The sequence below is a fragment of the Heloderma suspectum genome, chromosome 1 (genome assembly GCF_057233095.1).
Source record: "Heloderma suspectum isolate Gila_16-S chromosome 1, 16-S_ref, whole genome shotgun sequence".
Taxonomy (NCBI): domain Eukaryota; kingdom Metazoa; phylum Chordata; class Lepidosauria; order Squamata; family Helodermatidae; genus Heloderma; species Heloderma suspectum.
In genome coordinates this window covers 72,508,678-72,735,589 of record NC_139458.1, presented here as the reverse complement: position 1 = coordinate 72,735,589, position 226,912 = coordinate 72,508,678, and the positions used below count along the sequence as shown (strand labels likewise).

Genomic DNA, 226,912 nt, shown 5'->3' with positions numbered 1-226,912 from the left:
TCGTTAGGATCAAGTCAAGGATAGCTGATCCTCTAGTTCCTTCCTCTACTTTCTGTAGGAGGAAATTATCAGCAATACAAGTCAGGAATCTCTTGGAGGGGCCATGTTTTGCAGAATTTGTCTCCCAACAAATATTGGGGAAATTGAAGTCCCCCATTACTACTACATCATGCTTCCTTGAAACATTGTTGTTTATTCGTTCAGTCGCTTCCGACTCTTCGTGATTTCATGGACCAGCCCACGCCAGAGCTTCCTGTCAGCCATCGCCACCCCCAGCTCCCCCAAGGTCAAGTCCGTCACCTCCAGAATATCATCCATCCATCTTGCCCTTGGCCGGCCCCTCTTCCTTCAGCCTGTCATCCTTCCACTTTCCCTAGCATCAGCATCTTCTCCAGGGTGTGCTGTCTTCTCATTATGTGGCCAAAGTACTTCAGTTTTGCCTTTCATATCATTCCCTCAAGTGAGCAGTCTGGCTTTATTTCCTGGAGTATGGACTGGTTTGATCTTCTTGCAGTCCAAGGCACTCTCAGAATTTTCCTCCAGCATCACAGTTCAAAAGCATCTATCTTCCTTCACTCAGCCTTCCTTATGGTCCAGCTCTCGCAGCCATAGGTTACTATGGGGAATACCATTGCTTAACTATGCGGACCTTTGTTGTCAGTGTGATGTCTCTGCTCTTCACTATTTTATCAAGATTTGTCATTGCTGTCCTCCCAAGAAGTAAACGTCTTCTGATTTCCTGGCTGCAGTCAGCGTCTGTGGTAATCTTTGCGCCTAGAAATACAAAGTCTGCCACTGCCTCCACGTTTTCTCCCTCTATTTGCCAGTGATCAATCAAGCCGGTTGCCATACTCTTGGTTTTTTTGAGGTTTCACAGCAACCCAGCTTTTGCACTTTCTTCTTTCACCTTCGTCATAAGGTTCCTCAGCTCCTCCTCGCTTTCAGCCATCAAAGTGGTATCATCTGCATGTCTGAGATTGTTAATGTTTCTTCCAGCGATTGGGGGGCTGGTAGTAGACTCCGACCACCATGTTCATTTTATTCTTTGTTGCATTTATTTTACCCCAGATGCTCTCGATGGGGCTGCCAAGCTCATCCTCCTGTATTTCTGTGCAGAGATATGTATTTTTAACATATAGTGCAACCCCACCTCCCTGTCTGTTCCTCCTGTTCTTTTTGAACAAATTATATCCTTCAATTGCTGTATTCCAGTCATGAGAGTCATCCAACCAAGTCTCAGTTACACCTATCAAGTCATAATTTCCCTCCTGTATTAAGAATTCAAGTTTGTTCTGTTTGTTTCCCATACTCTGGGCATGAGCATATAGACATCGAAGACCATGTGCTTCATAGTCTGGCTTTCTTCCTACATGTTTTAAAGCATTTCTAAGTCCAGTGATTGGTCAAGCTACACATTCAGGCTGGAAACAATAGTTCTTCTTTGTGGTCTCTGTGCATAACACATATGGGCTGTGTCTGTGCTGAACCTCGTTCAGGAAACCTCTAAAGCTGAGGAACATTTTGGCAGGAAGCCTCCCCCACTATTCCCTGTGCATGCCTCAGCAGGCTCCCACTGGTTTCCTCAGTTCTCTTTTGACCGCCTAGCTGGTAGCCTCTACAGGAGTTTCCTCCATCTTTAGAGAATGGGTTTTGGTGCTTTGCACTGTGCTGAGGTTTTCTTTTGTTGTTTGTTCTGTCAGTTTTTCCAACCTTTTTTCTTCTTTCCAGGGTGTACATACATTTCTTTTCCCTCACTGTCTCTTCCTGGATTAGGCATTAACAACCGCTTCCTGGATTAGGCATTCTATTTCAAATATTGGCCATCCACCATCCTCACCTTTTAATATACAGAGAGAGACTACCTCTGAACATGGATGTTTCATTTAGCTTAAATGAAATGGCTAGCAGCTACTCTCTATTTTTAGATAAATTTGAAAAACATTCTTATAGGCCAAACAACTACCTAATTAAGCTAGAGTCCTTGGATCTAGTTCCAGCATTCCCACTGTGCTGCAGTTTTATCCACACTCACCCAGGAGTTGTCCCATTGAACCTAGTGGGACTTACTTCTTTGTAGACATGTATAGAAATGTGCTGTTGGTGTTGGAATCTTCAGCAGACATTACCAGGCCATTTCCAAGCTCATCTTTGTAACCACGAGAGCTAAAACTTTATTTTAAAATTGGGATTACTGAGAAGTCAGATCCCATTCCAGATCTCATGCTGCATGACATGCATACAGGATGCAGAATAAGTATTAATTATTTGGTACATTTATATCCTGCCTTTCTTCCATCATGGAACTCGAGGCAGTGTCCATGGGTGGGGTGGTGGTGGTGGTGGTTCCCAGGTAGTCTCCCATTCAGGTACTAACCAGGCCCAACCTGCTCAGCTTCAGCAAGGTGGTGGACTCACATGCTCTCAGAGCGTGCACTGAAACCAGGATACACTCTAACCTCAAAATAGTTCCATGGGATAGATGGGATAGATACTTAACGTTCCTTGGTAAGCAGGCTTGTGTAGATCAATTTACATCCAGCAGCTTAAAATGCAGTGGCAGCAATCTGTTCTGATGAACTTGGCTCTGCCAGACACTCCCTCTGCAGAAAGAGAAGTGGGGGCAGTGGGGCAAGGATGGAACTAAATGCTATGAAGACACAGAGGGGAAGTGCCTTTCACACTTGTGAAAGACACATGGAAAGAATTAGATTTTTCTCTCTCCATACCATACTTCAGGACCTCCTTCCTTATGAATGTACAAAATCATTCCTAGGCACTAAAACCTTGGGTGAGACATGGAGCTCTCTTCTTTGAGAGACCTACAGCTCAATCCTAAAAGGCAATAAATAAGTCTGAGCAGGTGAAATACAGTGACTCTTTATTCCTTCTTTAAAAAATTACATCTTTATAATAAACAGAAATCTTCAATATAAGAGAGACACCTGCTTATGAAATAGAACAGGTTGTTAAATTAGGTATAGAACCGTACACTATTTCCAGAAGAAACACCTGATGCTAATTGCTAATACCTGTGCTGTGTAGTATGTAAGGCTACCCTGTGCGAGGAAGTCATCAATTTAAATAAAGGTGTATAATTAATAATTGTGGAATATATGTCACCTTCTCAGAATAAAACAGTGCCCTGGTGAGGAAAAGGAATTCAATGTGCTGATCTGTTCTGAAATAAGGAACATTGTTATGTTCTATGGGTGAGTAATAGGCTAGCTGCCACATTTTGTACGAACTAAAGCTTCCAGACGCGCTTCAAGGGTAGCCCCGTGTAGAGCGCATTGCAATAGTCTATCTGTGATGTAACCAAAGCATGGATAACTGTTGTCAGATCAGGCTGACTCAAGAACAGATGCAGTTGGAGCACTAGACATAGTTGTGCAAACACAATCCTGGCCATCACTGTTGCCTGAAAAATCCAAAGACGGCATCTGTTATGATCTATGGAGCGGTAATGTTCTGGAGAACCTTCTAAAATGTTGGACAACACTTAAAACAAGGGCAGCAACTGTGCTCCTGTCCCTTGCGTAAAGAAAGTGTTTGTTTTGGTAAGCTGTATATCATATCATAAGATAAGCACTCATAGCCTGCAGAGCCTTGTGCTTTGAGCTGACTGAAATGCACAGAGCTCAATAAAGCAAAGTTTGAACTTGCAGTGAGCAGTTTCTAATGGAGACTGTCTGCAAGCAGCCAGCCCCGCAGATTCTGTTGCACAAGCGGGACCACTGCTTGCGCAACAGAGATCTAACCAGTATTGCGTAAGGTTCGCGTAAGGGAGCTCTGCCAGCCTGCCCCCGTTCCAGAAATAAGCATTTCCACTTGTTCTGGGGCTTGCCCCTGGGAGCGTTAAATCTCCATTGTGCAAGCGGCGGCCCCGCTTGTGGATGGTCACCACTGGATACTGCCCTGAATGTTTAAATAACCCAGTGGTAACCTTTCTGCCATATTGCTTTGCCACTCACTCCAAATTCATTACATTACTTCTTTGGTTTGTTCTTGTAATGGAAGCACTGGGTTCACAACAATGTAAGTTTTACGGACTAAGTTAACTGATGAATGTTCGCCCAAGACGATTTCTCTCGTGTAAGAAAACTGTGTGTTTGGTCTGTGGAGCAGGATCTCTCTATAGGAGTTATATGCAGATTACAAGAATCGTCCTCATTGTTATGTTGTTCTGTCCAAGGCCATCTTGCAGAACAAATCTTGTGTTCTGTGTTGATGGATTTAGTAGAGAATCTTCTCAGTTGTTTCCTTCTCTGAAACATTCGTTGCAACAATGAAAAACTGGGTATTTCATAACGATGAAAGACAGAAAATCTTGAGCAGAAGATGAAAAGAAAAGAAGTCCATAGAAGCAAGAAAGCATGGCTGATTTTACACGCTGCTGCTTGGATACACGAGACACAACATTGAGCCCACAACTGCAAAATCCTGGAAGCAAGCCGCCTTCAGCAGAACAGTTGCTGCAAATAGTTATTGGCCAGTTGTCATTCATGAAGAATATTCTGAATCTTAACCAATTTAACAGATACTATAGAAGTCTAGCCTGAGAAAGTTCACATTTTCCCGATTTGAAAGAAACCTTTCAGAAACGTCAGCTAGGTTGCTCCAAACCCTTCGTTTTCAGCTTTTCTTCCATTTCTCTGGAGCTGCAGCTTCACTTGACATGAAGCACCCAGTCAATGCCAACATTTAATGAAAGCTTTTGAAGGGTCAACACAGAGTTCTTGGCATCATATGTGAAAGCCACTGCTTTGTCTTTCCCATCTGAATATTAGCAGAAATAAAAACAAACATATCACATTCATTCAAAAAATATACTGAATGTCATCACAGAATTTCAGAAAAACCCTATTCCAGCATTCCTAAACCCAGTGTCCTCCAGATGTTTTGGACTACAACTCCCAACATTCCTAGCCATTGGCCATGTCTGGGGCCTATGGGAGTTGAAGTCCAAAACATCTGGAGAGCACCATGCTGTGGAAGCCTGCCCTAGTGTAATCCCCTGTGCTGAAGCAAATTCTTCCACATAAAATAACCCTTAGGATTGCATCATATCACCCAGATAAGGACAATGTCCAGACTTTTCTCATGTTATCCTGAAGATATGGTAGCACCAGGAACCAGTATCATGTGAATCATCATCATGTGAAGCACCATCATACAGATGGATAGTTGCTTTGGTTTTTGCCAGATTTAATAAAGCCAAGGAAATAATGTGGGTAATGTGAGGAGAAGTGTTCTTGTGCTTTGGTTTTCCACAGGCAACCACACTACTGTTATACTGAAGAAGGCCTCACTGTAGGATTCTGATGTGCTCCCACAGCTACTCCAGTCTCTGCAGCTCAAATCTCCAGAGTGCCATTCACACAAGGGTGGTTCAGATGTCCCCCATGCATTCAAGGAATGCATAAGGGCAGGCTGACTGGAGTAGCTCTACCTTCCGCTCTGCCCAGAGATCACCCCTTCTGCTGCTGTTGCATGTTCAGGGTGCATGAGAAGGGTCTCTAAGAACATACTGCCATATGTACATAGAGATCCTCTAGACCAGCCTTCCCCAACCTGGTACCCTCCAGATCTCTTGGATTACCACTCCCAGCATCCCTAACCACCGGCCATGTTGACTGGAGCAGATGGGAAGTGTAGTCTGGAGGGCACCAGGTTGGGGAGGGCCACTCTACATGAGTGGGACTCCTGAACCAATCAGGATCCCCCCTTGCATGGAGGTTATCTACATGCATTTGTTGGCATGTGTGTAAAGCTTCTTCTCCTGTGCACCAAGCACATGGTTGGCAGGGGTGTGGCTACTGAATATGTTGGCACCAGTGCACCATAAGCACATGGTGAGAGGTGCCTGGCCCCCCCACCCCCACCCAATACACACACAGTTGATGAGTATAGAGGTACATTCTCAAATTTGATTCCATTTCCAGCTAATTATAGAAAAATAATACCTCAGCTGTGCTAAAGGACCCTTAACTGTGGAAGCATCCTGAAGTGTAAAATATTTCCGTCTCTTACCATGGATGCTGGCTGTCACAGAAGAAGGTTGCTTTTTTAGTCCCAAAATCAGTATCCGTTCAATGACACATTTAGTATGAAATTGCCCATTTTCATCCGCGCACCTGGAGGAATGAAGAGACAGAGGAAGGACCTGAGCTAAGTATAAAATGATGGCTTCTAATACTAGGTATATTTTCTTCTTCAATAGACTGCCTTATCAAAAGGTTTCCAATTAACAGAGTTGGGCTGGGGGTGGAGGGATTCATGTGTGTGACACTGCCCACCCCCAGATATGGGAAATAAATTTATGATAAATTTCCAAGGGGATGTTGGGTTGGCTTACCTTAGTTTTATTTAAAAGATAGCCAATAAAGTCTCCTGGCTGCTCCAAACAGCCATGAGGCTCTCTAGGAGCCGGTTGACCACGTTTCCAGGTCTAGAATGCCCATGGGAACAATACTACTTCAGTGCTGCCTGCAGAATTCCAGCTAGACATGGAAAGCTACACTTTTCATGAGACTACTTGGGAGGAAGAGGAAGCCCACATGAGTACCTGCCTCGATCAGACCCTGTCTGGGAGCCAGGGAGAGAGAGTGCCTCCAGCTCCTATACAGACCCTTGGCCTAAGCCAAGCAGCCACGGATGCAACAGCTTCCTTGGGTGTTTCTGCCAAGACTCTCTGCGGTCAGCTGGCTGCCAGATTCGTACCTTTACCCCTTTCGGACCAGGGAACAGACATTAGCAAAGGACTGTATCTATTAGCATTTTCAATGTCTCTTATATTTCTTATTATGCAATCCTCTGGGAGATTTTTCTTTCTTTTGTTGCTCCTTCTTTGTACTCACTTGGTTACCTGCAACTGTGCTAATGTGAAATATTGTAAGTACCAGCTCTGTTCACTATACCTGGAGAAGGCCAGGGCCAAGTGGAGCAAGTTCTGTGTAAGATTCCATTGTTTTGTGAGCAATGGATGCGACTCAGTTTTTCATAGTTTATAGTTCAGTTATGAAAATAATTTCTGATACAAAACTATCAGCCTACGATGCTCAACTCCTTTGGCCTTTGCCCTTATAGTGCACATTACCTGGATGATAAGACAGTCTTATGGAAGGTGAACTTTCTGAGCAGGAACTGCTTCTCATGGAGATACTGAAATGAATGGCCATCATCCAAGTAGAGCTCACCTGCTGCAGACCCCTACAGAGCAGGTAAAATACAAAACAGTTAACAAAGCTCTACAGAGTATAAACAAAAAGGGGAAATCATAATCACTGCTATGTGCTGATGTTTAAGTGGTTTAGTGAGCAAACCTATGCACATTTAGACAGAAAAAACGTCCTACAACTCCCAGCATTCCCCAGCCAGCATGGCTTACCAGGGAATGCTGGGAGTGGTGGGACTTTTTCTGTCCAAATATGCATAGGATTACATCTTTAAAGTCTAAGTCTGGGGATCTGAAAGCCAATCTACACATTCAGGTGGGAGACAGACAACAGTTTTTAAGAGTTTTGAAAGTAGAGGCGTTGCTTCCATGATTTATACATATATAACTTTTGTCCTGGTGTCGCCGATGGTCAGAGAGGTTTGGAAGGGTTGGCAAAATCTTTTTACCAGAGGCAAATGTGGGATAAGTGTACACTCCACATGCAAGCCACTTCCAATTTTGAAAAAAAAACATTGTCCATGACAGATCAATGATGGAGTTTCTCATCTCTTTATATTTTCGAAAATGTATGTAAATTTCTTCTCTCTCACACACACATGCAATTATCTCATATATGTCAGCTGCTATTTGCAAACATTGTAAAAGGCAATGAAGATCCTTGATGGACTCATACATCTCATCTAGTTTGATCCTCAAAATGTACACATGGTAGAATGCCAGGGACTTGATTCATGCTGCAGAAGAGAGTCAGATGCGGTAGAGTAAGTTTAGGGTGGTTCAGAGGGGGTAAATCTAGGGTGGTTTATCAAAAAAGATGCTAGGGAACATGAGCGGGACGGTGCTGCTGCACTCATGTCCTGCTTGTGGGCTTCCTGTGGGCAGCTGTGGGAACAGAATGTTAGACTAGATAGGCCTTTGGTCTGATCTAGCACAGGTCTTCTTATGTTCAATCCCTTCCATTTATACTTGGTATTAAGACCCACTAGGTTCAATGGGGGTTATTCCCAGGTAAATGTGTATAGGACTTCATCCTGATATAAGAAAGAGGAGTTGATATTATGAACATAGAGGACAGATGATTTGGTGTGCGTGTGGGGGAATGCCCGTCATTGACCTATGAGATCAAATTATAATTAGTCATAACTGCACAGTTGCAATGCAGAAGTTAATGAAGTCTTGGTTAGGAATCCATCCAGGAACTTTTACAGCAGGTAAATACAGATGACCATTTGCTAAATGGCAACCTACCTACTATGGTGTGCATAAGACCACTTGGTCATCTGTATTATCCTGACTTTGTGTAAGGATAACCTTACCACTCTCCTGCATCTCTAGATTTCTGATCAGGCACAGAAGTGTGGTAAGATGTTTTCACCACTTGGAAGGACAATCAATTGGCAAATGGCCATTTGTATTCCTCCCTTCCCCTTCACGGATCACTGCCTTGTTGTGGCGAAGGGGCTTGCATAACTCAGTGAAGCCATAAGCTATGCCGTGCAGGGCCACCCAAGACGGACAGGTCATGGCAGAGAGTTCTGACAAAATGTGGTCCACTGGAGAAGGAAATGGCAACCCACTCCAGTATTCTTGCCAAGAAAACCCCAGGGAACATATCACAAGGCTAAAAGATATGACACCGGAAGATAAGCCCCTCAGGTCGGAAGGTGTCCAATATACTACTGGGGAAGAGCAGAGGGAATTTCCAAGTAGTGCCAGAAAGAGTGAAGCAGCTGGGCCAAAGCTGAAAGGACACTCAGCTGTGGATGTGTCTGGTGGTGAAAAGAAAATCCGATGCTGTAAAGAACAATATTGTTTAGGAACCTGGAATGTAAGATCAATGAATCAAGGTAAGCTGGAGGTGGTCAAACATGAGATGGCAAGATTGAATATCGACATCTTGGGAATCAGAGAACTAAAATGGACAAGCATGGGCAAATTTAATTCAGGTGACCATTATGCCTACTACTGTGGGTAAGAATCCCTTAGAAGAAATGGAGTAGCACTCATAGTCAATAAAAGGGTGGGAAAAGCACCACTGGATTCTCAGTACGAATCCAAGGCAAACCATTCAACATCACAGTAATTCAAGTCTATGCCCCAACCACTGAGGCCGAAGAAGCTGAGGTTGATCGGTTCTATGAAGACCTACAACACCTTCTAGAACTAACACCAAAAAAAGATGTCTTCTTCATCATAGGGGATTGGAATGCTAAAGTAGGAAGTCAAGAAATAACCGGGATAACAGGCAAGCATGGCCTTGGTGTACAAAATGAAGCAGGACAAAGGTGAATAGAGTTTTGCCAAGAGAACACGCTGATCATAGCAAACACTCTTTTCCAACAGCACAAGAGACGACTCTACACATGGACATCACCAGATGGTCAATATCGAAATCAGATTGATTATGTCCTTTGCAGCCAAAGATGGAGAAGCTCCATACAGTCAGTCAAAACAAGACCTGGAGCTGACTGTGGCTCAGATCATGAGCTGCTTCTTGCAAAATTTCGGCTTAAATTGAAGAACGTCGGGAAAACCACTAAACCATTCAGGTATGACCTAAATCATATCCCTTATGAATATACAGTGGAGGTGAGGAATAGATTTCAGGGATTAGACCTGATAGACAGAGTGCCTGAGGAACTATGGACGGAGGTCCGTAACATGGTTCAGGAGGCAGCAACTCAATCCATCTCAAAGAAAAAGAAATTGAAGAAAAAAAGGTGGCTGTCTGATGAGGCTTTACAAGTAGTTGAGGAAAGAAGGGAAGCGAAAAGCAAGGGAGAAAGGGGAAGATATATCCAACTGAATGCAGAGTTCCAGAAAACAGCAAGGAGAGACAAGAAGGCCTTCTTAAATGAAGAATGCAAAGAAATCGAGGAAAACAATAGAATGGGAAAGACTAGAGATCTTTTCAAGAAAATCAGAGATCTCAAGGGAACGTTTTGTGCAAAGACGGGCATGATAAAGGACAAAGAAGGCAGGGACCTAACAGAAGTAGATGAGGTTAAGAAGAGGTGGAAAGAATACACAGAAGAACTATACAGGAAAGATCTTAATGTCCCTGATAGCCATGATAGTGCGGTCACTGAACTTGAGCCGGACATCCTCGAGAGTGAAGTCAAGTGGGCCTTAGGAAGCATTAGTAACAACAAAGATAGCGGAGATGACAGTATTCCAGCTGAGCTATTTAAAATCCTAAAAGATGATGCTGTTAAAGTGCTGCACTCAATATGCCAACAAATTTGGAACACTCAACAGTGGCCACAAGACTGGAAAAGGTCAGTTTACATTCCAATTCCAAAGAAGGGCAATGCCAAAGAGTGTTCAAACTACCGTAAAATTGCGCTCATTTCACATGCCAGCAAGGTTCTGCTCAAAATCCTACAAGCTAGGCTTCAGCAGTATGTGAACCAAGAACTACCGGAAGTACAAGCTGGGTTCCGAAGAGGCAGAGGAACTAGAGATCAAATCGCCAACATTCGCTGCATCATGGAGAAAGCAAGAGAATTCCAGAAAAACGTCTATTTCTGCTTCATTGACTACGCTAAAGCCTTTGATTGTGTGGATCACAACAAACTGTGGCAAATTCTTAAAGAGATGGGGGTACCAGGCCACCTTACCTGTCTCCTGAGAAACCTGTACGAGGGTCAAGAAGCAACAGTAAGAACCGGACATGGAACAACCGATTGGTTCCAAATTGGGAAAGGAGTATGACAAGGCTGCATATTGTCGCCCTGCTTATTTAACTTATATGCAGAGTACATCATGAGAAATGCCGGGGTGGATGAATCACAGGTCGGAATTAAGATTGCTGGGAGAATTATCAACAACCTCAGATATGCAGACGATACCACCCTAATGGCAGAAAGCAAAGAGGATCTAAAGAGCCTCTTGTTGAGGGTGAAAGAGGGGAGTGCAAAAGCTGGTTTGAAACTCAACATTAAAAGAACTAAGATCATGGCATCTGGCCCCATCACTTCCTGGCATATAGAAGGGGAAGAAATGGAAGCAGTGACAGATTTTATTTTCTTGGGCTCCAAGATCACCGCAGACAGTGACTATAGCCATGAAATTAAAAGACGCTTGCTCCTTGGGAGGAAAGCTATGGCAAACCTAGACAGCATAGTAAGAAGCAGAGACATCACCTTGCCGACAAAGGTCCGTCTAATCAAAGCTATGGTTTTCCCAGTAGTAATGTATGGCTGTGAGAGCTGGACTATAAGGAAGGCTGAGCGCCGAAAAACTGATGCTTTCGAACGGTGGTGCTGGAGAAGACTCTTATGAGTCTCCTGGACTCCAAGGAGGTCAAATCAGTCAATCCTAAAGGAAATCAACCGTGACTGCTCATTGGAAGGACAGATACTGAAACTGAAGCTCAAATATTTGGCCACTTAATGCAAAGAGAAATCTCACTGGAAAAGACCCTGATGCTGGGAAAGATTGAAGGCAAAAGGAGAAGGGGACGGCAGAGGATGAGATGGCTAGATAGCATCACCGATGCAATGAATGAACTTGAGCACGCTCCGGGAGAGAGCGGAGGACAGGAAGGCCTGGCGTGCTATGGTCCATGGGGTCACGAAGAGTTGGACACGACATAACGACTGAACAACAACAACAATTCCTTCCTTGTCTGGTTGTTTGCCAGTTTTAAAACTTGAAAAGAAACAAAATATGTAGCATATGGATTTTACTGAAAGGTTTGTCAGGTTGACATATATTTAAATTTACACAATGTGTGAAAGCTTGCTTGTCACTGCAGGTTGAGAGAATGAAAATAAAATTGATGGTAGGAGGAACTCACACATTTTCCCACACTAATCTCTGATGAGCTCTACTTTCGTGGTGGCTTGGGTGGGAGACAAGTCCTTGCTACTTAAAGAATGGAAGTGGGAGCCGAGGGCATAATGATACAGAAATGGAGAGTCAGAAAAGATGGAAGACTAAAAATTATACAATGAGCATAAAAATGTAAAAATCAAGTAAAATAAATGAAATATGTGTATAAAATATAATTTCAAAGTACCGTGTGATCTAGGGCAGCACGCAGTTCATAAGGAACATCTACCATCCATTCTGTGGATTTTCCTACAGAAGTCTTTAGTGGTATAATAGTCCCCCCACGCTGAAATACAGGAATCTGAGTGCAAACAGAAAAGGACAAAAGAACTGAAATGTAGTATGCCTACTTTGAATGGAGGTGAGCAGGCAATGAAACACATTCTCCCAGTTTGCTTTTGTGAGCTGTTGCTGTTAGACTTCTAAAAAGGAGGCCCTATTTTTCTGGAGTAGTTAACCAGGCCTGACTGTATAGAAGTCATATATCATGGAGAGCGAGTATGTTTACACATCATGTAACTGCTACAAAAAAAGCTTAGTGATGGTACAACTGAATTAGACAGATTTTGACATCTAAAAGAAAAATTCAAGATTCATATTTACCTTCTCTGTACGTTCAGAAACTGCTATAAATTTAGAATCAAATTATTCATCACCATACTATAATGTTCTTTCAAACCCTTATGTGAAACTGGAATACCACCTGGGGATGATTTGCAGTTTATTCTTTTATTCCATAGCTTAACAGGTTTTGAAAAATTAAGGAAGTGGCAGATGCCAGGTCAATGGATATGATTATGTACTGGTGAATATGACATCGATTTGGATCCAGAGATAGACAAATGGAACTCTGCTCAGACAATGAGTTTTTCTCACTCTTCCTCCCCCCTGCGGTCCCCTATGCCACCCTAAAGCTGCTCTTGAGGGTCGAGGGATCCTCTGGAATGGCATGCAATGGGGTGGCTGCAGCAGAACAGGGAAATCAGGATAAATTGACAGAGCTGTCTTGCAAGAGCGGAAGTGCTCTTCCACTCATACAAGAAACCTCTAGATCCAAGCAAAATAATTCTTCCTTCTTGGAAGTCTGTATGTGTTTATATGTATATATTTATCAATACAGATATAGCTATGTATTAAATGCATCTCCCACTCCTGGGAAACTGATTTTTTTAAAAACCCTGGGGAACTGTAAGTGAAAGAGCATTCAAAGCCATCAACTGTTATATCATAGGATCTATTACTGCATTAAAACCGGTCAGTGGAAAAAAACCCTACTTTCTTCATATTACCACCTTAACCTGCGTAAATTCAAATAGACATTTTGTCAATGCTGGATGCATATACACTCAACCCCAATTCTTGGAGCTAATTTTCCCAGGCAAAAAAAAGAGGAAATCTAGTTATTTATAGCCTTTTCTTCCTCATCCATCTTAATTTAAAATACTATTAATATTTAGTGCTTGTTTTTACATAGAAACCAGCTCAATATTTTTCACCTCCATTGCACAGATGTACTTCCTGTAGGAACACAATAGCCCAGTTCTCACGTCATGGCGGCAAATCGTGGGTTATAATCCAGGGTTTGCAGGGATGTACACCTTGCACAGATCACACACTCTTTCTGTAAATAGCCTCCACTGGTACAAATGGAAGTTGTCAATTGTGTCATCCGAACCTGGTCTGCTGGGTTGTTTAGGGGCTAAATAACACAATGGTTAAACTAATAACAAACCACACGTCAATTAGAGGTCGTTTACAGAAAGAGGGTGCGGCTTGCGCGCATCCCCACAAATCGTGGATTATAACTCATTATTTGCTGCTGTAGCATGCAGACTGGGTAACTATTCTGTTTTTCTTTATACAGTATCCTCAAATCTTTATTTTTGGGAGACATTAACCCCTCTTATATTCAGACTATATATATTATTTTTGTGAGCCATAACTGGTGTTTATTAATAATTTAACATTACTAAGGAATAAGATAAATGGGTAAGTTATGACTAACAAGGACCAATACTGTTAGGCCCTCACAAATCCTTGCTTTTTAAAGCCAGTCCCATTCGTAGCTTTCATTTAACAGAATTGATTGGCCTACAATAATTATCTTCTCTTCCCAGCATCCTATCTCTTTTAGAATACATCTCCAGTTTAAAGTAAATTGTCTTGAGTGACTGGTGAATATTTGAGCAGAAATCTTTTTTTTTTCATTTGTCAAATCAATGATATAAAAACACAAACATACATTGTTCAGTGTTACTGGGATCTTCAATATGCCTTGAACTTCCAAACAACTAAATTTTCGAAAGTCATACCACATCTGCAGGATAACAAACAGGAAAAGGGACAAGTATGAATTATAGATTTTCAGATTTAAATCCCACCTCTTTACCTTGTTCAAGGAGGGTCACAATGTGAAACCCTCAGAAAATATCAAATCTATAAATAGCTCATAAATACCCACAATCATAAAAGCAATAAAACATGAAAGTTTCAATAAAAAATAAACTAAAATCTTGCTGTTACAAGTAAGCCTTACTTCCTCTGCAAAAACTTAGCAGCAATGTATATTTATGTTCCTTAGGAGAAAACTCAATTCACGGCCCTGGAGTAACCACTGAAAGGACCCTTTCTATAGTTGTTCTTACCTCCCTCCTGTCACTCTTAACAGGTGAGAGGTGCTTTCCCAGATGGGCAGGTTCAAGGCCATGAAGGGCTTTAAACATTCAAAGCAACATCTTGAATTGGGCCCAGAAGCTAATCAGAAGCCAGTGCTGTTGCCACAAGCATCTCCAGGATCCATAGGCAACTGCAGATGGATCGTAGCATTAGCCCATGTGATTCTACTTCTAGCAGTTGTTGATATTTTTTAAATATATGGCCAAATGCTGCACAGAAGCCTTGAGAGAGAAGCTAAAATGAGATTATTGCTGCTATGGCATTGTTGCTATTTGTGCAGTCTCTGATTATGTAGTTATAACTATTACAGAAATGCCTAGTAGCCTAACTTTGCTCCAAAGCCTTATGGGAAGACACCTATATATAAAAGGCAAGGAAATTAATTGACACCACCTTTCCTTACCTCTTGTGGGCCAGGCAGGAAGACATTGACTGTAGTGACTTTTGGTTCAGTGACTGGATACACCAACAAAGCATTTCCTGAATTGCAAACATACAGAAGGAAATGGGATCTCTGGGATTGTATCATTATTTTGCCATTAGGTGATAGTTCTACCATGAATTCAGTATCGCATATGGAAAAATCCTATCTCATTTTCTACTAGAGGAATGACAATGCCAAATTGCAGGCATGTCCAGAATCAACAACAGATACTTTATTTGAATATGCTAATAGCAGGTTCCCTTCAAATAATTAATAATTTCTACTGCACTTTCCAGTGTTAAAAGACGTTTACAAATTGTATCTAATTTGTCCCACAACCACCCCGGGAAGTAGGTTAGGCTCTGAGGTGGTGATTTTGCTGAAGCCCAATGGGCTTCGTGACTGGGCTGGGATTTGAAGACAGGTCTTTTGTACCCAAACCACAGCATTTTTGTACTCTCCACAGCATTACAGTGGATAGACTGTGATGGAAGAAATGATTTACAGTCCCGTGTTCACAAGGTGACAAATTATTCACCAGAAAGTACTTTAATGGAAATCTTTTCTTAGGATGTAGGAAGAAAGAATAAGAGAAATGTCTTGCACACCTCCAAGAGTTCCCTTTTGCCTTCTTACAATACGATTGAGAGGCAGTACTGTTGTAGCAGGATGCACCACACAAGGAAATATTTCTTCCATTATCCCCCATATCAGAAGCTCATCAGATTCACATTTCTTCACCTCTAGTTAGCGGATTCTGTTTTTATAGTTTTTCTGGAAATATGGGATATGTCCCAAGAAAAGACTCCCATGGACTCCTCCCATAAGCATCATGAGAAGTTCAGGGCTTAATTAATTCTCCCAGCCAAGCAAATTGGAAACAACCAGTACAGAATAAAGCAACCCCACATCTGAACTACAGAAGATTGGGAGTGCTGAAATACCCCAAATCAGAGCCCTTTAGATTAATCCTAACCACTATTGTGATACATCTCTCTCCACCACCACCACTACCACCACCACCACATTTTGGCCCAGTTTGCACATAATGATAACCCTTGAGTTGTCGGGGCCGCATGCTTTTTCCTGCCTGCTCGCTGCTTCCACTTTGTATCCAGTTTACAAAACAGCCCAGGAACTCTGTGATGTATGAACCTAGAACTCTGGGTTGTTGAGGGGGAAACAACCCAGAGTTTTAACCCCTTGTTTGTTGTTAAGTTAAAACTTGGGTTGTTTCCCCTCAACAACCCAGGTTCACATGCCATGGACAACGACCATGGAACGGGGTGCGCTGTGTGTGCTGCTCTGCAGGCACAGCTGCTACGTCTTCAGATTCCACCATGGCCATGCTTTATAAAATGTCTCAATCTACAGAACATTTAAACTCACCAAGCATAAACTCATCCTCGATGCCAAAAGTTTCCAGTTCCTTGGGAAATTCTACCCAGACAGGCCTTTGAAAAGGAAGAAGGTAGAATCTGGAAAGTGTTCTCTTTCTAGAAGATGGATGTATTCTACAATTCATGTCAAATATGTAGGATCACCACTTTCCACTTTCTTTCTTATGCACTGCCACTGATATCATGGCCAAAAATCTCCAAGGGCTCGTGTTTTTAACCTAGATGCTTAAATGCAGTTTTAAGCATTTAAAACCCACTGGTACTTACTGTAGTACTTTCACTGGGAGTTACAGTGCTTTCTTTTTAAAAAGAAAAGGCAATATTTTCAAAGACACTACTGAATTGACTTTACAGCAAGAACAAATGACAACAGAGCATATGTTTTGCTTGTGGTATATTTTTGGCATCTTTGAAGTCTTATAGAACTTTTCACCTCTCCATAAACCTATAATAGTAATCTTTTCTTCTTTCCAATTACAAAGATAGGACTAAGAATTCACTAAACAGTGATTCTGTCTTAGCTGGTTTAAAATTGGGTTCTTGTTTGCTGAATGTTCAATACTGTTGACACCCAAAGAAATGTGAAACAGTTATATTATCAGCCATGTTCACATTGTTTTAACTCTAGCACTCTTCAGTCCTACTGGTTAAGGTCAAATGAGAGAGGTTGTGCATTACACTAAACTATGGTTTAGCTGCTAAACTTTAGCATTACAAAAACGAACCCAGCGAGCCATAGGCTCATGCATTTCCTCCTCCTCCTGGCTGTGACAAGATCAGGAGCTGCCACTTCCATTTTAGATTAAACACAGCTTTAGATTAAACACATGTCCAAATCCCAAACTATGGTTAAACTTAACTATGGTTAGTAGAAACAACAAGCCACAGTTTGAAGGTGGTTTGTTTCCACTAACCATGCTTAAGAGCAGTCACAGTTCAATGGGTCTGAATGACACAACAAGCTCTGCTCAATCAAAAAAAGAAGCAAAAGCTTTCAAATGCCTCCTCATGGCTGCAATGGATGTGGGGTGGGGAGTGCACATGTCCAAGGCTTGCTGCATCTCTTCTGTGTAACACTCAACTATGGTTTAGCATTACGTGTGAATCAGCTCTATGTCTGTGTGTCTGTGCTGGATGGTCACCACAGGTCAGTTCCTATTAAAGATGTCTGATGAGTGAGTAGATGATAGTGTCTATATTATAGAGTCTAATGCAAAATGGTGTTTGGCTGCAAGTCCTGTGAATGTGACATGACAATATGGAGATGGGGAAGTTTTCCCAAGCTTGCCTTGGATATTTTATTGATGTCTCCTCCTACTTTATTTTTCTGTCTAGTCATGAATTTGGCAGCTATAACCAAAATGCTAATGTCTGTTTGTTAAAAGGGTACATTTTAATATGAAACAGAAGCTAGCCTCTTTTTGATTACAAACTTACCTCATGACTGGCTCAGCAGCTGCATGTGCTCGGTAGAGCAGTGAATAGAAGTACGGAAGGAGGGAGTAGCGCTCCTTGATCGCCTCTCTGATGATCTGTGTGTTCTCTTCACCAAACAACCAGGGCTCACGACGTTTGGTGTGCATACTGGCATGGCCTCTAAAGAAAGGCTGGAGCGCCCCCGCTTGATACCATCGAATTAGTAGCTCTGGTTCTGGATTTCCAATAAATCCACCCACGTCCGCTAGATTTCAGAAAAGTAATTTCCCCCCAGAAACGGTTGAAAAATGCAAACTTGCTTACTTACTGACCAACTGGAATGCATTTGCAGAAAAGCCATTCTATACCGCCGAAGAAACTACTTTAGAGAAGGGGAAATACACTATTGATAAAATTAAACTGGGCTTACTTGTCTTCCAAAGACTGGGAGAAGCATTGTAGCTCAGTGGTATAGCACAAGCTTTGCATGCAAAGGTCCCAGGTTTACTTCATGGAACCTGCAGGAAGGGCTGGGAAAGAACGCAGGAATGCTGCTACTAGTCAGTGTAGACAACAGTGATCTGAACGGCCCAATGGTCTGACTTGGTGCAAGCCCAGTTCCTATGTTCCCTATGGACGGCTGCCCTTTTAAGATAAATTCTCATATTTATTGATTTGATTTATACCCTGCCTTTTCACCTAGGAAATGGTTCTCAAGGTGGCTAGCAATAAGACGAACCAAAATTTAAAATAAAAACTTAGTTAAAACAGTCATAAAACAGATTAAAACCACAATTAAAAACACACAACAATAATGGAATAAAAACAGCATCCAGCCCAACAGACCTGCTTACGTGCTAAAGGCCTGCTTGAACTAAAAGGTCTTTGCCTGTCAGTGGAAGGACAGCAGAGTGGGAGCCAACCTAGCCTCCCTCAGCAGAGAGTTGCAAAGCCTGTTTGCAGCCACCGAGAAGGCCCTGTCTTGCATCCCTACCAAACGTGCCTCAAATGATGGCGCTACCGAAAGAAGGGCCTCCCTGGAAGATCTTAAAACCCAGGCATGTTTATATGGGAGAGAACACAATCTTTCACGTAGCCTGGTCCCATATGAACATCCTCCCTAGAGAGACCCCACCTGGCACCTATGTTACAGTCCTTTGTACCAGACAAAAACATTTTTGTTCACCCAGGCATTTTTAAAAATCCTTTCTACATTGATTTAATAGTTAATATTTATTGTTTTGTCACTGCATTCTTGTTTGATGATTGACTGTACACTGCCCTGAAATCCAAAAAAGGATGAAGGATGGTATAAAAATGTTTTGAATTAATTAAATATATAGTAACGAGATGCTTTTGAAGCCTCTTAAGAGAGACACACACACAAGTAGAAGGAAGTCAATTGCCTTGTTAGATGGAAATCACAAACTAGTGTATCACTTACCTCCACAGAAAGAAACTCCTGCAATGCTGAGTGTCAACAACATTGGAATGGAGATTTTCAAGTAACGCCACTCTGCTTTGTTGTCTCCAGTCCATACTGCACCTGGAAATATTAAGGCCGCATATCCTGGTTGCAACGCTATCCATACTTACTAGCATGTTAGTTCAATTGAAATCAATGGGTTTTACTGCTAAGTAAATAAGGGTTAGGATAATGCTTCAGCTACAAACCTCTATGTTGGCTTTATGCCAGGTGTATAGTAATGACACACAGAAAACTGCATTGTGCCATGGGTCAGGCCTACGTCAGCTGTGCACCAGTAGTGCATGGTGACAAGAGCAGTATGAGCTGTGATGTTACACATCACACTGTTCTTGATTTAAGAAGAACAAGGTGCATCCTCTAGATCTGGATAGAGGAAAATGCACCTTTAAATCAGGCTAACATTCCCTGAGTTCAGTTCCCATTAAGAGAAGAAGGAAATGGGCAAATGTAAAGATTGCCTAAGTCTGATCAGCTCATGCGTCCTGGGGTCCTAGTGCTACCACTCAGAAGGCACTGTGGACCAATTCTGTCTTTTTTTCCTTAATGGATTTTCCGCTAAGAAAAAAGGAGTGTTGAGAAAACATGGGAGGGCTATGAATGAGAGATGATGTCTGCCCCCCCCCCCACACTTAAACTTTGTGAATCAGGCAGGGCGATGGCACGATAAAAGCCTCATCTGGAAGCATTCTTAGGGCACCAGAAAAAAGTCCTACAACTCCCAGTCTTCCCCAGCCAGCATGGCAGGATGGGGAATGCTGGGAGTTATAGGACTTCTTTCTGTCTAAACATGCATAGGATTGCACTCTTAGAGATGCTAGTGCTCTCTCTCAGTCTGAGCATTTCTACACCAGGCTAAAATCCCACAGCTTTACCGGGGCTTTCTGCTTTTGTTTTCTTTGCAAGATTACAACAGGCTCCTTTAGAAAGTGAGCATTTTATGTGGAATTAAAAACTTCCTTTCTCAACAATGCTCTATATGTTCTATATGTTCAATGAAGCAGCGCTATAGTGGCCGAATTATAGTGCTACGCTGGCTTTACACACTGCTGATATTGTGCAATTAAGGTTTATTACAATTTATCTCCAATCTTTTTGAAAGCGGGATAACTGGGGAAAAGCAGGGAGATGTCCTGGAGGTTGACAATGTCATGTAAATGAAATGACCCACAAAGCTCCATGAGAGGCCAATCATGCGTGTGCAATAAATCGCTCATGTAGAAAAGCTCTCTCCCTCTGAACATCAGTAAATGAGATATGATCCAGACTTTCACTCTCTTAAAATTAAGCCTATCATGAAAGTTTGGAAGCTATACTCCAATATTAAATTGTTGCTTTTATTCTTATTACTTATTTCCTGTCAGATCATTTAGGTGCAAAGCGGGCAGGACTAGCCTTATTTAATTTATCTGCAATACAAGAAGAGGCAACAGTGCAATAGTATGACAACTGAACAGTATGGCAGATGCTTTGCATGTCTTAAGGTCTCAAATTCAATCCTTGGTATTTCAAGCTAAAGGGTCTCCGATAGCACAGTTGGCAAAGACCTCTTCCTGGGACCCTGGGGACTGAAAGTGAGCAAGAGAGAGACACTTGTTGACATCTGCATTTAAAAAATCTTTGTGCCAAGATAAAATGAGTTCCACTAATGTCCTCAGAAGTAAACAAGTGGCCCGTTTTGCATGGTCACATACATGAGCCTTTGCTTGCTCAAGGAGCTCCTTTGCTTGAGCTGTGAACAAACCAGGAAGCCCCTAATTAACCATAGTTTAGCAGTTCGGGCAACATGAACCATGGTTTAATACCCTGATTTTTTCTAAAGCTGATAACCATAACTTTCCAGGAAGAAAACAGGAAACTATGATTTATTAGACCCTTCTTAGTTTACCTGTGGCTCATGGCAAAGAAAGGAGTGAAGGGAGTATGCAGGCAAAAAGGCTTGTGCATGTCTTGGCTTTATAGGCCAAGATATGATAATCCAAACCACTGTGTAGTTCAGGGATGAGTTTGAATCAAGATATGGAGGAAAGCTTCATTTGTAAGTGAAATAAAATTGCTTTTAATTATTGGAAGAGATAGAGATGATCCATGCTACAATTTTATACACAAATTGTGAAGCTCTCCCTACTAGATGGTTCCAATGTGATTATAGACAGGTTTGTGTGTAGCATGCACTAAAAATGCAAAAACAAATAAAATACCGCATCCGGGCAATTCAAGTCCGTCATTAAGGCTGCTCTGTATTTACCATACTTTTGTGATCCAGCAAAGAAAGAGCGAGTGAGAACAAAAGGCCTCTCCAGCCCCAAGCTTCGTCTGATCAGTCCTTCTGCAGTCGCCATTTGCTGAAATGCATCAGAGCAACTTTTATTATTTATTTATTTAAAACATTTCTTGGCTGGGCAGAAGCCCTCCCAAGGTGGCTCACCGCAATAAAGTACATAAAAACAGTTAAAATAATAAGGGCGCAATCCAATGGCTGCTAGACAGCAGCTAGATGGCCATAGGATTGTTTGGTTTTCAGGAACCGACCTCAGAGCCTGCGGTCTGCAGGCGGTTCCTGGAAAACTGCCTCCTTGCCCCTGGGCTCTGCACTCAGAACAGCAGCGTGGAGCGGGGCAAAAGGCGGCATTCCCAGGGGTGGGGAGCGTGGAAATGCCAGTACGACGCTTCCTATGTGTCATCCGGCCTCCGCCCACTGAAATCGGCCTTCTAGCTGCGAATGCAGGGTGGCCGGAGCGCGGAAGAGAAGATCCCTTCCGCACTCCGCCTGCCCTGCATTAGATAGGCGGCCACCTATTCCCCATAGGATTGCTCCCTAAAACTGATAAAAACATAAACACAATAAAATAGCAATAAAAGCAACAATAAAAGGTGACAATAAAACCAGTAGCAACAACAACACTTCTACCTGGCATAGTTGCTGTAACTTTACAGATGTAAGGCCAGGCACAGTATAACAGTGTAGGGGTACAATCCTATGCATGTGTAGCTGGAAAAAAGCATGGCTGGTTGGGGAATGCTGGGAATCGTTGGGCATTTTTTTCCATCTAAACATGGATTGGATTGTGCATTAACAGTTTTAGAACACGGAAGAGCAGAATAGAGAACCCTAAACTAATAACAGTGGGAAAGAAAAGAATGACATGGCATGAATGGATCTCCCTCTAGTATCTACAGTAAAGTACATGAGCCTGTAAAACTCTGTTGCGAAACACAAGTCTGTCATAATGGCAGGCACACTTGGAAGACGCCGATTATCTAGATCCATTTCAGTCGGCCTTCAGGCCTGGGCATGGGACAGAAACGGCCTTGGTCACCTTGGTGGATGATACGAGGAGGGCTCTGGATAGGGGCGAATGCTCCTTCCTTGTTCTCCTTGACCTCTCAGCGGCTTTTGGTACCGTTGACCATGGTATCCTCCTGGACTGCCTGGAGGGGTTGGGCATTGGAGACACCGTATTACGGTGGTTCCAGTCCTTCCTCTCCGGCAGGTACCAGAGGGTAGCATGGGGACAGGAGGTTTTGGAACCATGGCTGCTCACTTGTGGGGTGCCACAGGTTCCATCCTCTCCCCGATGCTATTTAACATCTATGTGAAGCTGCTGGGGGCTATCATCAGGAGGTTTGGCGTGCGGTGTCATCAATATGCAGATGACACGCAGCTCTATCTTTTGTTCAAATCTTCACCAAGGCTGGCCATAGAATCCCTGTCCAAATGTCTGGAGACAGTGAGTGGCTGGATGGGGAGGAATAACCTGAAGCTGAACCCTGACAAGACTGAGGTACTTTTGGTGGGAGACAAGAGGAGGTTGGGGGATGTTGACCTGGTGTTGAATGGGGTACGGCTACCCTTGAAAGACCAGGTCCGCAGCCTGGGGGACATTTTGGACTCCCAGCTGTCCATGGAGGCTCAGGTGTCAGCTGTGACAGCGCTGTACCAACGCCATCTGATACGGCTGCACCCCTACCTTCCCGACCATCTGCTCCCATCGGTAGTACATGCCTTGGTCTCCTCTCGTCTAGACTACTGTAATGTGCTCTATGTGGGGTTACCGTTGAAGACTGTTTGGAAGCTGCAGCTGGTGCAGAACGTGGCGGCTCGCCTGATTAAAGGCAGCCACCGGCATGATCACATCACTCCAGTGCTGAAGGAGTTTCACTGGTTAACAGTTGTTCTCCGGACCAAATTCAAGGTGTTAGTTTTGACCTTTAAAACCCTATACGGTTCTGGCCCAGCCTACCTCAAGGAGCGCCTCCAGCAACACTAGATGGGCCGTTCAACAAGATCAGCCTCGGATGGCCTTCTCTCTGTCCCGTCAGCCAGGACAGCTAGGCTGGTGAGGATGAGGGAGGGGGCCTTATCTGTGGTGGCCCCCACTCTGTGGAACTCCCTCCCTAGGGAACTCCTCCATGCCCCCTCTTTAATGAGCTTCCGCCACGCATTAAAAACGTGGTTGTTCAGGCAGGCATTTGGGGTGGGTTAGGGTATTTTTAGAAATACAATGTTTTAATGTGCAATTTTATTGTTTTAAACTGTTGTATTATTGTACATCGCCCAGAGTGGCCAGATGACTGGCCAGATGGGCGATTAAGAAATTTAATAAATAAATAAATGTTATTTAGGGCATGAGACATTTTCTCCCTCTCGCATAATACTAGAACCTGGGATCATCCCATGGTTGGTGGGAGATTCAGGACAAATAAAAGGAAGTACTTCTTAAACAGCACATAGTTAAACTATGTAATATGCTCCCACAAGATGTAGCAATGGCTACCAGTGTGGACGGCTTTAAAAGGGGATTAGACAAATTTATGGAGGATAAGTCTATCAATGGCTACTAGTCATTATGCTATATATAACCCTCAGCATCACAGGAAGTATGTCTTTGTATATCAGTTGGTAGGGAACATGAGTGGAAGGGTACTATTGCACTCAATTTCTGCTTGTGGGTTTCCCACAGGTGGCTGGTTGGACACTGTGTGAACAGAAAGCTGGACTAGATGGACCCTTGGTCTGATCCAGCATGGGTCTCCTTAGGTTCCTATACATGTCAGACAAGGCGTGTATAGTTCTAGTATAGGTTCATGATTTACTCTGCATTGTGGAAGAATGACATCTACATGTGATGTGGGCATGTCCTGTAGTGGCTTCTTTTTGGTCGGAAGTAATTGCTCATATAAATTTTGTTCTTGAAAGATGGCAATAATAGCGGATCTCCATGTGCTTTTAAATTACAGCCCCATGATGTGGGGATTAACAGATGGACAGCAAAAGTGGATACCGAGAGCCCTTACAGTTGCACAGAGACTTGGAGCTTCACCACACAAGACTAAAGTCCCACATCCTTACCGGGGCTTCTGCTTCCAGATTCTTTGTGGGATTAAGATTGGCTCTTTTACACGGGCAGACAAGTGCTTTGAATTGGGGAATTCCTTTCTCGGCAAGTTTTATATGTTTCATTTTACAGCCACTAGATGGTGCTGTGGTTATAGAATAACTGCGCAATTATACACTGCCACTATATCTGATTAATGTTCCTTATCACGTTATCTCTGATCTTTTAAAAAGTGGGATAAAGAAAGCGCAGGAGACACCCTGGAGGTTGGCGATGTTGTGTACAGGACCTGCAAACATCCATGAGTGACCAGTCATGAGTGTGCAATAAAAGCCTCATGTAGAAATGCTCTTATACTTCAAGCTTAGACCCACCACCTATCACTCAATGAAGGACTGAAAGCTGCTCCTGCTACATTGAACCTATCTCCCACAGCTGTCAATTTCGTATGGATGCTTATTTAGATATATGGTCTGCTTATATTAATGTATATATTTGAAATGGAAGTGTTAAATCTTTCGCCCCTGCTTCTTTTCTTCCCCCTTTTCTGTTGCTTTGTTGTTGTTGTTGTTGTTGCTGCTGTGCTTCCAAGTATTTTTTTTAAATGTAAGAATGATAGTTTCTATACTGAGTTAAACATTTAAAATGATGATGATGATGATGATGATGATATCATAAGCGCTGGAGTTGACATTTTTCATCTTCAAATGCCATACCTGGTAAAAACCATAGAGATTATGAACATCTCGATGTTCCCATTTGCCATAATGGACAGCATCCTTCTGCATGGTTAGTTCAACCCCTCTGAAGACTGAGGGCTCATTCATATCATTCCAGGCAAAAAGGATTTCAGAAGAACCCTATAAAGCAACACTTAAGTTCTTTAAAATTGTTAGTTCAAATCAAGTTTAACTGAACTATGAAGACCAGCCTTCCGCAACCTGGTACCCTCCAGATGTGTAGGACTACAACTGACATAATCCCCAGCCAACATGGCGGGGAAAGGCAGGTCTAGACTGAGGTACCATTCTTAAAAGTGTAAAACCAACAGCTCTAAAAAGATGAAAGCAATTGCTAAGGAACTCCAAGTTTCTCCTTGAACATTTCAGGCTTCATTTTGGAGACAGGACTGGGTGGCATCTATCCACCCATACATAATAGGTGAAATCTAGTTAGTCTTCCCCAGGTGATGAAGGCTTCTGTCAGCAGAAGATGGAGGGGGGCAAGTTTTGGTGATTCCCCCCTGAAGCTCCCAGAACACCCCAAAATCTGCTTTGGAGGGGGCTGCAATGGGGGTGGGGCTGCAGGGAGCAGGGGGAACTTCTGAAAATGGCCCCCCTCCCATTCTGTTAACAGAAGCCTTCTGTTGCCAGAGGGACCCTAATTGGATTTAACCAATTAGTATATCTCAGACATTTGTTTTGTTGACAGTGGCAATCCTGCATTTTTATGGGCTCCTAGTTTCTTTGGGGACCACCAAGAAGAATGATAGCAGTATTCTTTTCCTCTTCCTTGGTTTCCCCGACTGACTGCTGCACCTGGGACCAGACCGAATGGAGAATATTCACAGCATACAAAGGTTTCCTTCTAGGATGGTATTCAAAGTGGTAAAATTATGAGGTGCAACTCGCATAAATCACTTTCAACACAAAAAGATTTGCAGCCAGAGAAATTTTTTAGATTGTACAGTCTCTTCATCTTCAGCACAACCTCCAATGGAACTTGCCTGAGCTAAGTTGCCCCCTTATAGTGTCTTATGGTATTTATGTTTTCCTGTGCAGAGAGATAACTGTGTGGAAGCTGTCTCACCTTTGTTTGTCTCATTATATTTAGGATCAATCCTGTTTATAGTTGTCAAATACAAAGGTACTTCCTTACTTTTTAACAGTCTAGTTTCTCTGCCTCTTTCCCTTATTTCTAAGGACCCTGGCTCATCCCGCCACGCAGTATCGTAAGAGAAGAACACAAACCTTATATGTTTTGAAGGCAAATTGCTCTGCATACCATTCCCGGACTTCGGGATTGGTGAAATCCAGGTAAGAAGAGAGACCTGCGAGTGTGCAGATAATATTACATTTGCAGGATAAAGTAAAATCAGCATCTTGATGTTGTGGTGTCCAAATGCAGAGTACTAACATTCAAGCAAATAGAGGGGTCCCTCAGGTGGACAGCACAGAGGGATCTCTTATTGTCTTTCCAGACACTGAGAAAGACAAGGTACAAATCATGTTTAACAAGAAAGGGGAGGGGGGAAAGCAACCAAAACTTGGCTGATGCTAAATTGCAACTTAGGACACAATCCTACAGGGAGGGCTGTGAGCCTCTGAGCTCGGGGGCTTACGGCCATCCGATGCAGGGCGGGAGGAGTGGCGGAGGCCTGCTCTGCATTTCAGCTCCTGCTTTGCCTTTCAGTTAGACAGGCTTTTTTGCCCATCTAGCTGAGGTGTTGGGGAGGGAAGGAGCTGAGGAGACTAGTTTTTTGTTTTTTTTAAGTTTGGAAATAGCAGCCAAGAGAGGATTGGGCTGCTGCCCGAGTTTTTAAAAAAGGCACATGCCTATTTTTGCAAGTTTGCATTCATCACACTTGACAGGGACACACGGGTTATCAGGCACACTAGTACAAAAACTCAAGCTAGAATCAACCATTATTTCTATCCTGCTTTTCCTCCAAGGAGCTCCAAGTTGCATACATGGTTCCCCCCACCCCCCGGGCATTTTATTCTCACAGCAATCCCAAACCAGGCTAGGCTAAGGGATACTGATTGGCCCAAGGTCTCCCAGTAAGCTTACTGGCTGAACAGGGATTTGAACCTGGGTCTCCCAGTCCTAGTCCAACACTCTAACTACTATACCCCACTGGCTTTCGGGAGACAAGGTCCCCAAACATTTTCAAATACATTCAGTCCAGGGGAAATTTTTAAACTAGGAGACATACAGAGAAGGAGGGTCAGATAGCAACCCCTGGCCCTTAAAAACTAACCTCTCAGAATTGTGGGAGGGGCTCCCCAACTCACCCTTGTTCCTTGGGGCCCTGGATATTTTGTTATCAAAAAATCTCTTCGGGCCAGACTACATGTGATGCTAAATGTGTCTCAGCCCAATGGGGGTTTGTACCTGAAATCCCCCATTTCAGGTGGTATAAATACCAGCTTTAGAGTACAAATACCAGCTTTAGAGGAGGGATTTTCCTCAGGACTGCAACAGAGGAGGGAAGGATTACATTCTCCCTCCATGTCTCCTGCAATCCTGATAATTATCAGTTCCTCCTCCAGCTGATGCTATATTTGACTCTTAAAAAAAAACACCCTCCATGTTAAATGCAAAGACATATTTAATGTCACATGTAGTTTTGCCCTTCATCCAGGCTAACTCCCAAGGCTGGAAACTGGGGAAGAGAATTATACTGCACTCGCTACATCTTCAAGTACAGTCTAGTAACTGGAGAAGAGTCAATGCTGTGTGATGCCATGCTTGCAGATCGAATATAACTGGATCTAACTGGGTTAGATCCAGACTAAGGGTGCAATCCACTGCATATTTAGACAGAAAAAGTCCTACAACGTCCAGCATTCCCCAGCCAGCAGGTAAGAAGAGAGACCTGCAAGTGTGCTGGGAGTTGTAGGACTTTCTTCTGTCTAAACATGCTGTGGATTGCACCCTAAGGTAGTTGAACTTAGGTCCTACTGAAATCAATGGGCTCCGTTACTTATGACTTGTTCCATCGATTTCAGTGGGAACTCAGTTCAACTCGCTTAGTCTGGATCCAGCACATTCCTATCACTGTCTTGACATTATCGATGGCTAGAGGGATACAGTAGGTAGAATGTATCTTAGATCCAACTGACTGACACCTGGTAGTAATGCTTATTTAACAAAAGCTTGTGGCATTAATGGGGAAATTGAGAAACAGGAGGTTGGCAAAATGTTTTATCAAAAGACATATGTCGTGAACAGAAGATGAGCCACTGATATTCCCCTTTTAAAGAAGACTGTTCTAACTACAAGAAATCTCATTTTAACTTCCCTCTATATACTTTATAAGGGCATATGTAAAAATAAAGAAGAGGGTTTATTACCTGGCCAGCAGATGCCCTCAAAATCTTCACCTTTATGGTTTTTTACAAAATACCCTCTCTCTTTTGCTTGTGCATATATGGTGTACAGAGGATCAATCTTAATATGGGGGTCAAGAATGACAACAAGCTGCCAACATGAGATGAGAGACAATAAGATAAAACTTCACTAGTGAACATTGTCAACTGTCCAATATGCTATAGGAAGGTTTAGAGTTAGTTAAAACAGGCCGCAGGAAGGCTCTAACAGGCTAATACCACAGAAGGCTTTACAAAAGGCTAAAACTACCTGAAGAAGCACTTGATTTCTTCATGTAAGTATAGAGGTGGGCATCTTGTGGCCTTCCGGACTGCAGCTTCCATCAGCCCTAACCAGCATAGCCAATGGTGAGGGATTATGGGAGTTCTAGTCCGACAAGATCTGGAGGGCCAGAAGTTGACCACCCCTGGTTACAAATGTGTGATCCCCCTCAAATATTCTGAGGCAGTCATGGCCTCTTAGAGCATTATACCACATGGCTCCCTACATTTTTAATTGGTTATTAATTTGGAGCACACACTCTCCCACAATTTAAATTAATATAATAAAAATTAGCAGCTGTCTATATACACCTATTTTGGTTAATGATAAAACTAGGATAGATGTGCTGCTGCTACAGAACATAAACTTTCCTATCCTTTCAAACCACAGAATACAGTTCTGCAATTCTTACAGACAACTGTTTATCTCTTTATGCACAAACTATACCTTCATGTTTATGTTAAGACCAGCAGTTAATATATTACCCAGTTCCCCTTAAACCATCCATTAAAATGGAACAGTTTTAAAGCCATTGTATTCAGTGTCCTGCATATGCCATGAATGTTGACAAGGGGAAGTAAGTATTGCAAATGAGGCACAATTTACTCAAATTGGTTCAAAATTCAGTATTAAAAATAGAAGTTTTCTTTTGAAGTAAAAAATGGAATTACTGAGGTAAACGGAAGAAAGGAATGGCCTGGTTAGTAGATCAGGGTGGCAGAGGCAATAGCCATGGCAGAGTAATATGGAGATGGGCAGTCCAACTTGTGATTAATGGAAGATGAGCCCAAACCTCCTCTGATTTCTGACCTTTCACTAGATATGCTCCACCTGTTTGCAAACCCCTCTCTACAGCTGCAAAGACTGGAAAACATATTTTTTTTAAAAGGAAATTGAAAGCTGAAATTCTTTGGATGACGAACACCCATGCTAGATTACCAGATCTTGACCTTGCATAATGAATCCACCTATATGCCCAGATGATAAAGAAGATGACCTTCTTATAGACATTCAGTGAATACCGTTTCTAGCAGACACATCTGCACATGTGGCTGCAACTCAATACAGGTTTAAGCAAGCCTAAGGCAGTCTGCCGGTCTTAGTGAAATCAGTGGGATGATTTCCCAGGGGAGACTGCCAGCGTTCAGTGATACAACACATGCTTTGCCCAGGTTTAAGGTCCCAGGTTTAATCCAAAGCCTCTCCAGTTAAAGGATCAGGTAGCAGGTAATGGGAAAGGGCTCTTACTGAAGACCCTGGAGAGCTGCGGCCAGTCAGAGTAGAATATACTGGGCTACATAGACCAATGGTCTGATTCTGTAAGAGGCTGCTTCATAAGCATGCTCATCTCTCTGTTGGGCTGTGACCTGCCTGTACAATCTGACCACTTACAGACTTCCATTATGGAAGTTATCACTGGCTGTGATATCTATTTTTCGAGTGAAAGGGCAAACAAAAGCATACTTTTGGGAAAGAATACTCAACAAACTCCTTCAGTAGTCCTCAATTAGCAGAAAGGCAATTTGGCTTGGGAGAAGCCCTTTTCAAAAACAAAGCATGTTTCAAAAATTTAAAGGAAATTAGCTAGTGTAAATGTCTTCCCCTATAGCTTTGTCTGGGTCCAAGTCACAGAATTACTTTTTAAATTCTGGATGTGAATGGATGTTTTAAGTGAGCACTACTGCACACAGAAGCCACGCAGCCTATAGACTTCCATATAAAATGTTCTCCCTACTTTTTCCGTATTACACACCTTGCGTTTATTCTTCATAAGTATCTGCTTCTGCATCCTCTCAGGATTGCCGAATTTCTCCTTATCCCACGTGAAGTACCGCTTGCCATCAGTGTGCTCGATGTCCAGCCATATAACATCATAGGGGATGTCAGATTTATCAAAACCCGCATCTACCCTTTCTACATCTTTCTCATCTTCATAATTCCAGCGGCACTGATGGTAGCCGAGGGAGAAGAGTGGAGGCAGGGCCTGAGTACCTAACAGAGAAGGAAATAAATAATGCTTTCATCCAGACAAAAACCAGCACCACCTTTAAGTGCTAAATAGTGCAGTCTTTGACATTTCTACATGAGTGATTTATTGCATGCTTGTGATTGGCCACTCATGCAAGTTTGCGGGTCCTTTACATTGTCGACCTCCTGTGTTTTCCCCCCATTATCCTGCTTTCAAGAAGATTGGAGATAAAGTGACAAGGGACGTTAATCTATCGCCTGTGTATAATGATGGCAAAATGCTATTATTAGTGGACTTGTATCCAAGCAGCAATCATCAACCACTGATTTTCCAGCTGAAATGCTTTAAAAAAGTTCAGGCAAGTCAAGGAAGTGGAATCCTAACCTCAAATTTATGTGAGACAACATATTGATGCAAGTGGGCAAATGTGAGTTTAAGTGCTCTGGAATGCTTATGGCATTCTGAGAATCTATATACCTTGAGAAACTTCCTGTCCACTTTGAAAGAGATGGAAGTGGTACTAGATTGCTATGCCCAGATCATATCAGCAATGGAACCTTTCTTATTTTGGGAAGGCTACCCAAAAAATCAGAGGCCAAAAGAGGGTAATCCATGGTTTGATGAGGACTGCAGGAAACTTAAAAAGGAAATTAAAGGATAACATACATTTTTAAGGGGCAGGGATATAGTTGCTCTACCACATTCGTACCTGGCACTGCATAAATCTTATAAAAAGTTAATCAAAGAAAAGAAGTTACAGTATGTCAGGCTGTAATGGTCTGAGTTGGCATCAGCACTTGAAAGTAGTGATAGATCTAGTTTTTGGCACCTTATCTCAGCTTAAGACGCTCTGGGAATCCATCTATTGATACTTTTATTGCCGCACATGAGTGAGAACTACACTTGTGTTTGGTCTGTTTGCCATCGCTGCAGGAGGATGATCCAAAGTTACCCAGTTGGGCCCCAGTCTCTTGTGAAGAAACAGCAATGCCGAAGAAAGTTGAAGAGGGGTAAGGCTCCTGGAAGGACTGGCATTCCACTGGTCTTTCTGATCGATTATCCCCACTGGTAGATTCCAATGTTAGCTGCCTTATTTACATCTGTTGATAGAACTGGGAAATTCCCTCCAGAGTGGGCCGTGGCCACTGTAGTGCCCATATACAAGAAGAGGAATCGGTCAGATCCCAAGAACTACCACCCTATAAGTCTTTTGGATGTTATCAGCCAATTATGTGCAAGACATCTTTTAGATAAGTTAGAAAATTGGGTGTTGGAGGAGAATATCCTAGCTGAGGAACAAGCAGGCTTTCGATGTGGCAGATCCACAGCTGACCATTGTTTTTTATTACAACACTTGATGGGGAAATATACATCTCCCCCTCATCACTCTTTCTTTGCTACATTTGTAGATCTTTGAGCAGCTTTTGATTCCATATTGAGACCCTGTCTTTGGCACAAATTGGCACTGTTAAATGTGGATCGAAAATCACTCAGGAGAATACAGGGGTTGTGTGAGAATTCTAGTTTGTGTGTGATAGTCACTTCAGGCAGAGACCTCTCAGATCCTATTATTGCAAATAAAGGAGTACGTCAGGGATACTTACTAGCACCTCTTTTATTTAATTTATACCTCAATGACATAGTCTCTTTCTTAGCCAGTCCAGATTTTTTCCCACCTCGTTTAAAGGACAGGACCATCCCGGTGTTACTGTATGCAGATGATGCTGTTCTTTTGTCACATACCCAGGTGGGGATGTGTAGGTGCCTAAGGGTTTTATGTTCATACTGTGCTAGTATCAATTATGTATCACAATAGTATCACAATATCAATTATGATAAAACCAAAATTCTAGTTTTTTGGCAAAAGGAGGAAGATATATCAATGGCTGCTGGATAACCAGCTGCTTGATCAAGTCAGTAAGTGTAAATACCTGGGAATGATATTCAAAAGCTCAGGATCTTGGTCTGAACACTTGAAATCAATTATTTTGGCAGCAAATGTAACTGGTAACACTATCCTTCATTTCACAGCTGGACCAGGTGGAGAGATGATAGCTCCTTTACTACAGTTATCTAAGGGCAAATTACTCCCCCAGGTTCTATATGGAGCACCTGTGTGGGCCCGTGTGGACATCACTCTATTGGAATCAACACAGCATAAATGTCTGTCTAGACTCTAGAGTACTTGGGAGTACCCAGATCCACCTCTAAGGTTACTATCTGATTAGAGACAGCCTGCCATTCCGTGGGAATGCTTGTCCAAAAAGCAGCCATCTCCTTTTGGTTAAAGACAGAGTTTCAGTTGGCTCACCCTACCTATTCAACTTGTACGCAGAACACATCATGCGACATGCTGGGCTTGATGAAGCCAAGGCAGGAGTTAAAATCGCTGGAAGAAACATTAACATTTCCGATATGCAGATGATACCACTTTGATGGCTGAAAGCGAGGAGGAGCTGAGGAACCTCATGATGAAGGTGAAAGAAGAAAGTGCAAAAGCTGGGTTGCAGTGAAACCTCAAAAAAACTGAGATTATGGCAACCAGCTTGATTGATCACTGTCAAATAGAGGGAGAAAACGTGGAGGCAGTGACAGACTTTGTCTTTGTAGGCGCAAAGATTACAGCAGACGCTGACTGCAGCCAGGAAATCAGAAGATGTTTACTTCTTGGGAGGAGAGCAATGACAAATCTTGATAAAATAGTGAAGAGCAGAGACATCACACTGACAACAAAGGTCCGCATAGTTCAAGCAATGGTATTCCCCGTAGTAACCTATGGCTGCGAGAGCTGGACCATAAGGAAGGCTGAGCGAAGATAGATGCTTTTGAACTGTGGTGCTGGAGGAAAATTCTGAGAGTGCCTTGGACTGCAAGAAGATCAAACCAGTCCATACTCCAGGAAATAAAGCCAGACTGCTCACTTGAGGGAATGATATGAAAGGCAAAACTGAAGTACTTTGGCCACATAATGAGAAGACAGGATACCGTGGAGAAGATGCTGATGCTAGGGAAAGTGGAAGGCAAAAGGAAGAGGGGCTGACCAAGGACAAGGTGGATGGAGGATATTCTGGAGGTGACGGGCTCGACCTTGGGGGAGCTGGGGGTGGCGACGGCCGACAGGAAGCTCTGGCGTGGGCTGGTCCATGAAGTCACAAAGAGTCGGAAGTGACTGACCGAATAAACAACCACCACCCTTGGTATTGTTAGATTATGAAGATATGGGGAGAGACTCTTGAGCGGATAAGATAAGGGCACTTATTTCCAAGCTGGGCTTCTTGCAAACTTATTTGCCTGCAAGGGGGTATGATGGTGCCTGGGAGGAGATCTCTAGGAGACTACATGATATCGATACTCAGACTGCAAGACACTGCTGCTGGGAGCCATTCTAATACGCTCTATAAAAGTATTATTTCTCCAGGTAAGGTGCCCCCTATTTGTCCTGTATCGGCTTATATGAGTTGAGATGGCTTCTGACTAAATGCAGATTGAACTCTCTGCAACTGGTGGAGGTGAAAGCATGCTATAGGGTTCACCTTGGTGTGAAAAGATACTGCCCGGTTGGCTGTCCCAAGACAGAGGACATGGTACACTTTTTAACAGAATGTCCTCTGTACAAAGAGCTGAGGAAGCAATATCTTGAGCCCATAACAGCTAGCTCCAGTAACAAATCTTCTCTAAGTATAACCTTATTACTCCTGGCTGGTACAGATTACTATGTGCCCTCCAGGACTGCCAAATCTGTGCAACGGGCTTGGGAGAAATGAAAATTATTGACTGGCATTGAAGATGAAGTCTGCTAACATGTTATAATAAGTCAATAAATATTGTCTAGACTTTGTGAAATGTTTTAGTATTTCCCTAGGAAATGTTTTAACTAGCTTCTTCATAATCACCCTCCTTAATATTTGTTATTTTGGTGTCACTTTCTGTCTAAGAGGGGAATTTTAGTATATTTTTGTATGTGTATGGCCTGATTGGATAATAAGCAATAAATGGAACTGAGCTATTATCACCACGCCATCTAGTGGTGTAAAATAAAACGTACAGAAATATATAGAACTTGCAGAGGAAGGACTTTCCTCAATTCAAACCCTGTGTCTGCCTGTGTAAAGGAGCCGGTCGTAATCCTACAAAGAATCTGGAAGCGGAAGGCCCAGTAATGTTGAGGGATAAAAAGCCTAGTGTGGAGAAGCCCTAAGTCTCTCAGTGTGTCTCTGCAGGGCTTCTGTGTTATTGATTTAGAACGTAATCCTATGCATATTTAGACAGAAATCTAAATTTCTGGGGAATTTCTGGCTGGCTGGGGAATGCTGGTTGCTGAAGGACTTTTTTCTGTCTAAACATGCACAGGACTGTGCCCTTAGTTGTTAGAGCACTGCACTAAAAGTACAAAAAATGCACAGTAAGAGTCCCTTTGTAACAAGGGTAGCATGGACTCCTTTTCATCAATTTGAAACCAGAAAGCAGATTGTGCAGGCTGTTTAGTCAACTCATGGTTACATCACCAGCAACACCAGACAGGCCGCTTAACAAGATCAGCCTCGGATGGCCTTCTCTCTGTCCCATCAGCCAGGACAGCTAGACTGGTGGGGATGAGGGAGAGGGCCTTCTCTGTGGTGGCCCCCACTCTGTGGAACTCCCTCCCTAGGGAACTCCGCCATGCCCCCTCTTTAATGAGCTTCTTCCACATGTTGAAAACTTGGTTGTTCAGACAGGCATTTGGGGTGGGCTAGGGAAATTTTAGAAAATGATGTTTTAATGTGTAATGTTATTGTTTTTAAACTGTTTTATTATATACTGTGTACATCGCCCAGAGTGGCTGGGTGACCAGCCAGATGGGCGATTAATAAATTTAATTAATTAAATAAATAAATAAATAAATGCTTCGAGCTGCTAATGCAGCTTTGCAAACAGGGGTTAGATGTTTGCCCACATGCCAAAGGCAAGGTCCCTTGGCTATAGCCTGAAGGCACATCCTATTGTACTTTTGCTGAAGCTAAGCAGATCTGGGTATGGTCAGTGACTGGGAAGGAGAGTGCTTGAGGTCCCTATGTACACTAGCTTGAGTTCATCATATATGGTTGATACATGTAAAGGGTGAGATATAAACATAATACCATAAAGTCCCAGTGTCTTCTGGGTGAGTAGTCTGTTAGACTTACCAGCGAAGCTGACTGATGACACATGGGGTACATGTAGACAGATGGGTTAATGAACTGGTTTGTGAGCTGCTACTTTTTACAATATATGTCTCTAAGTCTCTGCTATAACAGTGGTTCTGTATCTTTAACTGCTTACAAATAATACTTTCTCTTTACATATACACATGTTGGATGCATTGTTTGAACTTTTACTCTTAAATTCTGTCCTTCTCTTTTAAAGCAGGTTGAGGATACTATAGGAGTAAATAGAGACTGCCGCATTTTCACTATAAGACAATACCTGTCAGCTGTGCATACTGCTTAAAAACGTCAAGGGGACTAGGCCCCGTTAGGATGAAAGTGTCAATTATTCCACTTTCCGACATCCAGCGCACATCAGTTTGAGGGAGCACCCTCTGCTTTGAGATGTCAGGAGTTCTGGCGGGCAAAACCTTTGAAACAACAAATAAACACACATACTCAGAAAGATAATAGTGTAGAATGAGTTGCCTCAATGAATGGTTTTCCATACAGACAGAGGTACATAGGAACATAGGAAGCTGCCTTATACTGAATCAGTCCCATTAGTCCATCTAGCCCAGTATTGTCGACACTGACCGGCAGCGGCTGTCCAGCATTTCAGGCACGGGTTTTTCCAACACTATCTGGCAATGCCGGGGATCAAACCTGGGACTGTCTGCATACAAAGCATGTGCTCTGCCACTGCGCTACGGCATGGTGAGTTTTAACCAACTTCAGGTGCTCCAGAGCAGGTGAGGGGATGCCAATTCAACATCTATTCTGTATTGGGTATACATCTAAAATACAAGTAAACCCCATGCACTGCAGGAGCACGATTCATGCAGGAGCAAGATTTCTACGCTGTGCTCACCTTCACTGCAGCTTTTGTAGCAATCTCCACCAGAGTTTCTGAGGAATTCAGCCAGAAGACCCCAATGGTTCTGTCAAGTTTGTGAGCTACAAGCAAGGGCACTGAACCATAAATGCCCATTTTGCTGTGGATCTTGTATCCAAAGACATCTAGGTTATAGAGCCGGTAGACATCGTTGTCACTGGAACAGACAGACAGATGTGTTGCTTGTACAGAGCACCTTGCTTTCACTGGATACAGTGATACTATTTTGTTCTGACAAGTGCAAGGAATGAACATTATAGATGTCATGAATGCCTTGCAGAAACAGTACCAGCAGAAGCAGCTATCCATAGTAAGGGAGGGAAGAAAGGTGCAGTCAAATTAAAACTAGAATTTGGGGCAAGTCTCATGTAGGGCTTAAGGAGAAAAGGGGTTGTGTGATGTTGGCAGGATAGAGTGGGCAGAGAGCAAGGTGAGTAGGAAGGAGGCCAAAAGGCTATAGAAAAGGAAGAGGGCAGGCAGGGGGCAGAGATGTAGAGATCTGAAAGATGCATTGACGGAGAAGGCAGAGGCCTTAGGGAAGAGGAAACTGAGAAATGGAGGTATGAAGAGACAGTGGAGCTGGGGGAAATTTTACATATTATGGAGGTACAGGAGGGACTGTTTGCTGCTGGCAAAAGCATCAGGGAGCCTATGGAAGCCAGGAAAGCATGAGCCAGTGAATGAAAGGGGCATGGAAGCTGAGTAAAAGGAGAAGCTGAATTGCATATATTGATCTGAACTAAGCCATCAAATCTTGGATTGCAGGTCTCTAGTTACCACTGCACTCAGTACTCTTGCCAACTTTTGAATTACATTACCTGGTGTTTTTAAGGAGAAGTGTCTCTGCGTGCTGAGGTATTCCATAGACATGTTCAAATCCATGTAAAGAAAAATCTAAGCCTATACTGCTGGGACCTGTAGGAAAGATATTAAGACAGAACAGCACTCTGATGTAATGAAAAAACATGCAATGGACAAATGTCTTGGTTAGTAATGGATTCAAAATGGATTTTACTGAGGTTCTTTGTCACCTCCAAATATACAGTCAAGTGTGTTATATCCTGATGATGCTACAGCAGGATTTAGCTAAGAATCATACAGTTGTATGGGGCCAAGCTGTCTAGTCCAAATGTGCAAAGCAAGACCAGCTTGCCCACCAGCCGCATCCCCTCAAATTAAACGTACACAATCAGAACCACAGTGTAAAATAATCAGAGAACAGATCACGACAGAGCAAAAAGCACCAGATGACTCATGTAAGTAAGCCAACCCATATGCAGTCAGGTAAAAACCACCAGTACACACACACACACACACACACACACACTGATATCGCTAGCCAATCTGATTTAATGATTTATCTGCTTACTAACATACTTAGCATGTAAATGCGTAACTCAGTGGGTGGCCCACAAATTCTTCTTCTGATTTGCTCAAAAATCCCAATTAATGGATCTGGAAACTTTTTACAAAGACTTCTGTGGATCTTACCCCCAAAATCTATTTTAAGATACTTTAGTGTAATCAGTAATGCATATGGATATTGCACTATAACATCTCATGTATCACATATTTTTAATTTCTAGAAAAAAACATAGCAGCTAAATATAAACTAACATAACCAAGGGAAACCACTCAACATCACAGTAATTCAAGTCTATGCCCCAACCACTGAGGCCGAAGAAGCTGAGGTTGATCGGTTCTATGAAGACACCTTCTAGAACTAACACCAAAAAAAGATGTCCTCTTCATCATAGGGGATTGGAATGCTAAAGTAGGAAGTCAAGAAATCACTGGGATAACAGGCAAGCATGGCCTTGGTGTACAAAATGAAGCAGGACAAAGGCGAATAGAGTTTTGCCAAGAGAACACGCTGATCATAGCAAACACTCTTTTCCAACAGCACAAGAGACGACTCTACACATGGACATCACCAGATGGTCAATATCGAAATCAGATTGATTATGGCCTTTGCAGCCAAAGATGGAGAAGCTCTATACAGTCAGTAAAAACAAGACCTGGAGCTGACTGTGGCTCAGATCATGAGCTGCTTCTTGCAAAATTTCGGCTTAAATTGAAGAACGTAGGGAAAACCACTAAACCATTCAGGTATGACCTAAATCATATCCCTTATGAATATACAGTGGAGGTGAGGAATAGATTTCAGGGATTAGACCTGATAGACAGAGTGCCTGAGGAGCTATGGATGGAGGTCCATCACATTGTTCAGGAGGTAGCAACTCAATCCATCCCAAAGAAAAAGAAATGCAAGAAAGCCAAGTGGCTGTCTGAGGAGGCTTTACAAGTAGCTGAGGAAAGAAGGGAAGCGAAAAGCAAGGGAGAAAGGGGAAGATATATCCAACTGAATGCAGAGTTCCAGAGAACAGCAAGGAGAGACAAGAAGGCCTTCTTAAATGAACAATGCAAAGAAATCGAGGAAAACAACAGAATGGGAAAGACTAGAGCTCTCTTCAAGAAAATCGGAGATCTCAAGGGAACGTTTTGTGCAAAGACGGGCATGATAAAGGACAAAGAAGGCAGGGACCTAACAGAAGCAGATGAGATTAAGAAGAGGTGGAAAGAATACACAGAAGAACTATACAGGAAAGATCTTAATGTCCCTGATAGCCATGATAGTGCGCTCACTGAACTTGAGCCAGACATCCTCGAGAGTGAAGTCAAGTGGGACTTAGGAAGCATTAGTAACAACAAAGCTAGCGGAGATGACAGTATTTCAGCTGAGCTATTTAAAATCCTAAAAGACGATGCTGTTAAAGTGCTGCATTCAATATGCCAACAAATTTGGAACACTAAACAGTGGCCGCAAGACTGGAAAAGGTCAGTTTACATTCCAATTCCAAAGAAGGGCAACGCCAAAGAGTGTTCAAACTACCGCACAATTGCGCTCATTTCACATGCCAGCAAGGTTCTGCTCAAAATCCTACAAGCTAGGCTTCAGCAGTATGCGAACCGAGAACTACCGGAATTACAAGCTGAGTTTCGAAGAGGCAGAGGATCAAATCACCAACATTCGCTGGATCATGGAGAAAGCAAGAGAATTCCAGAAAAACGTCTATTTTTGCTTCACTGACTACGCTAAAGCCTTTGATTGTGTGGATCACAACAAACTGTGGCAAATTCTGAAAGAGATGGGAGTACCAGACCACCTTACCTGTCTCCTGAGAAACCTGTACAAGGGTCAAGAAGCAACAGTCAGAACCAGACATGGAACAACCGAGTGGTTCAAAATTGGGAACGAGTATGACAAGGCTGCATATTGTCACTCTGCTTATTTAACTTATATGCAGAGTACATCATGAGAAATGCCGGGTTGGATGAATCACAGGTCGGAATTAAGATTGCCGGGAGAATTATCAACAACCTCCGATATGCAGACGATACCACCCTAATGGCAGAAAACGAAGAGGATCTAAAGAGCCTCTTGTTGAGAGTGAAAGGGGAGAGTGCAAAAGCTGGCTTGAAACTCAACATTAAAAAAACTAAGGTCATGGCATCTGGCCCCATCACCTCCTGGCATATAGAAGGGGAAGAAATGGAAGCAGTGACAGATTTTACTTTCTTGGGCTCCAAGATCACCACAGATGGTGACTGTAGCCATGAAATTAAAAGACGCTTGCTCCTTGGGAGGAAAGCTATGGCAAACCTAGACAGCATAGTAAGAAGCAGAGACATCACCTTGCCGACAAAGGTCCGTCTAATCAAAGCTATGGTTTTTCCAGTAGTAATGTATGGCTGTGAGAACTGCACTATAAGGAAGGCTGAGCGCCGAAGAATCGATGCTTTCGAACTGTGGTGCTGGAGAAGACTCTTACGAGTCCCCTGGACTACAAGGAGGTCAAATCTGTCCATCCTAAAGGAAATCAACCCTGAGTGCTCATTGGAAGGACAGATACTGAAGCTGAATCTCAAATATTTTGGCCACCTAATGCGAAGAGAAAACTCTCTGGAAAAGACCCTGATGCTGGGAAAGACTGAAGGCAAAAGGAGAAGGGGACGGCAGAGGATGAGATGGCTAGATAGCATCACCGATGCAATGAATGTGAACTTGAGCATGCTCCGGGAGAGAGCGCAAGACAGGAAGGCCTGGTGTGCTATGGTCCATGGGGTCACAAAGAGTCGGACACAACTGAACGACTGAACAACAACAACAACAACAACAACAACAAACCAAGGGAAAGGAAAAACGAAAGCAGTCTAATTATTTCTGTCATTAGACTACACTTACCATTAGCTTTGATGTCTAAAAAGTGGCCAAATTTCTCTTCCCAGAGACCCAAGTCTTCTTGGTTTTTCTGCATGGAGAAAATAAGAAAAATCTAATTTATTAACTTTTGATAAATTGCCAACTGCCAAGTCCTCCATTCACACATTTGAAAACCCTCCCATGCTAATGTAGATGCAAGTTGCAGTTCTGAGGAATATCTAACGCCATGGATCCTGGCTCTCAGACTTATAATCATCCCAGCCTTGGTCCTCTCCTTGCACCAAGGAACAGCAATACGGAAATCACAAAAAACTAACTGTGAGACAGGGGTCCAGCTTTCTATTTACATAGAAATAAGATCTTAGCTATCCATTCTACATGGAAAAACAGAAGGAGACAAATCCACAAGGCAAGGACAGTATCAAATCCTGCCAGTGTGTGTGTGGACGGGGCCCACCGCTGCTTCTGTCCTGCATGTGGCCAGTCCCACCAATTCTGTTGCGCAAGTGGCCCCCACCACTTGCGCAAAGGCGAATTAGCACTGCCAGGTGCAAGCCCCGAAATGAGTGGAAATACTTGTTTCTGTAAGGGGGCAGGTCAGCGGAGCTCTCTTACGCAAGCTCTGCCACCTGCCCCTTTCCTTTCCAGAAAGGAGCATTTCCCCTTGTTTTGGATTGCTCCCCGGAAGCATTACATTGCCGCTGCGCAAGCACTGTGGGCAGGCTAGGTTTACCTCAGAAGAGTCAGCTGATCCACCTTTCTTTTCTTGCATTGTAGATTTCCTAATTTAGAGAAAAATGCAAGGAAGTTAGCATATTTATATATATTTACTTACAAGTAGGTACCACCAATTTCAGTGGCAATTACTTCTGAGTAAGAGTGTTAAGTATCCCAGCCTAAGATGACCTATCTCCACTTGGACTGTAGCTAACACACAAACAGTGAGATATCACACCTGATTTGCGGGGGTGGCTGTAGGTGCTCCAAATACAACAGGCCATTTGAGTTCATGCTCAGTACAATTTCATCCTTGGAAAGAAGCTGTATCTGAAAAGGATTTGCTGTGATGTGAAGCTGCTGGTCTTCACTGCAACAAGCCAACACAAGCTTGTCTGCATCTTTCTGCAATATTGTTAGCCTGGCAAACGGGAAAAGACAGCATTAGGTAAACTTCTGAAAATTTCTTCTCAAGTTCAGCAAATCCATTTGTACAAAAAGTACCGCATATACCATCTTTTCAAACTGAATACTTCCTTGGACATATAGATATCTACATCTAAAAGTAAGACTGTGTGTGTGTTTTTTAAAATAAATTTTGATCTGAGGTAACTCAAATTCTGCTGTCAGAGTAATCGTGAAAATGGATCACATACATGTGTCCTCAGATTCCATTTTATTGAGCAAATTCTGCACCCAGTCCCCCAGATTAAAAAAAAGGCAAGTATTTGACATGCTCTGAGGAAATAGAAGGAAGGAAGGAAGGGTTTTGAGATTGGGGATTGTAAAACAGCATCCAGAGATTATAACCATGAGGAAAAGACAAGGGACCCTGACTACTGGTGGTCATGATCAGTACTTCTCTGACATTGCTCATATTTTCAGTTTTTGCCATAGTCCATAAGGCTAGCCAAAGGTGTATTTGAAAATGAATCAATGAATCAAGAAAAATTGAGAAAAATAAATAATGCTAAATTTGTATAAGATTTTGCTTGGCAATCCTGTAGCAGGGGTGTGCAACTTGTGGCCATCCAGATATTTTGGCCTATAACTCCCATCAGCCCTAGCCAGCATAGCCAATGGTGAAGGTTCATGGGAGTAGTAGGCCAAAACATTTGGAGGACTACAAGATGCACATCCTTTCTGTAGAGTGTAGAGCATATACTGTAGACTCTCAGTATAGATGTGGGCTTGATTACAGCCTCTCCCCACAAATGCATTATAGAGAAAACTCAGAAATCACTATTCCAAATGGTTAAGTTCACTTTTATCACAGTTACTGCCTTCCAATAAGTTTGTTTAATCCACTCTGTGTACTGCTTTCCTTTCCTGTATTCTTTCTACAGGTAACAGGGAGAGAAATGCAAAGAGGTAGTGGTCACAATGTACCTGTGGCTGTGCAGATGTACTAAAAGTGAAAGGAACACCATTAGGGGGCAGATGTGTCAACACCAAAGGTATCACTTTCCATAGCTTACCTGAGGTTGACAGGGTCTTTTACAAGAACGTCAGGGACTTCATATCTTGGTTTGAGTGGCGTTAGCTCATTAATTTTAAGTCTGAAAATACTGCCCTCTATTTCATAAATCTCTATTAAAAGAGGTACCTGGTAATGAACAAACAAATGTGTAACAATTACAATTTGTATGTGACAGACAAATCTTGTTGGGTTGGATCCAGTCTTGCCTGTCCACGAAAGGAAGGGCTCCTTTTTTTGGAACAGATTGAAATCCAGGAGGTTCCCCTGGGAGGTAGTTATTTTTGCTGCTTCCCATGACTGGAGCTCTGCTCATAAGAAGTCTGGATCAAGCCCATTATGTTTTAGTTCAGATTTTTATAGATAGCATGGCAGAAAAAGCCGTAGGGGAGGCTTTCTTCTGGTGGAGTTTGTATAAAGGTATTACTAGAAATCACAGCAATTAAGAGTGCAATCCTATGTTTAGACAGGCTGGCTGGGACACGCTGGGAGTTGTAGGACTCTTTCCTGTTTAAACATGCATAGGCTTGTATCCTCAGCAATTCATATAAGCGCCTGTATGCCTGGCAGGGAACACTAAACATACAAGAACCCCACTATACACTTTGGTGTACATGTTCATACCATTTTAATTGATCCTACATTTGACTGAATATCTTAAATGTGAGCTGTTTCTGAATCCCTGGTGACAAAGCAGGGTAAAAATTAATTAGTAACCATTAAATAATTAATAAATTATTGTTGTTGCCTGATATTTGTTATTGCTCCTGAAAAACACATAGCTGTCCTGTGGTAACTAATCATGTATTTATTGAGAAGTAAGAACTTCAAATATCACATAGTTAGCCCAAAGTAGTTCTTTGTTTAGGAAAGCCAATTAATATTGGTGAATGTTAAAACTGAATGTTAAACATCATTTCTGATGCTGATTTCTGATCTATATAAGTATGTTTTGGGCCTCTAGGCCAATATTTGCTATTAATTTAGCTTTGAACTGACTTGATAGATAAGCCAGCCAACTAATTAAGTAATGATTGTAGTATTTCAGTACAGGCAATGCTTAACTCTATCTCCAAATAAATACAGCAATAATTTATTATTTGGAAAGTCATTTTTAAATTGCTTTCTATAAGGATGCCAGCCTTTCCCTCCTGACAGCTCCAGTTTAAATGAGGATTTGGGGCAGTATCCAACTCTACACTACCGCTAATATAAACTACTTTGCACTAGTGTAAGCAATGTGTTACGGATGGAACAACCGATTGGTTCAAAATTGGGAAAGGAGTACGACAAGGCTGCATATTGTCACCCTGCTTATTTAACTTATATGCAGAGTACATCATGAGAAATGCCGGGTTGGATGAATCAGAGGTCGGAATTAAGATTGCTGGGAGAATTATCAACAACCTCCGATATGCAGTCGATACCACCCTAATGGCAGAAAGCGAAGAGGATCTAAAGAGCCTCTTGTTGAGGGTGAAAGAGGAGAGTGCAAAAGCTGGTTTGAAACTCAACATTAAAAAAACGAAGATCATGGCATGTGGCCCTATCACTTCCTGGCATATAGAAGGGGAAGAAATGGAAGCAGTGACAGATTTTACTTTCTTGGGCTCCAAGATCACCGCAGACGGTGACTGTAGCCATGAAATTAAAAGATGCTTGCTCCTTGGGAGGAAAGCTATGGCAAACCTAGACAGCATAGTAAGAAGCAGAGACATCACCTTGCTGACAAAGGTCCGTCTAATCAAAGCTATGGTTTTCCCAGTAGTAATGTATGGCTGTGAGAACTGCACTATAAGGAAGGCTGAGCGCCGAAGAATTGATGCTTTCGAACTGTGGTGCTGGAGAAGACTCTTACGAGTCCCCTGGACTGCAAGGAGGTCAAATCTGTCCATCCTAAAGGAAAACAACCCTGACTGCTCATTGGAAGGACAGATACTGAAGCTGAAGCTCCAATATTTTGGCCACCTAATGCGAAGAGAAAACTCCCTGGAAAAGACCCTGATGCTGGGAAAGACTGAAGGCAAAAGGAGAAGGGGACGGCAGAGGATGAGATGGCTAGATAGCATCACTGATGCAATGAATATGAACTTGAGCACGCTCCGGGAGAGAGCAGGACAGGAAGGCCTGGCGTGCTATGGTCCATGAGGTCACGAAGAGTCGGACACGACTGAACGACTGAACAACAACAACAACAACAAGCAATGTGTAGTGCAGGAGGAGGGGCAGAAAGTAACTCTCCAGATGTTTGGGACTTCAATTCCCAGCATTCCTGATCATTGGCCAGGCTGGCAGGGGCCTCCGGGAATTGGAAACCTAAAACATCTGGAGAGCTACTTGCTGCCCACCCCTGTTCCAGTGCAACGTCAATAGCGTTTGCTGGTGTGACAGCTTTTCTGGGGAAACCCATTCCACCAGCCAACACTTTTGCTGTTGTGCTAGAGGCTGCCTATGCAAACGCAATGTAATTTATGTTAGCAGTGGTGTCAAGGTGGAGATTGCCTTTTAAATTGGGCAATGCTTTAATTAAATGATACCTCACTCTGATTAAGAAATTAAGACTGCAATCCTAAACTCATACCTGGGAATACGCATCACTGAACTCAGTGGGATTTACTTCTGAATAGACTTGTATAGCATTGTGCTGCATAGCTTTAATTCTTAGTGCACTCTACATCTCACAGTGGATATAATCCACTTCCTACAAACGTCTGTGGCAAGATTCTCACTTATATCAATGGATCACCATCAGGGTTGTGCAGACAGAACATTACCAATTTCCTAACGATAGTCGGAGATCAGGGGTACCCCATGAATTTGCTCCTTTCATCCCTGACCCTCTTATGAATAAATTCCCTGCTTCATTTGCTTTTCAGTGCTAAACACAGTGACCCGGTCCACACATAATGGCAGCAAATGCTGGGTGCATTCTGTGGCCATTTTGAATATTCAGTCCCCAGTCAGGCCTTGCTCCATGACATCCAAACACAGACATAGGTTAATCATGAGTTAAGCAACCAAAATTAGTAGCTAGGTTAACTGTGGGTTGTTTAACCCATGATTAAGCTATAGTGTTCAGGTTCAGACGAGATGTAGCAACCCCTGATCAGCCCAATCGGGGGTTGAATATTCCAGAAGGCTCCAGAACGTGCTTGGCATGCACTACAGCAAATATTGGGTTAATTAACTCATGATTTGCTGCCGTTACATTAGAACAGCCCCATACATCATTAGGCCTGCACTGATATTAGTTCATCATGGTTAGATCAAACCAGAGATTGCAAATCAACTTCTAACCATGGTTTCAAACTGTTTTCAGCTACCCATGGTTAGCATTAATAGTGCTGCAGATGTTATGCTGCACTATGATTAGCTCCAAAAAGGGAAGGAGGGGAATTAATGTGTCAGTGGGGAGAGGGAAGTTGCATGTGGACCTGCAGGATGATCCCAATCTCCTAACCATGTTTAGGAATGTTCCTCTGTAACAGGCCCTGTTCAAACTTATTTATAAAATAATTATGTCAGAGTACTTCAGTCTGAGCCATTTTTATTACAAATATTTTTATATTTTTATCAAATTAAGTGGCATAAAATTTAGAAGGGTAGGATACAAATTGATTTAATAAATAAAATAAATACATTGCTTCAGAGGAGCTCAGGGTAAAGTTAGTAAGCTGTGAAAGGAAAGCCTTAGGTAATAAGGTAATAATAATCATAATACAAAGGAGACGTGTATCAGCAGGCCACTGTTCCCCGGTCATGCAGGGGTCTGAAAGCATATAAATATTAACTAATATATCAAGATCTAATAGTATCTAAAATATTTTCCTAGATTTAGAGTGCAATCCTATGCATGTTTAGACAGAAAAACGTCCTACAACTGCCAGCATTCCCCAACCAGCCATGTTGGGAGCTGTAGGACTTTTTCCTGTCTAAGCATGCATAGGCAGTGTCCTTGGGGCCATAGGATAGTTCAGACTCCTGAATCTGAGGCTGGAGTCAGTGCTCTGACCCTGGACCCAGGAGTCCGAGGTTCCTGCCCTCTCCCCCTTGCTGCCAGCACAGAGAACCACTGCTTCTCTGAGCTTGCAAAATCAACCTTGGAGAGGAGGGGAAGGGGGTGGTTCTGTGGGTGGGGAGGGGTGGGCCCTGGGGAAGTGGAGCTACAAACTATACCCAGCCTTTCTCAGCCTCCTTCCCTCCCCCTCCCCCTAGCTAGACAGACAAGAATGACCATCTAGCAAAAATGCAGAGCACAAGAAGTGCAGAGGTGACAATCGCCTCCATGTGTCTCCCGCTCTGCATAGGATGCCCATCAGCCTCTGAGTTTGGAGGCTGACGGGCATCCAGATAGGACTGCACCCTAAGATGGTAGATTAATTCTTGTATGGTAAACTGCACATTCCTTGTCTTGATCAATTACATTCAGAGTATATCCCCACCTTGTGCTCTTCATTGATAATTTGGAATTTGACATTGTCGTCGGATAATTCCACTGTGTCTAGCAAGGCACGGTGCAAGGGCATCCCAGGACACAAACGCTTCTGTCGCCTGACACACAAAGGAAAAGACACACTTGATCAATTTTCCTCTATAACTACCTGTATCATGATCAAGGATGCAATCCTGCTTACAATGGCTACTTAGATCCTATTGATACCAAAAGGACAGGATTGCATTCCAAATTTACATGATTTCAGAACTGTGTTAAAAAGTGCTGTGTGGAATAAATGATCTGCTTTGTGATTTTCAAATTATGTTTTCTTTTCTTGACTTAAACATAGAAAATATGATTCAATTCATTGTCTTTACTCAGGAGAACACAGCTTAGCTCCTTTTAGAAATCCAATTTTATTCCCATTTTTTTTTTACTCTTTCATGGTGTGTTCTTACCATTACTTTACTTCTGGAATTACTGCTAGTGTCAAAGAGTGCAATCCTAATCTTCTGATGTGGATGGCTGGAGGGGGTGATGATGCTGTGCTTGAGAGGCTGATGGGAGAGGAGCGCTGCTGGAAGATGGGGGGGGGGTCTTTGCTGTGCCCAGGCAGGTGGAAAGCTGCTGCTGGAGGTTCTCCTGGCAGGGTAGCAGGGGGCAGTCCCTGGGTTGAGGAGCCCCATTCCCCAGACAGGCTCAACCTGAACCCATCAGCTACACCAGCTATGGAGCTGGCACAGCTATTCCCCCCCCCACACACACACACATTGCTGCCAATGGGGGGAAGAATGTTAAATGGGTCCAGGAGGTTGTAAATTCCTCCTTGAGAGAGGGAGTGGTGCCTGCTACTTTAAAAGAGGCGGTAATTAGACCACTCCTGAAAAAGCCTAACCTGGACCCAGAGGATGTTAACAATTATAGGCCAGTGGCCAACATCCTCTTCCTGGGCAAGGTGCTTGAGCGGGTGGTTATAGGACAGCTCCAGGCACTGTTGAATGAAAGGGATCACCTAGATCCATTTCATTCGGGCTTCAGGCCTGGTTTTGGAACGGAAACTGCCTTGGTTGCCCTGTGGGATTACCTCTGCTGGGAGAGGGATGGGGGAGTGTGACCCTGTTGATTCTTCCGGACCTCTCAGTGGCTTTCGATACCATCGACCATGGTATCCTTCTGGATAGGTTGTATGGGTTGGGAGTTGGAGGCACTGCACTACGGTGGTTCCACTCCTACTTGGATGGCCGATTCCAGAAGGTGGTGCTGGGGGATTATTGCTGTGTGCCATGGCAATTGTGCCATGGGGTTCCACAGGGCTCTATTTTATCCCCTATGCTGTTTAACATCTACATGAAACCACTGGGGGAGGTTATCCGGAGGTGTGGGCTGAGGTGCCATCAATATGCGGATGACACCCAACTCTACCTCTCTTTCTCATCAAAACCAGGTGAGGCAGTGGCTGTTCTGAATCAGTGCCTGGGCACGGTAATGGACTGGATGAGGGCCAATAAACTGAAACTCAATCCAGGCAAGACGGAGATACTGTTAGTGGGTGGTTCATCTGCCCGGCTAGGTGATATTCAACCTGTTCTGGAGGGGGTTGCACTCCCCCTAAAGGATCACGTTCGTAGTTTGGGGGTGCTCTTGGATCCAGAACTGTCACTTGAGGCACAGGTGAACTCAGTGGCACAGAGCACTTTTTATCAGCTTAGGCTGGTATACCAACTACGCCCTTATCTGGACAGAGATAGCCTAGCTACAGTTATCCATGCTCTGATAACTTCTCGTCTGGATTACTGCAATGCGTTATACGTGGGGCTGCCTTTGAAAATGGTCTGGAAACTTCAACTGGTCCAAAATAGGGCAGCAAGATTGTTAATAGGGACTGGCCTGCGAGCTCATATTACGCCAGTACTTTTCCAGCTGCACTGGCTGCCAGTCCATTTCAGGGCCCGATTCAAAGTGCTGGTATTAACATTTAAAGCCCTTAACGGCTTGGGGCCAGGTTATCTGAAGGATCACCTCCTCCCATATGTGCCTGCCTGGACCTTAAGATCATCAGCAGCAGCCCTTCTCTGTGAGCCCCTGCCAAAGGAAGTGAGGCGGGTGGCTACTAGGAGGAGGGCTTTTTCTGCTGTGGCACCCCGACTCTGGAATGTGCTCCCTAGTGAGGTTCGCCTGGCACCTACATTGTATTCCTTTTGGCGCCAGGTGAAGACCTTTTTATTTTCCCAGGCATTTTAGCATTTTAGTTTTCTAAACTTTTAGCTTTGCTGTTTTAAAGATCTGTATTTTAAAGTCCTGCACTGCTGCTAGGTTTTATTGTGGTTGTATTGTTATATTGCGGTTTTAATGTTCTATAATTGTTTTATTGCGTGTTGTTTGGTTTTAATTTTTGTGTTTACGTAGACTAAGATGTGCCAAAATAAGGAACGCAAATGGCGGCGGCCGTGGCCGCCGCCATTTGCATATGCGCATTTTTTTGTTTTTTTTTTAAGTCAGCCGTGATAGGCTACGTAAACATTTATGTAGCCTATCACGGCTGACTGCAGGGACGCAAACGGCGGCGGCTACGGCCGCCGCCATTTGCGTCCCTGCTAGCCAGCGGCTGGATGTCCGGCTGCTGGCGGAGCCGGCCGGCGGCTCCGCAAAATCTCTGCGGAGCACAGCTGGCTGGCCAGGATTCCGGGGTGGGAGGAACGGAGCGCCTCCCCCCCGGCAAGGATTCCGGGGGGAGGGATGCAACGCCTCCCCCCCAACCATAAACATAATCCGTGAAAGGTAAGTGATTTTTGTACATCTCTACCAGAGAGCTTCGGCTATTGGGAGTATAGAAATTAAATGAATGAATGAATGAATGAATAAATAAATAAATAACATGTATCCATCTGCTGGGCTGAAAATCCCAATGAAACCTTCCTCCCCACCACCCGCCCCATCCACCTTCTGCCTCGTTGCTCTGCCCCAGTCCAGTTTAGGATTTCTCTGCCCAGGATCAAGCTTCTCCTGCTGTGGCAGTTCAGCAGACAACTGACTTTCTACTGGAAGACTGTGAAGTCATGCATTTCAGGAGGGGAACTAGTGTTAATGTGGTCAGTCCTGAAACTGATCTTTACAGGCTTTTGTAGCAGAAGAGACTATTGGGCAGGCAGGCTTAGAAAGAGCTTCTCCCTTTAGAAAAGGCTACTTCTGGGCTTTCTGCAAGACACAACTCACTGGAGAGGCATTTTCCTGTGACAGAATACAAGGAAGTTGAAAAGAGTTTAGCGCCTAGATGAATTTTTCTCATTCAGCATCTTGTCTCTATTTGCCAGCTTTGTGGGATTGTGGATTGCTACCATCTGACAAGGATATCAGTTCACGAGTTGGTAAGAGGGCCAAAGCAGACATGAAGATAATTGCATGGATGCAACTAACATGCGTATTTGGGGAGGTGGTTGGTTGGATGTTATGTATACAGAGGCCCCAGGAAAGTCTGAGCAGTCTCAGGATCATTGGGAAAGTCTTAACTCTTTGACCTGGTTGGCATAACACATCGGGCTCACCATGGGTTGCTTAACAGTGCAGTGAGCTGCAGTGCGTGTGGTCTGAACCTGGCCACCATGAGTTATGCGAGGGTTAAACAACCCTTGCAAAACCCACGGTTTGTAGTAGGGTTATGTGACGGTTGTTTAATCCTCAAATAACCCACAGTAGCCAGGTTTGGACAACACTCAGCAACCCCATTAGGGGTTGCATATTCATAATGGCGGCTGCACACACCCAGCATACACTGTTGCTCATTGTGGGTTAAACAACCCAGGGTGAGCCCGGTTAGGTGTGTTGTGCAAGCCAGCCCTTTCTCTTCTTGCCAGGGTCCTGACAAAAAAACTCTCTTGGAAGTTGCTATTTACATTTCAAGGGAAGCATCCATTGGGATTTCCTCCCAATGCAAATTTGGCCTTGAGAGAAGCAGATGTACTGGTGCAATACTGTGGGCCTCTGCTCTTGCAGTGCTACAGGCTGCAATGTTATGTTAGCACAGTGATCGTGTGACACAGAATCATAGAATAGTAGGGTTGGAAGGGGCCTACAACACCACAGAATCCAACCCGATGACATGATGCATAATAAACATTCATATCACTTACCTGTAGAAAGCAATTTGTTTGCATGTTTTAAATTTGCTTATGTTCACAGCCTCATCTTGGACACTGGATAAAAGAAAGTATAATTTAAACTCCTAATGAGAAATCAAATACATATCCCCCTTTATGCTCCTAATGAGAAAACACCTATGTATTCAAAATTCATTTTGTCCATTATAAAAGGTGGGTTGTGTGAGAATAGCTTCTAATTAATGTTTCCTCTCCAGCAAAGGAGATCGTTACCTTGTCGTGGTGCTGGAGCTTGAGCACCTCAATGACGTCATGAGCTAAACCGTGAAGGGACATCCAAGACAGGAAGGACATTGCAGAGAGGTCAGCCTAATACGATCCCTGGGGAAGGTAACGGCAACCCACCCCAGTATTCTTGCTGTGGAAACGAAATGGATCAGTACAACCAGAGATATGTCGGTATACCATCAGAAGACGGGACTCCCAGGTCGGAAGATGGTCAAAATGCTACTCGGGAGGAACAGAGGATAAGTTCAACTAGCCCCAGATGTGATGAAGCAGCTAGCTCAAAGCCAAAAGGATGGCTAGCAGCCAACGGTGCTGGTGGTGAACGATGAATCCGATGTTCTAAAGATCAATACACCATAGGAACCTTGAATGTAAGATCTATGAGACAGGGCAAATTGGATGTGGTTATTGGGGAGATGTCAGGATTAAATATAGACATTTTGGGTGTCAGTGAACTGAAATGGACTGGAATGGGCCACTTCACATCAGATGACCACCAGATCTACTACTGTGGACAAGAGGACCACAGAAAAAATAGAGTAGCCTTCATAATTAATAATAAAGTGGCTAAAGCAGTGCTTGGATACAATCCAAAAAACGATAAAATGATCTCAATTCGAATTCAGGGTAAGCCATTCAACATCACAGTGATCCAAATATACGCCCCAACCACAGATGCTGAAGAAGCAGAAGTAGATCAGTTCTATGAGGATCTGCAGTACCTACTGGATAATACGCCAAAAAAGAGATGTTATTTTCATTACAGGAGACTGGAATGCTAAGGTGGATAGTCAAATGACACCTGGAATTACAGGCAAGCATGGTCTGGGAGAGCAAAATGAAGCGGGACATAGGCTGATAGAATTTTGCCAAGACAACTCACTGTGCATAACAAACACTCTCTTCCAACAACCTAAGAGACGACTTTATACATGGACTTCACCAGATGGTTGACACCGAAATCAGATTGACTACAACCTTTGTAGCCAAAGGTGGTGGACATCTATACAGTCGGTAAAAACAAGACCTGGAGATGACAGTAGTTCAGATCACGAACTTCTTATTGCACAATTTAGAATCCGACTAAAGAGAATAGGGAAGACTCACAGATCAGTTAGATATGAGCTCACTAATATTCCTAATGAATATGCAGTGGAGGTGAAGAATAGATTTAAGGGACTAGATTTAGTAGATAGGGTCCCGGAAGAACTATGGACAGAAGTTCGCGACATTGTTCAGGAGGTGGCAACAAAAAACGTCCCAAAGAAAAAGAAAACCAAGAAGGCAAGATGGCTGTCTGCTGAGACACTGGAAGTAGCCTGAGAAAGAAGGAAAGCAAAAGGCAACAGTGATAGGGGGAGATATGCCCAATTAAATGCAAAATTCCAGAGGTTAGCCAGAAGAGATAAGGAATTATTTTTAAACAAGCAATGTGCGGAAGTGGAAGAAGATAATAGAATAGGAAGGACAAGAGACCTCTTCCAGAAAATTAGAAACAGCGGAGGTAAATTCCAGGCAAAAATGGGTATGATCAAAAACAAAGATGGCAAGGACCTAACAGAAGCAGAAGAGATCAAGAAAAGGTGGCAAGAATATATGGAAGATCTGTATTGGAAGGATAGTAATATTGGGGATAGATTTGACGGTGTGGTCAGTGAGCTAGAGCCAGACATCCTGAAGAGTGAGGTTGAATGGGCCTTAAGAAGCATTGCTAATAACAAGGCAGCAGGAGATGACAGTATCCCAGCTGAACTGTTTAAAATCTTGCAAGATGATGCTGTCAAGGTGATGCATGCCATATGCCAGCAAATTTGGAAAACACAAGAATGGCCAACAGATTGGAAAAAATCAACTTATATCCCCATAAAAGGGAAAAGGAAACACTAAAGAATGTTCAAACTATTGAACAGTGGCACTTATTTCACATGCCAGTAAGGTAATGCTCAAGATCTTGCAAGGTAGACTCCAGCAATTCATGGAACGAGAATTGCCAGATATACAAGCTGGGTTTAGAAAAGGCAGAGGAACTAGAGACCAAATTGCCAGTATTCGCTGGATAATGGAAAAAGCCAGGGAGTTTCAGAAAAACATCTATTTCTGTTTTATTGACTATTCTAAAGCCTTTGAATGTGTGGATCATAACAAATTGTGGCAAGTTCTTGGTGGTATGGGGATACCAAGTCATCTTGTCTGCCTCCTGAGGAATCTATATAATGACCAAGTAGCAATGGTAAGAACAGACCACAGAACAACGGACTGGTTTAAGATTGGGAAAGGAGTACGGCAGGGTTGTATACTCTCACCCTACCTAGTCAACCTGTACGCAGAACACATCATGCGACGTGCTGGGCTTGATGAAGCCAAGGCTGGAGTTAAAATCGCTGGAAGAAACATTAACAATCTCAAATATGCAGATAATACCACTTTGATGGCTGAAAGTGAGGAGGAGCTGAGGAACCTTATGAGGAAGGTGAAAGAAGAAAGTGCAAAAGCTGGGTTGCAGTGAAACCTCAAAAAAACCAAGATTATGGCAACCAGCTTGATTGATCACTGGCAAATAGAGGGAGAAAACGTGGAGGCAGTGACAGACTTTGTATTTCTAGGTGCAAAGATTACTGCAGATGCTGACTGCAGCCAGGAAATCAGAAGACGTTTACTTCTTGGGAGGCGGGCAATGACAAATCTTGATAAAATAGTTAAGAGCAGAGACATCACACTGACAACAAAGGTCCGCATAGTTAAAGCACAGAAATACAGGAGGATGAGCTTGGTAGCCCCATCGAGAGCATCTGGATCAAAATAAATGGAGCAAAGAATAAAAGGAACCTGGTGGTTGGAGTCTACTACTGGCCACCCAATCAAGAAGAAGATGAGGATGAAACTTTTGAAAAGCAAATAGCCAATGTTTTAAGGAAGCACGATGTAGTAGTAATGGGGGACTTCAATTTCCCCGATATTTGTTGGGAGACAAATTTCCCCGATATTTGTTGGGAGCCCCTCCAGGAAATTCCTGACTTGTGTGGTGGATAACTTCCTCCTACAGAAAGTAGAGGAAGGAACTAGAGGATCGGCTATCCTTGACTTAATCGTAACCAACAGAGATGACTTAGTGGATAAAGTAGCAGTTACAGGAACTCTGGGGGAAAGTGACCATGTTGTACTTGAGTTCTTGGTTCTAAGGGAAGCAAAGGCTGAATGTAGTCAAATGCGTACCCTGGATTTGAGGAAAGCTGATTTTAATAAACTCAGAACAATGATCAGTAAGGTCCCATGGCAAGCGACGCTAACGAGAAAAGGAGTCCAAGATGGGTGGGAGCTTTTAAAAAAGGAAATTCTCAGGGCACAATTACAAACAATTGCTTAGGGATTACCTGAAAACAAAAAAGGACACATATAGGAAGTGGAAAGAAGGCCAAGCTACAAAGGAAGAGTACAGGCAGGTAGCACAGAATTGCAGGGATGGCGTCAGGAAGGCTAAAGCTGAGAACGAGCTGAGGTTAGTGAGGGATGCTAAAAACAACAAAAAGGCTTTCTTCAGCTACGTGCATAGTAAAAGGCAGAGGGAAGAAATGGTTGTTCAGCTATTAAATAAGGATGGCAAAACGATAACAGACAACAAAGAAAAGGCAGAGGTGCTCAATTCCTACTTTGGCTCAGTCTTCTCCCAAAAGAGGGTCTATGACCCCCCCTGGCAAAGGCGAAGTACAGGCTGAAGGGGCAGGATTGCAGCTTGAGATCGACAGGCATATGGTCAAGGAACATCTCATTACTTTGAATGAGTTCAAATCTCCAGGGCCAAATGAACTGCATCCTAGAGTAATAAAGGAATTGGCAGAAGAACTCTCAGAACCGCTGTCTATTCTCTTTGAGAAATCATGGAGGACGGGGGAAGTGCCAGATGACTGGAGGAGGGCTAATGTTGTCCCTATCTTCAAAAAGGGTAAAAAGGAGGAACCTGGGAACTACAGACCAATCAGTCTGACATCAATCTCTGGGAAAATTCTGGAGCAGATGATAAAGCAATCCATCTGGAAGCACCTTGAAAACAATGCAGTGATTACTCAAAGCCAACATGGATTTGTCAAAAACAAGTCCTGCCAGACGAATCTGATCTCATTTTTTGATGAAGTAACCTCCCTTGCGGACCGTGGGAATGCTGTAGACATCATATACCTCGACTTCAGCAAAGCTTTCGACAAAGTGCCCCATGATATCCTGATAAGCAAACTAGCTCAAAGTGGGCTAGATGAAACAACGATCCGGTGGATCCACAGTTGGCTACAAAATCGGACTCAAAGAGTGCTTATCAATGGGACCTTCTCAAACTGGGGAGAGGTAACGAGTGGGGTACTGCACTGGGCCCAGTGCTCTTCAACATTTTTATGACTTGGAGGAGGAGGTGTAGGAGGAATGCTGATAAAATTTGCAGATGACACAAAATTGGGTGGGATAGCTAATACTTTGGACGACAGAAACAAAATTCAAAGTGATCTGGATAGACTGGAGTGCTGGGCAGAAAACAACAGAATGACATTTAATAGGGATAAATGCCAAGTTCTTGTCAAGGGCTCCTTGGAGGCCTCTCTCAATCTAATCCAGTAGCCAAGTCCAGACACAGACAAAAGGATTCTATTCAAAGCTTTATTCCTCTTTTACAACTTAACAACTCTACTGTTAGCAACTAGATATGAGCAGCAGAGTACCTATGCCCTACGTTGGAACAGTTGGTCCCCGTTTGAAAGAGAATCACTGGCAGACTCTGAACTTATGGGCTAGGGAGAGTCCCTCCCCTTTTCCCTTGGATCCTCTGGGCGCAACTGTTGTTTGCGCGCCAACCGGGCACTATGCCTCCTTTCTGCGCCCTCCATTTGGCGCCGCTCCCTGCGTCAGCGTCACACATCCAGCAAGTCTGCTTCCCACGCTCTGTCACTCCTGGGACTGCTATCTATGCTAGGAATGCCGGTGGGAGGAATCTCTGTCAGCTGTTGGCCCTGGGAAGGATGAGCACGCTCCTCCCCCAGGAGCGGCTCCTCTTCCTCAGAATCAGAACTACTCTGGGATTCTATGGGCTCAGTGTCCACCCTGACAGTTCTGCACCTAGGAAAAAGAAACCAAATGCACAGTTACAAGATGGGGGATACGTGGCTCAACCACACTACAAGCAAGAAGGATCTTGGAATTGTTGTCGATCACAAGCTGAATATGAGCCAACAATGTGATGTGGCTGCAAAAAAGGCCAATGCTCTTTTGGGCTGCATTCATAGAAGCATCGCTTCCAAATCCCGGGAAGTACTAGTTCCCCTCTACTCAGCACTGGTTAGGCCTCATCTGCAGTACTGTGTCCAGTTCTGGGCACCACACTTGAAGAAGGATGCAGACAAACTGGAGAGGGTTCAGAGGAGGGCAACAAAGATGATCAGGGGACTGGAAACAAAGCCCTATGAAGAGAGACTGAAAGAACTGGGCATGTTTAGCCTTGAGAAGAGAAGACTGAGGGGAGATAGGATAGCACTCTTCAAGTACTTGAAAGGTTGTCACAGAGAAGAAGGCCAGGATCTCTTCTTGATCATCCCAGAGTGCAGGACACGGAATAATGGGCTCAAGTGACAGGAAGCCAGGTTCCGGCTGAACATCAGGAAAAAATTCCTGACTGTTACAGCAATATGACAATGGAACCAATTACCTAGGAGACAGGGAGATGGTGGGCTCTCCCACACTGAAAGCGTTCAAGGCGAGGCTGGACAGCCATCTGTCAGGGATGCTCTGACTTGGATTCCTGCATTGAGCAGGGGGTTGGACTCGATGGCCTTGTAGGCCCCTTCCAACCCTACTATCCTATGATTCTATGAAAGCAATGGTATTCCCCGTAGTAACCTATGGCTGCGAGAGCTGGACCATAAGGAAGGCTGAGCGAAGGGGGATAGATGCTTTTGAACTGTGGCGTTGGAGGAAAATTCTGAGGGTGCCTTGGACTGCAAGAAGATCAAACCAGTCCATACTCCAGGAGATAAAGCCAGACTGCTCACTTGAGGGAATGATATTTAAGGCAAAACTGAAGTACTTTGGCCACATCATGAGAAGACAGGATACCCTGGAGAAGATGCTGATGCTAGGGAAAGTGGAAGGCAAAAGGAAAAGGGGCCGACCAAGGGCAAGATGGATGGATGATATTCTGGAGGTGACGGACTCGACCTTGGGGGAGCTGCGGGTGGCAATGGCTGACAGGAAGCTCTGGTGTGGGCTGGTCCATGAAATCACGAAGAGTCGGAAGCGACTGAACTAATAAACAACAACAATGTTCCCTGGTCACAGTATGCATGTATGATATCAATGGACCCCACAGTAAGGATAATATTTTATAAGAAGAATCAGTCTTTTAAAAGTGAACTTCCATAGAAATGGTAGTTCTGTACTTTGCCAGAATAACTTGGGAGTAGTTCCTATTTATGAATACTATTCCGGAATAAATCACAATCTTAGTAGCCATATTGGTTGAACAAAACCCAGAGTCAATTAAATAATACAGAGTAAGCTAGACACCTACTGGCTTTCTTCCTTTTTTACATTTTTGAAGTGCATCTTCGCCATTACGGCTTTGTCCAGGAGACCTTTGTATACCTGGAAATCCTAGCATGTAGCCTTGTCTTCCATCTTACTAAAAACAGAAAAAGATCCTGTAGACTATGGGTGGGCTGAATTCAGTACTGCATGATCTACTTTTTTTTAAAACACTAGAATACCCACGGTCCAGCAATAAACTAACAAAGCAAAAACTCAGGATTTCTAAGCAATTAAAGCAGCATTAATCTGTGTTAAAGTGATTTCGAGCTTACATTCTTGCTTAAGGACCAAGAAAGGGCTTGCTGGTTCACCTCATCCAACATTGTTTTGCAAAAATGAGTTCCTCCACTGGAAAATGGGCAGTGGTCAACTGGCAGGAAGAGGGTAGTCTACTTTCTGTCCACTCCTAGGCTAGGCTAACATATAGTCACACTTTGATAAATCCATTCTCCCTACCCAGTTTTATCAACATAGACCCTGAAGAAGAGTCCTGTGTAACTTGAAAGCTCATGTAGTATATTTTTGATACTAGCTGGTTTTGTTAGGAATTCTTCACTGACTCAAAGGTAGATGGTGTGTGGATTGCATTCATAGCTAACTGCACTGTAATTCTCTCCATATTTTTTCATTCCATGAATGTTCCATTGTCTGTTATCCAGATCCCCTGCTATAGATAACAAGATTTTAGTGTAAGAAATTGCATCATTTACCTTGGACACTGGAGCTTTAAGCTGTTTCTCTCACTTCCTTTCCACAAGTTCTTCGATTTAAAACACCCCATATTAATTGCTGTAAACATTTAATTCATAGAGGTCCCTTCTAAATATGGAGTTACCAGCTCTGCATGTGCCCACTGTTAACTATCTGCATGAATCAGAAAACAAGGTAACATAAAGGTGCGGGGGTGGGGGAAGCAATAAATAAACAAAAGTGATCTTTCCTTCTTCTTAGAAGCATGCACTGTGCTATACCTCTCAACTTAAGTTTGCAAGATATGCATCTCTACATTAAAGAAAAACCCCACAGTCCTTCCGTTGTGGTGCCTTTCCACATTTACAGCGGACTCCCAGACTGGGGGTGGTGGCAGCTCCATCACACGGCCAGAGAATTCCACATCACTGCCGGTTCTTTCTCCATCTGGTATCATTGCAGGACTGGGTAGTTCTCTTTAGATGGCTGCCCCCTTCGCGTTATTTTTCGATTCTTTCCTTCTCATGGGGGGTGGTGATGCCGCTCTGGTGTAGCGATAATTCCTCCCTGGTTCCTCCTCCTTTCCCTCGCCTTCCAGCTTACTGGTGGATGGGGACTGACATGATCTAAGTCTGCAACCCTCGGCACACCTACTTGGGAGTAAGCCCCACTGAACTTAATGGGGTGCTCTGAATCAACAGAGGACGTTGATTCTGAGCTCGGTGGGGTGGCAGATCAGATCTGTCTCCCTTCATTGCAGGGAGGCATTTTACCCTCTTCTCCCTCCAATCAAGAAATGTGCTCAAGCATTACATGGCAGACACGTGGTCTGAGAGCAATGCACTTCTTTGGCACCATCAGGCGCTGCTGTTGCCAAGTGGGCAGTGCCCTGCAGCCAGGATTTGGGCAGTTTGGCAGGGGGGTCACCTTGAAGCAAAGGGGAGTTGGGGGGGGGAGGGTCAGGCTCATATCTTTCCTTCCTCAGTAAGACTTGAGCAGAGGCAGGAGTTGTCCTCAAACCCTGTGCCCTCCCCTCTTTGCAAGGAAGGGAGACAGCACAAGCCCTCCTGCCTGGTCTCTTTCGGACCGCTCAGGACACACCCCGCAGCCCCTTCTCAATGCTTTCATCATCCTGACCGCACCCCCAACAACTGAAAACAAATGCCCACAGCTGGTTTCTTCCGCTATTGGAGAATTTCACGGGGAGGTCACGGCACTCCTGTTCCGTGGGCTGGAAAAAATACCATTTTTTGTGTGTTTGGGGAAAACATGGGATAGGCTGGGGAAAATGGCGGGAGACACCTTGGAGGGTAACGTGTCATCTAAAGAGCCTGAGAACTGCCGAGAGAGAGCCATCTCAATAGCAGGATAAAAGCTCTGTGTGAAGAAGCCTGGGGACTACTTGCCTGCTGAGCAGGAAAGTTTCTCATTTTCAATGTTCCATAGACCTCAATGAAACAGGGCCATCTAGTGGCTGTTTGCACACAGTAAAGAAAATCCAGGCTATTTTATTAGCGCATTATCTCTGGATCTCCTTGACATGGAATAATGGGGAAATACCTCCCGATGCGCCCTGGAGGTTGGTGACGTCATGAAAAGGACCCGCAAACTTCCGTGAGTGACCCACCACGAGTGCACGATAAAAGCCTCGTCTGATGGTGCCCGCTACTGCAGAATCGCATGTGTTTACCTGATTTCTTCCAGGCTGCTTGCTTCCATGGCCGTCTCCTCCCGAAGTCCCCGATCAGTGCAGGTGTCGGTCGCTCTGCTCGCTTCACTACGGACAGTGAAACTAAGAGAGAAGCCCCCAGCCAATGGAGAACATTGATTTCACTTTCTCTCGTGGCATGCTGGGAAATGGATTTTCTGTTTCTGACGGTGCTGCGCACCGCTTCCCTTAGCAAGATCGTGCCGAGCTGACTTCCCCACCCCGGCGCCTCTCTGATGGCTTGGGCTACAACTCCCATGTTAAATAGATACATTTTAAGCTTATTTAAAATAAGTACAGGGCATGTATATTTCGCCATGCGTGGATCAGCAGCTGTTTTTGCATTGTATTTGTACTTAATCCCGGCTCCAGTTCAAACCAGTTTTCTAGAACTGCCCGAGTTTCCAAATTCTGAAAATGTTAATAGCGTTAGGCAGAACTGGGTTGGGTGACGGGGGAGAGGTAAGGCTGGAGCCCGCGTGGAAGGGGGGAGGAGGAGACAGGGAGGTCGAGCCTGACAGAATTTGGAGTTTAACGGCTTTTCAGACCTCGGTTCTGCGTTCCTGAAAGGATACAGCATTACTTGCTGGGCCAGTAAAATATTGTCTGGTTAGCCATCTTCTTTTGATCTAGCAAGCCTCAAAAATGTTGTCTTGTTGACTTTTGTCAGAACGTGAACATCAAATATGGATGTTTATCAGACTGTTTACAAAATAGATCTGTAGCTGCTGTAGGGAGACAAAGAAATCTCTTTTTTTTTAACAGATTATTATCTACCTGTTAAACTGGCAACCCTTAAACCTCTATGATTCTATTATATAACGGATTTGAAAACAAAAACAAAGCAGCTGTAGGATTCAATTCTTCCTCGGGTCTCTCCTAATTGTGGCTGTCCAGGCACCACAGAAATAAAAATGCAAAACTATCTGCCGCGTAGCCATTGTGCACGAGCCTTCCCGAACCAGGAGCCCCCCAGATGTCTCGGACTACAACACCCATCACCCCCAGGCAGCATGATTTGGGAACTTGACTTGTGCGAGATCCTAAACAATGGGCAGACTTGTGCGATCTGTATTAAAATGGCATTGAAATATTGGTGGTCTTTGTCCAACGTCGTGCAGGGGACTCGCCAGTCGCGAGACTCTCGTGGAAACGGATCGTTCATTTGTCTTGTGCCTTTACCGACCCCGACCCCGTGGCACAAGAAGCCCACCGGAAACACGGTGTTGCGGAACGTCACGAGTCTGCAGCAAGCCCCTCCGAAACATGGTCGCGGTCAGCGGAGGCTGGCGGCTCCGATGTCGGTGGGGCCGTGCTTTCATTCCGGGTTCATTCAGTCAGCACTCCAAAGGTGCTGGACCTAGTTTGGGGGATAGGGCTCAGCACCTTGGGTGGCTCCTTTAGAGTTCTGACTGAAGCCCAGAATGGATTTGCGGCCCCACCGAAATGGGGGCCGCCAGCCTCCGCCGGTCGCAGGGACGCCGCGCCTCTCGCCTCACGCTTCCACGCTGACGCCTGGCGGCCCAAGCCCACGGAGGAGCAGCGCTCCCCGCCCCCTGGTGTCGCCCGAACCAATCCGGTGGCGCCCCATCACCCGGCCTCCGCTCTGAACCTGCCAGGCCCGGGAGCGGAAGGGGCGGGCCGAGAGCTCTGGAGCGCCTCCTCGTCGCTTGACACTTTCGCCGCGGCGGGATGGCGGTGGGCGTCGCGTCGATCCGCGGGATGCTTCAGCCGTGGCGGCGGCGGCTCCGCTCAGGGTCGACCGTGCTGCTGCTCCTCCTGCAGCTCCTGTGTGTGTGGCCGCCGGGCCCGGCCGAGGCTGGGCCGCTCTCCAAGTGGCGGCTGCCGGTGCCCGTGGTGAGCGAGCAGGGCGGGCAGCTGCGCCCTGTTAAGCGGGCATGTGGGCGGATGCCCGCGGGAGGTGGCGTGGGGCCCTGCAGGCGATCGGCTGCCCTTGGGTGGGGTGAGGTCTGAGGCGAAGGTTGGCTCCCGCCCGGCGACTCGGCTGCCTCGCGTCAACAAGCTGCTCTTGTGTGACCACAAACCCGGAGCTTCCTGCGCGGTGTCCGGGTTGCTCCCGCAGCATCGAGGGGGCCTTGCTGGGCTGGTTCTTTCTTGCTGTGGTGCCGCAACTTAGGGGCGCCGTCAGTGCTGCGGGAGGAGGAGGAGGAGGAGGAGGAGGAGAGCGCCCTTTGCTGTTTTACACACCCGGGCGAGGTTTTCTTCCGCTTCCTTAGCTTGATTTTGGACTGCCTCAGCCTAATTTAATCCGGCGCTTAGCTTCTGTAACCTGTTCGTCATGCTCTACAATTGAGCCTTCCTCAACCAGGTGCCCTCCAGATCTGTTGGACTACAATTCCTATTATGGGAGTTGTAGGCTAGCGCATCTGGAGGGCACCAGCTTGGGGAAGGTTCCCCCCACATTGACAGTGCATGTGAAGTAATAACATGGAAAAGCAGGCCCTTAGCCTCTGTAGAGTGCATTTTCCTCACCACTTCATCAATCATTTCTTCCCCCCCTACGCCTGGGATTTGTTCACGGAAAGTCACAGTAGCTACTTTTGCCCTGCTGACAGAAGCTGCTGCTACAATCTTGCATGAACTCCTCTAGTGTTAGACTTCTCCCATAAGAAGACAGGGAAACCTTCAAAATAATTATCTTCCCTGGCTGTTGGTAACAAAATCCAGAGCCTTGCCTTTTGCAGCCAGAGTGCATGATGGATGGGGAAATGAATATCAAGGGAAGGGAAAACGTTGTGGCAGGCTCTGTCTGTAGTAAAGAAGTACTAGTTGTAGGATTTCTGTCTATTTTATATTTATTTCATTTATATCTCATCCTTCCTCTGAGGAACTCAGGGTAGCAAAGATGTTTCTTCTTCCTCCCCACATTTTATCCTCATATCAACTCTGACGTAGGTTAGGTTGAGAAATGGTTGACTGGCCCAAGATCACTGAGTGAGCTTCTTGTCTGATATTTGAACCTTCATGGCCTAGTCCAACACTAACAACTGCACCAAACTAACTCCACATGTCTGTGTATGTGTAACCAACAAAATTATCACAACTTCAATCAGGTGCAGTTTTTGACATGGTAGTATTGCATCTCCAAAGATTCCCAGAGAAGGTCAGATGTACATTGTGTATGTATTAGAGCTGTCTTGATATGAAGCAACAGTGGGCAGTATCTAATTCAACAATACTGCTAATGTAAATTACATTGTGCTAGAGTAAGCAACCTGTAGTGCACACCAATAGTGTTTGCTGGTGTGATGGGCAAAAATCTGTTGTGCTAGCAAATGCTATTGGCATTGTGCTAGGGGTTGCTTATGTTAGTACATAATTTATGTTAGTGGTAGTATCTACTAGGATACTGCCCATTCCTAGTTCAGACAATGCTGTAGCCCAGTGTGCAAAGTTTACTACCTTGAGCCACATTTAAGGCAAGTACACACATAGGGTTGTATCCAATGTTAGTCTGACTTAAATCCCATTCATTTCAGTGGATCTATTCTCAGTAGGTCTAAACATTGTGTACAACCCACAGACAAATGAAAAACACTGACATGGGTGTATTTTTACAAGTTCAATGAATTGTGTCACACTGATGTTAAAACATCACCCTTTATCATGTGAAATAGGGTGAGTACAGATTACCATTTTACCACACAGTAAGTCAGTCATCTGTAGTGATCTGACAGTCCCTGAGAAGAATTGTACCACCCTACTGTTTCTTGAGATATTTGGTCAGGGTTGTGTGGCAGAATTCTCTTTACCACTTGTCAGGATGTTCAAAGGTGAATGGTTTACCGTCCGATTATGGGCATACTGAAAACTTACCACTGGGTAAGTGGATGTCTATAGCCCTCCAGTGTGCAAGCTACTTTTTAGGCAGAGCAATGCTATATTAATAATACATTAATTAATTAACTGTTTTATACCACCCTTCAAATATTTGTATACCAGCCTTCATCAAAATTGATTACAGGGCGGTTTACAAAATAAAAATATAATACATAATTCAGTGCAATCGTCCACACGTTTACTCAGAAGTAAGTCTCACTGTTCAGAGGGACTTAGTGTCATATTACTGTGCATAGGATGCAATCGTATGCATGTTTAGACAGAAAAAAATCCTACAGTTCCCTGAATTTCCCCAGCCAGTATATACATTATCTCAGTGTTGCAGCTGTATTATTATTTCCATATGACAGATGATGTTTGTGGTTGAAAGGTTAGTTTCAGGCACCCAATGAGTTCATGGCTGAGATGAAATTTGAATATTAAAACTGAAGCCTGCATGTTTCATAAGCAAAAATGTTCACTCAGAATATATAACTCTGTACTTAGGGATTTTTCACATGTGCATGTTCATCACTTGATGACTGCAGCATTAGATGGTGACTTGCATGTGTAAATAAGTCATTCATGACAGATAAAATACCACAGGATCCTGGTTGGGACATAAGGTATAAATTAAAAAAAATAAAGTAACCATCACTTCAGATACAGTGATTCTCTGTGGAGTTAGTTTAGTCAAGTGTTGAGTAATCAAGTGATGTACATGCATGTGTCCAGGCAACTATACATAGGACTGCAGCTTCAGTATTTTCCTTATCTGAGAGTGCAACAACAACATATAAGAGTACAACTATAATGTGTACACAGGAGTACTTTAGCTCACACTTTAAAAATAATTACTTGAAATTCTTGGGGGGATTTTATATACTTATTTACTTAGTGTTATCGCTAAGTAAACAACAGTATGTAAATCAGGGGTGTTGAAGCTCTTTCAGCTTGACTTCAGTTTCAAAAATGCTGTTGGGAGCTGCATTCCACTGGAGAGGGAGGAGCAAAGCAGTGGACCCAAAATACCAGCATATTTTAGCGTAAAGCCCTTACTGCCAGTAACTTAAGCCTTAGAAGAGGCATTTCAGCCCTTTAGAAGGGGGAAAAAATGTGCATGAGCCAGGAGACCACCAAACAATTGGTGATTGGGGGAAAGGAGGTGGGGCCAGGGAGAATGGCATGGCCTTATGGGGAACCCCAGCGGGCTGGATCTGGACCTCAGGCAGGCTGTATTTGGTATGTGGCCTGAGGTTCAACACCCCTGAAGTAAATGGTTACTAATATTTGATAGATTTCCATATTTAGCTGCTGTTTTTTTAATTATTTTTTATTGTATAGGGGAAGACATTTTTTAACTTTGGGAAGATTCTCTTCAGCAACACTACCATTTTCCTAAAGTGTAAGTGCATTCAAACTTTAGCTTGTAGTATAATATGGCAGTCTTTAGTAATAGTTATGTTAGCCCAGTCTTTAGGACTATGATTTAACAACTTAGATATTTAATAGTGCAGAGCATGTCAATATGTTATTCCCACTGTTTTTACCAGTCCCCGACCCTCTTTAAGCTGCTAAGAATATTGAGCTATAATTAATATGGCTTCACAAGGACATCATCACATTGTTTTTCTGAGCCCCAGTACAGCTAAAGTTGGATTGGGGCTCAGGTGAAAATCTCCAGAGAGTTGGGGGACCCTCTGGAACAGTGTGTGAAGGATTGCCTCAAGGCTCCAGAGGGGAGGGAAATTGGAGAACATTGTCTCCCCCTTCTCTTCCTCCAGTGGAAGCCTCCACTGGATCAGAGTCCCCTCCATGAACAGAATGAGTTCTTCAATTTGCAGAAAAGAATGCAGGATCTAGCTTGCTAAGTTTAACTGGATTGGGGCCCTGATGTTTCATTTGTATTCATAATGATTGGATTGGACTGCCATTGCTTTTTATGAATGGTTTCATCGATGATTCTTCTGAGTACAGTTCTGTTTTGCAAGAAATGCTCCCAAGCGCTATCCAAAATTAGTTGCAAGGGTAGGCAGTGTAATTTCATGGGCCATATATATCCCTGTCCCCCTTCTTATAGATTGGTTAAATTGCCCATGCAGTTTTCCATTCTGGAAGTGTAACTGTGTTCAGCCTTTTATTACCCATCCCTACTTTACATTTTTTTTTATTTTGAAAGGGCAGTATGCATTCTTGATTGTTTTAAAATAAATGGTTATTAGTGCCTTACATTTATTCTTTGTCATAGATTTTTTCAACCAGGCCATTGTGATAACCACTTAAAAAAGGTGCAGAAGGCAAGATATAAAATAGCATAGCAATGCACTGTCAGCACATTTACATGCCCTTTCCATTACTTAACACAAGGAATGTCATTCATTTTAACAGTTTTTCTGCTGTGGCCTTCAGTTGTGGCATTTTATGTTTAGTCCTGAGAGTTGTATTCTCAGCATTAACGACCTGTTTGTGAGATTATACTCTGGGGATAGAAATTTGGGACACAACTGCATGGGATAAGATCTTAGTTATATAGCAATGCCTTCTAGGTTTTGTCTTCCTATCTCATTGCAATGTAGAAAACTGAGATTCCAAATTGTGACAGACTGTTGTCTTTTGTGCCAGCAGATCACTCCGTTGTATTGAAGAAGTCTTGGCCTGTTGGGTTACTTTAAATTAGTGCAAACAACGTGATCATCTATCATAGGTTGAGATACAGTATGGGATGTTCGATCTAAACTTAGGGTTAAAAAGCATTATTTTAATTTTATTTTATTTTGAGGATATAAAGGAACTTTTCCATATTCATCCCGCATAGCTTGCATTTCCTGCTACTACTTTTCTTGTTTACATTAGGCACTTTATCTTTGACTGCTGTAGGGTTGATGAGATGCTATCAGGAACATTTTGATTTTAGTAATAGTAATACAAAGAGCAGGAGATGAGATTTCCTACATTTCTTACACATTTTTCTTATATTTTCAGTCGATGGCGATGAAGCTGCATGTGATCCTTCTCAAGTTTACAATGTCACCTGGTACTTGAGATATTCTGATTGTTACAATGAGGTCTTCAACTTTGGGGTAAGAAATTAGAATTAAAAACTACTTTGGCCAGGCATTCTGTCAGTCATTTTCATGATTACAACGAGTTGCAACTGCTGCCAGCCCAAGTGGCAATTAGCTCTGCTTCTGTGGTAGTCGATCATGATGGCTAGCCACCATAGCATGGCTCAAAGCCTCACGATTTATTTACTGATACCCTGCAGGCTCGGGATGGCTTATACCAATTTCATCAGTATCCATCTCTGTTCCCAGCTGGCTCACAATCTAAGTGTTAAGTTTGGGTGGCTTGAAGGAACAAATGGGGGCAAAATAATTAAGGGCGGAATGCTGGGAGTTGCATAGGATTGCACCCTAAGACATTCTTTCCATTTGCTAACACTTTCTCGTTAATGTTTTTTATTCCCTTATCCCCAAATAAACCTTTTTTGCAGCCAAACTTCATTCTACTTTATTTCACCTCCCTCTCCAAATTTCGAGATTGCAAATACGCAACTAATAAATATAAAATAATAAAACTATTTTCCGATTTCCTCTCCTATACTTTTTAGAAGGTTATATTTGGTCTAGCCTGCTATGAATGGGAAAGGCCCAGTCCAGTTGATGGAATAGCTACAGCTGGTAAAAATAGCAATGGTAATGGTATGGCTCCATTCCTCTGCTCACAGCACATGATTTTAATGTGAGGGGAGGGAGATTCAGTCCCAGCTGATGAAGCAGCTGGTGACAGTTGCCCTTGGTAGCTTCTGTGTGGAAGTTGCACGTGAGACTTCCTTGTTCTCTCATAGAGTTAAAGAATCAGTAGCTATACTACTTGTGGTAGTATAGCTGCCACTTTCCTTCATCCCTTTGATGCTGTAGTATCTGGGAAATGGAAATATTTCATTTAGCCTTGTGGTTGGCTGGGGATTGGTGGTTTGGGTGAGAAGCAGTATTTTGTTTCCTTCCCAAACCTCCTTTTCTAGTTGCTTACTGAACTAACCTTTTATTTCCATTGGTCTCTCAGTGAAATCAAGTCATGTGTGTCTTGACAGGATGAACAGGCTGATCATTATTTTGGGGACACTGGAAAAAAACACCCAGGTTGGTCAGGATACTACGCGATGTCTTCTCTCTCCTTCCCCAACTGTACTGAGCTCTTCAAACCACAGGTACTATATGGGCACAGAGCAGAGCCTGCGACTGGGTAGAGTGAGGCTGGAAGGGATGAGACTGTTGGAGCTTAAGCCTTGTCGGTGGGCCCAAGGATACATAAGCCTATAATATCCCTCCCCGCTCATCCCAGTCTGTTCTTTTGAGCAGCAATGCTGAGGGAAAGCAAGAACTTGTGGCATTTTGAAGGAAAGGAGCTCCCTGGAAATGGGATTGTAAGTAGGACTGGGATATGAGTGAAATATGACTTTCATATTTATAAGCGCCATTTGACCAGTATTTGTGTTTGCATGATTGTTTGGATCTGTTTGAATTTTAATAGTTTTACTGCCCTAAGCATTTTTTATTGAAGGACAGTATAAAAATATCTGTAACCAGAACTAACTAAATAAAATATTAGATATGCAGCAAAATCATTACAAATTATTTCCTGGGCCCCGCCCTGCCTTTCGTTTATGTCTGTACCTGCCTTATAACCTCCTGTTCAAATCACTCTACCCTCCCTGTGTTGTCACCTACTGTTTGGTACAATATAATCGCATATGTCACTTTGCCAGTAACCCCAAACATGCTTAGCTCCTTTGCATTTGTCAGCACTGTCTTGTCTTCAGCTTCATTCTCATAGCTGCTCCTTGCAGTTGATCCTGTCTGCAGCCCACTATCTTTCCCAGCATATTATGGAAAATTCTGTAGCATGTTCCAGGACAGGGGTGGCCAACTTCTTGTGCCTAAGATGTTTTCAGTCCCAAGCATCCCAGGGGCTACATTCCTACCGCCCCCCTGGCCATGACATCTTCATCCCTCCCTCCAGCAGATTGGCTGTGAAGAACGCAGTCAGCCCTGACTTAAGACATTAATTTGTGGGTTAGGAGATGGGGACCGGACATGCAAAGTAAGACATGGCTCTGGGAGGAAGTTATATCTCTCCTATTGCCAGTTGAGATGTTGCCCCAGAGGCCTCTGTGATTAGAAAGTGAGAGAGGTGCCTACCTGGTTGGAAGTGGCACACCTCATATTCCCAGTCTAGTGCAGGGAAGGATGGCAAGAGTTGAGAAAAAGTTGATGCATCTCATGGGCCGACAATAGGCCATCCTTGTTTTGCAGTGCATACTCAGTTCATGTTGTGCTTCTCCACTGCCACACACGAACTGAACATTTGACGTTGAACACATCCAGCATTCACTTGTGGCTTCAGACTGCAGGGAAGGATCAATACGAGTGGACAATCTTTCTTTTGAGGAAGATGTCTGTCATTACTGACCTCCTCATTGGTTTGTTTTCCATTAAACCCAGGGTTTCATGGTGCCCAGTTTGAAACCCGTTGATTGACAAAATGTAACTGTTGCATAGCACAGTTCTTTCAGTGATCGTTTTAAGTGTAAATCAATTATGTAAAGAGATTTGATCTTAAGGAAATGAATTCTCCCACTTAGAAGCCATGGTTCAAAATGCTTCTTTTATTCCTAATTTATTAGCAGTGCTTCCCCTGATGGACCGTGAGTGCGTATTGGGAGGTAGGACTGCCATCCTAGTGCGACATCCCAACTTGTATAACCAAAACACTGTCTATATCTAAAACTCCTGATTATCTGAATCCTCATGTACTCCTGTATCATTGTAACCGTATTTAAATAGCACTTTTGTTTATCCAACCTTCTAGTTATCCAATGTTTGTGCATGTTTTCTGGGCTACTCAAATAAATTATATAATGCTATGTTGGTATGCCGTGTGTGTGTGTCTATGTATAAAGAATTTCTCACTTTTTAATTAGATTTTCTACAATGAATTTGTTCATCCAGAACCCCTCTCTGGCGGAAAACAAGAGGTATTTTTTTATTAGTACATGGGATTTTTCATTTTAAAAATATTCTTCTGAGGTTTTGATCAAACCTGCTTTTATTTTGAAGCTCTCTTCTCAAGAGAATGGAACAAACAATGCCACAGTAGCAGAGAAGCCTGTAAGTACGAGAGAGGTGATATATATCTGTAATAATAAAAGAGGATGTCTGTCTGTCTGTCCATCTGTCACCGCCAAGACTGTGAAACCTAGACACCTGAAACTTGACATGTGTACTTTGCATGCATGCACCTCAAGATAATTTTCTTTTTAAAACATATTCATTAATATTAATTAATTTTAATGTGTCCAGTGTGTTCTGTGGTGGAAGCCTGCAGTACATCTTCAGCCACTAGGGGCAGACTTATCTTTCTGGTGCATAGTTTTGCAGCCCATACAGTATGAAACCAAGGGAGATTAGTAGAGCAAGTGATACTGTTATTGGCTTGCCCCTCCCCCCTGCTATGGGGCAGCTCCCCCTCAGGGGAATGAGTGGGACAGACCCCTCCCTTGAGGGGCTACAGAGGTGCACCTCTCAGGGGCCGTGCCTTGAGGTCTGGCTTTACTCAGATGGGGCAGGCACAGTGTGTCCAACTCTGACAGCTGCGTAGGTTTGCTTGCGGCCTTCGCTGTATCAATGTAAGGGCTATTCCCACCCATGCGAAGCTGGGACCACTTGCTACTATATAATACAGGACAAGGCAGCGTTTGTATTTTTGATTGGGTTGGGTCTTTCTCCTTCCCTGTGCCAGACAACTGGTTCAATTGGGTGTGCCTTGGTAACTTAGCTCTCTGTGCTTGGCTCTCTCCATTAAAATCAATAGGACTTGAAAACGCTTCATGTTGACTTTATAGAGCACATGATAAATGAGCACAAACTGTATGTTGTTTTGGGGTTCAGATTGGATCAGATTTCTTTGAAGTAATGTTCTTTATGTGGGAGAAACGTGTATTGTTTAAATTCTAATGAAAGAAGATGCAGAAGTTTACTTGCTCCATGTGGTGCTTTATACCCATGTGAATGTGTTTTTTTTAGGCAATGAACGCTGTGATGAGAACCTGGCAAGATGGGCCTTACATCTTTATTGTGCAGATTGGAATTTCATCCTCGAAGGAAGCAAATGTGAAAGTTAAAAGAACAACGAATGATGGATTGCCAAAAGTTGTGGCTTCTTCTGATCCACAAGGAGCACTTTTTAATGGTGAGCCATGCACAGCAGTTCATTTACTTTGGAATGTTGTTCTGTAGATACCACATGATATTTGATCTCTAGGATTGTATTTGTGGTAAAATTTAGGAGTGAGCCTTGGGCTCACCGCAAGTGAGGTCATGGATGCTAAGTGTCCAACTAGATTCCAGAAGGGGATATAGACAAGAGTTGTTGGCTATTCTAAACCAGCCCTTAGGCATTCAAGCATAGGAATATCTGCAGACACTTGAGTTCTTGGAGTCTTTTCCATGTTCTCTCCAGTTGGGGATCATTTTTCCTTCAGAATAAGATTCCTAGCCTAATCCTGAGACAAAGAAAATCCAGAATTTATCTGGAATGCTGATTTCTGTACTTCAGATATGTGGAGACTTCTTCATAAAACTAAACTTGGGAGAGAAGGAAAACCTCTGTTGGACTGGAATGTCTAGAAAAGGCATGTGTAGATCACCACTCATTCTGACATGAAAGGCTGTATCTATACTGGCAACAAACTGAATATGATTGTTCCTATAGATGAATGTAAAACCATGTAAACTGTTAAAGGAGCAATTCCCCTACTGTTGTACTGTTTGCACAACCATTACAGGAGTAGGGCCTGATAATTTTCTGTTTCAAGGTGCCACTGTCCACCATTGAGAATGTGGCTAATTGCACTGAAGCAAATGGAAGAAGAATTCTCAGATGTCCCTACATGAATTCCTCCTGGAGGAAAATACCATGGCCTATATTCCTGTTCTTAAAATGTGCATGAATGGCGCAAAATGGTGCAAAATTCAGGCACACTTGCCGAATAATACCAACACTGGTACCTATTGCTGTTCTCTTGTGTTTATGTGAGGCTGGACAGCCTTCTGTCAGGGATGCTCTGACTTGGATTCCTGCATTGAGCAGGAGGTTGGACTCGATGGCCTTGTAGGCCCCTTCCAACCCTACTATTCTATGATTCTATGAATGCAGAGGGATTATTTCATAGGTTCTTGTTTCTCCAAAGAACTGTGAAACCAACAGGAACATCTTTAATGAGTTTTAGAATACCCATTTTCCTGTCTATATTACTTATGGTACACTTTTTAGGATAGGCCTGCACAACATGAGACCCCCAAACGGAACACAATCCCCCTACCTTTTATTGTGGCCTGCTTGACAATCTGTTATGTCTTGCAGTCTCAGGTGGGTAAGAATAAATTGGAGTTTCATCAAGCCTTCTGCTGCATCTCAGAAAGGGTATTGTGGAGCAGGAAAAGGTGCAACAAAGATGATCGGGGGTCTGGAGCAACTCCCTCATGAGGAAGGTTGCAACACTTGGGGCTTTTTAGTTGAGGAAACGTCAGATAAGCAGGGACATGATTTATTCAAACATGCATGGTATGGAGAAAGTGGTTAGAGAGAAGTTTCTGATAACACTAGAACCTGGGGTCAGCCAATGAAACCAAAGGGTGGGAGATTCTCGACAGACAAAAGGAAAAGCTTCTTCATACAGTGCAGGAATTCATAGGAAACTATGGAATTAATTTCCATGATATGTGATGGTTGCCAACCTAGATGGTTTTAAAAGGGGTTTAGACAGATTCATGGAGGATCTATTAATGATGATAATATGATACCTTCAGGATTGGAGGCCATGTGGCTCTGAATACCAGTTGCCGGGGAACAAGAGTGGCTGAGGGCAATTGCCTTGTGGGCTTGCCAGAGGCATCTTGTTGGCCACTGTGGGAAACAGGATGCTTTACTACATAGGCTTTTGGTCTGATCAAGCAGAGTTCTTCTTATGTTCTTATGTATTCCTGATTCCCTGCTCTCTTCTTTGATTGTTTTTTGACAGTGACCATGGAAGTGAAGGGTCCATATGAATATCTCTCCTTAGCAGATTATCCCCTCATGATTGTAAGTTAATGCAGCTATTTGATGTAAAATAGCTATAATTGGTTTCAAGCACAGGCAAATAAGTTCATTGTGATTTTTTAAAATTGGCAGTGAAGGGTTTTTTTTTTTTTGCAAGTCTTATCTCTACCAAGGCCAGTCTCAAGAGACTGGAGTGTGGGGGTGTATCCCTGGGGGTTAAGCCAGGGATCAGAGTCCATCGCTGTTATCTTTTTGTTTGTTTGTTTCTAGACTGCCCAATAGCTGAAGCTCTCTGGGCTGTGCACAAAAATTAAAACCACAAAGTACAGCATAAAACAATATAAAATATGAAAGCTTAAAGCTACAATATAAAAGTACAACCAGAATAAAACCTAGCAGCAATGCAGAGACTTAAAATAGAGATTTAAAACAGCAGAGCTAAAAGACCAGAGTGCTAAAATGCTGGGAAAATAAAAAGGTCTTCACCTGGCGCTGAAAGGAGTACAACGTAGGTGCCAGGCAAACCTCTGTAGGGAGCTCATTCCACAGCTGGGGTGCCACAGCGAAAAAGGCCCTCTTCCTGGTAGCCACCCACTTCACTTCCTTTGGCAGGGGCTCCTGGAAAGGGACCCTTGAAGATGATCTTAGGGTTAGGGTTACAATAATAATAAACGTGTATTTAGTGCTATCTATGCTAGGCACAGTGCAGAACATAGAAGCGAGAATTCCCCGCCTAGAGAGCTTACCGTCTGTTTGAAATGCACTGGAAAATGGAAGGGGTCAGAGAAGGAGTGACAGAGATGACATAGTAGAGGAATAGGTAAGTGGGGGCTAGTGTGGGTCAGTAGCCAAAAGGCTGTGTTACTGCCATGGCTGTTGTGAAAACAGAAGCAGCTTGGGAAATGGAAAGAATGACGCTCTTCCAGGCATCCATGTTGGTTAGTTCTTTGCAATATTTCTTGCATATAGTCCTTGAAAGTCCACTTCTCTTTTCAAGGAAATCCTTTCCAGGACACCAGGTTTGCATGTCATAACAACCCACAGTTAATAAACCATGAGTGGTTGAGAAAAGGAGCGGGATTGAGTGTGCCTGCTGGTTCCTGTGCACCCCCCCACTGCTGCTGCGATAAACAGGCCAAGGATGCTTCATACCTAGGTTGTTAATTGTGACGTCCAAACCTGGAACTCTGGGTTGTTACGGGATGAATGACTCGGAGTTTAAACCCAAAGATTTAAACCGAAAAGTTGTTAGAATTAAGAAAATCTAGGAAGAATACATCCATATATGTAAGCAGCTATAAAAATATAACTATCCTTTAATCTCCATCTGATTGTAACTAAACTTTAATCTCCATTTTGCTTTTGTCTCTCTGTAATAGTTTTTCATGGTGATGTGTATCGTATATGTGTTGTTTGGAGTTCTGTGGCTTGCGTGGTCAGCCTGCTATTGGCGTGATCTCCTGAGGATCCAGTTCTGGATTGGTGCAGTTATCTTACTGGGAATGTTAGAGAAAGCTGTTTTCTATGCAGAATTCCAGAATATCCGCTACAATGGAGAATCTGGTATGTGCAAAGGACATATACTTAAATATATTGGAAAGTGCAAGAGCAAGGATGATTTGCTGTCATTAGTAACTAGTGCTCATTTTTAGTGTTACTTTACATGAGAGAGTAGAAATATGCAATTTTTTACATTTCCATCACTGTAGGTGATATCTGGCAATTTAGTTTATGGAAAAAACATATTTACTTGATGAAGACAGCTAGGATATTTATCATGGAAACATATTTCTGAAGTGATTTTGCATCCTCTGATCAGCCTTAATGAGATGTGTGACTCAGATAATTGAAATTATTGTAAACATTACTTGGAAATGACACCCATTTTGTTCAATGGAACTTGGTTCCTTAAAAGCGTGCTCAGGTTTCTAGTCATTGCACAGGTGTATCTCTTACCAGAGATGGACTTATCTCTGACATGCTTCCAAAGACACCTATCCTTTTAGGTTCAAAATAGTTTCTCTTTAAGATTTGGCTTCTTGTGAATGAAGTACCTATGTTGTAATATTTGTTGCAACTCAGTGCACGCTTCAAATCCTAAACAACACCTTTAGTAACCCCGTTGTCTTGTATTTTGTTTGTTTACAGTCCAAGGGGCACTGATACTGGCTGAGCTGCTTTCAGCACTGAAACGTTCACTTGCCCGGACTCTTGTTATAATAGTGAGCCTGGGATATGGCATCGTCAAGTGAGTACTTGTGGTGGGCCATCATTTATGCCCCTCAAGCTTTAGAGTTGAACATTTAGAATCCCTCAAGGGTGTTCTCCCTGTTTTTAACTTCTAATGCTTGAAAGTTGCAATGACTGTCCTCTGCCTGCTTCCCCCTCTCCCTCTTGTCAAGGAAAAACACACATATATACCTCACCTTGGGGAAGGGGGAGTGGGTAGCAGGCAAAGGAGGCCCCCAGTGATGATGGGAGAGGACCCCACTGATGATGGGGCCCCTTCCCTGGTAAGAAATTACACCTTTTTTTCCTCCTGGGGATGATGGGGTTGGACTTTCATTTCTGAGGCTCTCCTCTGCCTGCCTGCTGCCCATACTTCTTCCCCAAGATTAGCCTTTTTTTCCCCTTGGGGAGGAACAGAGGATTGAAGGTGAAAGAGATGGGTGTGAGCAGAATTGAGGAGGGCGCTTGCTTGATTCTATTGGCTGTAAGCTGAGCTTTCCTGCTTTGAATACTCATTCCAGATTATCAGCCTCTCTGAAGTTTCATGCATTGTGATTGTGCCATTAAAGGAGCTACGTGACAACAAAACTGGGATTGTGGAAAGGATTTGCTACTGATATTTCTCATAGTATCATAAAATATCAAGATAGACCAGGTTACCTGGATAGGCAAATTATATGTGAGATGAGCTAAGTTATGTGACTCATGTCACCTGTGAGGCTGAAGTTATGTCTTCACTTTGTTTTAAATTTCTCCTTTTTTCCCTTTACAGACCTCGCCTTGGAATCACTCTTCACAAAGTAATTGTGGCTGGAGCGCTCTATTTGTTATTTTCTGGCATGGAAGGTGTCCTTAGAGTCACAGGGGTTAGTAAGCAGTTATTAGAGTTTCACACTTCTTATATATGCAGTCAATGGATTTAGAATGCTGCAAGGGAATAGCTAGTGATGGATATTTTGGATTTTGCTTAACTAGCCTTTTACTATTCATCTGACTACTACTCTTGCCACTAAAGCATGTTAAAGTGAGGTTGTTAATGTGCTTTAAAACCTTGTGCAGATTAATCTTGTCATTATTATTTGGTGTGCATGAATCCTGTTTTCAGGGCTGGCCCTTCCATTAGCTGCACTGAGATCAGGAGGGGCTGGGCTCCCCATCTGCCTGCTTTAGCTTGTTTTGCCCACTGCTGCTCCTCACTTTCCTGGTTGGCCTCCCCTGCCATCCCACTGCTGCTGCCATCTTGCCCATCCATCTGCAGTGGCTGCTGGGTTGCCCTCTCCATCTGCCTGCCCGCTGCTGCTGCCAACAGCTCACAAGAAGGCCCGCTGCCTTCCTGGTTTGGTACGAGGGCAGGCTTTGCCTCCAGGCACTGCGTGCAGCTGCAGCAAGAGTGGAGTACGGGTGACAGGCTACAGCAGCAGCTGGAACTTGGCTGGGCCTTGCTTCTGTCCAAACTAAAGCATGGCCGAGCTGGGCTCCAGCAGTCATTGTTGTCTGTTGCCATTGTTCAGCTCTCAGTAAAACTGCCTGCACCTGGAATGGAGAGAAGGAGGAGTGTGTGGAGCAAGCAGGCACTTGTGCCTTGCTCTTCTTCTTTTTTTTTTTTTTGGAATATATATTTATCTTTATAAACACTACCAAAATTACCAACAACCTACTCAATACTTCATTTCTCATCCATACAATATTTTAGTTAGGACACCATAATAACAGAAAGAGAAGAAAGGAAGGAAAAAAGGAGAGGAAGAAAGGAAGTCAAGAAAAAAGAAACAAGTTCTTTCCCCTTCCCTCCCTCTCTCCCCCTCTCCACCCCTTAAGAATTAAATTTAAACTCCAACATCTCCCAACCTCCAATGGTATTCTATTTTGAAAAACTATATCTATTATACAATCTTACAAGTTAGTAAAACAATCTTTTATATCAACGCAACAGTTCTACACTTCATTCCCAAAAGCCTGAATATTAGTAATAATAATAATAGTAATCAAAAAGAGAGAATATAGTATTGTATAATAATAAAACTTAAGATGAATCTTCAACCGTCAATAATATTTTTATACTAGATATTTTGTCTATTTTAAAATATAAAATAGAAGAAACAAAGAGAAAGAGAAAAACAAAAAATAATAAAAAGAGAATACATAAAGGTAAAGAAATATGTATAAAATCATTTCTTCTGAGTTAGCCTAGATCATGAAAGCTACACACAAGCAGTTAACAGTACTTGTTTAGAAATTCCATTTCATGGAATTGTGACAGAGTTCTCACGCATTTTAACATTCAGCCAAGCCTCTGCCATTTCATGATTCATAAACTTCTTCATCTGGTCTTCAGACAAAATACAAAGTGTAGCAGGATATTTTAAGTAATATTGTAAGTTCACTTGTTTTGCCAGATTCTTTGCTTTGATAAATTGCCTTCTTTTATTCGCCACTGTAATCTGGGAACTGCATAATTTTATCCTGTTTCCAGGAAAGGCTTCCAGCTTGTTTTGCCAAATTCAGGATATAACACTTTGTGGAGACTTTTGCAAATTGAACTATAATTGTATAATCATTCCCTTTAGGATTTGGCACACGAAATGCATGCTCAATATCAAGAGAATAATCAGAGGATATAGAAAGTATCTCATGCAAAAGTTTATCCACAAAAATAGACAATTTCACATCATTAGACAAGCTTTTAATCCCTACTATCTGTACGTTGGCTCTCTTCTTATAGGCCTCCAATTGAGAGATTCTGTCAGATATATTTTTACAAATAACTTGTGTCGTAGTTTCATTTCTTGCCACTTGATCTTCAAGCTCATTAATTTTGGACTCCATTTTTTTCTGTGATGCATTATTTAAATCCACAGCTCTCTGCATATCAGTGATGGAATTTTGAATTAAGTCCAGCCTTTGAACCGGTCCCAAAAATTGCGAAGATAGGGTTTTCATCATCGTAAATAATTCTGCTAAATCTTCTGTTTTCGGCACCTTTGACACAGGAGTTGTGGGAGGTGTTGAAGCAAGCCCTTTTCATCTTCTCGGTTCAGCCATAATTTTCTCCAATAAATCTTACAGGTCCTCAGATGTTCTCAAATATTGTTCAAAGTTCTTAAATCATCTCTCATAGGTTGCTGATTTTTCTTGCAGGATATATTGTTATGGAACACGGCAGCCCTGTTTTCTCCTATAAAGTAGGAGTCTCATTACAGCTTTTCGCATTGGTACAGCCCTGGGGGGATAACCCTGGCATTCAGCTCCTCCACTATCGCGTGGGGGTTACCTTATTCCAGGCAAAAATCCAGAGCTATTTGCCTTGCCCCCCCCCTTCAATTCTAGGGGGGAGATGAAAAGGTTTTTCAACCTCTTAAAAAGCTGTTTGAGAAAGCTCCCACGGAGAGTCCATGGAAACTGCCAGGGCTACATCGGTCCCAAACCGGAAGTCGTGCCTTGCTCTTCTTGACCCCTCCTGGGCTCCACTGCTAGCTGGGCAAAAAAGAAATGGTTTAAAGAACCGCGGATTTCAGCACCCTTGAAGCAGTGTTAAAAGGGGCTATGTCTGAAGAGGAGAAGTAACTCAGCTGTCTCCTATTCAGTCCTCTGGTCTTAACTTTTCCCAGTCCTTCTGCATGGTGGAAGGGACAGATGCTGCTGTTGCCTCCCTGTCAATTTGAAGCTCCACTCACTGTGTTTCTCCTGCCTTTAGCTTCCAGAGTGAGTAAATGAAGAGTTAGCTCCATCAGGTGGCGGGAGTCAGTAGAGAAGGAGAAAAGGATAGGGTGGATGGGCAGGCATTGTCAGACAGTAATACATTGCCTGGTTGCCTAGAATGAGGATGTCAGTGCTATTTGGAGGCCTCTTGGTTCAAATAAGGGATTTCAGGCTTATTGGAGTTGGGGAGAAAAGATGCCCATTTTGTAGCTGAGGAGGCGTCCTTAGCTCCTACAGTCCTGAGGTAGGCAGAGAGAAGGGAGCAGCTGGCACGTCTCTCTGTCTAGGTCTCCATGCCTTTCCCCACAGTGCGCCACAGATGCATGTCCGGGCCTGCAACTGCCAGAGCAAGGCATGGAGGGAGACACAACCAGAACAAACTGGGTACTTGGGAAAGAAGGAGACGTTTACTGGCCCCTCTTTTCCTGCCTCCTCCGCCCTGGGGTTAAAGTATTTGGAGAGAAGGCGTTTGCTGGCCTCCTTCACTTTCTCCTTTAAAGTATTCTAGGAGCACTTGCTTATCAGTGGCGGGATCGGCGGGATCTCCCATTTTCTCAGGAGTCCTCCCAGCTGGGATCTTCAGAAATTAAGAAGTAACCATGATTAATCTGCATGTCTATTTGGAGGGCTAAAAGGGGTGGTTATTTGTTTAGTGCGGGCTGTCTAAAGTTGTGGCAGTACTGCCCATAATATACAATGCAATCCATTACATGTCTTCTCAGCAGTATGTCCCACTGCATTTAATGGGACTTACTTCACAGTAAGATGGCGTAGGATTGCAGTCGTAATATGCTGTGGACAGTTGTGAAGTTTTGACAAAAGATTTAGCTGATGATACTACTTGAGGGAGTCCCTGCAAGAGGAGGCTTGACGGAGCTGCCCTTATGTAATAGTAGCTCTTGGGGCCAGTGGAGGCTGGTGGCTGTAATGTCAGTGGGGTGGAGAATTTGCTCCAGGTTTCAGCCAGAACCAGCCAGAACACTAAAGGAGCTACCCAAGGTGCCGAACCCATTTTGGGCATAGGGTTCAGCACCTTGGATAGCTCCTTTAGAGTTTTGACTGGTTCTGACATCGGAGCCACCAGCCCCTACTGCTTGGGGCATATCCATGGCAGTTTTTATTTGGGGCTCTGATGTCCTGATCTGTAATAAAACAGCATATCAGACTTCTTCGTCCACCCCATTTTGCATTAATTTCAGAGGAAGACTCTCAGTGTAATTTCATACAGTTCTATTCAGAAGCAAGTCCCATTGAGTTCAAGTCCCACTGTGTTCAATTGGACTTAGTTCCAGGGAAGCATGTTTAGGATTGCAGACTTACTGTGTTTTAAACATGTGATTGTACAGAAGCAATGATTGTGCCTTTAATATGGGAACCTTGAAAGGACCAGCCAACCAGCTACAGATTCACTGTAGATGATGCAAATACAAAACCTGTGTTACATTCAATGGAAGCGTATGGTTAGTTTGTTGTAAATTTAGAGAAGGGAAATCCTTCTTTCCCTGTGGTGTTTAGCAGCTGTCAGTGATATTGCAAATGCCTGAAATAATCTATTTTTATAGGTTATATTACGTAATGTTATGTTTCTAACAATGTAGTTTGGCAAGTTGAAAGTATAGAATACTTAAAATGTTTTCCTTGAGGTGACGTTTGAAGAAGAACATATACATCATGCACAAACTACTGAAAGCTTGCAGAACTATGGAGTTGCATGGCTTTGACTATGCCTTGAAGAATGTTTAAACCTGAATGACTTGTTCTCACTTTTAAGATCAGCAGGGTAGTAGCTATTGATCCTCAGTTCTATGCTGATCCCTGTAGTTTACCTTTTAATCATGCTTGTATGATAAATCTGATTCTCTTTTTGATACCTTTTCAGTCTTTCCATGGTGTTACAGCTGTGGTAGCTAACTTCGGGCTGTCTCTCATTGACTCCTGTATTATTTATTGGATATCCTTTCAGAAGTTGTGAAATGTGATTTTAATTTATGAATGATGACAATATACATCCTTGATCTTCAATGCAAAGTGTTTCTGTGGCTGAGAAATGTGGTGTGTGTGTGTGTGTGTATATATATATATATATATATACACATGAAATGTGTGAACAGCAAGTTAAATTACCCATGTATCATCCCCACCCTATAGGGTTTCTAGTTTGTTTTTAGGCCTCAGCACTACATAATCCACCTTACAACTTGCCAGTACTATGAGCAATAAGCAGCCGTCCTATGCAGACCACTGCTTATAAACATCCATGGGATGTAGATCTCAGCTATGTACTGAAATTCCATTGATTTAAACAGGGCTTGGGCCGCGGTGGCTTAGTGGTTAAGACGCTGAACTGCAGACTGGAAGGTCGGCAGGTCAGCAGTTCGAGACCCGAGTGCTGCATGACGGAGTGAGCTCCCGTCTTCAGTCCCAGCTTCTGCCAACCTAGCAGTTCGAAAGCAAGAAATTGCAAGTAGATATATAGGTACCGCCTCGGCGGGAACGGTAACAGTGTTCCATGTACCTCGGTGTTCAGTCATGCCGGCCACATGACCACGGAAGCGTCTTCGGACAGCGCTGGCTCTTCGGCTTAGAAACGGGGATGAGCACCGCACCCTAGAGTCGGACATGACTGGTTGGGGACACCTTTACCTTTTTTTTTGAGGCTATTTTACTTTTCCCTTGATTGTGCCTGTTGTGAATGTTGTGGTTTTATAGTGGGATGTGTATTTTGTGTGATTTAAGTTTTCCTTGTAAAGCAGTGCAATTCCATGCATGTCTATTCAGAAGTAAGTCCTATTGCATTCAATAGGACTTACTCCCAGGCACGTGTGTATAGAATGGCAGCCCAAGTAATGCTGAGATCAAGTATTATTATTTCCCTTTTCTGCTTCCTTGTACTATTTTCCTTAAGTAGATAAGGATAACATTTCACTCAGGCTCAGCCAGGATCATCTGAACATCTGTGGGTATCTGCCACAGAATTTGGACTCTGATTCAGCAACAGGATTTCCTGGGTAGATTGTGTTATGATGCCATCATTTGAAGGCATCATGCCACAGGGGGACATCTGTAAAGGTCTCTGGAGCTACTCCTGGATTGCATTTTACTGTGGTTTTGTCTCTTAACAGTAAGGCTTGACATAAGTCCACAGAACTTACTAGCTTACACAGATTTTACTACCATTTCTCCCTACACATACTATGTGAGATAATAATCCTAAGCGGGGTAGGGGAAATGAAGTTTCAGATCATCTGCGACTTGGTTCCAACAGAACGGAAAATACCGACACCAGTTTGAGGCTGGCATAGGCAATGGACCCGATCCTCACAGCAGAATGGGGTGGGGGCTTGGATCCAGTGGATCCAAGGCTGTCCTTACCCCCGGAATGTCCTGTAAATTTATGCCCACAAAACTTTCTATGGGTGTTCTGGGCCCTTCCCATACTGGCTGAGCAATATTTCTGTCCCATCCGAACCCCTACTGAATTGCACCCTGCACTATTTGTAGCTAAAACAAAAAAGGGAACTGCAGAGTTCCTCTATCTAGTTATGTGGTGTGACACAGGTGGCTAAGCAAATGGCTTTTTGCAATCCTCCCCTAATATGAGCCATGATTTCACAGCAATGACCCAATGCAGGGATAATCAGTTTTGGAAGTTTGATGGTGGATTGGTAATAAATGGTTGTGCAACCTGCATAACCTACAGAAGATAGCGTGCTTCCAGATGGCTGGCTCCTACCACTACCGATCAAAAAGCACTGAGCAGCTATTTAGACTTTGCCTGCTTAATGGATTTTTTGTGGAAAGATAAAAGATGGAAGAAGTGGTGGCAAAGCACAGGAAGGTTACAAATGGAAGTCGATAGGAACTGGGCTGGATGTGCCTGATCTTGTCTGATCTCGGAAGCTAAGCAGGGTCAACCCTGGTTAGTAGTTGGATGGGAGACCGCCTCAGACTCAGGCTGCCTGCATAGAGCAGGGGATTGGACTCAATGGTCTTGTAGGCCCCTTCCAACCCTATGATTCTATGATTCTATGACATCATTGGGACCCCCTATAAAATTCCATAAATTCTATGAATGAGGCAGGGCAGTAGTGTGAGTGAATAAGGCATAAAAGCCTCGTATGGAAGCCCCCTCACCATATCAGTCATTGGGTCAGGTTAAGCACAATCTCTTGATCAGAATGATTAAAGTAAGCCTTCACTCTAATAATAGCTCAGGGCAAGATGCAATGCAATTGAGGGTGGGATGGGGTGTATTTTGATAACTTAATACTGCTAGTTGGAGGCAGGATATTTTTATTTCAATAAAAAATAAAGTTAAAATAAAATAACAAAAACATCTGGATAATGTATAACTCCATTCAGTATTGCAAGCTGTCATTTGAAAGATGGGGTAGAAGTAATTTAAATAAATATATAACCCTGCCTGCTACAAGCTACACTAAACAGGAGGGTCTAGAAATACCTCAAGAAGTTCCTTAAGGCCAAACTCGATGTATGTATAAACAAGGATATGCTCCAGTTATAGAAAGGAGACACTGGAAATAAGGTCTGATTTTAACAGCAAAAGGTGCATTGAAGTAGGAATGCTATTACCTTCAGCTTACCTGCTTTTCACAGTCTGTTCCCCCAGATAAGAAGAGCCATGCTGGATAAGACCATCAGGGTCCATCTAGTCCAGCATTGTGTTCACACAGTGGCCAACCAGCTGCCCAGGGGAAGCCCACAAGGTGGACATGAGCGCAACAGCACCCTCCTGCCCATGTTCCCCAGCAACTGGAGTACAGAGGCATACTGCCTCTGATGCTGGAGGTAGCATATAACTATCAGGACTGGTGGCCATTGATAGCCTTATCCTCCATGAGTTGTCTAACCCACTTTTAAAGCCATCCAAAATTTGGTGTCCATCGCTACATCTTGTAGAAGTAAATTCCATAGTTTAACTTTGCACTGTGTGAAGAAGTACTTCCTTTTCTCTGTCCTGAATCTCCCACCAATCAGCTTCATGGGATGACCCCGGGTTCTAGTATTGTTAGAGAGGGAGAAAAATGTCTCCCTATCCACTTTTTCCACCTCATTTATAATTTTGTACATCTCTATCCTGTCTCCCCTCATTTGCCTTTTTTCTAAGCTAAACAGTCCCAGATGTTGTAGCATTGTCTCATACGGGAGTTACCCTAGCCCCTTGATCTTATTTATTAATTAAATTTTTAAATCACCCATCTGGCTGGTCACCCAGCCGCTCTGGGCGATGTACAAAGTATGTAATACAACAGTTTAAAACAATAAAATTGTACAATAAAAACATAATTTTCTAAAAATACCCTAACCCACCCCAAATGGCCGCCTGAACAACCTGAACAACCACATTTTTAATGCGCAGCGGAAGCTCATTAAAGGGGGGGCATGGCGGAGTTCCCTAGGGAGGGAGTTCCACAAAGTGGGGGCCACCACAGAGAAGGCCCTCTCCTTTGTCCCCACCAGTCTAGCTGTCCTGGCCTATGGGACAGAGAGAAGGCCATCCAAGGCTGATCTTATTAAGTGGCCTGTCTGGTGTTGCTGGAGGTGCTCCTTAAGATCATTTCAGTTGCCCTTTTCTACACTTTTTCCAACACTACAATATCCTCTTTTAGGTGCGATGACCAGAACTTTATACAGTATTCTAAGTGTGGTCTCACTATAGATTTGTATAAGAGGAATATGATCTTGGCAGTTTTGTTTTCAGTTCCTTTCCTAATTATGCCTAACATGGAATTTGCCTTTTTCATAGCAGCTGCACACTGGGCTGACAGTTTAATCGAGCTGTCCACCACAACCCGCAGATGCTTTTCTTCTCAGTTGAACTCCGAGACCAGAAATAAGTTCGGCTGGGAGGAAAGTGCTTTGTGGGGAAGGAAGGTGGCATAGCAGTCATGGGAGTGTTCATTTTTTCCTCAAATGTGTCCCTGTTTGCTCTAAAACTTTGACCATTTCACCCCTTGCCATATACATGAGTGGTGCAGATCGAGGTTTAAACCAGAGGTGGGGAGCCTTTTTTTCTGATGAGGGTCACATTCCTTCCGGGGTACACTGTCGGGGGAGTGCATGTCAGCGATGGGCAAGGAAAAGCTGAAAGTCAGTGGGACCAGCCTGTTTGCCCCCCTCCCTCATTTTGCCATCCCCCTTCTTACCCAGTCTGGGGAAGGGACAGATCGTTCTTGCCAGAAGCCTGAGCTAGTTGCTTGCAGAAGGTTTTTGGAATTAGGACAGTTGCCGCAGGTTGCCTACCACTGATTTAAATAAATAGATCTGCTGCTGTGTCATCTAATTTTGCTGTCGGACTGTCATGAGTCTCATAACTGATAGCTTTCTCACCAGGCAGAGTGGTTGGATAGCCACTCTTGGCCACCAGTGGAGCAGTTTTGGATCTCGAACATAAGAGAACCATCCTGGATGAGACCAAGGGTCCATCTAGTCCAAGGGTTCATCTAGTCCAGCATTCTGTTCACACAGTAGCCAACCAGCTGCTTTCGGGAAGCCAACAAGTAGGACCATCCTGCTCAGGTTCCCCAGCAACTGGCATACATACTGCCTCTGATACTGAAGGCAGTATATAGCCATCATTTTAATACTGTAAATCTGAGTGACCAGGACTGGTAGCTTTCAAGCTTTCAGCTTTTCTGCAAAATAGTTTTGATTGGCTCAATACTAACTTGTTTCATTGAGCAAAGAAAAAAAAAACATATTTAGTAATAACTGGCAAGTGTGTGCTTGAGTCTGCAATCCTCAGGCACGCTTACCTGGGGGACTTGCTTCTGATTAGACATGCATCGGATTGCACTATCAGCTTTGTATCTTGCTTCCAGTCTGCCTTGATCTCAATGCCTTTTTCTCTTTGTCTCTCTAGGCACAGAATGATCTTGCCTCCTTGGCTTTTATTCCACTGGCTTTCCTAGATACTGCCCTCTGTTGGTGGATATCCTTCTTCACTGGCTTATTTGGTGGAATGCTAATTTCTTCAGAGTTGGGTTTTCATGGTGGGTGGTATTCTCCTGCAGATGTTCTACCAGATTCTGTTGTTCCTCATTTCCCTTCACAAACATTATTTTTTAAGGTTGTGACCCTAACTGCACTTACTAGGGAGTAAGCCTCATTGAATTCAGTGGAATTTTCTTCCGAGTCTGAGCATCACACTACGGGATTTTCTACACAATGCATTTAGTGTGCGCTCATCATTCCTAGCTCATGGTTGTTTAAAGGTTTTTAGGCATCTAGGTTTTTACAGCCATCTGTCAGGGATGCTCTGACTTGGATTCCTGCATTGAGCAGGGGGTTGGACTCGATGGCCTTGTAGGCCCCTTCCAACCCTACTATTCTATGATTCTATGATTCTATACGTCATCGTGACCCTCTAGTTTCACTTCTGTATCTAAAGAGCACTTTTGGCGAGTTTTTTTAGAGCAGGGAAAATGCAGTATTTGAATTGTAAATGCAAAAGAAAATGCTATTTCCACTTGTGTATACCACAGTGCCACCTAGAGGTTATGCAGCAGAAAAATGGGGAAAGAACCTCTCTTTGTATAGTGCTTGGATTGCAATTCTGTGATGAAACCAACAGTAGATACAGTGGTTTAACAGCCCAGTGTAGAAAGCCTCTGCAGATCATTTAACCTGGGAGCATTGTGAAAGGTGAAATTTTTACAACTGGAATGATAAATCTGATGCAGTCAGAAATGGTTGTCACTTTTGGAGATGATCCTGCTCCTCGATGCAGTGATGTCATTGGGTTCTGATAGGTGGTGTGTATCCTTAGTCTGCATTTCTGCAAATGAAGAGCTGGGTACTGGCAGACAGGGAACAGCTCCGCCCATTTTAGTAATCAACTTTCTGAAGGCTTGCCTGCACATTAATTTGTGGTAGAGATAACTCTGATATCTCCAAAGGAACCACATGTGGAAGCTACTGAAAATTGTATTTGCATAGTAGTGCTTTTCATTGGAGCTGTAAGGTTTGACACCAGGTCACCACGTGGATACCCCGATTGCATGAGAGTCTCCATGCCATTACTACATATTTCATGTGGGTGGGATTATCCACCATTTTCAAGTGTAACAGCCTTTGGAGCACCACCACAGAGTGTATTTTGATAGCTTCCATGTGGGGGTCATACTATTTGAGCCAGTGCTGAGGGTAAGTGGTAACTGAAGCACAGTGCAGCGTAGTGGGTGATCTTCCCACTGATTTGTATGAGTTCTTTGTTTATTTTAAAGGGCTACCATTGTTCAGGGGTACGGTTCTAATATGTTCGTGTGGAATGTCAGTATCTCTGGTAACTTTGGCCCTGCCTGTTGATATTTTTTCTTGACTTATCATACATATTTATCAGTTTGACTCAGACAATGAAGTTGTTAAAACTTAGGAGGAATGTTGTGAAGCTCTCTCTCTACCGACACTTTACCAACACTCTCATCTTGGCAATAGCAGGTGAGCTTTGGAAATAATTCTTTCTTCAGGTTTATAGAGGGCTGTTTGAACCAGATATTATTTAGGATATCTACCACTTCAGTGCTCATTCTGTCATACGGCATGTCCATATGCTGTATAACAGAACGGCATGCTGTATGACAGAACGGTTTCCTTTGCTTTCAGTTCAGTACTTTTCTAAGTCAGGGATGTTGGCCTGCCTTGGGTCCCAGTCCGGACCTTCAGGGTCCCTCAGATGGCCATGCCCCCTTCCCCCTGCCCCACCCTTTCTCCTGGACTACTGATTTCACGGTTTCTATGTGGTCCCCCACCCCCATTCTAAATGGTTGACATGCCTCTCCTAAGACTTAATTACTGGCAGTAAGGGCTTTAATAGGGATGTACGAAAGTCACTTACCTTTTCGAAGGGTGACATTCGCGGTGGGGGGGAGGCGCTCTGTCCGTCCCCCCGAAATTCTCTCCGGCCAGCTCCACTCTGTGGAGATTCTGTGGAGCCACCGGCCAGGGCCGCTCGCAGCCAGACATCCGGCCGCTGGGCAGCCTGCAGGGACGCAAATGGTGGCTGCGGTAGCCACCACCATTTGCGTCCCTGTATTTTGCCGTGATAGGCTACGTAAATATTTATGTAGCCTATCACAGCAAAAAAACAACAACAACAGCGAATGCAAATGGCAGTGGCTACGGCGGCTGCCATTTGCGCTCCCTTTTTTTTTGCTGTGATAGGTTACATAAATACTTACATAGCCTATTGCGGCAAAAAAAAAAAAGGGAACGCAAATGGCGGCCACTATGCTATTTGCGTCCCCCCCTTTTTTCCCCCGTAATAGCCTACGTAAATATTTACGTAGGCTATCACGGCAAAAAAAAAAGGGAATGCAAATGGTGGCCGCCGTAGCCGCTGCCATTTGCATTCCCTTTTTTTTGCCATGATAGGCTACATAAATACTTACGCAGCCTATCACAGCTTCCACAGGGATGCAAATGGCGTCCCTGCATTAACCGTGATAGGCTGCGTAAGTATTTACATAGCCTATCACGGCTATAGTGATGAACGGAATGGCGGCTGCGGATGCGGCCGCCATTCGCAGAGCAGCACAAACAGCACCGGGCAAGTGTCCCATTTCGCGTGCTTTTTGCGGGGCGGGGGGGCTTTGTGCACTGGCATTCGGCCTCACCGAGATCCGTGGCGGAATTCTCTGACATCCCTAGGCTTTAAGCTAAAATATGCTAGTATTTTGCTCCTCTTCCTTTGCCTTTGGCCCACTCCCTTTTCCCTGGAATGCACCCATGACTGGAATGCAGCCCCCAAGAGCTTCTCCGAAATTGAATTTGGCCCTTGGACTGAAATGAGGTTCAACACCCCTGTTCTAAATAAATAGAAAGGAAATAAAGGAGGTGCCTGAAAATAAACAAAAAAAGTTGTATTTTCATGGTTTATCGACTATTACCATGTTGTCATGCACAGAGCTTCCTTATTTTATAATCCTAGTATGCAGAGGCAAACATCTGTCGCCTCAGGAAATCTGGTGAATTGAGGATTAAGCTCCAAGAAAAAAATGGTTCTGTAAAATAATGTAATTTCCTCAGTATTTTTATTTTAGTTGGATAAGGAGCAAATACTCAAAAGTGATTTTACTGCATGGTCATAGAAATGCAAGCTGATGACCACAAGCCCAGTAATATGCATTGCTACTTGGCATAACTTCCGCGGTTATAGATGATATTAAAATAAATAACTTAAAATATTTTAAAGAAGAGTTCTGTACTTCAGTCTGACTTGCTAATCTTTTACCATGTCTGTCTTTCTCTCTCTCTGTATGTGCGTTTAAACCTTTAGCATCTGTTGTTTTTATCATCTGGACAACTTTGAAATTCAGGCTGGTAGATTGTCAGTCGGTAAGTTTGTCTTTTAAAAAAAAACCTGCCATGAAAAGTATATTTTTGTTTTGATAGGCAGTTAGGGAGGGGGCTGTACCTCAGTTGGTAGAGCATATGCTTTGGATTTGGAAGGTTGCAGGTTCAATCCCCAGCATCTCCAGGTAGGGTTGGGAAAATTCCTGCTTGAAGCCTAGTCTGTGCCAATGATACTGGGCTAGATGGACCCAAGGTCTGATGAAGTATAAGGCAGTTTCCTATGTGGCTAGCTAATTGTGGATGAATTCAGGATGGATTCTTTGCTTTGTTTTTTGTTGAAAATGTTGGTATTTCTTCTATACAGATTGAGTGGTACTTTCTTGGCATACTGTATCTTGCATTTCTTTTAACAGGATTGGCAGGAGCTGTGGGTGGATGATGCCATCTGGCGACTTTTGTTTTCAATGATACTTTTTGTCATCATGGTTCTTTGGAGGCCATCTGCCAACAACCAAAGGTATAAAATTCATTATGTTTATTTGAAAAGTAACATTTATATGTATGCCCTGTAGACCTGTCAGTCCAAAGCACTCAGTTATTTCTGGTATCCAGTAACTTTCTTTTCAGATTTAGATCCTGTGACCACCCTTAAATATAAATGTTGAAAGAGACCTATAGAAAATCTTATATATTTGGTCTGGTAGAACAGCCATTTGTTACTTGATTTATTTTGTCTTTCTAAAAGATTTGCTTTTTCACCATTATCTGAGGAAGAGGAGGACGATGAACAGAAGGAGCCAATGCTGAAAGAAAGCTTTGGTAAGAAGAAAAAGTTTCTGCTGCATGAATATGATTTTTGTTTTAAATGGGTGTCTCTGTAGCTTTACAGAGGTTTCTACATTGTCGCTAATATCTCATAATGACACCCTAGGGTTTTGCTAGTTTCAGTTTCTGTACACTTTGGTTGCATTCTTATTTCCTTATGGCTACCAACAACATTGTTAAGGACAATTATCTTGCATTCCTGTGCTGAAGAGATTAAGGTGTCACAGCTTTATTTTCATGGAATAGTCTCACCACCCTTTGCATGGCAGAGGAATTCAGACAGTAGTTGAAACGATACATGTTCTTTAATTATTATCATCTCTTCATTATATGAAGAAGACATAGTAAGAAGTATTCCTGTTAAACCATCTTCCAAAGTTTAACTTTGATAAATAGCAAAGAAATTTGCCCTCAGTTTGTTCAGAAGGGCCTTTTGGGTTGGGATGGAAGTGGAAACGATTAAAACATTACTCCTCATGATCTCTCACCTAACTCCACAGATAACTGCTTGCTACATCTTTGTCTTGTTTGTCCATTGTTGCTTACGGTTCCATCTGAGTGCCTGTGGTAGTGGTAGGCCATGGGCTTCTCTTTGCAGGGCAGAGGGGCTGCAGCTTATGAAGCTCCTTTGTCTGGTGGGGGGTCCAGTTAAGCACTCAAGTTGCTAGACCTGACTTTGCTCCTCCTGCCCAGCATAGGCAGCTTTTAGAACTAGAGAGACCTGCTGCTGGCTGTAGAAGCTATCATTGCTAAAGGTCAGAAGAAGAGCAGAGTGGAGCCAGGCCTGGAGAACTAGCTCTACATGCCATGTAGTAGATCAGCGTCAGTGGGTTTCTCTGATACCTTGTCCCTGTTTCTGTCTCCCAGGAATTGCCTCCCCAGAAGCCTATCTCCAGTTTATTATCTCCCCTTCCCATAAGCCAGTTGACTTTTTATCCTATTCTGAGCATGGCAAAGAGATAAAATGTTGGGGACCTCCTATTAAGTATTCCAGTTAAAGCATTTATACTCTGTAACTGTTCCCTTCCTGGTGGTATAGTTGAATCAGTTTTTTTCCCCTGGTATCCTGCACAGAGGGAATGAAAATGAGAAGTTCAAAACAAGAATCAAATGGAAACCCTAAGGCCAACAAACCAGTAAGTTTGATTTTCTCATAGCTCATGTTGGTTGAATTTGTGAGAAAATTGTTTTAAGATACAGATTGGATGGTACATTACTCCTAAGAAACTACAGAAAATATATAGTGGAATTGTTGCCCAATGTTTGAAATGTTAAAAAGAAGAGAATTATGATAGGCTGACACATACTGGAAGAAAATAAGATGCGATAGAAAAGATAATCCATATAAACTGGGACTTAACACCCGTTGTTTTTATAAAATCATACTGCTAGCAGTACGATAGCATGAAATAACCTCATACGTTATCCTCTGTGACAACAAGCTATTATGCTAAGGGCGTAATCCTATGGCTGGCTGAGTGCTGTTGGGAGTTATAGGATTTTTTTTCTGTCTAAACATGCATAGGATTGCATCGTAAATATTGGAAACTGATTTCCATACCTATGTCAGTAGAATTGGAAAATAAAAATACATGAATAATCTGTTATGTAAAAATTAATTAACTGTATTATAATTAAAGCAGTAAAAACTTTTATAATTGACTTTTTCAAAATTGGAAATTGTCTATTAAATACTGGTGAGAGAAGGCACTTTGGATATTACACCTTTATTTAACTTGCTTTAAAAAGGAAACGTTAGTTAGGTTTCTCAGCTTAATTTAATTCTGCACATCTTTTGTAAATGATGGATTTTATTTTTATGTAAAATGTAATAAAATATCTATAGCCCCACCCTACAAAAGAAGAGGTGGAGGGATATCAAATATAGTTAATGATGTGTTCTACAGGAAAAAGAATACACAGTATATTTTGGTGGTTCAATTGTTTATTATGTTAAAAATAATAGCCAACTGTTATGAGAAAAAATTGTAATGCCATTTTCAAGTCAAGCAATCATCCACCAATCACATGATATTTCACTCTAGCAGGAAGATGATTTGAAATGGGTAGAAGAGAATGTTCCTTCTTCAGTGACTGATGTGTAAGTACATGTAGTTTGACTTATATTGATGGCTGGTATACTGGAAGCAAAAGCACAGAAAATACTTGTTGCAAGAATATTCCTAGAATATAAGCATGTTTCCAGTTGCATTCTAGAATTGGTGTGGATTTCCAGATTCTGCCTGTGGGCTGCCAGTCCCTAATGTGCACTTTGAATCTGGTTTATAGCCTGCTGCTATTTGGTGCTGTAGCCAGTATATTCTCTGCTGGTCTACATTGCTGAAAGGGACCATTGCTAATTTTACTTGTTGTTCTATTGAAGAAATACACATATTTTTCTCTAATTGTGTGATTTCTCTTATACTGTGCTCGGAACTTTCATTTGGCAAAATAGACTTCTGTGTATGCAATACTTCATACTAACACAATAATGATAATGGCCAGCATTAATCATTGTCAATAATGTGTGGTTTTTTTCTCCCCCTCTCAATGCAGTGCTCTCCCAGCGCTTCTGGATTCAGATGAGGTCAGTAAACATGCCTTAAGCAACAATTCAAGTCCTGTGACATGACAATGAAGTTATGAGCCAAGAATTAAGGAAATGATTTCATCCTCTTAAAAACTGAAATGCTTTTAACTGTTCCAGTTAGTGCATCAGGGAACTAACAAAGGCAAAAAGGAAGTACTGATAAATATTAAGGTTTGATATGATACATCCACTTTAAATCCTTTTACAATCCTTTCATTGAGTTGTCATTTGAATTTTTACTTACTACATTTATATACTGCTTTTTTGACAGTGAGATTAGGCATTTCACAGTTGAAAATAATGGCTTACAATTTAAAAGACACAATATAAAAGAAAAAAGGGACTGGGAGGAAAGAGGAAAAGCAGATTCAGGATTCCAAATCTATTTCTATCTCCATTGAGAAGTTGTGTAGTTAAATAAGAGCTGAACTAAGTGGTGTTTGGCAAGCACATATTTCCAAACCCATGTTTGCCAAGATAATGGTAATGCAGGGCTGGGAGGAAAATTTGTGGGAGAGGGGTGCTTAACCCCATTTCTGCCTGTAAATTTCCCCTGCAACCCGACCCCCATTTTTCTTGCAACTGGGCTTAATTTTACTTTTGAATGCCAGGTGCAGGGAAAAATCAGTTTTCCTCATAACCTTTAGTTCAATCCCAAGTGTTTCAAATATGTCTTGTTCAAGCCATGTCCTCAGTGAAACCTTCTGTCTGGCAACTGCCAGCAAGGGAAGACATGTTTCCAGTCACGGATTGAGTGAGTGTCGTCCCCCCAGCATTCCTTTACCTCAGAGGTCCTCAGTGCGAACTGCTGCCAGGCCACTGCTAGGTTTCACCAAGGAAGCTGCATTGAGCACCTTTTGTTGGAAAGGAGGGATAAAAAATTAGTAAACAAATAAATCAAGGATAGGCAACCTTTCAAAAGCCATCTGCATGTAATCAGTTCAGACCTCTGATAAGTGTGATCTGGCATTCCCTGACAGCCCACTGCATGGGAAAGAAAAGGGAGGGGTGGAAGAACGTGAGAGAAAAAGGGAGTGGCAGAAAGAGAAACAGGGTGACCTCCACTCACCTTTGGTTCTGGCCCTGCTCACTGCTGGCATGCAGCCCCTGCCAGAACACCCATGAAGGAATGCAGCCTTCGAGAGAAGAAAGATTTACCGTCCCTGAAATAAATAGGGGAAGTCTTGCCTCCACGGCCTGAGCAAGTTCTCCCTTGCCTCAGATGTTCTCAGTGGAAACTGGCTACTGCCCAATACGCAGTGGCCAAAGGGCCACCAGAGGATGAGGGCCGGAAATGCTGCCTGAGCAATCCTGGCACCACATGGACAGGACAGCATGTTATTTCTGTTCTTGATACTTTTGAATGCAATATTATTGTGAGAATCTTTTGTAAGCTGCTTTGAGAGCCTCTTACGGCTATAAAATAGATTTACATCTTCACACAGCACATAGTTAAACTATGGAATTCGCTAGCACAAGATGGTAGCGATGGCCACCAACTTGGATGGTTTTAAATGGGAATTAGACAAATTCATGCTGGATAAGGCTATCAATGGCTACTAGTTAGATGGCTATATGCTGCCTCCAATATTGGAGGCAGTATGCCTCTGTACACTAGTTGCTGGGAAACACAAGCAGGAGTGTGCTGTTGCATTCATGTCCTGCTTGTGGTCTTCCCATTGAGGCCTTTGGTTGGCCATCATGAGAAAAGAATGCTGGACTTCTGGTCTGATCCAGCATGGCTGTTCTTATGTTCCTGTGAGATAGATAAATATATAATTTTCATAGCTCTTTCTATTTGTTTATCTATTATATAGTGCCACCAATGTACATTGAGCTTTAAAGAGTCGTTCCCCCCCACCCCTGAAAAACACACACCCCAGGTCACTGGCCCAAGAATCTGAATGATGACCATGGAGAGAAGACAGTACAGGGAAGAGAGGTAGAGGCAGGGGTAGCAAACAGCAGAGATGGTGAAGGCAAGAGTAACAAGATGTGGATGTGAACAAATGCAGTTACATGTACTTAATGTCTAGTCTTTTGGGGGCAGGGAACAAGGACTAAGAAGTAGTTAAATACTTTGTGGGCTTTTGAGGTGGGATTTGAAGGAAGAAAGAGATGACACCACTGAGGAACTGTGGAACTCTAAGAATAAGGGTGGAAAGGGAGAATGGATAGAGTCATTTGAGAGAAGATGATTTTCAGGCAGCTAAGGTTGGTAGAGCTTGATGAGTGAAGGTTCATAGGAAATTAGGACAGATAGGGTGGGGCAAGGCTGTAGAAAGCTTTAAATTTAAGGGGTGCTTCCAGATGAAGCTTTTATTTCACCATCACCCTGTCTGATTCACAGACTTTTAAAAGGAAGATGTTGCATTCCACTCGTAACCCACCTGTGTTTTCCCACTGCTGCTTCTGTTGTTTTCATTACTGTGGAATATACCTTAAGGAGGAAAATACAGAATACTGCACAATGCTTTCTAACTGTTATCACTCGAAACCCTCCATCTGGAAGCACCCAGGGACAAGGAGTTTGTTTGGGTCGCAGAAGAATGGGAAGCCATTGTATGGATTTAAGGAATGACATTTTGAATGATGAAAAGTAAATGATACCTGTTCTCTATTAGGTTAATTCTGAGCATGACATATATCCTAAACTCATAAGCATTTGTAGTGTTTTCCTGGAAAGCTCATTTTTCTTACATTCCCTGTTCAATTTTTGACATGAGGCGTGTATGGTCACAATTTGTATTTATTGTGAGTTTCTGTTCAGATTCAACATGGTAACCACTGCAGTGTAACTTTTACCTTTCATTTCCATGTGACAAATAGTTCTTTTGAATGAGCCCATGTGCTCAGTTCTGATATTTACCAAGTCCTGAAAACCTTAAGGTTTCAGTTGATCTTCAGAATGTGTTAATTTTAACTTGTAGTCTAAGAGAACATATTCAGAAGAAATGGTCATCACATGAATGATAAAAATCACATCGGACTGACTTTATCATGCCAAAAATGAACATGAAAATTGGGTCTAGGTCTAACTGTTGTTAGAGAAAAAGCATTTACTTAAGGAATGTTTGTGTGCTTTTAATTATGGGCTTCTCTAGTACAATAATGTAACTTAAAAAAAAAAAAAGGTGAAATGTTGCCCCTTATCGTGATCCATGTGTTAATCTTGTAGGAAAGAATGATCACACATTTTGAAAGATCCAAAATGGAATGAAGAATAAAATAGTTTCCAGGACAAGGCTTTTTGCTGTTGAAGAAGGAAGAAACCTCTGTCTCCCTTGGAATGTTCCAGTGCTGCAATCTTCTGATATGTTCCATAATGTTTGGAACTGTACACTGTTCTCAGAGGGAGAATATTTTACTTGGGTCACTGTGGAGGGAATCACACACATATTGGTAAACCTACGAACACATTTGAATTTGCATCATTGCTGCAAGTGTGGTTTTTAAGCAATTGAAATGTCTTTTATTGCAGCACATTGTTACTTTTAAATATTTAAGTACAACTAAAACTGTTTAACAACTGCCTGAGGAACTATTAATTCAATATTACAGCTAAATCGCACATGTTTTAATTACCATGAGGTGGGAGGAAAAAAGAAGTAAAGAGTTAAGAATGTTTTCCCCAAACCAGCAAGGGTGATACATGCACAAAGGCAAGCTCCAGCTTATCGACTGTTTCTAACAGTCCATGCAGTCAATAAGGTGCTGCACATAGAAACACCTGTATACTGCATCTGGGGCTGTGCATAGAGGATTGAATCCCAGCGTTTTCTAGTTCCCAGTGGAGAATTGGCATTGTCAGAGCTGTCAAAATCAACCATCTGTAAAAGAGCCTTGCACACAGTAGTGTGCATGCAGTTTGCTGCTCTGTGCAAGAATTTGTGGATCAGGGTCAGTGCCTTTCATTTTTCTAAGATGCAGCAGCAGCTATTATCTGGAGATCCTGGTATCTGACTTGGGAAAGGCAGAGAGCTTTAGAGAGAGGGAGAAAAGCTGTTGCTTATGGAAAAATTCACATGCCACAAGGGAAGTATTTGGAAGGGGAGCTATGATTCCGAATGTTTTTAGCAAAATCAGTGCAGATTTATTCACTCCACTGTATAGGAAAGATTGTCTCTTTTAAGTTTTGTGTACTTAGAAGCAGTGATTGCTTAACTCTTAGTGTTTGTTGCACATCTCATTGCTGGCAATCTGGTGTGAGCATGATTGGTTAACTGTTCAAATCGGAGCAATGAGTACTTAAATAACAACACTTCAGCATACGGCAGCTGTCCCTGATCAGCCCCATGCTTATCCTATGTTTCTAATATTGTATTGAAACAACTCTCACTAGATTCAACCACCTCATACAGATTGGCTGTCTGAATCAGGCCTGTACAAGTTATGTCCCACTAAGCCAAACACTGCTCTCCAGCCATGTATTGTGGCCTGACATATGTTTGACAATCCTCCTGTTTCTGAAATTCTAAGTAGGCAACAAACCAGGAAGGTTATCAAGCCTCTGGTAGGCTGTGTTTAGCTACAAGTTGTACAAGCCTGCTCTAAGTTACTGTGTAATTGCGTTAAGCCTAACATGTCCTAAATTTGCACATGCTCTACACACAAATGTGACCCCAAATAGCAACTGTTCCCCATGCACTTTTCAAATAGCGCCTTGAACAGGGTTGGTGTCAGCACATGACATCCTCTGACAGCGGCTGGATCCCCAGTGCCCTGGCAGGGGCCGCTGGTGCTGACGTATGCCTTGGGTCTATAAGCCATCTTCAGTGTCCTACACAGTGCCCCTGATATGTAGCATTGCTCTGGGGCACTGTCAGAAATTTAAAATGACAACTCATAGCCATGCACCACTGCAGCCAGGTGAATCCATGGCCAAGAGTCCATCTATATATGAGGGGGTACACCCGAGCACACTTTGACAAGGGCCCCTTCAGACCCAGAGCTGGCCTTGAATATCTCATCCATATGTCATCCACATCACTTCTTCATCCTGTGAGACTCCAAACACCTCTCTCCTCATGTCTGCTTATATGAAAGGCCAGAAGCACCCTGTCACATTTCTATTGGCTCCAAATGTTCTTCTGCAGTACTCTCTTATCTAGTCCTCCCTTCACAATTCTTTCTTGTCTCCCCTCCCCTTCCCTCATGATCTGTACTGAGGAGCCATCCCTGACCACACACTTCTATTATTAAATGTATTTGAAAATTCAACTACCTTACAGGATTTTGTAGAAGAGACACCCCAGAAAATCCAGCTTGTTGCTGGGAGGATAATAAAGTCTTGCAAAAGGAGCAAATTATTTTTTTCTAATATTGCTAAATATTGTCTTGCAATTATTTATGCAAATATGCCATGCTGGAATATTTGTTTCAGGTGGCTGCAGCAGGGAAAGGACTGAGGATAGTTTGTTTTTAAATTTGAAATTGTGTTTTTCAAGTTTTAGTGCCAAAATTTGGGCTTTATCACTGACGTTTGACATACTCTTCCCTCTAAGAAAAACTGGAATTAGGATTTCCCATGAAATTTGCTGCTCTTTGAGTTCTGCTTCCTAAATTTGTTTTAGCTGTATTTACTATGTATAAGTGGTTCGGTAATGGGTTTCCCTTTAACTTACAGGCACTTTTTCATTTGATTCAGTCTAAATTGCAGATTTATGTTCTCTATATAATAAAATTCTTTTTTTTTTCTTAAAAGTAGTGGAAGTCATTTTTAAGTATATCTCTCTGGCATTAGTTTGCCTTTCATTCCTATACTTTGATGCTAAATGAAAGCCATAAGTAAGGTATAGATAACTTGAGCTCTGTGGAAGCAATTCTCCAATTTAAACATCTTAATTCCTTCCTTGAATACATGGGGAGACCCTGCTCAGGGTATCATCACTTTGTGAGGTTAAAGTTGTGGGGATTTTAATTTTATTATTAAATTTGTGTCCTGCCCTTCAAAATAGTTTGTCCTAGGGCAGCTTTCTCTGTTTTGGCATCAAAACTTTAGTATGCTTATTGTTGTGTTGTATGTCACTGTGAAAATAACGTATTTTCCAATTATTATTATTATTAAATTTATTAATCACCCATCTGGCTGGTCACCCAGCCACCCTGGGCGATGTACAACATACAATAAAAACAGTTTAAAACAAAAAAATTCTACAATAAAAACATTTTCTAAAATACCCTAACCCACCCCAAATGCCTGCCTGAACAACGGCGTTTTTAATTTTCCAACAAATCATAGTTACGTTTAACTACATTTTAAGGTTCAGACGTAACCTACACAGGCTAATTGAAAACAGAAGCAAAAACTTTTGATTTCGTAGGAGATGGGAGCAGGGAGCAAGCAAGTTAGAGGCTTCCACAGAGGCTTCCATCATAAACAGTGGTTTATTGTAATGTTATTTTAAATACTTATAGGCTGCTCTTAAGGGTAAAACACCAGGTTTGCCAATAATCAGTTAAACATCAGTAATACAGAATTTCAAACCACAAGTCAAACCAGCAGATAAAACTAAAACATTTAGCCTAATAAGAACATAAGAAGAGCTCTGCTGGATCAGACCAAGGGCCCATCTAGTCAAGCATTCTGTTCGCACAGCGGCCAACCTGCTGCCCACAGGAAACCCACAAGGAAGACATGAGTACAACAGCACCATCCCACCCATGTTCCCCAGCAACTGGTGTACTGCCTCTGATAGTGGAGGTAGCATATAGCCATCAGGACTGTTGATAGCCTTATCCTCTGAATTTGTCCAATCCCCTTTTAAAGCCATCCAAACTGGTGGCTATCACTACATCTTGTGATAGTGAATTCCATAGTTTATGTGCTGTGTGAAGTAGTTCCTTTTATCTGTCCTGAATCTCCCACAAATCAGCTTCATGGGATGATCCCGGATTCTAGTATTGAGAGAGGGAGAAAGATGGCTCCCTGTCCACTTTCCCTACACTGTGCATAATTTTGTTTCCTGTCTCCCCTCACTCACCTTTTTTCTAAGCTAAACAGTCCCAGATGTTGTAACCTTTCCTCATAAGGGAGTTGCTCCATCCCCTTGATCATTTTAAGGTGCAATCCTATGCATGTTTAGACAGAAAAAAGTTGTACAACTCCCACCATTCCCCAGCCAGCCAGTTGCTCTTTTCTGCCCTTTTTCCAACTCTAAAATGTCATTTTTTAGGTGCAGTGACCAGAACTATACACACTATTCCAAGTGTGGTCACATCATAGATTTATATAAGGGCAGTATGATCTTGGCAGTTTTATTTTCAGTTCCTTTACTAATTATCCCTAACATAGAGTTTGCCTTTTTTCATAGCAGTTGCACATTGGGTTGACATTTTCATTGAGCTGTCCACCACAACCCCAAGATCTCTTTCTTGGTCAGTCACTGCTAGCTCAGATCTCATCAGCCTATATGGGAAGTTGAGATTTTGTGCCCCAACATGCATGACTTTCCACTTGCTTACATTCAATCGCATTTGCCATTTTGATGCCCATTTCCCCAGTTTAGAGAGATCCTTTTGGAGCTCTGTGCAATCCCTTTTTGTTTTAACCACCCTAAATAATTTTGTGTCATCAGCAATCTTGGCCACCTCACTGCTCACTCCTAATTCCAAATCATTTATGAACTTCAAGTATTTGATACAAATATTAAAATTCTAACAATTACAGCTGAATTGGCATCGTGGACATCTCTTTTGCAACCTTTTGGCCAATTGTATCTTGGTGAAGACTTAGGTCCTAAGATGAAAGCAAGTTCTTTCAGACTATTTCTGTTGATGAGGATGTCTTTAAATCCAACAATATGAGTGAACAAGAGAATACTCAGTATTGGCCCAAATATAAGTGTACGTCTGTAAGCACTGACCCAGGTCAGTGTAAGGGTTACCTAGATACAGCAGTACTGGGAGACGCTATTGCTCCATGGATGAGTATATGCTTTGTGTACAGAAGACCCCAGCTTCAAGTGATGGCACTTCCAGTTAAAAAACCTTATGTAGCAGGGCTGGGAAAGCCACCTGACATGAAAGCTTGGACAGCCATTACTACCTGCTGCCTTATTGGGAATTAAGCTTATTTCATCAAGCATTAAAATGTATAATTATTCATCTTCCTGGTATTAAATAAGTTACTTATGCCTGTTATATGGGTTGGATGTTACTTTGAGCAATATGAAAAAAATAACTAATTTATAAATAGCTAATTTCTTAAGTAAATGTGGTGGAGCCCTGGAAATATGAGATAGCCTCTGATCACGTGCAGAGTGCCTCTCTCCGGTAAGTAACCACAAGAACTAGCCAAGAATGCGCGCACATTGCCCCCTAAGAATAAAGTCTGTTTCAGAACTAGGCCAGACAGATTCGAAATGACCCCTATCCTGTATGTTTTGCGTACTAAAGTTGCCGGATGTCCCTGCTAAAGGGTTGCCCAGTTAGTCCCATCCAACCCCGTATCACATTTCTGTTCGGATCATGAGCCGCCCTTGTTTTAAACGCCAGGCTTCCAAACGCCTGATATTTTTTGGAAATACAAGCTCTGCCAGGTAATGAAAAGCGGCCGTATAAGGCAGGGTCTCGGGCTGGAATGCCTGCGGCGGGCTTCTTGCGCCCACCCCGCGAGCTCGGACGCCGCCGTCCTGTCAGGAGACGCTTCTGAGGGAAGAAGGTGGGAGAGAAAGGCCGGCTGCGGGGGGTTCCCGGAGGTGGAGCCTGGCCGCGGAAGTGAAGAGGGAGCCGGAAACGCCGCGGCGGGCCTGCTGGGCGTGAAGGAGGCTCCCGCGGCCACCGCTGTTGCTGCTGGGCTGATTCTTGCGGGGTGTCGCAGCCGGCTCCCTTCGCGGTGGGCCGCGGCAGTTACGTCCTTTTCGGGCGGGCGCGAGCAGGCCCTGCGCCGCCATCATGCACGACGCCTTCGAGCCGGTGCCGATTCTGGAGAAACTGCCGCTGCAGATCGACTGCCTGGCTGCGTGGGGTGAGTGAAGTGAGCTCATCGCGTTGGGCGCTTCTCCCTTTCGCCCTTCCCCGGCTGTCCCGGGATGCGGCTGGGCGCCATCTCCCTGCTCCTCCGCCCCTCCCGCGCGTCCATCTAATGAGCTTCACGCCACAAACACAAGATCACCCCTTTGGTGCCAGCCAGCCCTGCCCAACCTGGCGCCCTCCCGATGTTTTGGACGTCAACTCCCATCAACCCCAGCCAGTATGGCCACTGGTCGGGAATGCTGGGAATTGTTGTCCAAAACATCGGGAGGGCGCCAGGTTGGGGAAAGGCTACTGTGTGCCATCTCCTGGTTCGGTACTCGCAGCCACTAAAGTGGGATAGTATCCCAGGTTTTGTCTCCCTCTCCCACCAAGAGGGGGAGAGAAAAACCCTGTTTTTCCTTCTGGATGATGGTGTAACAAGTTTAAATAGTTTCCAGAGGGGTAGCTGCGTTAGTCCCAGGCAGCAAAAGCAGCAGAGTTAAAGATGAGCACATTTATTCTGGCATGAGCTTTTCTGGACATTGCCCACCCATCAGATGCAAATAGGCAAATTCACTTAAATACTTTAAATAGAGAAATCTTGACAGGACCTTAAAGGTTACTTCACATTTTGCACATTGAAGCATGTTTACGGTGTGCTGCATGATAAAATGTGAAGCGTCTGTCAACATATGGATCATGAGAGCCTGTGGCTCCCTTACAAATGTCATGGTGCACGTGCCAAAAAAAGGAGAGGAGTCAGGTGTCCGAAGTGGCCCTATTTAGTGAGGTAAACCCTTCAAATGAACACATGATACAAAGAGCAAAGTGCCTCCCTCCTACTGCAGTCTCTATTCTCCAGCTCTCTGGGAAGAGTTGCATCACAAATGGTTTAATGTCCCTCAAAGCTGTGGGTTGCACCTTCAAATATGTATTTTCCCCTTTGTTAAGTTACGAGAGTGGCTGTTATTATTGCTATTTAAAATATTTATAGGCCTCCTTTCAGGGTAGGAGCCCTCCCAAGGCAGCTTACAACAACAGACTTATACAATTCCATAAATAACCATCTAAAATACAACTATAAAACCACAGAAACATTATCAGAGGAAGACCAGAGTAAACAAGTAGGTTTTCATGGCTTTCCTAAAAGCCTGTGGTGTTGGGGCCTGATAGACCCTCGATGGCAACCAATTCCAGAGGTGTGGGGTCACTGCGGAAAAGGCCTTCTCTTGTGTACTTGCCCACTTATTGCCCTCAAAGGTGGGCAAGTAAGAAGGGCCTCTATTGTTGTTCTTAACATGCAGGTAGGCTGATGTGGGTGAAGGCGGTCTTTCAGGTAGTTTGGTCCCAAGCTGTTTAAGGCTTTAAAGGTCAAAACCAGAACTTTAATTGGGCTTGGAAATGCACCAGTATATATACTCTCTATAGCTAGCCCGGTGAATAATCTGGCTGCAGCATTCTGAATCAGCTGAAGTTTCCAAACACTTTTCAAAGAAAGCTCCACACAGAACGCATTACAGTGGTCCAAACAGGATATAACTTAGGTATGGAAACAGCCTTGGTCACCCTGTATGATGACCTATGTTGGGAGAGAGACAGGGGAGTGCAACCCTGTTGATTCTCCTTGATCACTTGGTGGCTTTCGATACCATTGACCATGGTATTCTTCTGGGCCAATTGTCTCAGTTGGGAGTCTGGGATACTGCATTGCAGTGGTTTTACTCCTATTTAGATGGTCGGTTCCAGAAGGTGATGTTTGGGAATATTGCTTGGCCCCCATGGATTCTCCAGTGTGGGGTTCCACAGAGGGTGGGTTTGTCCCCCATGCTATTTAACATCTACATGAAATGGTTGAGTGGGATCCTCAGATGTTTTGGAGTGCATTTCCATCAGTATGCTGATGACATGCACCTCTATTTCTCCTTTTCAGCTTCATCAGGAGAGGCTGTGGATGTGCTAAATTAGTGCCTTGCTGTGACAATGGACTGGATGAGGGCTAATAAACTGAAGCTCAATACAGACAAGACTGAGATGCTGTTGGTGGGTGGTTCTTCTGTCTGGATGGAGAGTGTTCTACCTATTCTGTATGGGATTGTACTCCCCCTGAAAGAGCAGTTTCATAGCTTGGGGGTTCTCCTGGAGCCATCATTGTCACTTGAGGCTCAGGTGGCCTCAGTGGCACAGAATGCCTTCTATTGGCTTTGGCTGGTGAACTAGCTACACCCTGCTGTAGACAGGGATAATCTGGTTTCAGTAGTCTACGGTCTGGTAACCATGGTTTGATTTCATGGGGCTGCCTTTGAAGACTGTTTGGGAGCTGAAGCTTGTGCAAAATGTGGCCAGATTGGTAGAAGGGACCAGGAGGTCTGAAAACAATTCTGATCCGCTTGCACTGGCTGCCTGCACATTTCTGAGCCCAATTCAAGGTGCTAGTTTTGACCCATAAAGCCTTATACGGCTCAGGACCTCAGTACTGGCAGAGCGTCTCTCCTCCAAGGGAGGCTTTGAGGGTGGCAACAAGGGAGAGGGCCTTCTCTGTGGTAGCCCCCCAATTGTGGAATGCTTTCCCCACTGAGGTCTGCCTGGCGCCAACTTTGTCATCTTTTCAGCACCAGGTCCTCTTCTCCCAGGCATTTAACAGCATATGATGGGATTTTAATGTTTTATCAGGTCCCAGTATCTTATTGCAATTTTTAAGCAGTTTTAAATGGTTTTTACATTTTGTATGTTGGAATTTTTAATATTATGTTTTCGTTTTGTAATTTTTGTGAACTGCCCGTAGAGCTTCGGCTATTGGGCTGTATAGAAATGAAATGAACTGTGTCACTGTAGTCAGAACTGACATCTCAAGGTATGGGCAGAATTGGTGTACTATCCATAGGTATACATACACACTCCATTGAAATTTGGGTATCATAGTTCAGGGCAGAATCCAGGGGTATATCCAAACCATGAATCTGAGTCTTCAAGGGGGGTGTAACCCCATCCAACACAGGTTGAATCCCTATTTGCTGATCTGCCTTTCGGCTGAACAAGAGCACCTCTGTCTTGTCTGGATTAAGCTTCATTTTGTTCCCCTTCATCCAGTCTATTACTGGCATCAGATACTGATTTAGAAAAAAACCAGCTTCCTTGGATTTAGATGAAAATAAGAGATAGAGTCAGGTGGCATCAGCATACTGGTGGCACCGAACCCCAAAACTTTGGATGACTGCTCCCTGCAGTTTCATGTATATGTTAAATGATGTAGGGGACAAGATGGAACGTCATAATCCAATGAGGCTTACTCCCAGGTGAGTGTGTATGGGATTGCAGCCTTAGGCATTGGTTTAACATTTGTTTTAAATGTTATATTTAGTTGGAAATGTTATTTACTGGGAAATTATTTTGATTACAATACTTCTATAAATATTTTAATCCAATAGTATGTACTTATCTTACATGGTTTCCATTTTCAGAAACAAAAAATATTTTAAGAACTGTTGACGTGCTCATTTTAGCATACACAAAGAGCCATGGATATCCATTTATGTTAGTAATGCATTTTTAAAAATTGATACATTTCTTCAGAAAACTATAGCAGCGGAAAATGCTCCACCCATATCACTTATATTTGGAAACAAATACCATTGAAATCCATGGAACTTAGTAAATATGGTTAAGAAAGGAGTGAATGTATTGACATACTGCACTTTCTTCAGGGTTGTGCAGGGGGTCCATGTAGCATTCATTATTTAGAACTTTCCACTGTGAGATGTAATAAGGCTCAGATAAATTATGCTTATGTGGAAGAAAAAGGATATTGTTGGGTCTGATAAAATGTTTGCTCTTTTTACAGAGGAATGGCTCCTCGTTGGGACTAAACAAGGACACCTTCTTCTTTACAGAATTCAAAAGGAAACTGGTGGGTTTGTACAGATCTAGCCAAGCTTCTGTATATGACGTTCTTATGATACACCTCTTCATTGACTTGACAGCCTGAGCACAGTAGAGCAAATTTGCTTAACCGTATTTTGGGACTGGTTTGCACAGTTTTCTGCATGTAAATGTTAATATGTGGTGGTGGAGTGTGTGTGGGAGCCTGAGAATTGCTCAAGTTCCATGTTGTGTGTAAAGCCTGAATGCTGAAGGACTATATTAACTGTCTCTAAGGGTACAATCCTACGGATATTTAGACAGAAAAGTCCTACAACTCCCAGCATTCCCTCGGCTCGTTGGGGAATGCTGGGAGTTGTAGGGCTTTTTTCTGTCTAAACCTGGATAGGATTTTGCCCTAAATGTTGTAAGATCACTGTAGCATTTCCTCCTTTCCCGAAAAGACTTTTCTCATGAAACATAAACAGTCCCAAATCCCTAAACCCCAAACTCTAATGGCTCAAGTTTGGCAGCTAAAGTAGGTCAGCAGTTGCTTGAAGGCAGTATACACTGTGGACTGGTTCAGATTTGTGCAGTCTAATAACAGTGAGGGTCAAACTAGATGTGAAGATGGTCACACAACTGATAGTTGTGTGATAATTTTTTATTTCATAAATTGGAGCTGTGGGATGAGGATCTGGATTGGGACCAGAGTTGGGGAGAGAAAAAGATAAATCCTCCCTCCTGCTCCACTGGGGTTCTGATCTGGATCTCCCCCCCCCCCCCCACTATTTACTAAACAAAAAACAATGATGCAACTACCAGTTGGACAATTATCATCATGTCTGGTTTGGTCGTGGGTATCCCAAAGAACAAACTTCACTGAATAAATCAGGTTGTCAATTGCAGAGCAATTTAATCAAGAAGCACAGGGTTGCTGTTCATTTCAATTTGGTATCCACCACAAATGGTTTGTGCCTTAAACATCCTAGGCCAATTGTGTACTCCTTCTATTCTTTGAACCTCTTTTCCATTCCAGTTGGTTTATGGTTTACAACTTCACTGTATTTTACAATTGGGTATAAATGTGAAGGAACATCAGTCTCAGATAAAGGCCTCTTCCTGCGTGCAGAAACCAACCTATAAAAACACTTCGGTGTGCTATAGAATGAGAAAGTTTAAAAAGTGAATTTTTTACTTCAGCTACATTGGCAGCAATTTTTCTCAGATATTATCTTTATGTTGCCCTAAGTCAAGATACACTAAAAGCCAATTCACACAACCAGGTTTGAGTGAGAGGATTTCCTCAAGGTGCCTTTTCCTCTTAGTTTTCAAATGATAATGTGGTTTTGTGAGAGCATCCTCACATAATAAAAAATTGCAGGTTTATTTATTTCATTTCTGTACCACCCAATAGCCAGAGCTCTCTGGGTGGTTCACAACAATTAAAACCACAAAATATAGCATAAAATGCGATATAAAATTTAAAAGTTTAAAACTACAGTATAAAAGTAAAACCAAAATAAAACCTAGCAGCAATGCAGAGATTTAAAATACAATAACAGATTTAAAACAATGGAACAGGATACCATATACTGAAAAAAAATTACCATATGGGTTGCTTGCACAAGTCTCTGCGCAGATAGTCTAAATGTACAGTGTCTACAGGTGGAATCCTATGCATGCTTAGACAGAAAACAGTCCTACAACTCCCAGCATTCTCCAGTCAGCCATGGCCAGTGGTCAGGGGACATGGAATTGCACCCTAAATCAGAGGTGGGGAACTGTGGCCCTCCAGATGGATTTCAACTTACATCAGGCCCAGCCAGCATAGCCAGTGGTCAGGGATCATGGGAATTGTAGTCTAACAACGTCTGGAGGGCTACAGATTGTCCACCCCTGCCCTAAATGTTGAGAAATGATGGGGAGATGCAAGGTGGCAAACAAATGGGAGGAATGGGAGAGGTGATGGTAACGGAATGATTATGAGCAGATGCAGTTATCTGTAGTTAGGCTTTGGTTAATGATGCTATTAATGAATTGCAAGAATCAATGCAAGTAATGGAAGGGTGGTGCTTGGTCCTTCTCTGGGCAACACCTGTGCCATCGTTGGTTGTGTGAGTCATTGCTCTAGCTTTGCAGAGAAACTAGCTTCTTTGGGAAAACTGAGCTAAATTCATTTTCAAGTACCTTAGCCAGTCAAATCATGCTAGTTTTGAGTTGCTCTTGTCTCACTTGGTAAATTTCTCCCCCTTTTTGCATCAACATCAGGAGAGGTTACGACATCAGAAAGTGGCTGTAAGTTTGTATCCATAAACCTCCTTTAAACCCTTGTGGTGAAGTGTTTTTATTCTTTGTCCCTCTTGCAGTGCTTCCTAGAGGTTTTCTTTGTTAGCCTTTGATCCAGATAAAGGGTGCTGGGGTCTTGTCTTTTTCTAGAGTAGATTTCCAAAGTCCTTTGTTAAGACTTAAATCTTTTGTTAAGTCTTTTGTTAAGACCCTTTAGACCATGAGATCATAAGGTTTACTGGTGGGGTAACTAGGTATGTTGCAATGTGCAATTGTTGAATTTCTTGCAATGTTCAGGTGGACCTGTGAGGCTTGCAGCTCCTCTAGACTGATAACACAACTTTGCGGGACATTTTGCCTTAGCTAATGAAAAACATTGGTGAAGTAGTTAGTTTGCAATGTATCTGTGGTGTAAAGGAATCCCTTTACTGTTTGGTAGGTTGCAACAGGTTTGAAGTGACACTAGAGAAATCACACAAGAACTTCTCCAAGAAGATTCAGCAGGTAGGAGTGATAGCTTTGGGTCCACCTAAGATCATTCCATAAAATGCATTTACCTGAAATTGACTTTTATTTATTTATGACATTTATTTCCCGCTTTTCATTATAAAATAATCTCAACGTGGGATACAACCAATAAAACACAACAGAATCATACAACATTGATGAGAAAACAGGGGAGAACAGTAACATAGATAAATAACAGGTAACAAGATGCAGCCAAACAAATTAAATAAAAAACCTGGGTGAACAAATAGGAGGAAGGAGTTTCACTGTTGGGGTGCCCATACCAAGATCATCCTCTCAGGTTGCCATGTATCAAACAAATGCAGCACCATCAAGAAGGCATCTTGATCTTATTATCGGGGCAAATACATAAGGGAGAAGGTGCTCCATCAGGTATCCAAGTCCTAAGCCATGTAGGGTTTTATATGTCAGCACAAGCACTTTAAATGTGGCTTATTGGCAACCAGTGCAACTCCTTTAAAACTGGTGTAATATACTCCAGGTAGGCTGGCCTACTCAGCTGCCTAGCCATGGCATTGTGCAGCTTCTGAGCCAACCTCACAGGTGGCCACATGAAAAGCACATTGTAATAGTCTAATCTCGAGTGCATGGATCACTGTGGCCAGGCTATCCCTGTCCAGAAATGGATGTAGCTTATGGATGCAGAGGGTGTAGAGGGGAGTGTATGAACCTGGAAGGAGGCCAGGTTTGTTCTCATAAAGCTAAACTATAGTTTTGCGCTATGTCCAAACTGGGTCAGTGTTTTCATCCTCTCTTCTTACTCCCCTCTGCACCCCAGCATCTGCAGACTACAGTGGGAATACTCTCATTATAACTAGTTGATGGTAATCTTGGAATACCTTTTCTGTTACCTTTTCTTCAGAGTGATCAAGTGAAAAAGAATATTTCTGAAAATAACAACTATGTGGGATTTAGTTAGGAGGAGAAGGGAGCTGGTATTTATTATTTAAAATGTCTATGCTACCAGACATGCTTCCCAAGGTGGCTTCCTATTTCATCAAAACAGAGCTATTATTACCAAAATAATAAAAACAGACAGCAGATTAAAAACATATGAAATGATGGAAGAGCAGATGCCCAGGAGGAGAGAGCAAAATTTTAGCATAAGCTGTTCTAAGGAACTATCAGACAGTAATTCTGGAGCATCAAATTAAAACAGTTTAAACAATAGTGAAATTAATGGGAGAGAAGAGAAATTATTGCTACCTTCACTCCTCTCCTAGGTTTAGGAAGTTTCTATAACACAGATTCTGCATCCTCTTTCTGAGCATGCCTAATAAGTTGTTTATGGTATTTGCGACTAAGGACTGAACCATTATGCGTGTGGTCTATATTTTAGTATAAATGCTAAGTAATGCCTGTTAAAAGATAAGATAAAACTGTATAATGTTCAAGGGCAAAGAATTTGTTTGGGGAGGGTTCAGGTTGAAATATGCTTTATTCCCTGGCGAAGCTACACAAACCAGAGCTGCTAATTTCATCAGACTATCAGTGCAAGGTTGCTTTGCTGGGGGTAGGTAGCCTGCATATAAATTGACCCTATTTTGAGAGCCTTTTAACTTATTTACAAGATTATTTTTCTTTTTATAGATCCATGTTGTACCCCAGTTCAAAATTTTGGTCAGTTTATTAGGTAAGTGAAATATTATTCAAGTTAATTCAGTTTTGAGGCAAGGAGAGATTAAGGATACAATTCTTTACACACTTACCTGAAAGTAACTTCTCTTGAACTCAGTGGTACTTATTTCTAAGTAGAAATGCATAGGATTGTGCTGTTAGTTGGGTGAGCCTAATTTTTCTTGGTCTGCTTCAGTTCTGCTGCAGCTGTTGCCCCTATAACCTCTGTGTCCCCCATATGTAGAATGTTTTTCTCTGCATTTTAACATATAGAAGATTGTATAGTCTTACTTTAAGTCTATTAGGATACACTAGATTTTAAAAACAAATTAAGGGTGCAGTCTTATACATATTTAGACAGAAAAAAGTCCCACAGTTCTGAGGAAGTCCCAGCCAGCATTGCTGGCTGGGGCATGCTCAGAGTCATAAGATATTTTTCTGTCTAAACATGTATAAGATTATGTCCTAAGTCTTGCTTCCTGCCAATAGCATTGTTTAGCCTGCAGCCCACAATTCGTTCACATTGTTCATCCTCCTATTGGCAGGTATTGTCTTCAGCAAACCAATGTTACCTCAGAACCAGCAAGACAGTGGAAGATGTTGGCAACATTTTGTCCAAGCCCCTTATTTACCTATTTGAAACATATCCTACTTTTCCTGTCCTCATATTTGGAATTGTTGTGAGAAAGCTGGCAGAATTTCAGCTGAACTACTTTTATGATGCAGCTCAAACAGTAATTTGTATATTTTGTCCCAAACAGAAAACAGCATTCATGTTCATGACCTGTTGACATTTCAACAGATCACAACAGTTCCCAAGGCAAAGGGTGCAACTCTCTTCACCTGTGACCTGCAGGTGCGTATAAGAAGAGGACATGTGCGCATCTTCTCCAGTCTGGGAAAGAGGACTGGATTTTACGGTTGTATGTGAACTTAGTATGTGAAATTGAAATGAAAGCAGTTTTGTACTAGATGAAGGCTGGTTTCATGGGAAGAGGTGGGTTGTTCATTACTTCTGAAAAATCACACTTCAGGGAAGATACTTTAAAACAAATTTTATGCTTTCCTTTTCTATAAGACTCATGCTGGTCTTAATGGTGGTTTCTACATTTGTGTGGAGGCGGCAGTCTTGTTTGAGCTCATTCTGGGAGGGGGAAGCTACCACAAAGAAAAGAATCTGCAGAGCCTAATCACTACTCCCGATAGGTTCATTTGTATTCTGGCCTAAGCAGGCCTGTGTGATTGGAGTCTTTGCTGTCCCAGGAGAAGGAGCTAGAAGTAGGCTAAAAACTGCCAAGTTTCCCAATTTCTGTGGCCCATCTTAACAGAGGAGACAGGGATAGCAAGTTCCTTTATAGCAAGGATGGCGAATGTGTGGCCCTCCAGATGTTGTTAGACTGCAACTTCCACCATCTCTTACCATTGGTTATGCTAGCTAGGGATTATGGGAGTTGTAGTCCAACAACATCTGGAGGGTCACGTGTTTCCCATCCCTGCTTTATAAGGATGGATGCTATTGTGTTGGTTGTTTTCCTCTGGTTTGTGTATGGGGTGCCAGTTGGCTACCAGTTGATGAGGCCAAGAAAATACTCTGATTGGTTTCGGGGGTTTTAAAAAATGATTTCCTTGAACTTTGGGGGTCTGTGATGTTGCTTTCTGTTGCAGCTGGTGTTTGTTAGCAGGAAAGGACTCATATAGGTGGAAACAGAAGCAAGAATGGATCTTTTGATATATCTTGCTATTCCGCAAATCCTTGTCAAAATATTCCAATTTTTCTAACAATGTGAATGTTAGAAGAAGAATAAATTGACCCAAGTAATCTAATATGCAGATTCCTATATCAGAATTTGGGGTTCCTGGGTGCAAATGTTTGTAGTATTCTGACACTGAGTGCACATTAATGTGCTTAATGATGTGCCTTCTAGCATTGATATGTAGAGAGCTATTTATTTTTACAGCATTCTGATAAAGGGGAAGAGGTCCTGAGGATGTGTGTGGCAGTGAGAAAGAAGCTACAACTGTATTACTGGAAGAAGAGAGAGTTCCATGAGTTGCAGGTGCATTAGTACTGTAATAAATTGCTTCCTTGCTCATTAAGAAAGTTTTCTTTGTCATTTAGTTCTATTAGTTTCATAACTTCATCAAGTCTTCATAACAGTTAATACAGAAAATAGAACCCACTCTGAGGGCACAATCCTATGAGGATAGGCGGCCGGGTTCGGAGGTGACCTCCTATCCAATGCAGGGCAGGAGAAGCACAGAGGGGATAATTCCCTCCGCGCTTCTCCTGCCCTGCATTTGCGGCTAGACAGCTGATTTCAGCTGTCTAGCTGCGGGAAGGCGGAGCGGGAGAGGAGGCTGCTGGACAACACATAGGATTGTCATACCGGCATTTCTGCCTTCCCTGCCCTGGAACACCCTGTTTTGGCTGCTCCATGCTCCTCTTCCGAGCGCAGAGCACAGGGCCGTTCCGCACTGCCTGGAAGGCAACGCGGAAGAGGGTGAAGGTTGGTTTCTGGAAAACCATATATCCTATGGTCGTCTAGCTGCTGACTAGCGGCCATAGGATTGCTCCCTTAAGCAGACAAAAACAATTACAGTTACTTAGTCTTTAAGGCCAGTTTAACTCTTAACTTCACTTTTAGAGTTGCTCTTGGTAACAGTGCAGCATGCATTACCAAAGGAAGAGCAACTACAGGTAAGATAGTTCAAGGTAAACTGCAGATAAGGAATTAGACTTCAAATAAGTCTGTGTATCTGAATTGCTGAACTCGATAGCTGTTTGTAAAAGTGTCAATGGTGGTACATATAGATTTAGAAGAAGCAAGTTTCATTGGGTTGCTACTTGTTATGATCTTAACTCCTCATCTGCAATGTTCATTTTATTGTTTTCTAGGCTTTAAGTAGCATACCATGTAGAAATAGTATTCAAATCACTATCGTGAGGATTAGGAGTAGATTTAACACAATTGCTCAAGTACACATTGTACACATGTAGAAAGGGACATCTTCGAGGGGATGTTCACCAAACATTATGTTGTCAATTTGAATACCAAGTCAGGCCACGTTCTTTGGCATTAGAATGCAACGTGTCACTCTTTTCTGCATTAAAGGCCTCCTCACTTAGGCTGATTCAAATATACTGTATTTTTCTCCATGGAAAAGATGGCAACCATTTAGTCTTTTGCTCATGGCTTTCCTGCAGCATTTCCATACATAATTCTTCAAGTGAATTATTCTCCATGGAGAGAATTATTCTCCATGGAGAGGAGAAAATATGTTGTAATTTGGCCCCAAATGAGAGGGTATTGGAAAAAAGATATGAGAATTGTGTTTTATTTTGTTTAGAGAGCAGATTCCGAATGCCACTCTGTTTAATTTATGTTAAAATTGCTATTCACATATGTATATAGAATGTACAGTTTTTAAATTCCTGATGACTTCTTTGTAGCCAACCAGACCTTTTATTTTCTTAATCTTCAGGGAGAATACAGTGTGCCAGATGTACCCAAGTCAATGGCATGGTGTAAAGATTCAATCTGTGTGGGTTTCAAGAGGGACTATTATCTAATAAGGGTAAGAGAGAGGTTTTCAACTAAGCCGGAAAAATGAATGTTGATTTTTGTGGGGATTCAGTAGAGCTGGGAGTGGAAAGTTTGACTTAATCATGATCTACTGGCATATAATTAAAGTTGCAATCTTATGCATACTTTTATGGGAGTAAGCCCCATTTAACATAGTGACACTTATGTCTGAGTAAATCATGAATAGGATTTTCATCTTTGAGAATCTCAATGTAAATTAGTTATGCTTGAGAGTTCCCACAAGCATATGTTTTTGCTTGGGTCTGCAGTTTTTTAGTGAATCAATCTTGGTGGATGGGATCCTGGGAGAAGGGACTATTCTCGCCCCCCCCCCCCCCCAAGTTGAGAAACAGTTTGGTGTGGCTTTTGTATGGAGTGACTGGCTGTGTTTGTTCCATGTGCAGGTGGATGGGAAAGGGTCTATCAAAGAACTCTTCCCTACAGGAAAGCAGCTTGAGCCACTGGTAGCCCCTTTAGCAGATGACAAAGTTGCTGTAGGCCAAGATGATCTAACTGTTGTGTTAAATGAAGAAGGGACCTGTACACAGAAATGTGCCTTGAACTGGACTGATATCCCAGTAGCCATGGGTGAGACCTAGTAGTTATTTGTCTTCATTTTGTCTTTATTTAGGCCAGGAGTGGATGACTTTTGGGGGTCTGGGGGCCATTTTTGTTGTCCTGCCACCAGAACCCACCCCTGATTTAAGCCAAGGACAACTGTCCTCTTCCTTAGCAATCTCATCTGAGTCTAGCAAATTAAATTGGTTTTAGATGGTGTCATGCCCTTCTGTGCAACAGGTAGTATGAGGAAGGGACTGTTATTCACCCCTACTTAGAATATTGTTTGATTTCTAGGACTGCCTTCTTTTCAGCTTCTATGATTCTGTTTCTCTTTAATTCAAGTGAGCATAATATTTACTACTTTTGGAAAGTGCTCTGAGTGCACAGTTGAAAGGTGAAAAAGTATAAAGAAAACTAGTAGGACAAATGTTCATGTAATCCTTGTAAAAGATTCAGTGTTTCTAAATGTAAATTTGGAAACATTGCTTGAGAAGCATATCCTCTAGGTAACTGTTGTATTTCCAAAACAGAACACCAACCTCCATACATTGTGGCAGTACTACCAAGATATGTAGAAATTCGTACTTTTGAGCCCCGTCTCCTGGTGCAGAGTATTGAGCTACAGAGGCCACGCTTCATTACTTCTGGAGGGTATGTAGATGCCACCTTTTGGCTGGTCTTGTCTTTGTAAACTCTAATGCTGTGTGTACACTTCCATAACAAATTCTTGATTTTTAAAATTAGTTTTTGGTTCAGAGTGGGAAGTAATCCTTCCATTTTATTACGGTATGTTGGTAACAAATCTCTCTCTCTTTTTTAGTACAAATATTGTGTATGTGGCCAGCAATCATTTTGTTTGGCGTCTCATTCCGGTTTCCATTGCAATCCAGATCCAGCAGCTTCTCCAAGATAAGCAATTTGAATTGGCTCTGCAGTTGGCAGTAAGTGGTAGGGTGGAGGCATTTTTAGTCTGCATCTGTGTTGATTACCTGGGAAGGGCTGTGGCTCAGTGGTAGACCACACACTTTGCATGCAGAAGGTCCCAGATTCAATCCCCAGCTTCTCCAGGTAGGGCTATGAAAGAATCCTGCCTGAAACCCCAGAGAGCCACTTCCATCCATGTCTACAATCCTGGGTTAGATGGACCCGGTATAAAGCAGCTTCCTGTGTCCCATAAGCTACCACGTAAAAGCTGAATCTAATTGCTGTTTCCTACATCCTCTGTTCATTGAGCACCTAGATATTAAATAACTCCTGGATTTAGCATTCATTCTTTAAACTTGCAAAATTCGTTTTTGGATTGTATGACTGTGCTTCTGGTGTGCATAGTTGTTTACAGTCTTTATGTCAACTTTTCTCACAATCCTGTTCAACGTTAAGCCATTTTTGTAAAAAGGAAACCTACACTGACAGCGTGTGACTTCCCCAAGGCAACTCAGTGATCTCCACAACTTAGTCTAAATATCTGTTAGAACAAAGGAGTGGATTATAGCTTTTCTTTCCAGATGATCCCATCAGTTCCTTTTTTTCCAGGTTTAATGCCCTGAAGCCCTAATAATCTGATGTGGCTTGGTTAGATTTAATACTGCCATAAATATTCTTAACAGGTAGACAGAGAACTTGTCTTATGATGTGGGAAAGAGAAATTGAAAGATGGCTCAGATTATAACTTTATTGGGTCAGCTGCTTATGAAGAAGGCAGCAGTCCTTTGGGTTTTTGCGTGACTCTCCCGTAAAGTAGAATTTTATGCACTCAGACTTCCTCCCTAGAATCATATTTGGTCCAGTAAAAGGTACCATCTAAATTTCTTTATTGTCATAGACTAACATGACAAGCATTCCTGTTATTGTTAATTATTGGATGTACATAGACTAAATAATGGATATTAATTGATGGTTAGGAACAAGTCCATGTTTGTGTAGGTGTATTAATAGCAGTAAGTGCTGTGAGTTCCATTTTAAATTGGGGTTAAATTGAAGTATTTTTGGATTCCAGAGACTGAATTCAGACAATCGTATATGAGCTTAATTCGTCAAGATATGAACAAGCTTCTTAGCTCCACATGCAACCCTTTTACTTCTCCTTTCAAGATGGCACTGAACAAACCAGGAAGTCTTCTGTTAACTATAGTTTGCTATTTTGTCCAAACTGGAAAATTATGGTTAACAGTTTTGGAACATGCCAAGATATTAAGCCAGCTTCAATCCATGGCTTAATATCCTGGCTTGTTCCAAAGCTGTTAGCCATAATTTCTCAGTTGGGATAAAATGGCACGCTGTAGTTAATGGAAAAGTTCCTGGTTTGTTCACCCATGTAGAGGGGCTGCATGTGTGGGCACAAGGCTTGTTCGTATCTTGGCTCTTTAAGCTGCGATATGATTTAATTCGCCCATTGTATGGGCCACAAATACCCTACATGACCAGTTTATAGTGATGCTTGAGTATAAGAAATAAATAAAAAAAATAATAAATAAGAACCAGTCATGTCAGTATTTCCTCCTTGTGTACAGTAAATGTAACCCTTGTAACTGTCCATGACTCTACTAAACAAATCACTTTTGAGCAGGAGTGGGTAATTGGTGGCCTCCAGATGTTTTGTCCTATAACGCCCATCACCCCACACTACTGGCTATGGTGGCTAGGGCTGATGGGAGTTGTAGGCCAAAGCATCAGAAGAGCCACAAGCTGCTCAATCCTGTTTTGGCTCTGCTCTTAAGAAACAAGCTGAAAATTACGGGTTCTCTCATACTCTCATGGGCAAAATGCCCTCAGATGGCAGCAGCACACACAGATGGTAAGCACACAGGGGACCACAGAGGGTACCTTGCCCAGGAGCCTCTCAAAACTAAAAATGGCTGTGCTTTAGGTCAGGGGTGGGCAACTTCTAGCCCTCCAAAAGTTGTTGGACTGCATCTCCTATCAGCCATATCTGGCATAGCCAATAGTGAGGGATCATGAGATGACCACAAGTTGCCTACCCCTGCTTTTGAGTATTCTATTTTTATGCATTTCTCACTCATGCTTACTGTACATCAGTGATGCTGACATGAATTAAGGATTTATGTTGTTTAATCTTTTGCTGCTCCTGTAGTTCTTGCTCTTGGGTGCCATAAACTAACACAGCTCTGCCTTGTGATTTGTATTGAGGGGTTTCCCTTTTTTCTTCACTACCCTGATATACCTATTCACTTTCTGAGAAATTTGCTTAAAACAATGTGCCACTTTCAAGAGGCTTACAACTTTCAGCTCTGCATTTTTTGAAAACTTCTATCGTTTAAAGAGTAATGTTTCTTCAATATTTTGTTTATCTTTATACTTAATAGGATATGAAAGATGACTCTGACAGTGAAAAGCGACAACAGATCCATCATATTAAGAATCTCTATGCCTTCAACCTTTTCTGCCAAAAGCGCTTTGATGACTCTATGCAAGTCTTTGCCAAGCTTGGGACAGGTAAATTAATTGTGAATCTGGACTTGAAAGAGGATAGGTATGGGAGATGACTGTAACCTCCACTGTCTGATGCTGAACTTCAAGGAAGAGATCTCAAGAACTGCTAACTGGTTATGTTGATGACCTTGAGTCCACCTTCTATATGACACCTACTTATGGTGGATTCACATGGCCATGGGCTGTGGTCATTGGCCAATATGAAGGAAAACAGGTTTTGGTTGGATATCCGCAAATCCCTCCATGTGGACAGCTGCTAGAAATACTTGTGCATAGCTAGAATGGTGGCCATGACCTTGGCATGGATCTTGTGACCATGACTCTGCCAGTATGTGGCATGATTGGGCGAATCCCCATTGGTAATCAGCTTACAGATGTTACATATCTCCCCCATACTCCATGGAAGTCTCCAACATGGGTTCCAGTATGTGAAAACTGGCCATAAGAACAATCGGGCAAGAGACCATTCCCTGTTTGAGCAAACAGCCATCGACCATGGCTTATGCTCTTTATCTCCCCCCCCCCTTTCTGAGGACAAGGCAGGGAACACATGACCAGGCTTTTGCCTAGTTCCTCAGTCCCGGTTCCTCCTCCCAATTTGTCTATGGAAATGTGGACTTTCCTGCCTGACAGCTTTTAAAAAAGGCCTAAATTGAATGAGCATCTGTGAAATACCATTTTGATCAAGAAACATTGCATGTCGTTTACTGTTTTGTAATTGGAATCATTATAATTTTGTCAAACTTTGTGGTCTTAGAGGCCTTTATGTTATATATGATGTATGCTGGAGAAGGAATGCCTATCAAAGCAGATAGTCTCATTGGCTCGACTTCTGCTTCTGTTGTACATGTCTTGTTCTTAGTCAAGCCAGTTTCTGTACTGTTGGTGTTGTAACAGATGCTTGCAAAAGGGTTCAGATATTTATAAGAGCTAAGTGCTGTGAACATGAAAAACTTCAGTTGTAAAGTGAACTCAGTTTGAAAACTGAATACATTTTTCAGTATGATCTAGAAATATTTTGACTCACTACAGTTGTGTATTTTGTTCAGATCCCACCCATGTGATGGGTCTCTATCCTGAATTGTTGCCCAGTGATTACAAGAAGCAGCTTCAGTATCCCAACCCAGTGCCAGTTCTCTCTCCAGCAGAGCTGGAGAAAGCACACCTGGCACTTATAGACTACCTAACTCAGGTAAGCATTTAGCACCTCCTGTCTGATCGTGTGAAAGTTTTGATGTGTCAGCACCTCCTGGAATTCATTTTGAAATGTTTGGAGTTCACCAGGTAACATTTTGAAGGGAATTCTAGGAGCGGATGAGCGATAATCTCATGGATGTGTCGGAGCATCCACATGAGTAGGTGTGATACTAAAAAATGAAATCCCCCTAGGATGGTTTCACTGATTCAGTGGCTACCTGAGCTGCTTGCTTGCTTGTTTGCTGTTTTTTAATATAGCGCTGTTAGTGTATATGGCATTGTACAGAGTAACGTAAGCACAAAAGACAAGTCCGTGTCTCCAGTGAGCTTCCAATCTAAATTTTGACCATGGGTATAGAGAATAGAGGGAAGGGGGAGTCAAGGGTAGCCGAACCGTAGAGAAGAGAGAGGAATGGGAGGGGCCAGGTAATGAGCAAATGCAGTTGGTCTGAATCGATATGGGTTACAAGGTTGCAGGTATGCATGTTTTCCTCTGGGGTAATATGGGCAAGGTTTGGCATGGATTCACTCCTTTAGACTCTTGCTGTTAATTTTTTCAGAAAAGAAGTCAGTTAGTGAAGAAGCTGAATGACTCAGACCATCAGTCCAGCACTTCTCCCCTCGTGGAGGGAACTCCCACCATCAAATCCAAAAAGAAGCTGCTGCAGATAATTGATACCACCCTGCTGAAATGCTACCTCCATGTGAGTTCTCTGCATCTTCTGAAATACCGATCTCTGCTTCAAATCAGGCATTTAGGGCTTTGTTGTTGGGAACTCGGGACAGTTACAAGGATTTAGATTGATTTTAAGACCCTTACTGGATTTGTAAAAGATTAAAGATGAAGACAGACGTAACATTTTAGAGCAATCGGGCTGCTCTAAAAGCATCTTTCCTGCGTTCATTCCAGAAGTGCACTTCTTTTTTTTAAAGATCCCCTTAAAACATTCCATAAAGCAGTGAATGAACAAACACATGAATGTTGATGAAGTCCTTTAAAAAATAATTTTAAAATGTGGACAGACAGATTGGGGGTTATGAGCAAGATAGGTGGCTGTGTCAGTGTTCAGTTCATTGATAATACACATCTGTCACTTCAGTTGTGAAGCTGGGAGGAAGCCAGCCTGATTCAGTGGCCAAGAAACATGCTGTGAACTCTGTTTATACTATGTCTGTCTTCATTCTAAGTGAAAATAAGTATACATGCCTTGGTTCCCCCACTCCAGGCAGCTGGTGTTCCTGTGGCTTAAGCCTTAAGATGTAGGTAGGTAATTCCAGGCTGGAAATATCATTGGGACTGAGCAGACTCTTGCATATGCTGTACCTCCAGCACTTAATACTGAAGAGAAAATGCTAGGAAAGTAGCATCTGCAGCAATAGTAGTGCTGCTGCAATGTGGTGTTGCTGGTGATGTGGAAGCAATCACCATTCAGCCTTATCCGTTAGTGGCCAGTTACAAAGCTTTGATAAATATATTTTGCAAAAATCCTTAACTGTCTAAATATTTCTGCTTCTCTTTGAATTGTACCAAAGTTTTATGGGGTGTAAATAATATATATGTTGGATTTATATTTGTGTGTATTGGTCTTGCTAATTGGTTGCTTGGTCTCTGTTTTGATAATTAACTATAGTAATGATCTTTCATTAAACAATAAAACTGTATCTGACTCACGAGCCAGTGGATTAGTTGACTGTTCCAGATAAAAAGTTGAGTATGTAGGACAGTGGCTGCATTTTTAAAGGGGAAAAATACCCTTGAATGTCCGGGATTTCCACCCCCCCACCCCCACCCCAATTTTATTTATTTATTTATTTATTGCATTTATACCCCGCCTTTTTTCCCTTGCAAGGAACCCACGGCGGCTTACATTATCCTCCTCCTCTCCATTTTATCCTCACAACAACAACCCTGTGAGGTGGGTTGGGCTGAGAGTCTGTGACTGGCCCAAAGTCACCCAGTGAGCTTCCATGGCTGAGTGGGGACTAGAACCCGGATCTCCCAGCTCCTAATCCAACACTCTTGCCACTACACCACACTGGTGTAGGAATATTCTTTCCATTTTAGGAATGGAAAGAATATCAGAATATCAGCCACCTTCTCACTAAGTGCACAACCCTACTATATGCAAGTACTTACTTAAAGATTTTATAAGAAATGCTTAAATTTGTGATTGATCTTCCTTTCCCTGATTCACCTTTTTGGTGCATGTTAAACTGTTTCTGATTCCCTTAATGGCTCCTCCTTATTTGCAGACCAATGTAGCCCTAGTGGCACCACTGTTGCGACTGGAGAACAACCATTGCCACATTGAGGAAAGTGAGCATGTCCTCAAGAAAGCTCACAAATACAGCGAGTTGATCATACTGTATGAGAAGAAAGGTCTGCATGAAAAGGGTAAGTGCTTTGAGGGGTGGGGAAACAATCGGTATGCAAACCTGTATTGTAAATCTATCTAGCTTAGATCCATCCTGGTTTAAAGATACAGAAAGTATTATTTAACCATCTGCACAATTGGGGCTATTTTTTTTTTTTTTAATCATTACTGGATTGTTTGGGGGCAAGGTTCCCTTATGTCTCCTGGATGTGCTTTTATTTAGGTCAGTTATACTTGTATTGCTGGCTGACCTGTGGATCGTGTCATGGTCTGTCAGTTGTAGATGTTGGGGAGACATAAAAAGTGAAGGCTATCCACCATTTGGAGGGAAGGTACTGACAAGTAGGTTGTTAACAGCAAGTGACAAGATTTGAGTATAAAAGTCTAGAGATGCTGTTTCAAACTGAGGGTGGGGTGGAGGTGGTACTGCTATAGACCTGTACTTTGGAGGGGCAGCCTTCAGTTTGCAATCTCTTTAGGCCTTCGTGGCATGCCAAATTCAAGTTCTTAATTTAATGCAACCTTCCCTTATCAAACGGCTTTATAGGGCCAAGATAGATGTACATCGAAAAGAGACTCTCAGTGCTGTGAACATGCTTTGAGTGTGCTTTCTCTTTAAGGTACATGTGCCTGTGCCATATCATCATATACAGATATATGCTACAACCACCTCTTCCTGGCTAGCCATTTGGTTGGTAGTGCTGCCTTCTCCTATTAGGGAACAGGCTGTAGGTACTTTGTGCTCCAGGAAAGGTCGCTTCCACATCGGGCTCAGCAGCAGGAAGAAGGAGGGTCAAGCAAGCAAATTCCCTGTAGCAACGGGAAAAGAAAAATGAGCATGCAAAGAGCACATAATATGGTAGCATATGCTGCTATGCTGTAGGCACATGGGCATTACACAGAGAATTTAAAGTGCATTCACAGTACTGTGAGCCTCGTTTTGAGATATGTCTGTCTTGGCCTGTGATTGTGTGTGTGTGTGTGTGTGTGTGTTTAGGAAAACTGACTGCCTCTGGCTTGTTACAGTGGTAAATGCACTTTTTTGTATTGACTAAGGAGTATTAGTTATGAGTAAAGTAAAGAAGTTGTTTAACCTAAAAAATAATCCTCATAGGGCCTTTCTTTTATTTTGCTGTAGCTTTGCAGGTGCTAGTGGATCAGTCAAAGAAAGCTAACTCACCTTTGAAGGGCCATGAGAGGACAGTGCAGTATTTACAACATTTGGGTGAGTGTAGTTGAGCATCACTGCTATATTTAAATTGTATGTCTTGCCTTTCTACCCAACAAGGGCTTAACAGTGGCTCACACAAACAAATAAAACTGCAAAATACAATCAGTAACAATAATCAGGTTAATCTGTTTTATAAAATGAGAAATTAGACTGAGTAAACATCAATAGCATGAAAACCAACAGACAGCAGTTAACTCAGCCCAAAAGCTTAAATGGAGCAAATGGTTATTCATCTGTCTTGAGATCTCCTAGAAGCAGAGGCTAAGCCTGGCAGGCCTCCTTAGGGGCACGTTCAGAAATTGTGGTAGTGTTACAGTCATGGCCTGTTCTATGAGGCTACCACTCTTAATATCCAAAGCTACAGGTGTTAGAGAAAGTCATTAGAAGATGGCCTCAGGAGAGCGATGAGGCTCATGTGAGACGAGGCACTTTTAAAGATGTACTGAGTCTAAATCGTTTTAGGATTTAAGCTAAAACCAGCACCTGGAATTGTACCTGGAAAGTGGTAACTAATGGAGCATTTTTAGCATAGGTGCATTCTGCAGCTCATCCCAGCCAAAAGTCATGCTGTGTATGTAGAGTGTCCTTCTTTAAAAGGATGTGTTGTTATTTGTACCTTATGCTGTCACTGTGGATATCCTTGTAATGCAATTCTTTAAACTGCCTTCTGCTTTGTTTCTTGTTCTAGGCACTGAGAACTTGAATTTAATATTTTCTTACTCTGTTTGGGTGCTTAGAGACTTTCCTGAAGATGGACTGAAAGTAAGCAGCACACTTGGTAACATTTGAAAATAAAAGGGAGGGATAATAAGGGTCATTCTGAGATGACTGATCATTCTGAGATTAAAGCACATATTAGATATATAGCTCAGTTAGTTCACATTCCTAAAGTATTTTAAAAGTAAATGGTCTGAGGACTGCTTTAAGTGTTGTGGGCCCACACAGAGGCCACTTTAATTGCTCTAATTGGCAACTGTTCCCATGTGGCAAGACATCAGCAAGAGTGTCCCTTTTTTTATTATTAAATTAAATTTATTAATCGCCCACCTGGCTGGTCACCCAGCCACTCTGGGCGATGTACAACATACAATAAAAACAGTTTAAAACAATAAAATTCTACAATAAAAACATTTTCTAAAATACCCTAACCCACCCCAAATGCCTGCCTGAACAACAACGTTTTTAATGCATGACGGAAGCTCATTAAAGAGGGGGCATGACGGAGTTCCTTAGGGAGGGAGTTCCACAGAGTGGGGGCCACCACAGAAAAGGCCCTCTCCCTCGTCCCCACCAGTCTAGCTGTCCTGGCTGATGGGACAGAGAGAAGGCCATCTGAGGCTGATCTTGTTAAGCGGCCTGTCTGGTGCTGCTGGAGGCGCTCCTTAAGATAGGCTGGGCCGGAACCATATAGGGTTTTAAAGGTCAAAACCAACACCTTGAATTTGGCCCGGAAAACAACTGGTAACCAGTGAAACTCCTTCAGCACTGGAGTGATGTGATCTCGCCGGTGGCTGCCTTTAATCAGGCGAGCCGCCTCGTTCTGTACCAGCTGCAGTTTCTGAACCGTCTTCAAGGGTAACCCCATGTAGAGCACATTACAGTAGTCTAAACGAGAGGAGACCAGGGCATGTACTACCGATGGGAGCAGATGGTCGGGAAGGAAGGGGTGCAGCCGCCGTATCAGATGGAGTTGATACAGCGCTGTCCGGCTCACAGCTGACACCTGAGCCTCCATGGACAGCTGGGAGTCCAAAATGACCCCCGGGCTGCAGACCTGGTCTTTCAAGGGTAGCCGTACCCCATTCAACACCAGGTCAACATCCCCCAGCCTCCTCTTGTCTCCCACCAAAAGTACCTCAGTCTTGTCAGGGTTCAGCTTCAGCCTATTCCTCCCCATCCAGCCACTCACCGTCTCCAGACATTTGGACAGGGATTCTACGGCCAACCTTGGTGAAGATTTAAACGAGAGGTAGAGCTGCGTGTCATCCGCATATTCATAGAATCATAGAATAGTAGGGTTGGAAGGGGCCTACAAGGCCATCGAGTCCAACCCCCTGCTCAATGCAGGAATCCAAGTCAGAGCATCCCTGACAAATGGCTGTCCAGCCTCGTCTTGAAGGCCTCCAGTGTGGGAGAGCCCACCACCTCCCCAGGTAATTGGTTCCATTGTCGTATTGCTCTAAAAGTCAGGAAGTTTTTCCTGATGTTCAGCCGGAATCTGGCTTCCTGTAACTTGAGCCCATTATTCCGTGTCCTGCACTCTGGGATGATCAAGAGATCCTGGCCTTCTTCTATGTGACAACCTTTCAAGTACTTGAAGAGTGCTATCCTATCTCCCCTCAGTCTTCTCTTCTCAAGGCTAAACATGCCCAGTTCTTTCAGTCTCTCTTCATAGGGCTTTGTTTCCAGTCCCCTGATCATCTTTGTTGCCCTCCTCTGAACCCTCTCCAGTTTGTCTGCATCCTTCTTCAAGTGTGGTGCCCAGAACTGGACACAGTACTGCAGATGAGGCCTAACCAGTGCTGAGTAGAGGGGAACTAGTACTTCCCGGGATTTGGAAGCGATGCTTCTATGAATGCAGCCCAAAAGAGCATTGGCCTTTTTTGCAGCCACATCACATTGTTGGCTCATATTCAGCTTGTGATCGACAACAATTCCAAGATCCTTCTTGCTTGTAGTGTGGTTGAGCCACGTATCCCCCATCTTGTAACTGTGCATTTGGTTTCTTTTTCCTAGGTGCAGAACTTGGCATTTATCCCTATTAAATGTCATTCTGTTGTTTTCTGCCCAGCGCTCCAGTTTATCCAGGTCACTTTGAATTTTGTTTCTGTCTTCCAAAGTATTAGCTATCCCACCCAATTTTGTGTCATCTGCAAATTTTATCAGCATTCCTCCTACACCTCCTCCTCCAAGTCAGTCATAAAAATGTTGAAGAGCACTGGGCCCAGTGCAGTACCCCACTCGTTACCTCTCCCCAGTCTGAGAAGGTCCCATTGATAAGCACTCTTTGAGTCCGATTCTGTAGCCAACTGTGGATCCACCGGATCGTTGTTTCATCTAGCCCACTTCGAGCTAGTTTGCTCATCAGGATATCATGGGGCACTTTGTCGAAAGCTTTGCTGAAGTCGAGGTATATGATGTCTACAGCATTCCCACGGTCTACAAGGGAGGTTACTTGATCAAAAAATGAGATCAGATTTGTCTGGCAGGACTTGTTTTTGACAAATCCATGTTGGCTTCGAGTAATCACGGCATTGTTGTCAAGGTGCTTCCAGATGGATTGCTTTATGATCTGCTCCAGAATTTTCCCAGGGATTGATGTCAGACTGACTGGTCTGTAGTTCCCAGGTTCCTCCTTTTTACCCTTTTGGAAGATAGGGACAACGTTAGCCCTCCTCCAGTCATCTGGCACTTCCCCCGTCCTCCATGATTTCTCAAAGAGAATAGCCAGCGGTTCTGAGAGTTCTTCTGCCAGTTCCTTTATGACTCTAGGATGCAGTTCATCTGGACCTGGAGATTTGATGTCATTCAAAGTAATGAGGTGTTCCTTGACCATATGCCTGTCGATGTCAAGCTGCAATCCTGCCTCTTCAGCCTGTACTTCGCCTTAGCCGGGGGGTCATAGACCCTCTTTTTGGTAGAAGACTGAGCCAGAGTAGGAATTGAGCACCTCTGCCTTTTCTTTGTCATCTGTTATCGTTTCGCCATCCTTATTTAATAGCTGAACCACCATTTCTTTCCTCTGCCTTTTACTATGCACGTAGCTGAAGAAAGCCTTTTTGTTGTTTTTAACATCCCTTGCTAACCTCAGCTCATTCTCAGCTTTAGCCTTCCTGACGCCATCCCTGCAATTCTGTGCTATCTGCCTATACTCTTCCTTTGTTACTTGGCCTTCTTTCCACTTCCTATATGTGTCCTTTTTTGTTTTCAGGTCATCCCTAAGCTTTTTGTGAAGCCACATTGGCTTCTTCTGTTGTCTTCCACCTTTTCTTCTTGTTGGAATTGCTTGTGATTGTGCCTTGAGAATTTCCTTTTTTAAAAGCTCCCACCCATCTTGGACTCCTTTTCTCGCTAGCATCGCTTGCCATGGGACCTTACTGATCATTGTTCTGAGTTTATGAAAATCAGCTTTCCTAAAATCCAGGGTACGCGTTTGACTACACTCGGCTTTTGCTTCCCTTAGAACCAAGAACTCAGGTACAACATGGTCGCTTTCCCCCAGAGTTCCTGTAACTGCTACTTTATCCACTAAGTCATCTCTGTTGGTTAGGATCAAGTCAAGGATAGCCGATCCTCTAGTTCCTTCCTTTACTTTCTGTAGGAGGAAGTTATCCGCCACACAAGTCCGGAATTTCCTGGAGGGGCCATGAAATTTCTCCCAACAAATATCGGGGAAATTGAAGTCCCCCATTACTACTACATCATGCTTCCTTAAAACATTGGCTATTTGCTTTTCAAAAGTTTCATCCTTGTCTTCTCCTTGATTGGGTGGCCGGTAGTAGACTCCGACCACCAGGTTCCTTCTATTCTTTGCTCCATTTATTTCAACCCAGATGCTCTCGATGGGGCTACCAAGCTCCTCCTCCTGTATTTCTGTGCAGAGATATGTATTTTTCACATACAGTGCAACCCCACCTCCCTTTCTGTTCCTCCTGTTCTTTTTGAACAAGTTATATCCTTCAATTGCTGTATTCCAGTCATGAGAGTCATCCCACCAAGTCTCAGTTATACCTAAAAGGTCATAATTTCCCTCTTGTATCAAGAGTTCAAGTTCGTTCTGTTTGTTTCCCATACTCTCGGCATTAGTATATAGACATTGAAGACCATGTGCTTCATAGTCTAGCTTTCTTCCTACATGTTTCTGAAGACTATTATTGGGTGTTATTAGAGCTGTTCTCTCCGTTGCGGTGCATGAGCCTTCATCCATTGTTACTCCCCCCCTTTACGTCTCCCTTCCCTGTAGGATTCAGTTTACAGCCCTCCTGATGAAGTTCTTCATGCTGTGGCCAAACACACGCATACCTGGCGAGTCCATGGGTCTTCGCGACATACTTGGGTCTCGATCCCACGCAGCAAAGAGTCTCCCACTACTACCACTCTTCTCTTCTTCTTCTTGTAGGCCTGGGTTTCATCGCCTCTGTTTGACTGACCTTTAGCCTCTTGCTCACTCTCATGCAGGTTCCCCTGTGATTCTTCCTCTGCAGGCTGTCCTCCAGTCTCATCCGCAAGTACCTGGAATCGGTTCCACAGCTCCACTGCTTCCACCGGTGCAGAGTGGCGTCTAGTTCTTCTTCTCCTAACCGTCACCCTTTTCCAAGGAGTATCCTCTATTCCATTTTTCTTCACCTCAGCATTTCCCACTGCCTCATCTTGCTGTTGCTCTTCAAGCTTCTGGTCTGCCCTTTGCTGCTGTAGTTCCCCCATTCTGTCCAAGAACTCTTCGTGTTCTCTTATTCCCCGGAGGGTCGACAGTCGCCGCTCCAGTCCACTTACTTTTTCCTCCAGCAGCGTGATCAACTTGCACTTGTTGCAGGTGTAGGCCATGTTGTTCTACGGCAAGAAAACAAACATTGCACACACCTTGCAGGTCACCACCACTGGAGAGTCTTGTCCTTCCATAGCCTCTTTTCCCTTTTTGTGTCTAGCTTTGTGATTGTTCTAGACTAGCCTGTGCCTGCTCCTCTACTCAGTAGGGGTTAAAAGCAGAGTCCCACTGGTGTGAAAGTGTGTGTTACAAGACAAATAAATGGAAAAAAGTTAGTTAAAATAAAAAATAAAAATAATTAAAAAAAATGTTAGGGGCCTCCCCCTTGACCTCCCCTGCCGAACTCCCCTGGCCAACTCCTGTTTGCTCCCCCTGTATGCTCGCTCTGTTCGCTCGCTCTCTGGGAGCTTGCCTGCTTCTGTAGTCCCTGGACCAGCTGGAGCAGCTTGCTGTGTTCTGCTCTGCTCAGCTGGGAGGCGGGAAACCGACTGAAGCTTCCTGCCCAGTCAGCTGCTGGGAGTACTCAGGCCACACCCCTCCAATTCATTTGGAGCTCTCAGAAGCACCTGGTGAGCTCACAGCCAATCAGAAGGATAAAGGGCAGCCCCCTGGGCTTCCAGCAACCCACTTACCTCTTAGCCTCTGTCTCCTTTGTCTCCTTTGTCTCTTCAACCACTGCAACTCCCTTGGCCAACTCCTGTTTGCTCCCCCTATTGGCTCGCTCTGTTCGCTCGCTCTCTGGGAGCTTGCCTGCTTCTGTAGTCCCTGGACCAGCTGGAGCAGCTTGCTCTGCTCTGCTCTGCTCTGCTGGGAGGCGGGAAACAAGTATTGATGACACTGCACCCCAAACCTCCTGATGATAGCCCCCAGCGGCTTCACATAGATGTTAAATAGCATCGGGGAGAGGATGGAACCCTGTGGCACCCCACAAGTAAGTGGCCACGGGTCCGAAACCTCCTCTCCCAGTGCTACCCTCTGGTACCTGCCGGAGAGGAAGGACCGGAACCACCGCAATACGATGTCCCCAATGCCCAACCCCTCCAGGCGGTCCAGGAGGATACCGTGGTCAATGGTATCGAAAGCCGCTGAGAGGTCGAGGAGAACAAGGAAGGAGCATTCACCCCTATCCAGAGCCCTCCTCATATCATCTACCAAGGAGACCAAGGCCGTTTCTGTCCCATGCCCAGGCTTGAAGCCCGACTGAAATGGGTCTAGATAATCAGTTTCTTCCAAGTGTGCCTTCAACTGCACCGCCACCACCCGCTCAATCACTTTGCCCAAAAATGGCAGATTTGAGACTGGGCGAAAGTTGTTCAAAACTTGAGGATCCAAGGAGGGCTTCTTTAAGAGCGGTCTTATCACTGCCTCCTTGAGGGCTGATGGCATCACTCCCTCCTCAAGGGAGGCATTCACCACCGCCTTGATCCCCTCACCCAGTCTCTCTCTGCAGCCCATAATGAGCCAAGATGGGCAAGGATCAAGTAAGCAGGTGGTCGGCCTTACAGATGAAAGCACCTTGTCCACTTCATCAGGAGGAAGAAGCTGGAACCGATCCCACAAAACCAGTTTGCCACAGGCCGCCTCTTGCTCACTAACTGTATCCACAGCGTGCAAAGTAACACACCTAATCCGATCAATTTTATCTGCAAAGTGCCTTGCCAAGGGTTACACAGGAGGCCTTAGAATGCTCCAGTGGTTCCGGAGCCACAGGACCGACCAGGCTCCGGACCACTTGGAACACCCTCCTGGGACAGCACTCTGCAGACGTGATGGAGGCAGCATAATCCTTTTTTGCTGCCTTCACCGCCACGTGATAGGCTGAAGATACAGCTGTAGCCCGTGTCTCATCGTCTTTGGAGCGAGACTTCCGCCACCGGCGCTCTAGCCGTCTCACCTCCTGTTTCAGAGCTCGTGACCGCGGATTGAACCATGGTGCAGTCCAAGCCCTGTTCAGGGAGAGAGGGCATTTCGGAGCCACCTGATCTAATGCCCCAGTGATTGCGGCATTCCAGCCACCCACCAGGGTCTCGACCGAGTGGCTGTTGGCATGCCCCAGAGAATCCCCAAGCGCGTTCAGGAATCCATTTGGATCCATAAGACGCCTGGGGCGGACCATTTTAATGGGTCCTCCACCCCTGTGGAGGGGTTGTGGAACGGAGAAGTCCAACATCACCAGATAGTGATCTGACCATGACAAGGGGGTGGTGGATATACCCCCGACTTCCAGATCACTCCCCACTTCTCCAGAAACAAACATAAGGTCTAGTGCATGACCGGCTACATGGGTGGGCCCAGTTAGAATATGGTGCAGCTCCCAGGAGGCCATGGTCTCCATGAAGTCCTGAGGTGCTCCTGTGAGGATGGCCTCCGAATGTACGTTGAAGTCCCCCAACACCAGTAAGTTAGGGGACTGTACATGCACATCAGAGACCACCTCAAGCACCTCGGCCAGGGAGTCAGTCGTGCAGCGGGGTGGACGGTACACGAGCAGAATCCCCAGACTGCCCTTCGGGCCCAACCTCCAGTACATGCACTCAGCAACCTTGGTCTCCCGGAGAGGGGGTCTGGTGAAGACCAAGGACTCTCGGTAGATAACAGCCACTCCCCCTCCCCGATCCCCAGCCCTCGGCTGCTCTGCATACGAAAATCCAGCTGGACACATGGCTGCAAGGGTTGGAGCAGCAGCCTTGGCCAGCCAGGTCTCCGTAATACATGCCAGGTCTGCACCCTCATCCAGGATCATGTCATGGATGACGGAGGTTTTCTGGGTAACAGACCTGGCATTGCAGAGCAGCAAATGAAGGCCAGAAGATGGGGTCACGCCTCCCCCAGCCATCCTTTGGCTCTGGACAGGCCCGGAGCAGGGGACAGATAGTACACATCTCTCCCTTGTTTCCCTTACCTGGCATGGCCTGCCCCTAGCGCTCTGCCAGCGCCTGCCGCCCAGCCTCGGTATGTTCTGGCCCCCAACACTCCCCCCACTGCCTCCATCAGGTGGACACATGCCCCCTCGCTCCCGCCTATCAGGCAGGCTACCCACCCCTAAAACCACACCAAAATCCCCCAGGAAAAAGAAACACACACACACACCACAATTAAAAATCCCCTTAAAAATAATGCCAGGCCGGAGTCCACAGGGAAGGGAAGGCCAGGTGGTGGTGGCGGCGGTGGCGGCAGCGGCAGCAGGCCCGCCTCTTCCCCGGTGGTGGTGGTGGCGGCGGCGGCGGCCTCTCCTGCAGGCCCTGGCTCTCTCAGGCCACCTCAGCCAGCCAGCTTATGTAGCCCCTCCAGGGAGGGCAGGTGGAGCAGCACAGCTGGCTCGGTACCTGGGGGCCTGGTCCTGCAGGGACTGGCGGTCTGCCAGGCAGAAGTCTCCAGGGAAGGCCTGGTGGTGGTGGCAGTGGCAGTGGCAGCGGCGGCGGCCCGCCTCTTCCCCGGTGGTGGTGGTGGCCTCTCCTGCAGGCCCTGGCCCTTCTCACTTGCCTGCCTGTGAGGGCAGTTAGGTGGGCGACTATATGAGAGAGGGCCTTTTCCATAGTGGTCCCACACCTCTGGAATAAGTTGTCATCTGGGATCCATCAGGCCCCATCATTGCAGGTTTATAAGAAGGCCCTGAAGACTTACTTCCTTACTCTGGCCTTCCCCCAATTATGTTTTATCAGGCTGGGTTATAGCTGCAGTGGTGTTGTAGGCTCTGTCTTTTGCTGATGTTTGTTGTTTTGTGAAACTTTTGCTGCTTTTATTACCGCATCAGGTTTTTATTAGGAATTTTATTATATGCATTTTATTGTTGTACGCCGCCTTGGGAGGGCTCCTGCCCTGAAAGGTGGCCTATAAATATTTTAAATAAATAAATAGTCTTTGTGCAGCAGCTCCCACACAGATTGGTTAAAACTGTCCATGCTATCACATGTCCAAAAAGAAAGATATTTCATAGAATCATATTGTAGTCTACCTAAGAGGTAAGTAGAAGTCTCTGTATGGCAGGGTGCAAGTTTGCACAGCTTATATTACCTATTTTGATATAGCAGCTTAGCAGTCCTTGCAAAGTGCATCTTCCTTATCTCGTTGAAAGCCTGTCTTGCTTGTCAGTAACTTTTAGAGTAGACTAATAAAAAACAAAGGAAACTGTAAGGGGATATATAAGGTATGTCAACCCCCATTATAGCAGGCTTCTTCAAAGAGAAGATGAAGTTGGTAAATCTGAGTGAGGGTTGCCTCAGAACTCCATTATTTGCTTTGAGATGACTGAGTTGGCTGTTGCTGTGTTGAATATAGATGAATGCCATATGTTTTATGTCTTTGTTTAATAGCTACACTGCAGCTACATTAGCTGCTTGTTAACTGGGGAAAATCAGAGAAGAGGCTTAGCCTTAGTATATAGTGCTTTCCACTTGAGAGGATTCAAGACAAATTAATTGCTTTTGCTCCTTCAGAGAGCTATTGTGTGTCATGTATGTGCTTATGAACTGAAACCTTTGACCTTCGTCAGAAAAATTAGTGTAAATGTGCAAAGATCAACTTTGTGAATCAAACCTTTTGTCTGGCAGATATTTACGGAAGATCTTCCTGAAGTGGAATCCCTCCCACGAGAAAGAGTTCTCAACTTCTTGATAGAGAACTTTAAAAACTTGACTATTCCCTACTTGGTAAGAATTCCAATTGTAGCAACACAGTTTGTTCTGATAAAAGACTTTCTATGTGTGGGTGTTGGTTGTTGTTGTTGTTGTTTTGTTTTGTGTCTGTTTTGCTTGGGATCCTGTGATGTGCCTGGGAGAGAGGACATATGGCCAAGTCAAGGCACTTGAGGGGGCCCCAATTAGTGTGGTTACGGGTCAAGGGAGATATGGCGTCGGGAGGAGGGCTAGCCAGGTTAGGGGAACGCGGCCCAGACAGTTAAAGTCTGTGCCGTGTTCCGGCCCTCCCCGCAGCTGCAGGCATGGTGGTTGCCCTATCAGCCTGCCTTCAGGTCTCCGGATGCTGCTTTTAAATGCCAGACTGGTTCAAAGTAAGACCTCCCTCATCCATGACTTAGTAGTGGATGAGGCGGCCAATCTGGCATGTATAACCGAGACCTGGGTGGGTGAGCAGGGAGGAGTTAGTCTCTCCCAACTCTGCCCACTGGGGTACTTGGTTTGGCATCAGGGAAGACCTGAGAGCCGGGGAGGGGGCATTGCTGTGGTCTATAGGAATTCCATTTCCCTCTGCAGGCTCCCTGTCCATGTGACCACTGGTCTGGAGTGTTTGCACCTTGTGTTGGGAATGTGGGACAGTTGGTGTACCACCCACCCTGCTGCTCAACAGAATCCCTATCTGAGCTGACAGAGGTGGTCTCTGGTGCGCTGTTGCGATCCCCCAGTCTGTTGGTTTTGGGGGATGTCAACATTCGCACTGAGGGCACCTTGTATGGGGCAGCTCAGGATTTCATGGCCTCCGTGACGACCATGGGACTGTCCCAACATGTCATCACCCCAACACATGTAGCGGGGCATACTCTAGACTTGGGTTTTCGCAACTGGACATGGAGATGGTGGTCTGACGGTGGAGGACCTTGCATCAGTTGCCTTGTCATGGTCACCTCATTACCTGCTGACGTTTAGACATACAGCAGCTTTTCCCCTCTGCAAGGGTGGGGGACCTATTAAGATGGTCCATCCCGGAGGCTAGTGGATCCGGATGGTTTCCAGAGGACTCTGGGGAGGTTCCCGGCTGATATGGCGGGCTCTCCTGTCGAATCCCTGGTTGATCTGTGGAATGCAGAAATGACGCGGGCAGTTGACATGATTGCTCCTGAGCGCCCTCTCCTGAGTAGAGCTCGAACTGCTCCGTGGTATACCCCAGAGCTGAGAGCGATGGAGGAGACGGCTTGAGTACAGATGGAGAAGAACTCCTAGTGGATGCAATCGAATGCTGGTATGTGCCTATGGTAAAGTATATTCAGGGGTAGTCAGGGCGGCAAAAAAATATCATCTTGCTGCCTCTATTGGACCTTTACCCGCCGCCCATCAGAGCTTTTCAGAGTCTGGGGGCTATTACATGCTGGCCCTAAGGATGCTGAAGATCCCCCGGAGGCCTGCTGTAATGCATTTGCTAAGCACTTCCAGGATAAGATCTCTTGCATCCGCCATGGACTTAGACTCCAGTCTTATAGCAGGTGAATCTGTTGAGGTATCCAGAGCTCATCCTTGTCCTGTTCTCCTTGATGAGTTTCAGTTGGTACAGCTCAAGGACGTTGACAAGGTGCTTGGACAGGTGCATGCAACCACCTCCGTCTTGGATCCTTGCCCCTCTTGGCTGATAAGGAAGGAACAGCTGGCTGGGCCAGGGAGTTGATTAATGCCTCCTTGCAAGAGGGAGTGGTCCTGGGCTGCCTCAAAGAGGCAGTAGTGAGACAACTCCCAAAGAAACTCTCCCTAGACACGGAAAATCTTAGTAATTTTAGGCCAGTGGCAAATGTTCATTTCCTGGCAAGGTTCTTGAGTGGGTGGTTGCCAGCCAGCCCCAGACACTTTTGGATGAGACCGATTATCTAGACCCATTTCAGTCGGGGTTCAGGCCAGGTTTTTGCACGGAAACAGCCTTGGTCGCCCTGTATGATGACCTATGCCAGGAGAGAGACAGGGGGAGCATGACCTTGTTGATTCTCCTTAATCTCTTGGTGGCTTTCGATACCATCGACCATGGTATCCTTCTGGGATGGCTCTCTGAGTTGGGAGTGGGAGGCACTGCATTGCAGTAGTTTCGTTCCTACTTGGATGGTCGGCTCCAGAAGGTGGTGGTTGGGGAATATTGCTTGGCCCCGTGGATTCTCCAGTATGGGGTTCCACAGGGATCAGTTCTGTACCGCATGCTATTTAACATCTACATGAAACTGTTGAGTGTGGTCATCCGGAGTTTTGGGGCATGTTGTCATCAGTATACTGATGACATGCAGCTCTATTTCTCCTTTTCATCTTCTTCAGATGAGGCTGTGGATGTGCTAAATCGGTGCCTGGCTGCAACAGTGGACTGGATGAGGGCTAATAAACTGAAACTCAATCCAGACAAGACTGAGATGCTGCTGGTGGATGGTTCTTCTGACCAGATGGAGGGTGTTCAACCTGTTCTGGATGGGGTTGCACTCCCCCTGAAGGAGCAGTTTCGTGGCTTGGGGGTTCTCCTTGAGCCAGCTTTGTCACTTGAGTCTCAGATGACCTTCTACCAACTTTGGTTGGTGGCCCAGCTATGCCACTATCTGGTCAGGAATAACCTGGTTTCAGCTGTCTATGCTCTGGTAATCTCCATGTTAGATTACTGCAATGCACTGTACGTGGGGCTGCCTTTGAAGACGGTTCAGAAAATGCAGCTCGTGCAAAATGCGGTGGCCAGATTGATAACAGAGCAGAAGGTCCAAACATATAACACCGACTCTGGCCCACTTGCACTGGCTGCCAGTATGTTTCCGAGCCTAATTCAAGGTGCTGGTTTTAACGTATAAAGCCTTACACAGCGTGGGACCACAATATCTGACGGAGCGCCTCTCCCGACATGAACCTACCTGTATACTACGCTCAACATCTAAGGCCCTCCTCCAGCCGCCTACACCAAGGGAAACTCGGAAGACAGTGACAAGGGAGAGGGACTTTTCAGTGGTGGCCGCCAAATTATGGAATGATCTCCCTGGCGACGTCCACCTGGTGCCAACATTGTTATCTTTTTGGTGCCAGGTTAAGACCTTTCTCTTCTCCCAGGCATTTGGCAGGATATAAGTTTTAGTTGATCCTGGAATGTCTTATGGTTATGGTTGTTTGCTTTTGTGATTGTTTGAAGTTGTTTTAGATTTTTCTTATGTTAATGGTTTTTAATCTTTGTATATTGTATTTTTAATGTTTTTAATCTATGTAAACCGCCCAGACAGCTCCAGCTATTGGGTGGTATAGAAATGTTCATCATCATCATCATCTATCTGACCAACTTGTGAAGGCAAATGAATTATAGCCATACACTGAAAACAATCAATCTATAATATAGCAGCAGTTAGTCTAGGAGGTGCATAGTCATCTTTTTGAGTTCCTGATGATCACGCTTTAAACTGTTGGTGGAAGATGCAGCATGTTTTGCAATGGGCTTTCATACACTGGATGTGTACATATATTTACAGCAACATATAATCGACATCTGGGAAGAGGCTGGTTCAGAATTCCACAACTGCCTGATTCAGCTCTACTGTGAGAAAGTACAAGGCTTAATGAAGGAATATCTCAGCTCTTTTCCTCCAGGTATTTTCACCCATGGTCGTCTTCGGTGTGCAAAAATAAAAGAAACCAAGGCAAGCTATGGAAAAGGGATAGCTGCAGGCAGGAAACGCAAAGGTGATTCTGTTGATTCCAGACTTTAGGTAGCTAATTTTACATAGTATATGTTGGTTACATAGTCTCTGTGTTGTTGGAAACATTATTGAAAAGAAAAGATATTTTGGGTGAGATGTTCAGAAATGTTGTCCTGCTGTTAGTGATCTCCAGTCAGAAAAATGATTCAGTATTCTATAATGTCTAATGAGAGTGGGACTCTACAGATAACAAAGTATATCAGAAACAGTAAAATGAATTTATTAATATATGCTGTTCTTCTCTTGCAGATAAAACACCAGTGCCAGCTGGAAAAGAGGAAGGGGAACTAGGAGAATACCGACACAAACTTCTTTTCTTTCTTGAGACTTCCAGTTGCTACAATGCTGAGCAGCTCATTAGTGACTTTCCCTTTGATGGTAAGGGATGGTCAAGCAGTTGTTGGTGTCATTCATGCTGGGCACTGTCATCTGTATTTATCACAGTAGAATCTTTTTAGATTTTGTTAACATTTCTTCTAAAAATAAATAAATAAATAAATAAAGAAAGAAAGAAAGAAAGAAAGAAAGAAAGAAAGGAAGGCACAATCCTATGCATGTTTAGACAGAAAAAAGTCCTACAACTCCCAGCCAGCATGAGTCAGGAATGCTAGGAGTTGCTGGACTTTTTTCTGTCTAAACATGCATAGGATTGCGCCCTAGGACATTTTAGGTACTGGGAAATGTATCATAGTTCAGTAGTCCTTTCCCATTGGCATTCTGCATAAGTGCCAGTTCTTTAGTATTTTTGTAACTGACACAATGGGATTCCCATTCATGTCCATCCTGGCCTGTGTTGAAAGAGCTGCTTCATAATAGCCCTCTGTAGATTTACCTGCTATCACCTTCAGAAGAGAACTGATAATGTGAACAACAATGTTTGAAATGCTGTTAGTTGAGAATAATTCAGGTGACCGAAAAAATGATGAAAAACAAATGAGGCTATATGATCTTACCGTACTCTAAAATAATCAGAGCTTGTTGGTGCTTCTCTCCAGGCACTGTAATGAAATACAATTATTTATATACCAATTTGTATGGATAATGGCTTTAAAAGGGGATTGAACAAATTCCTGAAGGAGAAGGCTATCAATGGCTTCTAGTCCTGTTGGCTATATGCTACCTCCAGTATCAGAGGCAGTATGCTTATGTATACCAGTTGCTGGGGAACATGGACAGGCAGGTGCTGTTGCATTCATGTCCTGCTTGCGGGTTTCCCATGGGCAGCTGATTGGCCACTGTGTGAACAGAATGCTGGATTAGATGGACCTTGGTCTGAATCATCACGGCTCTTATGTTCTTATTCTTTCTTCAACCTCTGTTGCTTAGTTCCTTCCTGATCTTTTACTCATTTTTATGATGTATTCTTATAGTCTACTTTGCCACATTATGTTGCTGCTGAGGGTGGTACTAGTCACTTTTGTATTCTTCTTCCCAGGCCTCCTAGAAGAACGTGCTCTGCTGTTGGGACGGATGGGGAATCATGAACAAGCCCTTTTTATATATGTTCACATCCTGAAGGATACCAGAATGGCTGAAAAGTATGTCCTTTCTCAACAGTGATACTTTGTTACTCTGGCAATTGATCTGCTTTCTGACCTGTCTGAGCGGGAGGTGTATGTAGCCTGTGATATATGCTACAATCTCCAGGTGCTCATTTTCCACCTTCATTTCGCTTCCTGTATATCATGCTGCAGTTGGTGTTGCCACAGCTTCAGAATTGCGTTGTCTTTTTCGCCTTTCCCTGTTGACAGTGAGAGAGAGTACCTCAAGCACCTACCATATTTTTACTAACTTCTCAGATATATTTTGCAGAGCTGTTGAGCAGTTACTGGCAAACCATTTTTCATTGGTTTATTGAAGATTTATATTAGAGCACCTTAGTCACCTATGTCATTGATTTCTCACCTTTGTTTTGGGTGTGAAATTAGTCTTTAAAGTTCAAATATACTACAGTATGGCACCTCACTGTAATTGGCAAGGACGCCCTAGTAGCCAGTTCATAACAGTCTAGAAGAATGGACAGAGAAATCCAAAGTCCCAGAGCTACCAGTGGGGGTGTGAGGGCGGGGGAGAGCGCCACAATTGGGGAGGACCTCTTTTTGCCCTGGCGGTCCAGTTCCACCTGCAAAGGTTGATGGTTGTTTCTGCCAATGATAGCAAGCATAAGGTGCAAAATTGTAAGGCCCACTGGACCCAAAGCTGCTCCATTCCCCTAGGAAGGGCACAGATAGGGGCCCTTGGCTACACCAGCCTGGATCTGGTGGAGCTAGTTGTTACTATGGTTTCATTCTTATTCTTATTCTTATTTACATTTCTATACCGCCCAATAGCCAGAGCTCTCTGGGCAGTTAACAAAGATTAAAAACATTGAAGATACAATATATAGAGATTAAAGCCATTTACATAAAAAAAACACATGAACAGACAATATACACAAAAGCAACATATAATGAAAACAACTTCAGACAATCTCAAAAGCAAACAACCATAAACATAAGACATTCCACGATCAATTAAAAGTTATCATATGCAGCCGAATGGGAGAAGAGAAAGGTCTTAAACTGGTGCTGAAAAGATAACAATGTTGGCGCCAGGCGGACGTCATCAGGGCGATCATTCCATAATTTGGGGGCCACCACCGAAAAGTCCCTCTCCCTTGTTGCCGTCTTCCGAGCTTCTCTTGGTGTAGGCAGCTGGAGGAGGGCCCTAGATGTCGAGCGCAGTGTACGGGTAGGTTCGTGTTGGGAGAGGCACTCCGTCAGGTATTGTGGTCTCACGCTGTGTAAGGCTTTATATGTTAAAACCAGCACCTTGAATCAGGCTTGGAAACATACTGGCAGCCAGTGCAAGCGGGCCAGAGTCGGTCTTATATGTTTGGACCTTCTGCTCCCCGTTATCAATCTGGCTGCTGCATTTTGCACGAGCTGCATTTTCTGAACCGCCTTCAAAGGCAGCCCCACGTAGAGTGCATTGCAATAATCTAACTTGGAGATTACCAGAGCATAGACAGCTGAAGCCAGGTTATCCCTGTCCAGATAGGGGAATAGCTGGGCCACCGACCGAAGTTGGTAGAAGGCCAAAGATGGCTCAAGGAGAACCCCCAAGCCACAAACCTGCTCCTTCAGGGGGAGTGCAACCCCATACAGAACAGGTTGAGCACCCTCCATCCGCTCAGAAGAACCACCCACCAGCAGCATCTCAGTCTTGTTTGAATTGAGTTTCAGTTTATTAGCCCTCATCCAGTCCATTGTCGCAGCCAGGCACCAATTTAGCACATCCACAGCCTCATCTGAAGAAGATGAGAAGGAGAAATAGAGCTGCATGTCATCAGTGTACTGATGACAACGCGCCCCAAAACTCCAGATGACCGCACTCAGTAGTTTCATGTAGATGTTAAATAGCATGGGGTACAGAACTGACCCCTGTGGAACCCCATACTGGAGAATCCACAAGGCCGAGCAATATTCCCCAAGCACCACCTTCTGGAGCTGACCATCCAAGTAGGAGCGAAACCACTGCAATGCAGTGCCCCCCACTCCCAACTCAGAGAGCCATCCCAGAAGGATACCATGGTCGATGGTTTCAAAAGCCGCCAAGAGATCAAGGAGAATCAACAAGGTCACGCTCCCCCTGTCTCTCTCCTGGCATAGGTCATCATACAGGACGACCAAGGCTGTTTCCGTGCAAAAACCTGGCCTGAACCCCGACTGAAATGGATCTAGATAATCGGTCTCATCCAAAAGTGTCTGGGGCTGGTTGGCAACCACCCACTCAAGAACTTTGCCAGGAAATGAACATTTGCCACTGGCCTAAAATTACTAAGATTTTCCGTGTCTAGGGAGGGTTTCTTTGGGAGTAGTCTCACTACTGCTTCTTTGAGGCGGCCCAGGACCACTTCCTCTTGCAAGGAGGCATTAATCAACTCCCTAGCCCAGCCGGCTGTTCCTTCCCTGCTGGTTTTTACCAGCCAAGAAGGGTAAGGATCCAGGACGGAGGTGGTTGCATGCACCTGTCCTAGCACCTTGTCAACGTCCTTGAGCTGTACCAACTGAAACTTATCCAGGAGAACAGGACAAGGATGAGCTCTGGATACCTCAACAGATTCACCTGCTATAAGACTGGAGTCTAAGTCCATGGCGGATGGAAGAGATCTTATCCTGGAAGTGCTTAGCAAATGCATTATAGCAGGCCTCTGAGGGATCTTCATCGTCCTTAGGGCCGGCATGTAATAGCCCCTGGACGACTGAAATGTTCCGCTTGGTGGCGGGTAAAGGTCCAATAGAGGCAGCAAGATGATGTTTTTTTGCCGCCCTGACTACCCCTGAATATACTTTGCCATAGGCACATACCAGCATTCGATTGCATCCACTAGGAGTTCTTCTCCATCTGTACTCAAGCCGTCTCCTCCATCGCTCTCAGCTCTGGGGTATACCACGGAGCAGTTCGAGCTCTACTCAGGAGAGGGCGCTCAGGAGCAATCATATCAACTGCCCGCATCATTTCTGCATTCTACAGATCAACCAGGGATTCGACAGGAGAGCCCGCCATATCAGCCGGGAACCTCCCCAGAGTCCTCTGGAAACCATCCGGATCCATTAGCCACCGGATCCATCTTAATAGGTCCCCCACCCCTGCAGAGGGGAAAAGCTGCTGTATGTCTAAACGTCAGCAGGTAATGAGGTGACCATGACAAGGCAACTGATGCAAGGTCCTCCACCGTCAGACCACCATCTCCATGTCCAGTTGCGAAAACCCAAGTCTAGAGTATGCCCCGCTACATGTGTTGGGGTGATGACATGTTGGGACAGTCCCATGGTCGTCACGGAGGCCGTGAAATCCTGAGCTGCCCCATACAAGGTGCCCTCAGCGCGAATGTTGACATCCCCAAGAACCAACAGACTGGGGGATCGCAACAGCGCACCAGAGACCACCTCTGTCAGCTCAGATAGGGAGTCTGTTGAGCAGCGGGGTGGGTGGTACACCAACAGAGTCCCCAGTCTGTCCCGCAGGCCCAACACAAGGTGCAAACACTCCGGACCAGTGGTCACATGGACAAGGAGCCTACAGAGGGAGATGGAATTCCTATAGACCACAGCAACCCCTGCCCCTCCCTGGCCCTCAGGTCGTCCCTGATGCTGAACCAAGTACCCCAGTGGGCAGAGCTGGGAGAGACTCACTCCTCCCTGCTCACCCACCCAGGTCTCGGTTATACATGCCAGATTGGGCGCCTCATCCACTACTAAGTCATGGATGAGGGAGGTCTGACTTTGAACTGAACTGGCATTTAAAAGCAGCATCCAGAGACCCGAGGGCAGGCTGATAGGGCAACCACCATGCCTGCAGCTGCGGGGAGGGCCGGAACACGGCACAGCCTTTAACTCTCTGGGCCGTGTTCCCCTAACCTGGCTAGCCCTCCTCCCAACGCCATATCTCCCTTGACAGGTCTTAACCACACTAATTGGGGCCCCCTCAAGTGCCTTGACTTGGCCATATGTCCTCTCTCCCAGGCACATCACAGGATCCCAAGCAAAACAGACACAAAACAACAACAACAACCAACACCCAGACATGGAAGCCACAAGAACCAGTCAACCCAGTATGAGGGGGGTGGCCCTTGCGTCTCCTCCGAAGCGGCTTCCCCCAAAAGGGCACTGCTGCCTCTGGTGTTGCTGCCGCCCCGCATCAGAGCTGGGCAGATAAGAGTCTTCCCAGGGCGCTCGGGCCCAGCTGGCTCGAATCGGCCGTAATTAGCCCGGGGGAGTTTTCCCTTTCCCTCTTCAGCTCCAGCCAGGGGGCGGCTTCTCGCTGGCAGCAAGGCAGGCCCAGGCCGGGCCAATAAGGGGGTAGGTTGGTTCACCTGCCTCTGTTCGATGTCCCGGCTGCCTTCCCCTGCCTGGTCCAGGCTTCGAATGAATGTTTCTCCTCATTACTTTGCGGGTGGGAGATTTAAAATAAAAAAAATCTTCCTGGCTGTAAAGCCTAACCCCCCGCCTCCCCCCCCCCCCAATATCTTCTACTCTGGCTGGTGCCAGCCAGAAAAACTTCGAATGATGCAGTGGAATGATGCTGCTTCACTCTTCCTCAACCGCACTTAGGACTGCAGCGTAAAGCAGTCTTATGCACAGCTAACAAAGCAAGTAGAAATTAGCAGCTGCTCTCCTGAAGTCAGTTTTATGCAAACTTACATGATTGGCTAAATGGGTATGCATAAAAGTGACTTTTAAAAATATTTCATCTGGGAATGTATTCTTGTTTCTTACATGGTGATCAGTTTTTTTTAGTTTGTTTTGCAAAATGAAGAACCTATTTAAATACCTTTTTAGTATTCACTGACAATTGTTAGCCAATATCTCAAAATACGTAACTTTTCTAATATGCCAGGCTTCAGGGTCACTCTGATTTTACTGTTAATGTTATGTTTCAGTTATTGTCACAAACACTATGACAGAAGCAAAGATGGCAACAAAGATGTGAGTAGCTTATTTTCCATCACCTTGACATTGACAAAATGTGCTTCTCCAAGGCCAGATTCGATAAGACATTTGTAATGTAGTTAGGCCTGGTGTGCTTCATTTTTAGAAAATAAATAGTCCACAGGGGTGGGGGAGCCAGTTTCGGACCGCGATGTGGGGGGATGGGGGCTTTAAACCTCCCCCTCACTGCACTCCCTGTCAGAATCACACCTCTCGTGCACCTCCTATTTGCAATGGGAAGAAAGTTTCCATTGGCACCAATTTGAGTTTTCCTCCCATTGTGAATAGCAGGTTTGTGTGAGGGGGGTGGGCAGCTGATTCTGATCAGGACCATGGTGGGGAGGCAAAGATTTAAAGGACCCCTAACACATGTCACAGTCCTGATCTGGTTTTCTCCCCCACCTCCTGCCCTGTGCTGAAATTTATTTTTTTTAAAGCAAGTACACCAGGGCAACTGTAATGAGTGTCGCTTTCAGTTTGGCCCCTTAATGGTCCAGTTTCTGTTACATAGTTTGTAATCCATTCCATGGGTAGTAATCAAGGTTTTATCTTGGGAACAAATGTGCTTGCTAGACCTGGAATTTTACAAGCATCCAGATCTTACAAACACTTCAGTATTGTATCGCTGCAATAGGCTGCTTTGTATACCCAGAAGTCTAGTTTTGCCACACTTCTACCGGTATATTAGCAAACTTCTATTCTTAGAGTGTGGGTGCTTATGTAGTCAAAACAGTGCCATCCATGATGTCCAAGAGGGACATCAGCAAGCTTGGAAGGAAGCCACGTTTTGCAAAAATGTGAAATAACCTTAGGAACAACCCCCCCCCCCCCCCAGCTTAATGAGGATTGAGCGGGCTCAGGGGCCACAGAATGCTGGCTGACTGTTGGAGGGGGAAAGGAAAATGGCATGAAATATTGTGGAAGAAGGCATAGCTGTCTGGAACCCTGAACAAGAGCACTCCATATCACAGTTTTTTATTAGTTAGGGGACAATCCTATACATGTTTAGACAGAAGAAAGTCCTACAACTCCCAGCATTCCCCAGCCAGCCATGTTGGCTGGGGAATGCTAGATATTGTAGGACTTTCTTCTGTGTAAACATGCATAGGGTTGCACCCTTATTTATTTATACTGTTTATATACTGCTTGATACCATAAGATAATTTTGTTGTAAGTCCCACTTTTAAGTTATGTGTCACTCATTAATTTTTTAGAAGCTCTGTCAGTTAGGACTTTTCTCACAATTCCTCAATGTCTAATCCAGAAGAATACATTTAGTGAATTCAATTTCTAAACAATGCTTCATAAATAACACTTTATGCGTGTTTTGATTGAGAAGGTAAAATTAAATGTTGAGAAGCAAAAAGAGCAGGATAGGCACAGGAATGTTTATCTCCCCCCCCCCCCCATTAACTGGCAAACAGGGAAATACATTTAGTATCAAATTGAATAGCTGTTTAAAATGCGATAAAGGACACTGGGAAAGTATCAGTAAACAAAATACATTTTTACATGAAAAAGTAGCTTTTTATTATTTAGTTGGCAAGGTATCATGTTAGGTTGATTTGTTTCAGTAGTGCTTACCACCATATTTAATTGAAAAACAAAACCAGGCAAATAGCCACTAAAGTTTGTGGAACTTGGGATTGGAGTAACTTAAAAGGTGAGGTCGCATTGATCCAGCTATCTGTTCTGAGTGCAGGAGCGCTGATGCACACACCACCCAGAATATCTTCCCCCACTCAAATGAAGCTAAACTACTAATGCATCCTTTTTGTTGATACAGATCAGTTCTGTCTTCTGAAATGAATGTGAATCTCTATCTGTCCAGCAGCTCTCTGTGTATAACAAACAGCAGAATCCAACAGGGCGCTTATGCCCCCACTGATTCTTTTCCGCCCTGCTGATTCCCTTCCACAAGTGGTGGTCTTGTGAATTGCATTACGCAAGCAGGACCCAACTCGTATTCAAGTGAGATTTAGTGCTTCTTAGGGAAGCCCTGAAACAAGCAGAAACAAGCATTTCTGCTCTTTTTGGGTTGCCCTGGAAATGCTAAATCACTATTGTGCAATTGGTGGGGGCTGTTTGCACAACGCAGTCAGCAGGGCATAAGAGCCTGCTCCGTTGGATTCTCCTACTGTACCACTTGATAATAAACTTTTGTACACGAGGCTGTTAATCCACTCTATCTACTTTTGGTTTTGTCGCAGAACTGAGATCCGACCACTACACGAAGAGCATTTCCTTTCCTGCTTTTCTGCTACATAGCCTCTAAGTGGCACTGTGGTATAGCAAAATAGTGCAATTATGCAACTGGAAAAAATGTTTTCTTTCACTTTCACAAATAATACTGCATTTTCTCAGGTCTAAAAAAGCTCGCTGAAAGTGCTGTTTAAAAACAGAAGTCAAATTGGAGGGTCACAGCATCATTTAAAGAACCCATAAACAATTGTGAGTAGGGAATGACAAGTGCACAATAAATGCCACGTGTATAAAAGCTCAGTGTTTCAATGTGTTAGATATACATTCCTGTTTATATACCCATCATTTAATTTTAGCCAGAGCTTGTCTGAAGCTGTAAATGCTTTATCAAGACAAAAGTACTGCTGCAAGATTTACAGTGTAATCCTATACATGTCTGCTCAGAAGTAAGCCCTATTGACTTCAATGGGACTTGGCCTCAGGTAAGTGTGTATAGGAGTGCAGGCTTAATGGGCTTTTCTCAGTTGGGGATTGGCATGCTTAGTGCCAGATCTTGGTGTGTGTGTGTGTGCGTGTTTTTTTTTTTTAGTTCAGTGGTTTGTTTTATGTCAAACAGGTATACTTGTCTCTGCTCCGGATGTATCTCTCACCACCTAGTGTTCATTGCTTGGGACCAATCAAGATGGAACTATTGGAGCCTCAAGCCAATCTCCTGGCTGCATTGCAGGTTTTGGAGCTTCATCACAGCAAACTAGACACTACCAAAGTAAGAACTCATTTATTTTTATATAAAGAATCTGTATCTCACAACTAATGTACACATAACTTGTGAATCTGTAAACAGAATTTTGGGAAATGTGTTTCCTTCTTACTCATGGCCATGATAGATGCTAGGGGGAAATAAAGTCAAAATGACTGGTTGGAATATTGAAACTATCTTTTGGAAGAATCTTTTTTTTTAATAAATTGTTTTACTGTGAATTTCAACAAAACAAACAAAAAACATAACAAAACCAAATATATCTATCTATCTATATATATCAATCAAACAATGTATTCTAAAACCCTCAGTTTTGAATTATTACAGAGAAAAAAGGGAAAAAATAGATTACACATAAACTTCAGTAAAAGCAGATGAAATATCCACACATAAGCCCATTTGCAAGTTACGCCTATATACCACTCTTTCAAATGTTGCTAGCATTGTTAAGTCTTCAATCCATGGCATTATAGGTGGTGAGCTTTCATCCTTTTAGTATCATAGTATCGGTCTTTTAGCAACCAAAAGGGCCCGAAAGATCCATTTACACGCTGGTCATGTGTTACATTCCAAGAAGCGGGTAAGTAATTTAAAAGAACATTTACATCAGTAAATATTAAGGAGCTTTCCAATAAAAAATTTATCCGTATAATAACTTCCTTCCAAAAGGAGGCAACCATTGGGCATTTCCAAAACATATGAATAAGAGAAGCATTGACTGCATTACACCTCCAACAATTAGCCGAATTTGACAAACCTTTATTAAAAAGACATTGTGGCGTCCAGTAGACCCAAAACAAAAGTTTTTGCTGGATAAGGCGTAACCTAAGATCTGTTGAGATGTCTGATACAGACACCAAAATGGCAGTCCATTGATTAAACAAAATAGGACGTTCCAATTCCCTGCTCCATTCCTGCTGTAAACCACTTGTATCATATTTATTCACTGATATTTATAAACATGAATTGTAGGTCGATGTAACTGATCAGCTTCAATGAGTATTTCCAGTAGCGAAGGAGACTCCAAAGCAGTAAAAGCAGCAGGACCGAATCTAGATACCAACAAATGTTTCAATTGCAAGTACTGGCCATTCCGCTGTACCAGGCAAATCACTTTGATCTCGCAAAGCTGAAAATAACAAGAACTCATTGTCAACCCCCACTAATTGATCCAGGGTAAAGATCATTTTATCTGTCCAGGTCCGCTTTAAAAACATTTCCTTTCCAATTCTGAAATCTGGATTTCTCCATAAAGTCATTTTAGCATGGGAAAATGGGTCAAACTGTAATTGACGTAAAATTATATACTAGATTTCTCTAACTGCCAAAATTGTGGGAGGAGCTCTCTCTGCCTTAATATGCCAAGAACGTAATGCTATCCACTTAAAGAGAGGCTCCAGACAAGAAGGTTCCAACACTGACCAAGGTGGAAAATCTAATCTAAGTGGAAAAGACCAAAATTTAGTACAAGTCAGCAAATAGGCCCAAATGTACATAGCTAGATCTGGAAAACCAAACCTGCCTTCATTAATTGGAAGTTGCATCCTTTTCAAATATATTCTTGGTGGAAAGGAACCCCAAAAGAATTTACGAAACAAAGCATTAAGTTTTTGGAAATATTTGCCAGGTATAAGTGTAGGGATCCCACGTATAACATAAATAATTCAAGGTATGGTATTCTTCTTAAGTGTATTCACCTTACACAAACTCAACTTTAAACATGCCCATCTATCAATATCTCGTGTAATATCATTAATCAACCTAAATTTAACCTAATCATTTGAGATATATCTCTAGGGATAATTATTCCCAAATAAGTAATAAACTCTGGGCACCTTTGAAATTGCCAATTGGCTAATACACTAGAGTATACCCTATCTCCAATCGGCATTATTTCTGAATTTGACCAATTAATTGAATAGCTGGACAATTCACCAAAGGTATTAATCAATTTCACCAAAGCTGGAACCGACGACTGGAGTCTCGAGATAAACAGCAAAAGATCATCAGCATAAAGGCTAATTTCACATTCTAGAACAAAATGGACAAATCCATGAATACTACTATTTTGTCTAATAGCACATGCCAGGGGTTCCAAGTAGGGATGTACGAAAGTCACTTACCTTGAACGAAATTTGATTCGCGGTGGGGGGGAGGCGCTCCGTCCCTCCCCCTCCGAAATTCTGGCCGGGGGGGAAGGCGCTCCGTCCCTCCACCCCTGAATCCTGGCCGGCCGGGCCGCAAATGGTGGCGGCCGTAGCCGCCGCCGTTTGCGTCCCTGCAGTCAGCCATGATAGGCTATGTAAATGTTTACGTAGCCTATCACGGCTGAGTAAAAAACAAACAAACACAAAACTGCGCGTACGCAAATTTGCATTCCTTATTTTGGCACGTCTAGCCTACGTAAACATTTACGTAGACTACGGCAAAAATAAGGGGAACGCAAATAGCATAGACGCTACGCTATTTGTGTTCCCCTTATTTTCGCCGTAGTCTACGTAAATGTTTACGTAGACTAGACGTGCCAAAATAAGGAACGCAAATGGCAGCGCCCATGGGTGCCGCCATTTGCGTATGCGCGGGTTTTTTTTTTACTCAGCCGTGATAGGCTACGTAAACATTTACGTAGCCTATCACGGTATTTTTTAAAAATCTAGCTGTGATAGGCTACGTAAATCTTTACGTAGCCTATCACGTTTTTTTTTTACTGGAAATGGTGGCGGCGGCAGCCGGTCGGAAGACCGGCTGCCGCACTGTTGCTGCCGCCGCCGCCAAGAGGATTCGCCCAAGGTAAGTCCCGTCCCGGGGGGGGCGGGGGGGCAGACAGTTTCGCCACCAATTTTGGGGGGCCGAGTGCGCTGGTATTCGGCCTCCCTGAGATTCGTGGCGAAATTCTCTGACATCCCTAGTTCCAAGTGTAAGTTGACTAACAATGGGGAAAGTGGACAACCTTGTCTGGTTCCCTGCTTGAGTAAAAAAAAAAGAAGAAGCTGAAAATAAACCGTTAGTCGTTACTCTTGCTGTTGGAGTTGAGTATAAGATTTTAACCCATTTCAAAAATTATATAGGAAAACCAAAATTCGTCAGTGTAATAAAAATAAATGTTCAGTGAATTTTGTCAAAGGCCTTTTCTGCATCCAAGGAAATGATGGCCACCTGGTCAGATCTTTCAGAGTTTAAAGCAACTAGATCAACAACTAATCTAAGATTATCCGCCCCCTGTCTATTTTTAATAAATCCCACCTGGTCTGGTCTAACCAATGACTTGTTGCAATCTATCGGCCATGACTTGTTGCAGTCTGTTGGCCAAGATTGCTGTTAATGTTTTGATATCTACATTGATTAATTATATAGGTTGATAAGTTAGCACAATGGGTATGATCCTTGCTTGGCTTAGGACTCACAGTAATATAAGTGTCATTTAACGATGAAGAAAGGGAGCCCGCCTCAAAAATATGGTTATAGAGGCGATACAACTTTGGGACTAAAAAACTAGAAAATGTTTTATATCATTCAACTGGGAATCCATCTGGTCTGGGTGATTTCCCAGTATTCATTTTCATTATTGCATTCATAAATTCCTCTAAAAGCAGAGGAGCTAAAAGGAGCTGTTGTTGTGAAGAATCTAAACATGGAAGATTAATCTGAGAAAAAAAAGCATCCATATCTTGCTCTGGTATCTTATTACCAGTACTATATATATCAGAATACAACTTTAAAAATTGTGAGTTTATGTCTGTGGGATATACTTTGCCACTCTCATCTTTAATGGCTGAAATAAGATTTTGATGTTGGTGCTGTTTAAGACGATGTATGAGGATCTTACTAGGATGTTCACCATTTCCCCAATATTTCTGTCGTAGACAGGTCAGAGCAAATTCCGCCTGTTGTGAAAGAATATTATTGAGCTTGTGCTTAGTATTCTTGATACTAAGCTCTTGATAAAGTTGTGCTGTAGGAGAAGTGGCAAACTGAGTTATATGAGATTTCAGCTTCTTGTGTAAAAGCATCTGTTGAGTTTTTTTTAAGCTTCTTTTGATAAGAAACATAAGAGATAATTCAGCCCCTTATAAAAGCTTTACTAGCCTCCTACTCAGTGGTGCATGAAGCCGCTGTACCCTCATTAATATTAAAGTGCTCTGTTAATTCAGCTAGCATCTGAGTTTTAAACTTCTCATCATTAAGAAGAGAAACATTAAAACACCAAAGACCGGGGCCCCTAGGAGTATCAGAAAATTGCAGTTCCAAACATACTGGGGCATGATCTGACACTACCAATATGTCAATCTTGCAATCTTTGATTTGACATACTAAAGATGTAGAAATAAAAAAGGAAAAATCAAAAAGTAGTCTAATCTAAAACAATTATGGTGAACTGGTGAAATAAAAGTATACTCTCTATCAGCAGGATAAAAAATTCTCCAAATATCAGTTAAACCATATTCTTTTGGACAAATCTTAACACAATGATTTCTCTGCTGTACTAATTACCCTTTTGTTGTATTTTAGGCAATAAATCTCCTCCCAGCAAATACTGAAATTGGTGAGATCCGAATCTTCCTAGAAAAAGTCCTTGAAGAAAATGCCCAGAAGAAGCGATTCAATCAAGTTCTTAAAAACCTCCTCCATGCTGAATACCTGAGGGTATGTATCCATATTTCTCATCTGAGATTATCAAGGGGAAAGTTTAAATCAGATATTAGGGTGTATATAAGTGAACACTACCTGAACAGATGTGATAAAAAAAGGTAAATTGTATTATCAAAAGGACAAAAATCCCATACTCAGTAAAAGATCCCTTCCATATGTCTTCAGGCTATCTATCTGCAAGGGATTGTTTTACTCTAATAGTTTTTATTATGCCATAGGTACAGGAGGAACGGATTTTACATCAGCAAGTGAAATGTATAATCACAGAGGAAAAGCTTTGCAGTGTGTGTAAAAAGAAGATTGGAAATAGGTATGTTAAATTGCCTTAAAGAAACCTGTAGTTTGGAAATTGTTTTTTCCACCAGAAAGCTTACATGGAAGAGCAGCAGTGGACTACGATGGCTGTTGAGGCATTTTAATAATATTTACAATTCTCCTACACTGCACTCCTAGGCATGTTTACTTAGAAGTCCCACTGAATTCAATGGCACTTTCCTTTTAGTACGTATGCTTAGAATTGTAGGCAAACAACCTCACTGAAACAATGCAGTTCTCTGTAGTGAGCAATTGGGGATATATGTGCAGATCTGTCTTTTCAAATTCTGTGGTCCTCTTGGAATCTTAAATGAAGTGTGGTTGTGCAGGTGAAGCAGCTCTTACACAATATGCATAAACTCCATTCAGGCCAGCTCAGATTTTTCAGGCTTTTAAAAAATATGGTTGGCTCTGGAAATTGGTATGAGCTGTTGAGTTGTTAACTTCGAAATGAGGTTTAGTTAGATGTTTTTTTTCAAGCTGTTCTGACTCAAAATTTCTAGTTTTGACTTTACAAGAGAAGCAGGCTTGAAACATGTTTAGATTTGCAGCTCTATCCTGTACAGCTCAATGGGGTTTACTCCAAGTAAGTGTGCATAGGATTGCAGCCTCAAAATGTGACTGTGTGAGTCACTTATTATTATCTTATTATCTTGAACAAAGATTTCACAAGATTCTTCATCCCAGCCATTGTTCTGAACTTCCTACTGCTTTTTTCATGGGTGTCTTTTTTATCTTGTCTTAGGTTTTTAAGGGTACAATCCTATCCTAGCTGAGTATCCAGTGCAGGGAGGGAGTAGAGTGGTGTCCCTGTACTCCAGCCACCCTGCATTTCTCCCATCTAGAAACAGCTCCTCAAAGGGAGAGGGAAGGAGGATGGGGCAGCCATAGGAAGTGGCGTGGGGCAGCCATAGGAAGTGGCGTAGTGCAGCCGTCCTGGTCTCCTCCCCGCCCCAGGGAACGCCCCCTTTTCCCCGTCTCCGCACTCCATTTTCCAAGTGCAGAGAGGTAGCTGGTGCAGTTCTTCCTGTGCCAGCTATGAGGGGGGAAAGAGGTGGGGAGTGCAGTTTCCTGTCTCCGAGCTCAGAGCCAGGAAACCGAATTATCCTATCCCCTGCATCTGCCAGCACTGTCTGGTGGGCATAGGATTGCTCTCTAAATCTGTTTTTTTTAATCTGTACATATTACAGCAAGAAATCACACACCTGTTATTGACCTCATTGCTAAAGATCAGACCCCTGCTCTTCCCTCTCGTTGTGTATAATCCTAGCCATTTGCAATCTCACAATATTCTGTTACCATTTTAAAATGTTGCATAGCCTAGCAGAGTTGGCAGTATACGTATGATTTCTTAGCTGTCTTTGTGGCTTTAAGAAAAAAATTAAGTTGTCTGAAATATTAGATAAACGGCTTCTAATAGCAACAAGAGATGGAAAACATAAGGTTGTACAAGAACAGAAAGAGACAATGACATGGGGAACAAGACATTAAAAGATGCAGCAGGATGAGATATTGCTGCAGATGTAACCTCAGAAAAGTATTAATTTTTGTAAGCGATGCAACTTCTATGCATTTCAGATCAAGTGTGGCTCTGTTGTGAAGAGGAGAAATAATTAAGATTATATAATAGCTATATTTAAACTGATACGTTTTCTTTCTTCCAATAGTGCCTTTGCCCGCTATCCCAATGCAATGGTTGTGCATTATTTCTGTTCCAAAGAAGTTGGAGCAGGAGACACCTGAAAGAACCGTCATGCATAATATTGACTATGATAGCCATGATGCTCGCATGGAAGGAAAGAGAAGAACGTTAGACAAGCAATTGACATCTCTAAGGAATCTTCTGAGGCATGTTGCTTGCAAACAATTTGAGCCCCCTGTTGCTTTACCAGATGACTTCACTTGTAATCTGCCAATATTGGCTGTGTAGGAAAACAGACATCTAACTATTCTTCGATATTGTGATCAAAGATCGGCAGCAGGTTAACCTCATAGCACTTCAGCATGAGGAAGAATGAAAACTAAATAGCAATGAGTTACTAATGCACTTCAGCTTTTGCAACAATTCTCATTCCAAGGAAGACAAAGTCATGTTAAAAATGATATTAAGAAGGCAAAAATAGATTTTGTGGGATTCTACATTGCGATCATAGATGTGAAAAATTCTTATGTCATAGTTTAATCAGCACTGCATTGAGATCTACTTTAATTAGCAATTTGGAGGCTATTTGGAGGCAGGTACTTCCAGCAACTCTGTACCTAGATTTTCCTTCCACCTATTATTCGGAATATTGACCAGAAAACTTTATCCTTTTTTCCTGTTGTGGTTGTCACCACTAATATAATAAAGTTCCCAGGGAATTAATCTCATACAATATGATCAGAACTGGCAAATGTGTATTTTTTAGTTTTGTTTTTGAGAGGTATGTAAATACGAATGGGTGTACTATTTGCACTGTGTACAGTTCTTTCCATTATGAATGGAATGAAAAGTGACAGTGGTTTTCTGAAGGTAGGGATGGGTGGGAAACTAGCACCTGCACTTGTATCAACAAGTTAAAAGAGTAACCTCTTAAACTTTAAGGCACAGGGCACAAGCCTCTCATGTTTAGACAGAAAAAAGTCCTACAACTCCCAGTATACTCCAGCCAGCCATGCTGCCTGGGGGATGCTGGGAGTTGTAGGACTCTTTTCTGTCTAAACATGTGTAGGATTACACCCTTAAAGAATCTCACTTATAAAGAGGGTGTCTTTTCTGTATTGCTTGAATATCTGGTCTACACTTTGGAGACACCATTGCATTAAAATGCAGTTTAGTCTCTATGCACTCTCCAGCTTTGAGGAAAGCAGACACTTGTTTTGATGTCAGTATTTTGAGTTCACCCTGCTACTCTTCTGTGGCTTTATATACCCAGATCACTTTAATACAGGAAAATACTGGGTTGCCCTCACAGGCTGTAATATTTTTGTCTACCATATTGTTTCAAAAGTCTTATCTATTGCAAATGTAATTAAAATGTATTTGAGTGTTCACATGGAAGTAAAAAAGTGAGCAGCAAGTCCTAGCTCTTCATGTTAGGCGCAATTGGTTCAGAGTATCGAAATGGAGAAATTACCTCAACATTTCAGTCCAGCTATTTATTTTTAACTTTTTAAAGTACTTGTTAGCATTCAGTGATTTGGGGCATAGGGAAGTATCCAATCAGACACTAGCCCTAATGTAAATTATGTTGTGCTAGTGTAAGGGACCTCTAGTGCAACACCAATAATGTTAGCTGGCGTGACAGGATTTCCCATGCCAGCTAACATTATTGGCATCGCACTAGAGGTCCTTTATGCTAGAACAATGTAATTTACGTTAGCGCTTATGTCCAATTGGGATACTACTAAAATTCAGCATTGTCCTCAGACAAGTGTGTTGCGGGAGTAAAGGTTCTGTAATAATACATGTCTACTAATATCTCAAGTTAACTTGCTGAAGCGCAATGATAAACTTAATGCATAATTTGATCTGCTGCAAAACAGGACTTCTGTAATATCTGCTTCCCTGGCTACCTTAACTACATTTCCAGTGAAGTTATCTGTTTCTGTGTTAAGTGCAGTAAATACCAATTGTATCTTACTGCTGAGTTTGGGATTTGTTCTCGTGCTGAAATTAAAATGTTTTTGGTACTTTGAATTTCTCATATTTCAAGGAGAGAACTACAGTGCAACCAGATCTTGTTTATGTATTTGTCCAGTACCTTTATTTCTAGATTAGACCAGGTATTGCGGTTGCAGATTGGGTGAGATTTTCATATATAATGGGTCAGCAAAAGGAAGCTATTCTATAGAAACTATGATCTGTGCAGACCATTCTGACACAGCTTATGATACGTCTGCTGCCAATAAAGCTGTGTGCTATACTGAGGTTTATCAATGTACTTTTCTCCTTCTCAGTGAAGTTTTTATGTACCTCAGTTCAGCCTCATTGTGTACTTTTGGCAGAGATCTGGCTTGTGCTATACTTGCCTGCTGGTAGTCTTGCACAAAATCTCGGCCTTACTAACTGTACAGCAGGTTTATTTAAAGCAATAAATTATTTAAAAGTTCTGGGTAATCGGCATGTTCTACCTTTTTTCCATATAATAGATATAGATATATGTATTTTATTTTCAGAATTAATGGTATGTATTAGTACTACCCAACATTAATCTCTAATTTCTATTAAGATTGTTACTAAAGATTGTGTGATTCACACTAACGATGTTGACAATCCAGTTCCAAAATATGAGGTGCAGGCTCTGGGCAACATCACTGCTTCTGAAACTTGAGCCACAGGACCTTCCTGTTTTATAAACCTGCTGAAGGTTGTTTTTTTTTTTTTTTAATCATGCTTGACTATTATTTTGGGAGCTATTCCCATATAGGCTGAATTTTTAAACATGAGTGTTATTTTCCCTTCAGATTTTGTTGATCTATGAAAACAAAAGCTGGAAAACCTGTTTCTTCTTAAGTTTTTAAAATTTTAACATGATTTTCATGTTAATACAGGACCAGATGCAGATAAATAAAGTGTTCCAGTTGATCATTTTTCCATTGATTTTTAATCCCAAGCAGCTCCATTGATAGGTCTACCCAGGAATAAATGGGTTGTGGCTTGCGGGCAAAGTACTTAGATTTCTATTTTGACATGGTATGAGAGATGGCTACTGGTTTCCATTTTTAATGTATTTAAAATCAATTTTGTTCTCTGCCCTGGCACCTTCCTCCAGCGAAGAGACTCATTTGGATCTTGATTCCCTCTGCCAATAGAATGAGCTCTTCTGTTTGCGGAGGACCAACTCTGGATCCAACCCACTGTTCCCAAAGTAGACTCACTGAAATGGTTATATGGTAGCCAAAATGGTGGTCCAGTTATTCCCATCTCTTCTCTCCATTGGTGAGGTGGATTCTTTGGTTCAAAAGAAGTACCATATGATGAATAGCTGTGAAATAAACTGTGAAGAATGGTTCGCCACCATAACTAAAGGAGTCTTATGAACAGAAGAATAACTTTAAAATGTATATCCTGGCTGTAGTCTAAAGAACCATGTAAGTATATAAAAAGAAAGCAGACGTGCAGCTGAAGTTCTTCCTGTTCCACAGCCAACAAGGCAATCTACTTAGGGCACAGTCCTATGGCTGCTAGACAGCCATAGGATTGTTCGGTTTCCAGGAACCAACCGTGGAGACCGCGCTCTGAGGTCGGTTCCTGGAAAAATGCCTCCCCACCCCCTTCCATGCCACCTCGTAGGATCGTCCCTGGGCTCCGTGCTTGTAAGCAGTGTGGAGCGGGGCAAAGGGGGGCGTTCCTGGGGGAGGGGCAGGGAGTGCGGAAATGCCAGTACAATGCTTCCTGTGCATTGTTTGCCTGCCTGCCCGCCCCTGGCTTCGAAGTCCCATGGCTAGAGAGCTGAAATTGGCTGTCTAGCCATGAATGCAGGGTAGCCGGAGCGTGAAGGAGTTTGGAGGCAACCGCCTATCCTGATAAGATTGCTCCCTTAGCAAACACCAGGGTGTCTCATTGGCTTCATAAGCTACAGGCAGCAGTGAAGACTAAGGAAAAACTCTTTACTTGGGATTACTTGGCATACTTATAAATGGCTCCTTTTTGGATTTTGGCCCCAGTTGAATAGGTGGTTGAACAACTGTTACATACTATCTGCCACATAGCAGCAACACATTTTTTTGGTTTACAAACTAGACATTTAAATATGTTTGCTCATAACACACAGCACTATGTGCTCATCTGACCTGTGAAATGAACTGATCCCTGTTGCCTCCAAATTAATGTGTTCCACACAATCTTCCTCAGGTACAGAATAATCTGTAAAAAAACAAAACAGTTTGATCTGATACTTTTTAAAAATGATAATGATTAATAGAATAAAATTTCACCTAGGTAGTAATAGCAAATACCACAAATTTGTTCCAGGCAGATATTATTTTAAACAATAGAAGCAGGGCTCTACAGTCATCCTGTGTATCTTGTTTGGTATAACTTCTCCATCTACCATTAATCTGTAACATTTCTCTACAACTACATTTCCTTTCCCTCTGTATATTTGTTCTGTCTAAACCAGCCTGGAAGATTAACTTTGTAATGCATTTTTTGTATTTTTGTTCTGATCATTTCAGCCTGAAGAAGTGTTTTGCAAGCTTCAACATTTACCTAATCCTTTAGCAATGCCACCACTGAACTGATCCAGTGAAATAATTGCTACCCAATGGACCTCAACTCATTAAAAGGCACTGAGATTGCATAAGTATGGACAACTGTAATCTCCTTTCTCACTTGGGCAATTGATACATGTGGTCACAGCACAGTCTTCTGCATTACTTTGTGTGGTTGAGGGTCTATATGATGAAAAATAATTTGCAGAAATAAGACATGCCAAGCACAATCTTTGAAAGCAATTATTACTCAAGGAGCCAGCAGCGCACACAGCTGAGTTTCAACAAGCATCCCTCATATTGCCAGAATTTGGGTCTGGGCAGCCTTCCCGTTTTGGACACAAACAGCAAAACAACTATAGCTTTAATTGTTGGCCTTCCAATTACATTTGTAAGAGGCAGGTGTGTTCTCTACCTCAAACCAATATTGTGGAAACAAAACTGAATATGCATTCCAAAAAACTGAGGCACATTTTTGTAATTATAGATTTTTGTAGACTATTGAGCCCCTGCTTTTATTCTTAAAATGTGTTTGTAGCTCTAATAATTTCAGAGAGAAGAACATGTGCAGATAAAATGCTTCAAGATCCAGAATACAGAAGCATAGATTCTTCGCTTGCTAAGGTGTTTCTATTCTGTGTGTGTTTTTAGTGAGGCAGTCATAAGAGGCTCATAGAGTTCATTTAAAATCACATTTAAAACCATAACAGAGAGAATAAATACCAAATAACACAGCAGATAAAACTAACTGCAGCAGCATAAAATACCCAAGGAACCATGAATCCCTTCTTATTGTAATCAATCTGCATTTTCTAGATCCGTAAGTAAGATTGTTCAAGGGCTACCTCAATATTTTCATGTCTGAGACTATCGCAATAAGGTGCCATTTACCAAATTTGTTAAAATTATATAGAAGTGTGGCAAATGTGGTTGCCCCTTCATGGATCACTGCCTTGTTGTGGCGAAGGGGCTTGTGTAACTCAGTGAAGCCATAAGCTATGCCATGTAGGGCAACCCAAGATGGACAGATCATAGTGGAGAGTTCTGACAAAATGTGGTCCACTGGAGAAGGAAATGGCAACCCACTCCAGTATTCTTGCCAAGAAAACCCCATGGAACGTATCACAAGGCTGAAAGATATGACGCTGGAAGATGAGCCCCTCAAGTCGGAAGGTGTCCAATATACTACTGGGGAAGAGCAGAGGGAATTTCCAAGTAGTGCCAGAAAGAGTGAAGCGGCTGGGCCAAAGCTGAAAGGACACTCAGCTGTGGATGTGGCTGGTGGTGAAAAGAAAATCCGATGCTGTAAAGAACAATATTGTTTAAATATTGTTTAGGAACCTGGAATGTAAGGTCAATGAATCAAGGTAAGCCGGAGGTGGTCAAACATGAGATGGCAAGATTGAACATCGACATCTTGGGAATCAGTGAACTAAAATGGACAAGCATGGGAGAATTAAATTCAGGTGACCATTATGCCTACTACTGTGGGCAAGAATCCCTTAGAAGAAATGGAGTAGCACTCATAGGCAACAAAAGGGTGGGAAAAGCGGTACTGGGGTACAGTCTCAAAAATGATAGAAAGATCTCAGTACGAATCCAAGGCAAACCATTCAACATCACAGTAATTCAAGTCTATGCCCCAACCACTGATGCCGAAGAAGCTGAGGTTGATCAGTTCTATGAAGACCTACAACACCTTCTAGAACTAACACCAAAAAAAGATGTCCTCTTCATCATAGGGGATTGGAATGCTAAAGTAGGAAGTCAAGAAATCACCGGGATACAAAATGAAGCAGGACAAAGGCGAATAGAGTTTTGCCAAGAGAACACACTGATCATAGCAAACACTGTTTTCCAACAGCACTAGAGGCGACTCTACACATGGACATCACCAGATGGTCAATATCGAAATCAGATTGATTATGTACTTTGCAGCCAAAGATGGAGAAGCTCTATACAGTCAGTAAAAACAAGACCTGGAGCTGACTGTGGCTCAGATCATGAGCTGCTTCTTGCAAAATTTCGGCTTAAATTGAAGAACGTAGGGAAAACCACTAAACCATTCAGGTATGACCTCAATCTTATCCCTTATGAATATACAGTGGAGGTGAGGAATAGATTTCAGGGATTAGACCTGATAGACAGAGTGCCTGAGGAACTATGGACGGAGGTCTGTAACATTGTTCAGGAGGCAGCAACGAAATCCATCCCAAAGAAAAAGAAATGCAAGAGTGGCTGTCTAAGAAGGCTTTACAAGTAGCTGAGGAGAGAAGGGAAGCGAAAAGCAAGGGAGAAAGGGGAAGATATACCCAACTGAATGCAGAGTTCCAGAGAATAGCAAGGAGAGACAAGAAGGCCTTCTTAAATGAACAATGCAAAGAAATGGAGGAAAACAACAGAATGGGAAAGACTAGAGATCTTTTTTTCAAGAAAATTGGAGATCTCAAGGGAATGTTTTATGCAAAGATGGGCATGATAAAGGACAAAGAAGGCAGGGACGTAACAGAAGAAGAGGTGGAAAGAATACACAGAAGAACTATACAGGAAAGATCTGAATGTCCCTGATAGCCATGATAGTGCGGTCACTGAACTTGAGCCGGACATCCTAGAGAGTGAAGTCAAGTGGGTCTTAGGAAGCATTAGTAACAACAAAGCTAGTGGAGATGACAGTATTCCAGCTGTGCTATTTAAAATCCTAAAAGATGATGCTGTTAAAGTGCTGCACTCAATATGCCAACACATTTGGAACACTCAACAGTGGCCACAAGACTGGAAAAGGTCAGTTTACATTCCAATTCCAAAGAAGGTCAATGCCAGAGTGTTCAAACTACTGTACAGTTGTGCTCATTTCACATGCCAGCAAGGTTATGCTCAAAATCCTACAAGCTAGGTTTCAGCAGCATGTGAACCGAGAACGACCGGAAGTACAAGCTGAGTTTCGAAGAGGCAGAGGAACTAGAGATCAAATCGCCAACATTCGCTGGATCATGGAGAAAGCAAGAGAATTCCAGAAAAACATCTATTTCTGCTTCATTGACTACTCTAAAGCCTTTGATTGTGTGGATCACAACAAACTGTGGCAAATTCTTAAAGAGATGGGAGTTGCAGACCATCTTACCTGTCTCCTGAGAAACCTGTACGAGGGACAAGAAGAAACAGAAAGAATCGGACATGGAACAACTGATAGGTTCAAAATTGGGAAAGGAGTACGACAAGGCTGTATATTGTCGCCCTGCTTATTTAACTTATATGCAGAGTACATCATGAGAAACGCCAGGTTGGATGAATCAGAGGTCGGAATTAAGACTGCCGGGAGAATTATCAACAACCTCAAATTCGCAGACGATACTACCCTAATGTCAGAAAGCGAAGAGGATCTAAAGAGCCTCATGTTGAGGGTGAAAGTGGAGAGTGCAAAAGCTGGTCTGAAACTCAACATAAAAAAACCTAAGATCATGGCATCTGGCCCCATCACTTTCTGGCATATAGAAGGGGAAGAAATGGAAGCAATGACAGATTTTATTTTCTTGGGCTCCAAGATCACCGCAGACAGTGACTGTAGCCATGAAATTAAAAGACGCTTGCTCCTTGGGAGGAAAGCTATGGCAAACCTAGACAGCATAGTCAGAAGCAGAGACATCACCTCGCCGACAAAGGTCCGTATAATCAAAGCTGAGGTTTTCCCAGTAGTAATGTATGGCTGTGAGAGCTGGACTATAAGGAAGGCTGAGCACTGAAGAATTGATGCTTTCGCACTGTGGTGCTGGAGAAGACTCTTACGAGTCCCCTGGACTGCAAGGAGGTCAAATCAGTCCATCCTAAAGGAAATCAACCCTGACTGCTCATTGGAAGGACAGATACTGAAGCTGAAGCTCAAATATTTTGGCCACCTAATGCAAAGAGAAAACTCCCTGGAAAAGACACTGATGCTGGGAAAGATTGAAGGCAAAAGGAGAAGGGGGCGGCAGAGGATGAGATGGCTAGATAGCATCACCGATGCAATGAATATGAACTTGAGCACACTCCGGGAGAGAGCGGAGGACAGGAAGGCCTGGTGTGCTATGGTCCACGGGGTCACGAAGAGTCGGACAAGACTGAACGACTGAACAACAAATGTAGTTGAGTAAAAAGTAGGGATGTACGAAAATTTCGCCACAGATCTCGGGGAGGCCGAATGCCAGCGCATTCGGCCCCCTGAAATCGTTGGCGGAACGGCCTGCCCCCCCGGGACGAGATTTACCTTGGGCAGATCTTCCTGGCGGCGGCGGCTCCGGCGGCGGTTCGGAGGTGGCGGCTGGTCTTCCGACCGGCTGCCGCTGCTGCCATTTCCAGTTTAAAAAAAAAAAATGCGATAGGCTACGTAAATGTTTACGTAGCCTATCATGTCTGACTTTAAAAAACACACACACGCACGTATGCAAATGGCGGCGGCCATGGCCGCCGCCATTTGCGTTCCTTATTTTGGCACGTCTTAGTCTACGTAAACATTTACATAGACTAAGACGGCGAAAATAAGGGGAACGCAAGTAGTGTAGTGTCTGCTACGCTATTTGCGTTCCCCTTATTTTCGCCGGCTTAGTCTACGTAAATGTTTATGTAGACTAAGACGTGCCAAAATAAGGAACACAAATGGTGGCGGCCGTGGCCACCGCCATTTGCGTACGTGCGTTTTTTTTTTTTAAGTCAGACATGATAGGCTACGTAAACATTTTTTAAGTCAGCCGTGATAGGCTACGTAAACATTTACATAGCCTATCACGGCTGACTGCAGGGATGCAAACGGTGGCGGCTACGGCCGCCACCATTTGCGTCCCTGCTAGCCAGCGGCAGGATGTCCGGCTGCTGGTGGAGCCAGCTGGCGGCTCCGCAGAATCCCTGCGGAGCACAGCCGGCCGGCCAGGATTCCAGGAGGGGAGGAACGGAGTGCCTCCCTCCGGCGAGGATTCCGGGAGGAGGGATGGAACGCCTCCCCCCCAACCATAAACATAATCCGCGAAAGGTAAGTGCCTTTTGTACATCCCTAGTAAAAAGGTATAAATTGTCTGCAAGCTGCACAAATCCTGGAAACTTTTCTCCCAATCCAAGCGATGGCAAGGAATGCTACAGATGTCCAAGCCTGCATATTTATATTGTGCTTAAGCATTTTAGGGTGTAATCCTATCTGTGCTTAGACAGAAAAAAAGTCCTACAACTCCCAGGGAATGCTGGGAGTTGAAGGACTTTTTTCTGCCTGAACATGCATAGCATTGTGACCTTAGTAAACTATTTAAGGTCAGCAATTCCTAGAGTGAGGCACTTCCTTTTTCATCTCCATTATGTTTATGTACAGTGTATGTCAGTGCACATCATCTGCAACTGGGTGATGCAGCATTCCTAGACTCATAGCACATTGGGAGGGTTACATAGGAGGTTGCCTTATACTGAGTATTAATATGCAAATATGACATAGAAAGCTGCCTTATACTGAGTCAGACCATTGGTCCATCTAGCCCAGTATTGACACTGACTGGCACTTTTAGGCAGCCCTAGCTGGAGATGCCAGGGACTGAAGCTGGGACCGTCTGCATGCAAAACGTGCTCTACCACTGAGCTACAGTCCTTCCCTGATGGTCAGAACAAATCCTGCCAGACTAATCTGATCTCATTATTTGATCAGGTAACCTCCCTTGTGGACTGTTGGAATGCTGTGGACGTATCTCGACTTCAGCAAAGCTTTCGACAAAGTGCCCCATGATATCCTGATAAGCAAACAAGCTCAAAGTGGGCTAGATGAAACAACCATCAGTTGGATCTACAGTTGGCTACAGAATCGGACTCAGAGTGCTTATCAATGGTACCTTCTCAAACTGAAGAGAAGTAACAAGTGGCGTACCACAGGGCTCAGTCCTGGGCCCGGTGCTCTTCAACATTTTTATTAATGACTTCGATGAGGAAGTGCAGGGAATGCTTATCAAATTTGCAGATGACACAAAATCTTCTCGCTCATCCTGGAGTGCAGGACACGGAATAATGGGCTCAAGTGACAGGAAGCCAGATTCCGGTTGAACATCAGGAAAAACTTTCTGACTGTACGACAATGGAACCAATTACCTAGGGAGGTGGTGGGCGCTCCCACACTGGAGGCGTTCAAGACGAGGCTGGACAGCCATCTGTCAGGGATGCTCTGACTTGGATTCCTGCATTGAGCAGGGGGTTGGAATTGATGGTCTTATAGGCCCCTTCCAACCTTACTATTCTATGATTCCCCTTCGTATACCATTAAACTAATTCATCATGTCTTCCTATTGTGATTTACCAGGCCTGAGCTACTATGTGTTCAGATTTCATTATTTTAATAACGTACTGTTCATTCCCCTCCCCACTTCAAATTCCCCCTTAGTATTGCTAGCAATGTTCACACTAACCTATTCTAGAATAGTTTGAGAAGTTGACTACAGTGACTGCTGAAAGAAGGGATTTATAGTGGCATTTAATTTGAATAAGGGCTTAGTACCAAACCTGTTTTATGGACAACCTCTGGGGGAGTGCAGTGAAGTGGTAGATCATCCACTCCTTCCAAATCCCTGCCAGCCAGCACTGGCTGAGGAATGCTGGGAGTTGTAGGACCTTTTTCTGTCCACACATGCATAGGAGTGTACCCTTAGTTATTAAAGCTTAGAGTAGTTGAGCACTGAACAGAATACTGTTCTTCAGCCCTGTGTAACTATAAACAGCCCTTATGTTTCTAGGCCAGGGGGTGGGCAACTTGTGACCCTCTAGTTGTTTTGGCCTACAATTCTAATCATCCCTCACCATTGGCTCTGCTGACTAGGGCTGATGGGAACTGTAGGCAAACAAACATTGCTTATCCCTGGTTAAGAGGACAGCAGCCAAAAGCATAAAGGCGTGTTGTCGTTTTTTAAAGGTTAAGATTCGTATTCAGCTATATTAGGTTTGTCTTTAAAAAATAAAGAAATTCGCGAATACTTTATTTAAGTATTCCTTAACGCCACCAAGTTAATGGTGCCATTGCGTCATCTTTTTTCTTTTTTAAATGAAGCACTGTAACCTCTGAAACATTCCTCACATCTTGAGTTGCTTCACAGGGACTCGTGAATCAAAGCTTCCTGGGAGGTGGCCGATTCGGAGGAAAAGTCAAACGCGGGAGTTGTAACTTGTCCCCAAATCCGGCAGAACAAGTTGTGGGAGCGGGTAGGTGGGAAGAGAGGAAGTAAACACTAAACCGTTTTTAAAACTGGACGTTTTCAGTCGGGTGCTCTTTAAAAGCCACAGAAACGCTCGCTTTCCTGCTGCCCCTCCCCGCTCTTCCCTTCGAAGCAAACCCCGGCCAAATAGGCTGCACACCTGAGGTACTCTAAGCCGCGCCCCTTGCGCGCCCGCGTCGGCAACAGCCGCCGTCGCAACGCGGAGAACGAAAAGCCGAGCGGCAAAGCCGCCCCGTCGCAGAGGCGCGAGTGCCCTTCGGCTCGCTCGAGAAAGGGCCCTCATGTTCCGCCAGGTGCTGCTGGGCCGCGTGGCGCCCCGAATGTTGCCCCTTGTGGCTGCTGTGCTGCTCCAGCGGAAGGAGAGGAAAGAGACCGGCCTGTATCACTGGCGGGTAATATTATGGGCTGACTCTGAAGCGAGTGCCGCCGCCCCCCCCCCACGCGCAAACTTCCGCGCGGGCATAAGTAGTGGGGAAACCGCGGCAGCTTCCCTCCCTTTGGTGGATTCAAGGCAGAGCCTCTTTCAGCGTCAGGAAAGCGAATAAAAACTTGGACGGTGGAAGGACCGCGGCAAGGCTCTAGGTTCGGAGGAGGAGCAAAGAGAATGGCCGGGGCTTGACAGCTCCTGCGCCTGTAGTGGTTGTGGAGAAGAAGAGGGAATTTCGGCAGGTGTCGCTTGCCCGGCAGACTAGAAACCAGTGAAAGCTGGTGGCTCTAATTTCGGTGGGGCTGTGAGTCCCTTCTGGGTTTCAGTCAGAACCAGACAGAACTCTGAAGGAGCTATCCAAGGTGCTGAACCTACTTTGGGGATAGGGTCCAGCATTTTGGCTCCTTTAGAGTTCTGACTGGAACCCAGAATGGATTCACAGCCACACCGTAATCAGAGCCACCGGCTGCCAGTGCTAGAGAATGTGCCTTCTGGATTTCCCTCTTCTGTGCAATCATGGCAGGTGCAAGAATTCTGCCCACTTTTTCATCTGGACACCCTATTTACATTTTCCAGAAGATACCCTGTATCTCTGCCTTCTCCAACTGGGAGCCCTCCAGAGGTGTTAGACTGCAACTTCCATCATTGGCAGCCAACATGACCAGCACATCTGGAGGGCACCAGGTTGGATGCTGGCTGGGAATGATGGGAGTTGCACTCCAACACATCTGGAGGGCATTCAGTTGGGGGAAGCTGCATCCTCAGTGGTGGTGTTTGTGGAAGACTGGAAGCTTTTCTCAGCCTTGTAAAACAACAAGGGGTGCTTCCAAACCAGACAAGGCTTTTATCACACCATCCCCTCAGTCATTCACAGAGTTTTATACAGGATCCAGACAATGTCTTCCAGTCATAACCTTCCTGGGTTTTCCCACTCTGTCTTTTCTCTTACCACAGAAAATCTGTTAAGGAGAAAAAGATGGACTAGCTGCACAATGCCTTCTAATTGATAGTGCTAAGAGCCCTCTGTCTGGAAGCTCCAATGCTTCAGCTACCCATGATCTTTCTCCTGGCTAGGCAACCATTAAAGATCCAAGAATTCTATATTCTGTCTGATCAACCTGACCCACCCTGTTTAGCCTACCTGTCTCAGTTGCAGTCCGAGGGTGCTTCCAGATGGAGGGATCCTAGTGCTAACAATTAAAAGGCATTGTCCAGATGATTACCTCTTCCATTTGTAGTCCTCCTGTGACTTCTTGCTGCGTCTTCTGTTTTTCTTATTACAGAAAATATGTTAAGGAGGGAAAGATGGAATTGCTGCACAATGTCTTTTGACTGGTAATGCTAGGAGTCCTCTGTCTGGAAGCACCCAGAGTCTACATGGACAATGTTGGTGTAAAGATCGTGCTCCACTTCTGCATCTGATTATCTGCTCGTGATTCATGGCAGTGGCCTTCCCTCTGACCAAAGAATCTACATCTTGTGTTTCTTCATTGTGACTTCTTTTCACCAGCCTTTGTGGTGATGTGCAGGATGAAAGGAGCATTGCTGGCCTGGCCTGTGATAATCTTTCTTTTTTTTAATTTAAAAACAACAATAGATTAACACTCAATTGGTGTTACCAGTATATTAAAACAATTTGTACAACTGCACAAATCCATATGGCAGATCTGCTCCATTGATTACAGAACACCAGTAAACAACTTTAAATAACAGCCAAGCAAACTAAGTTGAAAATAGTGTAACATGATCACCTGTGCCAGGTGGTAGAATGGCAGGATAGAAAAATGCAGAAGAGCATACAAGGACAGATCAGCCTTGGCATGCAGCTATGATGATAGCTGAGAGCCTGAGTATAAGGTTTACCTGCAGGATTTTTGTGCCTACATATTTTTACTTTTAGTGGTAGAATCCCACCCCCACCCCCCAGTTTCAACTTGAATTGTGAAGGGGCTAATAAACTTGCTTCCCAGTTGTTTTCTCTGTGAACCTTTTGGAGTTTACATATAGCTGACTGCTACTTTCCTTAACCTATAGGCATTTTCTTATGCAAAAAAATACAAAGGGTTGCATTTGCAATAACTTACATGATGACTACTTACAGTCAGCGTGTCAGAACCTGACGCTGACTGCTCATACTACCTCCACCAGCTTGTACTTCATGACCTGTGCTTTTTCCTGAACACTTTCCTCCTATTGTTTGCAACTCAAGTTTTGTTTTACATTTCCCTGTATAAATGGGACAGATTCTTAGAGTTGACTCTTCAAAACATGTATTCTTCTTGTTAGAGTAAAGCCATGAAAGTTAGAACTTGCTAGTATTTATTGTATATCTAATCCTTTAAACACTCAGAGATGTGAAATGTATGTATTGAGGGAAATGTTTGTTGTTGTTGTTGTTCAGTCGTTCAGTCGTGTCCGACTCTTCGTGACCCCATGGACCATAGCACGCCAGGCCTTCCTGTCCTGCGCTCTCTCCCGGAGCGTGCTCAAGTTCATATTCATTGCATCCGTAATGCTATCTAGCCATCTCATCCTCTGCCGTCCCCTTCTCCTTTTGCCTTCAGTCTTTCCCAGCATCAGGGTCTTTTCCAGGGAGTTTTCTCTTCGCATTAGGTGGCCAAAATATTTGAGCTTCAGCTTCATTATCTGTCCTTCCAATGAGCAGTCAGGGTTGATTTCCTTTAGGATGGACTGATTTGACCTCCTTGCAGTCCAGGGGACTCGTAAGAGTCTTCTCCAGCACCACAGTTCGAAAGCATCCATTCTTTGGCGCTCAGCCTTCCTTATAGTCCAGCTCTCACAGCCATACATTACTACTGGGAAAACCATAGCTTTGATTAGACAGACCTTTGTCGGCAAGGTGATGTCTCTGCTTCTTACTATGCTGTCTAGGTTTGCCATAGCTTTCCTCCCAAGGAGCAAGCGTCTTTTAATTTCATGGCTACAGTCACCGTCTGCGGTGATCTTGGAGCCCAAGAAAGTAAAATCTGTCACTGCTTCCATTTCTTCCCCTTCTATATGCCAGGAAGTGATAGGGCCACATGCCATGATCTTCGTTTTTTTAATGTTGAGTTTCAAACCAGCTTTTGCACTCTCCTCTTTCACCCTCAACAAGAGGCTCTTGAGATCCTCTTCGCTTTCTGCCATTAGGGTGGTATCGTCTGCATATCTGAGGTTGTTGATAATTCTCCCGGCAATCTTAATTCCGACCTCTGATTCATCCAACCCGGCATTTCTCATGATGTACTCTGCATATAAGTTAAATAAGCAGGGTGACAATATACAGCCTTGTCGTACTCCTTTCCCAATTTTGAACCAATCGGTGGTTCCATCTCTGGTTCTTACTGTTGCTTCTTGACCCTCGTACAGGTTTCTCAGGAGACAGGTAAGGTGGTCTGGTACTCCCATCACTTTAAGAATTTGCCGTAGTTTGTTGTGATCCACACAATCAAAGGCTTTAGCGTAGTCAATGAAGCAGAAATAGACGTTTTTCTGTAATTCTCTTGCTTTCTCCATGATGCAGCGAATGTTGGCGATTTGATCTCTAGTTCCTCTGCCTCTTCTAAACCCAGCTTGTACTTCCGGTAGTTCTCGGTTCGCATACTGCTGAAGCCTAGCTTGTAGGATTTTGAGCATCACCTTGCTGGCATGTGAAATGAGCGCAATTGTGCGGTAGTTTGAACACTCTTTGGCGTTGCCCTTCTTTGGAATTGGAATGTAAACTGACCTTTTCCAGTCTTGTGGCCACTGTTGAGTGTTCCAGATTTGTTGGCATATTGAATGCAGCACTTTAACAGCATCATCTTTTAGGATTTTAAATAGCTCAGCTGGAATACTGTCATCTCCACTAGCTTTGTTGTTACTAATGCTTCTTAAGGCCCACTTGACTTCACTCTCGAGGATGTCCGGCTCAAGTTCAGTGACCGCACTATCATGGCTATCAGGGACATTCAGATCTTTCCTGTATAGTTCTTCTGTGTATTCTTTCCACCTCTTCTTAATCTCATCTGCTTCTGTTAGGTCCCTGCCTTCTTTGTCCTTTATCATGCCCGTCTTTGCACAAAACGTTCCCTTGAGATCTCCAATTTTCTTGAAGAGATCTCTAGTCTTTCCCATTCTGTTGTTTTCCTCGATTTCTTTGCATTGTTCATTTAAGAAGGCCTTCTTGTCTCTCCTTGCTATTCTCTGGAACTCTGCATTCAGTTGGGTATATCTTCCCCTTTCTCCCTTGCTTTTCGCCTCCCTTCTTTCGTGAGCTACTTGTAAAGCCTCATCAGACAGCCACTTGGCTTTCTTGCATTTCTTTTTCTTTGGGACGGATTTCGTTGCTGCCTCCTGAACAATGTTACAGACCTCCGTCCATAGTTCCTCAGGCACTCTGTCTATCAGGTCTAATCCCTGAAATCTATTCCTCACCTCCACTGTATATTCATCAGGGATATTAGCTTTCATTTTTTTGAGTTCATTGTAGATCATTCTAAAGTATTCACTCAATGTGCTGGAGAAATTAAATGGGTAGATAGTTCCTAGCATTTTATTCTACAGTGCTGTGGCATAAATCTATGTTGTCTCGCCTTCATATTTGATGTTTGCCTTTCTGGCTTTCTCATTGTTAGAAGCATATCATGGCACCACAGGAGTTTTGAGACAGACACAAAAAGAAAGAGAAATAAAACTGTAAGATACGTACATAGTGTCTTCCTTCCCTAAGTGTTAAGCCCATTGGCTGCTTTGGAAGAGACAACACTTGAGACTTATGGTGATTTTGTAATATTTATTTTATTTTCAAATACACAAGCAAAAGCCCACTGGCAGCTTGCAGACTCCTAAACATGCAGATAGCACGTCTGTTAAACCTGCATCAGATTTCCAGAAAGCAAGTTGTGCATCCCTTGCTGTCAGCTGCACCCCAGTTTCAGCTAGCTCCAACCACAAATTTTAATCTGTCTGTCTCTGTCCAATTTAAACTGCAGAGCTGGCTTAAATTATTTGTCTTCTCTTCACTGTACCTTTAGCATGGCTTTCCCCAAGCTTTAACTGTTATTACATTCTAAAAGCTGGAGAATGATTCTCAACTGTCCTGAAGCATTGACTCATTCACAGTGATCAAGATGGCTAAACACTATATAGGAGCTATAAAAGATTGGAACTGTTCAACTTAGAAAGCAGATAAGTAAAAACAACTATGACAAAATTATTGAACGTCATTAGAGACATGTGAGTGAGTTGGTGAATGCATTTTAATTTTACTCATAGACATCCAATTAAATTCAAATGAACAAGTCCAAGGCCTAGTAGGTGACCAATACACCACACATAGATTTCACTGGCTTTGGAAAGATTTCATAGATTTCACTGCTTATTAGCAACAGGAGTTTCTAAATTGTTGAATGTTTGGTCCTTTGCTAGATGTCAAGATAGTTATGAATGCAGCTTCCTACTTTCTATATTCCTAAGTGTCTGGTTGTTGAAAACAGATAGATAACCGTGGTTAGCTTACTGCCTCCTCATGTGTTCCTTCAAAGTGTTTTGTCCTAGTGGAGCCACAGAACAGGTCTAGAAGAATAACTGGTGTGACCAACCATGGCAGTCCTTAACATTTTACATGTTTGCTAGATAAAATTAGTTAAAGTTGTTAATATATTTTGGGCTGATTATCTTTGCAGCGTGAGAAGCACCCTTACTACAATCTCACGGTAAAAATACTCCGAGCCAGAAACATTAAAGGAACAGATTTGTGTAAGTATCTGGATATTTTATCTTGGTTTCTTCCGCATGTCTCATTGACCCAGTTCGCACACTTAAACAACCCACAGTTTGTTAACCATAAGTTGTTTGGGAGCAAATGGACATGCTGGGTCCTGACCGCTCACCCGCTTCCGGTGCGCTAATTTATTTATGCGTTTATGTGGAGAGCATAAAGAGCATTAAAAAAGCTAATTTATGCTTTTCTGTTGAGAACATAAATTGTGCTGAATTAATATGGAATAGCAGCAAAATAATCAGGGAATTGATTTTTATGTGACAATGGCTTAAAAATTCCAAGAGTTTGACTTTGGTGACAGCTCCAAACTAGATATTATTCACATCTGGTAGGGGTGCCTCAGACCTGAAGAAAAAAAAAAGATGAACAGTTGTTAAGACTATCTTTGAAATATTTATTACCTAAGATATTTATACCCCACTTTTTCCCTCCAAAAATAATTGCTCACAACAATTTACAAAATAACCCGTAATTAAAGCTAGCTGCTCTGTGAGCAGGAGAGGAAGATGAAGCCAGTGAAGCAAAATGGCATCACTGCCTTTTCCCACCTGCTGCTGCTTCACCAGCTGGGCCTGGGCCCCTCCTTCCCTCAGAGAGGCCATTACAGCCAACTCCAGGAGAGGAAGAAGAATCAATGAACTGTCATCATTGCCATCTCTGTAAAAAGTCCATTGTTTTAATAGCCTGTTGTTGACCTAATGTAAGTCACTCTGGGAGCCTTGTCTACTAAAGAGCAGGATGAAAATGCTTAAAATACATAAATAATTAAACACATTTACAACAACCTAAAAGTAGCAGCAAAGACAAAAACACAACCCAAACTAGCAGTCTTTAAATAAAATTTAAGTAAAAATAATGAGTAATATGCTTGTTTAAAGATAAATATATTTAATTTCCAGTGGAATGCACAGATAAAGGGGATGATGACCTAATCTCTTGGAGCAGGGAGTTCCGCATACAGTGTACCCCTCTCGTGTCTTGCCACCAACTGTGCCTCTGAGAGCAGTGGCACATGCCAGAGGGGTGCAGCAGCTGATCCTACAAGATGAGCAGGTTCATATGGGAGGAGATGGTCTTTCAAGTAGCCAGGTCCCAAGCCATTTAGGGCTTTAAAGATAATAATCACCACCTTAAATTGCCTGCAGAAACAAAGTGGCAGCCAGTGCTCAATACCATACACATGGCCCCTGCAGTTTGCCCCAGTCAAAATTCTAGCAGCAGCATTTTGCACTAGTTGAAGTTTCTGAGTGGTTTTCAGGGGCAGCCCCACCTAGTACATGCTACAGTAGTCCACTTGAGAGGTAACTAATGCATGTAGGACCATAGCCATGTCTCACTTTCCCAGGAATGGATGCTGAAGCTGGGCAAAAGCACTCCTGGCCACAGCGAATGCCTGAGCATCTAAGATCAGGTCCAGTGATAAACTTATCTTTTAATGGGTGTACAACCCCATCCAGAACAGGCTGACATCTTGTCCTTGGAGCAGTAGGCTTCCTAACCAATAGTGCCTGTATGTTGTCCAGATTTAATTTATTTGTTTACCCTCACCCTGTCCATCACTGACTCCAAACACACATTCAGAACCTCCTGAGCCTCCCCAGTGTATGAGGGAGATATACAGCTGTGTACTATTAGCATACTAAAGAAAACCCACTCTCCATCTCTGGATTATCTCTCCCAGTGATTTCATGCAGATGTTGAAAAGCATAAGGGACAAAATCTAACCCTATGCGACCCCCAATGTTTCAGGCCAGGGTACAGCACTGAAATGGCCTTGGGTGCTCAGACTGACGGCCTACTCCAGGTGAAAGACAGGGGAGTGCTAACCTGTTGATCTTCCTGGATCTCTCAGCAGCTTACTGGATCAGCTCTGCAGGATGGGGGTTTGGGGGCACTGTGCTACAGTGGTTCTGCTCCTACCTGTAAGGCCAATTCCAGAGAGTGGTACTGGGGGATTCCTGTTGTACCCCATGCTATTAAGCTGTGGGGTGCCACAGGGTTTTATTCTCTCCTCCATGCTGTTCAACATCTATATGAAGCCATTGGGTGAGGTCTTTAGGAGTTTTAGGGCGGGGTGTCACCAGTACTGTGATGATGCTCAGCTCATGATGAGGGCCAGTAAACTGAAGCTGAATTCTGACAAGTTGGAAGCTCTGTGGATTGGTGGTTCCCAAGTCTGGGAAATGGGTAAGTGACCTGTCCTGGATGGGGTTGCACTCCCCCTGAAGGAGCAGGTGTGTAGCTTGGGCGTACTCCTAGATCCATTTCTGTCACTGGAGCCCCAGGTAGACTCTGTGGCCTGGAATACTTGGGGCCTGTTTCAGCTGATCCGCCAGCTACGGCCTTTCCTGGACAGGGATAATCTAGTCACAGTAGTGCACGTGCTGGTAACTTCCTGATTAGACTACTGCAGTGCACTTTACGTGGGGTTGCCGTTGAAGAAGATTTGGAAGTTATAGCTAGTGCAAAATGCAGCAGCTAGATTGTTGACCGGAACATCTCGCAAAGATAACATAACACCAGTCTTAAAGGAATTGCACTGGCTGCCGATATGCTTCCAGTCGGAATTCGAGGTGCTAGTGATGACTTTTAAAGCCCTAAGCAGCTTGGGACCTCGATATTTGAGCGAGCGCCTCCCTCTATATATGCCTGCCAGAAGACTGAAATCTGTTGGAGGAGCCCTCCTCTGTGTCCCACCACTGCAAGACATACGCTATGGTGGGACATGGGAGAGGGCTTTTTCTGCTGTGGCACCATGGTTGTGGAATGCCCTCCCCTTGGAGGCCCAATTGGTGCAGACATTGGTTTCATTTCGATGTCAAGTGAAAACATGTCTTTTTATCAAAGCCTTTGAGGGCTAAATGCATTCCCTAAAGTAGCACACTGTTTTAACTGTTTTATTGTTTTAGATTTTAAATTGGTATTAGCTTGCTTAATGGTTTAATATGTTTTTAGCTGTTTAACTTATTTGTTGTTTTATACTGTCTAAATTGATTTTATCTGTATGCTGCCCTGAGATCCTAATGATATAGGGAGGGATATAAATGTTTTAAATAAATAAAATAAATAAGCGTATTATGGTTTTGGGTCTTTGCTACGTATTTTCCATCTATAGTTCCAGTATTTAGGAAGCCTTTGGCTGCCAGTTAACTGCCTATAGCTGATCAATACACTTCAAACAAAGTGTACACCAAAAATTGTTTTAGGTGGCTTCAATTTTGGTTTTGCACTAACAAGAATTAGTAAAGAAAAATCTTTTTATTTGAAATATGCTCATAACATCACATCAAAATATATTGTGCATATAAAAACATGCTTTGTTGTTAAACAGAGAATTACTAAAGATCTTTAATCCTAATTGCTTAAAAAAGAGAGATCTCATTTTAAGTACCAAGTTCCCCATTCAGTACTGAATAGGCCTGGTGAGCTCCTGCATTATAAAATCAGCACATATTTATATCTTTTTTGTGTAGAAATTACCTCATAACTAATATTATCTCCTGTTCCATAAACTAGGGCTCACAGTCTTAATTATTTCATTGTTATTAAACATTCTTTAAAAATTAGAACATACATAAAAGGCGTAGATGTATACCTTTCAGGCTGGATAAGATCAATTTTGAATTATACTTTGAGAAGATAACTCCTTACTCAAAATTGCCAATTAAACTTAAGTCTCTTAATTTTTTATAGACATATGTATATCAACCTTTTGATGTACATACCTTCCACAATAGTTTTTGCTCATTAACTGATAAGCGAAAACTTTAAGTACACTTTTGACCTGGAATAATAGAGTCTCAGAGCTATTCATTACTCAAATAATGTTTTGGCCCAAGTGATAGGGCGTTAACGTTTTCTCTTTGGATACCATCCAGGTCAACTTGACCATTATTTTTTATGCCAGTTACCCAGAATTCATGTGAATTTCCTTGTGTCTTCTCTTTTGGTACCAGTTACCTTATTACTTAATTGTCTGGATGGATTCCCAGTTACCTTTTTGAAACATGCTTAATTGCCTGGGGCTTGCAGCTCCAAGACAAGACAGCTTTTGCTTGTCTGTGTGGGGTGGTGGGGGTGGAGGGCAGGGGATAGTCACTTTCTTCAGTAAACCTTTTGAGCACATTGAGGGCAGTGCCACCAACCTTTTGTGGCAGATCTATGGCAAATGGCAAAGGTGTTGATCACAGGTCCCTCCACATTTCCTTCTGAAACCTGCATGGAAGGACTAGAGTCACCACAAAATGGTCCCTCCCCCAGCCCCTTCCCAGCATGGTGGCCCAGAAGGATACCATGGCTGATGGTATTGAAAGCCACTGAAAACTCCAGCAGAACCAACAGGAATGTATTGCCCTGTCTGTCTCCTGGCAAAGATCCCTACTAAGGTGATCAAGGCTGTTTCTGTTTCAAAACCAGGCCTGAAGCCAGACTGAAATACATCCAAATAATTAGTTTCATTGAGGAATTCTTGGAGTTTGTTCACCACTACATGTTCAAGTACCGTACCCGAAAACTTAATGATACTAGCCAATAGTTATTTAAAACAGAGGGATCTGAAAATTTTAGCAGAGGATGAACTACTGCCATTTTTAGGCAGGATAGAATAGAACCCTCACATAAAAAAGAGTTGACAATTTCCACTACCTATTACAAGCCAGGCTGGGCAAGGGCCAAGCATGCACATGGACAACTTCATTGATCCAAGAATCCTGTCCATATTATTGTATTGGATGTTATTGTACCATTGGACTTTGAATCTTAAATTATGTAAAACAAGCTATACCAAAAGAGTGCTAAGAGGTTGCACTGTATTTACTAGCCATGTGGGGTGGGAATCACTGGAAAGATGCTTCAGAGCCTTCTAAAAATAATTGTTGTTGAAGATTTGGGAAACTGAAATTAGTTAAATTCCCTGGCTTTAAGAAATCAGTATAGGCTTCAGTTGGTTAAACAAGAAAAACATGAGTTAGCAGATAAGTTTCTTTGGTTACATTTAAACCCTGTCATGGAATTAATGAGCTAATACCACTATTATTGCTGTTGTTTTATTATTATTGCTCTGCCTCTGCTAAAAGGTAGGCTTCTTTGAAGACCACCTTCTCTTCTTCCTAGCTTTCTGCTATATGTGGAGAAAGCAGAGTTCTTGCTGGAAAACTCTGCCATGGCAAAATTTCTGTCTTCTTCCTTCTAGTGTCTGAGGCAGATTGCTATGTGGAATTGTGTCTTCCAACTGCATCGCCAATCATTTACCGAACTCAAGTTATTGACAACTCCAGAGACCCAGAATGGAATGAAACTTTTCAGTATAGAATTCACAGTGCTGTCAAGGTAAAGGATGGTTCTACTTGATACAGAATGATTTATATATGGTAGCCTTCCTTGACTTAAGAACGATGGAAATGGCTTAATTTCCTGAAAACAAAATATTTTCATAGGAAAAAATTCAGCCTTGGAAATCATTATTCAGTGGCCTCTCATTCACCATACTTCTGTCTCTGCTGTCTTGTGACTCTTTTCTCTGCTGCTCTCATTTTACTCCTGCAGTATTATTCTTGGCACCTGTGCTGGCCCATTACAACTGAGACAGGAAACCCTGATAGCCCTGTGCTCTTCTCTCAAGCTGAGGAAACAGCAGGGAGGAAAAGGTCTCAGTGAGCTGCTTACATAGGCAACTAGCAAAATGCATTGCTGACCTAATATCATGCTAAATGCATTATTTTGGTATCAGTTATTCATATGGCATGATTGCTAGTATGATATACTACAGCTTTCCCCCAAACTGGTGCCCTCCAGATGTGTTGGACTACAACTTTCAGCATTCCCCAGCCAGCCATGCTGGCTGGAGAATGCTGGGAGTTGAAGTCCAACACATCTGGAGGGCATCAGGTTGCAGAAGGCTGATCTACTATGATCCAAAACAAGCCCAGATTTTATATGCTTGCAGAGACACCCAGAATAAATGGGGGAAATCATGATAGCCTATTGTAGTTTTTGGAGAAGATATCAAAATAAGAGGTTGCTCAATCCTTATCTAACAAAATGTTAAGTTCAAATTCTGACAGTGATCCTGGACTGTAGACTGTCATGACTGAATAAAATAACACAGCAAACTTGAACTTTCTGTGTCAAACCCTGATAAGTCAGGAAAAGCAAAAGCCTTTCCAAACTACTATTTGCACAGATTAGGGTTCTTAAATGGAGTGGTGATACTTATGGATGAATACAGATAACCAACTCACCACAGTTAAAGTGGGGAACCTTATGTTTTTTCAGTGTGTGCTAAAGTGTGATAGAGTGCAGCAATACATACAAACCTCATGGCTGTGGCTTCCTTTATTTATTTATTTATTTAATTTCTATATTGCCCAATAGCCGAAGCTCTCTGGGCGGTTCACAAAAATTAAAACCAAACAGCACACAATAAAACAATACAAAATATATAGAACATTAAAAGCACAATATAACAATACAACCACAATATAACTTAGCAGCAGTGCAGGAGTTTAAAATACAGATTTAAAACAGCAAAGCTAAAACTTCAGAAAGCTAAAATGCTAAAATGCCTGGGAAAATAAAAAGGTCTTCACCTGGCGCCGAAAGGAATACAATGTAGGTGCCAGGCGAACCTCACTAGGGAGCTCATTCCAGAGCCGGGGTGCCACAGCAGAAAAAGCCCTCCTCCTAGTAGCCACCCGCCTCACTTCCTTTGGCAGGGGCTCACGGAGAAGGGCCGCTGACGATCACCTTAAGGTCCGGGCAGGCACATATGGGAAGAGGCGATCCTTCAGATAACCTGGCCCCAAGCTGTTAAGGGCTTTAAATGTTAATACAAGCACTTTGAATTGGGCCTGGAAATGGACTGGCAGCCAGTGCAGCTAGAAAAGTACTGGCGTAATATGAGCTCGCAGGCCAGTCCCTGTTAACGATCTTGCTGCCCTATTTTGGACCAGCTGAAGCTTCCGGACCGTTTTCAAAGGCAGCCGCACGTATAACACATTGCAGTAATCCAGACGAGAAGTTATCAGAGCATGGATAACTGTAGCTAGGCTATCTCTGTCCAGATAAGGGCGTAGTTGGTATACCAGCCTAAGCTGATAAAAAGTGCTCCGTGCCACTGAGTTCACCTGTGCCTCAAGTGACAGTTCTGGATCCAAGAGCACCCCCAAACTACGAACGTGATCCTTTAGGGGGAGTACAATTCCCTCCAGAACAGGTTGAATATCACCTAGCCGGGCAGACGAACCACCCACTAACAGTACCTCTGCCTTGTCTGGATTGAATTTCAGTTTATTGGCCCTCATCCAGTCCATTACCGTGCCCAGGCATTGATTCAGAATGGCCACTGCCTCACCTGGTTTTGATGAGAAAGAGAGGTAGAGCTGGGTGTCATCCGCATATTGATGGCACCTCAGCCCACACCTCCGGATAATAGGGATGTCAGAGAATTTCGCCACGGATCTCGGTGAGGCCGAATGCCAGTGCATTTGGCCCCCTGAACTCCGTGGCGGAACGGCCTGCCCCCCCGCGGATCCCCCCTGGGGCAAGACTTACCTGGGGCGGATCTTCCAGGCGGTGGCGGCTGCGGCAGTGGCGGTGGTGGCTGCGGCGGCTGGTCTTCCGACCGGCTGCTGCCGCCGCCGCCATTTCCAGTCTTGTTAAAAAAAAAGAAAAGAAGTAAATAGGCTACGTAAATCTTTACGTAGCCTATCATGGCTGGGTTAAAAAAAAAAAACACGACGTGATAGGCTACATAAATCTTTACGTAGCCTATCATGGCTGGGTTTAAAAAAAAAAACACGACGTGATAGGCTACGTAAAGATTTATGTAGCCTATCACGTCGTGTTTTTTTTTTTTAAAAAAACAAACCACATACGCAAATGGCGGAGGCTACGGCCGCCACCATTTGCGTTCCTTATTTTTGGCCGTCTTAGTCTACGTAAATATTTATGTAAACTATGACGGTGAAAATAAAGGGGAACGCAAATAGCAAAGCAGGCGCTATTTGCGTCCCTTTTTGATTTGCCGTTTCAGCCGACGTAAAGATTTACGTAGGCTAAAACGGTGAATCAAAAAGGGACACAAATAGCGCCCGCTACACTATTTGCATTCCCCTTTATTTTCGCCGTCATAGTCTACATAAATATTTACATAGATTCAGACGGCCAAAAATAAGGAACGCAAATGGCGGCGGCCGTAGCCGCCGCCATTTGCGTACGCGGGTTCCCCCCCCCGAGCCCTCTGCGGCCAGAAATCCAGCTGCGGACAGCTCTGGGCTGGGCCTGGCCAGCTGCTCTGTGGAGCTGCCGCGGAGCACAGCTGGCCATCGAGGATTTCGGGGGGGAGGGACGGAACGCCTCCCCCCCCATCCAGAATTCCAGGGGGGAGGGACGGAACGCCTCCCCCCCCACCATCAACACAATCTGCGAAAGGTAAGTCACTTTCGTACATCCCTACCGGATAACCTCCCCCAGCGGTTTCATGTAGATGGTAAACAGCATAGGGGATAAAATAGAGCCCTGTGGAACCCCATGGCACAATTGCCATGGCACAGAGCAATAATCCCCCAGCACCACCTTATGGAATTGGCCATCCAAGTAGGAGCGGAACCACTGTAGTGCAGTGCCTCCAACTCCCAACCCAGACAACCTATCCAGAAGGATACCATGGTCGATGGTGTCGGAAGCTGCTGAGAGGTCCAGGAGAATCAACAGGGTCGCACTCCCCCTGTCCCTCTCCCGGCAGAGGTCATCCCACAGGGCGACCAAGGCAGTTTCCGTTCCAAAACCAGGCCTGAAGCCTGAGTGAAATGGATCTAGATAATCCGTTTCATTCAAGAGTGCTTGGAGCTGTCCTACAACCACCCGCTCAAGCACCTTGCCCAGGAAAGGGATGTTGGCCACTGGCCTATAATTGTTAACATCCTCTGGGTCCAGGTTAGGCTTTTTCAGGAGTGGTCTAATTACCGCCTCTTCTAAAGCGGCAGGCACCACTCCCTCTCTCAAGGAGGAATTTACAACCTCCTGGACCCAGCCGGACATCCCCTCCTTGTTTGATTTAATAAGCCATGAAGGGCAAGGGTCAAGCACATAAGTGGTCGATCGGACTTGGCCAAGCACCTTGTCCACATCCTCAGGCCTCAGTAACTGAAACTCATCCAATAAAACTGGACCAGATGGTGCTCTGAACGCCTCTATCAATGGAACTGCATTAATTGTGGTGTCCAGTTCATGACGAATCTGAGCGACTTTATCTTCAAAGTGCCTTGCAAACTTATCACAGCGTGCCACCGAGGGTTCTACTGTCTCTCTCTCTGGCCCAGAATGTAGCAGGCCGCGAACCACTCGGAAAATCTCCACTGGATGACACTGAGAAGATGCAGTGCTGGTGGAAAAGAACTGTCTCTTTGCCACCCTCACCACCACAGAGTAGGCTTGATAGTGGGCTCTTAACTTTGTTCGGTCAGACTCAGCACGAGTTTTCCTCCACATGCGTTCTAGCCGTCTTCCCTCTTGCTTCATTGCCCTCAGCTCAGGTGTATACCAAGGAGCTGGCTGGGCTCTGCTCAGAGGGAGAGGGCGCTTGGGCGCAATCGTGTCAACCGCCCGAGTCATCTCTGCATTCCACAGAGCGACCTGGGCTTCGATAGGAGCACCAGCCATACCAGCAGGAAAATCCCCCAGAGTCCTCTGGAATCCATCGGAATCCATTAATCTCCGGGGTGGACCATTTTAATAGGTCCCCCACCCTTGCAGAGGGGGAAGGCTGCCAGGAGTCTAAACCTCAGCAGGAGGTGATCTGACCATGACAAAGGGACAGATGTTAATTCCTCCACTTTCAGATCACCATCCTCCTGCCCAGTCAAGAAAACCAGATCAAGCGTGTGTTCTTTTATATGCGTTGGGCTGATGACATGTTGGGACAGCCCCATGGTTGTCATGGCGGCCATGAAGTCCTGAGCTGCCCTGGATACAGCGGCCTCAGCATGGAAGTTGAGATCCCCCAGGACCATCATCCTAGGGGTCCTCAACATCAAGTCCGAGACCTCCGTCACCTCAGGCAGGGAGTCTGATGGGCAGCGGGGTGGGTGGTACACCAACAGAATCCCTAGTCTGTCCCGGGTACCCAACACAAGGTACAAACACTGAAGATCTGCACTCAAATGGGTAGGAAGCCTAGAGAGGGAGATTGAATTCCTATAGACCACAGCAACCTCCCCTCCCCGACCCTTGAGTCGGTGCTGGTGCTGCACTGAGTACCCAGGAGGGCACAACTGGGAGAGAGTGACCCCTCCCAGTTCCCCCACCCAGGTCTCAGTAATACATACCAGGTCAGCCCCCTCATCCACAATCAAATCATGGATGAGGGAGATTTTATTTTGGGCTGTCCTGGCATTCAGCAGCAGCACCACCAGGCCTGAGGGCAGACTGGTAAGGCTGCCAGGAACCATCAGGTTGAGGGAAGAACCAGAAGAGGGGACAGCTGCAAGGTGTTTAGCCCCTCTTCTCCTCAGCTGGCCTGTTAATCCCCCAACACCATACCTCCCCCTGCCCATGACCACAGTTATAGTGGCATCTCCCTAACCCCCTGAGTTGCTCAATAGTCCTCCCAGGCACATATTAAAATGTTAGGATATAAAATGTACAACAGTGTAAAAGAATATAAAAGATAAAAGAGAACAGCAGCTAAGAAGGAGCAGATAAAATCCACGTTTTCCCCTTTCTCCCTGGTCTTTAACGCTTCTGCCCTCTGCTGCTGCTATTTGCTGCTGGTATCTGTGGCTGCTGGTGTCTCTGGAGAGGCAGGTGGGTGGGTCTTCAGGTGCTGTTCCATGTGACTCCAAGTTTGATGCTAAGTGCGCACTTAGTGTTGCACTTGGCATGACGTTGAGGCGCTGCCTCTGGCAGCCCCGCCTTAAGTACCTGTTTGATGGGGGCAGAAGCAGGCTCAGGATCCACCTGGTACAGCTGACTGGTCCTCCTTCCCACAGGCTCCTTCCCTGTAATCTGTTGTTGTTGTTGGTCCACCCTTAGTTACTGATTAGTTCTGTTGCTATGGAGTGAAGACCCATCCTATCATACATTGCTTCAGTATTGTATCACTACTTCCTGGTTCTTCATTGATGGAAGTAGAGAGTTTAATACCATCTCAGTCATAAAAGTTTATTAATCCTGATAGTGTTTGTTTCAAAAAGGTCAGTAAAACAATTTCCCCTATTTCTGGAGTAAGTACAAAAAACGTTCAGACTTAAAAAAGAAAAGATTAACTTGTTTTAAATCTTCAAATGCTTTGCTGATCTCTGAAGCCATCTATTGTGTGTTATTTTAGATTATCCATGTGTGTGTTCTGGTTTTGTTTTTAAATCAGGATGGCAATGTGTGCACATTGCAGTTGCAACAACAAAAATTAAAGTGAAAACAGCTTAGAATACCATTCAATTTACACTTTGAAATCAAGATCACTTAGTAGGGATGGACGAAAGTCCCTTACCTGGTCCTGCAGCTTGCTTCGTGGTGGGGGGGAGGCGCTCCGTTTCTCCCCCCGAAATTCTTGGTGGGGGGGAGGCGCCCCATCCCTCCCCGCCAAAATTCTGGCCGGGGGGGAGGCGCCCGGTCCCTCTGGCCGAAATTCTGGCCAGGGGGGAGGCACCCCGTCCCTCCAGCTGTGAAACCTCTTCTCTTGCCGGGACGCAAATGGTGGCGGCCGTAGCCGCCGCCGTTTGTGTCCCTGCAGTCAGCCGTTATAGGCTACGACTACACGTGCCCAAATAAGGAACGCAGATGGCACCCATGGGTGCCGCCATTTGCATACACGCTTTTTTTCCCCTCCCAAAGTCAGACGTAATAGGCTACGTAAACATTTACGTAGCCTATCACGTTTGTTGTTGTTGTTTTTTTACTTGGAAATGGCGGCGGTGGCAGCCGGTCAGAAGACCGGCCGCCGCACCGCCGCTGGGAGCCGCCACCGCCAGGGACATTCAACCAAGGTAAGTCCCATCCCGGGGGGGTGGCGGGGGGGTGACAGACTGTTTCTCCACCAGTTGTGGGGGGCCGAATGCGTTGGCATTCGGCCTCCCGGAGATTCGTGGAGAAATTCTCCGACATCCCTACTTACATAACACACAACTTGCTCAGTATTCTCACTGCACATAGAACCTTAAATTCAGAGATATGACTACAATTCCTTGCTAAGAAAAAACACACACCTTCAAACACACCAATATTTCAGTAAATTTTAAAAGCTACCTCAGATAACTGCAAATATTTAAATCTTTCAAGATATATAAACAACACTGGTCATCTGACATAGACTGATAAAGATGAGCATATCACCACAGGAGGGTCTCCATGACAATGGATGGAGAAGCCAATGGTGGCTTACCTGGATTTTTCAAGGAGCTGGCTGTTGCCTGTGCAAGGCTCCAGGAATGAGTGCACTGCACCATTTTAAGTCCCTTCATAGGAACATACTTCTGGGTGGGTTGGGGGGATTGGAGTGAATATCATCAGACTGGCAGGGGCTGATCAAATAATACAAGAGGCTTCCCCAGTCCTTCCTTACAGCTGACAAAGCTGCAGACAATCGAACCTTTGAAGCTTTGCATTAATTACTCCACAGCAAACAAAGAAGCACAGGTGCAGCCTTCTTTCTCCCCTGAAGCTCCTGCTGCTGTGTACAATTGAAAGTTTGCATTAATTACTCCCTTTCAGCTGAGAAAACAGCTTCGACATAGCACGTCACAGTCTTTAGGAGAGTTAACCCTCTGAATACTTGAAGCACCGTGGTTCCAACCAGCCCCCTTTCTAATCCCCTTTCTCCTTTCCACTGAAGCTCCCGATGCTACAAAGGATTGAAGCTGTGAATTAATTACTTCCGAAAAGCAAGGAAGCAAATATCACAGATATGCAGCTTCAACATTAAGGCTCCCAAATGTGTTATTTTGACGCATGGGGATCTTGGTAACTTCTGGAGTGTGCATTTCGGGAACAAGCCTCATTGACCGCGATGGGAGTTACTTCTGAGTAGACACACACATGTTTGGGCTGTGAAAGACAGGGACAGGCAACACAGGGATGGGAAACCAGCCCTCTTTCTAACCTGATGCAGCCCAGGGTCGAAGGTGCAAATTAGTTACTTCCGAATGGCAAGAAACCAAGCAATGAAGAATCGCAGCTTCTAGATAGCTTTCAGCCTTTAGGAAATTAGTGTTTTAAAATGTGCTATTTTGATTGAGGGGGATCTCTGTAAATTCTGATGTGGGCATTCAGGAGACAAGGCTCATTGACCATAATGGGAGTTACTTCTGACTAGACACTAATTGGTTTGTGCTGGGAAACACAGGGGCGGGAAACACCCTTTGATAGGGTCATGGTGAAAGGCATACCCCTGTGCAGGGCTAGCATACTCGGGATAAATCTGGGGATTGGGGCACACAACAACTATATCACAGAGAACCTGACTTAAGGAAAAGAATCAGACTTAAAGTAGTCTCTGGAAATCCCTTTTTTCTGCAAAAAGCTCCAGGGTGGCTATGGGATGGCCATGATGTTATGTGCCCCAAACGACCTCGAAATGGAGCCAACTCGCAGCAAATCAACTGTGGAGACAGTCCCCCAGTGGTTAATGTAGGAAAGCCTTAATCCTTAATAAGGCCCCCACTCTTTTGCCACACATTAGAATGTGTGGCAGGAAACTATCTCACTGTGCTTTCTTTAATATTGTCCAAGAAAATCTGTTGTAGAAAACACACCACTTGGTCATCTGTATTGGGCCTATGTCTTAACCGTGGAAACAGGCTGGGAAATTTAAGTGACTTGTTCAGGACTTATATATTTTGCTAGCAGCAGAGCAGGAATTTGGGCAACTAGGTAAGGCTATATTGTCTTTTAATAAAACAAACTGGTTTGAAAATCTGTGATGGAAAGTCTGATAAATGGGGATGTTATAAAAATGCAAAGCCCAGTACATCCACACTGAACTTTTTCTTTTATCTGAAAAGAGTTGAGTTTTTACCTTGAATATAACATTTAATGCACACTATTATTTCCCTACTGTTGCAGCTCTCCTCTCTCTTCTGTTGTTTCAGAACATTCTTGAGTTGACACTCTTTGATAAAGATGTTCTTATAAGTGATGAACTTACTTCTGTCGTGTTTGATGTGGCAGGGATTGAACCAGGCCGTCCTCTGAAAAACACTTTCAAGTTAAAAGAGGTTAGTCCTGATGGGATTTACTTGGTATTGCTGCCTCCTGTTAGAAAGGTAGTTAGCAGAGAAAAACAAAAAGGCAAAATGCAATGGCATTTACCAGTCCCACATGCACACAAAAGGCTAAAAATAAAGAGACCGCACTCTTCCTCTAGTGGAGGAAAGAAAACAGCTTTAATCACAAGTATTCTTGCACATACAGATGCAGGCACAGTGTAGGGTTTCAAAAGGAGTTTGTTCAGTCTCTTTTGTATTCCTTTACACAGGCAGGAGCGAGAAAGAGCAAGCCATATGCTCCCAGCAATGGAGGAGGTCAGAGAGAGAGAGAGAGAGAGAGAGAGAGAGAGAGAGAGAGAGAGAGAGGGAGGGAGGGAAGGAAGAGGAGTGAAGCAGGAAGGAAGAAACCACACACTGTAGGCTATAGAGATCCCAAGACTAGCTTTGGCCATGACTAACTGCAACGCTGCCCCCCTCCTGTAACTTGCAGATGAGGTTGAAGAATTCCCAACAAGCCCTTTCATTGTTCAGTGCATTAAAAAAAAAAAAAATCAGGTTCACAGATACGTTTTTTCTTGAATCCAGCTTTTCTCCTGGATGCCTAGGTGGGCTGTGGCCAGAAGTGCTTTTAATCAGCTGTAACAAGCATTAATACATTTTTTTTAGCCTGGATGCTGTAACGTGCTTTATGTGCTTCTTGAAGTCTGTTTGGAACCTGCAACTGGTGGAGAATACTGCCCCACATGCCTTTTGTTGGGGTTGGGTGCTACCTGTTGTTGGGGCTCCTGGACGTAGGATCCCTACTCAATTGCTCTAACTGCTATCTTGCTGCTTTACGGGCTATAGAGTCAAGACGTTGGTCATATATGCCCTTAAGGCTGGTCTGGAAGCTGGAGCTAGTGCAGAATGCCACGGGATCGTCCAGTTTTTCAATTGTCCCTGTGGTGAAAGTAATGAGGAGCTCAAGGCCTTGTCCTCATGTCTCCTTGGTGACAAATCCTCAGACTTATATAATTCTCAGGCAAGATAAAGGTAATGTTGTTTGTAAAACTGCGAAGATAGGCAGATCTTGTGCAACCTCTGAATTTTACTGCTTGGATCTTAGGTTTATGGTGCTGTTTATTAAACTTGCATTTGATTTTGCATGATGATGCATTTGAGACAGAAATGAAGTTGTCCAATTGGAAAAGAAATCTCACATTTATTCATTTGTTTGAACTGTATTCTGCCCAACTCGCAAATGCCCTTGGGGCAGGTTACATTCATAAAACCCAACAACAACACCAAAAATACAACAAGAAAATACAACAATAAAAGTATCAAAATAATACAATATTAAACAATAAAAATATTTAAAATATTAAAAAAATGAGGAGCCAGCAGTAGAATTAATCAAGCAACATATTAATGATTAAATGCTTGCTTAAAGAGGAAGGTCTTAAGCTGGCATCTAAATGTATACAATTAAGACCTAAAATTCTATTGTTCAGATCAGTGCTGCATTTAAAAGTGATCTAAAAATAATATGTCCTTAGTTATTTTATAGTCTTGTTCCTATGCTTGCATATGATATGTTAATAAGATATTTATATATTTGTAGGACACAGAGGAGCTGGATGTAGAGTTTTTCCTGGAGAAAAGGTGAGAACTGCTATATTTTCAGTGTCACAAAGTTTGCAGTCCTAAACACAAATTAGGAAGTAAGTGCCATTGAACTCTAAAACATCTTAACCAATTTAGGGGTTCTTAAGCCTCATTTATGAACTTGAGCACACTCCGGGAGAGAGCGCAGGACAGGAAGGCCTGGCGTGCTATGGTCCATGGGGTCACGAAGAGTCGGACATGACTGAACGACTGAACAACAACAAAGCCTCATTTAGAAATAAGGGAAGTCCCCCTACAGCAAACTAGAAACAGTTATACTGGTTCACCCAGACATAGTTATGTAGCATTCTTGACATCACAAGTAAACTGGGAAGAGGTTGATGTTGGTTTCTAACTTTCTATTCCTTATTCGATACAGACCTCAATGAAAAGTACAAAATCAGAATAACAGATATTACAAAAGAAAAAAATACTAAAGTATCAAGAAGAACAATATTACAGGGAATATATCAGGGATTTTGTGGGGCACTTCATAGGGAGACGTCCACTGGCCAAAGACAACGTAGATACTTTTATTTGCACTGCAAAACTATTGAGCCACCCCCGTTGCCTTCAGCCCCACCCACCACTCAAATGCAGCTCCTGAGAACCTCTCTGAAATTGAATTTGGTTCCCCACCTCTGCTACAGACCATTTGGATAGTTCTTGCATGTTGCAAGTTCTCTGGTGACAAGCTAGAAATGAAAGCTTAAAGAGGGAGTAAATAATACATGTATTTAATTTGTTTTTGTTCATGGCAATAATTTACCTTTATAGTTTGGATGCTCCTGGTGAAGTTATCACAAATAGAGTCCTTGTGGTGAGTGTTTGGAAAATTAGATGGCTATCTGTTTGGGCATTATTATTTATTATGGATTTCCATAGTTAAACAGGGTATGTACTCATGAGATGAGAGTTCCATTTTCTGTTTTTCATCTGCTAGAGAAATTAGAGCACTGGTCAGCAACTAGTTTACTGCTGTGTGTAAGTGTTGGGGGATAAGGGTCACCTCCCCCCTGCAGTGTTTGCTGGCAAATCCAGGTGCTACATTCCTAATATTTCTCCCCTTTGTGCTATCTTAAATGGATGGAGAGAGAGAGAGAGAGAGAGATTGGAGGACAGCAGTATGTGAGAGAGGACTTCCCTCTTGCTAGTGTGGTTTCCTTTCATTTGGCCTACTTGTCTTTGTTTCTCAGTCCCTCACAAAGGAGTCTGGCAGCTGGGTAGTCATGTTGCCCCACTTGGGTTCAGATTGAATGGTTAGACTGCCAGTTGCCAAGCCCTCACTAGAAAAATTGTGTTTATATTTTCTGCTTTCAGGGAACCCTTTCCACATTGACTTGTCTGCTGTAGCAACCCTGTGTGTTGCAAAAAGATCTTGGACATGGCTTACGTGCACAATTAGTTCATACAGAATATTCAATTATTGATTGAGCAGAAACTATTCTTGCCAACAATTTTTATTCCTCTCCTTGTTAGGAGCAGTTATCTAGGCAGTGAAGTAATAAATTTGATACAACCTTGAACCATTTTATTATACATTCACTATACTAAAACATATTTGTGCAATGAACCATATTTCAAAACAAGCATTTAATGTTTTCTTTTAAACATGTAGGCTTATCCTTGCCTTCGCCTGCAAGGGGTAATTAACAAAGATGAAAAGTCAAAGCTGAGAGAACAGGGTAGGTTTGTTTTATTGCTCTGTTCCCTACTCCCAGCATGATTTCAAAGTAGATAAAACTGTGACTGTGCTTTGATTTGGGCATTCTCTGAATTAATGGAGGTGAATAAAAGGCAGGTGGTTCTCAAAAGTACCAGTGGAATGATGACTATCATAGTCATAGTTCTGAACTATGCATAATCAGTTAGATGGGGCTTTTATAAAATTGGGCCTAGGGAAGATGGAGATGGATGGGTAAACATTTGAACCCCAAGTGTGTAGCCTTCAACCTTGTGCTCCATTATGTTGGTGTGAATGTGTAATTATGTTTAGAATAAATAGAAATTACTTTCATTCTAGTGAGCATCCTCTGACCTGTTTTGGATAAATACTTAAGTGTATGAACTATGTGAGAATAAGTCTCCATTTTAACTCTCAGTTCAGCTGTGGGATCACTGGATGGACTTGGAAAAACCACTTTCTCTATGGCTCCCCTCACCCCTCCCCACCTGTAATATTGGGAAGATTATACTTGTCCATTTTACCTTCTGTCTCAGTTGTGTCACCACTCTCTTTTGGCTCTTCCCTCCTCGGGGCAATGTATGTGTTATTCTTAGGGAGGTAGCATTGCCACAAGTGCAATACAATATAAAATAAAGTAGATGCTAACTCATCTATTTGCCCAGCATAAATGTTTGCTAGAGAAGTAGGACTAGCTAAAGACATTTTGCTTCCTGAGGTGAAGAACAAGATGGAGTCCTGTCTGATTCCATGTACAAAAGCCAGTTGGACTGGTTGTTTAATCTTTCTTCAATGTTAGCTATGAGACTGCATCCTTCTCTGCACCTGAAGGAAGCAGGCTAGATTAAAGGGGGACAGAGCAGCTGAATGGCACACAACTTTCTCCTCTAATACCTTGCTGTCATCCTGCCCAGCATCTACTGCCTAAGGCAACTGCCTCAATCTGCTTAATGGCAAGGCCAGTCTTGTAGAGAAGGATGTGAATATCTGTTTTCTTGCATTTTAGGACAAAAGTGTTTATTCCCACAAGTTTCTGAAGTAATATGGAAATTTGCTACTACTACTCAGTCAACTTCTTTGCCTAGACAAGCATACCTAGACATTTATTTATTTATTGCATTTATATCCCGCCTTTTTTCCTCTAGCAAGGAACCCAAGGCAGCTTACATTCTCCTCCTCCTCCTCTCCCTTTTATCCTCACAACAACAACCCTGTGAGGTAGGTTGGGCTGAGAGTCTGTGACTGGCCCAAAGTCACCCAGTGAGCTTCCATGGCTGAGCAGGGACTAGAACCCGTATCTCCCGGCTCTCAGTCCAGCACTCTCACCACTACACCACGCTGGCTCTAGAAAAAAATTAATGTGTGGAGGAGGAACTAGTCTTCGGTCTTCTCAAAATTCAGAGTTTCAAATTGGTGAAATTACTTTAACCAAAGTGAACATTTTAATCCATTAATATCAATGAAATAGTGATTAAGATCTTATCTATGATATAAGAGCATGGCATTTTGCTATTGACATTTTGGTTGCTTTGTCATTTATAATAGTAGTCTCTACTTATGCACTGTACTGTTTTTCTCTTGACAATATATGTCCTAAATCTCTCACTGTCATCTTTAGGAAGCAGTCAATTCAAGCTTTCACTTCCAGGAGCCTATGAGAAGCAGTTGAGCATCCCTTGCAAACCAGACTCTGATCTGAATTGTGGGATCCCATTTATCTTTCACGTAGGCAAAGAGATGTGTTCAGAGTTGGATGTGGAGTTAGAACAAACTATTACAGTCCTTCAGGTGAGAAATGGCCATGCACCCCATTTTAGAAGGCTTACAGACTTGCTTTCTTTATGAAATATACTCTGTTTATTCCCAGGATGGAGTGAGTCCTGACTTCGAAAAGCATAGCACAGTTCTTGGATCAGGGACTGTTCCATTTAAGTCACTTCCTCTGGGAAAGGAAGTTGATGTGAGTGTTCCACTAGGGAAGGTAATACCGATTTTTACTTCACTGTTGCACTCTTTGATGGTTCTGGTGGAAGCTTTTCTTTGTAAGGATTTCGGAAGCTAAGCAGGGTGAGCCCTGGTTGGTACTTGGATGGGAGACCACCTGGGAATCAGGCTTCCTGCATTGAGCAGGGGGTTGGACTTGATGGTCTTGTAGGCTCCTTCCAACCCTATGATTCTATGATTTGTCTTTTGGATATAGATATTCCTAAAATGTGGGACAGACAAGAGCTAAGTTAACACTGCACTGAATGTCTTGGTGTAATTAGGGTTACTTTTTATTTCAGAAATTCTGATACCTTGTATTGGCCCCAGGAGCGTAACCAAGTCACCTGTAGTGTTAGAGGGGCCTATGAGTGCAATTTCCTTGCTAGTAAGCCTCTGAGCATGTGAAGATGAGTCAAAGGGCCAGTAGCACAGCCTAGCACATTCCATACTAATGAGTGAATCAAGATGTGCCTGGGAAGCAAAGTTTGTTTGTCTTAAAGCTGCAAGTGGCTGTGCTGAGAACTAAGCCCGGCTAGTCTATGCTGGGAATGAACGTTTGGGGGTGCTTGCTGCTGTCATGCTGCCTCATTGCTGACATGTATGGTATAAAACCCATTGAACCCCATGGCTCGGGGTTCAGAGAAGCTGTCTGATCCAACCATTGGGTACGCCTGTGTGCTGATTGTACTCAATAAAGTACTCCTTGTAAGTAAACCTGGATATGATTTATCACTATCTTGGCACCTCTAACCTAAGTGTTCAAAGCCCATGGCTGGGGCAATATATACCTGGACAGGATTTAGGGGAGTGAAGTCCAGTCCCAGCTTCTGCTGGGCTGGCAGGGGGTGGGTGAACATCAGAGGCTCCTGGCAGGCTTAGATTCTATTTATCTAAGGTAGGCCTGCACAATCTGTGTCCCATTTGACTGAGTGCTGCCCACTAGCCATAGCATGCCTATGAAACTATGGGAATTGTCAATAACCTGAAAGGCTGAAGTCGGTGTCATGGATTGTGTTTGGCTTGGTAGGTCACACATTTTGCAGGCCTGACTTAAGGTATACAGCTATTGTATGCTCTTCCAAGTCCTTTGCCACCAAACAGTATCATGTATGCATGCACGTATGCACACACACATGCACACATACAGAAATTCACAAGGCCAACTTGCTGGCTGGCCTTTTCATGTTTTCTGCATTTAAGCACCTGAAGTGGTGGGATTGCCTAGGGACGTGTGTTCTATATTCCTGTTGCTTTTGGGGTAAGATTCAACAAAGCTGGGCCAAAGTAAAGTCCCTGATTCCTGACCGGGGTGGGTAGGGAACTAAGGGGCCCACATATATTCACTACCTAGTCAATGAGGTGAGTATGGATTCATTAATTATTTTCCCTTCAACCTCTTTCAGTGTATGTTATCTTTACTCTTAGGGGCTAAGCATGGATTTACACATGAAGGCTGAAGAAATGTGAGTGAGTCATGCTTCTTTGCAGAGAAAGATTATCTTGTGCTTACAAACAAAACCTGGAGATTCTTCTAGGAGCATAATTTTCTTTTCCTTTGCTGGATTTGTAGCTGTGAGCCAAAGAAAATATTTCCCTGTGTGGGTGAAAACCCTGTGCATCAAAAGTGCTGTTTGGGAGCTTTTCCTACACACCCCCCAATGTAGAAGAGGTGTTTAGTTTTAAAACTAGTTTTCCATTTGGCTGTCAGAGCTGCTAAAAAGAAAAATGTTTTGGAGAGTACTTCAGCTGCTCATGCATTTCCAATGCATTGCATGTATGGCTATTACCTATTCGTATATTTCATTTTTTTGTACCATAACCATGATTTAGTTTATTTTTTAAAACCTGTAGCTTTTTGTCTTGTAATTACTTAAATCTGTTTTAATTTTTCATTGGCAGTTAGTTTTCTTGCCCTGAGATTCTTGGTGTTCGAAAAGAACTCTTATTTCCAATAAACTTCTGTGGCCCCTTGAGACACTCAAATCTAACAGATTCAGAACGTTATTAGCTGTACTCGTCACACAGAGTGATAAATGTAGAGCAAGGGACTCCCCCCTCTCAGCTATAGCAGATTATTTTTATTTTGTGTTGATTATTTTGTTTGTGAGGTTTTTGCATTTATTTTAAGCATCAGCCAGGATACGAAGCTCCAGCAGGCTTTCAGCGCCCCATTTGCTGAGTTTGTCACAAACCTGTAGTGCTTCTGAAGGATATCTGCTCAGATGGCATTCTCAGTGAACAAGCACAATTCAACAATCTTAACTCCCAGATTTGCTGGGAAGGGAGGGGTTAGGATGGAGTGGAGGTGCCCTTTCATCGGCAGAAAGGAGCTCCATTTGGGGGCACGTCTGCCCTAATAGCTCCAGTTACACTTGTGGAATGATCCACAGGCATAACTCTACTGCCAGCAGTGCTTCTTGTGGTGTATCCCAAAACCGGGCATTTCGGGGACAGGGCAAGGAAGACTTTGGTTCTATTGGATCCAAAGCCTGTCCATTCCCCCATGAGGTTCCAGGACTACAACCCTCAGCAGCCCTAGTCAGCATAACTAGTGGTGAGAGATCATGGGAATTGCAGGCCAAAACATCCGGAGAGCCACAAGTCGCCTGCTCCTGTTCTACACCAATTGGCACCGGCCTTCTCGGGTTTACAACAGGGTTTTTTCCCCAAGCCCTGCTTGGAGATGTCACGGGACCTTTTGCATGCCAAATGTGTGCTGCCACTGACCTTGGCCCCTTCCCCTATGAATCTGTTTTTCATGGAATGTTTCAGCTGTTTCCTTTTTCAGAATTAATACTGATACATTTGATATGCATACTTCCAGTATTTTTAAAAGGGGTTGGAGCCTTTAAAGCAGGGTTGCACAGCCTTTTCCATCCTGAGGGCCATGTGTGATGCTGACTTGGGGGTCAGGGGCTGTACACAAGTGCACGCGTGCACGCGCGCACGCACACACATACGTACATATATACGCATATATGATCTGTGAGGATCTCTGGGGGAGGCAGTGGAGAGCCTTCTCTCCATCTACTCCTCCAGCTGTCCTGATACAGATTGCTCTTTCCTTCCTGCTAGCAGTGGTCGAGAAAGAGCGAGCTGTCCAACTATCTCTGGAGGAGAGAGTGGAGAGTACAGGCAGCACAGAAGTGTGTGTGTGTGTGTGTGTGTGTGTGTGTGACAGAGAGACAGAGAGAGAAATCCGGTGGTGGTGGGGTCAGGGCATCCATGGAGGGCTGCATTAAAGCCCTTGCGGGGGCGGAGGTTGCTTTAAGATATACATACTCATTATTTTTCTCCCTTTAACACTGTTCTCTAAACCAGCACAGGGGATCTTGATGTACGTCTTGGTTTTGATCTTTGTAAAGAAGAGCGAGGATTTTTGGACAAGAGGAAGGAAGTAGTATCTAAGGCACTAAAGAAGGCACTCAGATTGAGAGAGGACCCCAGTAAAGATGAGGTACAGCTTAGCAGAAATAAAATAATGAGGCATTTTAATATTTATGAATGTATTGCATACCTTTTGTTTTATGTATGTCATGCCTCATTTGATTTGATTTGATTTGATGATGACTCTTCCTTCATGACATCATTTTTATAAAATTATCCAAAGCCTTTATTGGTTAAGGCAACGATCCTATGGCCCCTGTGGTTAAGGGAAACAGCACTCTGACCTTGGAGCTGGGAATTGGAGCTCCAACTTCCTTCCGCCTCCCCCTTACAGCGGGCGTGGAATGAACCACACCGGCTGCCTCTCGGAGAGGATGAAAAGGAGGCATTTCAGTGGGGAGGAGACTGGAGAGGGCAGGATATGAGTTATTCTGAGACCCCTCCAACCTCCTTCCCTCTCCCTCCAATACACTTTCGCTAGATGGGCAGAAAAGCCCATCTAGTGAAAATACGTGGAGGGAGGACAAGGAGGCAAAGATAATCTCCACCGCTCTTCCTGACTTGCGTAGGATGCCCGCAAGCCTCCAATTTTGGAGGATCACTGCAGTAGGATTGTGCCCTGCAGTGATCACTGCAGTAGGATTGTGCCCTAACTATTAGTATAATCATAGGAATGATTATACTAATGCTACAAATTGTTAGTATAATAATAGGAATGTGTATATGTCTGTAACATATATAATACTCTGAATTTTCTTCACCTATATTCTGTGGTTCCCCCCCCCCCCTTTTAAGGTTCCTGTTGTAGCAATCTTAGGATCTGGTGGAGGGATGAGAGCACTGACAGCATTTTATGGCAGCCTGTTTGGGCTTCAGAAGCTAAATCTTCTGGACTGTATCACGTATCTCGCTGGGATCTCAGGCTCTACATGGTATGTGATAGTGACAATTCTTATTCCGTTTCTTGAAAAGAGATAGGAATAAAAGCTCTTGTGATAGGAACTCGTTTTGCTTTTTGGAGAATTTGCTAAGATGGTGTCCCATTCTAACATCTGATGAAGCAGATAATTACCTACAAAAGCTTATGTTTTTTCAATGAAGATATTTCAATCAGCCTTAAGGGCAAAACTGTGCTCTTTCAATATGTATTTTAAAATTGGATTCTCAACTAAGTTCATTTGTGCTTGCTCTCTTTCTCTCTCTCTCTCTCTCTCTCTCTCTCACACACACACACACACACACACGATGAATGCTTTTCCTCTTTTGCCAGTTGCTTTAAGGGGTACTGCTTCCCCCTAGATTTATTTTGTTATTGAATCTTGGCTAGGATTCAATCTTAACTATTCACTTTCTAAATCACTCCCTCACCTCTTCCCTCAATTTAGAATTCTCAGGTTGAGGCTTCATGTGCGATCATTTCAATAAACTTAAGACAGCTTTTGCCCTTAAGGAGTACATTTGGACTGTGGGAACAAATATTCTCCGCAAAGTTAATTTTTTCCGTGGATTTTCTATGAAGTATGAAGTTTTACAGTGAAGCCCTGAATCATGTCTGTATTATCCAAGTAAAAGCCTTAACGTAATGGATGATATAACAAGTATAGTTCAGAGGTTTTGAGTTAGAGATGTTTTTCAGAGGCACAATAGTATGTGGAGACTATGCAGCAAGTATAGAAGTATAATAACAAAAAATAAGGTATTTCTCTAGAATAATTTACTTCCTCTATGAAACTTAAGGCTATTAATCTCTCCGCTTCTGAATATTGGATATTATTCTCCAGAAAGTCTCACACAAGAAGGCACTATGCTATAGGATTCCGTAGGATCTTAGGAATCTGTGTTTATTATTTAAATGCTGCTTTATGGGATAGTATGCATAGCTTGAATTTGATGTAGAAGTTTCATGTGTTCTGTTACTGATGAAAATATTTACAGGTGCATGTCAATGTTGTACCAAGACCCAGAATGGTCATGGAAAGATCTCCGAGGCCCAATTGACAATGCCCAGGATAAGATGTCCAGCAGTAAAGTAGCAGCTTTTTCTTCAGAGCGGCTGAAATATTACTTTCAGGAGCTGAATGCAATGGAGAATGCTGGACGGAAAGTGTCGTTCACAGACCTGTGGGGACTTATTGTAGAGCACTTCCTGCAACAGATGGTAAGAAATTCTAGGAAACATTTGTTGTTGTTCAGTTGTTAAGTCGTGTCCGACTCTTCTTGACTCCATGGACCACAGTACGCCAGGCCTTCCTGTCCTCCGCTCTCTCCCAGAGTGTGCGCAGGTTCATATTCATTGCATCGGTGATGCTATCTAGCCATCTCATCCTCTGCCGTCCCCTTCTCCTTTTGCCTTCAATCTTTCCCAGCATCAGGGTCTTTTCCATTCACTTTTCTCTTTGCATTTGGTGGCCAAAATATTTGAGCTTCAGCTTCAGTATCTGTACCATATCAACAGACTCAGTTTCTTGCATAGGCTTCAAATTTGTTCTTGTTAGATAAATGTAAATTATTTGTGTTCCCTCACGCTGTAGGGAAGTTTGGAACAAATATGGATTGCATTCACTGTTTTCATAAAAACATTCAAAAAACGATTCATGAAACAAATCTCAAATATCACATAATTAAATATAAGAGTTTGTTAAATATAACAATGGTTAAATATAACAATGTATATTCATAAATCATTTACATATTTATAAACATATAAATATGGTTTATATTAATATGAATATATATTATAAACATATAACTATGTTATATATAATTATATAAATGGTTAAATGTAACAAGTTGTTAAATAAAACAATTTTAAAAGATAACAAATTAAATATAACAATTTAAAAGCATAATAGGAACTATTACAAATAACCAATAGCTGTTGTGTCAATAAGTAAATATGCTGATAAAAATATAACTCAAACCATAAAAGACTGAAGAAACCACTGCAAGGAAACTGATCTACTCCAACAGTTTAGAACTAAACAGGAGAGAGAATAAAACCTAACACAGAAATAGAAATATACTACATACAAGGCCAAATAGATACCCATTCAAAAACTGTGACATGGGGCTCCCTCCTTTTTGGGAACAGTTGGATCTGGATTTAGGTGCATGCAGCTGAGCTGACAGGAGTGGACTTCCCTACCTGTAGGGATGTACGAAAGTCACTTACCTTTTCGCGAATTCTGTTCATGGTGGGGGGAAGGTGTTCCGTCCCTCCCCCCAGAATCCTCGACGGGGGGGAGGCGATCCCGTCCTCCCCCCGGAATCCTCAACGGCCTACTGTGCTCCGCGGCGGCTCCGCGGAGCAGCCGGCCAGGCCCAGGCCAGGGCCGTACGCAGCCGGATTTCTGGCCGCGGAGGGCTCTGGGTAAAAAAAACAAAAACAAAACAAAACCGCGTACGCAAATGGCGGCGGCTACGGCCTCCGCCATTTGCGTTCCTTATTTTTCGCCGTCTTAGTCTACGTAAATATTTACGTAGACTATTATGATGAAAATAAAGGGGAATGCAAATAGCATAGTGGGCGCTATTTGCATCCCTTTTTGATTCACCGTTTTAGCTTACGTAAATATTTATGTAGGCTAAAACGGCAAATCAAAAAGGTACGCAAATAGCGCCCACTATACTATTTGCGTTCCTCTTTATTTTCGCCGTAATAGTCTACGTAAATATTTACGTAGACTAAGATGGCGAAAAATAAGGAACGCAAATGGCGGTGGCCATAGCCGCCGCCATTTGCGTGCGCGGTTTTTTTTTTTAAACCGGGAAGTGATAGGTTACGTAAGTCTTTATGTAGTCTATCATGTCTCTGTAAAAAAACAACAAAACAAAACGACAAGACTGCAAATGGCGGCTGCGGCAGCCAGTCGGAAGACCAGCCGCCGCAGCTGCCACTGCTGTAGCCGCTGCTGGAGCCGCCGCCGCCCGGAACATCTGCCTCAGGTAAGTCTCATCCCGGGGGGGGATCCGCGGGGGTGGCTGGGGGGTGGCAGGCTGTTCTGCCACAGATTTCGGGGTGGAGATCCGTGGTGGAATTCTCTGACATACCTACCTACCTGTCTCCCTATGGCAGCACCTCCAACTGCCTGAAAATGCTATACAGAGGATAAGGGGACCTTGCTGAATGGGGTGAGCTGTGGTGTTTATGGAGGAGGGGGGATCCCTGTAAATCAGGTGGAGGCACTCATGAGTGGCGTTCTTGCAGATCCTGGATCCAGCCCTATGTAATTATAAAAAAAACCTTACAATTTTGTTAGGCTAACATGGCTACCCATCTGGAAACTCATAATTGTAAACTTGTTCATATCTACAATTTATATGATCATTAATATTATGGCACATACTGTTGTAGAATAAATAATGAAGTTAAATTAAAAATCATAATAAATGCTGATAATTGTAGTTATATAGCCACTAGGAAGATCTAATGAAACGTAATGAGCCATATCCTAGAGACTGTGTTTTAGTAGTGTTGTGTACTAATATTGGAAATTGTGTTTGTATATGGAATGAACCCCAATTCACTGCAAAAATTATGGCCTTCTCTATTTAGGAAGATCAGTCAAAACTGTCTGACCAGCAGGAAGCTGTGAAAGAGGGGAAGAATCCCTACCCCATCTATGCAGCTGTCAATGTGAGGCCCAATGTTAGTGGTGATGACTTTGCAGGTATAATAAGGCAGGTTTATTTCTCTTACAAAATGTAAGCAGTGTTGCTATTTTAGCAAGTCTTTAGAATGGGGAATTTATGAGCCATTGCACAGGTGACACTGTCCTTGCCCATTAACATAAAGGACAACAGTGAAGTGAAAGGATGAGGTTGGGGACTGATTGATGAAGGGAAATAATAAGTATTGGAGAGGGAGGACTAATTCGTAGCAGTTAGTATAGTGTGATTGGTGGGGGATGCAAGACAGATAAAAAGTACTTTTTCACACAGCGGATAATTAAACTATGGAATTCACTACACAAGATGTAATGATGGCCACCAATTTGGTTGGCTTTAAAAGGGGGTTAGACAAATTAATGGAGGAGAAGCCTATCAATGGCTACTAGTCCTGATGGCTATGTGCTGTCTCCAGTACCAGAGCCAGTATGCCTCTGTCACCAATTGCTGGGGAATATAGTGGGAGGGCACTGTTGCACTCATGTCCTCCTTATGGATTTCCCATTGATAGCTGGTTGGCCACTGGGAGTTGTAGGACTTTTTTCTGTTTAAACTTGCATAGGGTGGGAGATTCAGGACAGATAAAAGGAAGTACTTCTTCACACAGCGCATAGTTAAACTATGGATTTCGCTACACAAAATGTAATGATGGCCACCAATTTGGATGGCTTTAAAAGGGGGTTAGACAAATTAATGGAGGAGAAGGCTATCAGTGGCTACTAGTCCTGATGGCTATATGCTACCTCCAGTGTCAGAAGTATAGCCTCTGTACACCAGTTGCATGATGTACATGGGGGAGCATGGGCGGGAGGGCGCTGCTGCACTCATGTTCTGCTTGTGGGTTTCCCCTGGGCCACTGTGTGAACAGAATGCTGGACTAGATGGACCCTTGGTCTGATCCAGCATGGCTCTTTTTATGTTCTTAGGGTGAAATGTGCTAAGATATGCTTTGCATAAGGCTTAATGGTAACCCATATTATTTTACTCTGGTTTTTATACCACGTAATTTGACAGCATAGTGTCTTTACTGTAGTGAACATGTGAGCAACATCTAGTGAACATGTGAGCAACATCTAGTGAACATGTGAGCAACATCTAGTGAACATGTGAGCAACATCTAGTGAACATGTGAGCAACATCTAGTGAACATGTGAGCAACATCTTTTCACTTGAATGGGATTCAGCGAGCTTGTTCCTTAAAATGTTTCCTGTGTGGCAATGGCATTTTCTCTCTTAGAATGGTGTGAGTTCACCCCCTATGAGGTGGGATTTCGCAAGTATGGTGCTTTCATCCGAACAGAAGACTTCGACAGTGAGTTCTTCATGGGAAGACTGATTAAGAAACATCCTGAGCCCAGAATCTGCTACCTGCAGGGTATGAATTGAAGAACTTACCATATGTAAGACAGAGCTGGAAAAATTAATAAAACATATTGTATGGTTCCCTTCTGATGCTTTAGTTGTGGCACACAGCCATTTTGTTGGATGGGTTTTGTCTGTTATTTTGAGTTGAGAAGAAATTTCCTTGTTGGTCAGGTTGGCAGTGATGTGGGTGGGGAGTCATTTTCCTTCTGTTGTAGTTTGACTTTTATTGGAGTCATAAAAAGCTATTTCCTCTGTGAACAGAATCTCTGTAGGACATCTGCTCTCTGTTTGTGATGTAGGGTAGACTGAATAATGTGGGTTAATCTGTTGTGGACTGATGGATTGATTGTCTTTTTTGGGGTGTGGTCAGACTAATGGCCCTTTGGCACCTTTCAGTTCTGTAATTTTAAGGTGTGCTTCTCGTGATGCACAGCCTTAGAAGCACTTGACAGCCTGTTCACAATATCCTTGGTCACGTGGTGTTCTCTATGCCTTCTTCACTTTCTCAAAAATGCTCTAGAAGATTTTCTGAGGGAAGGAGAGAGAGGGTACAAGATTACAATACTTTCCTATTAACTCTACAGGGATGTGGGGCAGTGCCTTCGCTGCCAGTCTGGATGATGTTTTTTTGAAGGTGGTTGGTTCAGGACTGAGCTTTCTAGAATCTCTGGGTGATGTTGTCAAAGTTATTGGTAAGTAAAGAAGTTGTTCAGTCATATTTTGTGCAATCATACCTTTGTGTTAGATCACTTTGGTTTTTCCAATGTGTGAACCTTCCATTAACATAATGTTGAAATGTTTGAAGATTGTTGTGGAACAGCCAATTACAGAAGATGCACATACACACATGGGATAGTTGATCCTGTTGTTCTATAAATGTCATCAAAATGGAACATCTCCTGGCTAAGCATGAAGCTTAGAAATGATGATTTCAACTTTGTTCTTGAGAAAAGCAGAGGGGCTACTTCATTCATTTATTATATTTCTAAACCACCCCATAGCCAAAGCTCTCTGGGCAGTTCACAAACATTAAAAACCATTAAAGTATATTATATAAAGTATAAACCCATTAACACAAGGACATAAAACAGGCAGCACACAAAGCAACAACATATATCTAAAACAATTTAAAACAATCAGTTAGAGACCATCCAGGACCTGATCAAAAGATTCGTTATATGCTGCCAAATGCCTGAGAGAAGAGGGCAGTTTTAACCTAGCGCAGAAAAGATGACAATATTGGTGCCAGGCAAGCCTTGTCAGGGATATCATTCCATTAATGGGGGCCACCACCGAGAAGGCCCTCTCCCTTGTTGCCACCCTCCGAGCCTCCCTCAGAGGAGACACTGGAGGAGAGCATAGTGCATGGGTCAGTTCATGCTGGGAGAGGTGTTGTGGTCCTGAGCCATGTAAGGCTTTATAGGTCAAAACCAGCACCTTGAATTGGCATCAGAAACATATAGACAGCCAGCGCAACCAGAATCGGTGTGATATGGTTGGACTGTGTTATCAGTCTGGCCACTGCATTTTGCACAAGCTGCAGCTTCTGAACTGCCTTCAAAGGCCCCACATAGAGTGCATTGCAGTAATCTAACCTGGAGGTTACCAGAGCAACTGGAGCCAGGTAATCCCTGTCCAGATAGGGGTGTAGCTGGGCCACCAACCGAAGTTGGTAGAAGGCACTCCGTGCCACTGAGGCTACTTGACCCCCACGTGACAAAGATGGCTCCAAGAGGACCCCCAAGCTAAGAACCTGCTCCTTCAGGGGGAGTGCAGCCCCATCCAGAACAGGTTGAGCACTTTCTATCCAGACAGGAGAACCAGCCACTCACAGCATCTCAGTCTTTTCTGGACTGAGTTTCAGTTTATTAGCCCTCATCCAGTCCATTGTTGCAACCAGGCAGCAATTTAGCACATACAGAGCCTCACCTGACAAAGATAAAAAGAAAAATACAGCTGTGTGTCAACAGCATGCTGACGACAGCACACTCCAAAACTCCAGATGACAGCACTGAACAGTTTCATGTAGATGTTGAATAACATGGGGGACAAAACCGCCCCCTGTGGAACCCCATACTAGAGAATCCATGGGCCTGAGCAATATCCCCGAAGTACCACCTTCTGGAGCTGACCATCCAAGTAGGAGCGAAACCACTGCAATGCAGTTCTTCCCATTCCCAATCTCAGAAGGATACCATGGACAATAGTATCAAAAGCTGCTGAGAGATCAAGGAGAATCAACAAGGTCACGCTCCCCCTGTCTCTTTCCTGACACAGGTAGGGATGCTGGAAAAATTCAAGATGGACTAAAATGAGCTCAGATTTCTAAGAATCCACCCTGCGGAATCCGCTGTGGACAGACTTCCTCAGAACGTGTGGAGTCTGTGGACTTTCATATCTTTTTTTTAACTTTCCCAAAATGTAGGCATATTTATTCAAAGGAAACTGTGCACATTTCTGCTGAGACAGAAATATACACAGGAAAAAATTGAATGGAATGGGGGACAATGTGCTAAATATTATGTACTAAGGTAAATTCTGTAAATTCTTGTGAACCCTCTTACGGAATTGTTTGCGTATTTTTCTGCACAACAAAAAAATATTGAATCCGTCTGTGAACAGACAATGGAGCAAAAGGAGTCTGACAATCTGTGAAACACAGACAGAGCGGATTTTACACAGTCTGTACATCTGTAGACATAGGTCATCATACAGGGCAACCAAGGCTGTTCCCATGCCAAAACCTGGCCTGAACCCAATTGAAATGGATCTAGATAATCAGTCTCATCCAAGAGTGTCTGGAACTGGTTGGCAACCACCAGTTCAAGAACTTTGCCCAGGAAAGGAATATTTGCCACTGGCCTAAGATTATTAAGATTTTCCAGGTCCAGAAGGGTTTCTTCAGGAGTGGTCTCACCATCACCTCTTTGAGGTGGCCCAGGACCACTCCCTCTTGCAAGGAGGGATTTATCACCTTCCTGGCCCAGCCAGCTGTTCCTTCCCTGTCTGTTTTTATAGCGAAGAGGGGCAAGGATCCAATACAGAAGTAGTTACACAAACCTGTCTAAGCACCTTATCAACATCCTTAGAAGAAAATTGGACAAGGCTGTGCTCTGGACACATCACCAGATTCACTTTATTGATTGTGGATTGTTACTGTTTTTTCTACAGGGCAGGGAAGCGTTAGCCCTGTGTTTTGTTTTGTTTTAAACATAATTCCAAGCATGCTTCCTTGAAAAAGGTCACATTGAAATCAGTGATATTGAGGAGAGTGTGTGACCCTGCCAAGGCCAACCAGGATTTCCGTGTCAGCATTGGGAGTTAACCCCAGATATCTTGACTGTTTTCCTTTTAATTAAAAGTAATCTCTCTTTATCCTATATACATGGCATTCCACTGTATTAGTGCCAGTGCAGTGTAAGAGATAGGGTGTTGGACTTGAACTGGAGACATTTGAATTCAAATCCCTATTCAGCAATGATACTTGCTGAGTGATTTGGGGCCAGTCATCATCTCTCAGCATAACATACCTCACAGAGTTGTTGTGAGGATAAAATAGGATGGGAGGAATACATATATGCTGTCCTAAGTTTCTTAGAGGAAGGATAGGATAACAGTTTAGTACTACTACTACTACTACTGATGGGCTTGATCCAGTTAGGGTGCAATCCTATGGGGATAGGCGGCCCCCTCCGAACTCGGAGGCAACCGCCTATCCAGCGCAGGGCAGGAGAAGCACAGAGGTGATTGTCCCATCCGCACTTCAGCCACCCTACATTTGCAGCTAGACAGCCAATTTCGGCTGTCTAGCTGTGGGAAGGCGGAGCGGGGGAGGAGGCTGCTGGATGACACATAGGATGTGTTGTACTGGCATTTCTGCCTTCCCTGCCGCAGAATGCCCCCCAGCACCCCCTGTTTTCGCTGCTCTGCACTCCTCTTCCAAGTGCAGAGTGTGGGGCTGTGAGGCAGCTGCCTGTGAGGCAGCACAGGAAGGGGGGAAGGTCGGTTCTTCTGGAACCGACCTCAGAGTGCGGGCTCTGAATTCGGTTCTTGGAAACCCACATATCCTATGGCCATCTAGCCGCCGACTAGCGGCCATAGGATTGCTCCCTCTATTGCTTAAATAACCTCCATGAACTGAGGGAATCCCAAAGCGCATAACAGAGACCTGTTTCCCAACTTCTCCCTGTGGTGCACACATGGATTAATCAGCGGACCAGGCCATTATAGTGGCAGGAGGTCCAGGTACGCTTCCATATCCTTGTCTAGCTGTACCCTCTACATTTGATCAAGGAATGTGAGTTTGAGCTTGCATTTCTTGACTGACCAGACAGTGAGGGTCTGACAGGAATATGGATGGTGTGCCCAGTCCTCCTGGCACATAACGAAAGAAGCGGGGAGAAATGGAATCTGTTAAACCCTATGGAGATCCCTTCAGGAGTGCTGCACCTGAGGTCAAACTGGTCTGAGCCCCTAATAATAAATAAATGTCACAGTGCCACAGTATATGTGTCACATTTTGCACCCATCAGCACCGGCAATACTATAAAGAATGTTGACCATTGAGTGGCGAGTATGGTATATATAGAGCCTTGAGTGCCATTTTGTTCGCAGAAAGGCAGGGTAGAAATAAAAAAAAACCTAACTAAATAACAGATCACATGGTAACATATTTGAAATTCTGTTTGAAATGGGTGTTTTACTCATGTGTTAAAGTAATGATGCCATCTTGGGTGATGTATACAAACTGTGAAAGTCCTAATTTGAGCATCATTCTGAATGGTTTTACATGTTCTTCTAGCAGCAAATATATTGCAAAGTAAGGTATCAAATATCTGGATCTTGTACACATCATTACAAGGGTTCACAAAATGTAAATAGTGCATTTGCTAACTGAAATGTCTGATTTTCCCCAAACTATAAATGTCTCACAAGTTAGATTGTATGAATGCATTTTTACTATATTGATACTTTTGCATGGTTCATGTTTGTATTTTGTAGATGACTGTCGACGATTTCATTTCCGGGATCCTATGAGATTGAAGACTCGTCTGGTTATACCAGGTGGACCCTTGCTACAAATTTTCCAGGACTTCTTCAAGTCTCGTGTTACTGCTGGAGAAACGTTCAATTTCATGCAAGGCTTGTACCTCCACAGAGATTATGTCAGCCTCAATAAATTTGTGGTCTGGAAAGGTAATTTTTTGGGGGGTAGAAAAATCTGACCAAGTTTAAAAAAAAAATAAAAAAAAATCAGTACATGAAATTCATCCATTTTAGGGAATTCATCTATTTATTTAGTTAGTGGCAGATCTCCCCTAAAATCTGGTCAGTTCCCAGATACAGACATGTTTTTTCCTCCCTTAGTACAGGACATTCAATTCTAAAATATTTTTACATTCCACTGAAGTTCTTAGTTGTTGCTCTGTTTTACCATTGCTAAAACTATGGAAGCGTTTTACTATATTGCTTTTGTTCAGGCACCCATCTGGATGCTTTTCCTAATATGTTGACTCCAATGGAAGAGAATCTGTACCTAGTGGATGGTGGCTTTTCTATCAACTCTCCCTTTCCCTTGATGCTCCAGCCAGAAAGAGATGTTGATGTCATCTTGTCCTTCAATTACTCTTGGGAAGCACCATTTGAGGTGAGACAGAAGCAGGACTCCAATCCAGTCCCTGTCTGATATTCCCTGGCCCATCTGTCTTGAAGAAGGGCAGAGTACAAAAGCTTGGGCAAACACAGGACATATAAATCTTCCCAGATGTTAGTTTTATTTTATGTACTTATTCTCAGTGGTGTAGTGGTAAATTTTGAAGTGCAGATGCTCAACATGACAGTCCCCATAACCATGCTCCTGAAGAGAGTAAAAATACTGCCTGTGCTGCTATGTTGATCCATATCTATATATGTGTGTATATGTATTGTGCAGTACATAGCATAATATCCAATGTATTAGAATTGGCTGACAGAGAGCCAGCAAAGGGCAGTATAACATTTTGGACTTTGGCTGGAAAGACCTGGGTTCAAATCTTTGATCCATTATTAAGTGCACTGGAACACCTTGAGCCAGTCACTGTCTGAGCCAACCCTACCCTATATGGTTATTATGAGCATAAAGTATGTGTGAAGGTGGGGTAACCCACATCCATGGGCTCAATTGAGAAAGGGGCGGGATACAAATGCGAGAAACATTAAAGCACCATTTGGTGCACAACCTGCCATTGATGATTCTGGTGAGACCCATTTTGAATTGTTTATATTAGATTGTGGGACAATTATGTTACTTTCTAATGTATCTTTAATGTAAAGAAGAGACACCTCCATGTCTGGTTCTAGTAGTTTTCATCTCCACCAGCAGCAGATCTTTTATATATTTAATGGGTCTTAATTGCTCATTCAAGACCAAACCACCCCAACATACTTTGCATTATGACAGGGGTAATTCACGACAATATATTTTTGCTGGGAAAATCCATTATTCCCCTCTCCCCCCACAAACTACTGCAACTAAGATTGCAACGAAGCTCAGTGGGAACAAGAAAGCTTGGGTAGGGTGGCAGATGACATCATTGTCCCTGTTAATCAAAATGTCCCAGTGCTTCCAACCTGTGAACTCTGGCTCCATTACAACACTATTTATTCAGATTCATTCTGGTTCAGAATGAATCTGAATCATTCAGAGTTTGAATCGAACTCTTTGTTCTGAACTAGTAAGCTGTTGCAATTCTGTTCTGGCTCACATTCAGGAGAGATGTTTAGATAATGGGTTCTGTTTTGGTTTGGGAGAAAAAAGTTAATTCTAGATATTTGTTTGGGTTCAGTTGTCCATGGAGGTAGGGCAATGTTGTGAAAGTTGGTATTATGTTTGGAACGAAAACTAGGGATGTCAGAGAATTCCACCACGGAACTTGGTGAGGCCAAATGCCAGTGCATTTGGCCCCCTGAAATCCGTGGTGGAACAAAGCCCCCCGCCCCTCCCCCCCACGAAAGGCGCGCGAAACGGAGCACTTACCTGCTGCCGTTCGCGCTGCTTTGTGAATGGCGGCCGCGTCTGTGGCCGCCATTTGCTTCTTCATTATTACCGTGATAGGCTATGTAAATACTTACGTAGCCTATCACGGCTAACGCAGGGATGCCATTTGCGTCCCTGTGGAGGCCGTTATAGGCTACGTAAATATTACAGCAAAAAAAAAGGGAACGCAAATGGCGGCGGCTATGGCGGCCGCCATTTGCGTTCCCCTTTTTAATTTTGCCGTAATAGGCTTACGTAAATATTTACGTAGCCTATCATGGCAGAAGACGGGTGCAAATGGCGTAGTGGCCGCCTTTTGCACCCGTCTTTTGCCGTAATAGGCTACGTAAATATTTACATAGCCTGTCATGGCAAAAAAAAAAGGGAATGCAAATGGAGGCCGCCATAGCTGCCGCCATTTGCATTCCCTTTTTTGGGGGGGGGGACGCAATATGGTTCCAAATATATACATACAGGGACGCAAATGGTGGCGGCTACAGCGGCCGCCATTTGCGACCCTGTGCAGGCTGCCCAGCAGCCGGATGTCCGGCTGTGGGTGGCCCCGGCTGGTGGCTCCGCTGAGTCGCTGTGGAGCAGAGCAGGCCGGGGAGAATTTCGGGGGGAGGGACGGAGCGCCTCCCCCCAACCACGAATGTCACCCTTCGAAAAGGTAAGTGACTTTCGTACATCCCTAACGAAAACTGATTTGACAGAAAGATGCATAGTATTAATAGGTTAAATTCAAGCACTTTCCCCATTGTTTTATTTTTCAAACTCCCTCCTCTGGGGATTTGCCTGGGGCAAGAGTGCTGTATTGCATTCAAATATAGGAAAAAGATTCTAATTATTGCTGTGTAATTTCTGCCCTCCCTCTCTGGCAACAGGTCTTACAGTTGACTCAGAAGTACTGTGAAGATCGGGAAATTCCCTTCCCGCAAATCATCTTGAACAAGGAAGATGAAGAAAATCCGAAAGAATGTTATATGTTTATGGATGCCGAGAATCCAAAGGCTCCCATAGTCCTTCACTTCCCTCTAGTTAATGACACATTCCACAAATACAAAGCACCAGGTAAGTATTTACATATCCTGCATTTTAAAGTATCTCACTGTCATTCCCAGGCAGCATATTGGATTTGCTGAACATTTTGAACTTAGATTTTGGTGTGGTCATGAAGCCATTGTAGAGAACAGCCAAAGCTTTCTATTTGGGTGACAAGATGAACTGGGTGTCCTGAAAACAGCCTATTTTAAGGTGTGAAACTTGCAAATCTAAATAGTAAATTACTACCTCCTACATGAATAAGGCTCTACCCTACTAACCAGTTCTGTCATGCAATGCTGGAGATCTGATTAATATTTCAGTAATTTATAATTAACTAGTGGGATGTTCTAAAGCAGCCTTTCCCAACCTTGGGTCAGCCCTGGCGCAAGCTCAGCCCAGCTCTATGGGGGGCTGCTCTGGAGAGCCCTGGTGGCTGCTCTCTTGCTGAGGCAAATGATATGTGGGGAGAACAGCTGGCTGGTCTCTCCAGAGCACCTGCTGGAGGCGGCGGCAGTAGGCCCTCCAGGTAGGGGTGGGGGAGTGGCACATTTCCGTGTTCCTCCTGCTCTGCTGCCTGAGGCAGGGGCTTCACCCTGCTTCATGAGAGGGCCAGCTCTGTCTGGGCTCTCAAGATTTTGTTGAAATATTGCTCCCATCATCCCCGATTATTGGCTATGCTGGCTGGGGATGATGGGAGCTGTAGTCCAACAACATCAGGGGGGCAGGTGGCTATTCTTAAGGTATCAATGTTATAAAGTACCCAGATTTTAATTTTTGTCTGAAGCTCCCACTAATCCTAAAAAATTCCACACCCTTGAACATGAATGTCTGTTTCATAGCACAGTACACACTTTGGGAGGGTAGGAGCAATTAACTTCATTGCTAAAGTTAGAGTCAATTTCACAGTGAAGTTTTATAAATGAATTCTACTCCTAATGTGCTATAGTCAAATACATTGTTACAATGGAAATGTCCCTTTAGGTGGCAGCTCCATGGTAAACACATTTTGCATTGAGTGACAGCCTTCACACAATGTATCCTTTTCCTCTCCTCTACCTGTAGGAATAGAACGTGAATCGGAAGAGGATAAATCCTTTGGTGATTTTGAAATTGAGACAAAAGACTCACCCTATCGGACACTAAACTTCACCTATGAGTCCCATGAATTTGACAGACTGGTAGAACTGAGTTGCTATAATGTACTAAATAACAAGGACACTATTTTGGAAGCATTACGTTTGGCTTTAAGCAGGAGAAAGCGAAAAAATAGAACGGCAGTGCTTCCTTGAAAACTGGGTCACTCATGAATAGATTGCAGAGCTTTATGAAAAGTTCAAGTAGGAATAATGAACCTGTAATGTCTCCTTTTTACGTGAATGGATGTTGCACTATTAAATTCTCTAGAGATTGCACTGAAAACTTAAGTCCATATACAAAGAAAACGGGTTACCTTTTTCAGTTTCTGATGTTGTTTCTCTGCAGTAAGCAAAAGCCCCAGAGGACAGAACATGGCAGTCGTCTTCCAGTACTAAAGGTCCAGTATTTAAGTCTCTGCATATCCACTGGGGTAAAGATTTTCTCTCCATATTGGGGATAGTTCAGGAACACATCAAAATATTGGCTGATGGTTTGCTTGTAAGGTATACTATACAGCCACAATCTTGATCTGAATGTCTTCTAGGGTGTTTCCAGATGGAAGACTCCTAGCACTACTAATGAGAAGGCATTGTGCAACTATTCCATCTTTTCTTTCTCAATGGATTATCTACAAAGAAAAAAAAATACGGAAAAATTAGTGAGAAAACATGGGGGATTTATGAGTTGAAGACGCCATTGACTTCACCCTACCCCTTGTAAAATTCCATGAATGAGGCAGGGTGATGGTGCCATAAAAGCCTCATCTGGAAGCACCAGTAGAAACTAAACTGATCCGCGAATATCTTCCTCTTCTCTTGACAGCTATAAGATTTTGAGTCATGTTTTCCAGAAATGAATTGGTAGTTGAATCATAATGAAAAATGATGTTTGTTTGCTGAGCCTACTATGATCAAAACTTAGGCATTGTTGGCTTGCTGATATTAAAACATTATTTTATTTTGGGTAAGAAAATAATCTGGGTAAATTTTTTTAGCTTTGAGTTAAGTGATTTGATTCTAGCAAAGTGGCAAATTATCCTTTTAATCTAATATGATACTAAAATATTTGCAATCTCCTGCTGTAATAAAGGAGGCTCTTCTAGGCATGAGACCCTTAACTTTGACATTCTTTACTTCCCTTATCTACCGAACCTTGGTTTGCCCAGTTTTGTATTTGATAGGGGCTGTGCTGAATAATAAACCTTTGTCTTTGACTTTCACTGAGAAGGAAGAGAAATTCTTCCACAGGAGGAAGAAAAAAGAAGTCTTCTTTTCTTGACCATAGTGGTAGCTTGGGAATGGTCTCTTAAAATCATTGGGGGCAAATCTCTGTGTAGGCCTGGTCTTCTCCCTACCCCATTAGCTTAGTAAGACTGCTCAGAAAAATCTGAGAACTTTTTATGTTGTAATTTTGATAAACTGTCCGATAAATATGAAATCCAATAAATGAATGTAAGTTGCTGTTGCTGCTGGATTAGGGGATGCAATTACTACTCCTTGAATGATGCATTTACTACACTGATACCATCAAATTTAACCCTGGGCTCAGGTGATCTGGCTAATATCAGTGCAGAAGGATGGTTATTTATTTTTAGCGATCCCTGTGTGTTTGAATCATTGGGACAGAAAACTTGTCACCACCTTTGAAATTCACAGAAAACTTTATGTTTGTCAAAAAGTTTTGTTAATTTTATTTTCTTGTAAAGGAACATACTTACAACAGTACTTTTTATAAATAAATTTATAAATAACTATTTATAAAGAATATGGTGTCTGTAATTTTGAGCCTTTGAAGCATGTGTGTTTTCATTAATGGAGCTATGTGGTGCAGTGTTTCATCTGCAGATTGTACACACTATTGGGAGAAACCTTGGTGTCCAGCTTTAGCTGGCTTGACAGCCTGTGGGGTGCTAGGCAGCCTGAGGGAACCCACTTAGAGAAGAGGGTAACCAGTGGCATGTAGCAGGGGATGGCAGTGTCATGGCCAGGCTAGGGCCATGGCTAACTGTATCTCAACCTAGAACTGACGTTGTGTTGTCCAGCTCAGGGCCCCTGAGGTCAGTAGTTTGAGTTGGTGAAGCTGGACCTTAAAATGATGCAAACAGGGGGTCCTGCTTTGTTGATCTGAAAAAGGCAGAAGGCCAGGCTCCTAGACTTAATGCCAGATAGGGCCAATCCAAGGTTTTCATAGTACCTTCCAATTGCAGGACTGCTACTGCATACTAGACCCCTGTTCGCATCTGCATTTGAAGATGCTCTCAGACTTATGGTCCATGCTAGTTCCTTGGGCTAGGTCCCAGTCCTCAGGGCTTCCTAGTTTAAGATCCAGCATTCCTCCCAGGCAGTAGGAAACAGGGCCTGAGTGGCTGAGCTCCATCCCTCAAGTAACATTGGAAGGTATTTAATAAGAGTGTCTGTCTGTCTTAGGGGCATCATCATCATCATCATCATCATCTATTCAGATGTGGCTTTTCATCTTCTGTGTGAAACCATTGGGGGATGTCATCGAGAGGTCTGGGTTAATCATCAGTATGGAGATGATACTTATTTCTCTCGTTGCTATCTATTGATCCCAGGGAGGCTGTGGAATTCCTGAACCATTGTTTGGAGACAGTTTTGGGATAGTTGAAGGCAAACAAGCTGACCCAATCTAGACAACACAAAGCTGCTGCTCATAGGAAATAAACCACTCTGGATAGAGGTTTATCACTGTTTTTAGATGGGGTTGCATTCCCTCTGAAGGTCCAAGTATGCAGCTTGGGAATTCTTCTAGACTCATCCCTAACTGGGGGAAGCTCAAGTGGCTGCAGTGACCAAGGGGGTGTTTCCACCAGCGATTTACTTTGAGCCAGCTGTGTGTTGAGGTCGTTAGGGACAGATGAAGTTGTGGCCATCCAGCAGCCACCCCAGAGCTTATCAGGGAAAAACTGGATTTCCTGAGACTGCTTAAAGGCCAATTCTTTTCCTTAAGTCGGGTTCTCCCTGGTATAGTTGTTGTATGTCCCAACCCCTGCATTTAGCTTGGGTATGCTAACCCTGCCCAGGGGTGTGCCTTTCACCATGACCCCAGTCAAGGGGTGTTTCCCTCTGAATGACTGTAGAAATGACAGAGAACCCCCTCAATTGACATGGCACATTTTAAAGCCCAATTCCTTAAGTGCGATTAAGCGTGATCTCGAGGCTCCAGTTCATTGCCTTAGGAAGTAACTACTTCATAGCTTCCTTATAGAGATCCTGTGCATTAAAATGGGGGCTGGTTTCCCTCTGTTTCCCACAACAAACCCGTTAGTGTCTCCTCCTCAGAAGTAACAACCGCTGTGGTCAGTGAGGTCCTGTGGGTTAAAAATGGGTCCTGGTGTCGTCTTTGTGTTCTCCCCCACTCTTTCCCAGCACAAGCATATGTGTGTCTACTCAGAAGTAACTCCCATTGTGCTCAATGAGGCTTGCTCCTGAAATGCAGGTGCATCTGGACTTTCAGAGGAAAGGAGAAAGGGGGTGGGAAGAGGGGGGAAAGCCTTTATTATTGGTTGAGCAGCCCCCGCCAGCCAGATGATGTTCACTCCAACCCCCACCAGGAAGTATGTTCTGTGAAGCGATTTTTACTGGTCTGGAGAATCTGCTGGTGGAGCCCTGCTCACAGCAAAGCTGATTCCTTTGAAAAAATCCAGTACTCCTCCATTAGCTGCTGCTTCTATTGTTGTGGAAACACAGCCCAGGAGTATTTTTTACCAGCTCAGACTGGTATGCCAGCTGCAGCCCTGTCTGGAGAGATCTGATCTTGTCTCTGTTATCCATGCACTGCTGATGTCCAGCCTAGATGACTGTAATATGCTGTATGTGGGGCAGCCTTTAAAGACAGCAACTTCAGCTGGTGCAGAATGCAGCTGCCCAAATATTAGTGGGTGTTAGGTGGCTGGTTCATGTGACATGTAGCGGCACTGGTTGCCAGTGTATTTCTGAGCCCGTTCAAAGTGCTGATTTGAACCTTTAAAGCCTTGAGGCCCTTCATGCTTGCCCATCATTGTGAACAGTCAGGTTGACAGGTACAAGAGAAGGAGCCTTTGTTGTAGTGGCCCCACATCTCTGGAATACATTACCAAATGAAGTCCATCAAGCCCAATCATTACAGGCCTTCAGGAAAACCTTCAAGATTTATTTATTTCCCATGGTTTTTTCGTTGAGTTGTGTTTTTATGGGCTTGCTGAAGGTTTGACTCCAATGGTTTAGGGGGGTGGGATGTCTATTTTATTATTGTCAACTGATTTTATTTATTCTGATGTTTATTGTTTTAAACTTCTGAGCTGCCTTGAGAAGGTTTTACTCTAAAAAGCAACCGAAGATATTGTTAAGTGACTGCACCACACATCAGGATGCTGAGAAGTTTCAGGGGTTGCAGCACTTATGCAGAATTCAGTTTCCTTTGAAGGACATCATTGGACACTTACTGCATTTCAGTGTAATAAGGTTATAAGGTTTATTTACATACACACACACACACCCAGGGTGAGCATAAGAGGAGGGTTCATAGCATTAACACTCCCAAAAAATTCCTGTTCCCCATCAGACATATAAGGGAACCCATAGTGCCACAGGATTTCCTGCAGAGAGCAAAGTCAACTCCCTGCCTCTTTTTTAGATCCCATTCCAGCACATACTGATTGTTAACACACAGACCTAGCTTGCTTCAAGTTTTTCTCACTCCAGACTCAATTAGCACATTCCTTAGGGAGGGGGAGAGAAAGGTAAAATATGAATAATATCTGCCCAATCCTGATGTCTTTTTGGATCATGCAAGTTCCCATTCAAACACATCAACAGAATGTTATTGGCTATCAGCTATCTATGGTCAGGTTTTTTTTAGAGGTGTTGCCTCAGGGCGTCTCTACACCAGCCTAAAATCCTGCATTTAAAACCGGGCTTTCTGCTCCCGTTTTAAATGCAGGACAGCAACGACTCCCTTTACACGCCCTTCCTTCCCCCCCTCCCCTTCCCCCTTCCTTCTCCCTGTATCTGAGTCTCCATTATCTTTCACTGATCTCGCTCCTCTTCTTGCCACTTTTACTCTTTTCACGGAGGGAACACAAGTGGAACACAGTGGGGTAATTTGATAGCTCATTATCTGCGATCTATTTAAAAACGGAACAAAGGGCATTTAGTGCAGGAGATGCCCTGGAGGGTCATGGCATCATGTAAAGAGCCCGCAAATTTCCATGAAGGAACAATCTCAAATCGCAGGACAAAAGCTCTGTGTGAAGAAAGCCTCAGACATCTACACTGATAGCTCTACTTATAAGAAACCTTAGAATCCAGAATTACATAGTTGGAATAGAGGCTGACTCTCTGCAACCAGATGCACTGGGTTCAAAGGTACCCCTGAAAGGTAATTTAGACTGACTCCAAACACACAACACTATTTTAAAGAAATAAAATAATAAATTATTATTAAGGAGCTACTATTAGGCAACATATCCCCTTCATGGATCACTGCCTTGTTGTGGCGAAGGGGCTTGCGTAACTCAGTGAAGCCATAAGCTACGCCGTGCAGGGCCACCCAAGACGGACAGGTCATGGCAGAGAGTTCTGACAAAATGTGGTCCACTGGAGAAGGAAATGGCAACCCACTCCAGTATTCTTGCCAAGAAAACCCCATGGAACGTATCACAAGGCTAAAAGAGATGACGCCGGAAGATGAGCCCCTCAGGTCGGAAGATGTCCAATATACTACTGGGGAAGAGCAGAGGGTATTTCCAAGTAGCGCCAGAAAGAGTGAAGCGGCTGGGCCAAAGCCGAAAGGACACTCAGCTGTGGATGTGTCTGGTGGTGAAAAGAAAATCCGATGCTGAACAATATTGTTTAGGAAACTGGATTGTCAGATCAATGAATCAAGGTAAGCTGGAGGTGGTCAAACATGAGGTGGCAAGATTGAACATGGACATCTTGGGAATCAGTGAACTAAAATGGACAGGCATGGGCGAATTTAATTCAGGTGACCATCATATCTACTATTGTGGGCAAGAATCCCTTAGAAGAAATGGAGTAGCACTCATAGTCAACAAAAGGGTGGGAAAAGCAGTACTGGGGTACAATCTTAAAAATGATAGAATGATCTCAGTACGAATCCAAGGCAAACCATTCAACCTCACAGGAATTCAAGTCTATGCCCCAACCACTGATGCCGAAGAAGCTGAGGTTGATCGGTTCTATGAAGACCTACAACACCTTCTAGAACTAACACCAAAAAAAGATGTCCTCTTCATCATAGGGGATTGGAATGCTAAAGTAGGAAGTCAAGAAATCACTGGGATAACAGGCAGGCATGGCCTTGGTGTACAAAATGAAGCAGGACAAAAGCTAATAGAGTTTTGCCAAGAGAACACGCTGATCATAGCAAACACTCTTTTCCAACAGCACAAGAGACGACTCTACACATGGACATCACCAGATGGTCAGTATCAAAATCAGATTGATTATGTCCTTTGCAGCCAAAGATGGAGAAGCTCTATACAGTCAGTCAAAACAAGACCTGGAGCTGACTGTGGCTCAGATCATGAGCTTCTTGTTGCAAAATTTTGGCTTAAATTGAAGAACGTAGGGAAAACCACTAAACCATTCAGGTATGACCTAAATCATATCCCTTATGAATATACAGTGGAGGTGATAGACAGAGTGCCTGAGGAACTATGGACGGAGGTCCGTAACATTGTTCAAGAGGCAGCAACTCAATCCATCCCAAAGAAAAAGAAATGCAAGAAAGCCAAGTGGCTATCTGATGAGGCATTACAAGTAGCTGAGGAAAGAAGGGAAGCGAAAAGCAAGGGAGAAAGGGGAAGATATATCCAACTGAATGCAGAGTTCCAGAGAATAGCAAGGAGAGACAAGAAGGCCTTCTTAAATGAACAATGCAAAGAAATTGAGGAAAACAACAGAATGGGAAAGACTAGAGATCTCTTCAAGAAAATTGGAGATCTCAAGGGAACGTTTTGTGCAAAGACGGGCATGATAAAGGACAAAGAAGGCAGGGACCTAACAGATGCAGATGAGATTAAGAAGAGGTGGCAAGAATACACAGAAGAACTATACAGGAAAGATCTGAATGTCCCTGATAGCCATGATAGTGCAGTCACTGAACTTGAGCTGGACATCCTCGAGAGTGAAGTCAAGTGGGCCTTAGGAAGCATTACTAACAACAAAGCTAGCGGAGATGACAGTATTCCAGCTGAGCTATTTAAAATCCTAAAAGATGATGCTGTTAAAGTGCTGCATTCAATATGCCAACAAATTTGGAACAGTCAACAATGGCCGCAAGACTGGAAAAGGTCAGTTTACATTCCAATTCCAAAGAAGGGCAACGCCAAAGAGTGTTCAAACTACCGCACAATTGCGCTCATTTCACATGCCAGCAAGGTGATGCTCAAAATCCTACAAGCTAGGCTTCAGCAGTATGCGAACCGAGAACTACCGGAAGTACAAGCTGGGTTTCGAAGAGGCAGAGGAACTAGAGATCAAATCGCCAACATTCGCTGCATCATGGAGAAAGCAAGAGAATTACAGAAAAACGTCTACTTCTGCTTCATTGACTACGCTAAAGCCTTTGATTGTGTGGATCACAACAAACTGTGGCAAATTCTTAAAGTGATGGAAGTACCAGACCACCTTACCTGTCTCCTGAGAAACCTGTACGAGGGTCAAGAAGCAACAGTAAGAACCACACATGGAACAACCGAGTGGTTCAAAATTGGGAAAGGAGTACGACAAGGCTGCATATTGTCACCCTGCGTATTTAACTTATATGCAGAGTACATCACGAGAAATGCCGGGTTGGATGAATCAGAGGTCGGAATTAAGATTGCTGGGAGAATTATCAACAACCTCCGATATGCAGACGACACCACCCTAATGGCAGAAAGCGAAGAGGATCTCAAGAGCCTCTTGTTGAGGGTGAAAGTGGAGAGTGCAAAAGCTGGTTTGAAACTCAACATTAAAAAAACGAAGATCATGGCATCTGGCCCCATTACTTCCTGGCATATAGAAGGGGAAGAAATGGAAGCAGTGACAGATTTTACTTTCTTGGGCTCCAAGATCACCGCAGACGGTGACTGTAGCCATGAAATTAAAAGATGCTTGCTCCTTGGGAGGAAAGCTATGGCAAACCTAGACAGCATAGTAAGAAGCAGAGATGTCACCTTGCCGACAAAGGTCCGTCTAATCAAAGCTATGGTTTTCCCAGTAGTAACGTATGGCTGTGAGAGCTGGACTATAAGGAAGGCTGAGTGCCGAAGAATTGATGCTTTCGCACTGTGGTGCTGGAGAAGACTCTTATGAGTCCCCTGGACTGCAAGGAGGTCAAATCAGTCAATCCTAAAGGAAATCAACTCTGACTGCTCATTGGGAGGACAGATACTGAAGCTGAAGCTGAAATATTTTGGCCACCTAATGCGAAGAGAAAAGTCACTGGAAAAGACCCTGATGCTGGGAAAGATTGAAGGCAAAAGGAGAAGGGGACGGCAGAGGATGAGATGGCTAGATAGCATCACCAATGCAACGAATATGAACTTGAGCACGCTCCGGGAGAGAGCGCAGGACAGGAAGGCCTGGCGTGCTATGGTCCATGGGGTCACGAAGAGTCGGACACGACTGAACGACTGAAGAACAACAATTAGGCAACATACACTCAGGTATGTTGAATGAGTTCAAATGGTGCCTTTTGCTCTGTCTAATCTTCTGTCTTGCTGTCTTGAGGAGAGTGAATTCATTTACTTAAACATTTTCATACCACCTTTCAGTGCTAAACAGCCCCCTCAAAACTGTTTAGACAGTAAAAATTACCATAAAACAAATTACAACAGTAATAATGGCAAAACAATTTAATCTAAAACCAGCAGTAAAATAGCAGGAGTAAGAAATACAACTTAAAGCCTGGGCTAACCTCAAGTTATCAGTTAAAAGTGGATATAAAGCAAGTCTTTAGAGCCCATTTAAAAGCAGTCAAGGGAGCCAGCTGCACTTCCCGTGATAATGAGTAACATAATGATGGGACCGCCACTGAGAAGACTGTTCCGTGTGCCCGCCAGCCTGATGGACCTTATCAGCAGGGCTGCACAAGGCCTCTGCGGCCAACATTAAGAGCCAGATAGGCTCATGTAGGCATAGGCAGCTGTTATGCTAATAAGGCAGCTTGTGACCAGCACACATGGGGAGGGAAATTAAGCCACTGTGGCTTGTTTTCCCTCTCTGATTGAACCTGGTCACTGACTTGCACCCTGAGGTGCTTTTGTGCAAATGGAAATCACGCAAGAAGCCCCCCCCCCATTTTTGTTGATTCTGCCCTCCCCACTGCAAGCCCCCATGCCAAATCCAGACACCTAGGAACCACTTTGGGGGGGTACTGGGCAGACTGCAGTAGGTAAGTATTGGTGAAAATTAGGTGCTCTGCCTTGCATGAGAGCAGAATTGTTTTCTGCTTGTGCATTAGTACCTTCAGATGCAAGACACTTTGTTCTAAGCACCAGCTTTGTTGCTGGACATCACTGAGTGTAGTGTAGGACCCCTTCACAGCTACAGCAGAAGAGGAATCTTTGACCTAAATGTTGTGAAATGTAGATAGTTTTATATGATGGGGAGAAAAAACAGATGACCTTTCAAAAACTGTATATACTACCTTCTTTCCATGTGTTCAACTATTCTGCACCCTTCACTCCCAATCATATATACTAGTCAGATTTAAAACATTTAGGTTAATTTTAATTTAGCACGTAGAGCATTCCAGTTGTAAAAATAATAATAGAGATTTCCAAAGTATCCTGGCCCATTTGGATTTGAAAATACGATTTAAAAAACCAGAAATGGTCACTTGTGTGGCCTTGTGGCATGGCCTTTTGTATTTTAATTGGATTTTTATTCTTAACTGATTTTTCAAGACTTGCCACAAGTAATACTGTCCAGGAACAAATACTATAGTTGTGTCTTCTTATTTCAATTTCTGACTGACAGACTACACAAAACAAGGAATAGAGTATCAATTCCTGCACTTAGCAGGGGGTTGGACTCGATGGCCTTGTAGGCCCCTTCCAACCCTACTATTCTATGATTCTATGAATTGCAAAGTACACAGCTCTTAACAGTTTCAACTTAACTCTACCTTGTACGTTTTTGTTTGTTGTGCTTGGGGTTTGATGTGGTACTGATCTTATTTGTGGTGGGTGTGATTCATGTAGGCCCATTTATCAAGGAGATGTGTAACACTCTATTCATATCTATCTTAAATATCCACACAACACTTTTTTATTAGAATAACCAAAGCAGTTTACACTGGCTTAGATCCAGACATTCCTTCCACCATCAGGAGCATGCCACTGAGTGGTATTCAGCTCAGGGGATGTTCCCACTGCTGGAAGACAACCTTCCTTCCTGTAGAGGTTGGGGAAACCTCCTGATCAGATTTTCAAAGGGCACAAGCAGTACCAGCAAGATCCTTCCACTAAACCCAGACACAATCTGAAGATGGAAGGAGCTCTTCCATTCTCAGAATGCAAAGTTTGAATCCAACCAAATATGTCATTTTTAAAAACAAACAAACAAAACAATTTGGCATATAGGGCCACAATCCCATGGGTTGCGCCCTTGTGAGATGGAAGCTTCTGAACCTGGAGGCTTCTGTATATTGAATACCCTGCTGAACTGAAGCCAGCAGGGCAGGATGAGCAGAGGAGGTGATCTTCGCTTGCCCATCTTCTGATGGTTGCCTTTTTTTGCTAGACAGGCTTTTTAGCCTGTCTACTGATGGTCCTTCAGAAGGTGAGGGAAGGAGGCTCAGGATAGCCCTATCTGGGCCTCTCAGGTCTCCTCCTTTCCCTTCCCACCAGAACACCTCCTTTTCCCCTTCTTCAAGGTTGGGTTTTGACCTCAGAGGGCAGCCGGCACAGTTCTTTCTACACTGGCTGTGAAGGGGTCAGAGGAGTGGGGTCGGATCTCTGACTCCCTGTTCCAATGTCAGAGCGCTGTCTCTGACCTCAGAGGGGGGACCCCCCACTGTCCTATGGCCCCTCAGACAATGTCTAGGGGGCATAGGATTGTTCCCTTCATAGCTTAAAACAGAAGCCTTTCAAATTCCTTGCATTAAGCCTATTTGTAGAATGATCTAGGTTTGTTTCCATGTGAGAAGCATGACTTGCTCTTCAGGGTTCACTTGAAAATAAGTGTATTTTTCTAAGCTGTAAACTGGTTCCATTTTTAATGCCTGAAAAAAGAATAGGAAGGAACATTTAATGTATACATAATTTAAATTCCATAACAGTTCACACCATACAGGAAATTCGTAACTAAGGATCCTTCTCCACCCATCCCTCACACCCATAGTTATTCATTTCTGCAGCAAAATGATGGGTTGCAATGTTTTGAGACAGATGATACTCATTCCCTGCAGCTAAAGAGTAGCTAGAAAACAATGATGGAGGTCTTATCAGAAAGAATATTTATCCACTGTAGTTATAAGCACTTTCATTCACAGACTTCAAAGATCACTGGTGGAATGGATACTGCAATGCTATATTTAAGCCTATTGTTGCAGATTACAGCTGGAACCAAAATTGACTCTTTCTTGCACTACGATCTCAGAAACCTTTAAAAACAACCACAAAGCACAAATTGCCTGACACCATAGAACAGCCTTCCTCAGCCCTGGTGCCTTCCAGATGTGTTTGACTGCATCTCCTATCATTGCCAGCTAGCATGGCCAATAGCTCTCATGAAGGTCTATGAAGCACCGTCAAGGTCTATACAGTAGCCTTCCCCAATGTGGTGTCTTCCAGATGTTTTGGACTACAACTCCCAACAGTCCCAGCCAGCATATCCAATGGGCAGCGATGGTAAGAGCTGTAGTCCAAAGCAACCACATTAGGAAAGCTGCTATAGATAAGTGTTTCATTTTCTCTTTATTTCAAATGAAAGCATATCTAGAACACATAAAACATAGTAGGCTGCACTAATGCAAATAGAACCAGATCTGAAGTCTTTTCAAATACATATGTATGTATGTATATAAAATCATAGAACAGTAGGGTTGGAAGGGGCCTACAAGACTATTGAGTCCAACCCCCTGCTCAGTGCAGGAATCCAAGTCAAAGCATCCCTGACAGGAGGCTGTCCAGCCTCATCTTGAACGCCTCCAGTGTGGGAGAGCCCACCACCTCCCTAGGTATTGCTCTAACACTCAGGAAGTTTTTCCTGATGTGCAGCTGGAATCTGGCTTCCTGTCACTTCAGCCCATTATTCCGTGTCCTGCACTCTGGGATGATCGAGAACTGATCCTGACCTTCCTCTCTCTGACAACCTTTGAAGTACTTGAAGAGCGCTATCATATCTCCCCTCAGTCTTCTCTTCTCAAGGCTAAACGTGCCCAGTTCTTTCAGTCCCTCCTCATTGGGCTTTGTTTCCAGTCCCCTGATCATCTTTGTTGCCCTCCTCTGAACCCTCTCCAGCTTGTCTGCATCTTTCTTTCTTAAAGTGCGGTGCCCAGAACTGGACACAGTACTCCAGATGAGGCCTAACCAGTGCTGAGTAGAGGGGAACTAGTACTTCCCAGAATTTGGAAGCTATGCTTCTATTAATGCAGCCCAAAATAGCATTGGCCTTTTTTGCAGCCACATCACATTGTTGGCTCATATTCAGCTTGTGATTGACAACAATTCCAAGATCCTTCTTGCTTGTAGTGTTGTTGAGCCAACTATCCCCCATCTTGTAACTGTGCATTTGGTTTCTTTTTCCTAGGTGCAGAACTTGGCATTTATGCCTATTAAATGTCATTCTGTTGTTTTCTGCCCAGCACTCCGGCCTATCCAGATCACTTTGAATTTTGTTTCTGTCTTCCAAAGTATTAGCTATTCTGCCCAATTTTGTGTCACCTACAAATTTGATCAGCATTCCCTGCACCTCCTCCTCCAAGTCATTCATAAAAATGTTGAAGAGCACTGGGCCCAGGACTGAGCCCTGCGGTACCCCACTCGTTACCTCTCCCCAGTTTGAGAGGTGTTCCTTGACCATATGCCTATCGATCTCAAGCTGCAATCCTGCTCCTTCAGCCTGTACTTCACCTTTGCCAGGGGGGTCATAGACCCTCTTTTGGGAGACGACTGAACCAAAGTAGGAATTGAGCACTTCTAGTTCTACCTTTTCTTTGTCATCTGTTATCATTTTGCCATCCTTATTTAATAGGGTCATACACAGTGGGACTGTAACAGGGAAAACCAGATTATTCCATTACAGGCCCTGTAGCATATATTTAACATATCGCAGAGATGGCTGAGATTTGTCCCACAGCTGTTGATCTCCTGAATTAGCTCATGTAATCCAAATTAGCCTATACCATATCATCGTGGTGAGAGCAGCAAAGAAAGCTTGCATTTCTGCCACCATTGCATATGTGCAGATTAGACCAGTGATGATTTTCCATACTGTGTGAGACCTCCTTTGCCAGGATGCTGGAGAGGGGGAGCTAGAGAAGTTGGTGGTTCATTGTGAACTATGTGCTTCATCCTTTGTGGATAATGTTGCTCGGATTGGCCTTGGCTTGGTTTCCAATATTGGGGCAGGTCAAAGTGATATAACCTTGGCAACCACTTGTCCAATTGTTTTGGATTCTTTTCAGCTTCTGGATCTTGTATGTGGAGCACTGACGGCCACCACCTGTGTATTCAACGCTTGCCGCTCTTGGCTGGTTATATCGGCCAAGGTAGGACTGATGCCATGGCTAGGGGAAGTGAATAATGTCTCTTCGTGGGAGGGAGTTGTTCCCTCTTGTTTAAAAAAGGCAGTAATAGATCCTTTATTAAAGGAACCCTCCCTTGACCCAGGAGATCTCTCTAAGTATAGGCCAGTCTCAAATTCTTGGCTAAGGTGATCGAGAAGGTGGTGGCATTGCAATTCCAGATGCATCGGGATTAAACTGATTATCTGGACCCATTTCAATTGCAGGATCAGCCCAGTGAAAGTTTAATGAATTTGGAAAAATTATATACTTTGAACAACATTCTGGAGATCACATTGTTAAAGCAGGTAAAATAGTCTAGCACATTTAATCCTACTAAAAGCCTCTTGTGCCATGTTGCCACTCGTGCTGTTAGACGTATGAAAATACTACATGTATAAACCTAATTTGGGTTATGGTGTTATAATGACTAGTTGTTAAAAGTATTTGTAAAGCTATCCAGGAAAATGTTATTTGGCACTCTGTCACATAATCCCAACTGTACAGGAATGCAGTTTATAATGAACCAGCAGTACAATTACTTAGGGTGTTTCTATATTAAGCAAAAAACCCGCAAAAAAACACATCCTGTCTGGAGCTTCCTGCTTTCGGTTTCTTTGTGGGATTAAGAAGGGCTCCTTTACATGGCAGACACGTGGTTTGAACTGAGGGAGTGCCTCCTTCCCTCCCTCCCTGGCATGTGTGCAAAGCAGCAGGTTCCCCCCCTTGTTTTCTTAGCTTAACTTCTGCTGTATTCTTTTCTCACAGCCCCCAGGAAACCTCTGACTTACTTCTGAGTAGACATAAAATGTGAGATTGTGCTGTAAGTCTGCAACCCTCAGCACACTTAGGTGGGAGTAAACCCCATTGAACTCAATGGGACTTACTTCTGAGTAGACATAAGATTGTCCTGTAAGTCTGCAACCCTTGGCACACTTACTTGGGAGTAACCCCCGTTGAACTTAATGGGGTGCTCTGAATCAACAGAGGACGTTGCTTTTGAGCTTGGTGGGGTGGGGGATCAGATGTGTCTCCCTTTGTTGCAGTGAGGCATTTTACTCTCTTCTCCCTCCAACTGAGAAATGCACTCAAGCATTTACATGGCAGACACCTGGGAATCGAGGAAAGTCCTTCCTCAGCAAGACTTGAGCGGAGGCAAGAGTTGCAATTGGCAGGCGATTTTTGCCCTTGTTCCTGTCAGAACTGCTCCTGCAAGCCCCACTCCCATCCTCAATGCCTTCCTCATCCTGACTGTACATCCCCCCAGCAACTGAAAACAAATGCCTGCAGCAGGCAGACACAGTGGTATCTCCCGCTATTGGAGAATTTCACGGGGAGGTCGTGGTGCTCCTGTTCCGTGGGCTGGAAAAAATACCACATTTTTTGCATTTGGGGAAAACACGAGATAGGTTGGAGGAAATGGCAGGAGGCACCCTGGAGGGTAATCATCTAAAGAGCCTGCAAACTTCAGTGGCAGCACCATCTCAATAGCAGGATAAAAGCTCCATTTCATGAACCCCTCAATATGACAATATCTTATTTGCTTAAATAAGGTGCTTAAATATAACTCTCTTGGAGATTCCAGTCAAATGAAACATGTGGGTAAATGGTTAGCCTAGGGACTGAACATGGCTCTTTATAAATACCTAAAAGATTTAAAAGTCATCACCTACATCATCACAATATTTATTTACAGCACAATTCTGTGCATGTCTACTCAGAACAGAAGTGAGACCCATTGAATTAAATGGATCTTACTCCCAGGTATGTGTGCATGGGATTGGAGCCTTAGTGCATTAACAATTACTCATTAGACAAGAAAGCTTTTCTCACGTTTTGGATTTTGGAAAGGACCGTATTTGGCATGACCATAAGTACCGTGAAAGAGACAGACTTGATACGTTCAGGTCAAACGGTGACACCACCTTTGGGAGGAATTTTGTTTAGCCTCCCATGGGCTGGAAGCTCCTGACATCTCTCAGCAGCTAAAAGGCTGTGGTGACAGTGCTGATTCATAGAGACAGCCGTCAGTGCAAGGCAGTAACTGGTACGCCATTGGCCTTTGCCATTCTGCATGAGGGTTGTGTAAGGACACATAATACTTCTTGGTTTGGCATAGAGAGTCAGCAGCCTCAAGGTGGGGCACAGAGCCATCGACAAGTGGGCATGTGACAGCAACCACATTCTACATGTGAATACAAGGGTATGGGGTTCCTAATGCCTTTTGTACACAGCTGGGCTTGTTTTACAAAGAAAAAGCCATTCAGTATGAGAAAGCGTTATATTTGTGCATACACCTACCGAGGTTTGCTGCTACCTTGTACTATTATGTAGGTCTTTATGACATTAACCCTGCACTTTCCTACTTGCCAGAAGGAGGGTCAAACTTTGTTTGCCGTTAATGCACGTTATTATAGTAAGTGTACTTGCATCATAGCAGGTAAAACCAACCCATAGCATCAAGTCTGAACATATTTCTTCATTGTGATGCATATGAGCACATGGTGTGACAGAGGAGCTCAGAGGCGCTAGCTCTCTGGAGACCTGTATTGTCCGCTGTGCATTTCATGGACACTACCCTGACACCTTGGCTCAAGAATCCGTTTTGTTCTAGATGAACAAAGCTGTCGTGGAGAGCTGTCAGGAGTAATGATAATGCTCCGGATGGTCACTGCGGCCTACAGTAATTGTGTATGTGCTTCCTCCATTGATTAGATAAAAGGGAATTCCTCCCATGTAACTACAGAAAAATGTCAGTGCCTACCTGATTGCCAAGACTCAGCCCAGCCAGCAAACCCATGAGGGTACCTTTAAATTGGCCAGTCGAGAGCCTTGGCAGGAAATATGGCCCAGTCCTGAAGCATTCCCATCCACAAGATGGGTCAACTGGTTTAGAAACCACCTTGTGATACTTTTATTTTGAATCCTGTACTGTGCTTTCCAGATATAGCCAGCTAGATAGAGCTCCGTCAAGTCACCAGGAATCCCCCCAAACTTTCTTTTCATTCCCTGGAGCCAATGATTGGTTTCTTTGTTTTGACCTCTCCTGGTCCAGCCTCTGACCCATCAAGTCCTTTGTACCCTAATTGGCTAAGGCTCCATTTGGTTTCCCCATCCTTGCTGTGAGTACTGGTTGTGCCAGACCCACCTTTGGTATATACTACACCATTTCTGCACAACATGGTACTCAAGAGTGCTGAGAAACCTGAAGGTAGTCTGTGCCCATAGCATTTTTCTATAGCCAAGTCCTTTGGATTCCCTTACATTGAAGCCGGGTAATTACAATCACTTATGCTCTGTTCCTTTTCCTTTCCTCCTAAATTTATCAATTTCTGTCCCTGCGACCCACTAGCATCACCAGCACTGGAGCTCCCCTTGTCGCATAGCCTCCTAATCTCCTGCTTTGTTATTTCATAGTGCCTCCTTCTACTCCTTATTTGGCAAATGCTAATTTCCCCAATTTCAATTTTTCTCTATTTTCATATCAGGCTTCTAAGCAATAGCATACTGGTCCATGTGCTAGCTAGGGGGTTGGTAAACTAACCAAGCCATTTTTCTCTTTTGTTACAGGTGTGCATGTTTATGTGTGTTAAGAGCAAACTCT

General features: G+C 43.5%; 4 protein-coding genes and 1 long non-coding RNA gene across 23 annotated transcripts; 3 read left to right on the top strand and 2 right to left on the bottom strand.

The window, feature by feature from the left end:
* Positions 1–2,857: 2,857 nt before the first annotated feature.
* Positions 2,858–61,483, bottom strand: GANC (glucosidase alpha, neutral C). Of its 7 annotated transcripts, XR_014789502.1 has the most exons (27): positions 61,332–61,429; positions 59,662–59,815; positions 52,376–52,520; positions 52,136–52,198; positions 48,016–48,124; positions 43,575–43,702; positions 42,335–42,517; positions 42,113–42,161; positions 41,401–41,467; positions 37,973–38,069; positions 37,131–37,311; positions 36,540–36,690; positions 30,882–31,120; positions 28,831–28,957; positions 26,725–26,804; positions 25,471–25,614; positions 21,664–21,760; positions 19,374–19,475; positions 17,951–18,194; positions 16,503–16,567; positions 15,093–15,169; positions 14,256–14,330; positions 12,201–12,314; positions 7,097–7,209; positions 6,031–6,134; positions 4,047–4,776; positions 2,863–3,734 (listed from the first exon to the last, which is right to left on the bottom strand). XR_014789502.1 is itself a non-coding variant. In XM_084846424.1 (26 exons), exons 3-26 carry the CDS (start codon positions 58,976–58,978, stop codon positions 4,667–4,669), a joined length of 2,763 nt encoding a protein of 920 aa, XP_084702550.1. In that variant the 5' UTR covers positions 58,979–59,045; positions 59,662–59,815; positions 61,332–61,422; the 3' UTR covers positions 2,858–4,666. The 7 variants fall into 7 exon arrangements, 6 of the variants coding, with proteins under 6 accessions (XP_084702550.1, XP_084702559.1, XP_084702541.1 ...); XM_084846424.1 differs by lacking the exon at positions 52,376–52,520 and adding an exon at positions 58,935–59,045 and having other exon boundaries at positions 2,858–4,776; positions 61,332–61,422; XM_084846433.1 differs by having other exon boundaries at positions 2,858–4,776; positions 61,332–61,419.
* Positions 61,484–62,987: 1,504 nt separating this feature from the next.
* Positions 62,988–102,088, top strand: TMEM87A (transmembrane protein 87A). 8 transcript variants are annotated; one of them, XM_084846545.1, is made up of 20 exons: positions 62,988–63,206; positions 66,534–66,594; positions 68,172–68,269; positions 69,283–69,399; positions 71,173–71,226; positions 71,309–71,359; positions 72,275–72,440; positions 74,272–74,333; positions 75,671–75,854; positions 76,440–76,539; positions 77,293–77,386; positions 82,099–82,170; positions 88,571–88,679; positions 90,517–90,575; positions 90,947–91,050; positions 91,279–91,352; positions 92,433–92,494; positions 93,404–93,459; positions 93,915–93,945; positions 97,127–102,088. In XM_084846545.1, the coding sequence occupies exons 1-20, from the start codon at positions 63,042–63,044 to the stop codon at positions 97,166–97,168; spliced, it is 1,761 nt and encodes a 586-aa protein (XP_084702671.1). In that variant the 5' UTR covers positions 62,988–63,041; the 3' UTR covers positions 97,169–102,088. The 8 variants fall into 8 exon arrangements, with proteins under 8 accessions (XP_084702671.1, XP_084702692.1, XP_084702703.1 ...); XM_084846566.1 differs by lacking the exon at positions 82,099–82,170 and adding an exon at positions 87,103–87,171 and having other exon boundaries at positions 97,127–99,648; XM_084846577.1 differs by lacking the exon at positions 82,099–82,170 and adding an exon at positions 87,103–87,175 and having other exon boundaries at positions 88,575–88,679; positions 97,127–99,648.
* A 556-nt stretch (positions 102,089–102,644) lies between these two features.
* On the top strand, positions 102,645–155,465 carry VPS39 (VPS39 subunit of HOPS complex). Of its 6 annotated transcripts, XR_014789510.1 has the most exons (26): positions 102,651–102,916; positions 106,742–106,807; positions 109,487–109,551; positions 111,166–111,208; positions 111,954–112,048; positions 113,151–113,249; positions 114,676–114,768; positions 115,181–115,364; positions 115,868–115,988; positions 116,158–116,278; positions 118,661–118,790; positions 119,837–119,979; positions 120,545–120,688; positions 122,238–122,379; positions 123,498–123,584; positions 124,279–124,352; positions 133,626–133,724; positions 137,216–137,333; positions 137,693–137,821; positions 138,879–138,981; positions 143,868–143,913; positions 146,735–146,884; positions 151,388–151,522; positions 151,747–151,838; positions 153,511–153,971; positions 154,522–155,465. XR_014789510.1 is itself a non-coding variant. In XM_084846478.1 (25 exons), exons 1-25 carry the CDS (start codon positions 102,844–102,846, stop codon positions 153,584–153,586), a joined length of 2,628 nt encoding a protein of 875 aa, XP_084702604.1. In that variant the 5' UTR covers positions 102,651–102,843; the 3' UTR covers positions 153,587–155,465. The 6 variants fall into 6 exon arrangements, 5 of the variants coding, with proteins under 5 accessions (XP_084702631.1, XP_084702604.1, XP_084702640.1 ...); XM_084846478.1 differs by having other exon boundaries at positions 153,511–155,465; XM_084846497.1 differs by lacking the exon at positions 102,651–102,916 and adding an exon at positions 104,834–104,943 and having other exon boundaries at positions 153,511–155,465.
* Positions 155,466–165,416: 9,951 nt separating this feature from the next.
* On the top strand, positions 165,417–211,323 carry PLA2G4F (phospholipase A2 group IVF). The gene is made up of 20 exons (XM_084846529.1): positions 165,417–165,638; positions 171,340–171,412; positions 176,629–176,765; positions 185,522–185,647; positions 187,239–187,279; positions 188,060–188,102; positions 188,901–188,967; positions 190,585–190,754; positions 190,834–190,947; positions 192,378–192,415; positions 194,274–194,409; positions 195,135–195,271; positions 196,275–196,497; positions 198,895–199,009; positions 200,245–200,382; positions 200,957–201,064; positions 205,374–205,568; positions 205,853–206,019; positions 208,272–208,458; positions 209,494–211,323. Exons 1-20 carry the CDS (start codon positions 165,528–165,530, stop codon positions 209,718–209,720), a joined length of 2,553 nt encoding a protein of 850 aa, XP_084702655.1. The 5' UTR covers positions 165,417–165,527; the 3' UTR covers positions 209,721–211,323.
* On the bottom strand, positions 170,432–184,108 carry LOC146357395 (uncharacterized). The gene is made up of 3 exons (XR_014789524.1): positions 183,817–184,108; positions 178,989–179,088; positions 170,432–171,782 (listed from the first exon to the last, which is right to left on the bottom strand). It is a non-coding gene; the product is annotated as an uncharacterized LOC146357395 (long non-coding RNA).
* Positions 211,324–226,912: the final 15,589 nt, after the last annotated feature.

Excerpts from the sequence above, each read along its gene's own strand:
- PLA2G4F (XM_084846529.1), top strand. The coding sequence starts at position 165,528 with ATGTTCCGCCAGGTGCTGCTGGGCCGCGTGGCGCCCCGAATGTTGCCC. Across the intron at positions 199,010-200,244 it reads TAGTGGTGATGACTTTGCAG|AATGGTGTGAGTTCACCCCC; the intron begins GTATAATAAGGC and ends TTTCTCTCTTAG. Across the intron at positions 206,020-208,271 it reads CTTGGGAAGCACCATTTGAG|GTCTTACAGTTGACTCAGAA; the intron begins GTGAGACAGAAG and ends CTCTGGCAACAG.
- TMEM87A (XM_084846545.1), top strand. The coding sequence starts at position 63,042 with ATGGCGGTGGGCGTCGCGTCGATCCGCGGGATGCTTCAGCCGTGGCGG. Across the intron at positions 77,387-82,098 it reads GTGTCCTTAGAGTCACAGGG|TCTTTCCATGGTGTTACAGC; the intron begins GTTAGTAAGCAG and ends ATACCTTTTCAG. Across the intron at positions 82,171-88,570 it reads ACTCCTGTATTATTTATTGG|ATATTTATCAGTTTGACTCA; the intron begins ATATCCTTTCAG and ends GACTTATCATAC.
- VPS39 (XM_084846478.1), top strand. The coding sequence starts at position 102,844 with ATGCACGACGCCTTCGAGCCGGTGCCGATTCTGGAGAAACTGCCGCTG. Across the intron at positions 109,552-111,165 it reads TCTCCAAGAAGATTCAGCAG|ATCCATGTTGTACCCCAGTT; the intron begins GTAGGAGTGATA and ends TTCTTTTTATAG. Across the intron at positions 124,353-133,625 it reads TTCCTGAAGATGGACTGAAA|ATATTTACGGAAGATCTTCC; the intron begins GTAAGCAGCACA and ends TTTGTCTGGCAG.
- GANC (XM_084846415.1), bottom strand. The coding sequence starts at position 59,750 with ATGTTTACAGCAATTAATATGGGGTGTTTTAAATCGAAGAACTTGTGG. Across the intron at positions 25,615-26,724 it reads TTGCCTTCAAAACATATAAG|GGTTCTTCTGAAATCCTTTT; the intron begins GTTTGTGTTCTT and ends GTTGCTTTATAG. Across the intron at positions 4,777-6,030 it reads TGTGACAGCCAGCATCCATG|ATGGGAAAGACAAAGCAGTG; the intron begins GTAAGAGACGGA and ends GCTAATATTCAG.